Genomic DNA, 267,046 nt, shown 5'->3' with positions numbered 1-267,046 from the left:
AAAAAACTTTTTCGTGTTTTCGAAAACACGTAGATCTCTGGACACTCCGAGACTGATAAAATCTGCTTTTCTTCCATTCCTGCTTTGTATAAGTTTCGAAGGTGCAGACCAAACCCGAGCCAGATTAGATTTTTTTTGGTCACGTCAAAATGGGTAATGCAAATTCCTACATGGAGAAGAACTATATAAGAGTCACTACCAGTTCTGCATCATGCAGAATCGTCCACGTCTACATCGAGGAGCATCAACTATGAGACTCATTTCAACACACCTACTTCCCAAACTTGATACAGGTGAAGGGCTTTTCTCCAATACATGTCGTCTGGTGGACTTTAAGGGACGATGCATATGAAAAACTCTTCCCACACTCTACACACTGGTAGGGCTTCTCTCCAGTATGTATCCACATGTGAGTATTCAGATCTGATTTTCGTGAATAACTCTTCCCACACTCTGTACAGGTAAAGGGCTTTTCTCCAGTATGTGTCCTCTGGTGTTGTATAAAGGCGGATTTTAGCGAAAAACAATTCCCACACACTACACACTGGTAGGGCTTCTCTCCAGTATGTGTCCTCTGGTGTTCTTTAAGGTTTGATGCTCGTGAATAACTCTTCCCACACTCTACACACTGGTAGGGCTTCTCTCCAGTATGAATCCTCTGGTGTATTTTAAGAGTTGATGCTTTCGAAAAACCATTCCCACACTCCACACACTGATAGGGCTTCTCTCCAGTATGCATCCTCTGGTGTATTTTAAGGCGCGTGATTTGTGAGAACCTCTTTCCACAGTGTCCGCATTGGTAGGGCTTCTCTCCAGTATGTATCTTCAGGTGAGTATTCAGATCTGATTTTCGTGAAAACCTCTTCCCGCACTCTACACACTGGTAGGGCTTCTCTCCAGTATGTACCTTCAGGTGAGAATTCTGATCTGATTTTCGTGAAAACCTCTTCCCGCACTCTTCACACTGGTAGGGCTTCTCTCCAGTATGTATCTTCTGGTGGGACTGAAGTTTTTCTACTTGTCTAAAACTCTTGCTACAATGTTCGCATTGAAATGCCTCTGCAGTTGAGTTCTTGGGTCTTCTCTTGACTACTTTGGGTCCATCTGTAATAAAGGAACAAAATATTTTAAACCATAAAAACACGTTTATACAGCATGTTTCTGAAATGAATACATTATTCAACAAAAGTAAGATTTCAGGTAGTCTAGGCCACATACTGAGCCTGTGATAATAATAAAAGGGGAACGTGTAGAGATTGTCCAGACCTACACATATCTGGGAGTGAAACTGGATGACGAACCGGACTAGGGATCAGGCTGCTAAACCCTGTAATGCCGTTTGGCAAAGATATGGAGAACAAAGAGGTGAAGGGCCTCTCCGCAGGACAAAACCTGCAGAAGTATCGGGGTCCTGCAGAATGTCCCATCTTACAGAGCCAGCTGTACTTCCTCAGAACGTTGGCTTCCTTCAACATCTGTAAACATCTGCACTGTTTTACCAGAACGTATTGGCATGCCGAGGTGGGCAGTAATGCATTAGAAATAACGTGTTACTACAATCCTACTACTTTTTTCAAGTAACGAGTGAAGTAGGGGATTATCATTGCAAAATAAAGCCAGCAGAAATCAGAAGGTTGCCGGTTCGAATCCCGATCTGCCAAGGTGCCACTGAGCAGGGTGATGGGTTAAATGCAGGGGACAAATTTCACTGTGTGCACCGTGTGCTGTGCTGCTGTGTATCACAATGACAACCACTTCACTTCAATGCTGACGTGTCCCGACCGCCAGCCAGCTAGCCCAGCAGAAATAGACATTTTATTTTTTTAGAACGAGCCATGACCGAAGCTGAGGGTTCGAACAATACATGAATAGTCCAGTTTATACATTTTCATCTCACACTTCTTATTTCTGAAAATAAAGTAACTGGATTACTTCATTAAAAACAAATTCATATTTTAAAGTACCTTGAGCACCACTGATGGCGAGCGCCCTATTCTACGCAGTGGGCCTCAAGTAGGAGGACAGCTAATGACCCGACAAAATAATGAGGAATGTGAGCTATGTTGTACTGGTACATCTGTCACCCATGGTATAGTGATGCATGCTCAGCAAGCGCATGTCAATCATGGACAATCCACTGCACGTCCTTATCTACAGACAGACAAGCAGCTTCAGGGACGGGATATCTATCTATTATATTATTAATATTTCTGTGTCTTAAAATGAAAATTATACATCACTATTTTGAGGGACTATTTTAAACATGGTGACAGGTCCATGCCACATCATGATGCTGATTTTATTTCACTCACCAGAAGAGATGGAGACGTTCTTCTCGTCACTTCCTGTTGGTTCCAGAGTTTTATCGTGGTCCAGTCGTGTAAGAACAACTGATAACATCTTCAGTGGAACGTGTGTGTTGTTCTGGACCACAGTCCTGGTCTCAGTGGACGACAGAGACAGACTGGGATCCATCCTGGGAACCTGGGACAAAGTGGGAGATGTTTCACTTTCACTAAAAGTGAAACGTAGCAGAAACTATTCTGAATTGTTATTTAGCAGATCATTTAAATCAATTTTTTAACTATTTGGCATATCGATGCTGAAAGACACCAGATAAAAACTGAAGACTCAGATCATTTGAACCCTGGACACACATTTCAAAGTGAACACTGTGATTCTCTCATTTAAATGATATATCGTGTCGCATGGACCTAAAATACAGCGTACAAGAAGTTGTTCTGTTTCTGGTGAACGGGGCTCCAGTTCAGGTTTATTTGGTGACGTTAATAAAACCGGGTAAAAAAAAACTAGAAGGGGACCAGCAGCATGAAGAGACGGTGGAGGACGGTGCTCCAGTTCACGGTTTATTGGCTCTGATTCGGTTCTACGACGAACCAGGAAACAGCCGCATAACGTTCCACAGCAGGAAGTAGAACCCCGTTTCCTGCACAGACGGTCAACCCCGATTCCTGAAGCGATTCATTTTCATTCCCTACAGATCCCTACACAACAACGAACGGCTTACGTCTGTATTAAACCAAATCATTGAACATTGCAATAAAATAATGTTTTAATGTATGAATGAATTGTTCAGACGTTCATTAGATCCCAGCCTGACCAGGGAATGTGGGCCGAACGCTGTTATCTTCACACGAACAGCAGAGCATCAGTATATGAATCTACATGGGATACCTTGTTATTAGGGGCCGTTTAGGAAATATTTCAGACTTTTGTTACACAAGCACATGTGAAACACACACACATTCACATATGAAACGCTCACACAGATACAGGTGATGTGTGTGTGTGTGAGTTTTCAGTAGTATAAATGCATGCTAGTCAGTTTGTGTGTGTGTGTGTAACAAAAGCCTGAAATGTTTCCCTCATACCCTGTAACTTTCTGTTCACACGGTACAGTCTGGTGGACTTTATCGGATCCAGAAAGAATTCGACAGGAGTTCCAAGGTGACCTGCTGCTGAGAAGTCCTCCAGGTCCCCGGTGTCGCCCGAGAGAAAGCGCTGCTAATCGGTGCTAACTGCTAATTCTCCACAGTCCGTCTTTCTAACGTCTGTCCCCGGAATAAACGCGACAAGTCTGTGCTGGTCGTCACACGGATTCACTTTGCTCAGACACGCGGGGATCCAGGCGCAGTAATTTACCATAAAAACTGGATCTACTGAAACCGACTCGGCGTTCTGACCAACACAATTCTGCTAAACTGCGATTTTCAACAATGTACACTCGCATCGTCTGGAATAACGTGAAGATGGAGGAAACGATCCACGTTTCGCCTTCAGTAGCTGCCGTGACGCGTTTTTATTACTGAACTGACCAAACAATTACAGTCTCATCCAAAACTGCAAACAAACTCGTGTACAATATTACACTAGGGGGCAAAATGAAGAGCAGAGGAAGAAACAATCAACACAAACTGAAGAATGATTCACATAAGATTGTTAAATACTTACTTTTTAGCTGCTGGATCGTGTAATGGTACTGTTCTTTAAAAAGATTGTATTTCCATTGACTCTACAGCACGCGCATGCGCAGTCCGACAGCGGCCTGGCTCTGCGCATGCGCATCATCAACATAACTTCGCAGCCGTTCGAGTCGCCGCCTCCTGTTTCGGAACGTTTTCCTGCAGGATCCGCATCGCTGTACGTCGTTTCTGCGCCCAACCGAACCGCGAACCGGATCGCAGTCCACTGAGCCGAGTCCTGGTGAAAGTGAACAGCCTGTCGTGGGTGCGTCTCCCGTTTTTCTTCATGCTGCTCATCCTGGTGTTTAAAGAACTTTCAGATCTTTCAACTTTCTGGTCCCATTCTTGTTTTTTTTACCGGGTTTTATCAACGTGGCCAGTCACTTGGAGCTGGAGTTGTATCTTTTACGAGGTTCGTGCGGCACGATATATCATTTTAACGAGAGAATCGCACTGTTAAATTGCGTCCAGGGCTCAAATGATCTGAGTCTTCAGTTTTTATCTGGTGTCTTTCAGCATCGATATGCATGCCAAATAGTTAAAAAAATAGTTATTGATTTAAATGATCTGCTAAATAACAATTCAGAATAGTTTCTGCTAACTTTAACTTTTAGTGAAAGTGAAACGTCTCCCACTTTGTCCCAGGTTCCCAGGATGGATCCCAGTCTGTCTCTGTCGTCCACTGAGACCAGGACTGTGGTCCAGAACAACACACACGTTCCACTGAAGATGTTATCAGTTGTTCTTACACGACTGGAACACGATAAAACTCTGGAACCAACAGGAAGCGACGAGAAGAACGTCTCCATCTCTTCTGGTGAGTGAAATAAAATCAGCATCATGATGTGGTGTGGGTCTGTCACCATAGCTACCATTGTTGGACAATAAATTGTCTGTCAAAATAGTGATTAAACTACAGTATAATTGAGTTATTTGAAGGCCATTATTCTATTACATATAAAATGAAAGTGAAGTGATAATCATTGTGAAGCACAGCACACAGAGCAAATAATAATAATGATAATTTAATAGCATAATAGTGCAAGTACACTTTCAAATTTAATGTAGCCTTTTCTCCAGGATTTTATCCAAGATCTAAAATGACTGAAGTTTCGGCAACTTTGGATAAAAGTTAGCTGTTAAAAATAGCTGTTACATTTTTTTAAAACATTCAATTTATTTAATATTTAATTTATTTAATATCAAATTATTTAATATTGTTTATTCAAATAAATGCACTGGTACACATTTCCAACAACATTCTTCTGTCTATTTGTCTAGAACTGTGGTGTCAAACCCACGGTCTGCTGGCCACATTCCACAAGATACATTTATAAATGTATTATTATGGCCCAGCAAAATGAAGCATCGATAACACAGACAGATCCCATAATGCAGCGCTTCAGTTGCCTTGCCGAATGCGATCTTTAAGTTGAATCTGAACGAGCAGTGTGAGGCAGCCCGAAATTATTTTGATTTGAATGATTTTTTACTGCTTTTACTGCGTGTGAATAATAGAAATAAAAAAAGAACCTTGACTTAACACAAGAACTGTTCTGTGAGTGCGTTTTTTTCCCCACATGATTAGCCAAATGATTAGTTTCATGATTAGTTTCATTCAACATGATTAGTTTCATTCGTGTTCCACTACAGTGTTGCATGCGGTAAAAAAGAGCAGAACACTTGTAAACGGTTGTGCACGGTCCTTGGCGGAAATTTCTGAGGGTAAATGAGCACCATGTTTAATAGGGCTGCAACTATCGAATATTTTTGAATAGATTATAATATTCATAATAGAATAATAGATTTTTTTTTTTTTTTTACGATTAATCGATTAATTGGATAACGCATACAAAAATTAGTTTAAAAAGCAAAGTAAACGGGCTGCCCTTTGTTCATAACCTATATGGACAGAATTTCTAGGCGCAGCCGTGGTGTGGAGGGTGTCTAGTTTGGTGGCAGTAGAATCTCGTCTCTGCTTTGTGCAGATGATGTGGTCTTCAGCTCTTGCTGGGTGGGTTCGCAGCCGAGTGTGAATCGGCTGGGATCAGGATCAGCACTTCCAAATCTGAGACCGTGCTTCTTGATCGGAAAAGGGTGGCTTGCCAACTCCGGGTCGGGAGAGAGGTCCTGCCTCAAGTGGAAGAGTTTAAGTATCTCGGGGTCTTGTTCACGAGTGAGGGAAGAAGAGAGCCGGAGATCGACAGGCGGCTTGGGGCAGCGTCTGTCGTGGTGAAGAGGGAGCTGAGCCAGACGGCAAGACTCTCGATTTACAGGTTGATCTCGGTCCCAATCCTCACCTATGGTCGTGAGCTTTGGGTATTAATAGGGTGGCCGGGCGCAGCCTTAGAGATAGGGTGAGGAGCTCGGACATTCGGGAGTATATGTGAGGCTTTACTGAAGCCGCGGCGTCTCAAACAATACACAAAAGCTACGAGACCCAAGTTCCAGACAAACGCAGAAGAAAAGTGAGAGAACTGAAAAGTCCGTTAGCAGCACAGCAGTCACCTTTTACAAAGTCCATACGATAGTCACGTTGTTGCTAAAAACAAGACATTTGTCAAGGAATGAGAAGTCCTTGATACACATCAATGTGAGGGAATGGAGGATGACATTGACGCATGAGTGTTACTCAAGTTTTGATGAGTCTGCTGATCTGATGTATGTGGCACAGCTTTGTGTGTTTATCGGAATGGCTTTTGGAGATATGAGTGCCAAAGAGGAGCTCCTCACCATTCTCCACGCTGTCATGGAATTTGTTCCCAGGAGCCAGTTGTTCCCCTGTAAGCCAATTTCCATCACAGCTGATGGTGCTCCAGCAATGGTGGGCTGCACTAGTGAAATAAAAGATTTCCTGGAACTTTCCAATATGAATATGCACAGCTAGAGAACAATCTTTTGGATTTATCTTTCCTGAGAGATTTTACTTAATTTTAGTTTAAATTGGATTTGCAGATTAAGGAGAAGCACATAATCAACACGGTCAGCTCTGTGAACTCAATAAAATCAATAAGGTAACTTTTAACAAGTTACATTTCCAAAGTAATCTTTCCAACTATCTATATAAGATTTCTCTGTTTTCCAAATTAGCAGGTAAATGGATGTTCATCTTGACCTCATAGTGACCTGCCATCTCTTAATCCATAAAATGTTGACAGGCTGGTTTTTATCAGAAAAATCTGAAAGCCTTGTTATTTTACTGTTTGTTTCAAATAGAAAGTGCAATAAAAATGTGCTTTACCTTAAATAACAAATAATTGTGTTTAATAATCGTGATTACAATATTGATAAAATATTCGTGATTATCATTTTGGCCATAATTCTGCAGCCATCATCTTTTAATGTAAAACTTTTCCATTTTTCCAGCACAGAACCAGTACAAAAAAAATACCCAACCAAAACAGACCTAGTTTTTGTTTTACTTGGCTGCAGATGTTCGCAGCCTGGCAACGTAGCAGATATGGGCAAATGGCCAAGTTCAGACATCTTACACTTGGTGTACACTGGCCAATCAGCCAGTGTGCCTGAACAAAAATGGTACAGAGGGTTGTGTTGGACATGATTGAGTGGCTGAAAGGTGTATCATATTTTTTACTCCTTCTTCAGCCTGGCAGCAGAGCCGCTCAGAAGAAAGATCACCATGGTTTGGACAATACAGAGAAAAACGCTACTGTCTGAGGCCATAGGGGTGCCTTATGAAGGGTTAAATTTTTTCAAAAATTCATGAATGTTTATCTATGGTTAGGACAGATGCTGGTGTAAAAGCACAAAGTGTAATAAGGGATTCTTTTGTTGAATATTATAATGTATATAGTATGTATATTAATTATAGATTAATGTATAATGTATTAATTTCAGAATGGGTTTCATGTGTGTCTGTATTGATTTGTTTGTGGTTTAAAATGTTTTTCATTTTACTACAGATGGAACCAAAACAGTCAAGAGAAGAACGATGAACATAACTGCAGAGACGTTCCAATGCAAAGAAGAGTCTAGCATGACTTTTATAAAAATAGAAAAACTTCAGTTGCACCAGAAGATTCATACTGGAGAGAAGCCCTACCAGTGTGTAGAGTGCGGGAAGAGATTTTTACATGCATCAACCCTTAAAGAACACCAGAGGACACATACTGGAGAGAAGCCCTACCACTGTGTAGAGTGTAGGAAGAGATTTTCACGAGCATCAAAGCTTAAAGAACACCAGAGAACACATACTGGAGAGAAGCCATACCAGTGTGTAGAGTGTGGGAAGAGTTTTTCACAAGCATCACACCTTAAATTTCACCAGAGGATACATACTGGAGAGAAGCCCTACCAATGTGTAGACTGTGGGAAGAGTTTTTCGCATGCATCAACCCTTAGAGAACACCAGAACATACATACTGGAGAGAAGCCCTACCATTGTGTAAACTGTGGGAAGAGTTTTTCACGAGCATCAGGCCTTAAAGAACACCAGAAGATACATACTGGAGAGAAGTCCTACCACTGTGTAGGGTGTGGAAAGAGTTTTTTTTACAAGCATCACACCTTAAAGTCCACCAGAGCACACATACTGGAGAGAAGCCCTACCAGTGTGTAGAGTGTGGAAAGAGTTTTTCACAAGCATCACACCTTAAAGTCCACCAGAGAACACATACTGGAGAGAAGCCCTACCAGTGTGCAGTCTGTGGGAGGAGTTTTTCACATGCAGAATCCCTTAAAGTCCACCAAAGAACACATACTGGTGAGAAGCCCTACCAGTGTGCAGTCTGTGGGAGGAGTTTTTCACATGCAGAATCCCTTAAAGTCCACCAGAGTACACATACTGGAGAGAGGTAATGTGTGCCCATTCAGGGAAAATGCATCAAACCTCAAACTAAAGGAGATGAAACATTCTGGACAAATGTTGGCCTCCCCCTCTCAAACCAGGACCATCACCAGTTGGCCAAAAAGCCTACAAATAGCCTGAAGTTGGTAATGTGGTGAATGGATGAAATGAGAACACTCCCTCCTCACTACCATTTAAATTTGAAAGTCTGTCTGCGAAAGATCCCGCGACAATGATTAAATATGCATCAAATTGTACATACAAATTGTGTTTGTGTGCATGAAAATTTACCTTTTGTGAGATGATTTAACATTAAATACAAGTTCCCCTTACCTGTCTGTGGTCCTGTAGTGGCTAGAAATGGCGATAGGTATAAAGAGTACTTTGGTCATTCTGCTTCACCATTCAGAGAGCAGCAGCTCAGGCGGTCGGATCTGGAATTTGTCCCCTTATGACATCATAAGGGGAAAGGTTTTGTGCTTCTCCTGCCCAGAGAATTTTGCACCCCTATCCTAAAAACAATAGTTCCAATGACTGTCGTGGTCGTGACACGACTTCTTGCCAAACATTGTGGTTTGTGAATGGTGTTGAGGACATCATTTCCACGAATGCCCGCTGAATTTCTATAGGCCGCTCCTTTCTTCATCCCGTCTTATTGTCACGTCCCTGTCTAGGGGTCAGGAGACGCGACAACAAACGAGGGGAATGTGTGCAGTGGGAAGACACAGATACCAAACCCAAGTGAAATATTGTGCTTTTATTTACAGTGAGCGGTGAACAACAAACCAAACCTAAAGTGCTAAATACAACAACAACACAATTCACAGGAGGACAACACACCATGAAAGGAGAGACAAAACAACTACACAACAAAGCCACAACTAACCACACTAATCACTAACACACACAACAAAGGCTATCCAACTGTAACAACTATCCAAAACTCCAACTCCAAAACTCTCCTCTTGCTTCCTCCTCCTCCGGATCCACAACAATGAGCCCTGAATGGTGGCTGGAATGGTCCTTAAGTAGTTCTCGGTCCTGTGTTCTGATTGGCTGCCAGTTGACGAGGGAATTGGAGGGGGGAGCTATAAATCCAAATCTCCTCCCCCAGTAGACAGCCTAAAAGAGAACACGCACAAAACAGAGCACCCCAAGCCATTCTATGGCCTAAAGGACGTAAGCTTCTCCTGCCCAGAGAATTTTGCACCCCTATCCTAACAACAATAGTTCCAATGACTGTCGTGGCTTGAAAACGAGCAAAGTATTGCAGTTGCTTTGTGATTGGACGTGAAAATGAGCACAAATGTCATTTTTAATTTACATTTTTTTGTTCCGTCACGCAAGTTTGTGAACGAGTGGGTTTATTTTATTTTCCCTGGAAAAACTAAGACACGACTTCTTGCCAAACATTGTGGTTGGTGAATGGTGTTGAGGACGTCATTTCCACGAATGCCCACTGAACTTCTATAGGCCGCTCCTTTCTTCATCCCGTCTCATTTACATTTACGGCATTTATCAGACGCCCTTATCCAGAGCGACTTACAATCAGTAGTTACAGGGACAGTCTCCCTGGAGCAATTTAGGGTTAAGTGTCTTGCTCAGGAACACAATGGTAGTAAGTGGGATTTGAACCTGGGTCTTCTGGTTCATAGGCGAGTGTGTTACCCATTAGGCTACTACCACAGTCTCTCATCCTAATTAGCATTTAAAGCTACAGGCGCGTCCTGGGAAATTTAATTGTGGGACTGGATCAAAGTGGCTGTAATTATGCCCCACGGCTGAATTTTTAAAAGAGACTTCAGATACAGAATTACCAATGCATCATTGGTTTTGTTTTGCTTATTTGGTTCCTTGCACTAGTGCCCCCCCTAGTCATGCCCCTGTGGCAGGTACTATTGTGCTGTGAATACTTTCTAGACTTGACAAAACCTCACCCTGGTCCAGCACTGGATATTTTAGTGTTCCTTCCAATGTAACCATTGTATGTTGTCGCGTTCCTAAGTCTACTTAGAGTGAGCGAACACCACACGGCAATTCAAACAGCGTCTCTTTCAAACACCGTGCCTAACGAATGCAGAAGGAGCACTAACGAATGTCCACAAAAATTATACAACACAGCCATGACACACACAATTAATCTTGTGCAAATATTAGACCCACACCTGTGTACACAAACAGATCAAACCGTCCTACACAAAACATGTACAGCAAAAAAAACTAAAACAAAACGCTGAATACTGACAATCACTCAAGCTTACACAACTCCTCTCCACCGAACGTGTGCCTGAGGCCACAAACACAGCTGCAAAATTGTAAATCCGGTCCTAAACCTGCCTGACACAAGCTGTCTTAACCTACCTGCTCTTCGGAGGGTACCGATTGGAGGCAACTTTGAACGGCGCAAAGCGCCAAAAGAAAGAAAGGAAAAATAACAAAGCAAAGTAACAAAAGTGGTGCTCTGCAGGGAGGTCATTGCCACAGCAAAGACCCAAAGAGACACCCTAACTTACCGTATATACAATTCTGATGACAAACATTGAACCAGGGGAAAAAATCATGGACGAGCCCCCATTTGTCACATTCCTATATTCTAGGGGTCTAAGAAATGTGTCACGGGTGTGGAGAGGAGGAGGTCCACTGTTACACACACAACCAAACAAAGCGTACAAACCGTGCTTTTATATACTAACTAACAGGTACAATAAAACAGCGGACTCAGCACAGCTAACCAACATCAGGTCAGCCTAAAGGAAGGGGTGGTCCAGCGGGGACAACTCAAACACTCACAAAAGTTAACGAAAAGGGCACATAAAGCTAACAGGCTAACACAGGCTAACAACAAAGGGTCCATCACACAAAGTGTTTTGTTTTTTTTTTGGTGAAAACGCTGACGAATTCCAACAGGACCTACAATCCCAATGGCGCCATACACACAAAAATGGCAGATAACACGTTCGTGGATGAGCAGCAGCGGCTGCAGGACCTCATAAGAAAATCCTCTTGATGGTGCAAATTTCTAATGAAAAGACGAGGCTGGAGAACAACGGCATGTTTAACTCTCCATGGAGGAGAACCCGTTGGGTGACGGCGGTGAGTTGCGGCGCCACTTACGCCTGAGGGGGAGGAGTTAAAAGAGCATTCATGCTGTTCTCTGCGTCTCCGTGTGGACGACACGCTCCGGTGTGGATACGGGTTTCTTAGAAACTGAAAACTCATTTTAGAAAAAAAAAAAACGTTCTCGTGTGGACAGGACCTAAAACTCACAGCACACGGTGCACACAGTTAAATTTGTCCTCTGCATTTAACCCATCACCCTGAGTGAGCAGTGGGCACCATGACAGGCGCTCGGGGAGCAGTGTGTGGGGACGGTGCTTTGCTCAGTGGCACCCTGGCGGATCGGGATTCGAACCGGGGCTTCTGATTACAGACTCCAAATAATTCATCATTGCGGTTAGGTCCTGAGCCTGAACTTTACACCTCTGTGAACCTCTTGCCAATAATTCTCTCTCCCCACACACACCGACCACGCCCGCCGTGTAAACGGCACTGTAATTAAAGCATCTCCACCATTTTACCACCATACGCCAGTGCAAGTTTTCACAAATCACGTGATATATGTAACTTTCACTTTCTATAAGTCTGTCGAAATCTTCATAGCACTCTGAAGGCACAACGAGCTGCTTCACTTCCAGCATTTTAGTAAAGGTCCTCGGCCATCCCTCCATTTCACGGAGACCACGAGGCACGTACCAACGACCAGGTAGGGAACCCTCACTGCGGAGCTGACATTTTTGTCAATAATGCGTTAATAAAATGCATATCAAAGCCTAAAAAGCCGTGCATAATCTGATCGATCTCTGGCAAAGGTGTAGCAGCTACTCTGAAAAAGACATAAATCAGATACAGCACACTTGTTTTAACTTGCATTTATTGTTCACGTCACTCATACTTTGTTTCTGTGATTGTCATTTGTGAGTATTTTCCACACTGCTGTATATGCTGTATGCTCAATCTATTAGTATAGCATTTATAGTCATTGAAAAAGGTTCAAATTAAAATAAAGATGAACATTTTTTTTTTTTTTTTTTTTACGAAGGGTGAACATAGAAGCTCAAAGCTTCTTGCTTCTGACCTCCACCCTGCAAAACCAACTTCCCCCTGCCAGAGGAAGCTGTATTTACATATTCCCTGTAACGCTCATCATGGGATCAGCACTGAGTGGTGAGTGACAGCAAACTGATTACAAACCATTTACAGCCAAATAGCATAAAATAAACTAAACTGTGCTAATAAACTGAACCGCATGATACGTCAAGCGATTGCAGAATTTCACTTTTTTTTTTTTTAAGTTGCATTGCTCATTTGTCCCCATTACGGTGTCATAAGAGGTAAGGTTATATGCTTTGTTCGCCCAGAGAATTTCCCGTCCCTTCCGTAAAAAACATGAGCTCCACCGACCGTCATGGCTTCCAAACGTGCGAAGCATTGCAGTTGCTCTGTGATTGGATGTAAAAATGAGCATAAATGTATTTTATTTAGTTCCGTTACGTGAGTAACTATTATTTAACTGGAAAAACGGCGGCACGACTTCCTGTCTAGGCCAAACATTGTGGCTGGTGGATGGTGTTGATGACGTCATTTCCCCCTCAACTTCTCCTCCTCGTCCCGCCTCTGTCCTCCTCATTAGCATTTAAAGCTACAGACACCGAATTGGTGCTTCCCAGGAAATCTCATTGTGGGACTGGATCAAAGTGGCTGTAATTCTGCACCGAGGCTGAATTTCGGATAGAAGCTTCAGATACAGAATTAGGAGACCAATGAGATACGAAAGCAAAAGAAAACGTTTTTTTTTCGTGTCAGTGGACGTTTAAATATATTGTAGCATCGATTGTTCCCCTTATAGTGACAAAGCATCTTCAGGACGTTGTGCAATTGACTGGAAAAGAAGTGCTTCTCACATGCAAAGTAAACAAGGACGGAGCTTTAGCACAATGGTACCATGGCGATAAAGAGGTTAACAACAGCAGCAAGGTCAGCATGGTCCAAAAAGGGAGGACGTTTGAGCTGAGGATCCGCGATGTCCAGGAATCAGATGGAGGCTATTACAGGGTAAAAGTTCAACACAAAAATGCAGTGGTTGAGAGCACAGCGCTGGTTCAAGGTGATGAGAGAATTATCTACAATAATGTAGTTATTGATTGTGAAATAACAACCAAACGACTGAAACAATATTTGTATTCATTCGCTAGAGAAACTTCGGGTTTCCAGAACCTTTCAGGATGTGAAGGCCACCGCTGGTCAAGAGGTGATTCTAAAGTGTGAGGTGAACAGAGAGGACGTCACAGCAGAATGGAAGAAGGATGACAAGCTGCTGACTGAAGGCAGAGGTGTTGTCATGGAGCAGCGAGGAAAAGAGTTTATTCTGAAAATCAAACACGCTCAGAAGTCAGATACCGGCTTCTACACCTGCCTGGTGAAGTCGGGCAGCGAAGAGGTCAAGATCTCCGCCGAGGTCGCAGTAGAAGGTTTGTCAAATATGAATATATACACACACTCTGCCCATCTCCAGGTATCAAGTCCATGTGGATGGTACACAGGTGGTCCATCTTAATAAAAACATAATAAACACGTTCCTTTACGATTCAACACCTCCCTCCAGCAGCCTCTCCACAGACGACGCGAGGAGGACTGCTTCCTGAGTGAAATCTCCAGGACCGGGCCGAGTGGCGACTGGTTGATGTCCATCTCTGAAGCAGTCATCTGTCCCAGCATCATCCTGGCGCTCAAAAAGGACCACCAACCAGTCACAACAACAACAACAACTACTCAACGTCTATTTCCACCACAATAATGGCAATATACTGATATGGCCCGCCCATTGGCACATACCATTGATCATATTATACTTTCATAGTTTCATATCATTTTTCACATTGTTTTAAATGATATATATTTTACGAGATGTCACCGTACGCATTGCTTATTAGGGCCTGTTCTAGACAGGCATATATGAAATATGAGGGGACAAATAGTGGCGGGAAAAGGGATGGGGTGCTCTGGATAACAGTTTTTTTGTCCTAAGACCTGTCCAACGTGAGTGTCAGGTGTCCCACCTGAAGGCAGAGCTTCTGCTGGTGAAGCTCTTAGGGTCACTGAGGCACGCACACCCCCTGACAAGGGGAAAAACAGCACAAATCCAATAAATTATTCCCCATCAGATTATAACAACTAAAAACATGACATTTACCTTAATTGGATATGATATGCCAAACACATTTGAATCCAGCAATAACACTTCGCTACCTGACTCTGACTGAAAGTTAATTGCCTGGCGGGGCAGTGGGGGCCTGGCGGTTAAGGAAGTGGCCCCATAATCGCAAGGTTGCCGGTTTGAATCCCGATCCGCCAAGGTGCCACTCAGGTGCCACTGAGCAAAGCACCAAAGGGCGATGGTTGAATACAGAGGACACATTTTCTTGTGTCACCGTGTGCTGTGCTGCAGTGTTTCACGAAGACAATTGCTTTTTTTTTTTCCATTTTGACTACAGAGAATTGCTGCTTCATTACATTTACAGCATTAAAGCCTCCCGCTGTTATGCAGCCGCCTACTTGAGCTGTAATCAGAATTCGGAAACGCGGCCAATGACGCGGCCAGCCGTGTTCCCGTACGCCACGGTAAACCCACGTCCTTCTCCCCTGCCCGTGTCCAACCTCCTGCAGCCTCCTTCCCCGACACAGCTATGTCCGCGGGTTACCACTCCAACCATCACAGCTCACCCGTCTTTGCCTGAACCTGTGCAACACCCATGTGTGCTTGTTACCTGGTGAGAAGGGCGGAGTCACTGTGATTTAACTACATTTGGATGCATTCTTTAGAAAATAAAGCCCCTTATGCTGTCACATGAATGTCATAGGACTCTTATTAACTTTTCCTTTTTCTGGCAGAGTTTGACAAAGAATGGAGGATCCTAAACTTTAGGTACGTTCACAAAACTTCCAAATTCCATCCATAAGTTACAAAACAACGTTAAATAAATATTTCTTAAATAGAAGGTGTTCATTTAACTCACAAGAACGTTTCTTAAAAAAAAAAAAAAAAGCCAATGATGATAGTCGGATTTACGGCGTTCATCGGACAACCCCATCCAGACTGAATTACACTCAGGGTTAAGAGTCAGGGACACAGTGGGTAGTAAGTGGGGTTTCAACCTGGCTCATTATGAGAGGTAACTGTTTTTGTCTTAATAAGGTCTGTTTTGGTCCTGACGGTGGGTAAATCGGGGGCGACTCTTGTTCCTCGTGTTCATATTAAAATGAGGTCAAAATTATCTGTTGTTGTTTTTTCCTTCAGACTGAAGTTTGTAAAGTTCTGTAAAATATAATCTCTCTGCAATCTTATTGAAACTCTTATTCAAACCAAATGTATTCATTGCATTAGGCTGCTTAGAATTTTGATGCCTAAACTTTTACATTTAGCTTCATTTCTCATAACTACATAACTAATAGAAAAGCTTTGCTTCCTTTTAGCCTCCAAACCAGAAACAAATTAGAGGCTGAACTCACCCAGTTCAGACCAAAGCTGGAGCCGCTCCGGATTCTTCTATACGGCCCTGTTGGATCAGGAAAGTCCAGCTTCATCAACTCCATTGATGTACTCTTCAAAGGACAAATGGCAACCGGAGCCTTGGCTGATTCGGCAGAGGCTGGTTACAGTTTCACCAAAAAGGTGAGAAGAACATCTTCATACGGTTCTCTCTTCGGAATCGCAATTTCCAACGGACAGAGCAAGTCATAATGCCCGATGGCGTCCAGCTGTAATCTTATCATGAGGACACACAATGCAATACAGCAAACAAGTTTACATGCTTTAATGTGACCATCTCGGAAATGTCCTGCAGTTTCATATTCGCGATGCCTTCATTTTGGATATAGAGTGAAAAGAGATTATTTACTTAAATAATGAATAGCTGCGATAAGTTAAAAGTTATTTAGTTAAATACACATACATTTTATAACCTTAAATTAAATCTAACTGATGTTTAATCTTTCAGTACAAAACACACAGGATTGAGGTCAAAGGAAGGTCCGAGGTTTTGCCCTTTGTCTTCAATGACGTCATGGGTCTGGAAGACAAGAAGCAAGATAACAAGCCGGAAGGTGTAGCTCCTGAGGACATCATCAGTGCTTTAAAAGGTCACATACCAGAGAATTACATGGTAGGAACAAGACATACACGAAACATGCCACACATGAGAACTCAAATGTACACAGTTGTGATGGTAAACCAGATGATGCACTTTTCTCCAGTTCAGACCTTCAGCTCCACTGACGGAAGAACAAAAATCCTACAACAGCGATCCCAGTCCTACTGATAAAGTTCACTGTCTGGTGTGTGTTTTACCAGCTGATAAAATCACTTTCATGACTGATGATGTCTTCTCGAAAATGAAGCAGATCAGGGAAACAGCCAGCGACATGGGTGAGGCTCGGTTCCAAATGTTCTACTGTTTTCAGACATTCATCTACCTGCAGTTCATCTTCACTTTCCTGACGGCGGGTAAATCAGGGGCGATGCACATCTGGGTTCTGGGGTTCATATTGAGATGGGGCTGATAGGGACCACCTGTGTACCACCCATATGGGCGTGTTACCTGGGAAGGGGCGGAGTCACGATCATTGAACACAGCATCTACAGGGAGTGCAGAATTATTAGGCAAGTTGTATTTTTGAGGAATAATTTTATTATTGAACAACAACCATGTTCTCAATGAACCCAAAAAACTCATTAATATCAAAGCTGAATGTTTTTGGAAGTAGTTTTTAGTTTGTTTTTATTTTTAGCTATTTTAGGGGGATATCTGTGTGTGCAGGTGACTATTACTGTGCATAATTATTAGGCAACTTAACAAAAAACAAATATATACCCATTTCAATTATTTATTTTTACCAGTGAAACCAATATAACATCTCCACATTCACAAATATACATTTCTGACATTCAAAAACAAAACAAAAACAAATCAGCGACCAATATAGCCACCTTTCTTTGCAAGGACACTCAAAAGCCTGCCATCCATGGATTCTGTCAGTGTTTTGATCTGTTCACCATCAACATTGCGTGCAGCAGCAACCACAGCCTCCCAGACACTGTTCAGAGAGGTGTACTGTTTTCCCTCCTTGTAAATCTCACATTTGATGATGGACCACAGGTTCTCAATGGGGTTCAGATCAGGTGAACAAGGAGGCCATGTCATTAGTTTTTCTTCTTTTATACCCTTTCTTGCCAGCCACGCTGTGGAGTACTTGGACGCGTGTGATGGAGCATTGTCCTGCATGAAAATCATGTTTTTCTTGAAGGATGCAGACTTCTTCCTGTACCAGAAACTGGCAGTAGGACTGGGAGTTGAGCTTGACTCCATCCTCAACCCGAAAAGGCCCCACAAGCTCATCTTTGATGATACCAGCCCAAACCAGTACTCCACTTCCACCTTGCTGGCGTCTGAGTCGGACTAGAGCTCTCTGCCCTTTACCAATCCAGCCACGGGCCCATCAAGACTCACTCTCATTTCAGCAGTCCATAAAACCTTAGAAAAATTAGTCTTGAGATATTTCTTGGCCCAGTCTTGACGTTTCAGCTTGTGTGTCTTGTTCAGTGGTGGTCGTCTTTCAGCCTTTCTTACCTTGGCCATGTCTCTGAGTATTGCACACCTTGTGCTTTTGGGCACTCCAGTGATGTTGCAGCTCTGAAATATGGCCAAACTGGTGCCAAGTGGCATCTTGGCAGCTGCACGCTTGACTTTTCTCAGTTCATGGGCAGTTATTTTGCACCTTGGTATTTCCACATGCTTCTTGCGACCCTGTTGACTATTTTGAATGAAACGCTTGATCGTTCGATGATCACGCTTCAGAAGCTTTGCAATTTTAAGAGTGCTGCATCCCTCTGCAAGATATCTCACTATTTTTGACTTTTCTGAGCCTGTCAAGTCCTTCTTTTGACCCATTTTGCCAAAGGAAAGGAAGTTGCCTAATAATTATGCACACCTGATATAGGGTGTTGATGTCATTAGACCACACCCCTTCTCATTACAGAGATGCACATCACCTAATATGCTTAATTGGTAGTAGGCTTTCGAGCCTATACAGCTTGGAGTAAGACAACATGCATGAAGAGGATGATGTGGACAAAATACTCACTTGCCTAATAATTCTGCACTCTCTGTAATATTTCTTTGCTTCAGGCATTCCTCAGGTTGCCATGATGACGAGAGTAGATGTAGAATGTCCAGTGGCAAAATCTGATCTGAGAAAGATCTACTACAGCATGAAGATCAAAGAAAAAGTGAGTGAGATGCCTGCTTCAGACAGGTCCATGAAATATTGTGAATTGAGAGCGTACATTATGTTTGTGTGTGACATGTACACAGATGCAGGAGTGCAGCAACAGACTGGGGGTCCCAATGAACTGCATCTTCCCTGTGAAGAACTACCACGAGGAGACTAAAGTTGTTCTGGAGGTGGACGTCCTCATTCTGGATGCTTTATCTCACATTGTTAATTTTGCTAATGACTATGCTAAGCTGAACTTGCTGGGTTAATTGTAAATTAGAAAAGCCCATTTACAGCCCTGTCACCTTCAGCCCCCTTTTCTGAAACCAATTCAGCACTCTAGTGCCATTTTACACATGAAAACAAAGTGCAAGTGGAAAGGTTAACAGGTCTTACTGCTGCATTTAATTTGAATAATATCCTGTCATATTTAATGTGTTGTGTTATTGGTGTACTGTTGATTTCCTATATTAACGATCAGTATGTTTCCTGCGTATATCGATCCTCTTGCCGACCTGAATACATCTTGTCTCATGTGCCAGTGGTCCAAGAGAAGTGGGCTGAGAGGATCGCCCTGCCTATTTCTGGGGTGGAGTGCAAAATTACTCCAGGTTACACCACAAACTGCTAAGAATATTCATTCATAATTTACCAAAAAAATAAAAAAGTAATCAAATGTAATTGAAAGTTAGACTACAATTGCATTTAATCCAACAACTTGTACCAAATTACATTTCCAAAGTAATCGTCCTAATACTGATTTTTTTTTTTATAACATTTATGACATCACTCTCTATTATCAGTAATCCACTATGACCAGTTCCTTCACGTGCTCCTGTTACACGGAAAAGAGCAAGTTCTTCTTTCAGTGGAGTCAGTTCTAAACACCTGAAGACCTTTCAGTCAGGTCTTCTCAGTGGAACCAGGGACGGATTACGGACCGGGCCAGCGGGGCCGCTTCCCAGGGGCCCTTGGGGTGCAGGGGGCCCGTGGGGCCCCTAGCCCAAAACAATTTGCAACACAGTTTTTTTCACATTGGAGAACCTGCAATGTGTAAATCATGTGGAGAGACCTCTCTTTTCCCATGGTAATAACCAGGCTGCTGAATAGAAATGATTAGCAAACGTTTTGTCCAGGGGCCCTCACGACCCATAATCTGTCCCTGAGTGGAACCAGAACTTTTTGGCTGAAAATGTAATTTTCATGTAGAAGTGTCCATCTGCGGTGTCCATCATGCCAGACTATACCGTGTAAACAGAAAGTTACAAAATTTTTCCCAATTTTTTTTGTATTAATAATATTACAGAAATATATTTTTTTTCTCAGTTTGTACCGTTACTTGATAGTGTCGCCACCTTTCCCTCAATATATCAAACGATACCTGGGTTCTTGTGTTCATATTAAGATGAGGCGATTATCTGTTTAAAATTAGTTGAAAATAGGTAATTTTTGCTCTTTGGACCTGGATTACCCACCTCTTCATTGGACTGGGATATTTTTGTAACATAACCTCAGCTCCACTGCCAGAAGAAGACCTTACCATCATGTAGTTAGGTATTTTACACGTCACCAACATTTGAAGTAAATAAATCATGTGAAATTCTAAACAGATTACTTTTAGTTTTGTAATTTTTTATTGTTACATATTCTCTCTTAATTCAGTTGTTTTATTTCACTTCTTATACAGTATTTTCTTGAATAAAAAGTAAAATGTTAAAAAGTAATAAATATTATGTAACAAAGAAAAAAAAAAAAAAAATCCCTTGAAATGACACCATAGAAAACATTTGTAAAATATCACACACACAATGGTTACATTGGAAGGAACACTAAAATCTCCAGTGCTGGACCAGGGTGAGCTTTTGTCAAGTCTAGAAAATATTCACAGCACAATAGTACCTGCCACAGAGGCATGACTAGGAGGAACCAAATAAGCAAAACAAAACCAATGATGCATTTAAAGCCACCAAAAGACAGATTTAATTTCGACACAAATTTTGTTTGTCCACCGATTATTTCGCTGAAATATCTTTAAGGTCCTTTGACATTAAAATTTATTTTGCTTTGTTTTAGCTGTCCCCTAATTCTGTATCTGAAGTCTCTTTGCAAAATTCAGCCGTGGGGCATAATTACAGCCACTTTGATCCAGTCCCACAATTAAATTTCCCAGGACGCGCCTGTAGCTTTAAATGCTAATTAGGACGAGAGAGGCGGGATAAAGAAAGGAGCGGACTATAGAAGTTCAGCGGGCATTCGTGCAAATGACATACTCAACACAGTTCACCAACCACAATGTTTGGCAAGAAGTCGTCTTAGTTTTTCCAGGGAAAATAAAATTAACCCACTGGTTGACAAACTTGCGTGACGGAACAAAAAAAAATGTAAATTAAAAATTACATTTGTGCTCATTTTCACATCCAATCACAAAGCAACTCATTTTCAAGCCACGACAGTCATTGGAACTATTGTTTTTAGGATAGGGGTGCAAAATTCTCTGGGCAGGACAAGCACAAAACCTTTCCCCTTATGATGTCATAAGGGGACAAATTCCAGATCCGACCGTCTGAGCTGCTGCACTCTGAATGGTGAAGCAGAATGACCAAAGTACTCTTTCTAGCCCCTACAGGACCACAGACAGACAAGGGGAACTTGTATTTAATGTCAAATCATCTCACAAAAGGCAAATTTCATGCACATAAACATAATTTGTATGTACAATTTGATGCATATTTAATCATTGTCGCGGGATGTTTCGCAGACAGACTTTCAAATTTAAATGGTAGTGAGGAGGGAGTGTTCTCATTTCATCCATTCACCACATTACCACCTTCAGGCTAATTGTTGGCCTTTTGGCCACCTGGTGATGGTCCTGGTTTGAGAGGGGGAGGCCAACATTTGTCCAGAATGTTTCAACTCATTTAGTTTGAGGTTTGATGCCTTTTCCCTGAATGGGCACACATTACCTCTCTCCAGTATGTGTACTCTGGTGGACTTTAAAATTTGTTGCACGTGAAAAACTCTTCCCACAGACTGCACACTGGTAGGGCTTCTCTCCAGTATGTGTCCTCTGGTGGACTTTAAGGTCTGATGCTCGTGAAAAACTCTTCCCACAGTCTACACACTGGTAGGGCTTCTCTCCAGTATGTATCTTCTGGTGTTTTTTAAGCACTGATCTTTGTGAAAATCTCTTCCCACACTCTACACACTGGTAGGGCTTCTCTCCAGTATGTATCATCTGGTGGACTTTAAAATTTGATGCATGCGAAAACCTCTTCTGACAGTCTACACACTGGTAGGGCTTCTGTCCAGTATGTATGTTCTGGTGTTTTTTAAGGGTTGATGCATGCGAAAAACTCTTCCCACAGTCTACACACTGGTAGGGCTTCTCTCCAGTATGTATCTTCTGGTGTTTTTTAAGCACTGATCTTTGTGAAAAACTCTTCCCACACTCTACACACTGGTAGGGTTTCTCTCCAGTATGTATCATCTGGTGGACTTTAAAATTTGATGCATGCGAAAACCTCTTCCGACAGTCTATGCACTGGTAGGGCTTCTCTCCAGTATGTATCTTCTGGTGTTTTTTAAGGGTTGATGCATGCGAAAAACTCTTCCCACACTCTACACACTGGTAGGGCCTCTCTCCAGTATGTATCTTCTGGTGTTCTTTAAGGGTTGATGTTTGTGAAAAACTCTTCCCACACTCTACACACTGGTAGGGCTTCTCTCCAGTATGTATCATCTGGTGTACTTGAAGGTTTGATGCTTGTGAAAAACTCTTCCCACACTCTTCACACTGGTAGGGCTTCTCTCCAGTATGTATCTTCTGGTGTTCTTTAAGGGTTGATGCATATGAAAATCTCTTCCCACACTCTACACACTGGTAGGGCTTCTCACCAGCATGTATCATCTGGTGTTCTTTAAAGGTTGTTGCACGTGAAAAACTCTTCCCACACTCTACACACTGGTAGGGCTTCTCACCAGTATGTGTTCTCTGGTGGTCTTTAAGGTGTGATGCTTGTGAAAATCTCTTCCCACACTCTACACAGTGGTAGGGCTTCTCTCCAGTATGTATCCTCTGGTGGACTTTAAGGTCTGATCTTTGTGAAAATCTCTTCCCGCACTCTACACACTGGTAGGGCTTCTCTCCAGTATGAATCTTCTGGTGCAACTGAAGTTTTTCTATTTTTATAAAACTCATGCTAGACTCTTCTTTGCATTGGAACGTCTCTGCAGTTATGTTCATCGTTCTTCTCTTGACTGTTTTGGTTCCATCTGTAATAGAATTAAAAAATTTTAAACCACAAACAAATCAATACAGACACACATGAAACCCATTCTGAAATTAATACATTATACATTAATCTATAATTAATATACATACTATGTACATTAAAATATTCAACAAAATAATCCCTTATTACACTTTGTGCTTCAACAAAATCGAGTGATAAAATAATGAGATTAACTTTGTTGTTTACACCAGCATCTGTCCTAACCATAGATAAACATTCATGAATTTTTGAAAAATTTTAACCCTTCATAAGGCACCCCTATGGCCTCAGACAGTAGCGTTTTTCTCTGTATTGTTCAAACCATGGTGAGCTTTCTTCTGAGCGACTCTGCTGCCAGGCTGAAGAAGGAGTAAAACATATGATACACCTTTCAGCCACTCAATCATGTCCAACACAACCCTCTGTACCATTTTTGTTCAGGCACACTGGCTGATTGGCCAGTGTACACCAAAACCTTCCAAGTGTAAGATGTCTGAACTTGGCCATTTGCCCATATCTGCTATGTTGCCAGGCTGCGAACATCTGCAGCCAAGTAAAACAAAAACTAGGTCTGTTTTGGTTGGGTATTTTTTTGTACTGGTTCTGTGCTGGAAAAACGGAAAAGTGTTACATTAAAAGATGATGGCTGCAGAATTATGGCCAAAATGCTAATCACGAATATTTTTATCAATATTGTAATCACGATTATTAAACACAATTATTTGTTATTTAAGGTAAAGCACATTTTTATTGCACTTTCTATTTGAAACAAACTGTAAAATAACAAGGCTTTCATATTTTTCAGATAAAAACCAGCCTGTGAACATTTTATGGATTAAGAGATGGCAGGTCACTATGAGGTCAAGATGAACATCCATTTACCTGCTAATTTGGAAAACAGAGAAATCTTTTAGACCCGGGGGTCTTCTGCCAGCAAGACATGCCCGAAACACCTCCCCAGGGATGAGTGCAGGAGGCATCCTGACCAGGTGCCTCAACTGGCTCCTCTCGATGTGGAGGAGCAGCGGTTCTACTCCCGAATGTCCGAGCTCCTCACCCTATCTCTAAGGCTGCGCCCGGCCACCCTATTAATACCCAAAGCTCACGACCATAGGTGAGGATTGGGACCGAGATCGACCTGTAAATCGAGAGTCTTGCCGTCTGGCTCAGCTCCCTCTTCACCACGACAGACGCTGCCCCAAGCCGCCTGTCGATCTCCGGCTCTCTTCTTCCCTCACTCGTGAACAAGACCCCGAGATACTTAAACTCTTCCACTTGAGGCAGGACCTCTCTCCCGACCCGGAGTTGGCAAGCCACCCTTTTGCGATCAAGAAGCACGGTCTCTGATTTGGAAGTGCTGATCCTGATCCCAGCCGATTCACACTCGGCTGCGAACCCACCCAGCAAGAGCTGAAGACCACATCATCTGCACAAAGCAGAGACGAGATTCTCCTGCCACCAAACTAGACACCCTCCACACCACGGCTGCGCCTAGAAATTCTGTCCATATAGGTTATGAACAAAGGGCAGCCCGTTTACTTTGCTTTTTAAACAAATTTTTGTATGCATTATCCAATTAATCGATTAATCGTAAAAAAAAAAAAAAATCTATTATGAATATTATAATCTATTCAAAAATATTCGATAGTTGCAGCCCTATTAAACATGGTGCTCATTTACCCTCAGAAATTTCCACCAAGGACCGTGCACAATTGTTTACAAGTGTTCTGCTCTCGTGGGGGTCAACTATTTTGTACCGCATGCAACACTGTAGTGGAACACGAATGAAACTAATCATGTTGAATGAAACTAATCATGAAACTAATCATTTGGCTAATCATGTGGGAAAAAAAACGCACTCACTGAGTCTACGGAAAGTATTTCTCACACCAGAACAGTTCTTGTGTTAAGTCAAGGTTCTTTTTTTATTTCTATTATTCACACGCAGTAAAAGCAGTAAAAAATAATTCAAAGCAAAATAATTTTGGGCTGCCTCACACTGCTCGTTCAGATTCAACTTAAAGATCGCATTCGGCAAGGCAACTGATATGCTGCATTATGGGATCTTCATTTTGCTGGGCCATAATAATACATTTATAAAAAGTGATCTTGTGGAATGTGGCCAGCAGACCGTGGGTTTGACACCACAGTTCTAGACAAATAGACAGAAGAATGTTGTTGTAAATGTGTACAAGTAAATTTATTTGAATAAACAATATTAAATAATTTGAATAAATTAAATTTTAAATAAATTGAATGGCTACATTAAATTTGAAAGAGTGTACTTGCACTATTATGCTATTAAATTATCATTATTATTATTTGCTCTGTGTGCTGTGCTTCACAATGATTTTCACTTCACTTTCATTTTATATGTAATAGAATAATGGCCTTCAAATAACTCAATTATACTGTAGTTTAATCACTATTTTGACGGACAATTTATTCATTTATATATCATGATGCTGATTTTACTTCACTCACCAGAAGAGATGGAGACGTTCTTCTCGTCGCTTCCTGTTGGTTCCAGAGTTTTATCGTGGTCCAGTCGTGTAAGAACAACTGATAACATCTACAGTGGAACGTGTGTCTTGTTCTGGACCACAGTCCTGGTCTCAGTGGACGACAAAGTGGGAAATTACGTAATTTACTCAGACTTTTCATATTTACAGTTCAAAAGGGCTGAAAAATACAGACATAGTGAAATGTAACAGACACTGTTCTGAATTTCTATTTAGCAGATAATTTGACACATATCGATGCTGAAAGACATCGGATAAAAACTGAAGACTGAGAACATTTAAACCCTGGACATGCAATTTAATAGGGGTGTTGAAATTAATTGTATAATCGATGCATCGCGGTGCACACATTGCATCGATGCAGTGCAGAACATAATCGATTCCATCATAATGACGTTGCTTGGGGATTTTCTGATCTACAGAGTACGCCGCCACTCCGGGTGGAAATGTTAACGCTGCTCGGCGCCCAGCGGTCGTGACAGATTCTCGCGCGACAAACAGAACCCCAGCGGCCGCATTTTCTTTCTGCCACTTCGAAACACGCACACACGAAGCGGGAACGGAGGAGAAATGGACCCTCCTCTGAGTGTCCAGAGATCTACGACACGACATTTAGGAAAACACGCGCCGCGCTTTAACTGTACACAGTCTGAAAAGTCGTAAATAATAGTCGTGTGAAATGGGATGTTTAGTTTAAATCCCAGGTTCAAATCCCACTTACTACCATTGTGTCCCTGAGCAAGACACTTAACCCTAAGTTGTTCCAGGGGGGGACTGTCCCTGTAACTACTGATTGTAAGTCGCTCTGAATAAGGGTTCTAATAGGGTGTACTTGTGGAATGCGGGTTTTTAGAAACGTTTTTATTACAAGGGGAATCCGGTGACACACTTGCAGCCATACTATGGGCGGGGGGGACAAGCTGTCGTACTGGACGCGTTTGGTCTGTGAGGGAGAGACTGTCGGGGAATGAGGACGGGGAGGAAGCAGTGGACGCACTGCTGCGCAGCAGGGAGTGAGTTCGGGATCTGTGGGGAGTACCGGGGTAGAGGAGAACCGGAAGACAGCGGGTTTCAGGATGGTCCGGGAGCGTGGACTGGATGGGAGGACGTATTGGTCGGCAGGAAGGTACGGGAGCATGGATTCACGTCTTAACTGAAGGATCAGGCAGGCTCAAGGTCTGGGGCAGGCAGAGGTTGTGGCCAGGAAGTTCCAGTCGGGGGTTCTTTCGTGGTTTCAATTCTCGAAGTCGGGGGCAGGCGAAGGTCGTATTTCATGGTTGCATCGCGATGCATCGATATTGAGGCACTGATAATCGTAATCGAATCGTGAGACCAGTGAAGGTTCACACCTCTACATTTACAGCATTTACCAGACGCCCTTATCCAGAGCGACTTACAATCAGTAGTTACAGGGACAGTCTCCCTGGAGCAACTTAGGGTTAAGTGTCTTGCTCAGGGACACAATGGTAGTAAGTGCGTAGTAACACTGCGATTCTCTCGTTAAAATTATATATCGTGCCGCCCGAACCTCGTAAAAGATACAACGTACGAGAAAATGTTCTGTTTCTGCTGAACGAGGCTCCAGTTCAGGTTTATTTGGCTCTGATTCCGTTTACCAGTTTGGCTGCGAGACGAAACCGGAAGTCGGAGCTTGTTTCCGGTTCGCAGCTCCAAGTGACTGGTCACGTTGATAAAACCTGGTAAAAAAACAAGAATGGGACCAGAAAGTAGCGGAAAGTGCTTTAAACACCAGGATGAGCAGCATGAAGAAAAACGGGAGACGCACCCACGACAGGCTGTTCACTTTCACCAGGACTCCGGTTCGCGGTTCGGCGCAGAAACGACGGACAACGCTGCGGCTTTCCTGCAGGAAAACGTTCCGAAACAGGAGGCGGCGAGTCGAACAGCTGCGTTTTCGGTCGCGTAGTTATGGCGACGCGCGATTTCTGAGAGGAGACGGGAAGAAACACCGGGAAGTCGGCCGCGCATGCGCAGAGCCAGGCCGCGGCGCCGTGCGCATGCGCGTGCTATAGAGTCAATGGAAATACAATCTTTTTAAAGAACAGTACCATTACACGATCCAGCAGCTAAAAGTAAGTATTTAACTATCTTGTGTGAATCATTCTTCAGTTTGTGTCGATTGTTTCTTCCTCTGCTCTTCATTTTGCCCCCTAGTGTAATATTGTACACGAGTTTGTTTGCAGTTTTGGATGAGACTGTAATTGTTTGGTCAGTTCAGTAATAAAAACGCGTCACGGCAGCTACTGAAGGCGAAACGTGGATCGTTCCTCCATCTTCACGTTATTCCAGACGATGCGAGTGTACATTGTTGGAAATCGCAGTTTAGCAGAATTGTGTTGGTCAGAACGCCGAGTCGGTTTCAGTAGATCCAGTTTTTATGGTAAATTACTGCGCCTGGATCCCCGCGTGTCTGAGCAAAGTGAATCCGTGTGACGACCAGCACAGACTTGTCGCGTTTATTCCGGGGACAGACGTTAGAAAGACGGACTGTGGAGAATTAGCAGTTAGCACCGATTAGCAGCGCTTTCTCTCGGGCGACACCGGGGACCTGGAGGACTTCTCAGCAGCAGGTCACCTTGGAACTCCTGTCGAATTCTTTCTGGATCCGATAAAGTCCACCAGACTGTACCGTGTGAACAGAAAGTTACAGGGTATGAGGGAAACATTTCAGGCTTTTGTTACACACACACACACACAAACTGACTAGCATGCATTTATACTACTGAAAACTCACACACACACACATCACCTGTATCTGTGTGAGCGTTTCATATGTGAATGTGTGTGTGTTTCACATGTGTTTGTGTAACAAAAGTCTGAAATATTTCCTAAACGGCCCCTAATAACAAGGTATCCCATGTAGATTCATATACTGATGTTCTGCTGTTCGTGTGAAGATAACAGCGTTCTGCCCACATTCCCTGGTCAGGCTGGGATCTAATGAACGTCTGAACAATTCATTCATACATTAAAACATTATTTTATTGCAATGTTCAATGATTTGGTTTAATACAGACGTAAGCCGTTCGTTGTTGTGTAGGGATCTGTAGGGAATGAAAATGAATCGCTTCAGGAATCGGGGTTGACCGTCTGTGCAGGAAACGGGGTTCTACTTCCTGCTGTGGAACTGAAGATCTGAGTCTTCAGTTTTTATCTGGTGTCTTTCAGAATCGATATGCCAAATAGTTAAAAAATTGATTTAAATGATCTGCTAAATAACAATTCAGAATAGTTTCTGCTACGTTTCACTTTTAGTGAAAGTGAAACATCTCCCACTTTGTCCCAGGTTCCCAGGATGGATCCCAGTCTGTCTCTGTCGTCCACTGAGACCAGGACTGTGGTCCAGAACAACACACACGTTCCACTGAAGATGTTATCAGTTGTTCTTACACGACTGGACCACGATAAAACTCTGGAACCAACAGGAAGCGACGAGAAGAACGTCTCCATCTCTTCTGGTGAGTGAAGTAAAATCAGCATCATGATGTGGCGTGGACCTGTCACCATGTTTAAAATAGTCCCTCAAAATAGTGATGTATAATTTTCATTTTAAGACACAGAAATATTAATAATATAATAGATAGATATCCCGTTGCTGAAGCTGCTTGTCTGTCTGTAGATAAGGACGTGCAGTGGATTGTCCATGATTGACATGCGCTTGCTGAGAATGCATCACTATACCATGGGTGACAGATAGCTCACATTCCTCATTATTTTGTCGGGTCATTAGCTGTCCTCCTACTTGAGGCCCACTGCGTAGAATAGGGCGCTCGCCATCAGTGGTGCTCAAGGTACTTTAAAATATGAATTTGTTTTTAATGAAGTAATCCAGTTACTTTATTTTCAGAAATAAGAAGTGTGAGATGAAAATGTATAAGCTGGACTATTCATGTATTGTTCGAACCCTCAGCTTCGGTCATGGCTCGTTCTAAAAAAAATAAAATGTCTATTTCTGCTGGGCTAGCTGGCTGGCGGTCGGGACACGTCAGCATTGAAGTGAAGTGATTGTCATTGTGATACACAGCAGCACAGCACACGGTGCACACAGTGAAATTTGTCCCCTGCATTTAACCCATCACCCTGCTCAGTGGCAGATCGGGATTCGAACCGGCAACCTTCTGATTGCTGCTGGCTTTATTTTGCAATGATAATCCCCTACTTCACTCGTTACTTGAAAAAAGTAGTAGGATTGTAGTAACACGTTATTTCTAATGCATTACTGCCCACCTCGGCATGCCAATACGTTCTGGTAAAACAGTGCAGATGTTTACAGATGTTGAAGGAAGCCAACGTTCTGAGGAAGTACAGCTGGCTCTGTAAGATGGGACATTCAGCAGGACCCCGATACATCTGCAGGTTTTGTCCTGCGGAGAGGCCCTTCACCTCTTTGTTCTCCATATCTTTGCCAAACGGCATTACAGGGTTTAGCAGCCTGATCCCTAGTCCGGTTCGTCATCCAGTTTCACTCCCAGATATTTGTAGGTCTGGACAATCTCTACACGTTCCCCTTTTATTATTATCACAGGCTCAGTATGTGGCCTAGACTACCTGAAATCTTACTTTTGTTGAATAATGTATTCATTTCAGAAACATGCTGTATGAATTTTTATGGTTTAAAATATTTTGTTCCTTTATTACAGATGGACCCAAAGTAGTCAAGAGAAGACCCAGGAACTCAACTGCAGAGGCATTTCAATGCGAACATTGTAGCAAGAGTTTTAGACAAGTAGAAAAACTTCAGTCCCACCAGAAGATACATACTGGAGAGAAGCCCTACCAGTGTGAAGAGTGCGGGAAGAGGTTTTCACGAAAATCAGATCAGAATTCTCACCTGAAGGTACATACTGGAGAGAAGCCCTACCAGTGTGAAGAGTGCGGGAAGAGGTTTTCACGAAAATCAGATCTGAATACTCACCTGAAGGTACATACTGGAGAGAAGCCCTACCAATGCGGACACTGTGGAAAGAGGTTTTCACAAATCACACGCCTTAAAATACACCAGAGGATACATACTGGAGAGAAGCCCTACCAGTGTGTGGAGTGTGGGAATGGTTTTTCGAAAGCATCAACTCTTAAAATACACCAGAGGATTCATACTGGAGAGAAGCCCTACCAGTGTGTAGAGTGTGGGAAGAGTTATTCACGAGCATCAAACCTTAAAGAACACCAGAGGACACATACTGGAGAGAAGCCCTACCAGTGTGTAGTGTGTGGGAATTGTTTTTCGCTAAAATCCGCCTTTATACAACACCAGAGGACACATACTGGAGAAAAGCCCTTTACCTGTACAGAGTGTGGGAAGAGTTATTCACGAAAATCAGATCTGAATACTCACATGTGGATACATACTGGAGAGAAGCCCTACCAGTGTGTAGAGTGTGGGAAGAGTTTTTCATATGCATCGTCCCTTAAAGTCCACCAGACGACATGTATTGGAGAAAAGCCCTTCACCTGTATCAAGTTTGGGAAGTAGGTGTGTTGAAATGAGTCTCATAGTTGATGCTCCTCGATGTAGACGTGGACGATTCTGCATGATGCAGAACTGGTAGTGACTCTTATATAGTGCTGCTCCATGTAGGAATTTGCATTACCCATTTTGACGTGACCAAAAAAAATCTAATCTGGCTCGGGTTTGGTCTGCACCTTCGAAACTTATACAAAGCAGGAATGGAAGAAAAGCAGATTTTATCAGTCTTGGAGTGTCCAGAGATCTACGTGTTTTCGAAAACAAGTTTTTTAAGAAGCGCAAACTTCATGGTGAGCGCTATGCATGCTGCATTCCTTCTGAAAGTGGTCAGCAAACAGGCCAGAGACTACCCCTGGTAGTCTGTGAGCAACCTTTCTAAATTCTTTATTTTCATATTCTCTGCCTTTCAATGGATTCCAATTGTTGTTTGGACCCTCTCTGTTTTTTTTGATTATGTAAAACTCAGCTTTGATCGTGGCTTGTTCTAAAAAAATAAAATGTCTATTTCTGCTGATTTTATGATTTGTAAAGATATGTTTTTGTGCCGGCAGCGATAATAGTTCTATAAAGTTTGGTGCTCATGTTTTGTGAAATACACTTGTATTTTTTTTTGTATTCACCCTGATTAGACTACTTGTGTTTAGGTGCCGGTGCGTATCACCAGGGGGGTGGCCAGCAAAGGGGTTAATTTCTTTCGAAAATCCTATGACATAGCATCTATAATCAGCTTTCTCACTAACCAGAACAACCTTCTAGATCCAAATCAGTCTGGTTTCAAAATCGCATTTGATAGTCAACCACAATAATCCTGGCCATCCTTAGGAGGAATTAGCGGCTTGGCGTGGCAGTGGATAGCTTCTGGAGGATCAATCTTATGAGGGGCACATTTGCACCTCACAAGCTCTTTATTGTTGTCCCTCAGGGCTCTGTACTTGACCCTGTTCTGCTTTTACACGAAATTTCTTGGTGAAGTCATATCTTTGCATAGGTTTTCTTTGCAACTCTTGTTTTCTGCAATCATATGTAAACATGTCCACCAAAATCTCTGCCTGCACAGATTGGTAGCACATCATCTGAAACTCAACCCCGGCAGGACTGAACTGCTATTGATCCCTGCTGACTCCTCCCCACAACATGACCTTAAAATCTCCCTGGACATTTCACCAATCTTTATATGCCACTGCACAACCTTGGGGTAACCATGGACAATTCCCTCTCCTACTTGTCTCACATTTCTCATTCATGTCGATTCCTTCACTACAACATCAGGAGAATTTGTCCATATTTATCAACACAGACACTTGTCAGGTCTCTGGTCATCTCCAAATTGGTCTTTTGTAACCCACTCCTGGCTGGTCAGATTCAAAATACTGATGCTTACCTACAAAGCCAAGGAAGGGTCGCACCCCTCCTACCTCAGATCTCTTATTATTCATGTTACAGAGCAGAGCATCTGTCTTCACACCTCCACCCCACAGGAAAGGCCCAGCTTGTTTTGACACCTCTATATACAGGTCCTTCTCAAACAATTAGCATATTGTGATAAATTTCATTATTTCCTGTAATGTACTGATAAACATTAGACTTTCATATATTTAAGACACACAACTGAAGGTAGTTCAAGCCTCTTATTGTTTTAATATTGATGATTTTGGCATACAGCTCATGAAAACCCAAAGTTCCTATCTCAGAAAATTAGCATATCATGAAAAGGTTCTAAACGAGTTATTAACCTAATCATCCGAATCAACTAATTAACTGTAAACACCTGCAAGATTCCTGAGGCTTTTAAAAACTCCCAGCCTGGTTCATTACTCCAAACCGCATTCATGGGTAAGACTGCCGACCTGACTGCTGTCCAGAAGGCCATCATTGACACCCTCAAGCAAGAAAGACATTTCTGAACGAATAGGCTGTTCCCAGCGTGCTGTATGAAGGCACCTCAGTGGGAAGTCTGTGGGAAGGAAGAAGTGTGGCAGAAAATGCTGCACAACGAGAAGAGGTGACCGGACCCTGAGGAAGATTGTGGAGAAGGACCGATTTCAGACCTTGGGGGACCTGCGGAAGCAGTGGACCGAGTCTGGAGTAGAAACATCCAGAGCCACTGTGCACAGGCGCGTGCAGGAAATGGGCTACAGTGCCGCGTTCCCCAGGTCAAGTCACTTTTGAACCAGAAACAGCGGCAGAAGCGCCTGACCTGGGCTACAGAGAAGCAGCACTGGACTGTTGCTCAGTGGTCCAAAGTACTTTTTTCGGATGAAAGCTAATTTTGCATGTCATTCGGAAATCAAGGTGCCAGAGTCTGGAGGAAGACTGGGCAGAGGGAAATGCCAAAATGCCTGAAGTCTAGAGTCAAGTACCCACAGTCAGTGATGGTCTGGGGTGCCATGTCAGCTGCTGGTGTTGGTCCACTGTGTTTTATCAAGGGTCAATGCAGCTAGCTATCAGGAGATTTTGGGGCACTTCATGCTTCCATCTGCTGAAAAGCTTTATGGAGATGAAGATTTCATTTTTCAGCATAATCTGGCACCTGCTCACAGTGCCAAAACCTCTGGTAAATGGTTTACTGACCATGGTATTACTGTGCTCAATTGGCCTGCCAACTCTCCTGACCTGAACCCCATAGAGAATCTGTGAGATGTTGTGAAGAGGAAGTTGAGAGACGCAAGACCCAACACTCTGGATGAGCTTAAGGCCGCGATCGAAGCATCCTGGGCCTCCATAGCACCTCAGCAGTGCCACAGGCTGATTGCCTCCATGCCACGCCGCATTAAAGCAGTCATTTCTGCAAAAGGATTCCCGACCAAGTATTGAGTGCATAACTGAACATGATTATTTGAAGGTTGATTTTTTTTTTTTTTTTTTTTTTATTAAAAACACTTATTTTTTTACATTTTTTTTTTATTGGTCAGATGAAATATGCTAATTTTTTGAGAGAAGAATGTTGGGTTTTCATGAGCTGTATGCCAAAATAATCAATATTAAACCAATAAGAAGCTTGAACTACCTTCAGTTGTGTGTAATGAATCTAAAATATCTGAAAGTCTAATGTTTATCAGTACATTACAGGAAATAATTAAATTTATCACAATATGCTAATTGTTTGAGAAGGACCTGTATTGCATAGTTAGTTCATTGTCTATCGTTCCTGACAAATAAATAAAAAATACACAATGACAATCACTTCACTTTCACAATTAAAAATGCCTGTTTATGGACCTGCCCTGTCTATAGTTATTTTTTCCCCATATAAGCAGGTAAATGAAGGTTCATTTTTCATATTAAATACTTAATTTCTTTAATATATTTTCATGTTGACCTACCTTCAGTCATCTCTTAAGCTGGCTGGTTTTTATTGGCAAAAATCTAAAAGTCTTGTTCACTTACTGTTTAAAAATAGAATAAAAATGCAATGCAATGCAAAAAAACATTTAAGCTAAAATAATGAATAATCATGATTAATAATTGTGATTGGCAGAAGTACTGAATGTACATGTATATTTTAGGGCTGCACAATTATTGCCAATCACTAACCTCAACTTAAATATATGGGTAATGAGGAACTATAAAACCACTTAAAAAATAAAAGCCAGTGATGGCCATGTGATCTCAACCCTAAAAGTATAGGTGATGATAATGATGATAAAATTCTTAAACAAGCTTGATCACAAAAAAGGCAGAGAGGTCCATGTTGATCCGAGTCTTTTACATGATGGTGGGTGATCCAGTGCCGACTCTTTGCTCCTCAAATAAATGGAAATTAAGGTGGGGCTGATGTGGACCACCCATATCACTGTCATTTAAAACTAATTAGTGTCAGTTTTACAGTTTGATACAGTGAGGCAGTGGTGGCCTAGCGGTTAAGGACGCAGCCCTGTAAACAGAAGGTTGCCGGTTCGAATCCCGACTCGCCAAGGTTCCACTGAGGTGCCACTGAGCAAACCACTGTCCCCACATGGCTGCCCACTGTGATGGGATAAATGCAGAGAACAAATTTCACTGTGTGCTGTGCTGCTGTGTATCACATTTGACAATCACTTCACTTTTTTTTGTTTTGAGACAATATATACTGATGGAAGCATTAAAGTTCCCTGGTGGGTTTACTGTGGTACTACAATAAGAAGTAATATTCAAAAAAGGGTTTCTCTCAGGAGCATGTTCCTTGTAAAGTTTAAGTTCTACAAGCAGAACAGGGCCATGAAAACAACTTAAATCAGGCTAAATCAGGCTAACCCAGGAATGGTGTGTAACTTTAGTAAATTGATTTAATTAAATTCATGTCAAATTTCAACTTCTTTTCTGTGTCTGACTATATGATGTGCTGATAACCCACAAACTACACATCCCATAATGCACAACGCTTTGGTAACTTTGAAGCATGAAACGATTTTCTGTCGCCGTGGAAACTGCTCCTGTACAGATGACCCACCTTTTTATGTGTGTTTTATGTGTTTATTTCATTTCAGTGCATGATATTTGCAGATACAGTTGTTTTCTGTGGATATAAACTTTGTGCATCATCTGTGCAGACAGCATACACCCTAAAACAGGCCACTTTTACAAAATCACAAAGAAGCAGCATTAAATCAGGTCCTCAACATGAATTCCAGTGAGGTCCATGATGGTCTTTACCCTGATGGTGGGTAAATCTTGTTTACTTCACATTTTCAGTTTAATAACCACAAAGGAAATATGACATTGGCCAGCAAGCAAAACCTACTAAGTTTTCTGCGTTGTAGTCCAGTGCACTTTGTATTTTACGCTTAAATGGGTCTTGGCTGCTGAATTGTAGAAGTTGCAGTGCAGGGCTGTGCTAACGCACCACATGCTGGCGAGCATAGTCATTAGCAAAATGAATAATGGTTGATAAAGCTTTCAGGATGAGGACGTCCACCTCCAGAACAAGTTCAGTCACCTCGTGGTAGTTCTTCACGGGGAAGATGCAGTTCATTGGGACCCCCAGTCTGTTGCTGCACTCCTGCATCTGTGTACATGTCACACACAAACACAATCATGTGGGTTTTTTAACTGGTTCACAAATTTCTATGTCCTTTAACTGGAATATTATGAAGCAGGCATCTCACTCACTTTGTCTTTGATCTTCATGCTGTAGTAGATCTTTCTCAGATCGGATTTCACTACTTGGCATGCCATGTCCGGCTTTGTCATCACGACAACCTGAGGAATACCTGATGCACAGGGGGACATAAAACTACAATGTAAGGCAATGCAATGTAAATAAAACTACATTACATACTGTAAATATATATTCATATATCAGCCATAACATTATGATGAGCAAAAATGACTGCAGACTGTTTCTATGTTATATATATGTATCTTCCTCCTTATAATGTTTCGGTTGATCAGGTTACAGGAGACTATTTCTTTTTTGTTCAGGGTTTTTCTCACTTGAAACATAGTTAATGACCTATTTAAAATGGACTAATTTATGCTAGCACCTTAAACCAGGGGTGTCCATACATTTTGAGGGCCACATATCAAAAAATATATGAAGAGGATAGAAAGAGCCGGAGGTCCAGCTATGTTCTAGGATGCCCTCTGGACCCAGTGGAGGTGGTGAGTGACAGGAGAATGGTGGACAACATCTCCCACCCCATGCAGGGGACCCTAACAGCACTGAGCAGCTCCTACAGTGGCAGGCTGCAGCACCCACGATGTGGGACGGAGAGAATCAGAAGGTCTTTCCTGCTCTACAACAGTTGACCACATGAACACACATCCAGTACACCATCTCCATTTTAATTGTGAGCATTATGTGTATATCTACCCACTCTGTACACATGTACACATACATTTTAATACACTCGTCCAGTTATATTTGTACGTTGTACTTTCACACGTCTGGGACTAATAAAGGATCATCTTATCTCATCTCTTACCTTCTCTCAATATAATCACATCATTCCGACTAATAAATATGTAAATGATCTTGCAATAATAACTTTCATTATTCATTTCATTTGCCAGCAATATAAAGCTTTGCTGTATTTTTGCTCACTGTTAGCAAAAGCTTGATGAGATCTTGATGTTCCCTTGACCAGGGCAGTAGCTCCACCTTGTGTTGAAACTAAGAAGTACAAAGCACTTGAGAACATTATTTATGTGTGGACCATATTTCATCAAAAAACAAATTAAGAGAAACAGCAAAACTCCTGGACATTGGACATTATTTTCCACACCCTGTTCACACCCTCTGACTGAGATCGACCGCATGAAAGTTTGGAACGGGCCTCACCCATGTCACTGGCCTGCTCTCTGATGCTCCTCATTTTCGCGAATATGTCATCAGTCAGGAAAGAGATTTTATCTGCTGGCAGCAAACACACCAGACAGTGAACTTTATCCGTTGGACTGGGATCTCTCTTGTAGTCTGGGTCTTCTTCTGACAGTGGAGCTGAAGGTTCGAACTGGAAATGAAAACCACAGGTTGATCGTTCAATTCTGGTTCTGGTCAATTCTCGTCTGGTGAGAAATCTATTTACTTAAATTGCTGACATGTTCGATCCTTATTTTACCTGCTATATATATTTCTGTGTATTATATTTCATGCATTCATTTCATGCACACCTACCAGGTAATTTTCCTTTACGTGACCCTTTAAAATACTCATGATGTCATCAGGATGCACCCCTTTAGACTTCTCATCTTCCAGACCCATCACATCATTCAGGACAAAAGGCAAAAATTCAGAAGTGCCTTTTTTCTCAATCTTGTGCGTTTGGAACTGAAAAAAAACAGGAGTTAGATTTAAAATGTTTTAAAAATACATAAAAATTTAATATTGAGGGATTCTACTCAAAATGCAGCACATTTTTGCTGAAAAGCAAAATTCTACTGTCCATGGGACTGGACTAACAGAGTGTCAGTGGCTCCAAATATGATCTTTGATTCATGAGAAATGTCAGAAATTTCTGGTGTAACGTAAACCATGTGAGGATGTTGTTCTCACCCTTCTGGTGAAACTAATACCAGCGCCTGCTGCATCAGCCAAGGCTCCAGTTGCGATTTTCCCTTTGAAGACAATATCAATGGAGTTGATGAAGCTGGACTTTCCTGATCCAATAGGCCCATATAGAAGAATCCGGAGCGGCTCCAGTTGTGGTCGCAACTGAGTGAGTTCAGCCTCTAATTTGTTTCTGGTTTGGGGGCTAAATGAAAGCAAAAAAATAATAAAGTTATAAATGTTTCTACGTGAAGTTTATGATTAATATGTCTATATTAAAGTTTAGTATTTAAGTATTATCATCATTGTCTCATCCTGTAAAAAGACAAATTATTAATAAAAATTTTGTCTCAATCATTTAGAAAACGTCAAACTCGGTTACATCTCGCAAGATCAATTTGTATTGATCTATCATTATGGCCTGATAACCCACAAACTACAGATCCCATAATGCAGTGTACACCTTGCACACGATACTTCGGTAATTTTGAAGCATGAAAGAAGAATTCTGACCCATTTTCTGTCGCCGTGGAAACGGCTCCTGTACACATTTAGCTGCAGTTTAAAAATCACTGTTGGCAAGGCGACTGAAGCACTGCATTATGGGATCTGTAGTTTTTGTATATGGTACCCAGATGAAAGGGTTAACCAATTATCGACCACATAATAATTTGATCCATGAAACCATTAAATAAGCCAGGAAAAAAAAGCATGGACCTCACTGACTTTTAACCTTTTAAAACACTTTTTGTCTCAGTTCTCTTCTAATGTGTCCCTTTATAAACTGTTCCAGCTTCTTCTTTCTTTTTGTTATTATGTGGACTGGAATGATTTTCGTGTGACAAGTTTTGCAAGTATCTTTCGATGGTGTGTGAACTTACTTAAAATTAATGCTCCTCCACTCTCTGTCAAACTCTGCAAGAAAAAGAAAAAGTCTGTAAATGTGACATTCCCTGTATAGAACACAAGATCGATCCATATTCAGCATTAAATTGCAGTGACTCCACCCTGTCCCCATTAATTAAAGGGGGACGCTTGGCTCATTTTAAAATGGGTCTGATATGGATCTGGTGTTTAGTTTACTGAACCTAAAGTTGAAGAGTCGTGGAGTTACTGTATTTAATACTAAAAATGATCAATTTTGCAGATTTACCTGCACAAGATGCCCTAAAATCCTTATATTTCAACTCAAATTCGGTTTATTGAAGTTTATCTATGGAGTTGACGTTTCTAATGAAGACTTGATTACCTTCTACTGCGACCTCGGCGGAGATCTTGACCTCTTCGCTGCCCGACTTCACCAGGCAGGTGTAGAAGCCGGTATCTGACTTCTGAGCGTGTTTGATTTTCAGAATAAACTCTTTTCCTCGCTGCTCCATGACAACATTTCTGCCTTCAGTCAGCAGCTTGTCATCCTTCTTCCATTCTGCTGTGACGTCCTCTCTGTTCACCTCACACTTTAGAATCACCTCTTGACCAGCGCTGGCCTTCACATCCTGAAAGGTTCTGGAAACCCGAAGGTTCTCTAGCGAATGAATACAAATATTGTTTTAGTATCTCTTTATAATGCAGTTATGGACCATATTCCCGTATATTACTGTATACTAAACACCTTTAACAGTGACCATCGCAGTGCTCCCGACCTCTTCATTATAATATTTCACTTTAATCTTGTAAAAACCCTCTTCTGATCCCTGCACATTGCGGATCCTCAGGACGAACTTCATCCCGTCTTGGACCATGCTGAACTTGTTGTTGTTCTGAACTTCCACATCGCCATGCCACCATCGTGCTGAAGCTCCATCTTTGTTAACTCTACATGTGAGAGTCACCTCGTTTCCAGCGAATAGCACCGTGTCCTGGAGTTTCTGTTCAACTATGTGAGGAAAAGTCACATCACATGACAATAAACCGTGTTTAAATGACCTAAAAGGAAATATGTTCATTATATCGGGGTGTAAATGGTTTGATTTTGTCACTCACCACTCAGTGCTGCTCCCATGATGAGCTTTATAAGGACATAAAAAACTCCTGTAGCAGGATGAAGTTGGTTTTGCTGGATGGAGGTTTGAGCTGCAGAAAATGAGTGGAGGTCATCTTCACACTTCATATTTAATTGGAATGACGTGCATAATGTCATAAAAACGCGTTTTTATTTCACGTCAGAGACAACAGAAAATACCCGATAAAAATATAATGCAAGATGAACTTCGTATTGGTCAAAATATCTGATTAAAAAGGAGAGAAAATGACTTACGTTCTACTGTAGGTTTTAAATGTCCGAGCTCTGCTGCATCGTTCTCTGCCGCCTGTGCTGTGGAACTCGGACCTTGAACAGGGAGCGCCTGCCTCCGGCCTTTATTAATTACAGAAAGTGAAAGGGCCGCTGATTGGTCCCTGGGATCCGTGCTTTCCAAGAGGTGGAATGTGAAAGTGGGAAAAGCGAGGAGAAGTCACGTGATTTCTGTGAAGGGGGACATGCCGCATGTCCCACCTTGCATAAACTCATGTCATTTCAGCCACAACATTAAAACCAGCAGTGGGCACCATGACAGGCACCCGGGGAGCAGTGTGTGGGGACGGTGCTTTGCTCAGTGGCACGTCAGCGCTCTGCCATGTCCCATGCGAATATATATATATATATACACACACACACACACTCATCAGATCAGGGTCGCCATCTCAGGACATGGGACACTGGGACGCACTGACATATTAGCAAATGTAATATATATATATATATATATATATATATATATATACACACACACACACACACACACACACACACACACACACATATATATATATATATACACACACACACACACACACACACACTCATCAGATCAGGGTCGCCATCTCAGGACATTGGACACTGGGATGCACTGACATATTAGCAAATGTAATATATATATATATGTTAAGCGTATGATGACATAGTGGGCGAGTTTTATGTGATGCATGTTTGATTAATAATTTGAATCGTACGATACATCTTGCTAAACTTTGTTACAATTGTAATTACAATATACAAATATCTTGTCTGTATGTGGATGGTAACAGTGACATCCAGCTGACACTCTCTCATGAAATTTGGTGGTGTAGATGAATGTGTGGACTCCAGGTGAATTGGGGACTCTAAAGTGTCTCAGTGTCCGATGTTCTGAGATGGCGACCCTGATCTGGATTAAGCCATTATGAATACAGAGTGATGAAGATGATGTTCTCACCCTTTTAGAAGAAAGTGAGAAGAATGTGAAGTGATTGTCATTGTGAAACACTGCAGTGAAATGTGTCCTCTGTATTTAACCATAAAAAAAAAACCCGAACCGCCAAGGAGCCACTGAGGTCCCCTTGATCAAGGCACCGTGCCCACACAGTGGTTATTAGAAGTATATGATGCTCTATGAATAAATGTACCATGAACCGTGAAAACCGTATGTTTATGATATGTCTGGGGCGTGGGTGGCCTAGCGGGCCCGTTATCAGAAGCCTGTAATCATTACCTTGTACTCTGACCTCAGCGGAGCACCGGACCTCTTCAGGAGGCAGGTGTAGACGCCATTACCCAACAGCTTCAGACAGCAGCTGATCGCCCTTCGTCCATTTTGCTGTGACGTCCTTTCTGTTCACCTCGCATGTTAGAATCACCTCTTGTCCTCCATAAACGTTTATGTCCATGCAGGGCCTGGACACCACAAGCTTTTCTATTCAATAAATGAAAAGTTGTGTTAGTAGCTTCTAACTTCTTTAACTTGACTCCAAATCAAGACCTTCATGAATTGATAAATTTGATTTCCATAATTTTTTTGTTGTCAGCACATTCAACTATGTATTTAATAAGAATATTTCATTCATTCAGGTTTAAGATGTCTTATTTTTGTGGTCCCTTTATTTTTTTGAACAGTGTATTTATGTTGTAAAAAATTGAGCAGATGCTGCCCTTCCTTCTGACCCTCAAGCATGTTCTCATCTGTGTGTGGTTGCAAAACATTTTACCCACAGAAAGCAATACAGTATCATGCTATTGTAAAACAAGCACAGAACGCATAGCCTCTTAAATTAAGTGTACGTTTTTAAAAAGCAGCTCTTACCACTAATATGGTGACCACCTGTGTTGTATGCACCAATTTGGGGCGGTGGGGGCCTAACGGTAAAAGGAAGCGGCCCCGTAATCAGAAGGTTGCTGGTTCGAATCTCGATCCGCCAAGGTGCCACTGAGGTCCCCACACACTGCTCCCCGGGCGCCTGCCATGGCTGCCCACTGCTCAGTCAGGGTGATGGGTTAAATGCAGAGGACAAATTTCACTGTGTGCTGCGCTGCAGTGTCTCACAATGACACACAGCACAATTTAAATTAAGTTAAATTAACACTGCACAGTGCTTATTTAAACCCCACCAAAGTTAGTGTTAAATTTTGTGTAAAGTCTGTGAAACTGACACTAATTTGTGTTAAATGACAGTGACTCCGCCCCTTCCCAGATAATATAGTGCTGAGCAGAATTCACGCCCACACTACCCTTCGGGTTGAAGAGGCCTTGAGCTCAGTTCTAATGTGAGCCATGTTTGCCAAGGTACATTGTGCAGTCATTATGAGACACACTTTAGAAGTGACTGGCATGCAACTCTGAAATGGAATATGACCTTGAAGGCGTGGCCAATGCCTCGGACAGGCTCCCGGACAGGCTCCGACTAATTCATTTTACTTTCACTTCTGACTTCTGACTGGCAAGAATTAATTTTCGCAAAGTTCTGATGTGGTTGCTGACTTGTTGCTCTCTGGAGTTCTTACCAATTAGATTTTTTTTGCAGGTAAATTTTTCCCCTGAATATATATTTTTACTTCTGATCATTACTGGGTCTTTTACATCAAGGGCTGACATGTTGAAACCCTCAAAAAGAGAATAAATATGAATTATTGTCACGACTACGGACTTATGGGGGAAGGAAGCGCAGAGGAGTGACATGCTGGGAACGGGTTTTTATTATAAAATAAACCATAAACACAAATAAAGAATGGCGCGGTGGCCGAAAACAATTAAACTTTAACAATCCTGACAATTATAGTACTGCAATACTATAAAATAATATTAATGCAATATCTAACACTGTTGGTCAAAAGAGGTTTTACATTCAAAGCCAAAGCATATTACTGGATATTTGTCTAATAAAGTTTAATATATTTAGCTGAATAAGACGGCCCTAGCGGCAAGAGTTACAAAATGTTTGTAATTTATAAAAAACTTTTTTTAAGCACAAAAACATATATGTTTATTTTAAAGTAAAGAATTGTGGCAGAGAAATCATTAGTCTGAAAAAAATGTATTGGATTTACTTCATTGAATTATGGACATTGGTTTCATATGATTCCTTTGATTTCGGCTTCAAAATTAAATGATTTAAATTCATAAATATTATTTTACTTTAGCTTTATTTTTTTAAACAAATAATTTTATTAAGTTGATGAAAGACTAGTATTGAACATGTTAATCTACACGCAAGGAGCAGTGTAGTCCTCCTAGACATAATAAACTATTGAAAAAAAATTGAAAATTATATTATATGGCCTTCAGTGAGAATCTACCAATGTAAATGGTCACGAAAATAAAGAAAACACTTTGAATGAGAAGGTGTGTCCAAACCTTTGGCTTGTACTGTACAAAAACAGTTTAATCTATTGAAATTAAATAATTGTGGTTTTCTAACATACAAACAGAGCCAGAACACAGTGAGGGACGATCTATACAGGCATGTTTCCTGGTAAGGGCCGGAGTCAATGTCCAAAAACTGTGCAGTGTGAAGTTAATGTTCATACAATGTTTTGTATGCATGGTAAAATATTGCCGGTTGTAAATAAAAACTTGCCATGCAGATGCCTGTATACAATCTAGACACAATTTGGTATTCTGCTAGCTTTATTGAAGATGGACAGTATACACAGTACACCATGTATTGAAATATGGTCCACACAGACCCCCCCCATAGTGCAATCATAAAATAAAATATATACACACACACACACACTAAACTAAACTATACTAACTGAAACTAAAACTTAAATACTGTACATAATTTATCTATAAGAGACAAGTAAAACTCTTCTGTACAATGAACAGGACAAACAGGACAACATCATGTAGGACGCTTGTAAGTGGATATGTTGGATATTTTAGACTGGACAAGACAAGACAAAATGAGTTGAGATGTGCAACATGGGTCATCATGTTATCGGATTAATTGCTCTGGATATGGGCATCTGATAAATGCTGTAAATGTAAATGTAAGTATTGATTGTTGAGTTTGCCGGTGTTCTGGTGATGGCGGTGCATTGAGAGCTCTGACTGCTTGGGGGATGAAGCTCTTGCCGTGTCTGGCAGTTACAGTTCTGATGCTGCAGAAGGAGGAGGGAGAACAGGGTATGTGAGGGGTGGTGAGACACATGTCTGGTTTGTCATCCAGTTTCACTCCCAGATATTTGTAGGTCTGGACAATCTCTACACGTTCCCCTTTTATTATTATGACAGGCTCATTATGTGGCCTAGACTACCTGAAATCTTACTTTAGTTGAATAATGTATTCATTTCAGAAACATGCTGTATGTTTTTATGGTTTAAAATATTTTGTACCTTTATTACAGCTGGACCCAAAGTAGTCAAGAGAAGACCCAATAACTCAACTGCAGAGGCATTTCAATGCGAACATTGTAGCAAGAGATTTAGACAAGTAGAAAAACTTCAGTCCCACCAGAAGATACATACTGGAGAGAAGCCCTACCAGTGTGAAGAGTGCGGGAAGAGGTTTTCACGAAAATCAGATCAGAATTCTCACCAGAGGACACATACTGGAGAGAAGCCCTACCAGTGTGTAGAGTGTGGGAAGAGTTTTTCACGACCATCAAACCTTAAAGTCCACCAGAAGATACATACTGGAGAGAAGCCCTACCAGTGTGTAGAGTGTCTGAAGAGATTTTCAAAAACATATAGCCTTCAAGTCCACCAGAAGATACATACTGGAGAGAAGCCCTACCAGTGTGTAGAGTGCGGGAAGAGTTTTCCATGTGCAGGATCTCTTAAAGTCCACCAGAGGATACATACTGGAGAGAGGTTTTCACGAAAATCAGCTCTGAATACTCACATGTGGATACATACTGGAGAGAAGCCCTACCAGTGTGTTGAGTGTGGGAAGAGTTTTTCATATGCATCGTCCCTTAAAGTCCACCAGACGACATGTATTGGAGAAAAGCCCTTCACCTGTATCAAGGCTGGGAAGCAGGGGTGTTGAAATGAGTCTCATAGTTGATGCTCCTCGATGTAGACGTGGACGATTCTGCATGATGCAGAACTGGTAGTGGCTGTGACAGCCTGACTCTTATATACTGCTGCTCCATGTAGGAATTTGCATAACGCATTTTATCAGTCTCGGAGTGTCCAGAGATCTACGTGTTTTCGAAAACAAGTTTTTTAAGAAGCGCAAACTTCATGGTGAGCGCTATATATGCTGCATTCGTTCTTTAATTTATTTTACTTAACTTTATTTAGCAGACACTTTTATCCAAAGCGACTTACAGGATGAAGACACCAGCAATTCTTGTTCGATTTCTATAGATGTGAGTTTACAAAAACTAAGAGCCCTGATAAGGCCTAACTTGTCAGCAAAGAGCACGCTCGGAGATTGTTAAGTGGTAGACGAAGAAAAAATTATATATATTTTTTTTTATATTGCATTGTTTTGTGCATGTGCGTGTGTAAGTGTTAGAATTGTCTGAAATACTTTTCAGTTTTCAACTGCCTCTTAAAAGTGGTGGTAGTCTCGGCTAGTCGAATGGAGGAAGACAACTTGTTCCACCAGTCAGGGACAACAAAGTCAAATGGAATCGGAGACCCAGTGAAGAGGGAATTTTCAGTCTCATTTCATTTGCTGATCTGAGAGAGCGTGCAGGAGTGTAGCTGGCTAGTATTGTATTGATGTAGGAGGGTGCAGTTCCATTTACAGCCCTGTAGGCAGCATCAAGGATTTAAACTCAATGCGAGCAGCTACCGGGAACCAGTGGAGAGACGTGAGAAGAGGTGTAACATGGGTGTATTTTGGCTGATTGAACATGAGATGGGCTGCCATATTTTGGATCATCTGGATCGTTCTGAAAGTGGCGAGCAAACAGGCTAGGACCGCCCCTGGTAGAAACGCTAGTATTCTGTGAGCAACCTTTCTAAATTCTTTATTTTCATATTCTCTGCCTTTCAATGGATTCCAATTGTTGTTTGGACCCTCTCTGTTTTTTTGATTATGTAAAACTCAGGATTTTATGATTTGTAAAGATATTTTTTTTGTGCCGGCAGCGATAATAGTTCTATAAAGTTTGGTGCTCATGTTTTGTGAAATACACTTGTAGGTTTTTTGTATTCACCCTGATTAGAACAAGTCACTACTGTTTAGGTGCCGGCGCGTATCACCAGGGGGGTGGCCAGCAAAGAGGTTCATTAGTTCATATAATCTGGTCTCGTCCCAACAGCCTTCAAAAGGTTGTAACTACTCCAATTCTCAAGAAATCCACAGCCAATCCAATATTTACAATTATATACCAGTCTCTCTCCTTCCCTTTCTTTCAAAAATCCTAGGACATAGCATCTATAATCAGCTTTCTCACTAACCAGAACAACCTTCTAGATCCACATCAGTCTGGTTTCAAAATCGCATTTGATAGTCAACCACAAGACTCCTGGCCATCCTTAGGAGGAACTAATGGCTTGGCATGGCAGTGGATAGCTTCTGGAGGATCGATCTTATGAGGGGCACATTTGCACCTCACAAGCTCTTTATTGGTGTCCCTCAGGGCTCTGTACTTGACCCTGTTCTGCTTTTACACGAAATCTCTTGGTGAAGTCATATCTTTGCACAGGTTTTCTTTGCAACTCTTTTTTTCTGCAATCATATGTAAACATGTCCACCAAAATCTCTGCCTGCACAGATTGGTAGCACATCATCTGAAACTCAACCCCGGCAGGACTGAACTGCTATTGATCCCTGCTGACTCCTCCCCACAACATAACCTTAAAATCTCCCTGGACAATTCACCAATCTCTATCTGCCACTGCACAACCTTGGAGTAACCATGGACAATTCCCTCTCCTACTTGTCTCACATTTCCAATGTCTCTTTCATGGGGCAGTGGTGGCCTAGCGGTTAAGGAAGCGGACCCGTAATCAGAAGGTTGCTGGTTCGAATCCCGATCTGCGAAGGTACCACTGAGGTGCCACTGAGCAAAAGCACCGTCCCCACACACTGCTCCCCGGGCGCCTGTCATGGTGCCCACTGCTCACTCAGGGTGATGGGTTAAATGCAGAGGACAAATTTCACTGTGTGCACTGTGTGCTGTGCTGCTGTGTATCATGTGTGACAATCACTTCACTTTCACTTTCATGTCAATTCCTTCACTACAACATCAGGAGAATTTGTCCATATTTATCAAAAGACACTTGTCAGGTCTCTGGTCATCTCCAAATTGGTCTTTTGTAACCCACTCCTGGCTGGTCAGATTCAAAATACTGATGCTTACCTACAAAGCCAAGGAAGGGTTGCACCCTCCTACCTCAGATCTCTTATTATTCATGTTACAGAGCAGAGCATCTGTCTTCGCACCTCCACCCCACAGGAAAGGCCCAGCTTGTTTTGACACCTCTATATATTGCATAATTAGTTCATTGTCTATCGTTCTTGACAAATAAATAAAAAATACACAATGACAATCACTTCACTTTCACAATTAAAAATGCCTGTTTATGGGACTGCCCTGTCAATAGTTATTTTTACCCATATAAGCAGGTAAATTAATGTTCATTTTTCATATTTAATACTTAATTTCTTATATATTTTCATGGTGACCTACCTTCAGGGGTAACAAACTACAGATACCATAATGCAGTGTACACTTTGAGCACAACTCTTTGGTAACTTTGATGCATGAAAGCAGAATTTCGAGTTGCTTCAAAACCCATTTTCTGTCGCCGTGGAAACTGCTCCTGTACAGATGACCCACCTTTTTATGTGTGTTTTATGTGTTTATTTCATTTCAGTGCATGATATTTGCAGATACAGTTGTTTTCTGTGGATATAAACATTGTGCATCATCTGTGCAGACAGCATTCACCCTAAAACAGGCCACTTTTACAAAATCACAAGGAAGCAGCATTAAATCAGGTCCTCAACATGAATTCCAGTGAGGTCCATGATGGTCTTTACTTCACATTTTCAGTTTAATCACCACAAAGGAAATATGACATTGGCCAGCAAGCAAAACCTACTAAGTTTTCTGCGTTGTAGTCCAGTGCACTTTGTATTTTACACTTAAATGGGTATTGAATTGTAGAAGTTGCAGTGCAGGGCTGTGCTAACGCACCACATGCTGGACAGCATAGTTTTTAGCAAAATGAATGATGGTTAATAAAGCATTCAGGATGAGGACATCCATCTCCAGAACAAGTTCAGTCACCACGTGGTAGTTCTTCACGGGGAAGATGCAGTTCATTGGGACCCCCAGTCTGTTGCTGCACTCCTGCATCTGTGTACATGTCACACACAAACACAATCATGTGGGTTTTTTAACAGATTCACAAATTTCTATGTCCTTTAACTGGAATATTATGAAGCAGGCATCTCACTCACTTTTTCTTTGATCTTCATGCTGTAGTAGATCTTTCTCAGATCGGATTTCACTACTTGGCATGCCATGTCCGGCTTTGTCATCACGACAACCTGAGGAATACCTGATGCACAGGGGGACATAAAACTACAATGTAAGGCAATGCAATGTAAATAAAACTACATTACATACTGTAAATATATATTCATATATCAGCCATAACATTATGATGAGCAAAAATGACTGCAGACTGTTTATATGATAGATATATATATGAACAACAACAACAACAACATTTATTTCTTATATAGCCCAAAATCACATACAGTATGTCTCAATGGGCTTTGACAGGCCCTACAGTTGACACCCCCCACACTTGACCCTTCTGAACACAAGGAAAAACTCCACACAAAAAAAACTCTAGGAGAGAGAAAAAAAGAAAGGAAGAAACCTTGGGAAGGAGTGATACAGAGAGGGACCCCCTTCCAGGGTAGAGTGAGCCTGCAAATGGTGTCAGTGCAGGGTTGGGGATGATATAATAATAAGTCCTAAAGTTGTAGGGCTGGAGAAGTCCAGAATGTAGTCAGTGTCATGGTCTAGATTACGTGTCCATAATGATGCTACTGGTCCACTTGAAGATCCCTGAAGCTGTTGTTAGGTCCCATGATCATGTGATGTGTGGTTTGTTCTGTCTGTTGGTGTTTTTTCCTTTTTGTAGGAGGAGCCTGTAATTTACAGAACTCCTCCCAGACCTGACGCTGATTCGCGCTCCCATCGGAGTGATGTCGTCAAAGACGGCGTGCTGCGACGCGGGGACGGAAGGAGAGAGGGAGACTGAGAGATAGGGAGAGGGAAAATACGCAGGACAGATGCCCTGTTCACATTTCGTCTACCCGGTGCTTTTCGTGGCCTGACTGTGTGTCAAGGCGTGTTTTATTAAAAATCACTTAGTTCCAACGGTTGTGCCGTTTCCCTCCCTCTTTCTAATTGTTCACGTTCCTGACCTAGACCAGGATGTAACACTATAGTTGTAACGGTGGTGGTGGCTGTGGTGACCCTCTGGTTTGTTTCATGCTATGTCCTTGTTTAGCAGTTGTCAGGAACCAGGATTTATTTGCTGGTCTCTTCACTGGGGTCTGCCAGTAGTCTGGGTGCTTGATTCCGTGTCTCGGAGAAAAACAAACAGAAGCAGCGGCAGACGGTTGCACTGTACGCCCGATACTGAAATATGTGGCTATAGTGGTATATTGGTGCTACAGTGGCCCGGTACCCTAACTAGGACAGCCTAACTAGGGTGAATTTAACTCTGTCTGTGTCTAACAGGGGGACTCTGTGATAAACTGGACTTTATAATTGACACTGCGTCAAAATGAAGTGAAATGAGGGTCTAGGACTTTAGCAAACAGCCAGAGAAAGCAGGTGTGTTCTCAGTTTAGATTTAAACACTGAGACTGAGTCTGAGTTCCAAACACGGACCGGCAAGCCGTTCCACAACTGCGGAGCTCTATATGAGAAGGAGCTGCTCCCACCTGTGACCTTCTGTACTTGTAGTGACCTCGCACTCATTGAATGCAGGGGGCATAATAACTAAAAGTTCACTCAGGTATTGCGGGGTGAGACCATTTAGAGCTTTATAGGTCAAAAGTAGGATTTTGTAGTCAATCCTAAATTTGATGGGTAACCAGTGCAGTGATTTTAAGACTGGGGTGATGTGGTCAAATTTCCTGGTTCTGGTTAGAACTCTGGCTGCAGCATTCTGTACTAGCTGGAGTTTACTCATGCACCTACTAGAGCATCCAGAAAATAATGCATTGCAGTAATCTAACCTTGATGTAATAAATGCATGGACCAACTTTTCTGCATCATGCATTGAAATGATATTTCTTATTTTCGCAATATTTCTAAGGTGAAAGAATGCTATTCTAGTGACATTATCTACGTGCGAACTGAATGAGAGACCTGCATCAATGATGACATCTTGTCACGGGTGGGCTGGACATGGCGGTGAAGGAGGACGCATTCGCACGATCACAGGACAGGGGTTTAATACGAACTTCACGAGACAAGGGAACATTAACATGCACAATGACCCGACGGCGAACAGACACGAACAGGATAGCTTTATACAATTATATAAATATACACCAGGTGAACACAATCAGGGAACATTACACGAGACTAACATGAAACTCCGGTCCGGACCCCGGATCCAGAGTCAACCCCTGCCGGTCCGGATCATGACACATCTAGATCCTTTACTTCAATACTCGGTGAGATAGAAAGGCTATCCAGGGTTATTGTGTAGTCAGCCAGTTTATGCCTGGCTACTTGAGGCCCAAGTACAAGTGCTTCTGTCTTTGTCAGGGTTTAACCGGAGAAAGTTGGTGAGCATCCACTGTCTAATGTCCTTCAGACAATTCTCTATATTGTTCAGCTGCTGCCTCTGATCTGGCATTGCTGACAGATACAGCTGTGTGTCGTCAGCGTAGCAATGAAAGCTAATACCGTGTTTGCGGATGACGTCACCTAAAGGTAACATGTACAGCGAAAAAAGTAACGAACCTAGGACAGAACCTTGTGGAACACCAAACTCTACTTTACTATGTGAAAAACACCATTGATGTCCACAAACTGATATCGGTTGGTCAAATATGATCCGAACCATTCAAGGGCTGTTCCCTTAATCCCAACAACATTCTCTAACCTGGCAAGGAGAATAGCGTGATCAATAGTGTCAAACGCTGCACTCAGATCAAGCAGGACAAGCAGCGAGATGCGTCCCTGATCAGAGGCCAATAGCAGGTCATTAACCACTTTAACCAGCGCTGTCTCAGTCTAAATCCTGATTGATATACTTCGTGGATATTGTTACAGTCTAGGTATGCGCTCAGCTGCTGGGCTACAACTTTTTCTACGATTTTTGATATAAACGGAAGGTTGGATATCGGTCTATAATTTGAAAGCTGACTGCGATCAAGATCCGGCTTTTTAATCAGGGGTCTAATGACTGCTACCTTGAACAAACTTGGTACGTGGCCGGTGCTAAGCGACGAGTTAACAATTTTGAGGGTAGAATTTGTAATATCGGGTGGTATTTGCTTAAGGAACCTTGTTGGTTCCATTAATTTGATTAATTCATGCTCTTTAATAAGGTTGAATCGTTCTAATCGGTGGTCATCTATTAGAAGATTATTTTCCATGGAAATATCGGCAGAGCTATTTGTTGTGCTTTTAATCTTCTCTCTATTTGCGACAATTTTAGTATTAAAGAAATTCATAAAATCATCGCTACTACACATACATTTTAATACACTCGTCCAGTTATATTTGTACTTTGTACTTTCACACTTCTGGGACTAATAAAGGATCATCTTATCTTATCTCTTACCTTCCCTCAATATAATCACATCATTCTGACTAATAAATATGTAAATGATCTTGCAATAATAACTTTCATTATTCATTTAATTTGCCAGCAAAATAAAGCTTTGCTGTATTTTTGCTCACTATTAGCAAAACCTTGATGAGATCTTGATGTTGCCCTGACCAGGGCAGTAGCTCCACCTTGTGTTGAAACTAAGAAGTACAAAGCACTTGAGAACATTATTTATGTGTGGACCATATTTCATTCTAGTCTTAAAATTAGCTGCAGGGAAATTAAAAAGGAATCACAGGCTGTCTTTGGCCCAGGGGACGTAGGTTGGACACCCCTGGCTCACTCCTTTGCTTTAAAAAAAGACTCTGCTACACCATGCAGCATTAGTGAAGTGGACTTCAGCAGATCACCAGTCTTCTCATGGTGCAGCACAATCATCTTGATTGATAAAAAATAAAACTGTAAAAAAAAGTTTAGTGAGAAGAAGGTCTACCAGACTGTGGCCCAGCTTCTTCACCGAAACAGCAAAACTCCTGGACATTGGACATTATTTTCCACACCCTGTTCACACCCTCTGACTGAGATGGACCACATGAAAGTTTGGAACAGGCCTCACCCATGTCACTGGCCTGCTCTCTGATGCTCCTCATTTTCGCGAATATGTCATCAGTCAGGAAAGAGATTTTATCTGCTGGCAGCAAACACACCAGACAGTGAACTTTATCCGTTGGACTGGGATCTCTCTTGTAGTCTGGGTCTTCTTCTGACAGTGGAGCTGAAGGTTCGAACTGGAAACGAAAACGTGAGGTTACTCGACGTAACCCCGGTTCGCTGATAACATGAGTGAGGTATCTCACTATGGGAAACGCCCTCAGCGTGACCGATCGCGGAAGCACCAATGACACCATGTCCGTCGCAGACGGACCAATGGCAGCTGCACCCCGGGAGCCCCGCCTCCCTATATCAGGTGCTGCCGCCCACCGGAACGGCCTTCTCTAGCATGCTCTTCCCCGTGCCACATGCAAGGAGGGGAAAGCAGTGAGATACCTCACTCATGTTATCAGAGAACCGGGGTTACGTCGAGTAACCTCACGTTCTCTTTCAAACATTCGCTCGGTATCTCACTATGGGAAAGATATGGCCAACTCCCGTATTGCATGCTTTCCGAAGTACCTCCGTCCGGACGCACACGGAGCCGAAACAACACTAATCAGCGGCACCGACACTAAGCACAGCGTATAATAAATGTGTGCGGTGTAGCCCAGCTAGAAGCAGCACAAATATCACTTACAGAAACACCCCTGAATAAAGCCCAAGAGGTAGCCGTGGCTCTAGTGGAATGAGCCCTAAGCCCCTGCGGGGGCGGGAGACCCCGTGCATGGTAGGCCATGCCGATAGCCTCCACCAGCCAGCGCGATAACCGCTGAGATGAAATCGGCTTACCTCTGTATGGAGGAGCCCAGGACACAAACAGCTGGTCACTCCTCCTGAAAGCTCTGGTACGGTCCGTGTAAACCCGCAAAGCACGTACCGGACACAAACAATGCAGCCTCCGATCTTCTTCTGAAGTAAATGGAGGGGGGTGAAAAGCGCTCAGCTCCTCAGCGCTACAATTATAAGCATAGTTAACAACCTTGGGAACAAATGCAGGGTTAGGTAACAGCACGACCCTAGCATCGCCCAAGTTCATACAAGAAGGATGAACAGAGAACGCATGAATCTCACTCACCCGCTTCGCTGAGGACAGCGCAAGAAGCAAAGCTGTCTTGAGAGTCAGGAGTTTCACACTCACTTGTTCCAGAGGCTCAAAAGGAGGTTCTGAGAACATCTGCAGGACCAGGGGCAAGTCCCACGAAGGGACGAAAAGCTGACTAGCCGGCCGGAGCCGGCGGGCGCCTTTCAGAAAACGGCGCACGAGAGGATGCTGACCAACAGACGTGTTGTCAAACCCCACGTGGCATGCTGCTATAGCAGCTAGATACACTTTAACAGTGGAAAATGCCCTGCCCTTGTCCAACATGTCCTGCAGGAAACATAACACATCAGTAACCGAACACACAAAGGGCACAACCCGCCTCTGTTCGCACCACTGTTCAAAAACGCGCCACTTGCCGTCATACAGTGTGCACGTGGATGGAGCCCTGGCACTCTGGATGGTGGTGATCACCCTGTCAGGGAGACCAGCCGCGTCCAAATTCAGCCTCTCACGGGCCAGACCCACAAATTCAGCTGACCTGGAGAGGGGTGGAAAATCTCCCCGCGCGCTTGTGACAGAAGGTCCCTGCGCGGCGGGAGCTGCCAGGGCTCGTCCCACAGAAGCTGAAATATCTCCGCCAGCCACGGCCTCCCAGGCCAGCGGGGGGCCACCAGCAGGAGAGTCAGACCGCCCTCTCTCACTCGCGAGAGTGTGGGGCAAATCAGGCTCAGGGGTGGGAATGCGTACATCAGCGCGTCCGGCCACGGGTGCGCCAGCGCGTCCACCCCCAACGGCGCGTCGCTGTCTTTCAGAGAGAAGAACAGGGGACAGTGCGCGTCTCTGCGCGAGGCGAAGAGATCTACGGCAGCCCTGCTGAACCTCTCCCAGATCTGAGTGACCACCTGAGGGTGGAGCCTCCACTCGCCGTACAGGGGGTTCCCCGTGGATAGGAGGTCCGCCCCCGAATTCACCAAACCCGGCACATGCGTCGCACGCAGTGACGCAAGGTGCGCGTAACTCCAAAGAATTAATCTCCGCGCCAGACCGTGCAGACGGCGTGAGCGCGTCCCGCCCTGCCGGTTGACATATGCCACCGCGGTTGTATTGTCCGTCCTGATAAGAACATGACAGCCCCGCAGGTGGGGGAGAAAATGCACCACAGCGTGAAAAACTGCCAACAGCTCCAGGTAGTTTATATGGGCGTCCCGAAGCCGTGATGGCCAGAGCCCGTTGACCGTCCTGCCTTCGAACACGGCGCCCCAGCCCGTGAGGGAGGCGTCCGAGGTCACCGTCTCCCTTACGGACACGACACCCAGTGGCGCGCCGGACAAATACCAGTGGAGAGCCGTGAGGCAGTCCTCCGAGACCGTGACCGAACGGCCGAGGTGCCGACGGGGACAGAGACGCAGCGCTGACACCCAGCGCTGAAATTCCCTCATGTTCAACAGACCCAGCGGGACCACTGCCACAGTAGAAGCCATGAGCCCCAGCAGGCGCAGGCAGGTCCTGAACTGGACCGCTCTGCCGCTGCTGAACAGACCAACGCACTGTTTTAACGACAGTACGCGTCTCTCGGACAGTGAAGCGCGAAAAGACACAGAATTTATCTGGAGGCCCAGATATTCTACGGTCTGGGACGGAACCAGTGCGCTCTTGGCGTAGTTTATACTGAAACCCAGGCTGGTGAGGTGGGTCACCAGTACCTTCGTTTCGTGCACTGCCTGCTCGCGCGATCGGGCGCAGAGCAGATAATCGTCCAGATAAGCCAGAACCCTAACGCCCGAGGATCTGAGCGGGGTCAGAGCTGCTTCTATACATTTGCTGAACACACGGGGCGCGAGGCTCAGGCCGAACGGAACCGTGAGAAACTCGTAAGCCACACCGTGGAAACAGAACCGGAGATACCGCCTGTGGGCAGGATAGATTCCGATGTGAAAATACGCGTCCTGCAGGTCCACTGTAGTGAACCAGTCGCCGGGACGAACCGAGCGAAACAGGCCCTTGTGAGTGAGCATTCTGAATCTGAACCGCCTGAGGTGTTTGTTGAGAACACGCAGGTCCAGAATAGGGCGGAGCCCTCCGTCCCGCTTTGGAACCAGGAAATAGCGAGAATAAAACCCCCGCTGCATTTCCTCCATGGGGACAGGCCTTATTGCCCATTTGCTCAGAAGGGAGGTTATTTCTGCCTCCAAAACCTGAGCGGCATCCCCAGTTGCCAGCGACGAAACCACCCCGTTGAACGCGGGGGGACGTGCCGCAAACTGCAGCCTGTAACCTTTCCCTACCGTCGCCAGGACCCAGGGGTGAACTGCGCATGCGCGCCAGCTGTCGACACGGCGCGCGAGGGGGTTCATCTGCCCCACCAGTGGCGCATGAGCACCATCTGGTGGAGGCGCAGAGGCAGGACACTCTCCGCTTAAGTTTCGTTTTCGTTCGTGCGCCTGCGCCCTCAGCCCTAGGCGTGGATGCGGCAGCGCCATTTTTAATGAACCCTGAGAACGGCAAGGGGAAAATGAACAGGGACAAACCCGCCTTACCCGCTCCACTCTCAAGCTCGACCGAACGAGCTGAGGGGAGGGCGTAAGAGGGAGCACGGTGTGAACTGGTGCTTTGGTCCTGCAATGAAGCGGGGGAACAAAAGTGGCCGCTGAACATTGAACAGAACGTTCTGCCGACGTGCACACCGTCGCCCGTTTTGCTGGGGGAGGGGCGAACGTGACGTCGGTCAAGGGAGGGGGGAGGCCAGAGACCACGTGGTGCTGGCGACGCCCCTGATGTGAGGGAAACGGATCCCTAGGTCTGCCGGCGCTTCTTACCGCTGGGGGGAGGAGCCGGGCGGTGCTGTGCAGCAACCGCCGCGTATGACGGCTTTGTCCCCTGTCTGGAGCTGGTAGCCCGGTGTTGAGCTCGGGGTTCAGCTGCCCTCCCCGTGGCTCGCGGGCCAGGTGACCTGAAGTCAGATCGGAAACCCCGGTGTTGAGGCGGGGGTCCCGGGCGGGGGGGCGGGGGTCCCTGGCGGGGGGGGGGGGGGGGTAGAGGGGCGCGCGGCGCCGGCTTGCGAGGCAGACAGAAGTCGAAGGCTTCTCCTTCTTTCTTCTGGAGATCGCACCTCTGCCGCATTGCCTCGACTGTTGGGCCGAAAAGGTTCTTACAGTCTACCGGCGCGTCGAGAAATTCAACCTTCTCCCGGTCGGTGAGACTGGATAAGTTTAACCACAACGAGCGCTCACCCGCGACGGCGAGACCCATTGTACGGCCACAACTCTGAATCGCGCCGCGTGAAGTGCGCAGATTCAGGTCCGAGATCATGCAGATCTCCACCCAGGTCGCTGGATCGGGGTTGCCAGAGTCCAGCTGCTTTCCCAGCTCCTCGAGCAGTTCGGCTTGGTACGCCGTCAGGAGCGAGGTCACGTTAAGCGCCCTGGCGGAAAGCGCGGAAGATTTAAAAATCTTCTGATAAATGGACGCGGTAAAGCGATCCATTTTACCTGGGAGCGACGGTCCTGTTGACGAAAATGAAGCCCTCCTGGTCGGGTGGAGGTGATGAGCCACCGAAGCCTCGACCGTGGGGGGGCTGGAGAGCCCCAGCTCCTCCATGTCGCCAATATCCAAACCCGAGTAGCCCTTGACGGGAACGCGGTTAGAAAAGGGTTTATCCCAGGACCGTCTGACCTCGGTCACACACGCAGGCACCGTGGGAAGCGCTTGGCTGAATGCGGGCGGACGAGAAGGGAGTCTTTTCCCGTCGAAAAAGTCCCTCTCAACCCCGAGGTCACCACGGGGGGCTGGCCATGCAATGCCCAGCTTGGCCGCGGCTCTTTTACACACCTCGACCAAACCGAAGTCCCCCGTGGAGGGCTCGCTGCCCTGAGCGCTGGGAGGTCTAGAGGGCTGCGCATCCGGGAGAATGGCATCCTCGTCGTCCTCCTCTGGCTCGTCTCGGAGGAGCTGATCGTCATCCTCCTCCTCGACGTCCGCCTCCTCCCTGTCCGCGAACACGTGCTCGTCGAACAGCGGGGGCAGCATAGGGGACTCGACGTCCATTATGTCTGCCCAACTCGTGGAGGCGCGGGGTGGAGGGGGCTTTGAGGCGCCCTCCGCCGCGGTTTTAGGCAGCAGACACGTGTCGGCGCGTGTGGACGCGGCGATACGTAGCCTCCTCTCCAGAGTTTTCACCGACATGGCTTTGCAGTGAGCGCAGCCATCCGGGTCCGCAAGCGACGCCCGAGCGTGCTTCACCCCCATGCACGTGATGCACATGGGGTGCGGGTCCTTGCCTGAGATACTGAAACCACAGGCAGCGGGGCAATAGCGGGACACGACGCCCTTTGTCCCGGAGGACCCGGCGGGAGAGGGGCTGGCCATTAGAACCTGGTGAGAGCTCTAAATGGCCGGGGACACTCGCCACAACGCGTTAGAGTCGAATTGAGTCCTTTCGCTTTTTTTCTGCTTTCCTACCCCTCGCCTTGACGCGTTAGGCGGTATTCGGAGGGCAGCGGGGGGTGAGCCCACTGTTCCTCCACAGAAACTAAGAGAAAGGAAGACCTCTCGGTACCACGTGGAGGGTGACCGCAGACCTGCGTTCTGCGGCGAGGTCCTTGACGGTTCGCCTGTGAACTGTAAGCAGGGGGCAGCCACAATCCGGGCACTGAGGAAAGACCGCAGATCTTCACGGGGAAGAGTGCGAGAAGGCCGTTCCGGTGGGCGGCAGCACCTGATATAGGGAGGCGGGGCTCCCGGGGTGCAGCTGCCATTGGTCCGTCTGCGACGGACATGGTGTCATTGGTGCTTCCGCGATCGGTCACGCTGAGGGCGTTCCCATAGTGAGATACCGAGCGAATGTTTGAAAGAGAACCACAGGTTGATCGTTCAATTCTGGTTCTGGTCAATTCTCGTCTGGTGAGAAATCTATTTACTTAAATTGCTGACATGTTCGATCCTTATTTTACCTGCTATATATATTTCCGTGTATCATATTTCATTTATTCATTTCATGCACACCTACCAGGTAATTTTCCTTTACGTGACCCTTTAAAATACTCATGATGTCATCAGGATGCACCCCTTTAGACTCCTTATCTTCCAGACCCATCACATCATTCAGGACAAAAGGCAAAAATTCAGAAGTGCCTTTTTTCTCAATCTTGTGTGTTCGGAACTGAAAGAAAAAAAACAAAAAAAAAAAACAGGAGTTATATTAAATTGTTTAAATTATTATTATTAGATTCTTTTTTTATATTGAGGGATTTCACTCAAAATACAGCACATTTTTGCTGAAAAGCAAAATTCTACTGTCCATGGGACTGGACTAACAGAGTGTCAGTGGCTCTAAATATGATCTTTGATTCATGAGAAATGTCAGAAATTACTGGTGTAACGTAAACCATGTGAGGATGTTGTTCTCACCCTTCTGGTGAAACTAATACCAGCGCCTGCTGCATCAGCCAAGGCTCCAGTTGAGATTTTCCCTTTGAAGACAATATCAATGGAGTTGATGAAGCTGGACTTTCCTGATCCAATAGGCCCGTATAGAAGAATCCGGAGCGGCTCCAGTTGTGGTCGCAACTGAGTGAGTTCAGCCTCTAATTTGTTTCTGGTTTGGGGGCTAAATGAAAGCAAAAAATTATAAAGTCATAAATGTTTCTATGTGAAGTTTATGATTAATATGTCTATATTACAGTTTAGTATTTAAGTATTATTTGTATTTGCATTGCTCTATCATTATGGCCTGACGATATGATGTGCTGATAACCCACAAACTACAGATCCCATAATGCAGTGTACACTTTGTGCACGATACTTCGGTAACTTTGAAGCATGAAAGAAGAATTTTGAGCTGCTTCACAACCCATTTGCTGTCGACGTGGAAACTGCTCCTGTACACATTTAGCTGCAGTTTAAAAATCACTGTTGGCAAGGCGACTGAAGCACTGCATTATGGGATCTGTAGTTTTTGTAGATGGTACCCAGATGAAAGGGTTAACCAATTATCGACCGCATCTTAATTTGATCCATTAAACCATTAAATAAGCCAGGAAAAATAAGCCTGGACCTCACTGACTTTTATATATATATTTTTTTAACTTTTTGTCTCAGTTCTCTTCTAATGTGTCCCTTTAGGAACTGTTCCAGCTTCTTCTTTCTTTTTGTTATTATGTGGACTGGAATGATTTTCGTGTGACAAGTTTTGCAAGTATCTTTCGATGGTGTGTGAACTTACTTAAAATTTATGCTCCTCCACTCTCTGTCAAACTCTGCAAGAAAAAGAAAAAGTCTGTAAATGTGACATTCCCTGTATAGAACACAAGATCGATCTTAATGGACTATTCAGCATTAAATTGCAGTGACCCTGTCCCCATTAATTAAAGGGGGACGCTTGGCTCATTTTAAAATGGGTGTGATATGGATCTGGTGTTCTGAACCTAAACTTGAAGAGTCGTGGAGTTACTGTATTTAATACTAAAAATGATCAATTTTGCAGATTTACCTGCACAAGATGCACTAAAATCCTTATATTTCAACTCAAATTCGGCTTATTGAAGTTTATCTATGTAGTTGACATTTCTAATGAAGACTTGATTACCTTCTACTGTGACCTCTGCGGAGATCTTGACCTCTTCGCTGCCCGACTTCACCAGGCAGGTGTAGAAGCCGGTATCTGACTTCTGAGCGTGTTTGATTTTCAGAATAAACTCTTTTCCTCGCTGCTCCATGACAACATTTCTGCCTTCAGTCAGCAGCTTGTCATCCTTCTTCCATTCTGCTGTGACGTCCTCTCTGTTCACCTCACACTTTAGAATCACCTCTTGACCAGCGCTGGCCTTCACATCCTGAAAGGTTCTGGAAACCCGAAGTTTCTCTAGCGAATGAATACAAATATTGTTTTAGTATCTTTTTATTATGCAGTTATGGACCATATTCCCGTATATTACTGTAAACTAAATACCTTTAACAGTGACCATCGCAGTGCTCCCGACCTCTTGATTAAAATATTTCACTTTAATCTTATAAAAACCCTCTTCTGATCGTTGCACATTGCGAATCCTCAGGACGAACTTCATCCCGTCTTGGACCATGCTGAACTTGTTGTTGTTCTGAACTTCCACATCGCCATGCCACCATCGTGCTGAAGCTCCATCTTTGTTAACTCTACATGTGAGAGTCACCTCGTTTCCAACGAATAGCACCGTGTCCTGGAGTTTCTGTTCAACTATGTGCGGAAAAATCACATCACATGACAATAAATCGTGTTTAAAATGACCTAAAAGGAATTATATCGGGGTGTAAATCTACTTGATCTATCTGCTGCCTTCGACACAGTTAATCATGAAATTCTTCTCACCACACTCTCAGATTTAGGAGTTATAGGAACCGTACTAAATTGGTTCACCTCTTATCTTCACGACAGGTCTTTCAAGGTATCATGGGGAGGTGAGACATCTGTCCTCTCTAGGGTAACCACAGGGGTTCCACAAGGCTCTGTCCTTGACCCCCTTCTATTCTCAATATACACTCGCTCACTTGGTTACATCATCCAAACACATGGCTTCTCCTATTCTCTATTTGTCAATCCCACCAGAAGATGCTACTATAGCAACAAAAATTTTGGCCTGTCTCTCAGACATGGATGTCTGAGCGACACCTCCAACTCAACCTATCCAAAACCGAGATTCTGATCTTTCCGGGAAACAACTCCCCTCAGCAAAACCTCTCAATTCAAATGGGCTCGCTACTGTTAACACCCACGGCATCTGCAAAAAGCCTTGGGGTTTGGATAGATAACAAACTGAGTTTGAACCATCATGTTGCTGCGATCTCCAGATCCTGCAGGTTCACTCTCTACAACATTCGCAAGATTCGGCCTTTTCTCTCGCAACAGGCTACGCAGCTCCTCGTCCAGGCAATGGTCATCTCCAAACTCGACTATTGTAACTCTCTCCTGGCTGGAGCCTCTGCAGCCACCATAAAACCACTCCAGATGATCCAAAAGATGGCAGCCCATCTCATCTTCAATCAGCCAAAATACACCCATGTTACACCTCTTCTCACCTCTCTCCACCGGCTCCCGGTAGCTGCTCGCATTGAGTTCAAATCCTTGATGCTTGCCTACAGGGCTGTAAATGGAACTGCACCCTCCTACATCAATACAATACTAGCTAGCTACACTCCTGCACGCTCACTCAGATCAGCAAATGAAATGAGGCTGAAAATTCCTTCATCACTGGGTCTCCGATTCCAATCGACTCTGTTCTCCGTTGTTGTCCCTGTCTGGTGGAACAACTTGTCCTCCTCCACACGACTAGCCGAGACTATCACCATTTTTAAGAAGCAGGTGAAAATCCTCCTATTCAAAAAATATTTCAGACGAATCTAACACTTACACACGCACATGCGTACACACTGCACAAAACAATACAAAAAAATATATATACATTATAGTTTTTTCTTCGTCTAGCGCAATCTCCGAGCATGCTCTTTGTTGACAAGTTAGGCCTTATCAGGGCCCTTAGTTTTGTAAACTCAAAATTCAATAGAAATCGAATGAGAATTTTCTCTTGTAAGTCACTTTGGATAAAATTGTCTGCTAAATAAAGTAAAGTAAAGTAAAGTAAATGGTTTGATTTTGTCACTCACCACTTAGTGGTGGTCCCATGATGAGCTTTATAAGGACATAAAAAACTCCTCTAGCAGGATGAAGTTGGTTTTGCAGGATGGAGGTTTGAGCTGCAGAAAATGAGTGGAGGTCATCTTCACACTTCATATTTAATTGTAATGACGTGCATAATGTCATAATAACGCGTTTTTATTTCACGTCAGAGACAACAGAAAATACCCGATAAAAATATAATGCAAGATGAACTTCTAATTGGTCAAAATTTCTGATCACTGATTTAAAAAAAGGAGAGAAAATGACTTACGTTTTACTGTAGGTTTTAAATGTCCGAGCTCTGCTGCATCAATATCTGCCGCCTGTGCTGTGGAACTCGGACGGCTTTTGTTAAATACGGGAAAGTGATTGGTCCCTGGGATCCGAGAAGTGGAGAGTGAAAGTGGGAAAAGCGAGGAGAAGTCACGCGAAGCGGGACACGTCGCATGTACCTCTGATAAGATCATTTCATTTCAGCCACAACATTAAAACCAGAAGTGGGCAGCCATGACAGGCACCCAAGGAGCAGTGTGTGGGGATGGTGCTTATGTACTTAACAAAAAAGGTGAAATAAGTGAAAACATGTTTTATATTCTAGTTTCTTTGCTCTGATTACTGCTTTGCACACTCTTGGCATTCTCTCGATGAGCTTCAAGAGGTCGTCACCTGAAATGCTTCTCCAACAGTCTTGAAGGAGTTCCCAGAGGTGTTTAGAACTTGTTGGTCCAGCTCACCCCAAACCATCTGGATTGGGTTCAGGTCCGGTGACTGTGGAGGCCAGGTCTCCACTTTTTGTTAAGTACAGTGTTCATTCATAGTTTTGATGCCTTCAGTGAGAATCTACCAACGTAAATGGTCATGAAGATAAAGAAAACACATTAAATGAGGAACTTTTGTCCAAACTGTTGGCCTGTATTGTGTATTTGTACGACATACCAAGTGAATCTATTTAAATAAACTTACATTTTTAAGCATGGCTGTATTTTACATTGAGTTGTACAACACTGTGAACCTATTGGTTTCATAATTGAGTAAAAGTTAAAAACGAAAAAAAAAAAAAGTGACCAAAAGTGTCTAAATCAAGAATAAATTGCAGTGAGACCAGGACATTGGTAATGAGCCTCAACCATGTCACTGGCTTTCTCTCTGCTGTTCCTCATTTTCAAGAGAACACTGTCATCTGTGCAAGAGATTTTATCTGATGGATCTCTGTTGAAAGCTTCTCGTTGTAATGGGACTGACGGTTGAAACTGGAGAAGAAAACAAGTGTCTGGTTCATCATCTGGTTTACTGTCACACGAGGTAAATTAACGCTGCAGAGGGTTGACATGTGACCACCAATCCGAGCTCAGAGTTCAGTCACAGTGACTCTGATCTATACAGCCCTCATATAAACGCTCTGCCATGTCCCATGCGATGCATGTTGATCCTACCTCGTAATTTTCCCATACACGACCGTGTAAAATATTAACAATGTCTTCTGGATGCACCCCTCTATGCCCCTGACTTTCAAGTCGTCTTCCAGACCCACGTACAAATATTCAGACTTCTCACTGATCCGAATACGGTGAGTTTTGTACTGAAAAAAATTATAATTTAGATTTACGGCAAATACAATATTGCAAAGTGTACTTTGGTTTATTTGGTTATACAGTGGAGGAAATAATTATTTGACCCCTGGCTGATTTTGTAAGTTTGTCCAATGACAAAGAAATGAAAAGTCTCAGAACAGTATCATTTTAATGGTAGGTTTATTTTAACAGTGACAGATAGCACATCAAAAGGAAAATTGAAAAAATAACTTTAAATAAATGATAGAGACTGATTTGCATTTAATTGAGTGAAATAAGTATTTGAACCCCTACCAACCATTAAGAGTTCTGGCTCCCACAGAGTGGTTAGACACGCCTACTCAATTAGTCCCCCTCATTAATGACGCCTGTCTTAACTAGTCACCTGTATAAAAGACACCTGTCCATAGAATCAATCAATCAGGCAGACTCCAAACTCTCCAACATGGGAAAGACCAAAGAGCTGTCCAAGGATGTCAGAGACAAAACTGTAGACCTGCAGGCTGGAATGGGATACAAAACCATTAGTAAGAAGCTGGGAGAGAAGATGACAACTGTTGCTGCAATTGTTCGAAAATGGAAGGAGCACAAAATGACCATCAATCGACCTCGGTCTGGGGCTCCACGCAAGATCTCACCTCATGGGGTCTCAATGATTCTGAGAAAGGTGAGAAATCATCCTAGAACTACACGGGAGGAGTTAGTTAATGACCTCAAAGTAGTTGGGACCACAGTCACCAAGAAAACCATTGGAAACACATTACACCGCAATGGATTAAAATCCTGCAGTGCTCGCAAGGTCCCCCTGCTCAAGAGGGCACATGTGCAGGCCCGTCTGAAGTTTGCCAATGAACACCTGAATGATTTAGAGAGTGACTGGGAGAAGGTGCTGTGGTCAGATGAGACCAAAATTGAGCTCTTTGGCATTAACTCAACTCGCCGTATTTGGAGAAAGAAAAATGCTGCCTATGACCCCCAAAACACCGTCCCCACTGTCAAGCATGGAGGTGGAAACATTTTGCTTTGGGGGTGTTTTTCTGCTAAGGGCACAGGACAACTTCACCGCATCAACGGGTAAATGGACTGAGCCATGTATCGTAAAATCCTGAGCGACAACCTCCTTCCCTCTGCCAGGAAATTGAAAATGGGTCGTGGATGGTGTTCCAGCATGACAATGACCCAAAACATACAGCAAAGGCAACAAGCAGCTGTACGGGGGATGCCACACTCCCCGAGGAGCTGAACAAGTTCTACGCACGGTTCGATACACTGAACAACACGCACACGACGAAAGCCATGCCTCCCATCACCGATGCCCTCCTGAATAGTGAAGAAAGACGTCTCGCGGTGGCCACTTGTCCCAAGTTTAAACTTGGTTGGTTGAGAGAGCATGTGAAGGAGCGTCTGAGAACAGAGTGTTGGAAAGTGTTCTCTTTCCAGATGGCATAAGGTTGTTTGTTTGTCTGACCCAGTTTGTTCAATGCCCTCCCTTCTAGGAATAATTAATTACTTCACAAAATTCTTAGGATACATGTCAGAGGTGCTCCCTCTCACAGCATACTGCCCCACCCCAGTTTTTCAGCCAGGCTTGTTTCAATGGCCCAAAAATAATAAAAAAGTTGCTTGGGCATCCTCTTCACCCCACTAATGAAGGATTTCATTTAAGTTACACTGGAAAACAATAAAAAAATGTACATTTGCCGAAAATAATTTAAATGTAAAACATAATTCTTCAAGTCACAGAATGCTGCATTTGATTTTGATTGATGCAACAATTGCAATTTCTTGTCTAAGCGGGAACTACACGCTGCTGGAAACCTGTTAAATTGATATTTCTGCACACAAGGCTGGTATAAAATCCTGGTGTGGCTTTTTCCGGACCTGGATTACCCTTCTTTGAGGCATCCTGTCCATGCAGTACACAAGCATGTGTGTCGATGTGTGTTCAGGGCGTGGAAGTTAACGCGAGGCTCTCACACGTACGGGATGTAAACAGCAGGTTAAACATGCAGTGTGGTGAGGTGACTACTTGTTGAGGATTAAATTCAGTCTGTCTGTGGTTCTGCGCCTGTTGTTGCAGGAAGAGTTCAGCAGGGAATTCAGTTTATGGTATTTATGGGAGTATAACATGTAAAAATTTAACCATCTGAAGTAAAAACGGATCCGCTTCTTTGGACACTTGCTTGGTAATAACACTTGTAATGTGATAAGAAGGCGGTGTTGTATATCGAACTGCACTATTATCCTGACAGAAATATCTGTAGAAGAGTAAAAAAAAAACATGCAGGACTATGAACTGTTCAAACTAGAACAAATAGTCACAATTTTTATTTTTAAGGACCAGGAAAACAGCCCTTATGTAGATGGTTCCTCACCCTCGTCCGGTAAAATAATTTTACTGCCTTTACAACAAAATGTGTCCTCATAGTGGAGAATGGGCAGCCATGGCAGGTGCCCAGGGACGGTGCTTTGCTCAGTGGCACCTTGTCGGATTCGAACCGGCAGCCTTCCGAGTACAGGGCAGCTTCCTTAACCGCTAGGCCACCACTACCCTCGAGTGGCCTTCCCAGGTAACGCTAAATCAATTCTTGCTGATTCTTTAATAACTTCTTGAAATTTACTCTCTTAATTAAGTTTTTTTAAGCTCTGATAAAAAGGTGGAGCTCTTGTGTTTGTGCAAAGCGGAACTCGATAAAGAAAAGCAAAAGCTAAGATAGACACGGGTGCCCAGACGAGCAGCATACCTGCAAATATATTCCAAAAGAAATTTGGAAATTTAGTGCTGACCCCCAATAAATACAATATCATAACGCACTGTCACATCAACCTGACTCTCAATGTCACCAAGGCCAAAGTGATGGTTGTCAACTTCAGGAAGAGACTGACTGTCCCCACCCCACAGCACATCGATGGATCTGCTGTCGCTGGGTGTGCACATGACCAACGACCTCTCCTGGAGCCTCAACACCACCTCCAAAAAAGCCCAGCAACATCTGCACTTCCTCGGGAGGCGGTCAACCTCTCTCCTCCCATCTTCACATCATTCTACCGGGGGACCGTTGAGATGTTCTCTGCTGCTACATCACTGTCTGGTACGGGAACTGCACTGACTGCAGAGCGCACCCCTGATTTACCCACCATAACAAAATATTTTAATTAATACTATCAAACAATAAATACAGATCAGATGTATGATATGATACCACTATACGCAGCGGAAACTAAGTATAAAACAACACCCATGTAAATCTGATGTGACTTACTCCTTATTTCTGTTGAGTATGTATTTATTTTAAAATGTATTAATTTTACACCAACTTAGTCAAAATAGGTCACAAAAATATCCAGTAGATCTGACAGTTTTTTTGGAGAATAGATTTATTTTGAACTGAACTAAATGATATTTCTTTAACGCACCAACAACATTTGTTAAAATAGCTTCAATTTACAATTTTTTGAATATTTCCACAGTCATACACCAACAGCAAATTAAACAAATTAAATCAAACATTAAAATATAGCAACACACAAGACATTTCAGAATGTAGTTTTTCAGAGGGCAAGATGCAGCACATGCATGCGAAGAGTCACATGCAACACCAAGACGTGTTAACTTTTCCACTTTACAGGACAGTGCAGTATGTTGTAATCTTTAAAATGCCATTAGAGTGCTGAATTGATTACAGAAAACGGGGCTTACGGTCACAATTCATAATAAGTCCTGCAGGTCTTAAATCCCCATGTGCTTTGCAGCATAATTATTAGCAAAATTAACAATGTGGAATAAAGCATCCAGGATCAGGACGTCCACCTCCAGAACAAGTTTGGTCTCTTCGTGGTAGTTCTTCACGGGGAAAATGCAGTTCATTGGGACCCCCAGTCTGTTGCTGCACTCCTGCATCTGTGTACATGTCACACACAAACACAATATACCCTCTCCATATTTCATGTACCTTTCTGAAATGTTATGATGGAGACATCTTACCCACCTTTTCTTTGATCTTGATGCTGTAGTAGATCTTTCCCAGATTTGATCCTACCACTGGACATGCTACATCTACTCTTGTCACCATGGTAACTTGAGGGATGCCTAATATTACATATATTAAACACAGGCACATTAATGAAAATATGTACGCAGTACACACAGGCATGTGTCCTCTCCAAATCAGTATAACTGATACTGACAGCTCAAGACCTTCCTCTTTAAAGAATATTTAGATTAAATTGTAATTTTCTTGTTGTCAAACTTGTATATGGTAACTTAAGCACGTTGTAAGTCGCTCTGGATAAGGGCGTCTGCCAAATGCCGTAAATGTAAATGAAATGTAAATGTAAACTCAATATGTAAAAATGCTTTTTATATATATTATATATATTTTTTATATATTATATATACACACACACACACCAGTGGTGGCCTAGCGGTTAAGAAAGCAGGCCTGCAGTCTTTCACACTTTCATTTTCCACTCTTTGAACACCAGTGGGACTCCAGTCGAGACAGTGAGCAGCTTCCAGTACCTGGGTGTCTACATCTTTGAAGACTCGACGTTGTCTGAGCACATCCAGACTCGGACCAAAAGGTTCCTGTATCACCTGAGACAGCTGAGAAAGTTCAGGGTCCAGACATCCTAAAGAGTTTCTACACGGGTGCTGTGGAGAGCATCCTGACACAGAACATTACTTTATGGTGTGGTTCCATCTACACCAAGAGATGCAGGACATGGGGCCATCAAAGTTAAAAAAGACAAAACACACCCCAACAACAGCCTGTTCCAGCACCTAAAACCAGGCATCATGGCCAGGACCGAGTTTCTGTCCTCGGGCCATAAGGATGCTGAACGAGGACCTGCCACCATACCTCGCACCTCCAAGCCTGACCATCTGAATGTTCACTGTTGTTTACTGCGGTTTGTTACTGTAACGCTGGTCATTACACAGTCCATGCACCACACACTTTAGCAGAACACAGGTCCATTACGCATGATGTCTGTGGAGCAATCACAGGCAACTGTTGCGGAGTTCAGTTTAATTCATAAATCTGGCTAAAGGTAACTCAAGAAAGATCTGTAACTTTTTTTTGATGTAAATTTCTCACCAAATTTCTCTACACTGCTGGAAACCTCTTGGTGGAACATTTGTCCATGTAAAAAATCCCGGTGACGGTTTTTACTCTTTGGACCTGGATTAACCACCTTTGGTCTCAACGGGCTTTAACAGGCTCTACAGTTGACCATTACATGAGTTTGTCATTTTATGGAAAAACTGTTTTTTACACTTATAATTTATTTCACATAAAATGAAAGAATGAAATTTGTGAATATATACTTGTAACAAAAAAAAAAGCCTCACCCATGTCGCTGGCTGTTTCCCTGATCTGCTTCATTTTCGAGAAGACATCATCAGTCATGAAAGTGATTTTATCAGCTGGTAAAACACACACCAGACAGTGAACTTTATCAGTAGGACTGGGATCGCTGTTGTAGGATTTTTGTTCTTCCGTCAGTGGAGCTGAAGGTCTGAACTGGAGAAAAGTGCATCATCTGGTTTACATCCCACAAGTGGGTACATTTGAGTTCTCATGTGTGGCATGTTTCGTGTATGTCTTGTTCCTACCATGTAATCATCTGGTATGTGACCTTTTAAAGCACTGATGATGTCCTCAGGAGCTACACCTTCCGGCTTGTTATCTTGCTTCTTGTCTTCCAGACCCATGACGTCATTGAAGACAAAGGGCAAAACCTTGGACCTTCCTTTGACCTCAATCCTGTGTGTTTTGTACTGAAAGATTAAACATCAGTTAGATTGAACTCATAATATGAAAAAATGTGTTTGAAATAACAATAATTATGTATGTAACTAAAACAGGGTAGGGTGGTAGTAGCCTAGTGGGTAACACACTCGCCTATGACCAAGAAGACCCGGGTTCAAATACCACTTACTACCATTGTGTCCCTGAGCAAGACACTTAACCCTAAGTTGCTCCAGGGGGGGACTGTCCCTGTAACTACTGATTGTAAGTCGCTCTGGATAAGGGCGTCTGGTAAATGCTGTAAATGTAAATGTAAAACAAAAATGTTATTATTGTAACCTCTGTACAATACTCCCTACTCCCTTTTCACATTTCAAATAATCATGTCATGTAATTATGATGAAAGTGAATATGTTTGTTTCTTTGAAACGAAAATCAATTATTATTAATAATAATGTTACTCAAACAGCAAAAAACATTACTGAGATAAAATTTTACATTTAAAGCATTTAAAGCATTTACATTTAAAGCATTTATCAGACGCCCTTATCCAGAGCGACTTACAAATCTTTACATTTTAAAAAGTTATATTAATGCACCACATGTTAGTTAGTTTCCATGCTCTTCCTGTGTTGGCGCGGGTTTCCTTCAGGTCCTCCAATGTCCTCGCACCATTTTGTAGCACAATTGCAAGGGATATTTGCAACTCTAAATTCTCTGTGAGTGAATGGTGTGTATCTGTGCCCTGTATAGACCTTGTGCCCCGCCCAGAATCAGAATGGACCCTGGCAGCTGTGGCCCTGAATAACAGGACTAAGCGGTTCTGTAAAGTGCACGAGTGAGTGTGTGTGATCATGATAAGATTACACACAGAATATGTGTTCATGGGTTCATATTAAGACGTGGCTGATATGGACCACCTGTCTGGTACCTGTGTACCACCCGTATGGGCTTGTTACCCGGGAAGGGGTGGAGTCACAGTCATTTAAGACTAATTAGTCATTTTACACTGAAAGTGTTAAATTTATCACTAACTTTTGATGTGGATTATATAAACACTGCGCAGTTTCCATTTAACAAATTTGCTATGCAGTTGCAGGCCAAGATATTTCAACTTGCTCTGTCCTTTGGATATTGTAATTCCAAATAGTGAACCATGTGAAGATGTTCTTCTCACCTTTTTAGTAAAACTGTAACCAGTACCTGCTGAATCAGCCAGGGATGCAGTATTCATTTGTCCATTGAAGAGAACATCGATGGAGTTGATGAAGCTGGACTTTCCTGACCCAACAGGACCGTATAGAAGAATCCGGAGCGGCTCCAGTTTTGGTTTGAATTGAATGAGTTCAGCCTCTAATTTGTTCCTGTTTTGGATGCTAAAAGTAAGCAAAACAATTATAGTTAAATTTACATTATAATTTTAGTAAAATGAATTCTTAGTAAAATGCTTTTGAATATTTTGGCCCATATGGGTCCCTGCACAGTTAAACCAGCAGTGTTCAATTTAACACTTTAGTTCAGTCTGACACTACTGATTTAACACTCAATAATGTCAGTCTGAAAAAGTGTTAAATGTAATTCTGATCTGAATTGGGACGATATAAACTCTCTGTAGGGTTCATTTAACACTGGTGGTTTTGCGGTGTAGGCTACCAGTACATAGGTTTCTTTGAACAGTAAAAAGACATGCATAATGCAACGGACTTTAGAAGGTGTGTGAACGTACCTGAAGTTTAAGATCCTCCACTCTTTGTCAAACTCTGCAAAGAAACGTTATTAGAAGGCCCATGACATTCATTTGACGACGTCTGTACAAAGCATAATGGGCTTTATTGTCAAATCAAAGAATCCAAATTTAGTGTTAAATCACAGTGACTCCGCCCCTCACCAGATATTAAGCTTATTTGGTGCATCCGGAAAGTATTCACAGCGCAACTCTTTTTACACATTTTGTTATGTTAGTTTAATTCCAAAATGTATTCAATTCATTTTTCCCTTTGAATTCTACACACAACACCCCATAATGACAAATGTTTGCAAATTAATAATAATAATAAAAATAATAATAATAAAAATCACATGTACATAAGTATTCACAGCCTTTGCTCAATACTTTATCGATGGACCTTTGGCCGAAATTACAGCCTCAAGTTTTTCGAATTTGTTGCCACAAGTTTGGCCCACCGATTCTTGGCCACTTTGGCCCATTTCTGTTTTGCAGCATCTTTCAAGCTCCATCAGGCTGGATGGGAAGTGTCGGTGCTCAGGCGTTTTACGATCTCTCCAGGGTTGATGAACCGTTGCCCCAGTCTGAGTTCTGGAGAAGGTTGGACAGATGCACTGTCGTGTGCATTTCCATACAGGCCTGATTGGTGGATAGCTTCAGAGACAGTTTTTCTTCTAGAAGGTTCTCATCTGTCCACAGAGCACCTCTGGAGCTCTAACCGAGTGACCATCGGGTTCTTGGTCACCTCCCTGACTAAGATCCTTCTCCCCAGATTGCTCCCCAGATTTAGGTGGCCGGCCAGCTCTAGGAAGAGTCCTGCTGGTTTTGAACTTCTTACACTTACAGATGAGTGAGACCACAGTGCTCATTAGGACCTTCAAAGCAGCAGAAGTTTTTCTGTAACCGTCCTCAGATTTGTGCCTGGAGGTCTCAGAGATCTTCATGCTTGGTTTGTGCTCTGACATGAACTGTCAACTGTGGGACCTTATATAGACATTTACATTTAAGGTATTTGGCAGACACGTGTGTCTTTCCAAATCACATCTAATCAACTGATCTTTCCACACCTTGACTCCTTGGTTTGCAGAAACATCTCAGGATGATCAGGGGAAACAGGAGGCACCTGAGCTCAATTTTGAGCTTCATGGGCAAAGGCTGTGAATACTTATGTACATGTGATTTCTCAGTTTTTTGTTTTTTATAAATTTGCCAAATCTTTTTTCATGGTATCACAATGGGGTGATGTGTGTAGGATTTGTAGGAAAATATTTTAATCCATTTTATAATAAGGTTGCAACATAACAAAATGCGGAAAAAGTTTCACTGTATGGGTGGTAAACAGGTACCAAACAGGAGATCCAGCAAACTGCCCCATTAACTACAGCTATACCCTCAGATCTTCAAATACAGATCTATAAATACAGATCTATAAATAAGTTAATATCATTATTATTAGGAAATGCTAGAATCTATTAATTGTTTCTGTCTGAATACACTGTTTTTAAAAAATAAAGGAGATTTTACAAGTACTGTTACATTCACATTTACAGCATTTATCACATGCCCTTTCCCAGAGCGACTTACAATCAGTAGTTACAGGGACAGTCCCCCGGTCCCCCTGGTTTGTAGGCGAGTGTGTTACCCCTAGGCTACTACCACCCTGTTATAATACTTCTGTAGTCTTATTACTACATACTTTTGTACTCTTACTTGAGTAATTTTTTGATGACTTGTACATACAAACAAACCCATTTTTGAGTAAAATTTTTTTGCCTACACTTCTGGGGCAGAGTAAAAATATAATATTTCACAAACCTTGTACTGCGACCTCGGCGGAGCACTTGACCTCTTCCCTGCCCGACTTGACCAGGCAGGTGTACAAGCCGGTATCGCTGCTGTGAGCCTGTTTGATTTTCAGGATAAACTCTCTTCCTCGCTGCTCCATGACAACATTTCTGCCTGTAGTCAGCAGCTGGTCACCCTTCTTCCATTCTGCTGTGACGTCCTCTCTGTTCACCTCACACTTTAGAATCACCTCTTGACCTCCGTTGACCCTGACATCTTGAAAATACCTGGAAATGACAATTTTTTCTAATAAAATAAAAAAGAATCTGTGTTATTAGCTTCTTGTCACACAGCGAAGGACTATTATGTAATATTTTCATCACCTTGTACTGCGACCTTCGCTGTGCTCTCAACCACTTCACCATACCGTTGCAGTTTAATCCTGTAAAAACCTTCATCTGACTCCTGGACATTGTTGATTCTCAGATCAAACCTTCTTGACTTTTGGACCATGGTGACCTTGGTACTGTTAGTAATCTGTTTATCACCATGAAACCACTGTGCTGATGCTCCATATTTGTTCACTTCACACGAGAGGGTCACCTCTTTTCCAGCCAATTGCTCGGTGTCCTCAAGATGTTTTGTGAATTTGAATGATGCTATTAAACAAAAGACAAGTTAATGTCACGATGGGCTGGACATGGCAAGGAAGGAGGACGCATACGCACAATGTTACAGGACAGGGGTTTAATACAAACTACACGAGACAGGGGAACATCACCATGCAATGACGGCGAACAGACACGAACAGGATAGTTTTATACAATTATATAAATATACACCAGGTGAACACAAGCAGGGAACATTACACAGGACGAACATGAAACTCCGGTCTGAACTCCGGATCCGGAGTCACCCCTGCCGGTCCGGATCATGACATTTAAGTATAGCACTACCGAGGTCCCACCAAGGTCTACCACTAATATCATAATATTAGGTGCATCTACTGGCCAACAAGAAAACAGATTTCCAGGTTCGTTCCAAAATAAGACAAAACGTGTGATTCTGCTGCAGCATGTTCATGCTAGGTTCTTATTTTTATGCCGTTACACACTCTTGCAACCATACAGGCAATTTTGAAACAGTATGCATACTCTCTCCAGGCAAAGCAGTCTCTTTGATTAAACTCTTGGTGAAGCCATGAACTGCAATCTAGCACACATGGACACCCTAATGCCTGAGCATGGTGTCCATTATGGACAATCTGTGGCAAGTACACAGGGACAGTGGTGGCCTAGCGGTTAAGGATGCGGCCACGTAATCAGAAGATTGCCGGTTTGAATCCAGATCCGCCAAGTCACTGAGCAAAGTCACGGTCCCCACACACTGCTCCCCGGGCGCCTGTCATGGCTGCCCACTGCTCACCAAGGGTGATGGGTTAAATGCAGAGGACACATTTCAGGTTGGTTCAGATTGAAAGGAGAAGCATTAATTTCAATCAACCCTAAAACCCTAAAAGAGTAATTAGATAGTATTGCCAGTTTTGGTATAACTAACAAACAGTCTTGACCCCTTGAAACAGAAAAGCCAGTGAGGTCCATGTTGGTCTTTTACATGACGGTGGGGCTGATATGGACCACCCATATATCCAGGCAGGAGAATGGAAAATGTTGGTTTTAGTGTTTTTTTCCCTGTTAAAACACATGATTTCTACTTGGCTACCTGTAATTTACTTGATCTGCCTGTTGTTCTGTATATGGCCAGTAGGTGACATTGTGGGTTCTTTTCAAAGCACTAGTAAACCAGATTTGGTTATCCTGAAATTAATGTATTTGGCTAACAGTGATCCAATCTAGAGTTGCTTTGTAAAAACCATCAAGACAAAAACTAAACTACCAGATCCTGGATAATAAAATCCAAAAATCCAGATTAAATATTTAGAAAAACTGGGAAAAACCAATGTGTCCTGTTCTATGTCTCAGTCCATATTGGTTCTCTGTTGTGTCGACCTGCTGATTCATGATAGAGAGAAAGATCACTTTTCTGTTTTGTTTGGCCCATGTGCTATATAATTCTGCGTTTTATATTCAGTAAAGGAAAGATGCCTTGCCCTTGTGCCTCATGCCACCTGCTTGATTATATAATGGAACGTCATGGGCCCTATTTTCATCCTTGCTGCTGTAGCCGTGAATAATAAATGCTGCTTTGTGTGAGGCTATTGCCTGAAAAGAGGCGTAAGACAGATCACCGATGTGAATTTCAGATCATGTTCAAACCAAATGAACTCATGTAAAAGGAAGGTTCAGTTTAACTGGAGCTTAACTGATGACACAAACAACATCAAATTCTTTATTGCAATCAATGCAGTTTCCAGTCCATCCCATCACCCATCCCACCCATCCAATACAAAATATTTAACCCCATGTCACATAAAAACATGAAATGGTTTAAGTTATGTGTGTGGCGTGAGGTGCTCTTTCACTTACGAAACAGATATTCCATGTTGAACAAGCAGAACGAACTTTGCCAGAAGATCAAGCCAGAGAACTGAACCACATTCACCGTGTAAAATCTGTAAAAACAAATCCCATGCAATTCCATAACCTTTCATTTAAATCTATTCCTTTTCTATATTGAAATAAGATTTTTTTTTCAATATCCTTTCTGGTCTGTTACAAAGAATACTTGATCATTAAAGGTTGTTATTTATTAATATTTTTGTGGTCATCTTACGGCAGACTCCCTTGTTCGCTGAAATGTCGCTTCATTTCAACATTTCTTTTTAGCTGAGTGCAGGATGAGAAGAAGTGCTTTTCCTACCTGCCGACCGGCGTTCCGTTGTGTTTGTAACCTGTTGAGGAATGAGGGTGGCCTTTATAGTGTTGCTCAAGGTGAAAGCACCAGCTGATTGGCCACCGAAATGGCCCCTTCTAGGCTACCACCAACCTATTTAGAAAACAGCCAGGTTATTGCAGACCATGTAAATGATTTGTAATTGTGAATGTAAATGAGGAGCATCTGTGCATGTTGCACATTTTTTAAATAATCAGTTTCATGTTGTATTGCGATGCAGCTGCATTGCCTCTGGTTTACGGCCGCGGTAAAGAAATTGGGTGTCTGTAGAACTTTATATGATGTTTTATATGCAACATAGATTGGTTTATTTGTGGCCCGTACACAGCAAAATGAATTTAACACTGCACAGAGCCTAGTGGGGTAACACACTCGTCTATGAACCAGAAGACCCAGGATCAAACCCCACTTACTACCATCGCGTCCCTGAGCAGGACACTTAACCCCGAGTGTCTCCAGGGGGGGAGACTGTCCCTGTAACTACTGATTGTAAGTTGCTCTGGATAAGGGCGTCTGGTAAATGTTGTAAATGGTTCAGGCAACTGGTCAGGATGCCTCCTGGGGAGATGTTTTGGGCAGGAGGCCCCCGGGACACGCTGTGTCTTGTCTGGGAACGCCTTGGGGTGGCTGAGGAGAGGGTGGTCTGGGATTTCCTACTTGGGATGCTGCACCTGCGACCCGGACCCAGATAAACGAAGGAAGACGAGGACGAAATGTTAGACGGTACATAGTGAAGTGAAATAACGTTTCTCCGGAAACCTGGTGCTACATGTAACATTTGAACGATTAGACAAAGTTGCATACTGACACACGAACCCTTAATATGAACCCAACACACACCTTTCACTAAGAGTGAGCAGAAGAAATATTTCCCTGTGTCACCGTTTGCTGTGCTGCAGAGTATCGCAAGGACAATCACTTCATTTAAAGTTCAGGAAAGGGTGTCTCAGCCATTAGGTGTTGGACTGTCTGAGAGGAGACCACGGACTGGTGAAGCAGCATTCCTACTTGTCTGATTGCCCTTTTTGTAGGAACCGGTCTGAAGACTGTAATGGAAGCTTCAGACTTCTGCTTGATGAAATGATTGGCTGCGTATTTGATGCTTTGCCAGCTTCATGCTTTTGTTTTTTTAGTGTTTAAAATAAATTATTTCAATTCAATTAACAACAACACCAAAAGCATCGGTTTAAAATTTAAACTAGATTTTTTTTATTCAGCTATAATTTCATGTACACAGCAAAAATGGCCAGTGCTGAATTATTCCTGCACACTTTTTATATGAGTCAATGAATTTAACACTTTACAGTTCTAAATAAAAAAAGTGAATTCTTGATTTTTGTGCAATCAGCAGACTTCACATAATAAATCTCTGTTAAAATCAGGACCGTGTCTGCTACCAAACATGCGGGAAGATTCTCAGCACTCTTATTAAAGATCTTTCTGTAAGTTCAGCCCCGAATGTTTTTCCTCTGAGAAGGAGACAGAAACCTCTTCTTCTTATTTATGTTCTTGCTTGTTGTGTAGATTTCTTTTAGAACCAGGCCAGCACCTTCTGGGAATCTACATGTCTTTGTCTCGCTTTGACTTTGTTAACGTCTCACCTCTAAACTTGAAATATTTCTTTCCATCTTTCTTTTTTTGGAGTCAGCTGATGTGAAACACGGGGAGAGTCTGGGTGGTAGGTTGAAGCTGAAGGTTAAGATCTTGTGTGGAGCCACACTCACTAACCCACTCGATGGAGCAGTTGGCGAGGATGACGACGGTCGAGCTGGGCAGAAGTGCGATGGGGGGATGTGATGAGGAGGGATCTTTCCGACTTGTCCGCAGCCGCAGATCAACAGATGGGCAAACGGGGATCCCCCTGAGGGCACCTGGTTGGCGAATATGACCGGTTGGTATCCATTGCAGGTCTTGAAGGGACTGTATCATGTGGCAGAGGTGACCTGCAGACTGAGAAGGTAGTACGTTGTAAAGCACCCCAGGTAACATCCCAGCTGTTGGTTGGCTCTCTCTGCCTCTGTAACCAGTGAGCCACTCCTCGAGCACTCACAGTTCACGGTCCCCCAGCCCGAAGTGAACTTACGTGAGAAGAAGCAGCACGGGTGCAGTTTCTGGTCCGGCCCTCAATGTGACAGGACAGCGCCAGAACCCACATCTGAATTACAGGTGCAGCGGTGAAACGGTGACACAGGGACTGGAAGGCCTGGATAACAGCAGGAGACTTGATGAAGGGACTTGCAGAAGGTCGATAGAAGTCGCAAACTCAAGAAATCGTTGCAGTTATTTCAGCGTTGTGGGTAGGGGCTTCTTGGGCTCCATGGCCACACCTTGGGGTGAGATGGTAAAACCCAGGAACGTGGTGGAGCGCTGGTAGAAAGCGCATTTTTCCAATTTACAGTACATTTATATTTACAGCATTTATCAGACGCCCTTATCCAGAGCGACTTGGTAGTAAGTGGGATTTGAACCTGGGTCTTCTGGTACATAGGCGAGTGTGTTACCCCCCAGGGGCTACTTCCACCCTACCGTACAGTACAGCCGGTGGGTGAGCAATCTCTTCAGGACTGCTCTCGCATGTTGGATGTGAGCTTCGAGGGTCAGTGAGTAGATCAGGACGTGGTCAAGGTAGATGTACAATCACTGTCCCAGCATGTAATGAAGGTTTTTTTATTATTTTATTTCCCCCGAACAGGTGATTGCACTGGTGCGCACCAATAAATCCCACGTTCCTCTTGCCGCTCCTCTTCCACCTCCGCACAGATCTCCTCCTGCACCCACTGACATCTCGCCCTCCCCTGTGCTCCTGAAAAAAAAAGTGGATCCGAATAGAAAGTTAATGAAAAAGCAGCGTCAACAATGTGGCGGCATAAAGGTGAAAAGATGTCTAACAGTAGCACAAAAAGCAGAATGAATATCATGCAATATCCATCTTTTATTTTAATTAGGCTAAACGATCCTCAATCATAAAATTAAACCAAAAGCCAACACCCCTGCCTAGGATTCAGCGGTTATGAATAGCGAGTGAGTGCGGTGCATGGCATAGGTGGTGCCACTGGGGGGCGCCAGATCATAGTGAAAAAATTGCCCCTGCTTAATTTGATGGTAATAGAGGGGATTAAAGTGCAGATTAAAACTCCTTATCCTTTTGTTCTGCCAGTTACGTCCTAACTATAGTTTCCATGGTCACCAAACAGTTACCGTCACCAGTACAGGAGGACATAATGAGATTTCTGATCACCTCCCATCTGTGTCCTGCATATGTTTTTATCGTTATGCCCCATTTTAAATGCTTACATCAAAGGTCTATGGAAAACATTTATATCTATATTTTTTAATAAGATATTTATTAAGTATGATAAATACATGAAAAGCAACATGAATGTCACTAAAAACCTATCAATCTCAAAGTCACATACATTTACATTTACAGCATTTATCAGACTCCCTTATCCAGAGCGACTTACAATCAGTATTACAGGGACAGTCTCCCTGGAGCAACTTAGGGTTAAGTGTCTTGCTCAGGGACACAATGGTAATAAGTGGGATTTGAACCCGGGTCTTCTGGTTCATAGGCGAGTGTGTTACCCACTAGGCTACTCCCACCCTACCACTTTGTATCACAAGTAATACAAAGATAATAGATTATTATTTTTGCAATGTAGGAATGTGCAGGTCCATGAGAGCAAGGTATGTGCTTTGATTTCCTTGTGTTAAAAATGTAAATCCATCATATACTATTATCTACAAGTCACATAATATTTAAAGCATTAATGAACATAATTTTGCTTTCATAAAACAAACAAATATATTTTCAGGCTATCACCTTTATTTTAAATCATTGTTCATTTTTGAGAAGGTTTCTGCATCACCTTATCACCTTGACCTGGCAACATGCATTGTGAGGGCTCAATCTGGCAACCCTGTCTCAGAGACTGGTTTGAAATTGAAAGTTAAGACATGACGCTTGAATATTAAGGTGCCAAAATTTCACAGTGGATTGTGGTATAGACAGGTAGGTCTCCATTACCTTCTATATTTAAATGCCTTTATAAAACTTCAACATTATTTTCATGGACTTTTGTTTGTGTTGAAGTTAAGTCAAGTTTGAACTTTATTATAATTTCAGCTGCATACATGTTAGACGGTACATGAAATGAAATGAAACAACGTTTCTCCGAGATCCTGGCCACATTCGCCGTGTAAAATCTGTAAAAACAAATCCCATGCAATTCCATAACCTTTCATTTAAATCTGTTCCTTTTCTATATTGAAATGAGATTTTTTTCAATATCCTTTCTGGTCTGTTACAAAGAATATCATTAAAGGATCATTAAAGGTTGTTATTTATTAATATTTTGTGCTACATGTTACGGTGTTTCAGTGATACATACTGACATAAAGTGCACATGTGCGACAGACAAACCGGGCTACATAAAGTGCAAACATGGGACACAGGCAGTGCAGGAGTAACACTACAGAAAACCAGTGAAACCAGTTATGAAGGTGTGTGGACCCGAACCGCCACCGCCCCATATCTTTTAATATTGCCTGCAATTTAGAACGCACCGGCTGCGTTCAGTAATGTCGAAAGTTTTTTTGGTAGAGAGATAACAAAACAAAACAATAAAACAATAATGGCGTGTTCTTCAGATAATTGTGCAATGCCTTCAGAAAGAAGAAAGTGAAGTGATTGTCATAGTGGCACCTCAGTGGCACCTTGACAGATCGGGATTCGAACCGGCAATCTTCTGATTACAGGGCCGCTTTCTTAATCGTTAGGACACCACTGCCCCCAAAATGTGTATTTGTGTATTCATGTGTTTTTGGCACAGCTAATTATTAATCTGTCTGACCAAGACAAACGACGAACTATCACAGTGTTCTTGTCACACCTCCGGCCTCGCTGCCAATCTCCAAACTACCAATTACTCACACTGTCACCTGCTGATCACAGCCTGCAGAAAGGACCCTGATGGGCACAGCCACAGTATAGCATCTGGTGAAGACTGGCCCTTATACAAGCTGAATATGCTGGACGTCTGTCTTTGTATTCGTTTGAAACCTCTGTTGGTGCATTGTGTGAATTAAAACCGTTGTTTGAGAGTCTGTCTCGCACCTCGGGTCTGAAGATTCTTGGAGGGTGTACAACACTTCACTTTTTATTATGTTTTCAATTCATAGATAAAATCCATTGAAATCCTCAGGACAAGGATGAGTCAACTCGGGGACGGTCGGTGTGGAGCGGTTGCTGAAACCAGCGATCATGACTCTGCATCACTTCTTCATGAAAGTGAACCTCTGAGTCTCAGACATAAAAGGTGAGGCCGTACTGATAAATGTGTACCATTTATATGGGCTTGTTACCTGATGAGGGGCGGAGTCTCTAACACGTAATTGCTGAATCCAATTCCAATCACTTAACCCTGAGTGTCTCCGGGGGGGAACTGTCCCTGTAACTACTGACTGTAAGCAGCTCTGGATAAGGGCGTCTGGTAAATGCTGTAAATGTAAATGTAGTGGGGGGAGCAGATGTGTGTGGAACATGGAGCAGCAGGGTAATGCAGGGCATCACAGTACTTTGGGAACATGCAGCAGGTTCATTTTGACAGCATTAATTTAATTATAAGGGCAAAATGAGCCAGGACATATATTGATTTACTGGCTAAAGAGCTGCTGATGTTCAAGAATTTTGCTGATATTTTTTCCACTTCACTGGAATTTTCTTTTAGAACGTCTGAGAACAAGAATGATTCAGGACCAGGTAAGGAAAATGTAAAAATGTAAATCTAAATAGATTATAACAAGCTTATTACAAGCTTATTACAAGCTTATTACAAGCAGACATTTCAATTGGCTTGATGTGTATTTCATAACTTTTATGGTTCATTAGAATAAAAATGCAACACAACAAAAAGAGTCAGATCTGCAAACCATATAACCTCTTTTTTTATGAAGCATTTACAATATGACCCATGTCTGTTCTATCACCAGTGGGCTACTTTTGTCAGTGCCAAAACCAGTCCAGCAGAGACATACCTTTGCCTGAAGACGGCAACCTCCGTGCGTATATCAATTTAATTTTGTGTTTTTTGCTTGGTTTTTATTTCAGTTCAATGCAACAATAAGTGTGCAACAAAATGTAAAGAAAATGTAATACTTTATATGCAGCAACATTTTCCCGTGTACTCTCCCAGGTGTGGTCTCAGTTTCTGCTACATCTGCTAAGATCAGCTGGACTCTGCCACATGGGATGGATCAGATTCCACACAGTTTCCTGATCATTTACTGGAGTAAAGAGAGTAAAATAGAGTCCATCTCTACAGATTCATCCAGCACAGAAATAAGAGAGCTGAAACCAGACATGGACTATAATGTCATTCTCTGGAGTGAAATTAAACAGGGTGGGAGGCGTGACCTTGCAGATGTAAAGTTCCATACAGGTAAGGATTCTCAACTGCTTTTGGATCTTGACACTCTGATCATATTTAATTCAGTAATCTTACATGTATTGTTCCCATTTGATATTTTTGTTAGATAATTTTATTTGTCTCCCCAGATGTTCCAGCTCCAGAGAACTTGACTGTGGTCTCAGTTTCTGCTACATCTGCTAAGATCAGCTGGATTCCACCACATGGGATGGATCAGATTCCACACAGTTTCCTGATCTCTTACTGGAGTAAAGAGAGTAAAATAGAGTCCATCTCTACAGATTCATCCAGCACAGAAATCACAGAGCTGAAACCAGACACTCCGTACACTCTTACTGTCTGTACTGAGGTTAAGCACGGAGGGAGGAGTCGACCTGCTACTGTTACCTTCAATACTGGTATATATAAAAATACTGAAGTCTTTGAAGTCCATTTTTTTAAAAGTTAAATGTACAAAAATAATTTAGTAATTCCCCATACACAAGGTCCATGACGGGATTTGAACTCACAGTGTTGTGTATCCACGTCGACCCCAGTTCATTTCATTTTAAGTAACTTGAACTGATTTATTTTTCATTGCGTGAGGATTTCTACATTACACAAATTAACTGTACACCAATTAAACAGTTTGGAAAAAATAAATCATGGTAAAGGTTTTTACTTTCCAGACCTGAATCACCCTCCTCCTGGCGAGAGATGGAGTCTCTGTTATGTCACACTAGATAGTGTCAGTTTGTAAAACGTAACACTGATGTGTAAACTGTGCAATGTTCCTTTAAAATGGGCGTCTTTGCTGTCTTTTCAGCTTTTTTCTACAATTATTTTATTCCATTCTACAGGTCGGGTTCCTCCACCAGAGAACCTTTCTGTGGAGGTGAACTCACCATTAGTGTTAGTAAGATGGAGTAAACCACCAGGAGTAGATCAGGTCTCATACCTGCTGTCCTACAGCAGTGAAGGAGAAGAAGAACAGACCATTTCCACAGAGTCTCTCCATCATTCTCTACACGATGTACGGTTTTGTACAGAGTACAATATCAGGGTCTGTACTGTACTGAACAACCTTCACCACAGTAAACCTGTCTACAAGAACTTCAGAAAAAGTAAGAGATTACAAATGATGACATGCTTCAAAATAAATATTAATGTTAAAGTTTCCATCAGGAATTGGATTAAGGGGCACAGATGTGGTACACAGGTACCAGACAGGTGGTCCATAATCAGCCCCATCTTAATATGAACCCCACAACCCAGATGGGGAGCAAGAGTCGCCCCTGATTTACCCGCCGTCATGAAAAAGACTCGAACCAACATGGACCTCGCTGACTTTTCACTTGTTATATTAAAGTCGTGTGTTGGAGACGCTGTTCTGCTTGCAGAACTTAGGAAGTCAAACTAATTCTTGCTGATGTATTTAATAATTTCTTGAAATTTGCTTCAGAGTCGATAAGAATGAAAGGTGGAACATCCGTTCTAAATAAAAAAAATTTAAAGCACTGATAAAAAGTTGGAGCTCTTGTATATGAAATAAGGCTGAAATAAGGTACAATCATGCACCAACTGCAATTATGAGTTCTCCTAAGATGATCAAAATCACTTTAACTCTCTTATTAAGGACAATTAAAAGTATTACCAGATCAGATCCAAAGTGTAAAACAGATAAACAAGCGTATTCACTTAAAAGAGAAAGGCCAGTGGTGTCCATGTTGTCCGGGTCTTTTACATGATAAAATCAGGGTAAAAATTTACTCTGATTTGGAGTGGGCTCATATACTCTGTGTGAAGTGTTAAATTAACTCTGTGTAGGCGTGGGTGAAGACAGCTGGCTGTAGAATGGTCAGGTGGAAGTCAGGGTATCGGTGACAGAAGTGGTGGGATCGGCGGGGTCGTAGAGCCGGTCAGAATTCATCTGTGTCAGAAAAAATCAGGCGGTCCAGAGAGAGAATTCAAAAAGGCAATCGTTGTCAGGGAAAAAACAGGCAAGAACAAAAATGCTTACTGCAACGAGACGAGACGTGATGAATTCTCAGCGTCTCACGCTGGTTCCGTCTACTTCCACATCGGCTGTGTTGGGCGTGGTCACGTGTCCCCTGTGGGTTCGGAGCTGCTGGGCCAGCCGTGACAGTTTCATTGTATTATATTATATTAAAGTGAATATTAAACGTTGTGTGTTAAATAACCCTGTATTTTCCCAGATGTTCCAGCTCCAGAGAAGGTGACTGTGGTCTCAGTTTCTCCTACATCTGCTATGATCAGCTGGATTCCACCACATGGGATGGATCAGATTCCACACAGTTTCCTGATCTCTTACTGGAGTAAAGAGAGTAAAATAGAGTCCATCTCTACAGAGTCATCCAGCACAGAAATCACAGAGCTGAAACCAGACACTCCGTACACTCTTACTGTCTGTACTGAAGTTAAACACGGAGGGAGGAGTCAAGAAACTTCAACCAACATCCACACAAGTAAGATGTGATGATGTCTGTTTCTTATCTTTTTATATCATTTTAGATTCTTACAGTAGAGTTACTTTGCAGTGTCATCATCATCACACGGGAAATGTTCTCTGTGACATTTGTCAGCATCGTCTTATACAACTGTGTATTTCCAGCTTCCAACATCTTCTAGGACTTTAACCTGGTTTTACTGGTTTCCATCATGGACCAACACAGATCAGAGTTTTATTTTATTCTTCTCTTTTCTGCAGGTCGGGTTCCTGCACCAGAGAACCTTTCTGTGGACGTGAACTCACCATCAGTATCAGTAAGATGGAGTAAACCACCAGGAGTAGATCAGATCTCATACCTGCTGTCCTACAGCAGTGAAGGAGAAGAAGAACAGACCATTTCTACAGACTCTCTCCATAATTCTCTACATGATCTATGGTTTTGTACAGAGTACAAGATCAGGGTCTGTACTGTACTGAACAACCTTCACCGCAGTAAACCTATCGAGAAGATCTTCAGAAAAAGTAAGATATTTGAAATTAAAATCTTACAAATTCAAAATGTATTTCTGTCTCAGACATTTTAATTTTTTTAGATTTCATCACATGTTTTCTTTTGTTTTATGAAAAAGTGATAATCAAAGAAAACTTCTAACAAAAACTAGAAATTTTATTTTAATTAACTTGGTTTGCGCTGTCCAGTTTGTTGGGAGACCTGGATTAGTTACTAACTTTCAATTTTTTCCATAATTTATTAGGTCATAATAGACCTGTTGCCATAAAAAAAATCTAAAATTGTTTTCCTTATAACAGTGACATTTGTCATGTTAGTGAGTTCATGAAGATTTTGTAAAAGATGGCAAATTTAGGATTGTGCATTAAATAACCCTGTACTCTCCCAGCTGTTCCAGCTCCAGAGAAGGTGACTGTGGTCTCAGTTTCTGCTACATCTGCTAAGATCAACTGGATTCTGCCACGTGGGATGGATCAGATTCCACACAGTTTCCTGATCTCTTACTGGAGTAAAGAGAGTAAAATAGAGTCCATCTCTACAGATTCATACAGTACAGAAATCACAGAGCTGAAACCAGACACTCCGTACACGCTTACTGTCTGGACTGAGGTTAAACACGGAGGGAGGAGTCAGTCTTCTTCTAAAATCTTCAGAACAGGTAAAGTAACATTAAACCTGTCAGAAATATGTTATATGGCCATGTCTTTACACAGTGGTTTATCACAACTATCCAACCAGCTTAAGTGTCAGAACATGGGAGAAAATGTTAAATTTTTGGAGCTCAACAACTTACAATGTCCAGTCCAAGTTATTTTAAAGCAGGGTTGGGAGTGTCCATTAAGAAGGATCATTTTACAGAAGTCCAACACATTGTAAGATTAAGGGAGTTCCGAGAGTCCAGTGCAGGTCAGTGGTGTCCAGAGAGGAACAGCACCATGCTGCCTTCACCCCAAGAAGTAGGAATGTTTGACAGATTAAAGTAATATTTGCACAATGGAGGTTCACACACACTTACACACACACAAAGGCAGGGTAAATTCACATATATACAAAATCTGGAAACACAGTTAACTCTGTCTATCAGCAAATAGTCATATCGACATTGAAAGTGAAGTGATCGTGAAACACTGCAGCACATTACACGATGACACAACTAAAGTCCATCACCCTGGGTGAGCAGTGGGGACGGCGCTCTGCTCAGTGGCAACCTTTTGATTACAAGGGGTGCTTCCTTAGCCGCTAGGCCACCACTGCCCCCCTGGTGTTACTATGTGTGTACCATCAGAAGAACTGGATGTACTGAGCTGTACAGAATTTATTTCACATCGGTGTGAATCCGGCTTGAAATACTCCATGTTCACATTAAATCAGTGTAGTTACAGTAATGCTACTGTAATGAGAATGATTGAAATTCCTCAGGAAACAGTGTAAGGTGGGACGTCGCAGGGCCATGACGTTTCTGCACCTTTGTTTTGAGTAGAGGTTCATCACCTCCATTTTCCATATCTTTGTCAAATGGCAAGAGGTGTGAAATGCCAGCCATGTGTTTTTGCGATGCCCCGCCCTGCCATTGTCTGCCCCAGATGGGAGACACCGAAGGCGGGACAAGACAGTCTGTGACAACTTCCTGTGGGTTTAGCTGTAGTCTGGGGACTTCAATCTTCTTTTCCATCGGGAGCTGAGGGGAATCTTCCCATCAGTACCTGAGTCTTTTCTATTTACCTATTTTTCTCATGGCTTTTCTCTCTCTTTCTCTACCTTTTCTCCTTCTTTTCATTTTGGTTTTCTCTGTAACATTGGTACCTTTTTTACATTAAATATTCACATGTAACTGCAATAATAATTTACCGGTGTTAATAAATTAGAACCGGTTCATCCTTTTAACCTCCGTTGTGCCACGCCTCTTTCTGCCAGGTAACATCAAGTTGGAGTGGTTTTTATTACAGTGCTTTTGTGTGTAGAGAGAGTTTTTTATTCTGTTCTCCACAGTCTTACAAGAGCAATGTTGAACTTGTCTTCTCAGCTTCTATGGCTTTTTTTGTTTTCCCTCATGACCCTGTTAGTTTGACCACATGACAGTGTTTCAATGTGATCATGACGGCAGCTATTAAATCACGATACTTGTGATAGATGTCAGACAGACAAAGCTGAAAAGGTTCATATGTTCTGATTAAGTTCTTGTGTTTATATTAATGACTTATTATGTACTATGTTCCTCACTCACGCACGATCATTTTATTTCATTCTTCTCTTTTCTGCAGGTCAGGTTCCTGCACCAGACAACCTTTTTGTGGAGGCAAACTTAACATTAGTGTTAGTAACATGGAGTAAACCACCAGGAGTAGATCAGGTCTCATACCTGCTGTCCTACAGCAGTGAAGGAGAAGAACAGACCATTTCTACAGAGTCTCTCCATCATTCTCTACATGATCTACGGTTTTGTACAGAGTACAATATCAGGGTCTGTACTGTACTGAACAACCTTCACCACAGTAAACCTGTCGAAAAGACCTTCAGTAAAAGTAAGAGATTACAATTACTCAAATGATTCAAAGTGAAGTTTCCTAGAAATCAAGTTTGATGTTATTTTTATGTTCTGTGATATTTCCGAAATCTGGTACCAGCTGTTCCAGCTCCAGAGAAGGTGACTGTGGTCCAGGTTTCTGCTACATCTGCTAAGATCAGCTGGATTCTGCCACATGGGATGGATCAGATTCCACACAGTTTCCTGATCTCTTACTGCAGTAAAGAGAGTAAACCAGAGTCCATCACTACAGATTCATACTGGACAGAAATCACAGAGCTGAAACCAGACACTCCGTACACTCTTACTGTCTCTAATGAGATTAAATTGGATTCGATGGAAGGGAAGAGTGACTCTTCTGCTATCAATTTCAGAACAGGTAAAGGCATAACAATAATAACAATAGCAGGAATATGAAGTTGAAGTTGGAGAGAAAACGACCCAGTTCTGGACCAAGCATTTCTATGTAAAATAATAGATATCCGGCATGGGGCCAATGCAGGTAGAGAGCCTGGAAAGGAAGAAAGGAAGAAACCTTGGGAAGGAGTGATACAGAGAGGGATGCCCTTCCAGGGTAGAGTGAGTCTGCAGTTGGTGTCAGTGCAGGGTTGGTGATGATTTGTCCAAGAAAAGTAAAACATTGTCCAACAGGTGAAGTGGTGGTAAAGTCCAAAGAGAAGTTTCCTAGAAATCAGGATTTATGTTACTTTTACAAAGCATCTGTCCATGTTTGGAGGTACTGGATAGTACAAAGTAGGTTTTAGTCCAGTACCATTGTATAAATAGCGCCCATTATAATGCTACAAGATCCCGGAGGCTTTCTCTGTTACGGTGGTGGTGGCTGTGGTGACCCTCTGATCATTTCATGTTAAGTCGTCTCATCAGCAGTTCATTGCCAGGGACTAAGATTCTTCTGTTGGTCTCTTTATTGGAGTCTGGAGGTGGTCTGGCTGCTGGGTGATTTAGTGCCTCGGAGAGAACAAACAGAGGAAGGGCAGACGGTGGCATTTTACGACTGGAACTGAAATATGTGGCTATAGTGGTATGTTTGTGAAGGCCAGAGAAAGCAGGTGTGTTCTCAGTTTAGATTTAAACACTGAGACTGAGTCTGAGTTCCAAACACGGACCGGCAAGCCGTTCCACAACTGCGGAGCTCTATATGAGAAGGAGCTGCTCCCACCTGTGACCTTCTGTACTTGTACTGACCTCGCACTCATTGAATGCAGGGGGCATAATAACTAAAAGTTCACTCAGGTATTGCGGGGTGAGACCATTTAGAGCTTTATAGGTCAAAAGTAGGATTTTGTAGTCAATCCTAAATTTGATGTATAACCAGTGCAGTGATTGTAAGACTGGGGTGATGTGGTCAAATTTCCTATTTCTAGTTAGAACTCTGGCTGCAGCATTCTGTACTAGCTGGAGTTTACTCATGCACCTACTAGAGCATCCAGACAGTAATGCGTTGCAGTAATCTAACCTTGATGTAATAAATGCACGGACCAACTTTTCTGCATCATGCATTGAAATGATATTTCTTATTTTTGCAATATTTCTAAGGTGAAAGAATGCTATCCTAGTGATATTATCTACGTGTGAATTGAATGAGAGACCTGCATCAATGAGGACACCTAGATCCTTCACTTCAATACTCGGTGAAATAGAAAGGCTATCCAGGGTGCCTGGCTGCTTGAGGCCCAAGTACAAGAGCTTCTGTCTTGTCAGGGTTTAACAGGAGAAAGTTGGTGTGCATCCACTGTCCAATGTCCTTCAGACAGTTTTTAATGATGTTCAGCTGCTGTCTCTTGACTGACAATGATAATAAATACAATTGTGCGGACCTAAAACAACCTTAATCCCAACAACATTCTCTAACCTGTCAAGGAGAATAGTGTGATCAATAGTGTCAAAGTGTCAAATGCTGTGCTAAGGTCAAGAGACCAACAGCAGGTCATTAGTGACATTAACCACCGGCGCTGTCTCCGATTCGGTGTAAATCCCAGCTGATACGCTTCATGAATGTTGTTGCTGTGTAGGTACGCACAGAGCCGCTGGGCTATGACCTTTTCTAAAAAAATTTTTTATATAATTATGAGGTTGAAATTCAATGTAAAATTCGAAAGCTTAATGCTTTTTTTTTGGTATGTGGTCAGTGCTAAAGAACACATGAATAATTTTAAGGATAGGATTTATAATATCAGGTGCTACTTGTTAAAGGAAACTTGTAGGAAGCGGATCTTATATACAAGTACATTGATTTGAAGTTGAGATTAGTTTAATTAGTCCAGGCACTTTAGGGAGGCTGAAGCATTCTAATCAGTGCCCAGCCAAAATGTTCAAGTAGGTCCCAAATGGGTTGTATATGGGCTGGTGTGGTCTGCCCAAGTGGGTCCCAGTTAATTTTGTCCGGGGGTTCCATGGTGGCCCCATGTGGGCAAGCCCAGAGGGGCTTTAGGTGGGCTTCACATGAAACCTATCTTAAACCTACATGGGCCTTGTAGACACAAATATTCCATCAAGAGGTTTACAGCAGTGTATAGATCAGGTTTAGAAAAGAAAATTCTGAAATTTTCAAAAGTTACACACATTTCTTAATTAAATTATAAATTAAACTGAGCCCAGAATGGGAGCAAGAGTTGTCCCTGATTTACCCACCGTCGTGAAAAAGACTCGGACCAACATGGACCTCACTGGCTTTTCACTTTTAATGTTAAGGCTGTATGTTGGTGCATTTGTTATATAATACAAACTATATGGGCTCGACAGGAACGTGTTGGCAGGGAAGAGTCGTCTTTGATTTATCCACCATCATGAAAAAGACTCACTGGCTTTCCTTTTTTGTTTGAATGCTGGCTAGGATTATGCCTGGCTGTATGTCAATTTTGTTGAACCACCTTGATGGATACAGCTGGGCCAAAATGAACATTTACCAGGCATTTGGAGAGAAAGTACAATTAAGTGTAACATAACTAATTACAAGATTGTTAACTAGCTCTGCATTTCTTCTCATTTAACTATAAGGAAAAACTCAGAAATCTTACAGAGAATTACATGCATGTACGTATAGTACAGTCGTTTGTTCAGGGGGAGATATACAATACAGCTCGAAAGTTTGGACACACCTTCTCATTCAATTTTTTTTTTCTCTTCTTACATTGGTAAATTATCACTGAAGGCATCAAAACTATATATGAACACATGTGGAGTTATGTACTTAACAAAAAAAAATGGCCACCCTTTGCTCTGATTACTGCTTTGCACACTCTTGGCATTCTCTCAATGAGCTTCAAGAGGTCGTCACCTGAAATGGTTTTCACTTCACAGATGTGCCTTATCAGGTTTAATTAGTGGAATTTCTTGCTTTATTAATGGGGTTGAGACCATCAGTTGTGTTGTGCAGAGGTCAGGTTACTACACAGCCGACAGCCCTATTGGACAAGTGTTAAAATTCATTTCATGGCAAGAACCAATCAGCTTAATAAAAGAAAAATGAGTGGCCATAATTAACTTTAAGAAATGAACCATCAAGTGCTACAACGAAGCTGGCATGAGGATTGACCCAGGAAAGGAAGACCAAGAGTAACCTCTGCTTCTAAAGACAAGTTCATCCAAGTCACCAGCCTCAGAAATTACAAGTTACCAGCAGCTCAGATCAGAGACCAGATAAATGCCACACAGAGTTCTAGCAGCAGACCCATCTCTAGAACAACTGTTAAGAGGAGACTGCACAAATCAGGCCTTCATGATCAAATAGCTGCCAGGAAACCGCTGCAAAGGAGAGGTAACAAGCAGAAAAGATTTGTTTCAAATGGACATTAGACCAGTGAAAATGTATGTTTTGCTCTGTTGAGTTCTTTGGTTTCAACCGCCGTGTCTTTGTGAGACAAAGAAAAGGTGAACGGATGTATTCCACATGCCTGGTTCCCACTGTGAAGCATGGAGGAGGAGGTGTGATGGTGTTTGGGTGTTTTGCTCGTGACACTGTTGGGGATTTATTCAAAATTGAAGGTACACTGAACCAGCATGGGTACCACAGCATCCTGCAGTAACATGCCATCCCATCCGGTTTTTGTTTAGTTGGACGATCATTTATTTTTCAACCGGACAATGACCCTTAACACCCCTCTAGGCTGTGTAAGGGCTATTTGACCAAGAAGGAGAGTGATGGAGTGCTCCACAGTCACCGGACCTGAACACAATCGAGATGGTTTTGGGTGAGCTGGACCGCAGAGTGAAGGCAAAGAGGCCAACAAGTGCTAAACACCTCTGGGAACTCCTTCAAGACTGTTGGAAAACCATTTCAGGTGACGACCTCTTGAAGCTCATGGAGAGAATGCCAAGAGTGTGCAAAGCAGTAATCAGAGCAAAGAAACTACAATATAAAACATGTTTTCACTTATTTCACCTTTTTTTTTGTTAAGTACATAACTCCACATGTGTTCATTCATAGTTTTGATGCCTTCAGTGAGAATCTACCAACATAAATGGTCATGACAATAAAGAAAACACGTTGAATAAGAAGGTGTGTCCACACTTTTGGCCTGTATTGTGTATATATATATTTTGCAAGCAGCCAGCTCACTAGTGTGGAGTCCCTTATGTACCATGAAATTGGAAAGAAAAATATACTGTGCACACATGCAAGTCTCTGTACCACGGTCTGTGGGCGCAAGTTTAGGTTGTTTCTCACTATAATTATTTTTTTTGTTGTTGTAGGAATTCAATTAAACTAGTCTTTTTCAGTCTTGGTCTTGCATTAGTTTGTCTTTATCTTGGCCCAAGTATTCACATTGTATTGGTCTTGATAACCTCTGATCTCAGCAGTATCTTGGTCTAAATTTAGGTGGTCTTGACTGCAACACTATCAGGATCATGTCTGGTGAGGGTGTGGTTGTTGTAATGGATTGAATTCCTTTTCAAGATTGACCTCTCCCAGTCCCAGCAAATGTGCTGCCTCTTACTAACAGTGATAGTGATCAGTGACAATTTATTCATATAAACTCTGGCCGGTGATCATTTAACACGTATCATGGTTTTAATCCATTCTTCTCTTTTGTACAGTTCAGGTTCCTCCACCAGAGAACCTTTCTGTGGAGGTGAACTTAACATCAGTGTCAGTAAGATGGAGTAAACCACCAGGAGTAGATCAGGTCTCATACCTGCTGTCGTACAGCAGTGAAGGAGAAGAAGAACAGACCATTTCTACAGAGACTCTCCATCATTCTCTACATGATCTACGGTTTTGTACAGAGTACAAGATCAGGGTCTGTACTGTACTGAACAACCTTCACCACAGTAAACCTATCGAGAAGATCTTCAGTAAAAGTAAGATATAAAAAATAAAATGTTACAAAAATAAAAATTTATTTCTGTCTTAAACATTTAGATATATTTATTAGATGGCTGAAAGGAGAATATTTAATCACATGTTTTCTTATGCTAAATATTTGCTTATGTTTTAAGAAAAAGTGATAAAGTAAACTTGACATTCTATTTAAAATAACTTGATTTGCGCTTTGCAGCTTGTTTGGAGATAAAAACAGAACTGAATTATTAAAAAACTTGAGTTATTATTTACGGTGATTATTTTCCATAATTTAAGTTATTAGGTCCTAAAAGACCCATGGCCGTAACAAATTCAAAAACATTTGTCATGTCAGTGAGATCATAAAGATTCTGTAAAAGAATTCTAAGTGAATATGAAAAATTGTGTGTTAATCCTGAATTCAGCTGTTCCAGCTCCAGAGGAGGTGACTGTGGTCTCAGTTTCTGCTACATCTGCTAAAATCAGCTGGATTCCACCACATGGGATGGATCAGATTCCACACAGTTTCCTGATCTCTTACTGGAGTAAAGAGAGTAAAATAGAGTCCATCTCTACAGAGTCATACAGTACAGAAATCACAGAGCTGAAACCAGACACTCCATACATGCTTACTGTCTGGACTGAGGTTAAACACGGAGGGAGGAGTCAAGAAACTTCAACCAACATCCACACAGGTCAGAGCTGCTGACTTCCATAGAATTAGATAGAAAATGTCTGTTTGTCAGCATGGAAAAATAGTGATGGCATAAGTCACAAATATTTTTTTGAGGAAAGTGACCGAATTTAAGCAAACGTGTCCAGTTCAACCAGACATCTATGAAGATTTTGAATAGGATTATTCAGCTAAAATTAGAAATAGGAAAGGTGGTTTGGGTGAGTCCTCATCCAAGTGCCCAGTGTCCAGGGATGGGCTCTAGAAGCTGAGGCATGGATTTGAGGGATTGGGACAAGTGAGTAAACTAAGCGATTAATTCTGATTTGTTGAACACTAAGTAGGGCTGGGCTGTGATGTTCTGTTTAAAATACTAGTTGAGAAAAATAGCAGGTAACACACTCACCTATGAACCAGAAGACCCAGGTTCAAGTCCCACTTACTACCATTGTGTCCCTGAGCAAGACACTTAACCCTAAGTTGCTCCAGGGGGGGGACTGTCCCTGTAACTACTGATTGTAAGTCACTCTGGATAAGGGCGTCTGGTAAATGCTGTAAATGTAAATGTAAATATAAATATGATATACATCTGCTGCTGTTCATATGGCATGTTTTAATATATATAATGTTGTGTTCTAGCTCCTTCAGCTCCACAGAACTTGACTGTGGACTCAGTTTCTGCTACATCTGCTAAACTCAGCTGGAATCTGTCAGATGGGAAGGAGCAGAAGACCACCTGGTTAAGATGGGGGAATAAGAATTCATATAGATTCCTGATCTCTTACCACAGTGAAAGGATTGGAACAAAGAAGTTCTACACAGTGAGCCAGTATACAGACATTACAGACTTGAAGCCAGATACTGAGTTCACTGTCAGTGTGTGCACTGTGGGCAAGAATGGAGAAAGGAGTTCATCTGCTTCCAATCACTTCCACACAGGTATCATTCTTTTAAATATGCAGTTCTAGGTTTCTACAAAAATATAATCAGATTTTCCAGAGGGGCCCTTTTCAGTGTTTTAATACAAGAAACAATAGAGAAGTTATAACACCATTTACAACTAAAAATGAACAACATATTTCAAATAATGTAACTAAATACATTTGGTATTTTTCTATAAGAAAGTACATTTACTACTGGCCACCCCTGAAGTCAGATAGAATAAATTGTCAATTTCTACAGATTCAGAAACTGATTCAACAAGGATTAGCCCTGCTAATGCTGCCTTCAAAACTGGTAAGAGGAAGACATCCTGCAAATATGGTTTTATATAACATTCCATATACAATTATTTTTTAAATTTACATATATTTTTTTCCAGAAAAAAAACATTTTTTCACACAAAGTTTTGGTAAAACTCCCATCAAATACACACAGTCAATAAAGGATATTCTAAATAAAAATGACCTGACAGAAGTGAACTCAGTGGAGGAGTGTGACATTGTCCTGGCATTTTGTCTGATTCTATCTCGTGCTGGAACAGACATTCAAGCAGCACTGGCAGAAATAAAAGGTAGTGACCTCATTATATTCAAACAATAACTCAATCTTAACTTATATCATTCAAAATCAGTATTAAGTTACATTTAACAAATGCTTCATAATATGTTAGACCAAACCAGGCCATTTTAGTATCATATTATTATTATTGTCCTTTTTTTCTGCTCTAATGACCACACTCACTGTCCCCAGACACTAAACCAGTCATCCTGGTGGTGATGCACCACACCATCAAGCCGAACCAACATGTACCAAGCAGCAGCAGATTTGTTAAAGGAGAGAAAGTTGTGCTCACAGTGGACTGTCTGTTCCACGAGGACCAGGGTCTGCTGAGATGTCAACAGAACGACGTGGCCTTCACACACATTCAGAACAACCTGCCGCAGCTGGTAAATCCAGATGTCCTTATGTATTGAATAAATGCTATTTTACTATTATATACATATACATGCTTATATAGATATTTTAAAATATATCAGAAAATATCAAGTGTTTTGTTTTTTTCTTGTCTACTAGGTCCATTACAAAAAAACAAATTCTACAGAATATGGCACTGCACTCTGATTCTGCGTCCCAGAATCCAATGTGGGACCTAACCAGAATCGTCTGGGAGCTTTGTGACACTGTCTTTAACTGCATTTATTCATGCTGTCATTTTATGGTTCTGTCAAATTTCTGAATTATGGCAATATGTAATTAATTGTGGCCAGTTTTATTTTTGGGATTTCTGGGAAGTTTTTTGTGATTTTTATACATGCAATTTGTCCTCAGGACATTAATTTTAAGGAAACATTTAGGCGTAATCGAGATGGTTTTCAAGTATGAATCTATTTAATCAAACTGTCAACCTTTACTTGTTTCTATGCGCTGTATGAAATATGTTGGTAGTAGCCTAGTGGGTGACACACTCGCCTGTGAACCAGAAGACCCAGGTTCAAACCCCACTTACTACAATTGTGTCCCTGAGCAGGACACTTAACCCTAAGTTGCTCCAGGAGAACTGTCCCTGTAACTACTGATTGTAAGTCACTCTGGATAAAGGCGCCTGATAAATGCTGTAAATGTAAATGTAAATGTTCGTGTTCTGTGCTAGTGTTTAGACATTCCTCATTGTAAAAGGTTTATTCATATGGGTGGTGCACCTTATCATGTGAGGCCTTTTCTGAGAACCTTTCTTAGACCTAAGCTGTAGTTAATAATAAAAAAGTGGCAAGATGAATCACCCTAGGCATTGTATTTATTGTTCCAATTCCATACTGTTACGGAAATATTTTTCTTAGTGGAAAATATTCTATTGACTTGCTGGACTAAAGCATTTATTCTTGGTCAGCGCAGAAGTACAGATTGTCTGAACAGGTGATCTGTTCCTTTTATGCTGTAGATATTAGAAGGCAGTATTAGGACAGAGAGAGAGTGGAACTTTCTATTTTGTGTCAAGGTTACAGATTCAGTATCCAGAGATGGGTGATCCAGGTCAAAAGTTAAAAAACAGGATTTTTTACCATCCTTATATCCCGAAATGCTCCATTAAGTGGTGTCTAGCAGTGTATAGTTCAGATTCAGAATACATATTTTTACATTCATTTAATTCGTTCCTTTTACAAAATGTAAACACATTTCTTGTGCTAGCTTAAGCCAGGTTTATTAATTAAACTGAATCCAGGAACAGTTGCCCCTGATTTACCCACCATCATGAAAAAGACTTGGACCAACAAAGAACTGACTTTTGTCATATTAATCAAAATTAAATTTGTTAAACTGAAATATCACTATGACTCTGCTCCTCCCAAAGTAATAAATTATTTACCCACCATCATGTTGGGGACCAACATGGACCCCCCCCCCCCTAGCTTTTAAGTAGCAAAGCATTATCAAAGGTGGAACGTAACAAATTGTATTTACTCATGTTACTGTATTTGAGGGTTTTTTTAAGCTATTTTTGAAATAAAACAAACTTACTTAAACTCAAGTCTGAGTCCTGTAAAAAACTTTAAAGTCGCTAAGAAACAACACAGAGGGATAAATTCAGATATCTATGAAAATGAAACATGCTCCAAATAAATATTCTAAGAATCAAAAAATAAAAAGACGTTCACGTTTTACATAACATATATATCCTAAAATTACAGAATTTATAGGTAATGAGGAACTATTATTTTTTTGGTGTGTTTCTGTTCTGTGTTTGTGTTGTGTTTGTAGGATTCCTGGTGATTACAAATTGAGCCCACCTGTTCCTGCTGAGGACAGCCAGAATAAAAAGAGCCTCAGTTTCCTTTTGCTAGGTTCCACCCCACCTGCCTCCCTAGCATTTCCCGATTGCATCACTTCCGGTTTCCCCTGCGTTTCCCTTAGGAGGTGACACAACTTGGTGTGTCTGCCTGCTTTTAGGGGTTTATTTGATTTGTCATTATTTGTTGTAATTAGTTTTGTATGTATTTCTTCTTTATTTGTTTATTTATTTATTTGTTGTTAATAAAATATTACTAGGTTTTTGTCTTTTCTTTTGTTATGGGCTGGCTTGTAACAAAATTGGGGGCTTGTCCGGGACATCAGGTTCTGGGACATCAGGATTTTTGGTGAAAGATGCACGTTTGGCGTTCATTGGGAACCGTGGTAAGTTAGGCGTCTCCAGCTGGATTTTTGTATTCCCTCCATCGGAGCGCATTTGTTGTTTTGTTGGTTGGTGGATTTTATTTGGGTGGTATTTTGAAGAGCAAACCCGGGGGGAGCTTTTTAGTTTGTCTTCTGACTGACCTTGAACTTTCAATTGGTAATTCTCTTTGAAAAAGAGGCAGGTTTAGGGCTCAGAGTTCCCATGCATTTTTGTGGCAACAAGCGGTGGAAAAAGCGAACGTTTCGCTCCGTTTGCAGCCATATCTTTTTTAGTGCTGCATATCATTCGTGTCTCTTGGTCTGAAATGCACGATTAGTAACATGTTGTTGGCAGACAAGTTTATTCAGAGCTGATCGTACGACTTTCTGTTGTGTTGCACCAAAGGGAACTTGTTGCAAATTGCAAAAAAATACGTGATTGAGTTAGCGAGCAAAGATAAAAAGTTGACAGAATCTCTGTTAAAAGTAGTAGAATGGGATTTATTGGGCATTAACGTCATTGTGGCGCGGACCAAAGGTCAGGCGTCTCCGGAGTCTGCAGCCGGTAGCGTCTATGAAATTGAATTAAAGATGCGCAAGTATTATTTTCTTGAACGGCAGATGCAATATAAAGCAGCCAAGTGAAGATCTGAGCATGACAGTTGTGCTGTGTGGGAGAAGGAAATCGAAATAGAGTTGCAAATTCGTAAATTGGAGATTGATTTAGAGGTAAAACGGCTAGAGTGTGAGGAATGTGAAACAGGGAATATGAAAGTCAGCATGAAAGGGAAAAGTGCGACTTTGTTTTAAAGAAGTTAGAATTAGAATTGTCCGCTAGAAAAGACGCAGTTGTTCCGGCAGATGTAGGTGTTTCCCCCGTCTCTGTTCCACCTGTGTCACTGTTTTTGAGAAGGCTGCCATTACAATAAAATGGCCAACTGGTGTCTGGAGTCTTTAATTACAATGTGTGCTGTCAGGTAAACCTCAAGAAGTTTATTCTGCTCTTACTGTTGAGCAGAGTTCGGACTACAGTACGGTTAAAACTGCAATTTTAAATGCTTTTGAACTGGTATCTAAAGCATACCGGCAAAAATTCCGTCGACTGCGGAAAAAAGAAAGAATTACATATTTTGAATTTGCTCGTGAGAAGGAGAACCTCTTTGACCGCTGGTGTATGTCAGAACATGTTACAACCCGCAAATAGTTGCGAGAATTAACTACTGCATTCCTGATGCTGTCGCTACCTACCTGCATGATCGACAGGAGACTTCTTTGGCTCAAGCTGCTGTTTGTGCTGATCAGAGCTCAGCATGAAACAGAGCTTGAGGAATTCCCGGCTTGACAGTATATCTTTTCCCTCCAACGACCCTCACGGTGTTTTTATTGTCATGGGCTGGGTCATTTAATTACTGCATGTCCTCGTTTACAGAAAAAGAATTGAGCATCATCCCAATCGCTCCCAAAGAAAGTTGGGCTGGTGCACACTTTGACTTCGGAGAACATTCATGATGAAATTGATCTTGGTTATGAGCCATTTGTTTTAAATGGAACGGTTTTGTTTACTGGCCGTGTGGAAGATGATGTGGCTATCAAAATTCTGTGTGATACTGATGCTGCACAATCTTTCATCCTAGATTCTGTTCTCCCCTTCTTTATGGAGAGTTGCTGTGATTTGGACGTGGTGGTGCAGGGAATCGAAATGGGGTTCACTAGAGTCCCATTGCACACTCTGCACTTAAAAAGCAAGTTGTTCTCTGGTGTTTTCAGGGTTGCGGTTTGTTCTCAGCTTTCCGCTTTCTTTTGGGAAATTATGTCGCTGGAGGAAAGGTCCTTCCAGTTTCGGTAGTCATAGAGATCCCGATGCCGGTTACGGACGTGGACATGTCTTGCTTCAGCCTTTCCTGTGTGTGTCGTGACTCGAGCTCAAACCCGTAAGTATCAAGATGCAGTCGGGTTATCTGACACTTTTATGTTGTTCGACCCCCCGCCTGCTCAAGTCTTATTTTACCAGGGATGTGGAGAAAGAACTGCTGGGGCAGTTCCAGTTGCATCCATATCCTCTGCGGTGACTCCTTTCTACAGTTCTGAGGAAAACAGCCTTACTCTGTGAGACATTCCTGTGACTTGTGCCCGTCTCTAGAATTCTGAAATCATGTCTGATCTGGAAATGTTTTTGTCACATCTTTCTGATCAGCATGCTTGTGAGAAAATTTGATTGGCCTCCTCCCCTCTTTAATTTCAGATGTGCCATCTTGTTGTAACGTCCTGCGTCATGACATTGACATGGGTGACCATGCTCCCATTCATACCACCTCTATCCATAAAGATGGCTGCGATGGCAGCTGAGGTGGCCTATCTTGCCGATCATGGGTTAGCCGTGCCCAGTTTTAGTGCCTGGCGCTCTCGGTGCATTCTGATTCCTAAATGCACTGACTATATGGGCCAGACCAATTTTGCTCTGTGGGATCCAGTTGGGAAGTGCGCCAGTTCATTTAGTGTCAAAGACCGTTGTACATGCTTAGTCCTGCCATGCCAAGTCATGCCATGCCAGATTTGTCATTGGGCTGATATTAGAGTGCTCTGGCAGTGTTAGTGTCCCCAGCCAGCAGGTTCATGTGGGGCCCATATGGGTTGGAGATTGGCTTGTATGGTCTGCCCAACTAGGTCTCAGTTTATTTTGTCTGAGGGTTCCATGGTGGATGTATACAATATGAAATTGTATAATTGTTTTGGCGATTATTTTGAATGGCATATGACAGGGTGGTAGTAGCCTAGCGGGTAACACACTCGCCTATGAACCAGAAGACCCAGGTTCAAATCCCGCTTACTACCATTGTGTCCCTGAGCAAGACACTTAACCCTAAGTTGCTCCAGGGGGGACTGTCCCCTGTAACTACTCATTGTAAGTCGCTCTGGATAAGGGCGTCTGATAAAATGCCATAAATGTAAATGAAATGTAAATGCATATGCTTTTCATCTAAAAGTCTCTTTCTCTCTGTCCTCCCTCTGCACTGACCCCGACCACTTCTCGCTCAGCCTCACCACCTCTTTACATTTTTATTAAAGTAACTGGCCTTTCCAGGTGTGTAGAAATGTGTGAATAATTTGCTGAGTGATTTCCAGGAGACTGTAAAGCCAAAGAACATTTTTTAATCGATGGATCAACTGTTTACAGATTAGGAGAGTGGAAAATGGTGGAGAATGGTGGCCTCACATTGTTCTGAGTTTGAATCCCGGTTTGGATCTTGTGAGTTGGTGACACAGTAGGTGTGTGTGCGCACTTATGGTGCCACGGCCCGGAATAAAACTTAGCAATTATGAAAAATGAATATTTAGTAACCATTTTTGCTGAATTACCTTTACCTCTATTAATCATTAAAAAAAATGCAGAAAATGACTGTAAAAATACATACATAGTGAAAACCTACTTGTACTACAGCTATATATTGCTGCAACTATGGAAAACTTGAAAAAGGAGTAATTTTTAAATTGTATGTATTCTACTAAAATTAAGCATATAATTGAATAGTAACTATCAGAAAACCATCAGAGGATTTTGACACATTTTCAATAATGATAATCTTTGACGTTCATGATTAATACAGAAAAATGTGAGCAGAATGTGATTTTTGGTCATGAAATTTTGAATCATGATGACAGAAATGGTAGATCATTTCATGCAAATAGTCTACATAAATTTGCAGTAAGTCAAAATTACGGCAAACAAAGTTACAAGCAAAAATAACTTGTGTATTTAGCTCGCTTCCGTTTCAGTATCAGAATCCTATGGTTTAACAAAGTCATTAGCAAGTTGAACAGTGCGAGATAAAGCATTCAGGATCAGGAGGTCCACCTCCAAAACCAGATCATTCTCCTCCGAGTAGTTCTTTACGGGGAAAATGAAGTTCACTGGGACACCCAGACTGTTGCTGCAGTCCTCCATCTGAGAAAAGCACACAATGTGTTATTTCACACTCCTTTAATTATTTGGCTGATTTTTCCAGACTCATTTCTGAAATGCTACGAATCAGACATCTCACTTACTTTTTCTTTGATCTTCATACTGTAGTAGATCTTTTTCAAGTCTGAGTTCACCACTGAGCAAGTTTGGTCCACCTTTGTCATGAAGACAACTTGAGGAATGCCTGATGCACAGAACAAATATACACCACATATACACAACAAAATCTGAGACGCTTGAATTAAGCTGCATATAATATGGACAGTATATTGAACATTGCTGTATGTGGTAGACCCAGGGGTGAGTGAGAATGTGCTCCCAGAGACAGTAAGACAGAATGAAGCATGTACAGTGATAATAATACATTTTAATCCTTAAATTCATATTTTGAGTTTAACATTTTTTATCTGACATATACTCTTAACCATTAGTATGCCCCAATCCCAAAGTCATTATATGCTATTCATGTGGGAACATATGAAACCAAAGAATATTTGTTATGAGTCTCACCCATTGTGCTGGCTTTTTGTCTGATGGACTTCATTTTTATGATGACATCCTCATGCACAAAAGAGATTTTATCTGCTGGTAACACACACACCAGGCAGTGGACTTTATCAGTTGGTTTGGGATGTTGTTCCCAGAAGACTTTTGGCATTGGGTCCTTTTGAAACTTGAGAATAAAAGTTACAGGTTAATGGCTTCTGATCAACAAAATCGCAAAAATACACAATCTCAACAATAACGCGAAGCAGAGCTAAGTTATCCCTGCACAGAGCATACAGGGAGCACACAACACAACCTTCCATTTGTTCACCATTGCATTACATTGTAACCAATTGTCAATTTCAGTGTTGAGAGTGGAACTATAAATGTTTCTATAATTCAGTAATTTTTTACATATCAATTTCAACACAGACATACACCCACATACTAAGTTATTTTGAACTGTCAAATGAATTAATGTTGCAATAGCACGCATTAAAGTATGTGTTTTGAACCTACCTCATAGCCTTCTTTTATGCGACCTTTTAAAATTTGAATTATGTCCTTTGGATGCACCCCTTTAGACTCCTCATGCTCCAGACCCATGGTATCATTGAAGACAAAGGGCAAGATTCCTGACTCTTCATGGAATTTCCACTCAATTGTGTGTGTTTTGTACTGAGAAATTAAACATCAGTAATTCATTCAACATATAGCAAGGAAAAAATACAAAGTAAATTACTTTAAGCTGTATAAACCTGTCATTGCATATATTATAAAGTTTGTACACTCAAGACAAACAATAACTATTTGAATATGCTGTACAATGTTTCATCTAAAATAAGCTTGTTTTTATTAAGTGAGATTGAACAAGTACAGTAAAGTTTTACTTTATAAATGAGATTGAAGTTTGATATATTGATGATATTGAAATTTACTGGCATAATGAAAACCAAATATTTTCTCACAGTTGTAGTAAAACTTTCACCAGCAGAAACTGCATCTGCTATGGCGCCACTTGTTATTCGCCCCTTGAAGATACTGTCAATGGAATTGATGAGGCTGGACTTTCCTGATCCAATTGGTCCGTATAGTAAAATCCGGAGTGGCTTTACATGCGGGTTAAACTGACTAAGTCGAGTCTTCAACGTGTCTCTGGTTTGATAACTGAGAACAAGCAAAAAAAAAAAAAAAACATATTAGAAAAATCTTCTATGAAACTTTCATTGAAATATTCCCTCTTAAAACCAATACACTTGAAGTGGTATATAGAATAGTAATTGCATATTTATAGTAATTGTATCTACATTTTGTTCTGAATCCTACTTACTATATGCTAGACTACAAGAGCAAGGCATTACACATAAATCAAGTGACATTCAGCCATCTAACATGAGTGCTTTAACAGTATACATTTTTAAATAATAATAAGGATTCTTCTTAATGGTATGTGAACTTACTCAAATGTTGTGCTCCTCCAATCTTTTTCAAACTCTGCAGGGCAGAGAGAAAAATCATTCATAATAATGAATTTTACTATAATTTCTGTTCAGTCAGTCACCTGGACAAAAAACTAGATGGTCATCAAACCAACAAACAAACAATTCTGTTTAATGAATCCTGTCTTCCCTTTTAAACTCATGCCCGGGTCTAAAGGTTCAGGTCTCACCAGGATTCTAGCGCCAATTTAATGTGAATTGAAGTTCATGTGGGGTTGTACACAATAAAAATGGCAGATTTAATTTAACACTGCACAGTGAATATATGAGCCAAATGAGAGTTAAATTTAACATTTTCAGTGTAAAGTATGTAAAACTGACACTAATTACAGTTTTTCTCGATTGCTAAAACACTATAACCAATCTTTTGAACTAAAATTTCAAAACCATAATGCTATTTTTCAAAAAGTACACCCATTTCCCTGAACTATAAACACTATTCCCCTGTTTTAACACATGAGTCAGATTTGGTGAACTGTTACTGCAAAACTTTACACACAAATCCCTACATTTTTCAGTGATTACACCATGTGGTCATTTGGAAAGCACGAGCATTCAATAATGTTATCTTACGTCAGCACAGCTTGAGCTCAATTAGCACACAGTTAACCAAGTGGAAACACTAGGAGTCAAAATTTATCACACACCAATCAGAAACTTTGATGGGTAGATAAAAGGGCCAAAGTCAGCTCATTCAGGTTTGAAACAATGGATCCAAAGAGATGCAAAGGAAGAGGTCAAGGAGGAGGATGTGGTGAAGGAGGAGGTCGAGGAGGAGGAAGAGGAGCAGAAGGAGGTCTAGGACACCAGGGAGGTGGAGGAGGAGGAGGTCGAGGAGGAGGACGTGGTGGAGGAAGAGGAAGAGGGAGAGGAGGAGGACGTGGTGAAGGAAGAGGGAGAGGAGGAGGAGTGGTGAAGGAAGAGGGAGAGGAGAAGGAGGCCAATGATTGCCAATGATGTAATCCGCCTGCGAGAGATTCAAAGGAGAGTGATTGAGGATGATCAACATTTTCGAGGGATCAATGCCATCAGCCTCTCCACAATTGACCGCATCCTCCGAAAGAACCAACTCCGAATGAAACAGGCATACCGCGTTCCTTTTGAACGAAACTCTGACAGAGTGAAAAACCAACGAGCGGAATATGTTCAGGTATGAGTTTTGATATTGTATGAAGTATTGTTCCATCACAGCATGGCAGTTTATGCTGCCATTTGTGCACTCTTGAACTGTGGTTCAGGGTAGAGATTTACTCTACTGTGTTATGTGTTTTGCAGAGAATATTTGAGATTGAAGGACGGCCTGTTCCCCATGAAATTATCTTTGTGGATGAGGCAGGTTTTAACCTGACCAAAAGGAGGAGAAGGGGGAGGAACATAATTGGCCATCGGGCTGTTGTAAATGTCCCTGGTCAGCGTGGAGGGAATGTCACTATGTGCGCAGCCATCAGCCAACGAGGGTCCCATTCTAGGACCCTATAACACCATGCTTCTCCTTGCTTTTCTTGATGTTCCATATGTTCCAGCTGGACTACAGGGAACCAGCACAGTCAGAGCAGCCTCACTACGTTGTTGTTTGGGATAACGTCAGCTTCCATCATGCTGCTCTAGTTCATGACTGGTTTACCAATATCCCAAGGTTTTCTAACATCTTTCTGCCTGCATACTCTCCCTTTCTGTGTGTTGTACTGTACATTAATAAAAATGGGCCACTATATATACATTGGTTGCGTCTTTTGTGTTCATCATGTGAAAAGGTTTTTGAGGGGAAGAACCACAAGCAACATAACTTGCCAGTTTTGGAAATATTGTTTTTAATTTATTGCACCAATGTGTAAGACTGTAGTGTGTGTTTTTGAGACCTTGTGTGTGATGTCTGTGGGCAAAGTTTGGCTTTTCTGCAAGAGTGAATGGTTTTGAGTGTAGAGCTTCATTCTGAGCTGAAAATACGATGTTTGGAAAATTGGGTGAGACGTTATGGATTTGTGTTTACTGTTTGAGAATACGAGGCATAGTTTCAAGAAATGTGTTTAAGCAATCGAGAAAAACTGTAGTGTTAAATGACCGTGACTCGTGGCAGATTGGGATTTGAACCTGTAATCTTCTGATTACGGGGCCGCTTCCTAAACCACTAGGCCACCACTGCCCCAATATATCTATTAAAAATCCATTACAAATCTTTAGTAGCTAGTAGAAAAAGTATAGGCCAGCATTTTCCTCTGATCTAAGTTGCATTTATAAAAACGTGGTTACCTTCTACTTTGACCTCAGCGGAGGATTGTAGGGCCTCTTCGTTGCCCGACTTCACCAGGCAGGTGTAGATGCCATTATTCAACTTTTGAGAATGTTTAATTCTCAGAGTAAACTCTTTTCCTTGCTGCTCCATGACAATATCTCTGTCTGTGTTGCTTTCAGTCAGCAGCTTGTCGTCCTTCTTCCATTCTGCTGTAGCATCTTCTCTATTCACCTCACATGTTAGAGTGACCTCTTGACCTTCATTAACCTTAACATCCCTTAAGGGCCTGGAAATCACTAGCTTTACTATAGGAAAAAATGGATAATGTGTTAGAAGGTGTGCGCGATGCCAGTAAATGACCAATATTTTGAATTCTAATCACCTTTGACATTTGCTGTGCTTTCGACCTCTTCATCGTAGCATTTCACTTTAATCCTATAATAACCTTCATCTGCCTTCTGGACATCACGGATTCTCAGCTCAAACGTCCTTCCTTTATTGGTCATGCAGACTTTGTTGTTATTAGTCAACTCTTTATCGCCATGATACCATTTCGCTGAGGCTCCATCTTTGTTCACTTCACATGTGAGAAACACCTCGTCTTTCAAATATTTCAAAGTGTCTTCAGGATGTTTCGTCACTTTGAGCCATACAAAAAAACCTTTAAGCCAAAAGACATCTTAAATTAATTACTTCTTTAATGAAATTATATATATATAAAAAAAAAACATACTAGTGAGGTCTACCCACAGTCAGTGGCTGTGGGTAAACGAGGGCCGACTTTGTTTGGTATTGTTATGCAGTGATTAAGAGATCAAGTGTTCTTCCGTATGGTTTTTGATATTTATTTCAGTTAAAAATACTACATAAATTATTGTGCGAGTTTTTTTCAGTTGTCTGCAGTTAGTTGTCTCCGACTAGCCTGTTCCTGCATTTCTTGGCTGATCATATTACAGGAGAACACAAAAGATATATACGTGAAAGTGAAGTGATTGTCACACGTGATGCACAGCACACAGTGCACACAGTGAAATTTGTCCTCTGTATTTAACCCATCACCCTGAGTGAGCAGTGGGCAGCCATGACAGGCGCCCGGGGAGCAGTGTGTGGGGACGGTGCTTTGCTCAGTGGCACTTTGGCTGATCGGGATTTGAACCGGCAACCTTCTGATTACAGGGCCGCTTCCTTAACCGCTAGGCCACCACTGCCCCTATATATTTTTGCAGTATATCGAACGCGTGGAAAATTGTTTTTACAGTTTACCAGGGGCTGTGGTATTTACAGAAGTAAAAAGGGTGTGTTTTCACTCACCTGACAAGTATGATCCCATATTTACTTTCTTATGATGCGAGAACAACAAGCATGTCAAGCTTCCTTCAACTTCAGCCAGTAGAATGGAAGCTGCTTTGATGGATGGAGATAACAAGACAGACTTTTGTGGACACTGTAAGAAAGCAGAAAAGTTCAAATCTTTTCATGAAACAACTCACTCGCTCTTCATAATCCTTAATACATAACAGGATTGTTGCTGCCACACTTGGACATTGTGTACAGGGCGTGTGCCTACCCACATAGTGTGCATATTTTTGCGGTGAAACATGAAACCAGAAAACCCACAATATTTGATGTATGTGGCTGCAATGCTACATATGACTAATTCAGTGAAAAAAACAGCAGCTGTTTTATTTGAAATTACACCACTGGGCAGCAACAATTGGAAGTAATCTGGTTTATCAAATCAATTTATAATCATCTTTTTTTATTTAATGATTTACTTTGCTTTTACATTTAATTACCTTTGTACTGTGCACCAGTTTACTTAAACAATGAAAGGGAACTTGTACAAATATGGTGCTGCCTTCATCATTAAATGTTCATTGATGCAATCAAAATGGCTTTATATAAATAAAAGAACACACCATAACTTGTTGTTTCAGATTTTCAGGCCAATGTTGACCAATTCTGCCTTAAATTTATTATTTCGCCCACATGTTGTGTCAGAGCAAACCAATCCAAATCGGTCTGGACCGGATTATCCACACAGATTAAGGGAATGTCCAGAAAAACATTGTGAAAAATGACACTGCTACGTTATATTAGTATTGTATCACTAAAATGACACATTTTATAAAATAAAATAAAATAAAACAAACTTTGTTTATTATAAATATATTTTTGGTTTTCTCCATTCTTGATTCATTGCTGACTTCCTTCAAACATACATTTTCAATAATATGCAGAAACATTGTTTTTATAAAGAGCATTTTGACTATGAAATATTTTGCAATGGCTTCTTACCTGTTCACTTGCGCAGTGCCTTACTGTGAAATGGAGGAAGGGATATGGGATTAAAAGGGATATGGGATCCGAAAGAGAAAGCATCCAACCCATTGTCAAAAAAATTCATAACACTGTCATCACTGTCTCATTGTTTGTTAAGTTAAAAAAAATTAAATGGAAAGTACAAAGGCATAAATTCATCCTAATTTTGGCAAGCTAACTTTTTCATTTTGACCACTCATAACTCATTTTTATTATATTTTACATTCACATTTACAGAATTTATCCAACGCCCTTATCAAGAGTGTAAGAATGGACATCACGGGGGCCTGCTTTTGCCTTGCATAACAGATGTCTGCAGGGGGAAGTGTGACATTCCTGTGTCGATGGTTGTGCGTGAAGATTCGACACCTCTGTTTTACATGTCTTTTGTCTGACGGTTACGTGTGAAGTATCAGCCGTCAGGACCGCCCACCCTCTTTGTATTCCCAAAATGGGAGGCACCGGGGGCGTGACATCAGAAACAACAGGTTCTGATTGGTCAGTGACAACTTCCTGTAGGCCAGTGACAACTTCCTGTAGGTCAGTGACAACTTCCTGTAGGCCAGGGGTATAAAAGTCTGCTCACATGTGGAAAAAGGAGCTCTGAGCTTCTTGCTCAGGGGGTTTTCCATCGGAAGCCGGAAGGCTTCTGAGCCTTTCTCTCCCCCTCTCTTTCTCTTCTCCCTCTTTACTCTTTCTTCTCATTTTTATTTTCTCTGTAACCTTGGTACCTTTTTACATTCAATATTCACATGTAACTACAATAATTATTTACCTTTGTTAATAAATTAGAAACTGTTCATTTTTAACCTCTACTGTGCCATGCCTCTTTCTGCCAGGTAACATCAAATTGGAGTGGTTGAATACAGTCCTTGTGTGGAGGGAGAAAGAGTTTTTTCTACACACTCTATTCTCTTCTCCCACACCACATGGTCTTTTTTACAAGAGCAGTAGTTAAAGGGACAGTCCCCCCGGAGCAATTTCGGGTTAAGGGCTCAGGGACTCAATGGTAGTAAGTTGGGTTTGAACCTGGGTCTTCTGGTTCACAGGCGAGTGTGTTACCCACTAGGCTACTACCGCCTACAACTACAGGGATGAAAAATAAATTGATTTATAGTTTGGGGGAAGTCCAAACTATAAATCAAATGATCATTTACGTTGGTAGATTCTCACTGAAGGCATCAAAACTATGAATGAACACATGTGGAGTTCTGTACTTAACAAAAAGTGAAGACCTGACCTCCACAGTCACCGGACCTGAACCCAATCCAGATGGTTTGGGGTGAGCTGGACCAACAAGTGCTAAACACCTCTGGGAACTCCTTCAAGACTGTTGGAGAAGCATTTCAGGTGACGACCTCTTGAAGCTCATCGAGAGAATGCCAAAAGTGAGCAAAGCAGTAACCAGAGCAAAGAAACTAGAATATAAAACATGTTTTCATTTATTTAACCTTTTTTTGTTAAGTACAGAACTCCACATGTGTTCATTCATAGTTTTGATGCCTTCAGTGAGAAGAAAATAATGTAAATAGTCACGAAAATAAAGAAAACACAATGAGAAGGTGTCCAAACTTTTGGCCTGTACTGTATTTTTTCTCTAATATCTCTGAGTCCCTTTCAGATCGCTGTTTTTGTCTGCAGAATTAAAATAGGTAAAGTGCAGAATATGCATGCTTAGGAGTGGCAGTAGACGAGTCCTTTCTGTTTCATTTGTGTTGCTTGCTTGTTGCACTGCGTTGCCGTTGCCCGTGGATTGGCAGGGAGGATGGGTGTAGTCAGGCATTCCGGCTCCTCCCGTGATTCAAGCTACACCAGTTCAGCCAGCGCTGCCGGAGGCCACCACGGCAAAATATCCTGCGTTGCACAGTGTTTACATAATCCAGACCAAAGCAAGCGCTAATATGAACACTTATTTACAACCTATGTAGTGTTAAACCACAGCGGGCTGTGTTTATCAAGCATTCGTACGGCAAAAAATATCTATATGTTTTCTACACCAATTCACGACTTTATAAAATTGCTATGCGAGCGTACGATACGCAGACGTCCACGGCTACTTTCAAATTGCACACACACTTCCCGTCAGTAAGGCCCCACGCTGGACCAGAGGAAATCAGCCAGGGATCATAGTTCATCTTAAATTAATGTTACGCAGCCAGGATTTCAGGTGCTGTTTTTTCTGTGAGTTATATATATATATATGATTAATTAACTTTTTTTTTCATATATTATAGATCATGTAGTCAGTTATGTCCTTAAAGACATATGGCTACCATAAATATTTTATTTTATGTCAAATGAAACCATTGTGTACATAATAATAATAATAATAATAATAATAATTGTACATATCACTCTAGTGAATGTGAGACACTGTAGTATTGAGGGACTGAGGGAGAAAAGATCTTGGTCAGTGTGGTGTGTGGATTTGTGGTGGAATTGCAACAAAACCTCTAAAACAGTGTTGATGAGGCGCATCTTTCATGAAGCGACTTTACCTCAAGTTTCACTTTTTTCAAAAGCAGAGATCATTTTTCAAGAAAATTCTGCATGAAATAAGATGGGTCAAATAAATATACACTGAATATTCCTGTACTGTATAAAATTAGTTACTTTAGTAAATTAAAATAGAATAGAGCCTGATAACACAGGAATGTCATTATTTTTGTGGGGTAACTCGGATAATGTCTCAATAATGTCTTCTCTGTTGTTGTCCTGTTTAAATCACGTTATCATTCACATTTATTTACCAAATTTCAGTAAATACAGCCCCACGGGTTCTGGAAAGATTTCTCTCGATCACCAAGAAATGTGGGGCAGTGGGGGCCGTAATCAGAAGGTTGCCGGTACAAATTCCGATCTGCCAAGATGCCACTGAGCAAACCACCGTCCCTACACGCTGCTCCCCGGGCTCCTGTCATGGTGCCCACTGTCACCAAGGGTGATGGTTAAATACAGAGGACGCATGTCACCATGTGACAATGACAATCACTTCACGTCAAGAATATTTTCTGAAATATATTGAATTTTTGCTGTTTGACATTACAGACAATACAGGATTAAGTGAGTTCACTCTGTGAGAGTCTCATTGTCAACCTAAATCTGTCACTCGTTTGCATCGACCAGACAAACAACTTTTACTTTTGCTTTTGGTCTTTTGTTCCTCCGTACGAGTGAAACTCTCTGCACATGATGAAGTAAACTCCCACTGATCTCAGATCAGTGACTGATATCTAGCGGCCGCAATAAGTACTACATACTCACATACACACACACACACACACTCTCACACGCAACACATCACACACTAATGCACACACAAGCTCACACACTCTCACACAGACACACACTCACATTCACACACACACACACTCACATAGACACACACTCTCACATGCAAAACATCACACACTCTCACACAGACACACACGCACACACTCACATACACACACACTCTCACATGCAACACATCACACACTAATGCACACACAAGCTCACACACTCTCACACAGACACACACTCACACACACTCTCACACACACACTCACACTCTCTCACACACACACGCACAGACACGCACACACACACACACTCTTACACACACACGCACACACACACTCTTACACACACACGCATACACATACACTGACACACACTCTCACACACACACACTCACACACTCAGACAATGGATAACTTGGAGTAGAGCGATTACTTAATCCGCGTTGTCAAGATTATTACTGCCCAGTGAACTCAGGTGCGAATCACCCCACGTCACCCCAAGTTTTTTTTTTTTGTAATGACTGCATTGTCTGTAATGTTCTAATTAGTACATTTACAGTCAGACTTCACTTGGTGATTTGGTAAGAGTGAAATAGATACTGAAAGTGTTAGAGCTGGTGTAGCGGTTCTTCTTCTGCGTTGTGTAATTTTTTGATTTCTTTTCTTGAACCGTAATTGACGAGCTGACACCCAAGAAATTTTCCGTGCAAAGTGTATTCTGTACAAAAGCAAGCTCGCGTCAGAACATCGCGTCACAACTCGCGTCTCTCTGCAGCTCTCTCTCTCACAGCTCATGCCATGTGTCTAAGAGAACTAAACAGGGTCTCCAACCCACTAACCCAAGGGCACGGCCGCATCCAACCACTTTTCGGGGGGTGATCAAAGTTTTAGAACCCACATAGCTTTTTATAATTACCCTAAATTGAACAAACAAAAATACAGAAACATATTTAACAAAACCAGAAACACTACATCAAGAAAAGCAAGGAGAAGCATGGTGTTATAGGGTCCTAGAATGGCATGGCAGTAGAGTACCCCTCGTTGGCTGATGGCATTCCCTCCAAGCTGACCAGGGACATTTACAACAGCCCGATGGCCAATTACGTTCCTCCCCCTTCTCCTCCTTTTGGTCAGGTTAAAACCTGCCTCATCCACAAAGATAATTTCATGGGGAACAGGCCGTCCTTCAATCTCAAATATTCTCTGCAAAACACATAACACAGTAGAGTAAATCGCTACCCTGAACCACAGTTCAAGAGTGCACAAATGGCAGCATAAACTGCCATGCAGTGATGAAACACAATACTTCATATAATACCAAAACTCATACCTGAACATATTCCGCTCGTTGGTTTTTCACTCTGTCAAAGTTCCGTTCAAAAGGGACGCGGTATGCCTGTTTCATTCGGAGTTGGTTCTTTTGGAGAAACTTGAGTTTAGTTACTCAAAAGTTACTGTACAGAGCAGTCTTACTGCAAGTACACCTACCTGTTTTCCTCCCTGAAGGTTCTGATGATGGAGGCAACAGTGAAGCAACTCAAATTTGGCTGTACTCGTTGCCCAGCCTCCCTCATAGTCATACCATGGACAAGGACATGGTCAACTAAAGTGGCTCGAATTTCATCCGAGACCGCTTGTCTCCTTGCCCTTGCTCTTCCCCTTCCTTGTCGCCGTTGTCCTCCTCCTCCTCCCTGGTGTCCTAGACCTCCTTCTCCTTCTCCTACTCCTCCTCCTCCTCTTCCTTCACCACGTCCTCCTTCACCACGTCCTCGACCTTCTCCTCCTCCACCTCCCTGGTTTCCTAGACTTCCTTCTTCTCCTCTTCCTCCTCCTCTCCCTCCTCCTTCACCACGTCCTCATCCTCCTCTCCCTCCTCCTCCTCTCCCTCTTCCTCTTCCTTCACCACGTCCTCCTCCTCGACCTCTTCCTCCACCACGTCCTCCTCCTCCACCTCCTCCTCCTCCACCTCCCTGGTGTCCTAGACCTCCTTCTGCTCCTCTTCCTCCTCCTCTCCCTCCTCCTTCACCACGTCCTCCTCCTCGACCTCTTCCTCCACCACGTCCTCCTCCTCGACCTCCTCCTCCTCCACCTCCCTGGTGTCCTAGACCTCCTTCTGCTCCTCTTCCTCCTCCTCGACCTCCTCCTTCACCACGTCCTCCTCCTCGACCTCTTCCTTTGCATCTCTTTGGATCCATTGTTTCAAACCTGAATGAGCTGACTTTGGCCCTTTTATCTACCCATCAAAGTTTCTGACTGGTGTGTGATAAATTTTGACTCCTAGTGTTTCCACTTGGTTAACTGTGTGCTAATTGAGCTCAAGCTGTGCTGATTTAAATTAACATTATTGAATGCTCGTGCTTTCCAAATGACCACATGGTGTAATCACTGAAAAATGTAGGGATTTGTGTGTAAAGTTTTGCAGTAACAGTTCACCAAATCTGACTCATGTGTTAAAGCAGGGGAATAGTATTTATAGTTCAGGGAAATGGGTGTACTTTTTGAAAAATAGCATTATGGTTTTGAAATTTTAGTTCAAAAGATTGGTTATAGTGTTTTAGCAATCGAGAAAAACTGTAAATGAGAGTGTCTACCTGGTTTGTCTAGTTTTTCTTGACTTGCACATATGCACAATGTCCTTTTTTTGCACACTGTGAATCCCTGAAGCATCGCAATCTTGTCTCTCCTTGTATTTGTATATGGTGAGATGACAATAAAGTTGACTTGGACTTTACAAGCCCATATGGGTGGTACACAGGTACCTGACAGGTGGTCCATATCAGCCCCATCTTAATATGAAGCCAAGAACCTAGATGGGTAGCCAGAGTCTCCCCTGATTTACCCATTGTCCATGAAAAAGCAAAAAAGAAAAATCTCATCATTTACTAGGGTTTACTTTTGTTGAAAGTTGCATTTAATATTATTTAATAGTTGAAGCACTGAAGAGTTCTGTTTCTTAGGAGTATTACAAGTTTCTCAAGTTCATAGAGCAGAATACTGAAGCCAGTGAGGTCACATGGGTCAGTCCTATACTCCATCTGTGTTCAGTTGAATTTTATACATTTGTTTTAAACAAACACAAAAAAGCATGTTTATACATGACAAATTATTAAATATAATCTTATTTAATTTCCAATATTGTTTGTTTTAATTAACTAGCTTATTTGAAACTGATAGAACATTTTCGGGATGTTTTTCTACTGACTGGACAAGTTGTGAATCTAACTTAATAACTTCTAACACAGTGTTTGTATTTATTTGATAGAAAAACTGCTGGTTTCCAGACCCTGCAGGGATGTAAAGGTTTATGGAGAACAAGACGTTATTCTAACATGTGAGGTGAACAGAGAGGACGCCACAGCAGAATGGACGAAGGATGGAAAGCTGCTGACTGAAGGCAGAAATATTATCATGGAGCAGCGAGGAAATGAGTTCACTCTGAAAATTAACCAGGCTCAGAAGTCTGATAACGGCGTCTACTCCTGCCTGGTGAAGTCCCAGAACGAAAATGTCAAGTGCTCCGCTCAGGTCTTAGTTCAAGGTGAAAAAAAAAAGAAAAATTGTACATTGTACATATATTATTTTATAAAGAACTAATAATAAATATTATATATATTTTTTGAAGATAAATTAAATAATTAAATTGGGGCAGTGGTGGCCTAGCGGTTAAGGAAGCGGCCTCGTAACCAGCAGGTTGCCGGTTCGAGTCCTGATCTGCCAAGGTGTCACTGAGCAAAGCACCATCCCCACACACTGCTCCCCGGGCGCCTGTCATGGCTGCCCACTGCTCACTTAGGGTGATGGGTTAAATGCAAAGGACACATTTCACTGTGTGCATCGTGTGCTGTGCTGCTGTGTTTCACATGTGACAATCACTCCACTTTAATGGTTTCCGAGCTTTGCATGGATGTAAAGGTTCATGCAAGACAATTGGTGATTCTCACTTAATAACTTCTAACACAGTCTTTGTATTTATTTGATAGAAAAACTCATGGTTTCCAGACCCTGTAGGGATGTAAAGGTTTATGGAGGAGAAGAGGTGATTCTAACATGTGAGGTGAACAGAGAGGACGTCACAGCAGAATGGATGAAGGATGACCAGCTGCTGACTGAAAGCAGAGATGTTGTCATGGAGCAGCGAGGAAAAGAGTTCACTCTGAAAATTAAACATGTTCAGAAGTCTGATAACGGCGTCTACTCCTGCCTGGTGAAGTCACAGAACGAAAATGTCAAGTGCTCCACTCAGGTCTTAGTTCAAGGTAAAAAGAAAGTTATAAAAAGTTATAAAGAAAATCAACATTGTACATATATTATTTTATAAAGAACTAATAATACATTTTATGATTTTTTTTAAGATAAATTAATGGTTTCTGGGCCTTGCAAGGATGTAAAGGTTTATGGAGGAGAAGAGGTGATTCTAACATGTGATGTGAACAGAGAAGACGCCACAGCAGAATGGATGAAGGATGACCAGCTGCTGACTGAAAGCAGAGATGTTGTCATGGAGCAGCGAGGAAAAGAGTTCACTCTGAAAATTAAACATGTTCAGAAGTCAGATGATGGTCTTTACACCTGCCTGGTGAAATCGGACAACGAAGAGGTCAAGAGCTCCGCTGAGGTGTCAGTAAAAGGTAATGTATATGCTGATATTTTTATTTTTATAAAGCACATTGTAGCAGTCAGTCAATATTGAGAAGGCCAGAACTGATGGTCAAATGATGATTTATTGAAGCCGTCCGTGTCATCAACCAACGTAAGAGCTAAGCAAGAGCAGATACCAATAATTACAATCACATGCACCATCATGCACAGCACCTTACGTTAGCATATTTCTTTCCCTTAACATAACAAATCACGTCTTTTCTCACAAACATTACAAGTTGCTCAAATATACTTTAGTCATCGTTACAAACCTTGTTCCCTTATCAACTGACGCTAGATTTGTTGCTTTCAACTTTTTCGGTTGTCCTTTTCTCTGCGTTCCCACTGAGCCTCTCCTGCTTTACCTCGCGTCTTCTGTCTTACCTCAAGCTCAGTTCCGTTACCGTACTTCCGCTCACAAAGGGGTTATCAAAATAAGAGCGGGAAACATTATATTCATGTAAATCTTATGTTTTTGGTCTTTACACTCCCATCAAATTATTTTCTGTTGAACATATGAAACATAAATAATTTATAAAAAAAACTTAACACTTAACATAGTAAACATCTTAACACTGTAACTTGAGAAATGTCCATACACTCAATCATCAGGAATTTACATTCCACTATCTTCCAGCAGCAGAACTAACTTATGAACTGGACGTTCTACCACTGACATTTTATTCACACGCTGACCTCCTTTGGTAAGATTTCTGTCAGCAAAGGCTATTTTAACCTTTCTGACAAGTCCATCTGTATCTTCTACAGTGTCCAAGATTCGGCCAAGCTTCCATTGGGATCGAGGTCGCATGTCATCTTTGTCCATTACTATGTCACCTATTTGCATGTTCCTTTTAGGTGTGTTCCATTTTTGTCTGGTCATAATGTTTTGAAGGTACTCCTGTCTCCATCTGCTCCAGAACTGCTCGAGTAAGTACTGTATTTGACGCCATCGTTTGCGTGCATACAAGTCCGCTTTAACGAACTGTCCGGGGGGAGGCGGAGCCGTTGAGGTTTTCATTGTGACAAGATGGTTTGGAGTAAGTGGCTCCAAACTTTGTGGATCATTGAGATTGTCTGTTGTTAGGGGGCGGCTGTTTACTATTGCAGCTGCTTCATAGAAGAAGGTTCTGAGGGAAGAATCAGTGAGCCGACCGGGTGTGAGAGCCAATGTTGCATTAAGAACATTTCTTACAGTTCGTATTTGTCGTTCCCACACTCCACCTGCGTGACTAGCATGAGGTGTGTTTAGGATGAATTCACATTGTTTTTCTGCAAGGAAGGTTGTCAGTCTGTCAGCGTCCATTCCACTTTGTGCTGTGTTCAGCTCATTTTTGGCACCTATAAAGTTGGTACCCTGATCACATTTTATTTGTCTGACTGAGCCTCTTATGGCAATGAAACATCTGAGTCCATTTATAAAAGTATCTGTTGACAGATCCTCTAACATTTCAACATGGACTGCACGTGAATAGAAGCATGTGAAAAGGAGGCCGTACCTTTTGTGATCTTTCCGGGCTTGTTTGGTCAGGAACGGCCCAAAAACGTCCATACCACAGTATGTGAAGGGTGGAGTGTGTTCAATTCTCTCTGTGGGTAGATCTTTCATTTTTTGTCCTTCCACAGGTCTCCTTTGTCTACGACAAAACACACACTGGCGAATATAGGATGCAACCTTTTGGCTTAACCTTGGAATCCAATACCCACTGGATCGTATCTCATTCATCGTGAAGCCTTTTCCTTGATGACTGACCCTTTCGTGGCATTGGGCAATTATCAGTTTTGCGATGTGATGTTCTCTGGGAATGATGGTTGGGTGTTTGAATGAATTTGGGAGAGATGAATGCCGTAGTCTTCCTCCCACCTTAAGCACATTATCTTTGTCCAAGAAAACATCCAAGTTGTGCATTTTGTTGTTCTTTGATAGTTGTTCGCCTTTGTTTAGTGTATCTATTTCATTTTGATATGCTTGTCTTTGTAAGTCCTTGATAATGACAGTTTCTGCATTTTGTCTTTCTGTCACAGTGGTGATCGTGTTTGATTTGTCTTTAAGCAGGTATCGTCTGAGACGTGCTACTGCACTGACTGCGCGGGACCAGGATGAGAACTTTCTGAGGCGGTCACTAAGGCTTGCATGTTCAGCAGTTTGTGTACTTAGTGTCTGCACCTTTTTCACTTCTGGGTCTCCTACTAGGAGTTCAATATTTTCCTTTGGTGGGTGTTGTATTTCTCTTTCCCATAGGAATTTAGGGCCAGTAAGCCAATTGGATGAGAGTAGTTCGTTTACTGACATGCCCCTGGAAGCCATGTCTGCTGGGTTTTCGGCAGCAGGCACATGAAACCATTGTTGTGGTGTGGTATTGTTGCGGATTTTCTGCACTCTATTCGCGACAAAGGTGTGAAAACGCCTTGCCTCATTATTTAGGTATCCTAGAGTCACTTTAGAGTCAGTCCAAAAGAACTCTTCGACATTGTCATAAAGTAGTTCCTCTCTCAGCATGTTGCTCACGGTGACTGACACTGTGGCTGCGGTAAGTTCCAGCCTTGGGATTGTGGTGATTTTTGTGGGTGAGACACGTGCTTTGCCCATAATGAAGGCACAATGAACTTCCTTGTCTTTGTTTAAGAGTCTGAGATAAGAACATTCTCCATATCCTGTGGTGCTTGCGTCAGAAAAGTGATGTAATTCTCTTTTCACCACATCTCCAAAATCTGCAGGAACATAACATCTGCTTATTTGTAATTTTCTCAAATTGTGAAGATCTCCCTTCCAGCGCTCCCACCGTGGCCTGAGATGCTCTGGTATCGGGTCGTCCCAATTCGTTCCTTGGCGGCACATTTCTTGGAGGATTCCTTTGCCATTGAGCACGTAAGGAGCTATGAATCCAAGGGGGTCATATATTGCCGCAACTGTGGATAGGATGCCCCGCCGGGTTGGTGGTTGGTCTTTTAGTGCGATGTTGAACGTGAAGCAATCTTCCTCCACGTTCCAGTAAATGCCAAGTGCTCTTTCAGTCTGTGCTTCATTAAATGTCAAGTCCTTTGTTTTTGTATCTGTGGCATGCTCTGAGGTCGGAATACTATTCAGAACGTTGATGTTGTTGGACACAAACTTGTGTAACCTTAATCCACCCTTTGCACACAATTCACGTGCTTCTTTTGCCAGTTGTATAGCATCCTTGACTGTCTCTGCGCTGGTGACGCCGTCATCTACGTAGAAGTCTCTTTTTATGAACCGTGAGCCCGCAGGATATGCAAGGCTGTTCTCTTTGGCTAAATGTTTCAGTCCATAGTTCGCACAACCAGGTGACGAAACAGCGCCAAAGAGATGAACTGTCATTCTGTATGCTTGCGGTTGGCTGTTTATGTCACCATCTTTCCACCATAAGAAGCGCAAGTAATTGCGATCGCTTTCTTTGACCTGAAACTGGTGGAACATTTTCTCGATGTCACACATCAGCGCTATTTGGTGCTGTCTGAAGCGCACAAGAACACCCATAAGACTGTTGATCATGTCGGGGCCAATCAGTAAATGTTCATTAAGACAGGTACCTTTGTGTTTGGCGGAACAGTCGAAGACCACACGTAACCTGTCAGGTTTCTTTGGATGATAGATGCCATGGTGTGGTATGTACCATGTCTTGCCAGGGAGTCCGATATCATCAGTCTCTTCTGCATCACCTCTTTCAATGATGTCATTCATGTATTTCCTGTAATCCTCCTTGTATTTTTCGTCTTTCATGAGTTTGCGTTTGAGCTGGTTTAGTCTGGTTTCAGCAAGTTGTCTGTTATCTGGCATTTGTGGCTTTTCTCTAAATGGCAATGGCATCTCCAAATGTCCTGTTTCCGTCTGTGTTATGCCTTGCTTAAGCTTCTGGAGGAATATTAAATCCTCTTGTGATACAGTCTTTTCGTTTCTGTCCGTCTCTTTGAAATCTCTTTCCAGAGCAAGTATTGCATCTGCTGGAGTGGAGTGAGGGATTTCTTTAACTGTGACTCTGTGGCAGAGGCTGCTGTCTATATCCGTTTCATTGCAAAGCGCTGCGTTGCCTACTATGCTCCATCCTAAGTCCGTGCGAATAGCATAGGGCTCACCATCTTTTCCTAAGATTATTCGTTTAGGTGCAAGAGCCCTGGGACAGGTGTAACCTATAAGGAGACCCACTTCACAACTGAGGAGTGGAGGGATCTCATCTACAATAGGCAGTAAATGACTCCACTGTTTGGCTGTTTCACATGTGGGTATGTGTTCCCTGTTAGCAGGTAAGCAATCCTTGGAGTATGCCGTGGGGAGCTTTATGACTGTGGCTGAGTTGTAACCTCTCACCAAGAGATCAGACACCCTTCCACTACTTACGACAGCATTTTTACCCATCATGGTAGTCAATTTCAGTTTTACTGGACAAACATCTGCCTGCAGCTCCTGCGTTACATCCTGATCCACAAAGACAGCATCGCTCTGAGTGTCTAATAATGCATAGACCAATTTTTCCTTGAGTGGATTGGTGGTGGTTGACAGCCATACCGGGACTATCATTGAGGTGCTGACAGTCTGTTCTGATCTGGCAACATTAAGTGACATGGCTGTAGCAGTTTCAGGTGAGTTACCTTGATTTGCATTCTCCGTACTCCCATGTGTTTGTCTTTGCAAACCGTTACTGTAGTTTTCATCATGAAGACACACAGGATGTCTCTTTGTGCAGGTTTCGCAAGTGAGGCGGCGTCTGCAGTCCTTAGCACTGTGTCCTTGTTTCAGACAGCCATAACAAAGTTTATTGTCTCTCACATATTTCTTTCTATTTTCTAGAGACATCTTTAAGAAGTCTGGGCATTTGTGAAGCTGATGTACATCCTGGCACAACATGCATGGAGAACTGTTAGGTGTCTTTGTTATTGTCCGTTTGTCACTTTGTACAGTTGCATTTGTGTTAAATACACCTGCTTTACTGCCACTGATTACCCTTGTACTCCTTTTATCAATATTTGTTTCAGTGCGGCGAAGTGCGTGAATGGAGGTGACTGGGTTGCAAGCAACTTCCGCTTCTAATGAGAGGAAGGAAGCAAAATCACAAAAACTTGGAAACTCACCACCCTCCATCAAAGTTTTTGTTACCTGTCTATTCCATCTTGCATTTATCCAGTCCGGTAGTTTGTGCAACAATCTTTGGTTTTCTTCGCAGTCGTTGAGTATTTGTAGTCCCTTTACGTGAGGCATAGCAAGCTTGCATGCATTTATGAAATCTGCAAGGTTCCTTAATCCATCAGCGTCTCTGGACTGCACCTTTGGCCAATTCGCTAGCTTCTCTCTAAATGCCTTTTGTATCATGAAAGGTTGACCGTATCTTTGGTTTAGTTTATCCCAAGCATCTTTGTATGCCTCTTCATCGTTTCTGAAGAAAGTTCCTTCAAGACATTTGCGAGCCGACCCAGTTACATATCTTTTTAAGTAGTACATTTTATCTGCCGCTGAGAGGCCCTTTCGTTCAATCAGGGACATGAATGTGGATTTCCACTCTATGAAATTTATTGGATCACCACTAAACACTGTTGGTTCTGGCGTGGGAAGTTTGTTCATTTTTATGCTGTCTTGCACTGCTTGTGCTAGCTCAGAGACATCCGAGTGAGCTGTTTGCACAGGAATGAAGGGGAGCGCTGGTATGGGCTGTTTGGGTGTGAAGTTTGGGCTAACTGGTTCGCCTTTTATTGACTGTTCATCCTCCACCAGTGATAACTCTCTATCATATGCTTCCAACCTGGCTCGAGCTGCTTTTACTTCCTTCTGCGCTCTTAAGCGTTCCAGCTCTGAATTTTGCGCTGCCATTTTTTCCTTGTGCTCCTCCTCTAGAGCCTTTATCCTTTCTCTTTGTCTTTGTTCCTCTAATACAACCTCATATTCTGCCTCTTTTGCTGCTAATTCCGCTGCTGCTTCGGCTCGCTTTGCGGTAAGCTGTGAAGCTGAGGATCGTTGGCTGTGGTTTGATGCCGCGGTCGAGCCATATATGGACAAGGCATAGTCACGCTGTAAAAGTCCACGTAAACGAGTTCTTTCACGCTCTGCATCAAAATCTCCATCAACACCACTTATTCTCTCCAGAATTATTCTTACGACTTCATGAGTTACTGCTTCACATGCATCAATCTTTCTCCTTATGTCAGATGCTGGTGCCGTTTGGCTTCTCATTTCTGAATAGAACGTCAATATATTGTCTCTCCTTTGTTCTATTATGTCTGCAAGTTCTGACATCTCTTCGTCTGTGATATCTGTCTTTAGCTTTTCTCTTGTTTCTCGAACTTGCATTTTCCATTGTTCATAAAGAGTTGTTAGTCTCCTTTCCTTTTGGCTCAATTCTTCCTTTCGGTATGTTAGCATCTTTTCAGTTTGTACTTTAACTCTTTCAGAACGTCTTGGTAAGTCTGACATGCTTTGAGCTTTATCTTGAAGCTCACTTAACATTTGTTCTTTGCATGTGATTGGATCTTTAATGTCTTGTTGTGAACTTGCAATCTGTTCATTTGTGACCGTTTGACTTAGTGATGCAGCTTGCACATCTTCCATTTGAGACTCTTTCGATCCGTTTCGTCTTCTGACCAACTTCTGCCACCTGCTGGACGTCGCGGGTATTACCTTAAACCACGTAGTTCAGCGGGAGGCGGCGGTCAAGCTCTTACTGTAGCAGTCAGTCAATATTGAGAAGGCCAGAACTGATGGTCAAATGATGATTTATTGAAGCCGTCCGTGTCATCAACCAACGTAAGAGCTAAGCAAGAGCAGATACCAATAATTACAATCACATGCACCATCATGCACAGCACCTTACGTTAGCATATTTCTTTCCCTTAACATAACAAATCACGTCTTTTCTCACAAACATTACAAGTTGCTCAAATATACTTTAGTCATCGTTACAAACCTTGTTCCCTTATCAACTGACGCTAGATTTGTTGCTTTCAACTTTTTCGGTTGTCCTTTTCTCTGCGTTCCCACTGAGCCTCTCCTGCTTTACCTCGCGTCTTCTGTCTTACCTCAAGCTCAGTTCCGTTACCGTACTTCCGCTCACAAAGGGGTTATCAAAATAAGAGCGGGAAACATTATATTCATGTAAATCTTATGTTTTTGGTCTTTACACACATGTAAGAGTATTTATTTCTATAGTGAACTTTTTTTATTATACAGTTGGCATATTGGTCTGCTAAATTTATTTCTGCTCCAACTGTCAACTTTCTGCCTTGACAATAGACATTTATTATCTTATCCTATCTTATCTTAATCATGTTGTAGAACTGTGATTCATGTATGTATCCTGAATAATGGGTAAGTGAAGAAAATGTCATTTGGCGCCCAGCATCCTGCACAGCAAAATGACCAGAGTTAATGAGCTGACTCCATATCAGAGTTAAATTTAACACTTCATTATGTAATTAAATTATGTTTTTCTGAACCTGAGCTTCTTGATGGAACATTACTGCATAAAAGGTTAGTAAAAAATCTTGCTGGGGGTATTTTACTCCGCCACTGCTTCTGATACATTTGAAATGAAAGTCACCTGTACCAGCTGTTTAAACAAATCAACACCAGATACTTTACAATATCACCACTACACATAGAGAAGGGAGAATGTTAAATCAGTAATTATCAAAAAAAAAAGTTTATTCTACAATTTTTATAGTGTGTTCTTATGGAGAATTTGGTTTATCATCTCTGCCAATAGATGTGGTGCTGTGCGGTGAAGGAAGCGGCTCCGTAATCAGAAGGTTGCTGGTTCGAATCCCGAGCCGCCAAGGTGCCACTGAGAAAAGCACCGTTCCCACACACTGCTCCCCGGGTGCCTATCATGGCTGCTCACTGCTCACTCAGGGTGATGGTTAAATACAGAGGACACATTTTGTTGTGTGACCATGTGCTGTGCTGCATTGTTTCACAATGACAATCACTTCACTTAGGGTGGTAGTAGCCTAGTGGCTAACACACTCGCCTATGAACCAGAAGACCCAGGTTCAAATCCCACTTACTACCATCGTGTCCCTGAGCAGGACACTTAACCCTGAGTGTCTGCAGGGGGGGACTGTCCCTGTAACTACTGATTGTAAGTCGCTGTGGATAAGGGCGTCTGGTAAATGCTGTAAATGTAAATGTAAACTTCACTTTCACATTCAATAATTAGATTGCTAGTTGATTTAGAGACTTCAGTTTTCTATTGATCCTGGAATTGCATAAGGGTGTGCTGAAGACATATTTTTTTTATTTGACACTATAAAATGTATCATTTTTTAAAAACAAAAATCTCATTCTTTTTTAGACATATGCATATCATCTGGGCTTTCTTTGTTTTGCAGAATTTGAGAAAGAGTGGAGGAGCATAAAACTTGAGTAAGTGAGTTAACTATTATCTTGAATCCTTTTAGGCAGAACTGTACAGAGCTCTATCCTGTATTTGTACTGCGGTCTATGAGAGCATAATAAAGGTTTACTCTACCCATTGTTAATTGAAATCATGCAGAAAAAAGAACACTCATGGAATCATGTTCCATAGATTAAAGAACAACATAACTATTATGCATTTTAAATGATGGCGGGTAAATCAGGGGCAACTCTTGGTCTCCATCGGGGTTCTTGGGTTCAAATTAAGGTGGGTTTGATATGGACCACCTGTCTGGTACCTGTGTACCACCCATATGGGCTTTTTACCTGGGAAGGGGCGGAGTCACTGAATTTAATGTTAGTTACTGAATTGAGCTATTTCTAAACACAGAGGCACAGCACACAAACACAGAGGTGATGATCATTTAAATGTCCACTATAACTGTATCTGAAGTCTCTTTTGAAAATTCAGCCTTGGTCCAGAATTAATAACACTACTTGTTCCAAGATGGCGCTGATGAGGTTGGCTGCTGTCGCGACTGCTCCGACCGAGTTTAGTTTGTTTTTGTGTTTTAAACTTTTTTTCATTAACCCTACACCGGCAAATCTACCACCATGGAGCGCTTCAAATACAGAAGAGACACTTTTATTATTATACAATTCACTTACAATTCGTAGACTATTACTGCTCCAGATCCCAGCTGGCCGAGTGAGATCCTGGAAGAACAAAGGACGCGACGCAAAGCGGCGGCCCCAGGGTATATGAGCCGGTGCACCCCACACACCTCTGCCTAGCATCCTGCTCGCCAACGTCCAGTCACTGGAGAACAAGCTCGATAACCTCAGTTCCAGAGAGACATCCAGGACTGCAACCTCCTCTGCTTCACCGAGACATGGCTGAACCCAGCTGTTCTTCTTGGTTTACCGCATGGACAGGACACGGGACTCGGCGAAGACACAGGGAGGCAGCGTGGGCCTGATGGTAAACAACAGCTGGTGTAACAGCATTGTTCCCCTCACTCACTCCTGCTCACTGAACCTGGAACTATTGTCCATTAAATGTCATCCTTTGTACCTTCTTCGGGAGTTCACATCGGTCATCATTAGCGCCGCTTACATCCCACTGAAAGCGGACACGGACACTGCCTTATGCGAATTGCAGGAGGCGCTCACACAGCACCAGACACAGCACTGGGACGCTGCGCTTATTGTGGCAGGGGATTTTAATAATGCCAGCCTCAAACGAGCAGCGCCGAATTTTCATCAACACATCACCTGCCCCACCAGGGGCGAAAGGACACTGGACCATTACTACACTACCATAAAGGACGAATACAGGGCACAATCTCGTCCACCGTTTGGTAAATCCGATCACGCCACCATCTTCCTCATGCCTAAATACAAACAAAGGCTTAAACAGGAAGTTCCGCTTCAGAGGGAGGTGTCACACTGGACACTTTTCAGGACGCACTGGAAGACTCAGACAGGGACATGTTTCAGAGCACTTCTGGTAGCATTAGCGAGTTTACGGACGCGAGTTTGTGGAGTTTCATTGGGAAACTAACGGACGACACCGTTCAGAAAACGACTGTCAGAACGTTTCCCAATCAGAAGCCATGGGTGGATAAAACCATCCGCGACGCTCTGAAATCTTGCACCGCGACCTATAACGCGGGGCTCGCTTCCGGGGACATGGAACCATACAAGGCTGCGTCATACAGCGTCAGGAAAGCGGTGAAGGAGGCAAAGCAGAGTGACTAGCACCCTGTGGCAGGGACTAAGGATAATTACGGACTATAAAGCACCAACAGCCGACGTGTATCTGGAAGACGAGTTTGTTACGTCCCCGTAACAAGGGTCAGGGGCAGTGGTGGCCTAGCGGTTAAGGAAGCGGCCCCATAATCAGAAGGTTGCTGGTTCGAATCCCGATCTGCCGAGGTGCCACTGAGGTGTCACTGAGCAAAGCACCGTCCCCACACACTGCTCCCCGTGGGGGCGGTCATGGCTGCCCACTGCTCACTCAGGGTGATGGGATAAATTACAGACAAATCTAACACTTACACACGCACATGCGTACACATTGAATAAACAAATACAAAATGTATAAATACATTATAATTTTTCTTAGTCTAGCACCCAACAATCCCCGAGCATGCTCTTCAATGACAAGTCTAAGCCTTATCAGGGCTCTTAGTTTGTAAACTCGATATTCTATAGAAATCGAACGAGAATTGCTGGTGTCTTCCTATTGTAAGTCGCTTTGGATAAAAGCGTCTGCTAAATAAAGTAAAGTAAAGTAAAGTAAATAAATGCAGAGGACAAATTTCACTGTGTGCATCGTGTGCTGTGCTGCTGTGTATCACATGTGACAATCACTTCACTTTTAGGGACATAACAAATGGGACATAGAAGCAGAAACTCCAAAATGACGCGACAACACTTAAGGCTAATTGTTTATTACAAACAAGGACATTGAAACAACAAAACACACACAAAACAGGTCTGGGCAGTCTAAGTTAGTCTTGTCTTCTGGTCACAATCCTAAAATTCATAGCACTTCCTTCTGGCTTCACACCAACACTCTTTTCACTTCACCAACAACACCACATCCTCCTCTTGTCCCAAAGCAGCCGCCATTTTGAATCCTCTTCCCTATTACAGCTCACCAATCATGGCAGGAAGTGGGAGGAGTCCAATCATGGGCTGATGAGGAGCCTCCCTGCAACATTACATTACAGAAAGAGAGAGAGACACACACACAAAGAGAACACACCCACACTCTGCCACGGGACGTCACAGAGCTAAATATGTTCTAAAGACGCTAGTGATGCTACGGCTAGCGGCTCCAACAGCTGCAGACGGGAGGACACTGCCAGCACCGAGAACGTGTTCGTCATCACCGAGCATGACGTGAGGAGAGCCTTCAAGAGAGTGAACACCAGGAAGGCAGCAGGACCAGACAGCATCTCGGGGAGAATCCTCAGAGCCTGCGCGGACCAGCTAGCACCTGTGTTTACAGAGATATTCAACCTCTCTCTATCTCAGTCGGTGATCCCCACATGCTTCAAGGAGTCCATCATTGTTCCGGTCCCCAAGAAAACCCATCCTGCCTCCCTCAACGACTACCGCCCTGTAGCCCTCACCTCAGTAGTGATGAAGATCTTTGAACGGCTGGTCAGAGACTTCATCATTTCTTCATTACCAGATACACTCAACCCACTACAGTTTGCGTACCGTCCCAACCGATCCACAGACGACGCCATCTCATATCTCCTCCATATAGCACTCACCCACCTGGACACTCAGAAGGGAAATTATGTTAAAATGCTTTTCATTGAACACGATAACCCCTTCCACACTCACCACCAAGCTGGAGCACCTGGGACTCAGCTCATCTCTCTGTCAGTGGATCTCCAACTTCCTAACCGGGAGACCATAGGCAGTAAGGATGGGTGGACATGTCTCAGCCTCCATCACCCTCAGCACTGGAGCCCCCCAGGGCTGTGTTCTGAGCCCCCTGCTGTACTTCCTGTACACATACGCCTGTACAGCCACTACTAACTCCACCACCATCATCAAGTTTGCTGACGACACTGTCGTGGTGGGCCTGATCTCTGACAAAGACGAGACGGCCTACCTGGAGGAGGTTGGAAATCTGGTGAACTGGTGTCAGAGGAACAATCTCCACCTGAACGTCAGCAAGACAAAGGAGTTAATAGTGGACTTCAGTACAATGCAGGAGAGGACCTACCAGACCCCTGTCATCAGCAGGAGCCCAGTGGAGAGAGTGGATAGCTTCCGTTACCTCGGTGTTAACATCACGCAGGACCTGTCATGGTCCTATCAGATCAACACATTGTTAAAAAGGCCCGGTCATGCCTGAGAGACTTTAGATTGCCCTCCAAGGTGCTCAGGAACTTCTACTCCTGCACCATAGAGAGAATCCTGACGGGAAACATCTCAACCTGGTTTGGGAACAGCACCATGCAGGACAGGCGAGCCCTACAGAAGGTGGTTCGATCAGCCGAACGCATCATCTGTACGAAGCTCCCTGACCTTCAATCTATCTATAGCAAACAGTGCTGTACCAGGGCCAGGAAGACCTAGTGAAGGATCTCAGCCTCCCCAACAATGGGCTCTTCTCTCTGTTGCGATCAGGGAAGCGCTTTCGCTCCCTGAAGTCTAACACAGAGAGAATGAGGAGGAGCAACCACAACTCCAATACACTCCAGCACTTTCACTCTCAATCACTCTGGACTCTTTGCACAAAATCTCTGCTGTTTTTACTGTGCTCTTTCTGTAGCAGTTGCTAAAAGCATTTCACTGCATATCATACCGTGTATGACTATGTATGTGACAAATAAAATTAGAATTTACTTTGCTGTATATGTTTGTTGTTAAGGGCTCTGTGCTCTGAGCTGTTCCTTTTCTGGCGTTACATCTCCAAGTCTCAAGCTAAGTCTGGCTTTGCACCATCCTGTGGCATGCATGTCACTGATGACTTTATTGTGACATAATTTGGTAACTTGTGTTACCTTCATTTGTGTGTCTTGTATTTGTTGAGTGATCCCAGAGGGGCAACAGCAGCTATTAGGAATGTGTGAGTATAGAAGCTTTTTATAACTTTGATAACTTGTACAATATGGTTGCATCTTTTAGAACTGATGCCAAAGAAAAAATGAAGGCTGAGCTCTGTCAGTTCAAACCAGAAGTGGAGCGTCTCCGGATTCTTCTGTATGGACCTGCAGGATCAGGAAAGTCCAGCTTCATTACCTCTGTTGCTAATATCTTCAAAGGGCAACCAACAAGTGAGGCATTGGCTGATGCAGTATGTGCTGGTACAAGTTTCACTACGAAGGTAAGGAAAAGCTGCACAGCAAATTACCAGTGTTAAATGATATAATCCTCAGCAAATTCAGTGTTTAATTTAACACTTTCAGTGTAAAGTTTATAAAGTTTAATTAGTGTTAAATGACAGTGACTCCGCCCCTTTCCTGGTAACAAGCCCATATGGGAGGTACACAGGTACCAGACAGGCGGTCCAAATCAGCCCCATTTTAATTTGAAAGACTAACTTTTTATATTAAAGGTGTATTTTTTGTAGTTCTTGCTTGTAGAGCTTCAGGAACATATTCCAGTGAGTTTACTCTGGCTGATCGATTTCTTATGTCTCATTGTAGGATCCAGCAGGAGTTCATTTAATGCTGCTGAGAGTTTATATTGTCTCAATCTATATCAGAATTCTATTAGGAAAACTGACATTAATTTTAAATGTAGTTGACTCCGCCCCTCCCCGGGTAACATATAGGTTGTCCATATCAGCCCCACCTTAATTTGAACCCATATGAGGAGCAGGATTTACCCTGATTTACCCCCCGTCTCGGACTCGGACCAACATGGACCTCACTGGCTTTTCTTTCATTAAAGAGTTGTGTTTTTTTGTTAAACAGTTTAGTCTTTGGAACTTGAACTGATATTACATCCTCATAATTCTTACTTTGGTTTTCATTATTGATAGTTCTTTTGAGCATATATTAGTACTATGGCCATATGAATATATCCCACTGTGGTATTAATAGTGGGTAAATCAGGGGTGACTCTTGCTCCCTGTCTGGGTTCTGGGGTTCATATTAAGATGGGGTCGATATGGACCACCTGTCTGGTACCTGTGTACCACCCATATGGGTGTGTTACCTGAGAAGGGCAGGAGTAACAGTCAGTTAACACTAATTAGTGTCACTTTTACAGACTTTACACCGAAAGTGTTAATTTTAACTCTGATTTGGGCTTATATACTCTCTGTGCAGTGTTAAATTAACAATTTCACTGTGTACTAGTTTTAATATTAATGTTCAATAGAAATATTTGCTAAATCAATATCAGTTTAAGTCTCCTTTGTCTCCCTGAGACAATATATTGAAGGTCCGCCTTTATCAAATCTTAATGATTTCACTCTTGTTCTTACTAAATCTAATCCATATACCTCACATCAAAACTGCCTTAAAGTTAATCTGCAAGTAAACTAATTATATTAATTTTAAATAAAGACTATTTAGTGTCATTTTACATTGACTCGACCCCATATGGTTGGTATTGGCATATTAGAATTATGTAAGTATTTCAATAGTTAGCATTCTGAAAACTTAAAAATACAATTTGGTTTAATAATATGCTTACATTCTCAGCACACAACACACAAGATTGAGGTCAGTGGAAATTCCGAAATTTTGCCCTTTGTTTTCAACGATGTGATGGGTCTGGAAGGTGAAGAATCTAAAGGAGTTCATCCTGATGACATCATCAATATTTTGAAAGGTCACATAAAGGACAATTACGAGGTTGGATTAACACACACACACACAGAAAAACACACACATATTGAACAAGAAATACAAATGGTTCTGATAATCTTTATAATTAACCATTTTCTTTTTCCGTCCAGTTCCAAAAACACCCGCTGGGAGATAATGGCCTGTATTACAACAGAAGCCCCAGTCTGAGTGATAAAGTTCACTGTCTGGTCTGTGTGTTGCCAGCAGACCAAATCTCTTTCATTAGAGATGATGTGACCAAAAAAATGAGGGAAATCAGAGAGCGAGCCAGTAAAATGGGTGAGAATAAAACTTTATTTCTAGTCTTGTTTTTGAACAAGACTAGATAATGAGAATATTTACAGGTAAAGTGAAGTAACCACTGGTGATTGGCCAGTGCTGGTGTGTCATAACACTGACAGAATATGTATATCTATATATGAATATATATCTATATGTATCTACAGTATATATCCCTACTCTTTATTTGATATAATTTCTATGTACATCAGGTATTCCTCAGGCTGTCATGGTAACAAAGGTGGATTACGCCTGCCCAGTGGTAAAATCAGATCTCAGCAAAATCTACCACAGCATGACCATCAAGGAAAAGGTGCTTGAGATGTCTGATTGTCTGAAACATTTTTTACATGTTTGTGGCATGTTGTGAATTTGCTAGTAAATTAATGGAGTGTGTAATCATATATTGTGCGTGTTTCACATGTATGCAGATTCAGGAGTGCAGTAATAAACTGGGAGTCACAATGAACTACATTTTCCCAGTAAAGAACTACCACGAGGAGAAGGATGTTGTTCCGGAGATAGACGTCCTCATCCTGGATGCTTTGTTAAAAACTGTGCATCTTGCTAATGACTTCCTCAACAAAGACCAAAAAAGTCTTCACTGAACTCACCTCTTATATTCACTGGTTCAGCCAGACAGCAGAACTTTTCTGCATCCAATTTGGCTCACAAATGCAGGTCAAACACTAAGAACCCTGCAGCAAGTACATGACTTGGTGGTGGAAATGAGTGGAACATGGAGATTTCTATACATATGCAGCCTGGACTGGCATTTATCTTTCTAGTTCCTGACATAAAATCTTTTATGTCATAAGATTACTTTCTTGAACTAATAAATAAAGTGGCTTTTATAGACTTAAATTGAATAACACAAATCAGTTATTAGTATTAAAGTGCATTTAGTGTATTTAACTTTAAGCATTTAAATTAAAACAAAGCATTAAGTTTTCATTTAAAAAATCACCATCTCACTATCAATTCCTGCTTATTCCTAAGAAAAGCTTGTGGCTGCAGCAGCCCAAATCATTGGATGCAGCGTTTTGGTAGATATTGTCTTTTTACAATAAACTCACATTTTTACAGTGTAAAATGTTTTTTTTTTTTCATAATGATCAAAGTAATTACAGCTAATACAAACACTATAATATTCACAAAGATGAGAATTCAGGAGAACTGACTTCACATACATTAAAATGATGTGAAGCCAAGGCAACAACGAAGAAGGGTGAAACAAATTAGCACAAAAATCGCCAATAAACATGAACTACTGAGAACATTTCAGTTGAAAGAAAATGTCACTTAAAAAACAGTTAAACTGGTTATTTGTTGCAAATGTGTGCGTGACAAAGCAGTGAACAGAGCGTAACAAGAGTAACCTTGCAAAATTGAAAATAAAACAGAACAATAAACCAGTCAGGCAGGCTAACCACAAAACAAGGCTGTCATCTGATATTTGATATGATCAGAATTCCAAATATGGAACAAGGAAGAAAAAAAGCAAACACACAAGACATTCACTAACAATAGGGGTACACAACAGGTTAGACTTAATTTCTATGAAAAATTTTGTGAGCAGAACATGTACTGATCGCCAGAAGTTAATTATGCCTTCTTAGGCTTAATTTAGACTGATTACAGTTTTCTAATCTGTCTTTTCATCTTTCATACCTTTAAACATGAGCAGATGCAGTGTTTTGGTTGACGTTGTCTTTTTACAGTAAACTCACATTTTTACAGTGTAAAATTTTAGTGTTTTCTCATAATGATCACAGTAAATACAGTTAATACAAGCGCTATAATAATAACAAAAATGAGAATGCAGGATAACTGATTTGTGATGACACACATTAAAATTATGTGAAGCCAAGGCAACTACAAAGAAGGGTGAAACAAATGATCACAAAAATTGCTAATAAACATGAACAACTAAGAAAACATCAGTTGAAAGAAACTGTCACATGAAAAACAGTTAAACTGGTTATTTGTTGCAAATGTGTGCATGACAAAACAGTGAAAAAAAGTGTAACAATAGTAACTTTGCAAAATGGAAACTAAAATAGAACAATAACCAGTCAGACAGGTTAACCAATCTCCTCCCTGATGGCAGCAGGCTGAAGAAGGTTTGCATTGGGTGGGTGGGATCAGCTGCTATGCAGAGGGCTTTCTTGCTGAGGCGTGTGCTGTAGATGTCTTGGAGGGAGGGGAGAGGGACACCGATGATTCTCTCAGCTGCTCTGACTATGCATTGGAGAGGACGCATTGCAGGCTCCAAACCACACAGTGATGCAGCTAGACAGGATGCTCTCGATGGTTCCTCGGTAGAATGTGTACATGATGGGGGCTGGTGCTCTTGCTCTTCTAAGTTTGCGGAGGAAGTAGAGACGCTGCTGTGCTTTCTTGGCCAGTGCAGTGGTGTTATTTGTCCAGGAGAGATCCTCAGTGATGTGCACACCCAGGAACTTGGTGCTGCTCACCCTCTCCACAGATGCACCGTTGATGGTCAGAGGAGCATGCTGAGTGTTTCCTCTCCTGAAGTCAACAACAATCTCTTTCGTCTTCTCCACATTCAGGGAGAGATTGTTGTCTCCGCACCACTTGGCCAGGCGGCTCACCTCGCTTCTGTAGTTAGACTCATCCCACCTGAGTCCCACCACAGTCGTGTCATCCGCAAACTTGATGAAGAGGTTGGAGCAGTGTGACGGAGTGCAGTCATGGGTCAGCAGAGTGAAGAGAAGGGGGCTCAGCACACATCCCTGAGGAGCCCCCGTGTTAAGGACGATGGTGCTGGATGTGCTACTGCCAACCTGTACTGTTTGAGGTCTTCCTGTGAGGAGGTCCAACAGCCAGTTACACAGTGAGGTGTTGAGCCCCAGCTGGATCAGTTTTTGTGTGAGCTGTTGTGGGATTATAGTGTTAAATGCTGAACTGAAGTCTATGAACAGCATTCGGACATATGAGTCTTTTTTGTCCAGATGTGTGAGTGCTGAGTGGAGTGCAGTGGAGACGGCATCATCGGTCGAGCGGTTGGGCCGATATGCAAACTGGAAGGGGTCCAGTGAGGGGGGAAGGGCAGACTTAATGTGCTTCATGACTAGCCGTTCAAAGCACTTCATGAGGATGGGGGTAAGTGAAATTGGACGGTAGTCATTAAAGCAGGAAGGAGATGACTTTTTTGCCACCGGAATGATTGTGGTATCTTTGAAGCAGGTGGGGACGAGTCTGGGAGAGTGAGATGTTAAAGATGTCTGTGAAGACATCAGTGAGTTCCACTGCACAGTCCCTCAGTACACGACCAGGAATGTTGTCAGGGCCCGGGGCTTTGCGAGCGTTGATCCTGCTGAGGGATCTCCTCACACTGTCCGGGGACAGAGTCAACACCCGGTCACCAGGAGGGGGTGTGGTCTTCTGTGCTGTGGTGCTGTTTTTCCCTTCAAAGCGAGCGAAAAAGGTGTTCAGCTCGTTCAGCAGGGAGATGGTGCTATCACAGGTCTGTGGAGGGAAATTGTAATTCCTCTGGAGTACTCTCGCTTAGCCTCCCTGATGCCACGGGAAAGGTTGGCCATGCCTGTCTTCAGGCTCGCCTCATCTTCAACTCTGAAGGCAGCGTTCCGAGCTTTCAGCAGCCTGTAGACCTCCTCTGTCATCCATGGCTTTTGGTTGGCACGGACAGTGATGGTTTTGGTGACTGTTACATCCTCAGTGCATTTGTTAATGTAGGCTATAACAGTCTCTGTGTACTCCTGGAGGTCAATGGTGTTGTTGTAAGTGGCAGCCTGTTTGAACATATTCCAGTCTGTGGTGTTAAAGCAGTCCTGTAACACCTCTGAAGACCCTTCTGGCCACACTTTTATCTGCTTACGAACCGGTTTGTTGACTTTTACCAGCGGTCTGTAAGAGGGCATTAGCATGACAGAGACGTGATCAGAGGCGCCGATGTCAGGGAGGGGAAAAGCTTTGTAGGCTCCTCTCTGGGTGGTGTAAACACCCAGTGGAGAGAGGAGAGGAGAGAGGAGAGGAAAGGGAGAAGGAGGCAATACACCAGACAGATGCTCTGTTCACAGTAGTCTACCAGGTGCCTTTCTTGGCAGGACAACTTTGTTGTTTTACATTTACATTTACAGCATTTATCAGACACCCTTATCCAGAGCAACTTACAATCAGTAGTTACAGGGACAGTCTCCCTGGAGCAACTTAGGGTTAAGTGTCTTGCCCAGGGACACAATTGTAGTATGTGGGGTTGGAACCTGGGTCTTCTGGTTCATAGGCGAGTGTGTTACCCACTAGGCTACTACCACCCTAGGCTGTTGTCTTGTGTCAAGGCTTTAATTGTTCTGTTTTGATTTTTTTAGGGATTTTTTATAATGACCTCGTTAAAACATTTGTGGCATTTCCCTCCCTCTTTCTGATTGTTCACGTTCCTGACCTAGACCAGGACATAAACAAATGGGGGGCTGTTCACATGTTTCAGTCATCGGGTAGACATTACGACATTAAATTGATCAACATGGCCTCAGAATTCGTGGGGTTTTCCGAGAGTTCGTCAGATGAATTATTGGACAGCTTTACCAAAATCAATTAGTGGAGGTGGTGGAATTGTATCCAATTCGATTAACTGGTGGGTTTAAATGGTTAAATTTTTTGTTTATTGTATTCTTTTTATACATTAATCTGCATATTCATATGTCACACTTGAGAAAATGATCGGCCAACTCCTTTGCCATGCAACAGATTTATTTCTTTCATCAACTTCATAGGGATTCTCGGTGCGTGGTCTGTACTCTGCATAACCATGAGTAAACTTTTTCTACTGCAGCGTCAGCCACTGGTGCATAGGGCACCGAGCGCCCCCTGCTAGTGGAAACTATAATATGCCATATTAGGGCAAAATAAAACTAACTGGAGCTTATAAAATGATTAAACATAAGCATAAAATCTAAATGGGGGACACTCATTCTCCTTCTCTAAGTGCCACACATACCCAGATTACTCTAGCAAAAATATATATTTTTAAATGTTTTTTAAATTACTGTTTCCCTTGTTGTTGTCTATCACTGGTGGAGAAAATAAGAGAGATTATTCTAAATGTTTCACTAGATAATATTAGATATTAGATATTTATAATATTTTTTGATAAAAGCATTAGGCCCCTCCTCAAGTTCCAAACCCCTATTAAAGAAGGAGGCCATCTCATATTGAATAAGAATATTAAATATCTTTTATATTGCACTCTTTTAGTACTGAACACTGAAGGAGACAGGGGAGGCCAGATCTGACACAAACACCCATGGGAGCCCTTATCTGATCAGGAGACGAGCGGGAAGGGTTATGGAAAAATGACACTGCCAGGGCTGCCAAAACTGTGGACCACAATCAGTGTCCATAATCGACTGGACTCCTTGCTGATGCTTGTGGAGTCCTGAATGTGTGCAACAATTCCTGCGGATGCACTGCACTCGGTGCCCAGCTGGCTGCCTTGGACATGCTGTGGCCAGTCCAGTGCTACATGAACCACTGTCAGTGGAATGAAAGTGGAGGAATGTTGGCAGGCCGCATCATGTGCTCAGAAATAGCCCTTCCCTAAGTAGCGCTTATTGGGCACAGCGACCCCTGCGAATCCACCCACCCGCCCCTGAAAGAGCCCCCCCAGAGGAGGGTGGCATACGTGTCTCTCCGTGGAGGCAGGATTTGGTTTGTTGGGATTTCGAGTTATACACAAATCCCTGGTGAACCGGGTGCGATATTGTGTTACAGTCTGAGTGAATGGGTGTACCGACCCCACTGAACCCTCATTAGTGCAGGGGAGGTGGGCCAGCTCAGGTCCAAATTAAGAAAGTGAACAACAGCAGTCAAGTTGTCGTTTGTGTCAAACAAATTGTGAATTTGTCATAATATTAAAATAAAAGATGACTTAATCTGTGCTTGAAGTGATGCGCAGAGCAGCATTTCTTTCATCTTGAGTAGCAGAATAACGTGAAAAATTCCCAGATACCTTTTCATTGGTTGTTTTGATGCGTTTTGCCCAGATACAATACTGCTGTTTTCTGATTGGCTGTTGTGTAGGCCTTTTCTTTTTTTTGATTGGCTGTTAACTGACTGGCTCTAGGACTCAGAGGAGATGCCTTGTTTCATAGTGAGGCGCTGCTGTCTGCCATCTCAGAAATACGCCTCGCAAACCTGCGCAAATTACATTAAGTTCAGGCAGATTGTTTTTTAAATTTCTTTCTCAGTAACAGGCTTTTCCCAATACATCGAAGTAAAATACTTGGGTAAAAATGTATTTCACTCTGAATAGGGTGTTTATTAAAATGCCGTAAATGATTAACCATCTACTCATTGTTCCCTCTAGTTCCAAAAAGCCCAACTGAGAGAAGAAGACCCATTCTTCAACAAAAACCCAGTCTAGGTGATAAAGTTCACTGTCTGGTCTGTGTGTTACTAGCAGACCGAATATCATTCATTACTGATGATGTGACCAAAAAAATGCGGGAAATCAGAGCCAGGGAAATGGGTGAGGAAACAAATGATCAGTGTCAGTATTTTTAACTTTAAGAAGTTCATTAGAGTTAACCGCTTAGAATTTTAGTGTAAACAAGCAAGACAATTTATTTTTAATGAAGTTGGTTAATTATTTGAACATACGTCTGTGCTCACAATTTAAAAATAAAAATTTTTAATGACACATTCAAAAAATATATATATTTTTTGTTGACACACTTTCACTTAATTTATTGAATACATGTTTCTCGGCAGGGGTCACTCCGGGTCTGGTGTTCGGGCGGAGTTTCATGTTGGTCTTGTGTAATGTTCCCTGATTGTTATCACCTGTGTATCATTGTATAAAACTATCCTGTTTGTGTCTGTTCGCCATCGGGTGATTGTGTGGTGATGTTTCCACTGTCCTGTGTATTATGTATGAAACCCGTCCTGTGACGTCATGTGTATGCGTCCTCCTTCCTCGCCATGTCCAGCCAGCGTGACATCTTATTTTATTTTATCTTTCACTTCACTTCACTTTCACAATATGATGTACCTTGATCCAGTACCCTATGGGAGAGAACTAAAGTGGCATGGGAAAAGGATCTTAACATTATACTTACTGAGGAGAGCTTTAAACAGTTCCAATAAACTATCCATGCCTCCTCGGTTTGTATAAGACATGGTTTGATCCAGTTGAAATCCAGGGTTTGATGCAGTTAAAAATAATACCAACTTGGAGTGCCTGTGACATCAAAGTAAAACTATGTTAGGCCATATATTCTGTAGCTACCAGTCTTTGTATAATTTATGGAAAAATACTTTTACTGTCTTTTTAATGTAATGAAACAATGGCAGAACATAACAACCCTCACATATCTTTAATATAAAAAGTGAAAACAGTGATTTAACCTAAATAATGCAGGTTAAATCAATGGCAATTGTTTCTGGGTTCCGTTTGAATTAACCTGAACTATACACTACTTGAAGCCTCTTGATGGGACATTTCTCGATAACCTTCTTCTGGCAAACCAGATCTGGGCCACCAGAGGGCGTCGATCTTTGCAGTATCCAGACTGAGTGTAATTGCAATTTTGCTATGTGGGAATCATTTCTGGATATTCATCATAAGAAAGATATTGATAATATTGTAGCCAAACTCATTCTTAATCCTGCAGATCCTTCAAATACAATATTGCTGTGTCTTGTGTGTTGCTTTATTAATGTTTGATGTGTTCAGTGATTTGAGTGAATGGTTACAAAGACAATAAGTATACCCATGATTCAATGAAAATTCCTTCTGTTGGATGTTTTATTTTCGATAATAATAACTTATTATAAGCTCCATGTTACGGCAGCACACTGGTGACATGACTAAATATTTAAAAAGCTGAAGTGAAAGTAAAATTGCTCAGACCAAATTAGAACGGGGAGAGAATTTTTCCTTCATTACAAAGAGGTCGACCATGGAGCACGATGTGTTCTTCACTGCTAAGGATCTGAGTGACAGTGATAAAAAGAAAATCAAGACATACTTTCAAATAAAAAGGAAGTCTGGAGGTGGAGACTGTGGGGATGTAGAAAAAGTAGCAGAGAACATCTACAAGATCTCTTTCCTGAAAAAGAAAGTTAGGAAAAGGTGCTAATATATGTGTAGAGCAAGGTTACATGTATTGATCTATATTTTCACTAAATTACACATTTCCTTTTTCCTCTATTGCTGAAAGTTCAAGAAAGAGTTTTGGAAATTAAAGAGCATGAAATCGTTCTCCTCAACAGTGAAAAACTTAAAATCTCTCTCTGTCCTGATCTGAAAGCTGATCCTCAACAGGTAAAACTCCTTTTCATTATATAATGAAAACATAGCAGGGAAAACATGTCTGACAACAACATATCACCATACAAAGAGCTTTGTTCAGAGTGAACATTGTGTCCCTGAGCAAGACACTTAACCCTGAGTGTCTCCAGGGGGACTCTGTCCCTGTAACTACTGATTGTACATCACTCTGGATAAGGGCGTCTGGTAAATGCTGTAAATATAAATGTAGGACATAACATGTAAATGTTGTTGGCTGTACTCAGGCCCTAAAAAAGTTCTATAAATACAACATATGTGGGTTTATAGTACAGAAAATTTGCCACAGTTAAATTAAAACTGCACAGTGTTCAAATAATCCAAACCAAAGTCAACTAATTAGTGTTAAAAGACTGTGACTCCGCCCCTTCCCAAGTAACAAGCCTATATGGGTGGTCCATATTAGCCTCATCTTGGGCAATGGTGGCCTAGCGGTTAAGGAAGTGGCCAAGGTGGCACTGAGCAAAGCGTCTTCCCCACACACTGCTCCCCTATCATGGTGCCCACTGCTCCCCAAGGGTGATGGTTAAATACAGAGAACGTGTTTCATTGTGTCACCATGTGCTGTGCATCACAATGACTATCACTTTATTTATTAATATGAACCCAAGAGCCCAGATGGGGAGCAAGAGTCGCCCCTTACCTGCCGTCATGAAAAACACTCGGACCAACATGCACCTCGCAGGCTTTTTACTTTTAGGTGGTTCTTTTTTTTTTTTTATATGGTCCATATTTGGAGCCCTCGCTGTATATCCTACTGTATTGTGGTATTAACAAATAGTCACATACACAAGAGGCTTCACTTAAATAAGGTCTCCAGCTGGTTCATACCGACTCTCAAGTAAACTTCAAAAAGTACCAGCAACAACCAACTTTATATACATCAACTTTTCTCAAAAGAGAACAGCCGGTGAGGTCCATGTTGGGAAGGGGTGGAGTCACTGTCATTTCACACTGATATATAAACACTGTGCGGAGTTAATTTAACTGTGTATATGGGGTTGATACGGACCCCTTCTAACATTTAAAATGTCCATGAAATGTATTTTTTTTTAAAGGTTGGACAAAAAGAAATCCATACAAAAAGTGAACCTGTGGACTGTCAGAGTGTCACTGCTGAAGAAGGGGAGTGTGCAAGAGGATTTGTGTATCCTGGAAGTGAAAAGTGAGTCCATGAAATGTGGAATGTATTTAGAATACAATAAAATATATTGTATCAATAGATGACAGTATAAAAATATTACATGTATATGGTAATATTTTTTGTTTAATATAAGATATTAAGCTTGATAATGTAATATATTGACTACAGAATGCGTTCTGTAGGATTCACAGCTTTTATTCTAAAATGCATTATCAGTGCATCTTATTTGATTATTATTAAAGACTATTATCTGCATGAATATTCATGTAAGGACATTTTTTAAACATTTTCAGGCACCATGTCGATGTTTTAAATTTTTTTTATTTTTTATTTTAGAACTTGTGAAACCAAAAATGATTCAGGAACAGGTGAGATCAGATTTACTCTGGTTCTTCATAATCTGACATTTCTGACTGCAGCATCAGACTATACAAAAATTATAATCATTTTTTTTTCATGCACATCTTAAGATAAAGTTAACTCAAAAAGTTTGGATCAAAATCCTTGTTAAGGATTGCAGAACGAAAAAACAAGACAAGAGAACATCAAATGCAGAAATATTGTCTGCAGATGCACCAAAAGCAAGATTATAACCAGCATCATAAACACTAATATACACATTGTCTATTATTAAAATACTAGATAAAAATGTAAAGAATATTTAATTAATGTTTAAAAGGAAACCATGGGTTTGTAACTGTGGTGAATTCACATTCATTCAAATATTTGACGAAAATAGAAACATTTTGTGGAAAAGCTGATTAAATATTGGGTAGCTTATAGACGGGATTCTAAACTGCTTGCTTAAATATATTCTATAATATTTTAGTTGCCACACCAGCAGAAGAAAGGACGGATGAGACTTTAACGTGGTCAGGTAAGGCAGCCTCACACTCACTCACGCTTATAACTCTGGGGCCACATGGACAGAGATGGTCAATCCAGGTCTGAAGAGTGTCAGTTTTACAAACATAACCTTAATATGGATTGGGACTGTAAAAACTCTTAGTAGCATTAGATTAAACTGCTGGTTCTGCTGTGGAGCTTCAATGAAAATTAAGAAAATAATTTAGGGAGTTAATTCAGCTGCTCAAAAGAATAAGTACCAATTTCCTATTTTTAAAATTGTTGTCTATTGGGTTTCAAAGGACATCTCTTAATCACATTAATCACTCATTTCTAATTTGCAAAACCACAGAAAACATTTCAAAAGAAAGAAAACATAAAATAAAGAACCAATTTTAAACTTTATTTCTTTCATTATATGTCCCCTAATATGAAAATGTGAGTTTGTGAGAATTATTTAACATTAATACGAGTTTCCCAAGCCTGTCTATGGTCCCGCAGTGGTTAGAAATGGCAATAGGTGTAAAGAGTGTTTTGGTCATTCTGCTTCACTGTTCAGAGAGTAGCAGCTCAGATAGTCGGATCTGGAATTTGTCTCCTTATGACATCATAAGGGGAAAGGCATGCTCCAATTTCTCATGCTTTTCCTGCCCAGCGAATTTCCCGTCCCTCCCCTAAAACATCTCCACCATCATGAAACGTCATGGCTTCCAAACGTGCAAAGCATTGCAGTTGCTCGCTGATTGGATGTAAAAATTAGCACAAATGTGTTTTTTTAGTAATAATCCTGCCTTTCTCCTCCTCATTAGCATTTAAAGCTACAGACATCGAAAAGTGGTAAGCTCCCACCTATAAAGGAGAAACCTGGTTGGCAGATATCCCACAGCCACACCTCTGCGTTTGTTCTATAGGAAGGTGGATGATGTGTTTTTCCAGACCTCACGGCACTCTCTCTCTGTCAAGACATCTGTGGGTTCTATGCCTGTAAATGCCACATCCAACATTTCTTGCACCACGCCGTGCTCAACTCTAAGTTTGCACAGATCTGGCCTTTGTGTTTGATCAAAAAAGTCCTTACCTCTTCATAGAGGTTAGATCTAGTGTCTGATGTTTGTAGAGTCATGGGTTGCTGTGGAAGGAAAATTTAGTAGGCCCAGACACTCCACGAAATTTAGTAGGCCATACTCTCCACGTGTTTCACCTTTGGTCATGGAACAGTAAGAAGACAACTGTGTATCTTAGGTCTGACCTTGTTGATGGAAAAGTTTGACGCAAAAACTAGACATAAACTGATAAAAGAAAGGTTCTGTGACGTTGATGGGCGCCACTGTCCAAAGTGGTGCGAGCTTGCTTTTCGACCTTGTACACCCCAGATGTATAAATGCTTGTGAACTGTAATCAAGCGGGGGGGATGTTCTCTTGTGGGTCCCCCCGTGCGCGGTAAAATAAACTTGGATAATCAATTCAGTTGACTTCCTTTATTGCAGCTCCCCAGACGGCAGAATTTCCACCACAATTGGCGTCACGAACAGGATCCGCGTGAATCCGCCAGGACATGACCGGAGTGGCTGGTCACCCTGGGTCACCAAGATCCATCTCCAAAACCTCGTCTTAGAGTTTCGGAGTGCCTGGGACTGCGGTCAGTGTCCTTGGCCGATTCCGCCAGGATTTTTCTCTTTTCTGTCGCCTGGGGACGCGAACACGGTGAGCTAAAATATTCCACCTCTCAAACATTTAATGAAAACTGCAGAATTTTGAAGATTAATAAATCCAAAATCAAATTGATAAGGGGAATTGCATATTTGCTTTATTCTGTAGTCAACTGAGTTGATCCAACTAAGCGAGTGTCACTTTTTATTTTGTTTAATAGAGGTTAGTCCTCTGAGTAAAGGATCTTGGAGATCCAGTGTGGGATAATAGAGGTTAAAAAAAAAAAAAAATCATTCAATCATTAAGTAATATTTCAATCAGTGTGAGTAATAAGGCAAGAGCACAAAGGGAAAACGTGAAACGGGAAGAATTGTGAGCCATTAGTTATCTGTGAGCTCTCTAAGCAAGAGCAGTTGTTTTCGTTGGGCTGTGAATTCCCCGAGCAAACTCGAGAAAGCTGTGTGCGTAAAAAATGGGAAATAAAAGCAGGAAAAGTGACACTCCTATTAGTCCCGAAACTAAGTTAATGATACAGATGAAACAGAAATATGGTGATGATGTGTGTAATCATCTGGTGGACTGGCATGAAAATTACGGTTTTCCTGCGGGTGGGTCTCTTAGTCAAACTCAGCTAAAAAAGCTGAAGGAGGGGCTAGAGGGTAGCAGGCAAAAAATACTGCAGTCAAGTAAAAGTAAAGTAATTCGGAAAATGCTTATAATGGAAGACTGTTTTAAAATATGGGAAGCAGAGAGCGACCGAAGAGACAAGCAAAACACCCAGAACGCTCTGACTGCGCTGACTGTGGGAAAGAAAACAAAAGGGGAGACCACGCTGAACCTTGATACCAAAAAAAAAATCTCTGAAAAATCTCTGCCTCGTTGTATCCGTCATTACAGGGCGCACGGGTCGACCTGAGTTTGGACTCCATCCCTCCGCCCTACCCCCAACAGCAACCCCCACTGGAACAGCAGCAACTCCCGCTGGAGAAACCGTTACAAGAACAGCAGAAACCACCACAGCATGATGGCGTCACTGCTTCAACTTCAGAGAAAAAAACAACCACCAGAGCAGCCGCCCCATATTCTCCACCCAAGACCCGGTCTGCCACCACATCTTCTGAACCATCAGGACCCTCAACTGCAACTCTGCCCATGATTCAGGTCGCTGGGACAGGGGGGCCTACATTTGTTTACAGACCATGGACAACGGAAGACCTTCTGAACTCTTCCAAGCATCTCCCAAATGCAGATCAAGGGGGTGCGGCCCTGTCCAGAGCCGTGAGCGATTTCATCAGAGAATTCACACCGACATCCACCGAAATGGCCCGAGTCCTGCTAAGGCACATGACCCCTGCGCAGTATGGTCAGCTACGTGAACATTTCACTACCCATCATCAGCCCTGCACCCCTGGTTGGGCAACTGCTGATAAAAAAGACATTGGTGCAGTGTGGGGAGATGCAGACTACAGATGTTGGGCTGAAGGACTTGTGACCGCGATCGCTGGCAACTTTCCTACTGCCTGTGACCTTTCTAAAATCAGCACGTGTGCTCAGCAGCCTTTGGAGTCAGCAGAAGATTTTTTGATTCGACTCCAAGTTGTGTTTGATGACCACAGCGGCCTTGCTCGCCCCCATGATTACCCTGGACAAGGTATGACACCGTACGAAGCGCTCCTGAAAAATACCTTCATTGATGGCCTTCTCCCCCCCCTCAGTGAAGCAACAAAGACTTCCTGCATCATGTGGGCAGATGCTTCAGTGCGTCTCGCTGAAGTTCTGCGCCATGCGCGCCACGCCCAGGCCAGACAGGCGGAAGCGAGGATCAAAGAAGACAACAAAAACAAAGATTCAACCCACAGGGCACAACTAGCTCTGTTGCAGCATGCTGCTGCCAACTCCACTTCATATCGCGGACCGGATGTGTGCTTCAGGTGTAACCAAAGGGGACACTGGGCACGAGATTGCACCAAAAGATGGAGAGGGCAGTGGAGACCACGAAGCGAGGAACAATCGGATGTGTGCTTCAACTGTGGCCAAAGCGGACATTGGTTACGAGAATGTCCCAATGAAGAAAGAGGATGGAGCAGAGGACATGGCGTTCCCTATGGCGAGAGACGTGGACACAGAGGAGAACACACCCATCATGAACAATCCCAAACAGCCTGACTGGTGAAGCGGGCGGAGCTCCAAATGAAGGTGCGGCTGCAGCCCTGAAGGAGGCTCCAACCAAGGTCATGCACACCCACACAGACACACTCACACACATTCCAACAAAGGTCCTGGGGACAGTGAAGTGGTTCAACGTACGCAATGGCTACGGTTTCATCAACAGGAATGACACAAAAGAAGACGTTTTTGTACACCAGACTGCCATAAAGAAAAACAACCCAAGAAAATACCTCCGCAGTGTTGGGGACGGTGAGACTGTGGAGTTTGATGTCGTTGAAGGGGAGAAGGGTGCCGAGGCGGCCAATGTCACCGGCCCAGGGGGGGTCCCAGTCCAGGGCAGCAAATACGCCGCTGACCGGAACTGCTACAGGCGGTACCCACGCCGGAGGAGACCCCTACGCAACTACCAGGATAACTACCAGAGCGAGGGGCGGAAGAAGAGAGAGAGCCAGGAAATTGGTCCTGAGGGGGTCACACAGCCACAGCAACGCAGAACTTTGTTCCCTGGCAGGTGGCGCTATCCACCGTACTTTGTCCGCCGACGATATGGCAGCCGCCCCCCATATACCAGCGCACCACGAAAGGAAATGACAGAAGGAACTGAAGGTAGTGACAACCAGGGTGGTCCAGACCAGAGCAAACAGAACTACTACAGAGGCTTCAGACCAAGGAGTCCCCCACGTCCCAGACTGGTGAGGGAAGGCGAGGAAGACAAAGAGGACCAGGGTGAAGGCAAAGAGAACCAGGAGCCCCACCAGCGGCGCTACAGATGCAACATCAACTACCGCCCAGACCACCGAACCTCAGGATGGCAAAGAGAGCAAGGCAGCCGAAACATCCGCTGAGAAAACCCGAGGCTGAGCAGGGCGGGGCTGAATAAACACTGATTTACCATCGCTACCATCGTCCGGTAAAGTCAACAAGAAGAAACATCAAAGATCTCAGCAATAAGAAACAGATTTGACTTGACAATCGTCTAAGCTTGCAGCATGCATTTGACCAGATTACCACCAATTGCCTGCACAATCTATGCAGACTTGTTCTTTTCCATTATTTTTAGGTGACAGTTAAACATTTTGGGGAAACGGCAGATGGTTTTCTAAATCGGTCTTAAGTTTTTACACCAAATGGTTTTTAAAGGGAAAAAAAAATTTGATATTTGGTCTGTTTTGAAAAAAAAAAAAAGAAAAAAAAACTTGGCCACAGGAATAACTTGTTGTTACTTGCAGAAGCTACTGGTGACATTGCGAAATCTGATTGCATTGTATGTTTAGGACCTCGCCCATTGTTGAAGATTGTCCCCACTCCAGCCGAACTGAATTACCTGTCTTATCCAACTTATGACTCAAGATAACCTTGAGCCTTTTTGCTCTTTTTGGGATTTCCTTTTTCCTGTAGGATCAAAAACCGATGTTCCCCCTGTTTTTGATGCTGAGGTATCAAGGTATTACCCTTCCCCTGCTAATACTGTTGGTACTGTGAATGTTTCATATTGTGCATCCATCCACAACCTGTCTGATTCCCCAAAAGTTGATCGTTCTGACATCTGGTGGCGGTAAAACTATGCGCTCCACTTTACCTGAGAACTGGTCGGGTGTCTGCACTCCTTCTACTCTTATCCTACCTGTGACTATTTTGCCTGTAACCGCATCGGAAGTTCCAGTCTCTTTTTCCAATGTTCTCTCCCGTTTAGCTAGGAGATCATTGTTTTCTTTTGATTCCCCTGATACAACTTACATTGATACCATAGGTATTCCCAGAGGTGTGCCCGACGAATACATCAAATAGCTGCAGGCTTTGAATAAATTTTTATTTTTGAATAACTCCTAACAAAAATGTTGACAGAATCAATTACATTCATTACAAGGTGCAGCGCTTATCAAACTTCACTAGAGATGGATTTGAGGCTGTACATGGACAATTTAAAGCCACCTCACTTATGGCCTTCCAGAACCACATTGCTGTTGATATGTTATTAGACCCTTAGAAAAAATTATGTAACTCTTGTTCATAGTGGTCAATCATGCTTTGAATCAAGCTCCTCCTCAGATGAGACAGATGCAGACACATAATACACTATATATTGATTGATATACTTGTTGTTGATTTTCATTTTAAATAGTTTGTTTTTTTAATTATTTAGTTTTGATTTTATATTTTTATACAACTGCCTGTGATGAGTTACCTTAAACCCTTGATGGAGTGGTATACTTTGATGTTTCTGGTTGTATATTACGTTACTTTGTAATTTTGCATTAATTTTATAATCATTTTTTGTTCTTTGAATTTTGTGTTATTATGTAATTATGTACTCCTCACCTTGCGTACACATCATATACATTTTTGTGCCTATAGTAGAGATCAATTAATCCAAAAAAAAAAAAGTGTGGAGTGTGGAAGGAAAATTTAGTAGGCCCAGACACTCCACGGAATTTAGTAGGCCAGACTCTCCACGTGTTTCACCTTTGGTCATGGAACAGTCAGAAGACAACTGTGTATCTTAGGTCTGACCTTGTTGATGCAAAAGTCTGACGCAAAAACTAGACATAAACTGATAAAAGAAAGGTTCTGTGACGTTGATGGGCGCCACTGTCCAAAGTGGTGCGAGCTTGCTTTTCGACCTTGTATACCCCAGATGTATAAATGCTTGTGAACTGTAATCAAGCGGGGGGAGTTCTCTTTTGAGTCCCCTTGCGCGCGGTAAAATAAACTTGGATAATCAATTCAGTTGACTTCCTTTATTGCAGCTCCCCAGACGGCAGAATTTCCACCACAGTTGTAATTCGTTTCGTATGTATTTCTTCTTTATTTATTTATTTAGTTGTTAATAAAATACTTGTTAAAATTATCCGTTTCGTCTTAGTAGGTTTACATTTCTTTTGTTATGGGCTGGAGCCCCTAGACCGGTTCGTAACAAAATTGGGGGCTCGTCCGGGATTTCTCTTCGGGACATCTGTATTTTTGGGGAAGACTCGTGTTCGACGTTCGTTTGGAACTTTGGTAAGTAAGGCGTCTCCAGCCGGATTTTCGTAATCCCTCCATCGGAGCGCATTTGTTGTTTTGTTGGTTTGTATTTGGGGATTTTATTTCGGTGTTTTTTTGAAAAGCAACCCCGGGAGGAGCTTTGCGGTTTGTCTTCTGACTGACCACGAACCTTCAATTGGTAACGCTCTTTGAAGAAGAGAAGGTTTATTTAGTGGTAGAGTTAGGCAGGTTTAGGGATCAGAGTTCCCACACGAATACGTTGTTGCGGTGGAGAAAGCGCACGTTTCGCTCCGTTCGCAGTCTGAATTTGTTTGATTCTGCATATCGTGTCTCTTGGCAACATGTCGTTGGCAGACGAGTTTATTCAGAGCCCTTCGTACGAATTCCTGTCGCGTTGCACTAAAGAGGATTTGTTGCAAATTGCAGAAAACTACGCGATTGAATTAACAAGCGAAGATATAATGTTGAAGGATTCTCTTTTTAAAGCCATAGAACGCACTTTAGTGGGCACTAATGTACTTGCGGCGCAGACCGAAGGTCCGGCGTCCCCGCAATCTGCAGCCAGTAGCGTGTCGGAAATGGAATTAAAGATGCGCAAATATTCTTTTCGGGAGCGGCAGATGCAATACGAAGCAGCCAAGTAGAGATCTGAACGTGACATCCGTGCTGTGCGGGAGAAGGAAATTGAGAAGGGGTTGCAGATTCGTAAAATGGAAATTGAATTAGAAGTAAAACGACTCGAGTGTGAGGAACGTGAGAGAGAGCGGAACCGGGAATATGAAAGTCAGCGCGAAAGGGAACAGCGGGACTTTGTTTTAAAAAAATTTGAATTAGAATTGACCGCTAGAAAAGACGCTGTATTTCCGGTGGTGGCCTCTGTTCCTGCTGTGTCGCTGTTACCTCCTAGCTCTGTGTCTCCTCCTCACGTCCGGTGGACCAGCCTTCTTCTGATCCAGGTGATTATGCGTTTGATGTGTCCCGTAATATCCGTCTCGTCCCTCCGTTCAACGAACGAGAGGTCGAGAAGTATTTTAGTCATTTTGAGAGAGTTGCCATAACCTTAAAATGGCCAACTTCTGTCTGGAGTCTTTTATTACAGTGTGTGTTGTCTGGTAAAGCTCAGGAAGTTTACTCTGCCCTCACAGTTGAGCAGAGTTCAGACTACAGTACTGTTAAAACTGCCATTTTAAATGCATATGAACTAGGGTGGTAGTAGCCTAGTGGGTAACACACTCGCCTATGAACCAGAAGACCTGGGTTCGAATCCCACTTACTACCATTGTGTCCCTGAGCAAGACACTTAACCCTAAATTGCTCCAGGGAGACTGTCCCTGTAATACTGATAAGGGCGTCTGATAAATGCTGTAAATGTAAAATGTAGTACCTGAAGCATACAGACAAAAATTCCGTCGACTGAATAAAACTGACCGAATTACATATGTTGAATTTGCACATGAGAAGGAGAACCTGTTCGACCGCTGGTGTACGTCAGAGCACATTACATCCCGCGAACAGTTGAGAGAGTTAATACTGTTGGTGGAGTTTAAAAACTGTGTTCCTGATGCTGTCGCTACCTATCTGCATGATCGACAGGTGACTACGTTGGCTCAAGCTGCTGTTTGTGCTGATCAGTATGCTCTGACACACAAAAGTGTCTTCGTCCCATTCTCTTCGTCTCCCTCACGCTGCATTCGCTCGCCACCTTCCAGCCCGAAACAGAGCTGGAGGAATTCCCAAAAATCTTCACCCCCCAAAGACCCTCGTGGGTGTTTTTATTGTCATGAGCTGGGTCATTTAATTGCTTCATGTCCTCGGTTGCAGAAAAAGAATCGAGCATCGTCTAAATCACTCCCAAAGAAAGTTGGGCTGGTGCACACTTTCACTTCGGAGAACATTATCGATGAGGTTGATCCTGGCTATGAGCCATTTATATTAAATGGAACGGTGTCTCTTACTGGTCGTGTGGAAGATGACGTGGCTATCAAAATTCTGCATGATACTGGTGCTGCACAATCGTTCATTTTAGATTTGGTTCTCCCATTCTCTACGGAGAGTTGTTGTGATTCCGATGTGCTGGTGCAGGGAATTGAAATGGGGTTCGCGAGAGTCCCATTGCACACTCTGCACTTAAGAAGTGAGTTGGTCTCAGGTGTTTTTAGGATCGCGTTTTGTTCTCAGCTTCCAGTGAAAGGGGTTTCCTTTCTTTTGGGAAATGATGTCGCTGGAGGAAAAGTCCTTCCAGTTCCGGAGGTTGTAGACGTACCGATGTTGGTTACGGACGTGGACTCAAGTCTGGCTTCAGTCTACCCTGCGTGTGTCGTTGTGCGAGCTCAAGCTCGTAGGTATCAAGATGAAGTTGGGTTATCTGATACTTTTATGTCGTTCGACCCTTCGCCTGTGATTTCTGCGCATGTATCTGAGGAGATGTCCACATGCGGTGATGCTGCAGCTGCTGATGACGTGTGGCTGAGCGTAGATAAAGTGTTGATTGCTGATGAACAGAAGACTGATCCTTCTCTGGTCCGGTGCCGTACTGCTGCCAGAGAAGGAGGTGTAGTTAACACATCAGCGTCATTTTACTGGGAAGATGGATTTTTAATGCGGAAGTGCATTCCACCACACAGTGAAGATTTGGGGTGGAATGCGGTTATTCAGCTTGTGGTTCCTGCTAAATTTAGAGGTCAGGTACTGGCCGTCGGGCACGACCATGACTTTGCTGGACATTTGGGGGTAAATAAGACATACCACCGTATATTGTGACGGGTTCACCTCCGCAGCACCATTCTACCGGTTCCACACACACCATTAGACACTTGGACAGCCGGGTGGTTCACGAATTCCCTTTTATTTTCTGTAATACATGCAAGGTACAGTGGAGTAGGTGGGAATTAGCCTACGGTTGGTCTGGATAACTCTCTCCATTCAGTGTCCTGAATTGCTTTTTTTTCTTTTACAACTTCATGCAGATACATACTTGGTTGTAAATGTAATAAAAGGTACAAATAAGCAAAACAAACTAAATAAGGCCTCTCATATTGGTGATCATATAGTGATGTGAAAAGCACTGAACACTTAAGCATAATGTACTCAAAACTCTTAGCATTAATACATTTTATCCGTAGCACCAGGGATAATTCAAGTGAACCCTTTTTCTTAGAATTAAATAAGAAACCACATGAACACAGTGAAACATGAGACTCACCAATACATTAACTGAGTGGTGTACTACCAGATTACCACCTAACTAACTAACTTATATGAACGAATCTTAACAGATATAACATAACCCAAAACTTTTGGTAGAACCATATAACATCATAAAAAAAACAAGAGAATCCAAACGATATTACCTGTAATACATGCAAGGTACAGTGGAGTAGGTGGGAATTAGCCTACGGTTGGTCTGGATAACTCTCTCTGGGTAGCGTGGGTAGAAGAAAATTAGCATGCAACCTAAAACTACGGATATACATGTCATGGAATCATCTCAAAATAGTGAGCAAGAATCACTACCCAAACTGCATGATAAATAATGGCTTCTGTGTACTTATAACCCAGTAAAACATAGTTTATGCCAGACCTCTCAAAACGTGACCTACCCATTCAGTGTCCTGAATTGCTTTGAGCAATTTCATGCGATCTCCTACTACACTGTACCTTGATACCACTAGAGGGCGTCATTGCACCATTTAAAATAATTTAACCACATACTACTCTGTTACATATTACGCCACTTCTTTTGGCCAGGTTTAAAGTCTGATGTGGTTAAATACTGCCGGTCATGCCATTGCTGTCAAATAGCAGGAAAACCAACTCAGGTGATTCCCCCTGCTCCGCTCCGTCCCATCCCAGTCATTTCTGAGCCATTTGAGAGAATTATTTTAGATTGTGTAGGACCTTTACCTACGACAAAGTCTGGGCATCGATATTTGCTGACTATTATGTGTGCTGCAACACGCTATCCTGAAGCCGTCCCATTATGTTCACTCAAAGCTAAACCTGTTTTACGCGCACTGATCCGGTTCTTTTCTACATTTGGACTGCCAAAGGTAGTACAGACAGATCAGGGCTCTAACTTTCTATCACGCCTGTTTAAGGAAGTGTTGAGTGAGTTGTCCATTAAGCATGTGGTGTCTAGTGCTTATCATCCAGAGTCTCAAGGAGCCTTGGAAAGATTTCATCGGACGCTGAAGACCATGTTTCGTACGTACATTGATGACACTAAAGAGTGGGATGATGGGTTGCCACTCTTATTGTTCGCTGTTTGTGAAACACCCCAAGAGTCACTTGGTTTTAGTCCTGCGGATTTGATCTTTGGCCACACCATCCGGGGCCCATTGAAACTTTTGCGTGAGAAGTGGGGATCTCACGGCAAAGATAATTCACGGAACATTCTTGATTTTGTGAGTTCATTTCGTGAGCGTTTGCATCGAGCATGTGAGTGTGCACGCAACGCTTTAGAAAAATCTCAGTTAAAGATGAAGGGGCGTTATGACCGTAAGGCTGTGAGTCGGGAGTTCCAGCCTGGTGAAAAAGTGCTTGTGCTCTTGCCTGTTGTAGGATCTGCGTTACAAGCAAGGTTTTCTGGCCCTTATGAAGTTGTGTCTAAACTGAGTGAAACAGATTATGTCATTCGTACGCCTGATAGACGGCGTAAAACTAGAGTGTGTCACATTAATATGCTCAAGTCTTATGTTACCAGGGATGTGGAGAAAGTAGCTGCTGGAGTCGTTCCAGTTGCAGCCATATCCACTGCGGTGATTCCCTGCTACAGTCCTGAGGAGGACGGCCTTACTCTGCGAGACGTTCCTGTGACTTGTGCCCGTCTCCAGAATTCTGAGATCATGTCTGATCTGGACTTGTTTCTGTCACATCTCTCTCATCAGCATGCTTGTGAGATTAAAAATTTAATAGGCCTCTTTCCTTCTTTGTTTTCAGATGTGCCATCTTGTTGTAATGTCCTGTGCCATGACATTGACGTGGGTGACCATGCTCCCATAAAGCAGCATGCATACCGCCTCAATCCCACAAGGAGGGCTGCGATGGCAGATGAGGTGGCCTATCTTGCTGATCATGGATTAGCAGTGCCCAGTTCAAGTCCCTGGAGTTCTCCATGCATTCTGGTTCCTAAACCAGATGGCACTCATCGGTTCTGCACTGACTATCGTAAAGTGAATGCAGTCACACGACCTGACTCGTTTCCACTGCCTCGTATGGAGGATTGCGTCGACCGTGTGGGCTCAGCTAGCTTTGTCAGTAAGCTGGACTTGTTGAAAGGCTATTGGCAGGTGCCACTGACACCTAGAGCTGCTGAGGTCTCAGCATTCGTGACGCCAGATAGTTTTATGCAGTATTCCGTAATGGCATTCGGGTTGCGGAATGCACCAGCAACCTTTCAGCGTCTTATGACTACAGTGTTTGCAGGAGTGCCAAATTGTGAGGCGTACCTCGATGATGTAGTCATTCATTCGTTTACCTGGTCTGACCATGTGCAGTCACTCCACACTGTGTTTGACCGCTTGTGTAAAGCTTCGCTCACCCTAAACTTGGCGAAGTGTGAGTTTGCGAAAGCAACTGTGAGTTATTTGGGTAAACAAGTTGGTCAGGGACAAGTTCGTCCCCTTGCAGCTAAAGTAGTAGCCATCTCTGACTTTCCCGTACCAACCACTCAGCGAGAGCTGCGTAGGTTCCTTGGGATGATTGGGTACTACCGTAGTTTTTGTAAAAACTTCTCTGATGTAGTGTTGCCACTGACGAATCTGCTCCGTAAAAATACTGTCTTTGTTTGGTCTGCAGATTGCCAGAAGGCATTTGAACATGCCAAAGCGTTGCTTTGTAGTTCTCCAGTTCTTGCTGCTCCAAACTTTAATGTTCCATTCATACTAGAGGTGGATGCAAGTGGATTTGATCACCCCGTTTGTAATTTTTCTAAGAAGTTTTTGAAACATCAATTCAACTACAGTACCATCGAGAAGGAAGCCTTGGCGTTGTTGCTGTCACTGCAACATTTTGAAGTTTATGTGGGATCAACTTCCATTCCAGTTAAAGTGTTTACTGATCATAACCCTCTTGTCTTCCTCACCAGGATGAAAAACGCCAATCAGCGTCTTATGCGCTGGTCTCTATATCTACAAGGGTTTAATTTGGAGATCAGGTACAAAAGGGGCTCTGATAATGTTTTGGCGGACGCCTTGTCACGCTCCTACCAATAAATGTTTTTGATCAACAGTAAATGTTGATTTTTAGTGGTGGGGGTGTTACGTCCTGGTATATTGGGGTGTGTTTCTGTTCTGTGTTTTGTGCTGTTTGCAGGTGCCTGGTGGTTGTAAATTGAGCCCACCTGTACCTGCTGTGGGACAGACAGAATAAAAGGAGCCTCAGTCTCCTTCTTTGATGCTGCGCTTGCCGTGCCATCCACCCACCTGCCTTCCTACCCTTTCCCTTTGACATCACTTCCGGTTTCCCCTGTGCTTCCCCTAGGAGGCGACGCAACTTATTGTGTCGGCCTGCTTCGGTGTTTGTTTGTTTTTCTCTGTTTTCCTGTTTTGTTTGCCGTTATTCGTTGTAATTCGTTTCGTATGTATTTCTTTATTTATTTATTTAGTTGTTAATAAAATACTTGTTAAAATTATCTGTTTTGTCTTAGTAAGTTTACGTTTGTGTCCTTTCTTTTGTTATGGGCTGGAGCCCCTAGACCGGTTCGTAACAAGGTTATCTTGAGTCATAAGTTCAATAAGATAAAAATTCAGTTCAGGGACAACCTTCAACAATGGGTGAGGTTCTAAACATACAATGCAATCAGATTTTACAGTTTCACCAGTAGCTTCTGCAAGTAATAACCAGTTATTAGTGTGGCCAGATATTCCTGTGATCAAATCAAAATACTCATCAGTAGTTAGGTAGGGACAACACTAACACCAAGGGAGACAGATGTGGGGCTCTGAGTGGGCTTGCTAGTGACATTAACAGGTTCCTGGCATAAAATAATAGGAAATGGGGCATCAGACGGAAACAGGCTTGCCTTTTTTAAGTTAACAGTCATCAGTAGGCTTAGTCCCAAAGGGGTCAGGTGAAGTAGGGGTCGTTAATGTAGTGCCCAATCAGTAGTAGTATAGGAGCTCCAATCATATCCAAGGGGATCTGCTACTAAGGTGGACCAGGAAGTCAACACTAGATCATTAGTCATGTACCAAGGGTAACCCGCATAGTCAATTGCTCTCTGCCCCTTGAAGGACAAACCAGTTAGTGGTACTGAAATGGTGGCAGAGGAGTTAATGGGAAAACACACTTGTATGAGAGACCTGTGAGCATGATTAATACTGCTTCGGGAAGCGCTAGCTGGTACTTCGGCAGAAGAGGTCAATGAGCTCGAGGACAGGGTAAAGTTGGTGGGGAAAGAGGTGGGGGCAGAGGTGGGTCATGCCACAGAAGGATGGGGAGTGTACTGATGATGCTGATGAGGAGAAGGCAGTACATGGTTCCTCTCAGGCACCAGCCATTTATGCAAAAAGTGTGCCAGGGGCGAGGTTGATCCATGATGAGCTGGTTTGGTAGCTTGGCACGCTACGTGTTGCAGTAAGGACACAGGTTTCCTTTATTTATCTTGCTTGGGTTCGCTGTCTGCTCGGGTTGGAGGGCTTTCTGGTGGTGTTGGTACCCTCTTGCAGTAGGACGCATGGATCCACGTGGCTCTCTCTGCGATTTTGACTGCTGTATGAGTTGTCAGCAGGATCTGGAAGGGTCCCATCCAGCGTTAGTTGTACCACTTCTTTCTCCGGAAGCTCTTAATTAGACCGAAGTTTCTTGGCTGGAAGTGATGGAGTTGGATCTCAGCTGGTCATGGAAGGGCAGCAACAACCTGACAGACGTTTGTCAATTTCACACAGGGCAGTGTTCAACAGAGAAGTCCTTCTGGAGGAGGCCTGTGTTAGGTGGCATTACAAACAAGATTTCAAATGGACCCAAGTCAATTCTGCTTCTTTTTGTCATTCTCATGTACATCAGGACAAGGGCTAGAGCTTTAAACCAATTTAGACCTGTATCTGCGCTACATTTAGCCAGTTTGTTTTTCAGTGTGCCATTCTCTCTGTCCACTGCTCCTCCGATGGCTTGGTGGTATGCACAATGTTTTCTAACATCAATGCCAAAGTACAAAGAGAGCTGGGCAATTGCTTCATTAGCAAAATGGGCTCCATTGTCACTAGAAATCTTCTGTGGACTGCCCCAGCCTGGAATAATTTCACTCAGCAGGGCTCGTACCACTGCAGAAGCGTCAGCTTTAGACGTGGGGAATGCCTCCACCGACTTTGACCACATGTCTACCATCACTAAGCATATTTTTCCCCTTTGGCAGGAGAGAGCTCAATGAAATCTAGCATCACATGCTCAAAATGCCTAGATGGAGCTGGATATGTGGCATTTTGTGTGTTCTGGGTCCGTTTTCCTACATTATGTGGAGCTCAAATCATACATGATTCACAGTATTTCTGTGCAAAAAAGTGAAACCTTTTGTGAACCAATGAGCTGTAATAGCAGACATTATCCCTCCTTTTGACACATGATCCAATCCATGGCTTAATTTGGCGTAATGGGCTTTCCATCAGTAGGCAGGGCCTCCCATCAGGGGAGAACCATCCATCAGGGGTTTTAACACAGCCTGCTGATGTCCAGAGATGTTTGTCCTGCGTAGTAGCTAGGGACTACACAGCAGAGAGAGAGAAATCATCTACTGAAGTGAGTGGAGTGGAAGAAGAAGAGTTGGCCTGAACCTGAGTCAGAAGAGAAAGTGGTGAACGTGCTGCAGTCTTCGCGGCTGCATGAGCAGTACATGATTTGGAGGCAAATTGCATTAAGGATCAGCTGGCTTTGTGGCCTTCTGCTGCCAGGAGGTGCAAGAGAGCAACAGTGTCTTGCATACATGGCAGAACGGGTGTGGCTGCACAACAGCAAATCGTCTACGTATTGGAGTAATGCAGAAGCTGAGGGCAGAGAAAAAGAAGACAATAAAGCTGGCAGAGCTTGGTTGTACACTGTGAGGGATTCACAATAGCCCCGGGGCATTCTCGTGAAGATATAACTCTTCCCATCAAACTGAAATGCAAACCAAAACTGAGAATCAGGATGGACAGCGACAGAAAAAAATGCATTTGAGAGTTCAAGGACCGTGAACCACTTAGACTCATGGGGAATATTTCCCATCAAGGTGTATGGATTTTATATAGAGGGGGTGCACGCCTGGACAGCAGTGTTAACCGAGGTCAAATCTTGAACAAATCTCCACTTTGGCTGAGCGGGGGGGAGGCCTGTGTTTCTTTACAAGAAGAATAGGAGTGTTCACAGGGGAGTCATTACATTGTACAACAATTCCTGCCTTTAAAAATGTTACAAACATCGGACGAATGCCGGCTATGGCTTCTGGTCTTTTATTAAGTCAACATCGTGTTTGTGAGACAGAAGCAGGGATTGTAGCCAATTTTAGGGGGTTCAGATGGAGAGGGATCTGTAGGCAGAGCAGGGGTCAATGAATAAAGCGACCTTAGATATAATGTGTTCTGTGTGCATCGGGTGGAGTAAGTTGTCAGAGAAGGAGAAAACAAAACATCAATTGCTTCACAAGATAATTTAACCCAGGGCCCTAGGTTTTTCCTCTCGTCAGCGGAATAGTTTACCAGTGAAGTAAAAGAAAAAATTGCTCAAGGAAACAGAAAGGAACAGCGAGTGTCAGACCAGAACAATGTTGTTATCTCAATGGCATCATTTAAATCATGAAAAAATGCAGCGTCATATTGGTCATCAAACGCTGTGGCTGAGATAATACAAACCCGAAGCCTTCATGAAGCACAGAGTGTTAGACAACAATTAGATTAAATGGACAACAATTGGAATACAAAAAAAAAAATTTTTGAATTACGAGTGAGTAGGGCAGGAGCAAGAAAAGGGCACGGCTAAGTATTCTTTCACTTCAGTTCCACTGGCACCGATTGAATAAATGTGTTTTCCACTGTGCTTCATGCAGGGTAGATCAGACGTTTTTATTAACGAATAAGTTGCACCAGAATCTACAATGAAAAAAAATTCTGTACCATTGACAGTCAATTTGGACATGGGAACGGACTGAACACTCTCCTTAGAGGGAACATGCACCAGGAGGCGCATGGGTGGGGAGTGTGTGAGTGAATGTGTGTGTGTGTCTCTGTTTCAGTGTGCGTGTCAGTGTAGGTGTACATGACCTTGTTTGGATGATGACCTCCGTCATCTGGAGCTCCACCCTGCTTCACCCATCAGTCCATTTGGGATTTTTTGTGGTGGGTGTATCCTCCTCTGGGTCCACGTCTCTTGCCATAATGAAAACCACGTCTTCTGCTTTGTCCTCTGCTCTGTCCTCTTCCTCTGTTGGGACATTCTCGCACCCAATGTCCGTTTTGGCCACAGCTGAAGCACACATCCTGTTATTCCTCGCTTTATGATTTCCATTTTCTTCTTCCTCTTCCTCTGTTGGGGCAATCTCGTACCCAGTGTCCCCTTTGGTCACAGCTGAAGCACACATCCTGGCCACGATGTGAAGTGGGGGTGGCAGCAGCATGCTGCAAAAGAGTGAGTTGGGCCCTCTGGGTCAAATCTTTGTTTTTTTTTTGTCTTCCCTCACCCTTGCTTCCTCCCGTCTGGCCTGGGCGTGGCACGTGGTGTCAGCAAGACGTACGTCAGCGAGATGTACTGTAGCATCCGCCCACATAATGCAGGAAGTCTTTGTTGCTTCACTGAGGGGGGGGGGTATCAATAAACATATTTTTCAGGGGTGCTTCGTATGGCGTCATATCGTGTCCAGGGAAATCGTTGGGGCGAGCAAGGCCGCTGTGATCATCAAAAACATCTTAGAGTCGAACCAGGAAATCTTCTGCTGACTCCGAGGGCAGCTGAGCACAATTGCTGACTTTAGAAAGGTTGCAGGCAGTAGGGAATTTGGCAACAATCGCGGTCACAAGTCTTTCAGACTAGCATCTGTAATCTGCACAGCACCAACATCCTTTTGATCACCGTTTGCCCAACCCTGGGTGCAGGGCTGATGATGGGTGGTGAAATGTTCACGTAGCTGACCATACTGCACAGGGGTCATATGCTTTAGCAGGACTTGAGCCATTTTGGTGGATGTTGGCGTGAAATCATTCCCAGCTCTGGAAAGGGCTGCACCCCTCTATCTGCATTAGGGAGGTGCTTAGAGGAGTTCAGAAGACCTTCAGTCATCCATGATCTGTACACATACACAGTTCCATCTGGTCCCGCCACTTGAATCATGGGGAGGGTTGCAGTTGAGGATCCTGATGGTCCAGGTGATGACAAGGCGCCTGAGCGAGTCTTGGGAGGAGACAATGGGGCAGCTGCTCTAGTGGTGGATTTCTTGTGTAAAGTTGAAGTAGTGATGTCATCGTGCTGTGGTGATTTCTGTTGTTCTTCTAGCACTTGCTCCAGCAGGGGTTGCTGTTGCTCCAGCGGAGGGGTGGAGTCCAGACTCAGGTCGACTACGGCGCCCTGTAATCACGGATACATAGAGACGAGTGCAGTATCAGACTTTTTTGGTATCAAGTTTCATTGTTTAAATGCTTCAGAAAAGCCAGTGATATGTCTTCCACGTCCACGTCTTTTTCATGACTGCGGGTAAATTAGGTGCGACTCTAGCTCCCCATCTGGGTTCTTGAGTTCATATTAAGATGGGGCTGATATGGACCACATTTCTGGTATGGGTGTACCACCCATATGGGCTTGTTACCTTGGAAGGGGCGGAGTCACCGTCATTTAAGACAAATTAGTGTCACTTTTACAGACTTTATACTGAAAGTGTTAAATTTAACTCTGATTTGGAGTCGACTCACAAACTCGCATACATTCATTTAAATATTCATGATAAACTGAGGTGGTGTTGTACCACACTAAAGCATAATAAGTTGGTTTTACCTATTACTATGCAAATGCTTTTTTTAAGGTTTTAGAACATAAATATGTACTAATAATACGATTTTTAATTTTTTTTGTTCAAGGTAACGTAAAGCAGTCCATTATAAGTATTTACATCTGTTATCATTAATGTTCATTTATGATTCTGCTGAAACACTGCAGCATAGCACACGGTGATACAATGAAATGTGTTCTCTGTATTTAACAGAGGATTTAACCATCACCCTTGGTGAGCAGTGGGCACCATGACAGGCACCCGGGGAGCACTGTTTGGGGACGGTGCTTTGCTCAGTAGTACCTCAGCAGTGTTACTTTACTATTAACAGAGATGGGGTCAGTACAAAGCTATCTGTACAGACTTGTTCTCAGAAATGTGGTGGAGTCTAACTGAAATGCCGAAATGTCTTCTTCAGATTTTAACCGTCAGCACCAGGTTTTACAGAAAGTTTTACTTTTTTTTAACTTTCTAGATAACCAATGACCAGACTGCAGCAAATATTTTGTAATCAGTTTAGAAAAAAACGGTGGCTCTTATTTTCAGGCTAATACGGTCATTTACTGTAAACTAAACTATGTTCATTTATTTATTCTGTATTTTACAGTTCACATGCCTGTGTTTAATGTGTAAAATATTTCTTTGTAGGCATTCCTCAGGTCGTCTTGATGACGAAGGTGGACAAGGCCTCTCCAGTGGTAAAATCAGGCCTGGGAAGGATCTACTACAGCCTGGAGATGGCTGTGGGCGAGATGGCTGCCTTGTACTGACACAGAACGCCGTATAACACACTCCCACAAAATAAAAAGAGAGTTTAATAAAACATTGTGTGTGTGTCACATGTACACAGATGCAGGAGTGCAGCGACAGCATGGGCGTCCCAATGAACTGCATCTTCCCTGTGAAGAGCTACCATGAGGAGATCATAGGCGAGTGTGTTACCCACTAGGCTACTACCACCCAACACATGCGACTCCACCCTCGCCGTGGATCTCTGATGAGGTTTGCCGCCACACGACTCATCTTAGAGCAGTTGAAAGGCAGTGGAACTTAACTTATTAAGTATCAATCTCTCCTAACATCCTTCTCTGCTGCTGTCACTAAAGCTAAGACTATATATTTCCAGGATAAGGTAAACAACTGCAAAGACTCTCGCAAAATATTCTCTACTTTTACTCGTCTCCTGAATCCTCCAACACCTCCAACCTCTACATTTACATTTACGGCATTTATCAGACGCCCTTATCCAGAGCGACTTACAATCAGTAGTGACAGGGACAGTCCCCCCCTGGAGCAACTTAGGGTTAAGTGTCTTGCTCAGGGACACAATGGTGGTAAGTGGGATTTGAACCTGGGTCTTCTGGTTCATAGGCAAGTGTGTTACCCACTAGGCTACTACCACCTCTACTACCACCAATTCTCACGCTGTGGGTGTCAAGCTGTCATTGCTCCCTTGCTCAAAAAACCCACACTATACTGGACACCCATCTGTACTGGACAGCTACTACCCATTCTCCAACCTTCCTTTCCTTTCAAAAATTCTTGAAAGAGTAATCCTGGCTCAACTTTCTTCATTTCTCCACGAGCATGATCTTCTTGACCATTTTCAGTCTGGTTTCAGAAATGGACATTCGACTGAAAACCTCCCTCCAGGCAAAGGTGAATGACCTTTGGGCTGCAAAAGCTGCCCGCAGATAATCTGTCTTCATCTCATTTGATCAATCTGCTGCCTTCGACACAGTTAATCACAAAATTCTTCTTACCACACTCTCAGATATAGGAATTACAGGAACTGTACTAAATTGGTTCATCTCTTACCGTCAAGACAGGTCCTTTAAGGTATCATTGGGAGGTGAGACATCTGCCCTCTCTAGGGTAACCACAGGGGTTCCACAAGGCTCTGTCCTTGCCCCCTTCCTCTCTCAATATCACTCTCTCACTTGGTCACATCATCCAATCACATAGCTTTATCACTCCTACGCTGATGACACCCAGCTCTATTTGTCTTTCCCACCTGAAGATACCACTATAGCAACCAAAATTTCGGCCTGTGTCTCAGACATATCGGCCCTGATGTCGGAGCGACACCTCCAATTTAACTGAGATTCTGAACTTTCCGGGTAATAACTCCCCTCAGCAAAACCTCTCAATTCAAATGGGCTCACTACTGTTAACATCCACGGCGTCTGCAACAAGCCTTGGAGTTTGGATTGACGACAAACTGAGTCTGAACTATCATGTTGCTGCGATCTACAGATCCTGCAGGTTCACTCTCTACAACATTCACAAGATTAGACCTTTTCTTTCACAACAGGCTACGCAAAAACCATTTCAGGTGGGATAACTCAAACACGCACAAAAATTTACAAAAAGGGCACATAAAGCTAACATTTACAACATTTATCAGACGCCCTTATCCAGAGCGACTAACAGGCTAACAACAAAGGGTCTATCGCACAAAGCAACAAGACACAAATGAGATCCACAACGGAGCTCATTGCAGATTTCCGTGGACCCTGGGGACCTCCCAAAAGAGTAAGGGCCTAGCAGTCCCTGGGGACCTCCCGGACACCATCCGAAGTCTCTTTATATAGGTGGAGGTGACATATAGGCAGATGGTAGGTGGAGCTGGTAGGCTTCAACTCCTCCCATGAAGTCAACCTAAAAAATACAAACACACTGCCAGCCACACAGAACATGTGGGAGCGTACATCCAGGGACATAACAGTGGAGTATTGCTGAGTACACTGAGCAGGAACCAGACAAACACACATATGTCCATCAGGACGTGCAGATATCACCTCCTCCTCTGATGCTTCTGTTCGTGCCACACGGCGTTGTCATAAAACTGCAGCTGTGACTGGGTGTCTTTCTAAAGCATTTGCTTGTTGCAGACATTTTAAAATAAAATATTACTTTAATCATGTCTGAGTGATTCATGTTATATTAATGTTATTGTCACATGACAACGAAGGACAGGCGCACCATGCCGGAGTGAAATATTTATTTACAGCAAGAAGTGAAAAAACAACCAACAGGAAGAACAACACATCAAAAAAAGAAGAGACTATATACAGTTAAAATGACATACTGCAACTAACACGACACTGACAACACTAGCACCCAACACAGGCTGTTCTCCAACACTCCCAAACTCCCCTCTCTATCCTCCTCTGAATCCACAACAAGGGCCCCATCTGGAGGTTGGACTGTCTGATCAGTTGATTGGCAGACTGATGATGAGGGAATAGTTAGGTGGAACCATCAATCCCAAACTCCACCCAGCAAACATAAGGACATAACAGTTATGAAGACAGCCATAATAATAACTGATTAGAAGCTCCATGTTACGACAGCACACCGGTCACATGACTAAATATTTAAAAAGCTGAAGTGAAAGTAGAGATGCTCAGACCAAACTTTTCTTCATTACGAAGAGGTCGACCTTGGAGTACGATATGTTCTTCAGCGATTGAATGAAACAGAGAAAAAGGAAATCAAGATCTACTCTCAAATACAAAAGAATTCTGGAGGTGGAGGCTGTTCGGATGGAGAAAAAGTAGTTCAACAGGTAATTATAAAATGAACAGAGAGCAGATCTGAGGATATTTTCTGCAGGAAAAACCTGTCTGATTGCAGCATGTCACCATACAAAGAACTTTTTCATCGTGGAGAGATGACGTTACTGTTGTAGGCTGTACTCGGGCTTTATAGAACTAGAATACATGAGGGTTTATATATGAGGCTATATGGGGTTCACATGGACCATAAAATGCATCATATTTACAGGTTAACGTTAAACAGCATGACAGTAATTTCTGTACAATGAGGGAACCTGTGGAACGTGAGAGCGTCACTGCTGAAGAAGAGGAGCGCGCAAAAGAATCTGCGGATCCTGGAGTTAAAAAGTGAGTCCAGCTGCACGCAAAAAATATGTGGAGTATAATTTAAACAAGAATCTTTTTCACTGTGTGAAACATGTACCGTGCTTCACAATGACAGTCACGTCACTTCAGGAGGAAGAGTCGCCCCGATTTACCCACCATCACCGTCAAAGACTCGGACCAACTTTTGAATAATGAAACATGACAGTTGGACCCTGAAAATAGTTCAGTTCTGTTAGAGTTGAGGTTGAGAAGTCTGAGTGGTGTTTCATTTTTCAAGCACATGTAATGTTTCTTTGGAACATGAGTACTTTCATTTTCCCACTTTGGTATTAACTACAGCTTTAAATTATAAATAAAATATGATAAAATGTAAGAAAATAATTATAACATGTAGAATTTTCAGTCTATTACCACTGAACCACTTCTTTCCATAAAAGTCTCCAGTGGTTTCTTACAAACTCTAAAACAAACTACAAGTAAGAGTTAGATCAGGTTCTAAACGTCTACAAACAGAACTGAGCCATCAACTTACAATTTTAATAAAAAAAAAAAAAAAAAATGAAACACAAATGAGGTCCATGTTGATCCGAGTCCTTTTCATGATGGTGGGTAAATCAGGGGCGACTCGTGCCCCCCATCTGAGTTCAGTTTGAGTAAAACATCTGTCTCAAACTAGCACAAGAAAGGTGTGTAAATTTTATGATGTTAATTTATTTAATGAAATTTATGTAATTTAGCATATTTTTAACGAACCTGAACCTGAAGGTTTACACTGCTGTTATAAAATTGCCTAACTAGATGTTTTGCTTAAACTACATATCTAAGAGCGGTCACAGACAGACGTGCAATAGAAACCTAGATTGCACGTCATGTAGAGGTACAGACCTGGTCCTGGACTGACTGAATCTGCATGTGTAGTGGTGGCCTCGTGTTTGCTGGGAAGGTGTTGAAAGTTCTTGTGAAGTTCTTGTTGGATTCACAGCTTTTATTCTGAAATGCTTTAAGTTTCCTATTAGAAAAAATCCACATTAATACTTATTTCTGAAACATAATCATGTGTGATGTTGATGATGTTTCACAATCCTTGTTTTTTATTTTAGAACCAAAAATGATTCAGCAAGAGGTGAGATGAGATTTACTCTGATACTTCAGCTTCTGAAAATTCTGACTGCAGCAGCATGACAGTCCAGAAGAAGAATTTCAGGGTCTCAAAAATTACAATTAATGGGTTTTTATGCAAAATTCCTGTTAAGGTATATACATTCTGACCCTGAAAAGCCCACTTGTGTATATTCCTGACAGAGTCTGCATTTGAGAACAGCAGAATAAAAAACTGCTGATGCACCCAAGCAAAATCATGATCAGTATCATCAACACTAACTTAGTATTAAAATATTAGACAAAAATGGAAACGATTATTTTGTAACTGCAGCGAATTGATGAAGATAAAATCATTTTGAGGAACATTTAATTTCATTTGGTAGTTGTAGTCGGGTAGTGGGGTAACACACTCGCCTATGAACCAGAAGTCCCAGGTTCAAACCCCACTTACTATCATTGTGTCCCTGAGCAAGACACTTAACCCTGAGTGTCTCCAGGGGAGGACTGTCCCTGTAATTACTGATTGTAAGTCACTCTGGATAAAGCAGTCTGGTAAATAATATATGTTAATTTGAAATTGATGGGTTGCTTTGTAAACTACTCACTGAGATACATTCTATAATATTTTAGGTGCCTCACCAGCAGAAGAAGGGACCAATGAGGCTTTAACATGGTCAGGTAAGGCAGCCTGTCATTCATTCACGCTCATAAAACTGGATTAAAGGCCCATTTAAGTAAAAAAATCCTCTCTTCAGATCTGCGTCCTGCTGGTCCAGTCCGTTTCAGCAGCGTGAGGTCCGATTCTGTTGTTCTGAACTGGGAAGCTCCAGCAGGACTGACTGGAAACCAGAAGTTTATGGTGAAGTGGGAGCAGAAACAGAAACTGGTTTCAGGTTTTTGTGCTGAGATCCAGGAACTAACACCAGGAGAAGAATATGAATTTACAGTAGAACCTGAATATGGGAACCAGAGTCCATATCACACCACATCTGCAATAGGAGCAAAAATCCGTATGTAGCACATGTTCCAGTTGTACTGTTCTGACTTCTGATCTCCATAAGAAATAATGGCAGAGGTTTAGAAACTCTTATTTCTGCATTTTCCAGGTCTTCCTCTTGTGATCAATTTCAAATTGGAGAACACCTCCATGTGTGTGCAGTGTGAAGATTCTGAACATCTAAGCAGGCATCAAAAATTCAAACTCAGTTGGAGAAAGAAGGGGGAACTGGACTGTGTGGACATTCCAGGCTTAAATACTGAGTTTCAGAACCTTGAACCAGGAGAGGAACATGAATTTACTGTCTACATGCTCAGTGATGACGACAAACCAATTATGTCTGCATCAAGAAATGTATTGACAGGTACTGTGTAATGCAAATTTGATCAATACTAATTACCATTGAATAAGGTTTACATTTACATTACATTTACATTTACGGCATTTGGCCGACGCCCTGATCCAGAGCGACTTACAACGTGCTTTCATGTTACAATCAATAAAGTGATCAGTTCTGGTTCACTAGGACTTAAACCACAAATACAATCATTTTATTCACTCGGTTGTAGTTTTTCTTGCATAAGCCAGACTATAAGATCTTAAAGAGGAAGGTCTTGAATTTAGGAGTTATTTTTAAAATGATTATTCGGGCGATTAGTTTATTGAGTGGTTGACTATTCTAATGACTAATTACATGATTTATCTATCTATTATTTTTCTGTTGCATGATAAAAAAAACAACACATAAAATCACCAATTGCCCCTAAAGATTAAATAGATGACTTTATTATACAAAAATATCCAAATCCTAACAGCTTCTGCTTAAAACAAAACAACAGCAGTGTTATAGAAAAATGGTTTTGTTAAACAAAGGTTTACCAATAACTCAAGTTTAAAGGTTTTGAAAAAAAAGGTTGTAATGCAAATCAAAACACTGTGGAGTTCACAGTATGGATATCCCAGCTTGTTCAAAACAAAATAAAATGACTGTTTCACAGTTTTTAAGGAATAGCACTCAGTTTTACAGCCCGAGAATAAATCTATTGTATAAATTTTTTTTTTTTTTCAAATGCAGGGCAAAAAGAAACACTGTGTAGTTCAAAATATCGACATTCCTGAGTTTTTAACGCAAAATAAATTGACTGTTCTACAGTGTTTAAGGGAGAACACTCTGTTTGAAAGACTGAAAATAAATTTCTTGTATAAAAAAATTATCCAAAAAATGCAGTGCAAAAACAAACAATATGCAGTTCACTGTACACCTTCCTTTGTGTTAGTTTAACAATTCCCAAGTCCCAAACGTAACATTGAACAGATAAGTAACGTTTCTTGCCACTTTTGTGATGCAAACTGGCCGTAAGCCGACACTTTGTGGCTAGATAGCGGTGTTCTGTTAGCTACAAGTTAGCCATCCTTACCAATAATGCCAGCAGTATATGCTATTTCTAACTAATGTTAGCTCAACACTGTTTAGCTACTAGGTGTAAGCAGAAATAAAACACCGTTAGCTCACATCAACGAAGTGCGGAGAGCTCAAGTATACCTTGCACAATACACTACTAACATTACTCAAACATGCAATTAATTTAGTTAACATTGGCGAGAGAAACATTTCTTACTTCTGTTCTCCGGTGTCACGAGTAAGAATGGAGTGCCTTGGCTTCAGATGCTCCCACATGGAACTCGTGCTGGTGTGGTATGCCAGCTCCACCTTGCAAAGACTGCATATAACTATAACGTTACGTTTCTGGCTGTGTTTAAAATATTTCCACACCTTTGAGGTAGGACGGCGAGTTGTTTTCTGATGACATGTATTGCTTGGGAGTGTAGGATGCTGAACCTGAGAAGTGGACGGAGTTTCGTTATCCATGCTGCTTTGTTTTGGTCGACCACATGCGTCTGGTGAGTGGGCGTGATGTGTCGACTACTGGCTTTGATGTCAAGGTTTTTTAGAACCGTGTCGTTGACATGGTCTGACCTCGAGGGGAAGTTCATTCCACCACCGAGGGGCCAAGACGGAGAAGAGTCTAGATGAGCGTCTTCCTTTTAGAGATGGAGGGACCAGGCGAGCAGTACTGGAGGCTCGGAGTATACGAGGTGCAGTGCGAGGTGTAATAAGGGCTGTGAGGTAGGATGGTGCTACTCCATGTTTGGCTTTGTAGGCCAGCATCAGTATTTTGAATCTGATGCATGCAGCTACTGGGAGCCGGTGGAGGGAACGTAGCAGAGGGGCGGTGTGGGAGAATTTGGGAAGGTGCTGCTGCGTTCTGTATTAGTTTTAGAGGCTGGATGGCATTCAGAGGTAGACCAGTTGAAAGGAAGTTACAGTAATATGTTTATGTTCATGTTCAGCAGCTAAACTGACACACCATGTCTTTTTGGTCTTAAGTAGGATGATTTAAAACTAAAGATTATCTCATTTATTAAGTTGTAACTCCACCCACTGCACTGGATGATATTTGTTAATAAATTGCTTTGTATTTTTGTTTGAATAGAAATCCCCCCTCCTGTAGATGTGAAGTTGTGCTCTGATGATGGAACTGTCTCAGTGTCATGGAAGAAACCTGCAGGACTGAACGCTGCATCGTACCTCGTCTCCTTGTACAGTAATACGATGCTAATGAAGAGTTTATACACCCAGTCTCTGAACTGTTCTTTCCAAGTTCACCCTGACAAGAAGCACATGATCAGCATCGAGACTGTACTGAAAAATGGCAAAAAGAGCAAACCTGTCGAAATTACCCCCTATAAAGGTGAGCTGGTGCAGTCATACAGCAAAGCATGATTTTCAGTATGTTACAGTGACATTTCTCCTCTACATATTGCAATCAATTTATTAGAACTATTAGCATCTGCGTTATTTTTTATTTAAATTATTTTTAATTTATTTCATTCTTCTCATTTCTACAGGTCGGGTTCCTGCACCAGAGAACCTTTCTGTGGAGGTGAAGTTAACATCAGTGTCAGTAAAATGGAGTAAACCAGCAGGAGTAGATCAGGTCTCATACCTGCTGTCCTACAGAAGTAAAAGAGAAGAAGAACAGACCATTTCTACAGACTCTCTCCATCATTCTCTACATGATCTATGGTTTTGTACAGAGTACGAGATCCGGGTCTGTACTGTACTGAACAACCTTCACCACAGTAAACCTGTCAAAAAGAACACCAGGACAGGTAAGAAGATGAATTTGGGGTGGTAGGGTGGAGGGTGGTAGTAGCCTAGTGGGTAACACACTCGCCTATGAACCATAAGACTCAGGTTCAAATCCCACTTACTACCATCATGTCTCTGAGCAAGACACTTAACCCTAAGTTGCTCCAGAGGGGGACTGTCCTTGTAACTACTGATTGTAAGTCGCTCTGGATAAGGACGTCTGGTAAATGCTGTAAATGTAAATTTGTGCAAATGCAGCAAAATGAAGCCTTCTACACTTAAAGATGGATTATCTGCTCAAAATGAATAATGGAGTCAATTTTGAAATGATCACATCATGTTCACCCTAAATATGAAAGTTGTGAGGTAAACGTCTCTGTACTCTCTTAGGTGCTCCAGTGCAAGAAAAGAGCACGGACTCAGATTCTGTCAATCAGGAAGGTAAAAACAGCTATGATTTCTTCCCAGCCAACATGTACATGTGGGGCCCATATGGGTTGGAGATGGGCTGGTCTGGTCTGCCCAACTGGGTCCCAGTTAATTTTGTCTAGGGGGTTCCATGTGAGATGAGGAGCAAAAGTCACCCCTGATTTTTATCTTTTTAGATATCTTCTGTAGATCCACTTTTGACGACTACACAACTTTACAGGGGAACAGGAATTTATGAAACTGACATTAATTAGTTTTAAATTACAGTGACTCCGCCTCTCCTTAGTTAACATATGGGTGGTCCATATCAGCCCCACCTTAATTTCAACCCATGTGATGGGCAAAAGACTGATTTACCCACCGTCATGTAAAAAACTCGGATCAACATGGACCTCAATGGCTTTTCTGTTTTATGTATTAAAACTTCTTTATTTTAAATAGAAGAAATAAATCATTACTAAGATAGGAAGTTCTCTCATGTTTTGTTTTATTCACATGTCTATGTCCAAAAGCAGTTGCAGATAGACCTGCAATAGCAACCTGATTTGCACCTCATGTAGGCATACATACGTGCTCCTGGATTGAGTACCACTATTTATTCTGGATCTGCATATCCAGCACTCTTCTCATGTTTGCTGGGAACTGTCACTGTGGTGGGAGAGACGTGAGTGAATTTCATAAATTCTATCATTTGGATGCATCTTTTTCAGATTTGCAAAGAAGAGAAATCATTGGCAAGAAGAGGAAAAAAATAAAATGCAAACAGTTACATGTGACAGATGGTACACAACATCATCAGAATCAGAGCAAGTTAAAAAAATGTAATTTGCACAAAACTTTATTTATATATTTTATTTACTGTCAATTTTTTATGTTTAGTCAAAGCCTCTAAACGTGAGGCTCTTCCCTGACTGTTATTATTTTTTAAAAATACAGCTAGATTTAGTCTCTTTACTAAAAATAAAATGTTCTCAACACTTTTTACAGAACATTGACCTCATCTCACTTTTAACATGTAGACTGTTAATGACACAAACCACCAGGATAAATGAAGCAGCCTGCTCACTGCAATACTATTGATGCTAGTTCCCTCAAACAATCGTTCAGTCAGTGGAGAAGACTCCTTCTTCAGAGGAGTTCAGCTTCAAAAAGGATTTTGTTCCAGCCACAATCAGAAAAGAAATTTGGAGACTGTTATATTATATTATATTATATTATATTATATTATATTATATTATATTATATTATATTATATTAGAAATGTAAAAAGAGTTCAATTAAATTAATTCAGTTTGTACGTGGACCACAGGACAGATTAGCAAATCTATTGATCTGAAGCTTCTTGTGGTCACTAAACATTTGTTTGCAATATGTAGCATATAATGATTTGCATATCAGTCAAGTCAAAGTCAAAGTCAGCTTTATTGTCAATTCTGCCACATGTACAGGACATACAGAGAATTGAAATCACGTTACTCTCAGACCCATGGTGCTTACAAGTAACATTAAATACAAAACAGTAACATTAAATACAAAGGTATAAATACAATAAAAAAAAAAACCCAATATACAATTTTAAAAACACCATATACAAATAAGGGCACATGGTGGAGAGTGCAAAACCATGTAGTGCAACAGAGGTAAGTTTAAAGTGACGAAGTGACAAGTGAGGTAGTTGGCAGACCAAAGCTGCACAGAGTGGCTGGTGCAGGTCAGTTTGTGTGTGTGTGTGTGTGTGTGTGTGTGTGTGTGTGTTAGTGTTCAGAAAGTTTGTGGAGCTGAAGAGGGGAGTGGGGGCAGAGCCGGGAGGGAGTTGAGCTTCCTGACAGCCTGATGGGTGAAGCTGTCCTTCAGTCTGCTGGTCCTGGCCTGGAGACTCCGCAGTCTCCTCCCTGATGGCAGCAGGCTGAAGAAGGTTTGCATTGGGTGGGTGGGATCGGCTGCTATGCAGAGGGCTTTCTTGGTGAGGCGTGTACTGTAGATGTCTTGGAGGGAGGGGAGAGGGACACCGATGATTCTCTCAGCTGCTCTGACTGTGCGTTGGAGAGTTTTTTGGCAGGACGCATTGCAGGCTCCAAACCACACTGTGATGCAGCTAGACAGGATGCTCTCGATGGTTCCTCGGTAGAATGTGTACATGATGGGGGCTGGTGCTCTTGCTCTTCTAAGTTTGCGTCTTTAAGTTCATAAGTGGTACTAAGTTAACAATGCTAACAAGTGGGGACCATACAAGAGACGGGTAGTACAAGGGTGGTAGTAGCTTAGTGGGTAAAACACTCGCCTATGAACCAGAAGACCCAGGTTCAAACCCCACTTACTACCATTGTGTCACTGAGCAAGACACTTAACCCTGAGTGTCTCCAGAGGGGGACTGTCCCTGTAACTACTGATTGTAAGTCGCTCTGGATAAGGGCATCTGTTAAATGCTGTAAATTTAATACATGTCAAAAGACTAAAAAAAACCCTCACCAAGATTTTGTACCAACCTTGCAGACAAAAACAGCTAGAAGTTGTGTGAGGATTGTTCTGTTTAAGGAATTTTAAGGAACGTGTTCCTGTGAGAAGCTGAAATAACTCTTGTAATGTAAATATAATGTAAAGTGTGTTTGTAATGGTATTGTGTCAACATTTACATTTAAGGCATTTACAATGTGCTTTCATGTTACTATCGATGAAGTGGTCAGTTCTAGTTCATTAGGACCCCTAACTATGAATACAATCTTTTTATTCACTCTGTTCTAGTTTCTATACAGAAATCAGACAAGAAGAAGGTTACAAGTTCATCTAAATAATCTCTAAAGAGGAAGGGTTAGGGTCTTGAGCTGTCGTTTGAAAGTGACTGAGCTGTTCTGACCTCGAGGGGAAGTTCATTCCACCACCGAGGGGCCAAGACGGAGAAGAGTCTAGATGAGCGTCTTCCTCGTACCTTCAGAGATGGAGGAACCAGGCGAGCAGTACTGGAGGCTCGGAGTATACGAGGTGCAGTGCAAGGTGTAATAAGGGCTGTGAGTTAGGATGGTGCTACTCCATGTTTGTCTTTTTTTGGGGGGGCAGCTACTGGGAGCCAGAGGAGGGAGCGTAGCAGTGGGGTGGTGTGGAGAATATGGGAAGGTGCGGCTGCATTCAGTATAAGTTGTAGAGGTTGGATGGAACATAGTGGTAGACCAGCTAAAAGGGAGTTACAGTAATCCAGATGTGAGATTACTAAGGACTGAACCAGTATCTGGGTGGCCTGGGTTGATCAGGGCAGATCCATCTGATATTGTACAAAAGGAATCTACATGAGCGGCAAAGATTGGTGATGTGAGTCTCAAGGAGAGTTGGTTGTCTATGGATATGGAGATATTTTGGAAGCGGCATATTTCAATTTCAGTTGTAACAGGAGTTCTCAGTTCTTGCTCTAAACCAAACTTCAAGCACATGGTTCAGCTTCTTAAGATCTACTAGTAGAACAGAACCACCAAGACACATCTTTAATATTAAATAAAAAAAAAACGCCAGGGAAGACCATGTTAGTCCGAGTCTTTTTCATGACGGTGGGTAAATCAGGGACGTTTCTTAGTCCTCATATGGGTTCAGTTTAATTAATAAATCTGGCTAAAACTAACACAAGAAAGGTGTGTAACTTTTACCTGAACTTTAAACTGCTGGAAACCTCTTGATGGAACATTTGTGAAGCCCACCTAAAGCCCACATGGGGCCACCATGGTTACCAGCAGCCCATATTGCACCCAAATGGGCCCCATTTGAATGTGTTGGCTGGGAGGGTTACCAGATCTCCTCTTTTCCTCCAACATGTCCAGTCGGCTGTTTGAGGTAACAATTGTCACTTCATGGGATTCCTACAAGTATGTTCATACGAGTAATAAAACAGCGTTAAAGATATTCTGGCAGTGTTCAACTTCCCACAACTACAATCTTCACTATAAATCCCCCGGTAACCACTTATATAGTTTTTTCCCCTGTCTGCCCCCCACCCCTCAAAAAAGTCTGGACGCACCTCTAGACATCTGCAACTTGTTCACGTTTGTTGTTCTAATGTGATTATATTTGTCTTCCAGCTCCTCCAATGCCACAGAACTTGACTGTGTCTTCAGTTTCTGCTACATCTGCTAAACTCAGCTGGAGTCTCCCGGTTGAGGTGGGCAGGTACCTCTGGAGTTACTTGGTAAAGAAGGATCCATATAGTTTCTTGATATCTTACCACAGTGAAAAAAGTGGGACAAATCAGTCCTCAACAGGGGACAAGAGTACAGAAATCACGTCTCTGACACCGTATACTGAGTACACTGTCAGTGTTTGTACTGTGAACAGACATGGAGTACAGAGTTCACCTGCTTCTTCACGCTTCCACACAGGTACAAATCACAATCTGCTCATTCTCAACTAAGGAAATTACATTTCTTTTTAATTCAGTTATTGTTGATACTTTTTACATTTTGTGGCAGAAATTCTGAAAAGTTTAAGCTGATATATGAAAGTGAGTCGGTGATCAGATAGTTGGACGGATTTTGAGAAGGGAATGAAAAAAGTATCAAGGTTTACGGTCATGGAAATAGTATTAACATATCAGAGTAAATGCAAACTAAAATGCAAAAATCCTGTTATAAATGTTCACCAGGACATTTCATTGTGTGTGAGTGTGTGTGTGTGTGTGTGTGTGTGTGTGTGTGTGTGTGTGTGTTAATGAGCATGTAAACTGCAGCAGCTGTTTTATATGAATGATGTATGCAAATTGTCACATGATTAATATACGGTTATTAATATTTTTCTCTTTTATTATTTCAGTTCTACCAGCTCCAGAGAAGGTGACTGTGGTCTCAGTTTCTGCTACATCTGCTAAGATCAGCTGGATTCCACCACATGGGATGGATCAGATTCCACACAGTTTCCTGATCTCTTACTGGAGTAAAGAGAGTAAACCAGATAAACCAGAGTCCATCTCTACAGATTCATACAGTACAGAAATCACAGAGCTGAAACCAGACACTCCGTACACGCTTACTGTCTGTACTCAGGTTAAATACGGAGGGAGGAGTCAAGAAACTTCAACCAACATCCACACAAGTAAGATGTGATGATGTCTGTTTATCTTTCAGATCATCTTTGATTTTTACAGTAGAGTTACTTTGCAGCAAATCATACATTTTACAATGTTTTAATCATTACATGGGAAAGGTTCTCTGTGATTAAATTTGTCAGCATTTTCATTGGAATGTAACTGAACTGAGCATTTTTCCAGCTTCCAACATCAACAATTCAATTTCCCCTATTAGGAGTGAATTTTCAGGGAGTGGTGAGTCTCCTGTATCGCCCCTAATTTACCCGCCGTCATGAAAAACACTTGGAACAACATGGACTTCACTGGCTTTTATCTTTTTGAATAATCATATTCTACTTGCACTTAAGTTAAATTATAAACAACAGAGGTTGGTAGTCTGACATACTGTACAAGTGAGCAATACAAGATCATAAATGGATCTTTTGAAAGTTATAGTTTTGTTAGTTATATTTGATGTTCTGTGAAAACTTTTGTCTTCCAGCTCCTCCAATGCCGGAGAACTTGACTGTGCCCTCAGTTTCTGCTACATCTGCTAAACTCACCTGGAGTCTCCCGTACTCCTGGGGGGAGAATAATCAATATAGTTTCTTGATCTCTTACCACAGTGAAGAAAGTGGGACAAATCAGTCCTCAACAGGGGACAAGAGTACAGAAATTACCGGTCTGACACCGTATACTGAGTACACTGTCAGTGTTCGTACTGTGAACAGACATGGAGTACAGAGTTCACCTGCTTCTTCACGCTTCCACACAGGTACAAATCATAATCTGCTCATTCTCAACTAAGGAAATTACATTTCTTTTTAATTCAGTTATTGTTGATACTTTTTTAAATTTTGTGGCAGAAATTCTGTTTAAGCTGATGTATGAAAGTGAGTCAGTGATCAGATAGTTGGGCAGATTTTGAGAAGGGGTGTAAAAAAGTATTAAGGTTTACGGTCATGGAAATAGTATTAACATATCAGAATAAATGAAAACTAAAACGCAGAAACCTTGTTGTACATGTTCACCAGGACATTTCAGTGTGTGTGTGTGTGTGTGTGTGTGTGTGTGTGTGTGTGTGTGTTACTGAGCATGTAAACTGCAGCAGCTGTTTTATATGAGTGATGTACACAAATTTTCACATGATTAATATAGTTATTCATATTTTTTGCTGTTTTTATTTCAGTTCTACCAGCTCCAGAGGAGGTGACTGTGGTCTCAGTTTCTGCTACATCTGCTAAGATCAGCTGGATTCCACCACATGGGATGGATCAGATTCCACACAGTTTCCTGATCTCTTACTGGAGTAAAGAGAGTAAAATAGAGTCCATCTCTACAGATTCATGCAGGACAGAAATCACAGATCTGAAACCAGACACTCCGTACACGCTTACTGTCTGTACTGAGGTTAAACACGGAGGGAGGAGTCAAGAAACTTCAACCAACATCCACACAAGTAAGATGTGATGTCTGTTTCTTATCTTTCAGATAGTTAAAGCGCAAGTATTAAATGAACACTGCACACTGTTCTTATAATCCACACTGAAGTCAGTGTTAAATGTAACACTTTCAGCATAAACTGACACTAATTAGTGTTAAATGACAGTGACTCCGCCCCTTCCCAGGTAACAAGCCCATATGGGTGGTACACAGGTACCAGACAGGTGGTCCATATCAGCCCCATCATAATATGAACCCAAGAACCCAGATGGGGAGCAAGAGTTGCCCCTGATTTACCCGCCATCATGAAATAGACTTGGACCAACATGGACCTCACCGGCTTTTCTATTTTTTAAATTAAAGTTGATTATTTGAGTTTTTTCTACTTTAAGAATTTAAGACCTGATTTCCTGTAAGAAACTGAACTTATACTTGCTCTGTCTTTCCTTACTTCTTGAAGTTTGGTTGAGAGTCAGTTAAAAAAACAGCTTGAGACCTGATTTCAAAGAAAGTTTTTAGTTTTAAAATATTGGGATTATTGTTTATGTCAAATTTATAACATAATTTGTTAATTTTGCATGGTTGTTAATAACGCAGTTGGATATATAATAATAATTGCCATTGCAATGATATATGTTCCCAAGAAGCATTACATACATACAATGGGGCCCATGAGGTCCACATTTTATTTAAGACCACTTCCTTTGTGCTATCCAGTTTTTTTGATGAAAACTTTAGAACTGGTTTGGGTGATTTATTTACCACAATTAAGTTATTCAAAAATGTATTTCTCATATCGGTAAAAATGAGCATGTCTGTGAGTTCATAAACATTTAGCAAGAAATGGTAGAATGATAGTTGTGTATTAAATAACTCTGTACTCTCCCAGCTGTTCCAGCTCCAGAGATGTTGACTGTGGTCTCAGTTTCTTCTACATCTGCTAAGATCAGCTGGATTCCACCACATGGGATGGATCAGATTCCACACAGTTTCCTGATCTCTTACTGGAGTAAAGAGAGTAAAATAGAGTCCATCTCTACAGATTCATCCAGCACAGAAATCACAGAGCTGAAACCAGACACTCCGTACACGCTTACTGTCTGTACTGAGGTTAAACACGGAGGGAGGAGTCAAGAAACTTCAACCAACATCCACACAAGTAAGATGTAATGATGTCTGTTTATCTTTCGGATCATAATTGATATTACAGTAGAGTTACTTTGCAGCAAATCATTAATTTTACTATGTTTTAATCATTACATGGGAAATGTTCTCTGTGATTAAATTTGTCAGCATTTTCCTTGGAATGTAACTGAACTGAGCATTTTTCCAGCTTTCAACAACTTCAACTATTCAAGGTTTTGCTCTATTAGGAGTGAATTTTCAGGGAGTGGTGTGTCCCCTGTATTAAATACCCAATTTTTATAGACCCTGTTGAGTAGTTACACTGATGCTCCTATAATGAGTAGGGAAAATTCCAGAGTTAAATTTACACTGCACAGAGAGTATATGAGCTCACTCCAAATCATAGTTAAATTTAACACGTTCAGAGTAAAGTCTGTAGAAGTGACACTAATCAGTGTTAAATGACAGTGACTTCGCCCCTCGCTGACTTTTTACTTTTTGTTTAATCGTATTCTATTCTCTCTTAATGTCACATCTGCGAGCTGACAGGGGAGGGAAGCGCAGAAGCAGGACATGCTGGGAAGGGTTTTCTTTATTAATAAACAATAAATAAACATAAATGCGGCTCGGTGGCCGATAACAATTTAAACAAAGGAGAGAACATAAACTTGCCTGCAGGAGTGTGGCGATTGCCAGAACTCAAAACATAAATACATTCACTCACGGAGGTCAAGTTCATGAATGAGTTCACGAAAATGCTGGAGATTCCGAAGGGGCGGAATTCTTCGGCATTTATGCGCAGTCAGGATTGGTCACCGGTGTTGAGCCCAGCTGCAGTCAATCCTGACACTTAAGTTAAATTATAAGCAACAGAGACTCGTAGTGTGACATACTGCACAAGTAAATACTGTTTATAACTTTATCTTCTAAAAGTCATAATTTCTTTGGTCATATTTGATGTTCTGTGAAAACTTTTGTCTTCCAGCTCCTACAATGCCGGAGAACTTGACTGTGTCCTCAGTTTCTGCTACATCTGCTAAACTCACCTGGAGTCTCCCGTCCTCCTGGGGGGAGAATAATCAATATAGTTTCTTGATCTCTTACCACAGTGAAGAAAGTGGGACAAATCAGTCCTCAACAGGGGACAACAGTACAGAAATTACCGGTCTGACACCGTATACGGAGTACACTGTCAGTGTCCGTACTGTGAAGAAACATGGAGTACAGAGTTCACCTGCTTCTTCACGCTTCCACACAGGTACAAATCACAATCTGCTCATTCTCAACTAAGGAAATTACATTTCTTTTTAATTCGTTTATATTTGATGTTTTTTTTTTTTATTTTGTGGCAGAAATTCTGAAAAGTTTAAGCCGATATATGAGAAGATGAAAATGAGTCAGTGATAAGAGAGTTGGCCGGATTTTGAGAAGGGGTGTAAAAAAGTATTAAGGTTTATGATCATGGAAATAGTATTAAAATATCCTAATAAATGCAAATTAGAATGCAGAAATCCTGTTGTATTTTTTCACCAGGACATTTCAGTGTGTGTGTGTGTGTTACTGAGCATGTAAACTGCAGCAGCCGTTTTAAATGAATGATGTACGCTAATTGTCACATGATTAATTTACAGTTATTAATATTTTTACATTTTGTTTTAGTCCTACCAGCTCCAGAGAAGGTGACTGTGGTCTCAGTTTCTGCTACATCTGCTAAGATCAGCTGGATTCTGCCACATGGGATGGATCAGATTCCACACAGTTTCCTGATCTCTTACTGGAGTAAAGAGAGTAAAATAGAGTCCATCTCTACAGATTCATCCAGGACCGATATCACAGAGCTGAAACCAGACACTCCGTACACTCTTACTGTCTGTACTGAGGTTAAACACGGAGGGAGGAGTCAAGAAACTTCAACCAACATCCACACAAGTAAGATGTGATGATGTCTGTTTCTTATCTTTCAGATAGTTAAAGCGCAAGTATTAAATGAACACTGCACACTGTTCTTATAATCCACACTGAAGTCAGTGTTAAATGTAACACTTTCAGCATAAACTGACACTAATTAGTGTTAAATGACAGTGACTCCGCCCCTTCCCAGGTAACAAGCCCATATGGGTGGTACACAGGTACCAGACAGGTGGTCCATATCAGCCCCATCATAATATGAACCCAAGAACCCAGATGGGGAGCAAGAGTTGCCCCTGATTTACCCGCCATCATGAAATAGACTTGGTCCAACATGGACCTCACCGGCTTTTCTATTTTTTAAATTAAAGTTGATTATTTGAGTTTTTTCTACTTTAAGAATTTAAGACCTGATTTCCTGTAAGAAACTGAACTTATACTTGCTCTATCTTTCCTTACTTCTTGAAGTTTGGTTGAGAGTCAGTTAAAAAAACAGCTTGAGACCTGATTTCAAAGAAAGTTTTTAGTTTTAAAATATTGGGATTATTGTTTATGTCAAATTTATAACATAATTTGTTAATTTTGCATGGTTGTTAATAACGCAGTTGGATATATAATAATAATTGCCATTGCAATGATATATGTTCCCAAGAAGCATTACATACATACAATGGGGCCCATGAGGTCCACATTTTATTTAAGACCACTTCCTTTGTGCTATCCAGTTTTTTTGATGAAAACTTTAGAACTGGTTTGGGTGATTTATTTACCACAATTAAGTTATTCAAAAATGTATTTCTCATATCGGTAAAAATGAGCATGTCTGTGAGTTCATAAACATTTAGCAAGAAATGGTAGAATGATAGTTGTGTATTAAATAACTCTGTACTCTCCCAGCTGTTCCAGCTCCAGAGATGTTGACTGTGGTCTCAGTTTCTTCTACATCTGCTAAGATCAGCTGGATTCCACCACATGGGATGGATCAGATTCCACACAGTTTCCTGATCTCTTACTGGAGTAAAGAGAGTAAAATAGAGTCCATCTCTACAGATTCATCCAGCACAGAAATCACAGAGCTGAAACCAGACACTCCGTACACGCTTACTGTCTGTACTGAGGTTAAACACGGAGGGAGGAGTCAAGAAACTTCAACCAACATCCACACAAGTAAGATGTAATGATGTCTGTTTATCTTTCGGATCATAATTGATATTACAGTAGAGTTACTTTGCAGCAAATCATTAATTTTACTATGTTTTAATCATTACATGGGAAATGTTCTCTGTGATTAAATTTGTCAGCATTTTCCTTGGAATGTAACTGAACTGAGCATTTTTCCAGCTTTCAACAACTTCAACTATTCAAGGTTTTGCTCTATTAGGAGTGAATTTTCAGGGAGTGGTGTGTCCCCTGTATTAAATACCCAATTTTTATAGACCCTGTTGAGTAGTTACACTGATGCTCCTATAATGAGTAGGGAAAATTCCAGAGTTAAATTTACACTGCACAGAGAGTATATGAGCTCACTCCAAATCATAGTTAAATTTAACACGTTCAGAGTAAAGTCTGTAGAAGTGACACTAATCAGTGTTAAATGACAGTGACTTCGCCCCTCGCTGACTTTTTACTTTTTGTTTAATCGTATTCTATTCTCTCTTAATGTCACATCTGCGAGCTGACAGGGGAGGGAAGCGCAGAAGCAGGACATGCTGGGAAGGGTTTTCTTTATTAATAAACAATAAATAAACATAAATGCGGCTCGGTGGCCGATAACAATTTAAACAAAGGAGAGAACATAAACTTGCCTGCAGGAGTGTGGCGATTGCCAGAACTCAAAACATAAATACATTCACTCACGGAGGTCAAGTTCATGAATGAGTTCACGAAAATGCTGGAGATTCCGAAGGGGCGGAATTCTTCGGCATTTATGCGCAGTCAGGATTGGTCACCGGTGTTGAGCCCAGCTGCAGTCAATCCTGACACTTAAGTTAAATTATAAGCAACAGAGACTCGTAGTGTGACATACTGCACAAGTAAATACTGTTTATAACTTTATCTTCTAAAAGTCATAATTTCTTTGGTCATATTTGATGTTCTGTGAAAACTTTTGTCTTCCAGCTCCTACAATGCCGGAGAACTTGACTGTGTCCTCAGTTTCTGCTACATCTGCTAAACTCACCTGGAGTCTCCCGTCCTCCTGGGGGGAGAATAATCAATATAGTTTCTTGATCTCTTACCACAGTGAAGAAAGTGGGACAAATCAGTCCTCAACAGGGGACAACAGTACAGAAATTACCGGTCTGACACCGTATACTGAGTACACTGTCAGTGTCCGTACTGTGAAGAAACATGGAGTACAGAGTTCACCTGCTTCTTCACGCTTCCACACAGGTACAAATCACAATCTGCTCATTCTCAACTAAGGAAATTACATTTCTTTTTAATTCGTTTATATTTGATGTTTTTTTTTTTTATTTTGTGGCAGAAATTCTGAAAAGTTTAAGCCGATATATGAGAAGATGAAAATGAGTCAGTGATAAGAGAGTTGGCCGGATTTTGAGAAGGGGTGTAAAAAAGTATTAAGGTTTATGATCATGGAAATAGTATTAAAATATCCTAATAAATGCAAATTAGAATGCAGAAATCCTGTTGTATTTTTTCACCAGGACATTTCAGTGTGTGTGTGTGTGTTACTGAGCATGTAAACTGCAGCAGCCGTTTTAAATGAATGATGTACGCTAATTGTCACATGATTAATATACAGTTATTAATATATTTCTAATTTTTTATTTCAGTTCTACCAGCTCCAGAGAAGGTGACTGTGGTCTCAGTTTCTCCTACATCTGCTAAGATCAGCTGGATTCCACCACATGGGATGGATCAGATTCCACACAGTTTCCTGATCTCTTACTGGAGTAAAGAGAGTAAAATAGAGTCCATCTCTACAGATTCATGCAGGACAGATATCACAGATCTGAAACCAGACACTCCGTACACGCTTACTGTCTGTACTGAGGTTAAACACGGAGGGAGGAGTCAAGAAACTTCAACCAACATCCACACAAGTAAGATGTGATGATGTCTGTTTCTTATCTTTCAGATAGTTAAAGCGCAAGTATTAAATGAACACTGCACACTGTTCTTATAATCCACACTGAAGTCAGTGTTAAATGTAACACTTTCAGCATAAACTGACACTAATTAGTGTTAAATGACAGTGACTCCGCCCCTTCCCAGGTAACAAGCCCATATGGGTGGTACACAGGTACCAGACAGGTGGTCCATATCAGCCCCATCATAATATGAACCCAAGAACCCAGATGGGGAGCAAGAGTTGCCCCTGATTTACCCGCCATCATGAAATAGACTTGGACCAACATGGACCTCACCGGCTTTTCTATTTTTTAAATTAAAGTTGATTATTTGAGTTTTTTCTACTTTAAGAATTTAAGACCTGATTTCCTGTAAGAAACTGAACTTATACTTGCTCTATCTTTCCTTACTTCTTGAAGTTTGGTTGAGAGTCAGTTAAAAAAAACGCTTGAGACCTGATTTCAAAGAAAGTTTTTAGTTTTAAAATATTGGGATTATTGTTTATGTCAAATTTATAACATAATTTGTTAATTTTGCATTGTTGTTAATAACGCAGTTGGATATATAATAATAATTGCCATTGCAATGATATATGTTCCCAAGAAGCATTACATACATACAATGGGGCCCATGAGGTCCACATTTTATTTAAGACCACTTCCTTTGTGCTATCCAGTTTTTTTGATGAAAACTTTAGAACTGGTTTGGGTGATTTATTTACCACAATTTAAGTTATTCAAAAATGTATTTCTCATATCGATAAAAATGAGCATGTCTGTGAGTTCATAAACATTTAGCAAGAAATGGTAGAATGATAGTTGTGTATTAAATAACTCTGTACTCTCCCAGCTGTTCCAGCTCCAGAGATGTTGACTGTGGTCTCAGTTTCTTCTACATCTGCTAAGATCAGCTGGATTCCACCACATGGGATGGATCAGATTCCACACAGTTTCCTTATCTCTTACTGGAGTAAAGAGAGTAAAATAGAGTCCATCTCTATAGATTCATACTGGACAGAAATCACAGAGCTGAATTAAAAAGAATTTCTTTTTAATTCATTTATTGTTGATGTTTTTTTTTTTATTTTGTGGCAGAAATTCTGAAAAGTTTAAGCCGATATATGAGAAGATGAAAATGAGTCAGTGATAAGAGAGTTGGCCGGATTTTGAGAAGGGGTGTAAAAAAGTATTAAGGTTTATGATCATGGAAATAGTATTAAAATTTCATAATAAATGCAAATTAGAATGCAGAAATCCTGTTGTATTTTTTCACCAGGACATTTCAGTGTGTGTGTGTGTGTGTGTGTTACTGAGCATGTAAACTGCAGCAGCCGTTTTAAATGAATGATGTACGCTAATTGTCACATGATTAATATACAGTTATTAATATATTTCTAATTTTTTATTTTAGTTCTACCAGCTCCAGAGAACTTGACTGTGGTCTCAGTTTCTGCTACATCTGCTAAGATCAGCTGGATTCCACCACATGGGATGGATCAGATTCCACACAGTTTCCTGATCTCTTACTGGAGTAAAGAGAGTAAAATAGAGTCCATCTCTACAGATTCATACAGTACAGAAATCACAGAGCTGAATCCAGACACTCCGTACACTCTTACTGTCTGTACTGAGGTTAAACACGGAGGGAGGAGTCAACCTGCTACTGTTACTTTCAATACTGGTAAGATATAGAGCAGTCTGAAGAGACATTTTATAAAATTATTCCCGTTTCTATACCGAATTAACTGTGTAAATATACCATTTCCTCCCACAGAAAAATTCAGGTTTTATACAAAGATTATTGGAAAACTTCCAATCCAGAACACACAGTCTTTAAAAGAACTTCTAACTAGAAATGGTCTGGTAGAAGTGAACTCTGTGGAGAAGTGTGATGTTGTCCTGGCTTTCTGTCTTGTTGTGTCTCGTGCTGGAACAGACATTGAAGCAGCTCTGGCAGAAATAAATAAAGGTACCGAATAATTTAGTTTTAATCTACACAGTAAAAATACCCGAGTTAAATTAACAGAGTGCAGACGTGGGAAATCCTGGTCCAAGGAGTAAAAAACCTTCACCAGGGCTTTTCACCATTTTACACCAAGCGGGTAAGGAAGTGGACCTGTAATCAGAAGGATCAGCCAGTTGGAATCTTGAGCTGCCAAGGCGCCACTGAGCAAAAGTACCATCCCCACACACTGCTCCCCAGGCACCTGTCATGGTGCCCACTGCTCACCCACTGCTCCATCAAGAGGTTTCCAGCAGTGTGTAGTTCATTTTTGAGAATAAATTTGCTAAATTACATTAATTTAATTAAATCAATTTCCATGATAATAGTTACATACCTCTGTTCTATGGTTCTAGAGTCAAGAGTCTATAGTTCTATAGTTCAAGGTTGGTAAATAATCCTGGTGAGGTTTTTACTTTTTGGGCCTTGATTGAAAGAAACAAGAGAAGGAACAAAAAAACGTTTCACACCACTGTAAAAATGTATTTGTGCAATTGTGCAATAATAACCACACACATTTTCCCCAGAAACCAAACCAGAGATCCTGGTGGTGATGCACCACACCTTCAGGACAGATGTTTTTCCAGACAGCAGCAGATTTGTTAGAGGAGAGCAAGTTCTGATCACAGTGGACTGTCTGTTCCATGAGGACCAAGGTCTGCTGAGATGTCAACAGAACAACATGGCATTCACACAGATTCAGAACATCCTGGCACATCTGGTGAACAAGTATACACCCAGCAAGCAAGAGGCGTCTGCTGGACGTGAAGATCATGTCTAGATGGAGGAATGATACCACACTTTTTCTGGTTTTTATAGGTAGTTCAGCGTCTGAAAATGTATTATTTGTAGATTTATAATTTACACCTACGACATATACACTTGGTATGGAAGAAATTCTCAGTGTTTGTCAGATTTATCTATTTTTACTTAATGTGACTAAGATTGTAAGGTTTCAGTCACTTTTCTGGTACTGCTTCAGATGGTGTTCAAAAAGCTGCTGACTTGATCAGCCGACATGAACAAATGAATTTCTACTTGATTTAGTTTATTATTGTGGGACGGTAGTAGTAAGACACTTGGAGAAAGGTATCTGGTAAATGCTGTAAATGTACCTCGTGTCCTGCTCTGGACTGGTTTCAGGATGGGATCAGATGTGCTCCTGATGTGGATCAAGTGGTTATGTAAAGTAAGCGAGAACCTGCTGCTTAACACTTAACTGAAAGTTTCTCCTGTTTCCTCAGACGTCAGCGATGCGTCATGGTGAAGCTGAGGTCCCATAAACCAGTGTGGAGAAAACACATTTGTTCTCCATCTGTTCAGTAATATTAACCTAGAACCTGTTGGCGGCTTTGAAGCAAATATCTCAGTTCAAGATGGAAGACAAGGGGCTCATCCAAGGAAGTGATTTATTAACTAATGTATTAGTTAATGTATTAGTTCTTTATTAATTAATATTACATTATTCCATCCAATAATTTTCTGTCCATTGTCACCACCTTTAATTCATCTTTGGTGACGCACTCTGCATTGGTGTTGGAGATGAGAAGCAAACATTTCTGTGTTTAATTTGAATCTGAATGTCTGTATGTTGTGGTGTAAAGTTCAGGGTTAATTGGAGCTTCTGTGTGGATGATGTGTTTGGTCTACAGCAGAATATTCTTCTGTTTCTGTCTTCAGTTCTCCTGAATTCTCATCTTTGTGATTATTATAGTGTTTGTATTAACTGTAATTATGACTGAGATCATTATGAGAAATCTTAATTTCTGTACCTGTGATTCATGGACCCAGTCATGGTCATTGTGTTTGTTTTTTTTATTGTTATGACCTTCTCTCTTATTGAAAATTTGAAAAGTAAGAAATAAAGCCTTTTAAAAAGAAATTAATTATAGTATATGTTTATGGTATAATTTAGTATATGAGCTTGGCTCCTGTACATCTGAAATCCCATCAACACTGCGATTGGTTTATAAGTAATCAGCAATTAGGAGGTAGGACATCTTAAGATCCTTGTCTTATTTAATATGTGTAGCAAGATCCTCGGTTTCTAATTTTGATTTAACACTAATTAGTGTCAGTTTTACAGACTTTATGCTGAAATTGTTGTAAGAATGGACATCACGGGAGCCTGCTTTTGCCTTGCATAACAGATGTCTGCAGGGGGAGGTGTGACATTCCTGTGTCGACGGTTGTGGGTGAAGATTCGACACCCCGGTTTTTACATGCCTTTTGTCCGACATCAACGTATGAAGTATCAGCCATCAGGACCGCCCACCCTCTTTGTCTTCCCCAAATGGGAGGCACCGGGGGCATGACATCAGAAACAACAGGTTCTGATTGGTCAGTGACAACTTCCTGTAGGCCAGTGACAACTTCCTGTAGACCAGTGACAACTTCCTGTAGGCCAGAGGTATAAAAGTCTGCTCACATGTGAAAAAAGGGACCTCTGAGCTTCTTGCTCAGGGGGTTTCCCTTGGAAGGCTTCTGAGACTTTTTCTCCCCCACTCTTTCTCTTCTCCCTCTTTACTCTTTCTTCTCATGTATATTTTCTCTGCAACCTTGGTACCTTTTTGGGCAGAACCAACTGGGTCCTTTCTTCCTTGTTCCATATTTATATATATATAAAATATCAGATGACTGTATTGTTCTGTTGGTAGCCTGTCTGACTGGTTTATTGTTCTGTTTTAGTTTCACTTTTGCAAAGTCACTGTTGTTGCATTCTGCTTTGTCACACACCCATTATCATACAAAAAAAATATATATATACACACACATATACATATACATATATATATATATATATATATATATACACACACACATACAAACATATTTTAATTACTCACAAAACGTCACTTGAAAAAGGGTTAAGGAGTTAAAAAGATTTTATCTGTATGTTTTATAATCTGAACATTTCTAAAGTACATACAAAATGTTCATCCTTTTTCAAGTGACGTTTTGTGAGTATTTCATGGTTATTGTGAGTTTATTATTTGTGAGTATTTATGGAAATTTGTAGTTGACTAGGCTTCTTGTAGTTGACTTCATTTTAATGAGTGTAATCACAAGTCTTTATATATTTTCCCTAATGCCTGTCCCTGTTCTTCTTTTATTCAAGCTAATTCTATTGCCTTTTTCCCTTATTTTGATAAAGAAATTGTATAATATCAAGCATGCTTTCACTTTCCGTTACCTAGAAATGTTAAACATTTAGAGACGTATTTAGCTCAAGCCAATCAGGTGATAGCTGTTACTTCAGCCCTTTCGAATGTCTCTATCTCTCTGAGCTTCCCAGAAACAACGAGACAGCAGACATCATCACAGGTAAGAATCTCTGCAGCACCATATTATCCTTCTTTAAAGTCATGTTAAATTATTGTGTAATATTTTCATAAGAAAAGTAAGAAAAGAGCTAAAAAAAAATGGATAATAAATATAAATTGAAACTGAAGCACTATGGATACGACATGAATAAATGTACTAGCGGTCTAGTTAATGTAAATCCAATAATTAAATCACCAAGGTCTCAATGAAAACAAGCATTTTTATTCACAAAGCATCATGATGAAAATACAGGTAACCCACATAGCAAAATTGCAGTAACACTCGACCTGCATACCGATCGGGTTTGGCAAAGACGGGTAATTCAGATCTGAAGAGTAAAAATCCTCAACCGGGTTTTTTACCAACCTTGTATGTGGAAATGTTCCATCAAGATGTTCCCAGCAGTGAACAATTGAGCTGCAGAAAAGAAATTTGAAAAATGTCATACATTTAATTAAAACAATTTAATCTTAAAACATCTTTCTTGTGTTTTAACCAGATTTATTCGTTAAATTGATCCCATTTGGGAAGCAAGAGTCGTCCCTGATTTTACCCAACATTATAAAAAATGTCATGGGCAGCATTACATTGATTGAAATGCAGCATCTTCCTCATAATCCATACTGCAAACATCTGAGCCAGCATCACTATCCCCATCGGAGCCAGAACCTCTGCCAAAGAAACACAACTCTCCTGCATGTACGACAAAATTGGTTGAAACGCAACACAGAGCACAATATAAAATATGTAAAATTTGCTAAATACATATGAACACATTAAATCACCTTGACATTATTATAAAGCAGAAATAGTCAAAATGAAATTGTTCAGCACCAGTGCCAATTTCGTTTCTTACACGCCGTGTCATTTTAAACCTTAGAGTATGTTCTATTAGCTGAGAGAGCTGTCACTCTGTTAGAAAAACATGTTTAAGAGCAAATAGAACATATTTGTAGGTAGTCTAACTTGTGTCACACTGAGTATGTGTCCTGAAACTCGCTCATGTTGGAATAAATTCTTTGTTGAAGAAAATTACCCACAAAATCTTACAGAGGACATTGATGGCTTCACGAAACTTGCTGAAGTTGCTGAAGTCAACTGAACACTAAGAACAGCCAAAAACATTGATTTTTTTTCTGTGCCAAACATGGAAATCATTCTAAATAAAGTATATTTTTGCAACATACCAAATCCATTTATTTAAATCTAACAAAATGTATTTTTGAACTACTAGAGGAACAAAATCCTGGTTATGGTTTTTACACTTTGGATCTGAATTACCAACCTCCAAGAATAGTACAAGGGATTTGTGACTAGATTTAGATTAATTTGGTTTGAGAAGAAAAATGATAAACACTGAGATTAATTCAATTATTTTTTTACTGTGTGCACAGCTCTGACTGGTGTCTGACCTGAAATATTTCTAGGGGAGTTTGAAATCTGAGTTTGATTAGATTTAAACCTCCTTATAAGGCACAACATGGGATCATATCTATCTGGTGAGTGAAAGTTTTATGTAAAAGTTGTTTAATTATATGTTTGTGACGTTTGTGCATGCTTGGATGTCTGTTGAGACGGGTAAAGTTGATGGATGCAGTTGAGAACAAGTGCAAGTCTGGCAAGAATGTGAGAGTGCTCTAAATTAAAAAATAATGTTAGATTTCCAATTAAATAAACGTGTTCTTGGATTCACTGCCACTCACTGGTTTGTGAGGCATTACAATATTAACCCAATTCAACAGACTAATTTCTAAAGAAATTTCATTAAAAAATCTCTCACTACATGAAAATAGGGACTGTTGCGAGGCCATTAGTGACCCCAGATACAATTCTGAAATGATTAAAAAGGAGTAATGGGACTATTTCTCCAGGGATTGTCTTTACTCAAGTATACACAAACTGACCATTTACGATACAGCTGGAGGGTAGTAAGGCACATGGGTTAATCTTACTTAATTTAGTATTAAGGTTTTTCTAGGCTTCTTAGGAACCTTAAGCTATGTGAAACTGTACAAATAATGTATAAAACAATTCAAACTCTTTTGCATTAAATGCATTCCACACAGTGTATTAATAATTTGACATCTGTATATGTGACTTCTCAGTTTTTTATTTTTTTTTGTATTTAATAAATTTGCCAAAACCTCAAGTAAATTTATTTTTTTTACATTGTCATTATGGGGTGTTGTGTTCATGTAAAATTCACGTACACCGCAATCATGAAATTATAAATACTTTCAATGTTACTTTGAATCAAGCAATTACTTTTTACATTTTGTTCATTTGCAGCTCTCACAGTGACAGATCTCGAAGACATTACACTATTCACTGGAAAGGATGTGACTCTCAAATGTGAAGTTAACAAAGACAATGCTACAGCACAATGGTATCATGTCAACGAAGAGTTGAACAACAGCAACAAAGTCAGCATGGTCAAAAGAGGGAGAACGTTTGAGCTGAGAATCAAAAATGTCCAGGAATCAGATGGAGGAGATTACAAGATTAAAGTGAAATGTGGTGGTGAAGTGGTCGAGAGTAATGCGTTGGTCACTGTACAAGGTAATGAAAATTTTTACATATAGTATTGTGTGCTAAAAAACGACTAACACAATATTTCTATATTTGTAATAGTAAAACTGTACTAGTAAAACTTGATCAAATAGACAATGCTTTGACTGTATTTTTAAAGAATATTCATTTTAATATTTGCCTTGTTATTAGTTGACATTTAAAAAAAAAATGTTTAAGTTTTCTACACAGCAAAAAATTAACCCTGTGGAGAGATAATCTGAATTTACTCTGACATGAGACACTTCATGTTCAATCTGTAAAACTGACACTATCCACTGTGAAATGAGTGACTCTGCCTTATTTTGTCCACCTGGTTTGTCTAGTTTGTCTTGACCTGCATATATGCACAATGTCTTTATTTTGTGCAATGTGAATCCAGGAAGCTTTGCAATCTTGTCTCTCTGTGTACTTGTATCTGTGGCAAAATTCCTGGGAGTCAAATATATAAAATAATTTTCTCTTGTGGACACTGGGCACTTCTTTTTCTTTTCCATCGAGAACAGGGTTTTCCCTCCAGGTTCTGGGCCTGTCTTCTCTCTCTGTTTATCTGGGCTTTTTCTCTCTCTTTCTCTATCCCTTTCTCCTTTCTGTTATTTTAGGTTTGCCTGTAACATTGGTACCTTTTATACATACGATATTTACATGTAACTGCAATAGTAATTTACTGGTGTCAATAAATTAGAAACTTCATTCTTTTAACCTCTATTGTGCTATGCCTCTTTCTGCCAGGTAACATCAGATTAGTGGTTTTAATACAGTGCTTTGTGTAGAGAGTTTATACTTCTCTTTTACAATCACTAAGGTTTACTTTTGTGGAAAGTTGCAATTAATATTATTTAACAGTTGATGCATTGAAGTTTCTCAAGTTTGTAAAGCAGAATACTGAAGCAAATAAGGTCATATGGGTCAGTCCTATACGCCATCTGTGTTCAATTGAATTTAAGTCTGTCTAAAGCAAACACAAACAAGCATGTTTATACATGACAAATTATTAATTATAATCTTATTTCATTTCCAATATTGTTTGTTTTAATTAACTAGCTTATTTGAAAGTGACAAAAGATCTTCGGGATGTTTTGCTACTGACTGGACAAGAGGTGAATCTAACATGTGAGGTGAACAGAGTGGACGCCACAGCAGAATGGAAGAAGGACGGTCAGCTGCTGGCTGAAAGCAGAGGTGTTGTCATGGAGCAGCGAGGAAATGAGTTCACTCTGAAAATTAAACATGTTCAGAAGTCAGATGATGGTCTTTACACCTGCCTGGTAAAATCGAACAATGAAGAGGTCAAGTGCTCTGCTGAGGTGTCAGTACAAGGTAATGTATATGCTGGTATATTTATTTTTATAAAGCACATCCACTGTTTTTATGTAGGAATATTTATTTGTATGGTCATATTTTTTATTATAATGTTGGCATATACAGTCTGCTAAATTTATTGCTGCTATTATCTTGAACTGTGAACTTTCTGCCATGACAATGTACATTTTATTTTATCCTATTTTACCTTAATCATGTTTTTGAACTGTGATTCATGTATGTAGCCTATTTAATGGGTAAGTGAAGAAAATGTCATTTGTCACCCAGCCTCCTGCACAGCATAATTACCAGAGTTAATATAACACTGTACAGAGTATATGAACCCATTTCAAATCAGAATTAATTTTATTACTTTCAGTGTAAAGCCTGTAAAAGTGACACTAATGAGTGGTAAATGACAGTGATTCCGCCCCTTCCCAGGTAACACATCCATATGGGTGGTACACAGGTACCAGACAGGTGGTCAATATCAGACCCATCTTAATATGAACCCCAGAACCCAGATGGGGAGCAAGAGTCGCCCCTGATTTACCTGCCGTCATGAGAAAGACTCTGAACAAATATGATGGAATTAACTTTTCAAATGTGCAAACAGAAAAAAAAAGAAAAATCTCATCAATCAGGATTTATTTTTTTGGAAAATTGCATATAATATTATTTAAAAGTTGATGCATTGAAGTGAGTTCTGTTTCTTAGAAGTATTACAAGTTTCTCAAGTTCGTAAAGCAGAATAGTGAAGCCAGTGAGGTCATATGGGTCTGTTTTATGCTCCATTTGTGTTGAGTTGAATTTCATAAATTTGTCTTAAGCAAACAAAAAAAAGCATGTTTATACAGGACAAATTATTAATTATAATCTTATTTCATTTCCAATATTGATTGTTTTAATTAATAAGCTTATTCAAAAGTGACAGAACATGGACAAGAGTTGATTCTCACTTAATAACTTCTAACACAGTCTTTGTATTTATTTGATAGAAAAACTGATGGTTTCCAGGCCTTGCAAGGATGTAAAGGTTTATGGAGAACAAGACGTTATTCTAACATGTGAGGTGAACAGAGAAGACGCCAGAGCAGAATGGACGAAGGATGACCAGCTGCTGGCTAAAGGCAGAAATATTATCATGGAGCAGCAAGGAAATGAGTTCACTCTGAAAATTAAACAGGCTCAGAAGTCTGATAACGGCGTCTACTCCTGCCTGGTGAAGTCCCAGTATGAAAATGTCAAGTGCTCCGCTCAGGTCTTAGTTGAAGGTAAAAAAAAAAAAAAAGTAGCGTTATACATATTTTTTTTATTAAGAACTAATAAATATTATAATTTATTTCGAAGATAAATTAATGGTTTCCAGGCCTTGCATGGATGTAAAGGTTTATGGAGGACAAGAGGTGATTCTAAAATGTGAGGTGAACAGAGTGGACTCCACAGCAGAATGGACGAAGGATGATCAGCTGCTGGCTGAAGGTGGAAATATTATCATGGAGCAGCAAGGAAATGAGTTCACTCTGAGAATTAAACAGGCCCAGATGTCTGATAACGGCGTCTACTCCTGCCTGGTGAAGTCCCAGAACGAAAATGTCAAGTGCTCCGCTCAGGTCTTAGTTGAAGGTAAAAAAAAAAAAAAAGTAGCGTTATACATATTTTTTTATAAAGAATTAATGAATATTATTATTTATTTCGTAGATAAATTAATGGTTTCCAGGCCTTGCATGGATGTAAAGGGTTATGGAGGAAAAGACGTTATTCTAACATGTGAGGTGAACAGAGTAAACGCCACAGCAGAATGGATGAAGGATGATCAGCTGCTGGCTGAAAGCAGAGATGTTGTCATGGAGCAGCGAGGAAAAGAGTTTATTCTGAAAATTAAACAGGCTCAGAAGTCTGATAACGGCGTCTACTCCTGTCTGGTGAAGTCCCAGAACGAAAATGTCAAGTGCTCCGCTCAGGTCTTAGTTCAAGGTAAAAAAAAAAAAAGTAGCGTTATACATATTTTTTTTATAAAGAACTAATAAATATTATCATTTATTTCGAAGATAAATTAATGGTCTCCAGGCCTTGCATGGATGTAAAGGTTTATGGAGGACAAGACGTTATTCTAACATGTGAGGTGAACAGAGTGGACGCCACAGCAGAATGGACGAAGGACGGTCAGCTGCTGGCTGAAAGCAGAGATGTTGTCATGGAGCAGCAAGGAAATAAATTTACTCTGAAAATGAAACGTGTTCAGAAGTCAGATGATGGTCTTTACACCTGCCTGGTAAAGTCAGACAACGAAGAGGTCAAGTGCTCTGCTGAGGTGTCAGTACAAGGTAATGTATATGCTGATAATTTTATTTTTATAAATCATATCCACTGTTTTTATGTAGGAATATTTCTTTGTATAGTGAACTTTTTTTATTGTACAGTTGGCATATTGTCTGATAAATTGTTTGCTGCTCCTATCTTCCTGCCATTACAATGTAAAATTCCTGCCATGACAATGAACATTTCTTATCTTATTTTATCTTATCCTATTTTACCTTAATCATGTTTTAGAACTGTGATTCATGTATGTAGCCTATTTAATCGGTAAGTGAAGAAAATGTCATTTGGCGCCCAGCCTCCTGCACAGCATAATTACCAGAGTTAATTTAACACTGTACAGAGTATATGAACCCATTCCAAATCATAATTAATTTTAACACTTTCAGTGTAAAGTCTGTAAAAGTGACACTAATTAGTGTTAAATGACAGTGATTCCGCCCTTTCCCAGGTAACACATCCATATGGGTGGTACACAGGTACCAGACAGGTGGTCAATATCAGACCCATCTTAATATGAACCCCAGAACCCAGATGGGGAGCAAGAGTCGCCCCTGATTTACCTGCCGTCATGAGAAAGACTCTGAACAAATATGATGGAATTAACTTTTCAAATGTGCAAACAGAAAAAAAAAAAGAAAAATCTCATTAGTCACCAGGATTTTTTTTTTGGAAAGTTACGTGTAATATTATTTGATGCATTGAAGTGAGTTCTGTTTCTTAGGAGTATTACAAGTTTCTCAAGTTCGTAAAGTAGAATACTGAAGCCAGTCAGGTCATATGGGTCAGTCCTATGATCCGTTTGTGTTGAGTTGAATTTCATAAATTTGTCTTAAGCAAAAACAAAAAAGCATGTTTATACAGGACAAATTATTAATTATAATCTTACTTAATTTCTATTATTGTTTGTTTTAATTAATAAGCTTATTCGAAAGTGACAAACCATCTTTGGGAGGTTTTTCTTCTGACTGGACAAGAGGTGGTTCTAACTTAATAACTTCTAACACAGTCATTGTATTTATTTGATAGAAAAACTGATGGTTTCCAGACCCTGTGTGGATGTAAAGGTTTATGGAGAACAAGACGTTATTCTAACATGTGAGGTGAACAGAGAAGACGCCAGAGCAGAATGGACGAAGGACGGTCAACTGCTGGCTGAAGGTGGAAATATTATCATGGAGCAGCGAGGAAATGAGTTCACTCTGAAAATTAAACAGGCCCAGAAGTCTGATAACGGCATCTACTTCTGCCTGGTGAAGTCCCAGAACGAAAATGTCAAGTGCTCCGCTCAGGTCTTAGTTCAAGGTAAAAAAAAGAAAAGTAGCGTTATACATATTTTTTTATAAAGAACTAATAAATATTATAATTTATTTTGAAGATAAATTAATGGTTTCCAGGCCTTGCATGGATGTAAAGGGTTATGGAGGACAAGACGTTATTCTAACATGTGAGGTGAACAGAGTGGACTCCACAGCAGAATGGACGAAGGATGATCAGCTGCTGGCTGAAGGTGGAAATATTATCATGGAGCAGCAAGGAAATGAGTTCACTCTGAGAATTAAACAGGCCCAGATGTCTGATAACGGCGTCTACTCCTGCCTGGTGAAGTCCCAGAACGAAAATGTCAAGTGCTCCGCTCAGGTCTTAGTTCAAGGTAAAAAAAGAAAAGTAGCGTTATACATATTTTTTTTATAAAGAACTAATAAATATTATAATTTATTTTGAAGATAAATTAATGGTTTCCAGGCCTTGCATGGATGTAAAGGGTTATGGAGGACAAGACGTTATTCTAACATGTGAGGTGAACAGAGTGGACGCCACAGCAGAATGGATGAAGGATGATCAGCTGCTGGCTGAAAGCAGAGATGTTGTCATGGAGCAGCAAGGAAATAAATTTACTTTGAAAATCAAACGTGTTCAGAAGTCAGATGATGGTCTTTACACCTGCCTGGTGAAGTCGGACAACGAAGAGGTCAAGAGCTCCGCTGAGGTGTCAGTACAAGGTAATGTATATGCTGATAATTTTATTTTAATAAAGCTCATCCACTGTTTTTATGTAGGAATACTTATTTGTATAGTAAACATTTTTATTGTACAGTTGGCATATTGTCTGATAAATTGTTTGCTGCTCCTATCTTCCTGCCATGACAATGTCAAATTCTTGCCATGACAATGAACATTTCTTATCTTATTTTATCTTAATCATGTTTTAGAACTGTGATTCATGTATGTAGCCTATTTAATCAGTAAGTGAAGAAAATGTCATTTGGCGCCCAGCCTCCTGCACAGCATAATTACCAGAGTTAATTTAACACTGTACCACCTGATTAAACGAATCAACACCAGGATTGATTGCACTTTTCAATGTCACCACTACATATAGATAAGGGAAAAAGTCAAATCAATAATTATCCTCATCCTCCTCCACTTATCTGGGTCCGTTTTGCGGTGGCATCATCCGAAGTAGGGAATCACAGACAGCCCTCTACCCAGCCACCTCCACCAGCTCCTCCGGCAGGACCCCAAGGCGTTCCCAGAACAGACTGGAGATGTAATTTCTCCAGCTTGTCCTGGGTCAACCCGGCAGGAGACATGCCCGAAACACCTCCCCAGGGAGGAATCCTGACCAAATGCCCGAACCACCTCAACTGGCTCCTTACGATGTGGAGGAGCAGTGGTTTTAAGGGAGTCCCTCCCAAATGTCCAAGGTTCTACCCAATCTTTAAGGCTGCGCCTGGCCCCCCTACGGAGGAAACTCATTTCGGCTGCTTGTATCCACGATCTCGTTCTTTCGGTCATTACCCAAAGCTCATTATTATAAATGAGGATTGGGACGTAGATTGACTGGTAAATCAAGAACCTTGCTTTCTGGCTCAGCTCCCTCTTCACTACAGACAGATCGGTTCAGGGTCTGCATCACTGCAGACACTGCCCCAATTTGTCTATCCATCTTCTGCTCCCTTCTTCCCTCACTCATGAACAAGACCCCGAGACAAAGGGCAGCCCTGGTGGAGTCCAACCCTCACCAGGAACTGGTTCGATTTACTGCCGGCTATGCGGACCAAGCTCACGCTCCTCTGGTACAAGGACTAAATGAACCCTATAGTTGGAACACACACTCTGGTCGCCCTGTACATAGCTTGTACAGAACGTAGGAATTTGCCACCACCAGGTCCAGCATGTTGTAAAATACAGCTACTGAAAAACATCTCAGGACTCTCACCAGAAAATAAAAACTCGGTAAATCTAGTGCTAAAGTACTTCATGCATGGCTGTGGTATGGTAATGGTTACAAACAAGCCACAAATATGCCCAGAGATTACGCTGCTGCCGAGGCTTGGGCACTGCTGCAAAGCATGGACTTCTGTGACTCAGATGGCGGGGAAGTATCCATTCACTTGCAAGAGAGTTCAGACTCTGACATGTCTTCGGGTAATGAGATGTGTTCCAGGTTAGAGAGTAGAACTCCTCCTCCGAAGAAAGGTCAGCTGGAGACACAGCCCACACAGAAAGACTGCAAGCATGAGACAACTAGAAACATATACATGTGATGGAGAGTCAACAGAAGAAGTCAGAAGAACTGTCAAAAAGGGCCTGCAGGGGTTCTTGTTTTTGATGAGTTGAGACATCCTTCACACTACAAGAACATGTACATTTGAGCCTGGCCGCAAGATGGATGCAGATTGGGACATGTATGTCTATGAACTCATAGCCTGCAAATTGGCACCATTGCAGCACAAAGGCAACTATTCACACATGACTAAGGATATTAGGTACAAACAACTGGGCCAAATGACCTCTCTCTGGTAGACCAAGGGGATAGGGCCAAATGGCCCGTCTCTGGGAATTCTAGTGTTAAAAATGAGGACCAACATCCACCGGATCTGCCCCAGATGTCAACGCAATGTTGCAGAGACGTGTCAACCATGACCGCCTTACAACATCAATAACCATGAGATACCCCGGACGGATCTCATCCACGCCTGGGGCTCTGCTGATGTGCAGCACGTCGGTGGGATTGAGGAGCTCCTCAAAATATTCCTTCCACCACCCGACTATATTCCTAGATGACGTCAGCAGCTCTCCATACCCACTGTAAACAGTGTGAGCGAGTTGCTGCCTTCCTCTCCTGAGGCACCGGATGGTTTGCCAGAACCTCTTTGGAGCCGATCGGTAGTCTTTCTCCATGGCCTCACCGAACTCCTCCCATGAGATTTTGCCTTGGCAACCACCACTGCTGCACCCCGCTTGGCCGTCCGGTACCTGTCTGCTACTTCTAGAGATCCACAGACCAGCCAAGCCCCATAGGCCTCTTTCTTCAGCCTGACAGCTCTCCTAACCCTCGTGAGCGTTGAAGTCCCCCAGCAGGGCAATAGAGTCCCCAGTCGGAGCACTATCTAGCACTCTACCTAGGGACTCCAAAAAGGGTGGGTACTCTCAGCTGTTTTTCAGCTGTTGTTCTGCTGCTCGAATGCACAGGGAAGCTACCCTCTCATCCCCTGTGGTAAACCCAACAAACAGGCTGAGAGTCAACAAAACCCAACCCCAGCCCTCTGCTTCTCACTGGGAGAAACTCCAGCAAAGGAGAGTGTCCAATCTCTCTCAAAGACATGGGTTCCAGAGCCAATGCTATGTGTCAAGGTGAGTCCGACTATATCAAGCCGGTACCGCGCAACCTCTTCCACAAGCTTCAGCTCCTTCCTTGGTCTGCCACCCGATCCACATTGCACCGGACCCTTCATGTTCCTCCTTACGGTGATGGGTCCACAGTGGGATGAGCCCATTTGGGCTAGGCCCGACTGGGCCCCATGGGCGAAAGCCCAGCCACAAGGTGCTTGCTTACGGGCCCCAACCCCAGGCCTGGCTCCAGGGTGGGAAACCAGTAATCCTCCGGGCCAGGTACACTGACTCTTTGATGTTTTTTGAAAGAAAGGTCTTCTGAACCATTCTTTGTCTCGCCCTTTATCTAAGAACTATTTGTCATGGGAGACCCTACCAGGGGCACCTAGTGCCCCAGACAACATAGCTCCTAGGATCATTAGGGCTCTCAAACTCCTCCACCACAATAAGATGACGGTTCAAGGAGGAGATCAAGAATTATCACAGTAAAAAAATATTTGACTATTTTTTATAGTGTGTTCTTTTGGGGATAGATCTCTGCCAATAGATGGGGCAGTGGCGGCCTAGCAGTTAAGGAATCGGCCCTGTAATCAGAAGATGCCGGTTCAAATCCTGATTTTCCAAGGTGACACTGAGGTGACCCCGGGCGCCTGTCATGGCTGCCCACTGCTCACCAAGGGTGATGGTTAAAAGCAGAGGACAAATTTCATTGTGTCACCGTCGGCTGTGATGCAGTGTTTCACAATCACTTCACTTTTACTTTCAATAATTAGATTGCTAGTTGATTTAGAGATAATAGTCTTCTAGCGATCCTGGAATTGCAGAAGTGTGTGCTGAAGACAGTAGCATTATATATTTTTTTATTTGACACTATAAAATGTGTAATATATTTTAAAACAAAAATCTTATTCTGTTTTAGACACATGCATATCATCTGGTCCTTCTTTGTCTTGCAGAATTTGAGAAAGAGTGGAGGAGCCTAAAACTTGAGTAAGTTCACATAAAATCAAAAACTGTGGAATGAGTAAACTTATTATCTTGAATCCTTTTAAACAGAACTGTAAAGAGCTCTATCCTGTATCTGTACTGCAGTCTATGAGAGCATAATGAAGTGTTTAGTCTCCCCATCGTTAAAGTGAAATCATGCAGAAAAAGAACACTCATGGAATCATGTTCCATAGATTAAAAAACAACATAATAAAACATAAAATAACATAATAAAAAAAATATGTGTCATTATGTATTTTTAATGACGACGGGGTAAATCAGGGGCGACTCTTGCACCCCATCAGGGTTCTTGGGTTCATATTAAGGTGGGGATGATATGGGCAGATATCTGGTATCTGTGTACCACCCATATGGGCTTGTTACCTGGGAAGGGGTGGAGTCACTGAATTTAATGTTAATTACTGAATTGTGCTATTTTTAAAGTATACACAAACACAGAGGTGATGATCATTTAAATGTCCCCTATAACTGTATCTGAAGTCTCTTTCCAAAATTCAGCCTTGGTGCCAAATTAATAAAGTAAAGTGTTAAGTGATTATCACTTGTGATACACAGCACAGAAATTTGTCCTCTGCATTTAACCCATCACCCTGAGTGAGCAGTGGGCAGCTATGATAGGCGCCCGGGGAGCAGTGTGTGGGGATGGTGCTTTGCTCAGTGGCACCTTGGCGGATGGGGATTCGAACTGGCAACCTTCTGATTACGGGGCCACTTTCTTAACCGCTAGGCCACCACTGGGCTACATAACAGTACTTTGCTGCATATGTTTGTTGTTAATGGCTCTGTGCTCTGAGCTGTTCATTTTCTGGCGTTACATCTCCAAGTCTCAAGCTAAGTCTGTCTTTGCACCATCCTGTGGCATGCACGTCACTGATGACTTTATTGTGACATTATTGGGTAACTCTGAATTAGCTGTAGATTTGAGTAGGTGAGTAAATGGCATTTGTATCTTGTGTTGGTTGAATGATCCCAGAGGGGCTAAAGCAGTAATTATGGAAAATGTGTGAATATAGAAACTTCAATTTTATAAATTGCAGAAACATTGTTGCACTCTTTTAGAATTGATGCCAAAGAAGAAATGCAGACTGAACTCTGTCAGTTCAAACCAAAAGTGGAGCCTCTCCGGATTCTTCTGTATGGACCTGCAGGATCGGGAAAGTCCAGCTTCATTACCTCTGTTGCTAATATCTTCAAACGGCGACTAACAAGTGAGGCATTGGCTGATGCAGTATGTGCTGGTACAAGTTTCACTAGAAAGGTAAGGAAAAGCTGCTCAGCAAATTGCCAGTGTAAGATTATATAATCCTCAGCAAAGTCAGAGTTTAATTTAACCCTTTCAGTGTAAAGTCTGTAAAATTGACACTAATTAGTGGTAAATGACAGTGACTCCGCCCCTTCCTAGGTAACAAGCCCATATGGGTGGTACACAGGTACCAGACAGGTGGTCAATATCAGCCCCATCTTAATATGAACCCCAGAACCCAGATGGGGAGCAAGAGTTGCCCCTGATTTACCCGGCATCATAAAAAAGACTCTTTGCAACTTTTTTATATTAAAGGTGTATTTTTGGTAGTTGTAAACATATTCCAGTGAGAGTTTACTCAGACTGATTTTTTATGTCTCATTGTAGTTTCACAGGGGAGCTAGCAGGAGTTCATTTAATGCCACTGAGAGTTTATATTGTCTCAATCTGTATCAGAATTCAGTAAAACTGACTTTAATTTTTTAATCCAGTTGACTCCACAAGTTACATATGTGTGGGCCATACCAGCCCCACCTTAATTTGAACCCATATGAGGAGCAGGATTTACCCTGATTTACCCACCGTCATGTAAAACACTCGGACCAACATGGACCTTACTTGCTTTTCTTTTGTTAAAGAATCAAGTTTTTATGTTAATAAGCTTAGTCTTTGCTTGAAATGGTATTAGTTCCTAATAGTTAGTGTCAGTTTTACAGACTTTACACTGAAATTGTTAAATTTAACTGTGATTTGGGCTCATACACTCTCTGTGCAGTGTTAAAATAACTCTGGCATTTTTACTTTGTACTAGTTTTAATATTAATTTTCAGATGTGTTATTTAGAAATATTTGCTAAATCAATATCAGTTTAAATGTCCCTTGTCTCCCTGAGACAATATATTGAAGGTCCGCCTTTATCAGATCTTAATGATTTCACTCTTATTCTTACTAAATCTAATCCATATGCCTTTAAACTGCCTTAAAGTTAATCTGCAATTAAACAAACTATATTAATTTTAATAAACACTATTTAGTGTCATTTTACATTGACTCAACCCCAGGTAACAAGTCCATATGGGTGGTATTGGCTTATTAGAATTATGTATTTCAATAGTTAGCATTCTGAAAACTGAAAAGTATTGTAAATAAAAATACAATTTGGTTTAATAAGAATCTATTTTATGCTTACATTCTCAGCACACAACACACAAGATTGAGGTCAGTGGAAATTCAGAAATTTTGCCCTTTGTTTTCAACGATGTGATGGGTCTGGAAGGTGAAGAGTCTAAAGGGGTGCATCCTGATGACATAATCAATATTTTAAAAGGTCACATAAAGGAAAATTACGAGGTTGGATTAACACACACAAAACACACACACACACACACACACACACACACACACACATACATTGAACAAGAAATACAAATGGTTCTGATAATCTTTATAATTAACCATCTTCTTTTTCCCCCCAGTTCCAAAAATTCCCGCTGGGAGATGAAGACAAGTTTTACAACAGAAGCCCCAGTCTGAGTGATAAAGTTCACTGTCTGGTCTGTGTGTTGCCAGCAGACCAAATCTCTTTCATTAGAGCTGATGTGACCAAAAAAATGAGGGAAATCAGAGAGCGAGCCAGTGAAATGGGTGAGGATAAAACTTGACAGACTATCAGTATCAGTGTTTTTAGCTTTAAGCAGTTTATTATTAATGTTGGAATATTTCAAGTTATTCTACAAATGACACCATCTATGTTTAACCATCTATGTGAACTGTATAGAGGTGGGCAATTCAGGATTAACAACAAAAAAAGTGAATTTGAACATTAATAATTTTCACATTATTCATGTAAAAAGAGGTCTTTGGTTGGTTAAGTTAGTTGCAAAAATGTATTTGCAATGTAATTATTTTTATTAACCAGACACAACCAGTAGTGACAGGGACATTCCCCCTGGAGACACTCAGGGTTATATGTATTGTAAGTGGGATTTGGATTCACTATTCTGATATACTCTGATCTACCAGTGCTGGTGTATCATAACACTGGCAGAATGTGTGTGTGTGTGTGTGTGTGTGTATCTAGTAAATATATATCTATATGTATCTACAGTATATGTCCTTACTCGGTATTTGATATGATTTGTTTGTGCATCAGGTATTCCTCAGGTTGTCATGGTAACAAAGCTGGATTGCGCCTGTCCAGTGGTAAATTCAGATCTGAGAAAAATCTACCACAGCATGACCATCAAGGAAAAGGTGCTTGAGATGTCTGATTGTCTGAAACATTTTCGACATGTTTGTGGAATATTGTGAATTTGCTAGTAAATTAATGGAGTGTGTAATCATATATTGTGTGTGTTTCACATGTACTCAGATGCAGGAGTGCAGTAATAAACTGGGAGTCACAATGAACTACATTTTCCCAGTAAAGAACTACCACGAGGAGAAGGATCTTGTTCTGGAGATAGACGTCCTCATCCTGGATGCTTTGTTAAAAACTGTGCATCTTGCTAATGACTTTCTCAACAAAAACAAACAAAACAAAAATGTCTTTTCTTATTTTCCCTGGTTCAGCCAGACAGCATAACTTTTCTGCACCCAATTTGAGTCACAAATGCAGGTCGAACACTAAGAAGCCTGCAGCAAGTACATGACTTGTTGGGTGGAAATGAGTGGAACATGGAGATCTCTACACATATGCAGTCTGGACTGGCCTTTATCTTTCTTCTAAACTCATGCAGACACTAGTTCCTGACATAGAAACTCTGAGTTTACTTTCTTGAACTTAAAGATTGGTTTGCTTGTAAACTGGGGAAGGATAGAGTCACTGTGATTTAACTGTAAATAAAGTGCTTTTCATACATTTAATAATGCAAATCAGATATTAGTATTAAAGTGCATTTTGTGTATTTAACTTTAAGCATTTAAATTAAACAAAGCATTTTAAGTTTTCATTAAAAATTCACCATCTCACTATCAATTCCTGCTTATTCCTAAGAAAGGCTTACGGCTGCAGCATGCAGTGTTGGATGCAGTGTTTTGGTAGACATTGTCTTTTTACAGTAAACTTACAGCGTTTTCTCATAGTGATCACAGTAATTATAGTTAATGTAAACACTATAATAATCACAAAGATGAGAATGCAGGAGAACTGACTTGTGATTACAAACATAAAAATGATGTGAAGCCAAGGCAACTACGAAGAAGAGTGAAACAAATTATCACCAAAATCGCCAATAAACATGAACTACTGAGAAAACGTCAGTTGAAAGAAAATGTCACCTGAAAAACAGTTAAACTGGTTATTTGTTGCAAATATGTGGGTCACAAAGCAGTGAACAGAGCGTAACAAGAGTAACCTTGCAAAATTGAAAATAAAACAGAACAGTAAACCAGTCAGGCAGGCTAACAACAAAACAACACTGTCATCTGATATTTGATATGATCAGAATTCCAAATATGGAACAAGGAAGAAGAAAAAAAGCAAACACACAAGACATTCACCAACAATAGTGGTACACAACAGATTAGACTGAGCAGAACATGGAGTTCTGGGGTTATGCGAGGGCTGCAGGTTGTGGTTTTTACCCAGCACGCAGTTCGTTTCAGGGTTTTGTGGTATTATCGTAGCCCATAGTTTGTTTTATTTTATCAGGGCTGTTTCGGTCATCGGGTAGACATTACGACATTAAATTGATCAACATGGCCTCAGAATTCGTGGGGTTTTCCGAGAGTTCGTCAGACGAATTATTGGACAGCTTTACCAAAAATCAATTTGTGGAGGTGGCAGTCAGTAAAGCAAAACTTTCCCGGGCACAACAGAAAGATTAGTCTCTGGATAAGTGTCGTTCTGTGGTTGTTCGTAAGGAGGATCTAACGAGGAAGTCGGTGGCGTATTTCTGGGAAGATGGAGTTTTGATGAGGAAGTGGACTCCTCCGGTCGCTGAGGACTTGATTTGGAATTCTCTTTTTTTATAAATTAGTGCTTCCACTTAAATTCAGGTAGCAGGTTTTACCATTGGGTCTTTGCGGGTCACCTGGGAGTTACTAAAACCTACAATCGGTTTTAGTTATGCAAAGCACTGTCGTTCATGTCATGTCTGTCAGTTGGCTGGGAAGCCGAACCAGACAATACCACCTGCACCCCTGTACCCCATACCAGTTTTAACGGAACCTTTTGAGAAAATCATTTTAGATTGTGTTGGTCAACTCCCTCGTACTAAATCAGGAAATAAATACTTGTTCACTCTGATGTGTAGTGCCACCCATTTTTCCGAAGTAGTCCACTTACGCTCATTAAAAACTAAGGCCGTGGTGAGAGCACTGACCCAGTTCTTTTCACTGTTCGGGCTTCCAAAGGTGGTGCAGACGGACCAAGGGTACAATTTCCTGTCACGTCTTTTTAAGCAGGTGTTGTCCCACCTTGGAATTAGGCATGCTGTTTCTAGCGCCTATCACCCTCAGTCACAGGGGGCGCTAGAGAGGTTTCACCAAACCCTGGAAACCATGCTCCGTGCTTACTGCTTGGACACAGCTAAAGAATGGGACGAGGGACACCCTTTACTTTTATTCTCTGTTCGTGAGACTGTCCAAGAGTCCCTGGGATTTAGTCCTGCAGACTTAGAGTTTGGTCACACTTTGCTTGGTCCTCTTAGACTTTTACGGGAGACGTGGGTGTCGGAGCAGCCTGCTCCCAGCACTAATGTTTTAGATGACATCAGTGCGTTTCGGGAACGCCTTCATAAGGCTTGTTCAGCTGCGTTAGCCTCGTTGTCTTCAGCCCAGAGGGACATGAAGACTCATTATGATAGGAGAACAGTCTCCAGAGCTTTTGAGCCTGGTGACCAGGTTTTAGTTTTACTGCCTATTGTGGGATCTGTTTTGCAGGCCAAGTTTGTGGGTCCATATGTGGTGGACTCAAAGTTGAGTGAGTGCGATTATGTCCTCTGTTCACCGAACAGGAAACGGAAAACAGGAGTGTGCCATATCAACATGCTGAAAAGCTACGTTGATCGAGAGAACGTGGTGGTACAAACCAAGGCTGAGAAACAGGGAACACCTGTTATATCTGCAGCATCAGTTTCAGCATCAGGACTGTATTTGCGTGATGTCCCTGTAGCTTCACCCGGCTGAAGAATAGTGAAATTCTGCCAGATTTGGAAACTTATCTGTCTTATCTGTCTCATTCCTGCAGCAGACCGCAGACAAGTTACAAGATTAATTCAGTCACATGCTGCTTTGTTCTCTGACGTCCCTGTGGGTACATCTGTCATACAACATGATGTTGACGTTGGTGGTCATTCTCCCATCAGGCAGCACCCGTATCGGCTGAATCCAACAAAGCGAGCGGTGATGCAGTCTGAAGTGAACTACTTGTTGGAGAACAAGCTGGCTGTGCAGAGTTGCAGTTCATGGAGTAGTCCCTACTTGTCCCTAAGCCAGACGGGACCTTTCGATTCTGTACGGACTACAGAAAGGTTAATGCGGTCACTAAAGCAGATTCGTTTCCATTACCGCGGATGGAAGACTGTGTAGACAAGGTTGACTCTAAATTAGACCTGTTGTGGGGTTATTGGCAGGTAACGTTGACTCCTCGTGCTGCTGAGATCTCCGCCTTTGTTATGATTAGAATTCCAAATATGGAACAAGGAAGAAAAAACTAAGCGAACACGCAAGACATTCACCAACAATAGGGGTACACAACAGATTAGACAGAGCAGAACATGTTGTTCTTGCTGTGATGCCTATCTAGATGACATTATAATCTACTCAGCCACCTGGACCCAGCACCTTGAGACATTAGAGTCTGTTTTTCAGCGCCTTCAACAAGCGTCACTCACCCCAACCTTGCAAAATGTGAATATGGTGGGGGTGTTACGTCCCGTGGTCATGTGATGTGCTGTTTGTGTTCTCTGTCTTGTTTGTGTTTTCCTTTTTGTAGGAGGAGCCTGTAATTACATAACTCCTCCCAGACCTGACTCTGATTTGCACTCCCGTCGGAGTGAGGCCGTTAAAGATGGCGTGGTTCTGCTGCGACGGGAGAAGGGGGTAAATACACCAGACGGATGCCCTGTCCCTCCGGATCAGCTTGTTCAGTCTCTTCCTGTCCCCAGAAGAGATGCTGTAGGCCCAGCACACTACACTGTAAAAGATGGCTGATGCCACTACAGAGTCATAAAAAGTTTTCAGGAGTGGCCCCTGTACTGTAAAAAACCTGAGCCCTTTTTTGTAAAGAGCATTGTGTGTTATGAGTCCAGTCCAGTTTATTGTTCAGGTGAACCCCAAGGTACCCCTCTCTCCACAGCCTCAATGTCCATACCCAGGATGTCCAGTGGTTGCAGTGGAGGATGTTCATGCCTGTGGAAGTCTACCACCAGCTCCTTGGTTTTTCCGGTGTTGATCTGGAGGTAGTTCTGCTGGCAACAGTCCCGTCAGTTCTATGTACTCACTGTCGTCCCCATCAGTGATGAGGCCGACTATTGCAGAGTCATCAGAGAACTTCTGCAGGAAGCAGTTGGTGGAGTTGTAGGAGAAGTCTGCAGTGTAGATTGTGAAAAGGAACGGCGCCAGAACCATTCTCTGCGGGACAACCCTGTTTCCCTCCCTCTTTCTGATTGTTCACGTTCCTGACCTAGACCAGGATGTAACTGATCACCAGAAGTTAATTATGGCTTCTAAGGCTTAATTTAGACGGAATAAAGTTTTTTTCATCTTTCTTTTCAGCTTTCCTACCTCTAAACATAAGAAGAGTTTTGGTAGACGTTGTCTTTTTACAGTAAACTCACATTTTTACAGTGTAAAGTTTTACAGCATTTTCTCACAATGATCACAATAATTACAGTTAATACAAACACTATAATAATCACAAAGATGAGAATTCAGGAGAACTGAAGACAGAAACAGAAGAATATACTGCTGTAGACCAAACATATCGTCCAAACAGAAGCTAATATTAACCCTGAATTTTACACCAGAACATACAGACATTCAGGTTCAAATTAAACACAAATTTGCTTCTCATCTCCAACACCAATGCAGAGTGCTTCACCAAAGATGAATAAAATTTCTAGATCTGTGCGATTCATGACTCACCCGGGTTAATTGCCCGGATCCTTTAAATGACTCATGAGTCACGAATCTGAGGTCCCCATTGAACCGAATCGTTTGAGTCCTAACTACACCATGTTCAGTGCTTCACCAAAGATGAATTAAAGGTGGTGACAATGGACAGAAAAAAAAATATTGGATGGAATGATGTAATATTATTTATAAATAACTAATAAATTAGTTAATAAATCACTTCCTTGGATGCGCCCCTTGTCTTCCATCTTGAATTGAGATACATGCTTCAAAGCCACCAGCAGGTTCTAGTGTATTATTACAGAACAGATGGAGAACAAATGTGTTTTCTCCACACTGGTTTATGGGACCTCAGCTTCACCATGATGCATCACTGATGTCTGAGGAAACAAGAGAAACTTTCAGTTAAGTGTTAAGCAGCAGGTTCTCGCTTACTTTACATAACCACTTGATCCACATCAGGAGCACATCTGATCCCATCCTGAAACCAATCCAGAGCAGGACACGAGGTACATTTACGCCATTTACCAGATACCTTTCTCCAAGTGTCTTACTACGACCGTCCCACAATAATAAACTAAAAAATCAATTCATTTGTTCATGTAGGCTGATCAAGGCTGATCAAGTAAACAGGGAGGAATTACAGGGCTAAGTAACGAGTAACACCCGGAAAGACATGTGGAACAAGTGTCAGCAGTACAAATTTACTGTGCAATATATGTGACTTTTTTTAGCATTTCAAATCCGATATACCAGCGGAGCCCGATCCCAGTGTGCCATGGAATGTTTAGATTCAGGCTGAACACACAAAGTTTATTCTATTCTTTTTATACATTAATCTGCATATTCATATGTTACACTTGAGAAAATGATCAGCCAACTCCTTTGCCATGCAACAGATTTATTTCTTTCATCAACTTCATAGGGATTCTCGGTGCGTGGTCTGTACTCTGCATAACCATGAGTAAACTTTTTCTACTGCAGCGTCAGCCACTGGTGCATAGGGCACCGAGCGCCCCCTGCTAGCAGAAACTATAATATGCCATATTAGGGCAAAATAAGACTAACCGGAGCTTAGAAAATGATTAAACATAAGCATAAAAACTAAATGGGGACACTCATTCTCCTTCTCTAAGTGCCACACATACCCAGATTACTCTAGCAAAAAAATATATTTTTAAATGTTTTTTAAATTACTGTTTCCCTTGTTGTTGTCTATCACTGGTGGAGAAAATAAGAGAGATTATTCTAAATGTTTCACTAGATAATATTAGATATTTCTAATATTTTGATAAAAGCATTAGGCCCCTCCTCAAGTTCCAAACCCCTATTAAAGAAGGAGGCCATCTCATATTGAATAAGATTATTAAATATCTTTTATATTGACCTCTTTTAGTACTTTAGTATTAAGTACCTTGATTGGGATTGAAAAAAGCCAATGTCTTCTCTTCCACTGGAGCACCTGGAAAAGCACATTTAGAATGAATGTGGATGCAGAGAGGTGGGAGGCTTTACAGAAGATGTCAGTGCCCTTTGTCTTGCATTATTTTGGTTGTAAATTCATTATTTGTAATAATGAATTATTATCGAAGGCAGATAATCCAGGTCCAAATAATTAAAATGAGATTTCCAGCAGAGAACATTATTGTGTAACAGTGGTCCAGTGTCCTTTCACCCCTGGTGGGGCAGGTGACGTGCTGATGAAAGTTTAGCGCTGTGCATTTGAGGCTGGCATTATTAAAATCCCCTGCCACAATAAGCGCAGCATCCCGGTGCTGTGTCTGGTGCTGTGTGAGCGCCTCCTGCAGTTCGCATACGGCAGTGTCCGTGTCTGATTTCAGTGGGATGTAAGCGGCACTGATGATGACCGATGTGAAGTCCCAAGGAAGGTAAAAATTATGACATTTAATGGACAATAGTTCCAGGTTCAGTGAGCAGGAGTGTGTGAGGGGAACAACGCTGTTACACCAGCTGTTGTTTACCATCAGGCCCACGCTGCCTCCCTGTGTGTTCCCCGAGCCCGTGTCCTGTCCATGCGGTAAACCGAGAAGAACTCGGCCGGTTGGACGCCGTGGCCTGGCACAGCTGGGTTCAGCCATGTCTTTTTTTGTGCGATTTGTGCCTTATCTGTCAGGATACGCCCTTGTAGCGTGCGGGATTGACCCAAACGCGGAGAGAGCCGTGGGAGGTTGGAAAACACACGCGATTTGTTGTTGTAACGCCCGAGCGCTAAAAGCAGAATCCCACCGGGGAAACGGCGTTACGATATACCGGCCGATAAAAGTACCTCACGAGCTGAAGAGAAGGGGAACTCACAGTACCGGAGATGGAGAGGACTGGAGACTGGATCAGGAAACAGGTAGGAGCTCATGGACCATGAATGAAACACGATGTCTGAGCGAGGAGCAGGTGCCGGGACTTCCTGTTTATATCCTGTCCTAACCAATCCTCGCTCTTCCTCACAGTCACCTGACTCGCTCACCTGACATTATCCTTAATTAGTTTAAATCCAGCATCTCCTAATGTCTGAATTACGCAGTCGAGTTGTTGCAGATGCTCATCAATGGACCCCCCTGTGGCAATTAAAATGTCATCCACATAGTGGATCACGTTGCCTGTATCAAGGAGGGGTTTGAGGACATCGGCCACAGCTCGGTGAAAGATCGCAGGGCTGTTGTGGAGACTCTGGGGCATGCGCGTCCAAGTGTATTGGATATGTTTTACCAAGAATGCCAATTTCCACTGGTCCTCCGGTTTAACCCGGAGTGACCAAAATCCATTTTTAATGTCTAGTACCGTGAACCAACATGTTTCAGCAGGTATTTGGGAAAGGAGTGTGGATGGGTTCGCTACAATTGGTGTCACCTTGGGTAATACTTTATTTAGCCGTTTGTAGTCAATGCATAGTCGCCACTTCCCATTTGGTTTCGGTACGTGTAGACATGGAGAATTAGTGGTAGAACTGCATCGACGAATGATTCCTCTCACCTCAAGTTCTTGTACAATTTCGTGCACTACAGCTTCCGATTCCGGTTTAATGCGGTACTGTTTCTGGGGTGGAGGTGGGTTGCCCTTAATGGCTACCTCAAAATTCACATTTTCGCAATCATGATCATGAGTGGCCCATATGTTGCTGTGTTTCTCATATATACCCTGGCAAGGATCTGTGATGGACATGGACATGACGCACTCAATGGTTTGTGCTAGTCGAGGTTTTGCAGTTTTATTCAACTTTATTTCAATCTGTTTTTCTAAACATCGAATCACAAAACCATGTTTTTGCATAATGTCCATACCCAACACAGTTCCCTCACTGTTGTCTGGTAAATACCAAAACCGTGTGTTTACCACAGCTATGCCAAGGTCGAGTGTTACCAGCTCTGTTTGGGTTGCAGTCATGAGTGTGTCTCCTATTCCCTTAATTTGGATTGTTTGATCAGTGAGGGGTAACTTAATGTTAGTGAAGGAGCATGCAGCACCAGTATCAACGAGTACATCGACTAGTCGGCCTCCAAGACTTGCTCGTATTTTGATACGGTTTCCGCTGGATATAATGTTCCCGATCGTTGTGGAGGCCGCGCATCCCTATTGGGATGTGGTATGGGGGCGGGTTAGGGCTGCTACGTGTTGTAAGAAGTCATCACGTGTTCTGTGTTCTTCTGCAACGTTATGTCTTTCGTCAAATAACCGCTGTATTTGTTTTAATATCCAACTGTCATTATGGCCTGAGTTGGGACGCCGGGAGTTAATGCGTCTGTTTCTAAGCTTCCAGCACTTATCGGACGGGTGTGTATTCTGTTGACAGTGGACACACGCGGGGTCCCGTGACCCCTGACCTTCTGCTACCCACTGTGTTGCCGCGATGGTCTGAGACTTATTTCTTGCTCTGCATTCTATTTTAGATGCCCATTCAATCAGAGACCAGTATGTGTTCTGTGGTGGGTTGACGCCGTTGTCAAGAGCTTGTTGAACGTGAGGTCCAGCATTATTTTTTAAAAATTGCAGCAGTGTTTCATTATTATTCATGGCCAGAGTATTCCTGAAATGAGACCCACATGCGTTGGACCTCTTACTTCCAGCACTGCTTTCCGTAAGCGTTCATATACAGCTGCATCTGTTTCATCATCCTCTTTAACGAGAATGGATCCTGATCTTAGTCCTTCAGACATTTTAGGTCTTATCTCAGAAGGGATAGTGAGTAAAATTACTTGCCACACGTCTCTTAATTCCAATTTATAGACGCTGGCTTGCAGCATTAAGTTGTCCCAATATGGTTGGAATGGTCCCCTTCTAGGCATCATCCCCACAGCTTCTATGTGTCTAGCTGCTTCATCACAAGTTAAAGGGCGGCTTACGGTAGTTACAGCATCTTCAGCATTTGTCATGGTTTTTAAAACTGCAACATTTGCTGGTTTGTGTTGTGCTGAACTTGATCGGGTTATTACAGGGCTGTGTTTAGATTTGGTCGGTCGCGTTCGGCCTGAGTTCTTATGTCATTCAAATGAATTAAATAAACAAGGGCGGCGGGGATTTTATGGAATTTACGTTTTGATAATAATGTACGCCCGCATGCTTCATACCAGTCTAGAAGCTGGTCATTACTGGCATTAACATCTAGGCCCTTTTTGTTAAGCAGTAGTAGGGTGGTCTTTAAATATTGGCCAAGCGCGTTCATCAACTCTGCAGTTGGGTCCGTGTAATGCTGTGTCTGGCTATCCATGTTTCGGTGTCTAAACGTTTAATTTCTACCAGATTTCTACGGTCTCTGGTCTGTCACTGGGTATGTCGACCCGTTAAATGTGTATATATGTGGTGTATTTTTCTTTCACTCTGAAGCTGATAAATAAAAACAACATACTCACCAGAATTGCAGTAGGCAGAGAAGAATTTCAAACCTCATGTCTCGCGATGATTACAGTCAGTCCGGAAACTGGTCACTCTGCTTCGTAGTTCCGGGTGTTGGATGTGTCAAAACACGTCACGTTCATGCGAGGCCGCAAGATCACGTCGGGGTCACCAACTCGCCTATCAGACCAATAACGGAACCTGCTACGACGGTGAAGGGTTTAGCGCGTATGATGTTTTTTGACGCAAAATAAGATAACGAATCTACAAAACCAATTTATAAATAGTCTTAGATCTGTATTATCTGACTCCAACATAGCTACCAAGACTATTCACTTTAGATGGGTAGTTGGAATGAAGAGGACAATAGGGACTGAAAGTTAGGGAGAACTAACTTTTGACTTAACGAATCTTGATCAACAAATAGTGGCCAGTTAGTAAATCAAGTATAATTAATAAAATAACTTTCTACCATTTGCACCGACTGACAGGCTGATCACACCAGGGGCAGGAAGAAAGGAACTCTCTATGGTTCACACAAATTACCTGCTTACGTGCTATAGGATCAAGAAGTTCTTTAAACATACATAAATCTGGCGTGTTGCCATATGATCAGAAAGTTCCCCCTATAATCAACAACTTTAGTTGACAGAATATTCTATAACAAGACTGGAGATTAAAGATATCAATATTTACATTTATTATGATACATAATCTTCACAGTTCTACAGATATAGTAAATACAGTTACTTAATTGTCCAAAACAAGTTAGAATGATAGAATGAAAATCAATCCAACATACCCAACAGATGTTACACACAGCACTGGATAAAAGAACAGGTAGCAGAGTTCTTAAAACCGCAGCACGTGTGGGAGAGACTGAATGCAGTAACTCCCAGAACGGCATGTCACCTTCCCTTTTGTATCCTCGATCTGGGTCACTTTGGGGGGGTCACTATACAACCCCCTCAAGTGTTGGAGACCTGACCAGAGGAGTCCACTTCCTCATAAAAACTCCACCACCAACTTCCTTGTTAGATCCTCTTTACGAACAACCACAGAACGACACTTAACCAGAGTCGAATCTTTCTGTTGTGCCCGGTAAAGATGTGCTTTACTGACTGACAGTGCACCTTCAGCACCAGTTGCCACCGGGCTCTGATGCGGCTATGCTGTGGACAAAAATGCTAAACCCGGCGCAAAAATAAAAGTGTCGACCAAATCAATATCACCATGCATACGCGACTGAGCGCGCATTACTGTGCAAGTGGGAAAACTCAGCGTCCACTTTGACCAGACTGGGTGACTCGGTGGGAGTGTCTGTCTCTTCCGGAAAAGGAAGTACCTTCCCACCCGCTAAATCATTCCCAAGGATAAAATCAACTCCTTTAACAGGCAGCTCAAGACGAACCGCGACTTTACACAGGCCGGTAAACAAGTCACACTGCACAGTGCAGTGGTGCCTTCACGATGCCCAACTCAATCCCCCACAAAAAAAGGTTCTAAAATATTAGACCCACAGAATGAATCCCCAGGCAACAGTAAAATGAAAGACTGGGTTGCTCCGGTATCACGTAAAATGCAGACCAGGACCTCATCTCCGCCCTCCGGCGAGAGAGAGACGGTACCTCGTAACGTGAACGGTTCGAAAAGTGGATCTAAGTTAGAAGGCAAGTTCATAGCACAAATAAAACTAACCCCTTTTGCTGCAGGTCCTCTTTGTGCATTTTTCTTTTTTAATGTTGTACTATCCACGATGAGATGGCCACTCTCATGGCAGTAAAAACACGCCCAAGATCCCCGCGGCGAAGTTGGTGGAGATCTAGAAAATATTCTCCCGCCCCACACACCTTCTCCACAGTCCTTTTTCCGTGATTGTGAAAATACTGTTTTATGTCTTAGCGAGTACTCGTCTGCACAGACAGCAGCCTGTGCTAACGTGGAAACCTTCTGATCGTTTAAATGGGTTGCCACTGGTTCAGGAATGCAATTCTTTAATTCCTCTAGCAGCATCAACACCCGCAGCTGATCCCATGTGGTTACTTTACTAAATGTTCACCATCGGTCGAATAAAGTTTCTTTTTCTATGGCGAATTTTTTCAATTTTTTTCAAATTTTTCAGAAATGTTGCCTGTACACCTCCGGCACAAGCTCATGTGCGTTTATGATGGCAGTTTTGACCAGGGCATAATCACAACTTTGCTGCACAGTGAGAGAACAGTAAACCTCCTGAGTTTTTCCAATGAGCACGCACTGCAGCAACAAGGTCCAGACCTCCTCAGGCCACTTCAACATGGTCGCAACGCGCTAGAAATGGTAAAATATTTCTCCACTTCCTTCTCAGAAAACTGAGGTACCATTCTGATGTGCTGGCCGACATCAACAGAAGAGGGCTTATAACTGCACATAATTTGGCAGCGGCAAGCTGCATTTGTTTGTCCTGTAGCGACAGTTCCTTAAGCCACATCTCGGTCTCTACACTGCCTGCAGAATGTAATGATTCCTCCACCGGAGACGGGCTACTAGGCTTAGAACTGGAATAATAACTTGCTCTACCAGGATGACTTTTTTCAGCTTTTAACATGGTATCTTTTAACCATTTATCCCCACCAGTTAATTGAAATAGGTAAAATTCCTCCACCCCCACTAACTGGTCTTTGGTAGAGCTGTCCAATAATTAGTCTGATGGACTCTCGGAAAACCCCATGAATTCTGAAGCCATGTTGATCAATTTAACGTCTACCTGATTACTGAAATGGCCCTGATAAAATGAAACAAACTATGGACTACGATAATACCACAAAACCCCGAAACAAACTGCGTACTGGGTAACAACCATGACCTGCAGTCTTCGCATAACCCTCGGAACTCCAGCCCCTAAACTTGCCTACACGTAACATCAGTACATCTTCTGCAGAGAGAAGAGGTTAAAAATATTTAGCCAGCTTAAAAAACTACAGGCAGATGTTGTTCTATTACAAGAGACTCATAAATCTGCCACAGCTTCAGATTAACATAAAACACATGAGTTCCCTAATGTGTTCTCAGCCTGCTACAACTCTAGGCAAAGGGGGTAGCAATCTTAATAAATAAAAATATAAATACTCACAGTTATAGATTAAATGATCTATTCTTAACAAAAAGCTATGTATTGTCAGTATATATTGTCAAAATGTTGATGACCCCTCATTTTTCCAGGTTTTTTTCACTGCACTCTCGGAACACCTAGATTGCGCACTTGTTCTTGGGGGCGACCTCAACTTTGGTCTAAACAAAGAAATGGACAGGCTCAGTCCAGCTGGAACTCAGTCCAGCTGGAAGCGCAATTGGGAATCCACAAATATAGCTAAACAGTACATGAGCGACTATGGACTTTATGATACATGCCGTTCTGCTCACCCTAAACATAGGGAATATACTTTCTTCTCACATGTCCATTACTCTTAATCTCGTCTGAATTATTTCTTAGTCAGCAGCTCACTGCTGAGTGAAATTTCTGACACAGAGATACATCCTATAGCTGTCAGCGATCATGCTCCTATATCTTTAACTCTAATAAATAAGAAGGCCATTCCACCAAGTAAAAAGTGGAGATTTGATACATCATTGCTTCTTAAAGATTAAAATTGTATTAACTATTTCAAAAAAGAGTAGGCTTTATAATTTGACTATAATGACTCCCCTCGAACATCAGCATCAGTTCTCTACGTGTCTACGTCTCGGATGTCTCCCCTGTCTTGTGCTTCACTATTAAACCCCTGTTCCGTGATGTCAGGTGAAAGCGTCCTTCATTCCACGTCTTCTCATCACTCTTCGTCCTCCTCTCCGTTCACCCGCCGCGTCATGCCCGCATGGACGTGACACTATTCATGTAATAAAAACCTTCAGATTAAAATAGTGTCTCTTGATGCAGAGAAAGAGTTAGAGTATCGAAGAGTTTCGATTTTTTTATATGCAGCCTTACACAAAATTGGTTTTGGAAACTCTTTCATAAACTGGTTTAAAACATTACATAATTGCCCAACCGCATATGTCAGGACAAACGACCAAACATCCTTCAGCTTCAGTCTCAAGAGGGGCACCAGGCAGGGATGTCCTCTCTCCCCCTCACTGTTTGCAATTTTATTGAACCACTAGCAGCAGCAATTAGACAGGCTATAGTGATTAAAGGCATAAAGTGCAAGAATGTAGAACATAAAGTCAGTCTTTATGCAGATGATGTATTACTTTTCCTCCAGCATTCAGAAACCACTCTCTCTGAGGTAATTACATTAATAAACTCTCTCAAGAGTCTCAGATTATTCAATAAACTGGTTAAAATCTACAGTTCTTCCAGTTAACTGCTCCTTCCAGAACTCTTCCTCCGCTCCACTGCAATTTGGAAATATTAAATATTTAGGTATAAATGTTTCACCTAGTATGGCAGATTTAACTATGCAATAATATGAAGATTTCAGATCTACCATTCATTAACTCAAACATCAAACAACACGCATGCTTTAAAAGCATCAGTATCAGCTCCTCTCTGACAGCATGGTGGGAGCTTTGACTTTATTCCCTTTGACATATTAGTTAAACCATATGGCATTAACAAGAACAGATTTTTAGAATATCAAAAAGTTAAATGCTTAAAAAGGAAATTTAAGTCTAATCAAGTTAAATTACAAATGCCACTAAGAGTAGCAGAATTCCTTAATCTCAAAAAAACCCAAATTACTGTCAACATATACAGGACACTTTCCAAAATAGATGAATCAGTATCGCTTCCTATTACAAAATGGGAGGCAGATCTATCGGTCAGCTGGAACCACAATTTCTGGTCTCAGATATCTTTAAAACCCTTTAAACTGTTTACAAGTAATACAATACAAAATCCTGCATAGAGCGCACTATAAAGGTCATTGGATGTTCAGGATGGGTCTTACATCTTCTAACAACTGCTCGCACTGTCAAGGTGATACATCTGACAATTACATCCACACTCTTTGGTTCTGTCCTCCTGTTCAGAGGTTCTGGCACAGGATTTGTGAAGACTTGAAATGTTCCATCCCAGCCTCTCCTTCAGTCTACTTGTTAGGCAACCTAGATGGTGTCACATCAGAGAAGAACGCATCCCACATGGCTTTCACCGCCTTATGCATTGTTAAGAAAACTGTGCTCATGAACTGGAAAAATTAAATTTTTAAATAAAATAAAAGTTTTAAGTTTACAGTATCTTCTGTAAAGAATTTCAAAAGTACATGTGTGACGGGTTCACCTCCGCAGCACCATTCTACCGTTCCACGCACACCATTAGACACTTGGACATCCGGGTGGTTCACGAATTCCCTTTTTATTTTCTGTAATACATGCAAGGTACAGTGGAGTAGGTGGGAATTAGCCTACGGTTGGTCTGGATTACTCTCTCCATTCAGTGTCCTGAATTGCTTTTTTTCTTTTACAACTTCATGCAGATACATACTTGGTTGTAAATGTATTAAAAGGTACAAATAAGCAAAACAAACTAAATAAGGCCTCTCACATTGGTGATCATATAGTGATATGAAAAGCACTGAACACTTAAGCATAATGTACTCAAAAGTCTTAGTATCTGCATTAATACATTTTATCCGTAGCACCAGGGATAATTCAAGTGAACCCTTTTTCTTAGAATTAAATAAGAAACCACATGAACACAGTGAAACATGAGACTCACCAATACAAATACAAATACATTAACTGAGTGGTGTACTACCAGATTACCACCTAACTAACTAACTTATATGAATGAATCTTAACAGATATAACATAACCCAAAACTTTTGGTAGAACCATATAACATTATAAAAACACAAGAAAATCCAAACTATATTACCTGTAATACATGCAAGGTACAGTGGAGTAGGTGGGAATTAGCCTACGGTTGGTCTGGATAACTCTCTCTGGGTAGCGTGGGTAGAAGAAAATTAGCATGCTAATCAAACAAGTAAATCAACCTAAAACTACGGATATACATGTCATGGAATCATCTCAAAATAGTGAGCAAGAATCACTTCTGTGTTCTTATAACCCAGTAAAACATAGTTTATGCCAGACCTCTCAAAACGTGACCTACCCATTCAGTGTCCTGAATTGCTTTGAGCAATTTCATGCGATCTCCTACTACACTGTACCTTGATACCACTAGAGGGCGACATTGGACCATTTAAAATAATTTAACCACATACTACTCTGTTACATACACCCCCCTAAAATTATGCAAAATGGTGTTATAAGCCTATAACTGAGAACTTAGGGAAATGAGAAAAAAACTGTATAAGGGGAACTGATGTACTAAAAATCAACATTAGAAATCCTTCCATAAGAAGTGCGTAAGAACAGGGTGGTACCAAACCCTATGCCTATCACAGAGTAAAAGAGGTGCCATCTACACCTCATGAAGTGTACATATCTCTGCTCCTATAATGAAATCTCATGACCTGGTCACTAACCAGTCTGTTAATCTAACCAAAAAAAACACACACAAGAGAAAAAAAAATCAAACAATGTATTCGTTCCCATTACTGCCAGAATGACTAAAACCAAAAACAGACCCTATCAGAGGACCAGCAAGTTCCAGTAACTTTTGGCCTGACATCTCACAAATAAGCCTACGTGGGTTCCTAACACTCCTCCCACATCTACTGTGAACTGAAGGGGCCTCTGTATTCTGCGGGCATGTGCAACTGACCTGCTCTGACCTACCCTGAACAAGATCTGAAGGGCTAGGGAGAGTAAAACGCTGGTCAGCGGGCAAGTGTGACATGTCATGTTCTGGGTCATGTGTTGTGTCATGGAGTAGTGCATCTGTGTTCAGCGATGTGTTGTGTCTGTGCCTCCAGAAATGCGATTGGGTGCAGAGTCTTCAGAGACACTGTCAAGAATCTCATCTGATTGGACTTCATCCATATTCACAGGTAAGGCCTCCCTAACAACATCACCCAGAAGGAAGCTTCCGTTCTCTACCTCCGTTTGATCTGGTGATTGCATGAGCCAGTCCATGGTGCGCATGTGAGAATCCTCCGGATTATCCGATGCAACAGAGCTCCGAACATTAACATAGGAAGCAGTGGACTGTGAGTCCATCTCTGATTCTGTACACATTGATCGCTGATCTTACTGACACCACATCGAAGGGAGTCGAACCCCACCGGTCAGCAATCTTCCTCTTACCCTTCTCACCACGGTTAGCCAGCAACACCCTGTCACCTATACCCAGCGGTAGTCGTCTAACCTTTCGGTTGTAGAGTCTGGCTTGGTGGTCTTGTTCTCTGATGGCATTCCTCTGAGCGATCTGTGCTGCTTCAGAGAGGTCCCTCTTCAAATGATGCACAAACTCATGGTGGCTGACAACACTGGTATCCTTCAGTACATGATGGAACATGACATCAACGGGCAACCGTGGGATTCGCCCAAACATTAGGTAAAATGGTGCAAAGCCTGTGGTCTCGTGTACTGTGGAGTTATAACAGAAAGTCAACATATGTAGCATTTGCGGCCACTTGGACTTGGACTTTGGAGGAAGAGCTCTAATCATGCCCTCTAAAGTTCTGTTAAATCTCTCTGTGATGCCATTACCCATAGGGTGATAAGGAGTTGTATGAGATTTTTGCACACCTGCCATCTCCAACAGATCCTTAAGAAGCCGACTCTCAAAGTTAGCTCCCTGATCTGAATGGATTCTTTTGGGGAACCTGTAGACGCAGAAAAATGTATCCCATAGACAGCGGGCAACTTGCTTCGCAGACTGGTTACGGCAGGGAAAAGGTAGGGCCAGCTTTGAAAAATCAAGGACATCAACAGTTCTCTTGTCGTTCACCTCCGCTGTCCAAAAATCAATACACACGAGGTCCATTGGAGCCGAAGTGCGTATGTTCGAGAGGAGCACGTGCATCAGGTTCAGGAGTCTTCCCCAAGATGCATCTCTGACAGTGTTTGACATAGTTTGTGACATCTCTCTGCATGCCTGTCCAGAAAAATCATTCACTGGCCAGAGAGAGTGTTCTTGATCGGCCCTGGTGACCCGCAGAATCATGAACTCCATGCAGGACTTGCTGCTTCAGAGCTTCAGGAATAACAAACTGAAAAATCCTCCTGTTCATGTGTCTGTCTCTTTTCACTCTATAAAGAAGTCCATCTCGAACCTTCAGTTTCCTCCAGTGTTTCAACATCCTGAGAACACAATTTGACTCAGCAGCTCCCTCACGCCCATCAGGTCTCCTGTGTCGTTGAACATAGTGTACTGAGCCGGGTCCTTTTCTATCTTGTTGCTGCAGATTGTGCAGCTGACTTTGGGGAATGACAATAGATGGATCCTCCTCAGGCAGCTGCAGTGATTCCACACTTGGGCAGAGGAGCTGTGAGACCCCGCCAGTCCGATGAGCATCCATCACTGCTGACACCTCCTCAGAACTTATGGCTCCTCCACAGGATAGATGGGGATCCTGTTTGGGACTCTGGGCACCATCAGCATTGCTATCGGCTGTCTTAATGTTTTGACAGTTGGTGGTGAGCCGGAAAGTACCCTGCACTGTGCCGGTGACAATCCCATTGACTTCGTCCAACAAGGACAGGTAAGACTCCCTCACTAAGCGATGACTCACACAGGATTGGACAAACGGCTCGCGGCTCAAGGCATCGGCAACAGTGTTCTTAGACCCTGGCACATACTTCACGTCAAAATCATAAGCCGCGAGTTTGGCCACCCATCTTTGTTCACACGCATCCAACCTGGGCTTAGTCAGGACGTAGGTCAAGGGGTTGTTATCCGTCCATGCTGTGAAATGGACCCCTTTTAGCCAATGGGAAAACTTGTCACATATGGCCCACTTCAGGGCTAGGAACTCAAGCCTATGAGCTGGGTAGTTCAACTGGGCACGTGACAGTGTCTTACTAGCAAAAGCAACTGGCCTTGCAACGTCTTCTGGAGCTTGGAAATAACGGCACCAAGCCCATCAAATGAAGCATCCACGGCCAGGATGAATGGACTCCTGAAGTCAGGATGAGACAGAGTCACAGTATGTGAGAGATCGTGCTTCAGTGTCTCAAACGCTACCTGTCACTCAGGCATCCAGTCGTTTGGTGTGAGCTTCACCATGTTGTGGCGTCTTTTCTTTGATTTTCTTCCTCTGTGGGCTTTACCTTCAGTCTTTGACTCTGAGAGAAGCTTAAAAAGAGGTCTAGCCTTCGCAGAACAATCTTCAATAAAGTGCTATAGCACCATCCCCAAGAAGGATCGAATCTTCTTCTGTGAGGGTGTGACACCATCACTGTCCATCAAATCAGACACCTGTATATGGCTTATGGCTTCAATCTTTGCAGGGTCTGTCTGCACTCCTGATTCAGAGACGACATGTCCGAGGAATCTTACAGTCTTGCGCATAAGATAACACTTTTTAGGGGCCAACTTGAGGTTATGATTCTTCAAGTGAGAGAAAACCAACTCCAAGCACTCAAGTGCCAGCTGTTCTGTTGGGGCGAAGACCATGAGATCATCAAACTAACATAATAGACTGGTGAAGTTCTCATCTCCGAAGATCGATAGCATCATGTGCATGAATGTAGCCGGACTATTTGACAGACCTTGAGGCATCCGATTATATTCATGTAGACCAAAGGGAGAGGAAAAAGCAGTGTACTTCTTGTGATCTTCAAAAAGAGGCACATTATAGAATCCGGACGTTAGATCCATGGTAGAGAAATAAGCATTACCTCCCAGTGCAGCAAATGCATCAGCTTGATGAGGCAACGGATGTGCGTCTTTCAGTGTTTTTGCGTTGAGACACCTGAAGTCCGTGCAAATGCGCACATCACCGTTCTTTTTCCACACAAGAACAAGTGGTGATGCATAATCACTGGTGGACTTCCGAATTATGCCTTTCTCTTCCATATCATTGATGGCTGTCCTCAACTTTTCATAATGGTTTGGCGGCACTCTGCGGTAAGGCAGACGGAAGGGTCTTTCATCCACCAAGTGTATTTTGTGCACAAAATCAGACGCCTCTCCACAGTCCAACTTATGGCATGAAAAAATGGTCTCATATCTCTTAACGGTCTGAAAAAGCTTCACTCTCCACGGGTCTGAGACTTCACATGCGTCCAGGTCTAAGTCCTGTAGATCAAGCTCAGCCAATGCTTCTCTTACATCCTGTTTGGACATTGTCGCTGAAGTGTCAGCCAAGGATTGGGTAAAGGATTGAATGGTTTCTGGCTGTGAAAGGTCTTCAGTAGCGATGCAAGGAAACACGTCTGCCAATTTAGTGTTCTTCTTCAACACTACATGCTCATGAGCTTCACTGGCAGCCATCTGTCACCCCACATTGGCGCAACAACTCTGCCAACAATGACTTTACTAGGCCTACATCTTGACAGAGTGGGCCCCACTATCACTGTGCTACCCACAGATATAGGTGCTGACGCAGGGAGTTTTTCCCAACCAAGATACTCACTCTGCGGCTGTAAGACGACACACATCTGCAACTTCAGCGTGCCAACTTTGTCCGGGACTGTCTCGCCTCTCCATCTCACCGTGTTGGAAAGGAGAGAGAAAAAGTGGTGACAGTCCTCATTACCGCCATCTGTAGGTGCAGCCATTAGCCGCCAGTAGCTGTCAGTCTTTCTCATTAGCTCTAGTTTTCTTAATGGCGTTGCTGCCAAGTATCATGTCATCAGACTGCCCAGGCACGACAAGCATTGGGACAACCATCCTACAATCATACACTACAATGTCCACATCATACACTGCTTTGGGTGTCACCTGATGACCTCCACATCCAACAATGATGACATTGTCAGCAGGATACTTTCTCAGGTCACGGTTATGCTGAAGGAGACGTGCCTCTGCCGCTTCGCTCAAGGTGCACGCCATGGAACCGCTGTCTATCATTGCTTTCAACGTAACATTTGCTGCTGACACAGTAGTATAGAACAAACTATCAGACTTTTGAACTTTATGTAAGCCCTGAAATACAACAGTCATGTCAGAGGATGCTGTAGAGCTAAACGACCTGTATGTTGACTCATAGTCATCTTCACTGGGATATTTACTAACAGGATCTGCATCGTCCTCCCTTGGACGCAGATCCATTAGTTTCCCGATTGCGCAGACTTAAGCAGGGGACAGTTGCGCCAGGAGTGGTCAGGTGAATGGCACTGGAAACAGAGCCTGTTGTCACGGCAGTGTGATAATGCGGAGTGAGTGGCATCTCCACACACAGTACATGGCAGGCTGTTCAGGCCACCTATCCTAGGAAGTCTAGGCCTGGACTGCTTGTTCGACACAGCCTGAGCTGTGGCGGACTTGTCTAGCAAAACATTCTCCAACATGGAGATGACACGTTCAAGAGCGGAAGACTCACTTATCTTGGCTGCTTGAGAATCCTGCATGTCAGGTGAAAACCCATCTGCTTCCATCAGGCTAACCCTGTTCACGCATGGACAGTTTCTGATAAACATACGCGTTACTTCTAAAACAGGACTGTCTAGCGTTTTACCTTGTTCTTTGAGACGATCAACAGCGACATCAGCTGCTCTATTGAGTCTCAGCCAGTAGTCATAGGCATCCTCACCACTCTTTGGCAGAGTAATGTAGAAGTAAGGGTGAACAGGGGACAAAAGCAAAATGTACAGCAGACCATAGATAGCCTCAGGATTCTGAACGATATTAACTTCACAACATCTTTTGCTCTGCCTCTGAGATGAGTGAGTATTTCTTCAGCCTGTTGCTCAATTTTGATATTTGTCTTCTTAATGTAGCTTCTCATAAGGTCTTTCCACTCACGCACATTCACAGTGTCTGTGCCATCACCCCTGAAAGGAGGTGGCTCCTTCACTTTCCTGTGAGGCACAAATTGGACTTGTGACAGGTCCAAACTCTGTGCGGATGTGTTGGTGGATGTGACCTGTGCTTGTGAAATTGTAGGTGTGGGTGCAGTGCATTTTGGGTCTAGGCGTGCAATTATGCCATCCGCCAACTGCTGTCCAACATCTCTTATTATGTCACTCATCTGACTCACTACAATAGGTGACTGGGGAGTAGGGGCTGACCCAGATGTATCAATAACCTGTGTGATTGGTGTGTGCTCAGTGTGGTGGCTATGAGAAGAAGCCCTGTCCCCACTAACTATAGAGGCCTCGCTGGATACCACTAGAGGGCGTCATTGCACCATTTAAAATAATTTAACCACATACTACTCTGTTACACATGTTCTGCTCACAAAATTATTCATAGAAATTAGGTCTAATCTGTTGTGTACCCCTATTGTTGGTGAATGTCTTGTGTTTTTTCTTCCTTTTTCCATATTTGGAATTCTGATCATATCAAATCATTCTGATCATATCGAATCATTCTGATCAAATCTTTTTTTTTCCTTCCTTGTTCCATATTTGGAATTCTGATCATATCAAATATCAGATGACAGCATTGTTTTGTTGTTAGCCTGTCTGACTTGGTTTATTGTTCTGTTTTAGATTCAATTTTGCAAAGTTACTGCTTTGTCATGCACACATTTGCAACAAATACCCAGTTTAACTGTTTTTCAAGGGATATTTTCTTTCAACTGAAGTTTTCACAGTAGTTCATATTTATTGGTGATCTTTGTGATCATTTCTTTCACTCTTTTTCATAGTTGCCTTGGCTTCACATCACTTTTAATGTGTGTCATCACAAGTCAGGTCTCCTGCATTCTTATATTTGTGATTATTGTAGTGTTTATATTAACTGTAATTACTGTGATAGTTATGAGAAAACACTGTAAAAATGAACACTCTAAATACTGTAAAAAGACTATGTCTACCAAAACACTGCATCCAATGACTTGGGCTAGTTAGAAGGCGAGTTCAAAGCACGAATAAAACCAACCCCTTTTGCTGCAGGTCCTCTTTGTGCGTTTTTCCTATTTAATGTTGTACTATCCACGATGAGATGGCCACATCTTTATATTCACCACAGACAAACCCATATAATAATATAACGCTTCCACAATTATCAGACAATCAAGCAATGGCTCTGGATTCTCTGCTGACACCAGATGAACTCCAGGAATCCCTGAACAGTATGCCCAATAATAAGGCCCTAGATCCAGATGGATTTCCAACAGAATTCTATAAAGAATTCTGGATATTTCTGACCCCAACATTCTACAGAATGTTGCAGGAAACCAAGGAAAATGGCAGTCTACCACCAAATAAAAATTCTACCAACATTAGTCTCTTGCTAAAACCAGGCAAAGACCCTATATTGCCTACCGGCTATCGTCCGATATCCCTTATTAACGCTGACCTTAAAATAATCTGCAAAACTCTCTCAAAACGAAAAGACCCCTCTCATAATTCATCCTGACCAAACTGGTTTCATAAAAGTGAGGCACTCATCAACAAATGCACGTAGATTACTTAATTTGATAGACTATTCATGTAATAAAAAACTTCAGATTACAATAGTGTCTCTTGATGCAGAGAAAGAGTTAGAGTTTCGATTTTTTTATATGCAGCCTTACACAAATTCGGTTTTGGAAACTCTTTAAAAATATTACATAATTGCCCAACCGCATATGTCAGGACAAACTACCAAACATCCTCCAGCTTCAGTCTCAAGAGGGGCACCAGGCAGGGATGTCCTCTCTCCCCCTCACTGTTTGCAATTTTATTGAACCACTAGCAGCAGCAATTAGACAGGCTATAGTGATTAAAGGCATAACGTGCAAGAATGTAGAACATAAAGTCAGTCTTTATGCAGATGATGTATTACTTTTCCTCCAGCATTCAGAAACCACTCTCTCTGAGGTAATTATATTAATAAACTCTCTGAAGAGTCTCAGATTATTCAATAAACTGGATAAAATCTACAGTTCTTCCAGTTAACTGCTCCTTCCAGAACTCTTCCTCCCCTCCACTGCAATTTGGAAATATTAAATATTTGGGTATAAATGTTTCACCTAGTATGGCAGATTTAACTATGCAATAATATGAAGATTTCAGATCTACCATTCATTAACTCAAACATCAAACAACACGCATGCTGTCACGACTACGGGCTTACGGGGGAAGGAAGCGCAGAAGCAGGACATGCTGGGAAGGGGTTTTTATTATTAAACAAACAGTAAACACAAATAAACAATGGCGCGGTGGCCAAAACGGGAAATAAAGGAGAATAAACTTAAACAAACCCGCAGGCGTGTGGCGATTGCCAGAACTCACAATACACAAGAAACATACACAGGTCAAGTTTGTGCCGCGAGTCCATGAAAATGTCATCCCTTTCAAAGGGATGGAAATCTAGGGGTTATATGCGCTGTCAGGATTGGCCACTGGTGATTAGCACAGCTGCAGTCAATCCTGACGCATGCTTTAAAAGCATCAGTATCAGCTCCTCTCTGACAGCATGGTGGGAGCTTTGACTTTATTCCCTTTGACATATTAGTTAAACCATATGGCATTAACAAGAACAGATTTTTAGAATATCAAAAAGTTAAATACTTAAAAAGGAAATTTAAGGCTAATCAAGTTAAATTACAAATGCCACCAAGAGTAGCAGAATTCCTTAATCTCAAAAAACCCAAATTACTGTCAACATATACAGGACACTTTCCAAAATAGATGAATCAGTATCGCTTCCTATTACAAAATGGGAGGCAGATCTATCGGTCAGCTGGAACCACAATTTCTGGTCTCAGATATCTTTAAAACCCTTTAAACTGTTTACAAGTAATACAATACAAAATCCTGCATAGAGCGCACTATAAAGGTCATTGGATGTTCAGGATGGGTCTTACATCTTCTAACAACTGCTCGCACTGTCAAGGTGATACATCTGACAATTACATCCACACTCTTTGGTTCTGTCCTCCTGTTCAGAGGTTCTGGCACAGGATTTGTGAAGACTTGAAATGTTCCATCCCAGCCTCTCCTTCAGTCTACTTGTTAGGCAACCTAGATGGTGTCACAACAGAGAAGAACGCATCCCACATGGCTTTCACCGCCTTATGCATTGTTAAGAAGACTGTGCTCATGAACTGGAAAAATAAAATGTTTAAATAAAATAAAAGTTTTAAGTTTCCAGTATCTTCTGTAAAGAATAAAAAAGTACATGTTCTGTTCATAGAAATTAGGTCTAATCTGTTGTGTACCCCTATTGTTGGTGAATGTCTTGTGTGCTTTTTTTTCTTCCTTTTTCCATATTTGGAATTCTGATCATATCAAATCATTCTGATCATATCGAATCATTCTGATGAAATCTTTTTTTTCCCTTCCTTGTTCCATATTTGGAATTCTGATCATATCAAATATCAGATGACAGCATTGTTTTGTTGTTAGCCTGTCTGACTTGGTTTATTGTTCTGTTTTAGATTCAATTTTGCAAAGTTACTCTTGTTACACTTTGTTCACTGCTTTGTCACGCACACATTTGCAACAAATACCCAGTTTAACTGTTTTTCAAGGTATTTTTTCTTTCAACTGAAGTTTTCACAGTAGTTCATATTTATTGGTGATTTTTGTGATAATTTCTTTCACTCTTTTTCATAGTTGCCTTGGCTTCACATCACTTTTAATGTGTGTCATCACAAGTCAGGTCTCCTGCATTCTTATATTTGTGATTATTATAGTGTTTATATTAACTGTAATTACTGTGATAGTTATGAGAAAACACTGTAAAAATGTACACTCTAAATACTGTAAAAAGACTATGTCTACCAAAACACTGCATCCAATGACTTGGGCTAGTTAGAAGGCGAGTTCACAGCACGAATAAAACCAATCACTTATGCTGCAGGTCCTCTTTGTGCGTTTTTCTTAATTAATGTTGTACTATCCACGATGAGATGGCCACTCTCATGGCAGTAAAAATGCGTCCGAGATCCCCGCGGCGAAGTTGGTGGAGTTCTAGAAAATATTCTCCCGCCCCATTTTACATAATTGCCCAACCGCATATGTCAGGACAAACGACCAAACATCCTCCAGCTTCAGTCTCAAGAGGGGCACCAGGCAGGGATGTCCTCTCTCCCCCTCACTGTTTGCAATTTTATTGAACCACTAGCAGCAGCAATTAGACAGGCTATAGTGATTAAAGGCATAAAGTGCAAGAATGTAGAACATAAAGTCAGTCTTTATGCAGATGATGTATTACTTTTCCTCCAGCATTCAGAAACCACTCTCTCTGAGGTAATTACATTAATAAACTCTCTCAAGAGTCTCAGATTATTCAATAAACTGGTTAAAATCTACAGTTCTTCCAGTTAACTGCTCCTTCCAGAACTCTTCCTCCCCTCCACTGCAATTTGGAAATATTAAATATTTAGGTATTAATGTTTCACCTAGTATGGCAGATTTAACTAAATTAAACCACAGGTACTATGCAATAATATGAAGATTTCAGATCTACCATTCATTAACGCAAACATCAAACAACACGCATGCTTTAAAAGCATCAGTATCAGCTCCTCTCTGACAGCATGGTGGGAGCTTTGACTTTATTCCCTTTGACATATTAGTTAAACCATATGGCATTAACAAGAACAGATTTTTAGAATATCAAAAAGTTAAATACTTAAAAAGGAAATTTAAGTCTAATCAAGTTAAATTACAAATGCCACCAAGAGTAGCAGAATTCCTTAATCTCAAAAAACCCAAATTACTGTCAACATATACAGGACACTTTCCAAAATAGATGAATCAGTATCGCTTCCTATTACAAAATGGGAGGCAGATCTATCGGTCAGCTGGAACCACAATTTCTGGTCTCAGATATCTTTAAAACCCTTTAAACTGTTTACAAGTAATACAATACAAAATCCTGCATAGAGCGCACTATAAAGGTCATTGGATGTTCAGGATGGGTCTTACATCTTCTAACAACTGCTCGCACTGTCAAGGTGATACATCTGACAATTACATCCACACTCTTTGGTTCTGTCCTCCTGTTCAGAGGTTCTGGCACAGGATTTGTGAAGACTTGAAATGTTCCATCCCAGCCTCTCCTTCAGTCTACTTGTTAGGCAACCTAGATGGTGTCACAACAGAGAAGAACGCATCCCACATGGCTTTCACCGCCTTATGCATTGTTAAGAAAACTTTGCTCATGAACTGGAAAAATAAAATGTTTAAATAAAATAAAAGTTTTAAGTTTACAGTATCTTCTGTAAAGAATAAAAAAAGTTCATGTTCTGCTCACAAAATTATTCATAGAAATTAGGTCTAATCTGTTGTGTACCCCTATTGTTGGTGAATGTCTTGTGTGCTTTTTTTTCTTCCTTTTTCCACATTTGGAATTCTGATCATATCAAATCATTCTGATCATATCGAATCATTCTGATCATATCGAATCATTCTGATCAAATCTTTTTTTTTCCTTCCTTGTTCCATATTTGGAATTCTGATCATATCAAATATCAGATGACAGCATTGTTTTGTTGTTAGCCTGTCTGACTTGGTTTATTGTTCTGTTTTAGATTCAATTTTGCAAAGTTACTATTGTTACACTTTGTTCACTGCTTTGTCACGCACACATTTGCAACAAATACCCAGTTTAACTGTTTTTCAAGGGATATTTTCTTTCAACTGAAGTTTTCACAGTAGTTCATATTTATTGGTGATTTTTGTGATCATTTCTTTCACTCTTTTTCATATTTTACACTCTAAATACTGTAAAAAGACAATGTATACCAAAACACTGCATCCAATGACTTGGGCTGCTGCCTTTCTTAGGAATAAGAAGGAAATGGTAATGAGATGTTGAATTTTTAATGAAAAGTTAAATGCTATGTTTAAATTTAAATGCTTTAAGTTAAATACACTAAATGCAATTTAACACTAATAACTGATTTGAGTTATTCATTTTAAGTCTATAAAAGGCATTTTATTTAGAGTTACATCACAGTGACTCCACCCTTCCCCATGAGTTTAGAAGAAAGATAAATGCCAGTCCAGGCTGCATATGTGTAGAAATCTCCATGTTCTACTCATTTCCCCCACCAAGTCATATACTTGCTGCAGGCTTCTTAGTGTTTGACCTGCATTTGTGAGGCAAATTGGGTGCAGAAAAGTTGCCTGAACCAGTGAATATAAGAGGTGAGTTCAGTGAAGACTTTTTTGGTCTTTGTTGACAAAGTCATTAGCAAGATTCACAGTTTTTAACAAAGCATCCAGGATGAGGACGTCTATCTCCGGAACAACATCCTTCTCCTCGTGGTAGCTCTTTACTGGGAAAATGTAGTTCATTGTGACTCCCAGTTTATTACTGCACTCCTGCATCTGAGTACATGTGAAACACACACAATATATGATTACACACTCCATTAATTCACTAGCAAATTCACAATATGCCACAAACATGTCAAAAATGTTTCAGACAATCAGACATCTCAAGCACCTTTTCCTTGATGGTCATGCTGTGGTACATTTTTCTCAGATCTGATTTTACCACTGGACAGGCGCAATCCACCTTTGTTACCATGACAACCTGAGGAATACCTGATGCACAAAGAAATGATATCAAATACAGAGTAGGGACATACACAGTAGATACATATAGATATATATTTATTTATAGATATACATATTCTGCCACAGTTATGACACACCAGCACTGGCCAATCAACAAGGGTCACTTCACTTTAGTGAAAATGAAAGTGAAGCGATTGTCACATGTGATACACAGCAGCACAGCACACGGTGCACACAGTTAAATTTGTCCTCTTTATTTATCCCATCACCCTGAGTGAGCAGTGGGCAGCCATGACACTAGGCCACCACTGCCCCACTTTACCTGTAAATATTCTCATTATCAATGTACAGAGGACAGCATTCAAAAACAAGAGTAGAAATAATTTTTTTTCCATCATTAGTTAGTAGGAACTTTTTTGAAGAACGTAGAGCAGAGTAGTACATTCAAATCCCACTTACAACCACTGAGAAATTCACGTAACTCTGAGTGTCTCCAGGGGACTGTCCCTGTCACTACTGGTTTTAAGTTGGTCTGGTTAATAAAAATAATTACATTGCAAATACATTTTTGCAACCAACTTAACCAAACAAAGACCTCTTTTACATGAGTAATGTGAACATTATTAATGTTCAAATTCACTTTTTTTGTTGTTAATCCTGAATTGCCCACCTCTATATGATTCCCTTTTTAAAGTTAAACACATATGGTCTCATTTGTAGTAAAGCTTGAAATATTCCAACATAATAAACTGCTTAAAGCTAAAAACACATCAGTAAATACTGATAGTCTGTAAAGTTTTATTCTCACCCATTTCACTGGCTCGCTCTCTGATTTCCCTCATTTTTTTGGTCACATCATCTTTAATGAAAGAGATTTGGTCTGCTGGCAACACACAGACCAGACAGTGAACTTTATCACTCAGACTGGGGCTTCTGTTGTAAAACTCATCTTCATCTCCCAGTGGGAATTTATGGAACTGGGGGGAAAAAGAACATGGTTAATTATAAAGATTATCAGAACCATGTGTATTTCTTGTTCAATGTGTGTGTGTGTGTTAATCCAACCTCGTAATTTTCTTTTATGTGACCTTTTAAAATATTGATGATGTCGCCAGGATGCACCCCTTTAGACTCTCCACCTTCCAGACCCATCACATCATTGAAGACAAAGGGCAAAATTTCCGAATTTCCACTGACCTCAATCTTGTGTGTTTTGTGCTGAGAATGGAAGCATAAGATTTTTATTCAAAATATTTTTCAGTTTTCAAAATGCTAACAATTGAAATATTTACATAATTCTAATAAGCCAATACCAGCCATATGGGCTTGTTACCTGGGGTCAAGTCAATGTAAAATAACACGAAATAGTGTTTATTTAAAATTAGTATAATTTGTTTACTTGCAAATTAACTTTAAGGCAGTTTGATGTGATGCATATGGATTAGATTTAGTAACAATAAGAGTGAAATTATTAAGATTTGATATTTACATTTACATTTACGGCATTTGGCAGACGCCCTTATCCAGAGCGATTTACAACGTGCTTAAGTTACCATCGATGAAGAGATCAATTCCGGTTCACTAGGACCCCAACTATGAATACATCTATTTTATTCACTCTGTTGTAGATTCTGTACACAAAGTTCGACAACAAGAAAATTACAATTTAATCTAAATATTCTTTAAAGAGGAAGGTCTTGAGCTGTTGTTTGAAGGTGCTCAGTGACTGAGCTGTTCTGACCTCGAGGGGAAGTTCATTCCACTACCGAGGGGCCAAGACGGAGAAGAGTCTAGCTGAATGTTTTCCTTTTACCTTCAGAGATGGAGGGACCAGGCGAGCAGTACTGGAGGCTCGGAGTATACGAGGTGCAGTGCGGGGTGTAATAAGGGCTGTGAGGTAGGATGGTGCTGCTCCATGTTTGGCTTTGTAGGCCAGCATCAGTATTTTGAACCTGATGCGTGCAGCTACTGGGAGCCAGTGTAGGGAACGTAGCAGAGGGGTGGTGTTGGAGAACTTGGGAAGGTTGAAGATCAGTCGTGCTGTTGCATTTTGTATTAGTTGTAGAGGTCGGATGGTACATATGGTAGACCAGCTAGAAGGGAGTTACAGTAGTCCAGTCGAGAGGTTACTAAGGACTGAACCAGTAGTTGGGTGGCCTGGGTTGACAGATAAGGGCGGATTCGTCTGATATTTTAGAGAAGGAATCTACATGAGTGGGAAAGATTGCTGATGTGAGTTGAGAAGGAGAGTTGGTTGTCTATTGTTACGCCAAGGTTGCGGGCTGTTGCAGAAGGAGAGAGCTGCGAGTTGTCTAGGTAAATAGCAAGATCCTGATGTGGTGAAGAATCTGCTGGAATTAATATTAGTTCAGTTTTGGTGGGATTGAGTTGGAGGTGATGGGCTGCCATCCAAGACGAGATGTCGGTTAGACATGCAGAGATTTTGGAAGCAGCATGTAGATCAGAGGGAGGAAAGAAGAAGATGAGTTGTGTGTCGTCAGCATAGCAGTGGTAGGATAATCCATGTGAGGAAATGACCTCACCAAGTGATCTCGTGTAGAGGGAGAAAAGGAGAGGACCTAGCACCGAGCCTTGAGGGACACCAGTGGAGAGTCTACGTGAGGTAGAGGTGGATCCTTTCCAAGTCACTTGGTAGGATCGCTCATCAAGGTAGGAAGCAAACCACTGCCATGCTGAGCCCCGAATTCCAAGCCTCTTCAGGATTGACAAGAGAGTCTTGTGGTTAACGGTGTCAAATGCAGCAGATAGGTCGAGGAGAATAAGAACTGATGACAGTTTTGCCAATCTGGCTGCATGTAGCTGCTCGGTAACCGCCAAAAGGGCAGTCTCGGTGGAATGAGCTGTTCTGAAGCCAGACTGGTTAGGATCCAGGAGGTTGTTCTGTGATAGATGGAGTGATAGCTGGTTGTAGACACAGCGCTCAAGGATTTTGGATAGAAATGAGAGGAGGGAAACTGGTCTGTAATTGTTAATGTCTGTAGGATCAGCAGTGGGTTTCTTTAGGATTGGAAGAACCCTGGCTGTTTTAAAGGCGGATGGTACATGGCCAGATGATATTGAGCTGTTTATGATATAAGAAATGAAAGGGATGAGGTCAGAGGAGATAGTTTGAAACATTGCAGAAGGTATTGGATCTAGTGGACAAATGGTTGGGTTGCCTGTGGATATAATCTGAATTATTTCATCAGATGTGAGCTTAGAAAATTGATTTAGAGTAGTTGTCGAATTTTCAGAGGGAAGAGTAGGATTAGTGGTGGAGAATGTCTCACAGATTTTTTTCAATCTTCCCTGTGAAGAAGTTGGCAAAATCATCAGCTGTTAAGGTTGTTGCGGCAGGGGGAGTCGGAGGGTTGAGTAGGGATAAGAAGATGTTGTGGAGTTTTTGAGGGTTGTGGGCAGAGGCTTCTAGTTTTGCTTTGTAGAAAGCAGTTTTAGCAGCAGTGTGGTTAGTGGAAAATTTGTAGGTCTGAGTCAAGTTGAGATTTCTTGTATTTTCTCTCCGCTGCTCGAAGTACTCTTCGATTGCTACGCAATGTATCGGAGAGCCAGGGCGCAGGGGGAGAAGTCCTTTTGGGTTTAGTTGATATAGGACAGAGTTGATCAATGGAAAGGGAAAGTGAGGTGAGGAAAGAGTTAGTAGCGGTCTCTAGTGGTAAGGAGAAGAATGAGTCAGAGGTTGGGAGATGTGAAAGAATGCAGGAAGATACAGATGGAGGTGAGACAGTGTGAAGGTTTTGTCTAATGAAGGATGGATGGGGGACAGTTGTGGATCCTGTAGGTACAGTGAGTGTAAAGGTCAGGAAGTGGTGGTCAGAGATGTGAAGGGGAGTGGAAGAAAGGTCAGAAGTTGGAGAAGGACGTCTGAAGACCGGGTCCAAGACATTCCCTCCTTTGTGTGTGGGAGAGATGTTGCTGTTAGTCAAGGAAAAAGAGTGGAGAAGAGGAAGAAGGCAGGATGATTGGAGCTGGGCTGATGGAAGGTTGAAGTCACCAAGGAGAGTTAGGGGGGTTTCTAAAGAGGAAGTGCTGAGGAGAGTGTCCAATTCATCTATAAAGGGCCCAAGTGGCCCTGGAGGGCGATATATTGGCTCAGGGAGACAAGGGAGACTTAATATTAAAACTATTACACAGTAAAATGCCCGAGTTAAATTGAACACATACAGTATGAAGTGACACTAATTAGTGACACTAATTAGTTTTAAATAACGGTGACTCCGCCCCTTTCCAGATAACAAGCACATATGGGTGGTACACCGGTACCAGACAGGTGGTCCATATCAGCCCCATCTTAAAATGAACCCAAGAACCCAGATGAGGAGTAAGAGTCGCCCCTGATTTACCCACCATTAATACCACAGTGGGATATATTCATATGACCAAATAATGAAAGCTAAAGTAAGAATTCTGAAGACTAAACTGATAACTTGGGCTGATATGGACCACCTTTCTGGTCCATATCACAGACTTTACACTGAAAGAGTTGAATTAAACTCTGACTTTGCTGTGGATTATATCATTTAACACTGGCAATTTTGCTGTGCAGCTTTTCCTTACCTTCATAGTGAAACTTGTACCAGCACATACTGCATCAGCCAATGCCTCACTTGTTAGTCGCTGTTTGAAGATATTAGCAACAGAGGTAATGAAGCTGGACTTTCCTGATCCTGCAGGCCCATACAGAAGAATCCGGAGGGGCTCCACTTTTGGTTTGAGCTGACAGAGTTCAGTTTGCATTTTTTCAGTTCTAAAAGAGCACAACCATATTTGTACAATTCATTAAATTGAGTCTTCTATACTCACACATTTTCCATAATTACTCACTCCTAATAGCAACTGTAGCCCCTCTTGGATCATTCAACCCAATACAAGACACACAAATGAAGATAACACAAGTTACCAAATGATATCAGTGATGTGCATGCCACAAGATGGTGCAAAGCCAGACTTAGCTTGAGATGCCAGAAAACGAACTGCTCAGAGCACAGAGCCATTAACAACATGTTTGTGTGCCGCCGTGTTTAACACTTTAGAAATAGTTAACTCATTCCACAGTTTTTGATGTTATGTGAACTTACTCAAGTTTTATGCTCCTCCACTCTTTCTCAAATTCTGCAAGACAAAGAAGGCCAAGATGATATGCATAAGTCTAAAAAAAAGTCTTGTTATAAAAAATGTTACATTTTATAGTGTTAAATAAAATACTATCAAATACTTTAGCACACACACTTCTGCAATTCCAGTATCACTAGAAGACTAATGTCTCTAAATCAACTAGCAATCTAATTATTAAAAGTGAAAGTGAAGTGATTGTGAAACACTGCATCACAGCACATGGTGACACGGTGAAATGTGTCCTCTCTATTTAACCATCACCCTTGGTGAGCAGTGGGCACCATGACAGGCACCCTGGGAGCAGTGTGTGGGGACGCTGCTTTACTCAGTGGCACCTCAGTGACACCTTGGTGGCTCGGGATTTGAACCTTCTTTAACTGCTAGGTTGGCACTGCCACATCTATTAGCAGAGATGATAAACAAAATCCCCAGAACACACTATAAAAACAGTAAAATAATTTTTTACTCTGATAATTATTGATTTAACATTTTCCCTTATCTATGTGTAGTGGTGACATTGTAAAGTGCAACTCGGCACCCTGGTGTTGAATCGTTTAAACAGATGGTACAGATGACTTTAGTAAAACACCCTCACCAAGATTTTTACCAACATTTTATGTTCCAGCAAGAAGTTTCCAGCAGTGTAGAGTTCAGGTTGAGAAAAACATCATATAATTACCTGATGAAGTGTTAAATTTAACTCTGATTTGGAGTGGGCTCATATACACTCTGTACAGTGTTAAATTAACTGGTAATTTTGCTGTGCTGGAGGCTCAGCGCCAAGTCACGTTTTCTTCACTTACCCATTATATAGGCTACATACATTAATCACAGTTCTAAAACATGATTAAGATAAGATAGGATAAGATAAAATAAGATAAGAAATGTACATTGTTATGTCAGAAATTTGACAGTTCAAGATTGGAGCAGAAATAAATAAAAATATCAGCATATACATTACCTTGTACTGACACCTCAACGGAGCTCTTTACCTCTTCGTTGTCCGACTTCACCAGGCAGGTGTAAAGACCATCATCTGACTTCTGAACATGTTTAATTTTCAGAGTGAACTCTTTTCCTCGCTGCTCCATGACAACATCTCTGCTTTCAGTCAGCAGCTGACCGTCTTTCTTCCATTCTGCTGTGGCGTCCTCTCTGTTCACCTCACATGTTAGAATCACCTCTTGTCCTCCATAAACCTTTACATCCTTGCAAGGCCTGGAAACCATTAATTTATCTTCTAAATAAATTAGAATATTTATTATTAGTTCTTTAAAAAAAAAAAAGTACAACGTTAATTATCTTTTAAAAATTCTCTTTCTCTTTTTTTTTTTTTACCTCGAACTAAGACATGAGCAGAGCATTTGACATTTTCGTTCTGGGACTTCACCAGGCAGGAGTAGACGCCGTTATCAGACTTCTGAGCCTGGTTAATTTTCAGAGTGAACTCATTTCCTTGCTGCTCCATGATAATATTTCCACCTTCAGCTAACAGCTGAACGTCCTTCTTCCATTCTGCTGTGACGTCCTTTCTGTTCACCTCACATGTTAGAATAATGTCTTGACCTTCATAAGTCTTTACATCCCTACAGGTTCTGGAAACCATCAGTTTTTCTATCAAATAAATACAAACACTGTGTTAGAAGTTATTAAGTTAGAATCAGTTAGAGTCAGTAGAAAAACCTCCCAAAGATGTTGTCACTTTCAAATAAGCTAATTAATTAAAACAAACAATATTGGAAATGAAATAAGATTATAATTAATAAGTTGTCATGTATACACATGCTTTTTTGGTTTTGCTTAAGACAAACGTATTAAATTCAACTGAACACAGATGGAGCATAGTACTGACCCATATGACCTCACTGGCTTTACAGTATTCTGCTTTACAAACTTGTGAAACTTGTAATACTTCTAAGAAACAGAACTCAGTTCAATACTTCAACTGTTAAATAATATTAAACGCAACTTTCCACAAAAGTAAACCCTAGTGATTGATGAGATTTTTCTTTTTTTGCTTTTTCATGGATGGGTAAATCAGGGGCAACTCTTGCTCCCCATCTGGGTTATTGGGTACAGATTAAGGTGGGGCTGATACGGACCTCCTGTCTGGTAAACTTCTACAATAGAGAGCATCCTAACCAGCTATCTCACAGTGTGGTATGGAAGCTGCACTGTTGCTGAGCGTAAGGCGATGCAGCAGGTGGTGAAATCTGCCCAGCGCATCACAGGGACTCCACTTCCATCTATTGAGGACATCCAGAGGAAGCACTGTCTGCGTCGAGCTCGCAGTATTCTTAAGGCCTCCTCCCACCCTGCCCACGAACTGTTCTCTCTCCTGCCTTCAGGCAGACACTTTAGGCTACCACGGACAAGAACCAGCAGACTTAAGACATAATCAATGCACTACTACTTGTTTTTTTTTATAAATATCTTCATATTTATCCATCTCCTGTACATATTACCTTATGTATACACAACTTATTTGACCTTTATCCTCCACTTCCTGCTTATTGCATTTCTGGTTAGACCTAAACTGCATTTCGTTGCCCTGTACTTGTACATGTGTAATGACAATAAAGTTAAATGTAATCTAATCTAATCTAATCTGGTACCTGTGTACCACCCATATGGGTTTGTAAAGTCCAAGTCCCCTTTATTTTCATCTCACCATATACAAGTACACAGCGAGACAAGATTGCGAAGCCTCAGGGATTCACAGTGTGCAAAAAAAGGACATTGTGCAAATATGCAGGTCGAGACAAACTAGACAAACCAGATGGACAAAAAAGGGTGGAGTCACTCTCATTTAACAGTGGATAGTGTCAGTTTTACATATTAAAGTGTTAAATTCATATAATCTCTCCACAGGGTTATTTATGTATAGGAAACTTAAACATATTGTTAAAAAATGTCAACTAATAACGAGGCAAATATTAAAATGAATTGTCTTTAAAAAATACAAGTTTTACTAGTGTAGTTTTACTATTACAAATATAGAAATATTATGTTAGCCTATTTTTAGCACACATTTTTAGCAAATTGTCATTACCTTGTACAGTGACCTTTGCAATACTCTCGGCCACTTCACTGCCACATTTCACTTTAATCTTGTAATTTCCTCCATCTGATTCCTGGACATTTGTGATTATCAGCTCAAATATTTTCCCTCTTTTGACCATGCAGACTTTGTCACTGTTGTTCAACTCTTCGTTGCCATGATACCATTGTGCTGTAGCATTGTCTTTGTTCACTTCACATTTGAGAGTCACATCCTTTCCAGTGAATAGTCTAATGTGTTCGAGATCTGTCACTGTGAGACCTGCAAATATACAAAAAAAAAAGTAAAAAGTAATAGCTTGGTCAAAGTAACATTGAAAGTATTTTTTAATTGCATGATTGCTGTGTACATGAAGTTTTTTATGTAATCTGAATGTACAGTTCATCACTTCTTCCACATGTTGTTACTTACAGCATTATTCCAAAAATGATTAAAGGCATTTTTTCCTTCACACAACACCCCATAATGACAAAAAAAAAACAAAAACTGAGAAGTCACATAAACATAAGTACATGTCAAATTAGTATTATACTGTGTGGAATGCATTAAATGCAGCAGAGTTTGAATTGTTTTATATATTATTTGTACCATTTCACATAGCTTAAGGTTCCTAAAAAGCCTAGAAAAAAAACCTTAATACTAAGTTAAGTAAGATTAACCTATGTGCCTTATCGTTTCTCCAAGAATTAATCTGTTGAATTGGGTTAGTATTGTAATGCCTCACAAACCAGTGAGAGGCAGTGAATCCTAGAACAAGTTTATTTAATTGGAAAAAATATATATTATTTTAGAGCACTCTCACATTCTCGCCAGACTTGCACTTGTTTTCAGCTGCATCAATTAACTTTTCCCTTCTCAACAGACATCAGACCAAAGCATGCACACACATTTACATAAACTATTTACATAAAACTTTCACTCACCAGATAGATATGATCCCATGTTGTGCCTTATAAGGAAGTTTAAATCTAATCAAATTCAGATTTCAAACTCCCCTAGAAATATTTCAGGACAGACACCAGTCAGAGCTGTGTACACAGTAAAAAATAATTGAATTAATGTCTGTGTTTTTAATTTTTCTTCTTAAACCAAATTAATCTTTTAACTAAATCTTGTCACAAATCCCTTGTACTATTCTTGAAGGTTGGCAATTCAGGTCCAAAGTGTAAAAACCATTAACAGGATTTTGTTCCGGTTGTTCAAAAATAAAATTATGTAGATTTAAATAAATTGATTAGATATGTTGCACAAATGTACTTTATTTTGAATTTTTTCTTTGCTTTTACAATGTTTGGCACAGACAACAAAAAAAAATGATGGTCAGTGTCTCTTGTGTTTTTGGCTGTGCTCAGGTGACTTCAGCAATTTCAGCAAGTTTCCTGAAGCCACCAATGTCCTCTGTAAGATTCTGTGGGTACGAAGAATTTACAAAGAATTTATCTCAACATGAGCAAGTTTGAGGACACATACTCTGTGTGACGCAAGCTAGACTACCTACAGATATGTCCTATTTGCTCTAAAATGTATTTTTCTAACCGAGTGACAGCTCTCTCAGCTAATAGAACATACTCCAAGGTTTAAAATGATAGAGATGCTGGTGGATTATGAGGAAGATGCTGCATTTCAAGCAATGTAATGCTGCCCATGACACTTTAGTTGCATGTTGGACCGAGTATTTTTATAATGTTGGGTAAAATCAGGGACGACTCTTACTTCCCATATGGATTCAATTTAACTAATAAATCTGGTTGAAACCCAAGAAAGATGTCCAAATTTTAAGATGTAAATTGTTTTAAATTTATGTCATTTTACTAATTTCTTTTCTGCAGTTGAACTCTTCACTGTTGGAAACATTTTTATGGAACATTGTTCCGGTTGAGGATTTTTACTCTTCAGACCTGAATTACCCATCTTTTCCAAACCAGATCTGGGCCACTAAAGGGCGTCATTCGTGCAGTATGCAGGTTGAGTGTTACCGCATGTGTGGGTTACCTGTATTTTCATCAAGACGTTTTGTGAATGAAAATGCTTGTTTTCATTGTGTCCTTGGTTATGTAATAATTGACTTTACATTACTAGACACATTAGCTAGTAAATGTTTTCATGTGCCCCAATTTCAATTTATATTTACTGCATCCATTTTAAAGCTTTCTTACGATACATGAAACTTAGAAAATATTACACAATGATTTAACATGACTTTAAAGAAGGATAATATGGTGCCACAGAGACTCTTACCTGTGATGATGTCTGCTGTCTTGCTGTTTCTGGGAAGCTCAGAGAGATAGAGACCTTAGAAAGGGCTGATGTGACAGCTATCACCTGATTGGCTTGAGCTAAATACTTCTCTACTTGTTTAACATTTCTAGGTGACGGAAAGTGAAAGCTCAGAAAGTGCTTGCAATTATATATACACACACACATATGTATAGAAATAGCTTTATTATAAGAAGAACAGGGACAGGCATTACAGAAAAAATATAAAGATTACACACATTAAAATGAAGTAAACTACAAGAAGCCAAGTTAATTACAAATTATCATAAAAGTCGCAATACCCATGAAAAATATCACTTGAAAAAGGGTTAAGGAGTTAAAAAGAAATTATTTGTTTGTTTTATAATCATTTCTAAATTAAATAGAAAATGTTGTTTGTTGCGAATAAATACATGGTGCTCTTTGGATGCAACTCCAAACATGACAAGTAGAGTTTTTACCAAAAGGTTCTGTTTTGGTTTCATCGGACCATATGATATTCTCCCAATCCTCTTCTGGATCATCCAGATGGTCTCTAGCAAACTTCAGATGGGCCCGGACATGTACTGGCTTAAGCAGGGGAACACGTCTGGCACTGCAGGATTTGAGTCCCTGGCGGCATTGTGTGTTACTGATGGTAGCCTTTGTTACTTTGTTACTTGTTACCCAGCTCTCTGCAGGTCATTCACTAGGTCCCCCCATGTGGTAATCATTTTGACCCCACAGGGTGAGATCTTGCGTGGAGCCCCAGATCAAGGGAGATTAACAGTGGTCTTGTATGTCTTCCATTTTCTAATAATTGCTCCCACAGTTGATTTCTTCACACCAAGCTGCTTACCTATTGCAGATTCAGTCTTCCCAGACTTGTGCAGGTCTACAGTTTTGTTGCTGGTGTCCTTACACAGTTTGGAGTATGACTGTTTGAGGTTGTGGAGAGGTGTCTTTTATACTGATAATGAGTTAAAACAGGTGCCATTAATACTGACACAGGTATAAACGATCCCGGATCGGAGTAACCCCTTTTCGGACCGGATCATGACAGAACCCCCCCTCTTAAGGCCCGACCCCTGGCGGGCCAGGAAAGGCAGTGCATGAAGGAGGGAGGGAAGTCCATCCACAGAGTCTTAATGGATCGAGTGGACGATAGGAGGAATCGAGAAGAGAAAAGATGAGATGAACAGGGAGGAATGACAAATTAATGAATGAGTGGTCCGGTATTCCAGATGGATGAGTGGCGGTTGTCCAGTGCAGACGGCTTTGGGCCAGTTTGGTACCGGCACCTCTCCGGCTCGCCCCGCTGAATGGCCGCTCCTCACCTTCAACGCCACCAGACAGGGGACTGAGAGGCAGGGGTCGGGACCCTGCAGCGAATGAAGCCATGGAAGGCCAGGGACAAGGAAGCTGGCGGCGTCCTCCTGGCGAGTCGCGGCTCCTCCGATCTCAGCGGGGCTGCATCAGGTGGCGTCTTAATGTTGCGGTCAGGTCTTTCTGTCACGTCCATGCGGGCATGATGAGGTGGGTGTACGGAGAGGAGGACGAAGAGTGACGAGAAGATGAGGAATGAAGGACGCTATCACCTGACATCACGAAACAACGTCCGAGACGTTGACATGGGTGAACACGGAACATAACATTAAAGACCTGACAGCGGACAGAAACGAACAGGGCAGCTTTATACAATTAACACAGGTGAAAACCGAACCGGAGTTTCACAGGACAACAGTGAAACTCCGGTCCGGATCCCGGATCGGAGTAACCCCTTTTCGGACCGGATCGTGACAAATACAGGTAATGAGTGCAGGACAGAGGAGCCTTTTACAGAAGAAGTTATAAGTCTGTGAGAGTCAGAATTCTTGCTTGTTTGTTAGTGACCAAATACAAATCCATCATAACTCTGCGCTCTGCTGGCCAGGCTCCCCGTGGACTGGGGCGACACGGACGACAACGACGAGAGCACGGGAGACGCGGATTGGGCTCCTCCCATGGCCAGAGTACTGTCCATGGGAGCTGATCGCGCCATGGGTCCAGGATGTCTGCAGGGTGTTGCCCGTCGATCTTCATCGATGGTAACTTGAAAGCACGTTGTAAGTCGCTCTGGATAAGGGCGTCTGCCAAATGCCGTAAATGTAAATGTAATGTAAATGGGTGGACGACCCTCGGAGTCACTGGTGGGAGGACACGGATGACGAAAGCGGCTATGACGTTGATTTTCTTTGGGCAGTCGTGCCGGGATGGCTCCGCCCATTGCGAGCGTCCGAGATCGTTGCGACATCCGTGAAGACCCACGTGACTTCCGGGGGTATGAGGAAGACGAGGGAGACACAGACGATGACGAGAGTGACGAAGACAGTGTGCCCATCCCAGATCGTCACAAGGTCCGTGGAGACCCAAGTCCCTCCCAGCAGTGTGGGGACAGCTGGTGGAAGAGGGCGACGGGAGGTCGCCAGCCAGCAACTGCGCTGCCGGGACTGCCTTCCCAGCTCCGGTCGCCGACCCGCCTTCCCTCTGCCCGGACGCAGCACCAGTGCCCCCGCCTGCTGGAGAAGACGTCCACCCCCCTCCACGCCACACACCCACCATCATCTCCATCATTTTGAGTTCTGGCAATTGCCACACGCCTGCGGGCAAGTTTATGTTCTTCATTTAAGTTAAATTGTTTTCGGCCACCGCGCCAGTCTTTATTTGTGTTTATTGTTTATTTAATAATAAAAACCCTTCCCAGCATGTCAGACCTCTGCGCTTCCTTCCCCCGTAAGTCCGTAGTCGTGACAGTAAAATTGCCAGTGTTGAATTAACACTGCATAGAGAGTATACAAGCCCACTCCAAATCAGAGTTAAATTTAACACTTTCAGTGTAAAGTCTGTAAAACTGACACTAATTAGTGTTAAATCAAAAGGATCTTAAGATTTTCTTACCTCCTAAATGCTGATTACTTATAAACCAATCCCAGTATTGATGAGATGTATTGACAGGAGCCAAGCTCATATACTAAAAAGAGTTAATTTCTTTCTGAAAGGCTTTATTTTTTACTTTCAATAAAATAAATTTCAATAAGAGAAAAGGTCATACAAATAAAAAAAACGAACACAATGGCCATGACTGGGTCCATGAATCACAGGTACAGAAATTCTCATAATGATCACAGTCATAATTAAAGTTAATACAAACACTTTAATAATCACAAAGAGGAAAATTCAGGAGAACTGAAGACAGAAACAGAAGAATATACTGCTGTAGACCAAACACATTGTCCACAAAGATTAACCCTGAACTTTACACCACAACATACAGACATTCAGGTTCAAATCAAACACAAACATGTTTGCTTCTCATCTCCAACACCAATGCAGAGTGCTTCACCAGAGATGAATTAAAGGTGGTGACAATGGACAGAAAAAAAATCTTGGATGGAAAAATGTAATATTAGTTAATAAATCACTTCCTTGTATGACCCTCTTGTCTTCCAGCTTAAACTGAGATACATACTTCAAAACCACCAGCAGGTTCTAGGTTATTATTACAGAACAGATGGAGAACAAATGTGTTTTCTCCACACTGGTTTATGGGACCTCAGCTTCACCATGACGCATCGCTGACGTCTGAGGAAACAGGAGAAACTTTCACTTAAGTGTTAAGCAGCAGGTTCTCGCTTACTTTACATAACCACTTGATCCACATCAGGAGCACATCTGATCCCATCCTGAAACCAATCCAGAGCAGGACACGAGGTACATTTACAGCATTTACCAGATACCTTTCTCCAAGTGTCTTACTACTACCGTCCCACAATAATAAACTAAATCAAGTTGAAATTCATTTGTTCATTTCGGTGGATCAAGTCAGCAGCTGGTCAAGTCAGTCACTGAAACCTTACAATCTTATTCAGATTAAGTAGAAATAGGGTTGGAATAGATAAATCTGACAAACACTGAGCATGTTTTCCATACCAAGTGTATATGTCGTAGGTGTAAATTATAAATCTTCAAATAATACATTTTCAGATGCTGATTTACCTATAAACACCAAGGAAGTGTGGTATCATTCCTCCATCTAGACATGATCTTGCTTGCTGGGTGTAAATTTATTTACCAGATGTGCCAGGATGTTCTGAATCTGTGTGAACGACGTGTCGTTCTGTTTACATCTCAGCAGACCCTGATCCTCTTGGAAAAGACAGTCCACTGTGATCAGAACTTGCTCTCCTGTAACGAATCTGCTGCTGTCTGGAAAAACATCTCTACTTAAGGTGTGGTGCATCACCACCAGGATCGCTGGTTTGGTTTCTGGGGGAAATGTGTGTGGTTATTATAACACAGCTGGAATTACATTTTTACAGTGGTGTGAAACAGTTTTGGTTCCTTCTCTTGTTTTTTACATTTTCCATGTTTTTCAATCCAGGCCCAAAGAGTAAAACCTCACCAGGATTACCTTGAAACAAAAATGTTCCATCAAGATGTTTCCAGCAGTATTGTCAGGATTGACTGCAGCTGGGCTCATCACCGGTGGCCAATCCTGACAGCGCTTAAAAGCTAGACATTTCCGCCCCTTCGGAAGGGAAGACATTTTCGTGAACTCTGGTGAATGGTAGTGAACTTGACCTTTGCAACTGTTTATGTATTTTGAGTTCTGGCAATCGCCACACGCTTGCGGGCAAGTTTATGTTCTTTATTTAAGTTAAATTGTCGCATTTATTTGTATTTATTGTTCATTTATAATAAAACCCCCGTCCCAGCATGTCACACCTCTGCGCTTCCCCGTAAGTCCGTAGTCGTGACAAGTGTATAGTTGTATAGTATAGGGCGACTCTGAACCATAGAAGAAAGAAATGTAACTTTTATCATGTAAATTGGTTTAATTAAATTCATGTAATTTAGCTAATTTATTCTCTAAACTTGAACTACACACTGCTGGAAACCATTTGATGGAACATTTCTGCCATGACAGGTGCCCGGGGAGCAGTGTGTGGGGACGGTGCTTTGCTCAGTGGCACCTCGGCAGCTCAGGATTCAAACTGGCTGATCCTTCTGATTATGGGTCCGCTGTTGTCCGTTACTCGCTAAGTGTAAAATGGTGAAAAGTCCTGGTGAGGGTTTTTACTCCTTGCCACAGGATTTCCCACGTCTGACTCTGTTAATTTAACTCGGGCATTTTTACTGTGTAGATTAAAACTAAATTATTCGGTACCTTTATTTATTTCTACCAGAGCTGCTTCAATGTCTGTTCCAGCACGAGACACAACAAGACAGAAAACCAGGACAACATCACACTTCTCCACAGAGTTCACTTCTACCAGATCATTTCTAGTTAGAAGTTCCTTTAAAGACTGTGTGTTCTGGATTGGAAGTTTTCCAACATTTTTGGTATAAAACCTCATTTTTTCTGTGGGAGGAAATGGTATATTTACACAGTTGATTCCATATAGGAAATATAGGGAATCCAAATGGGAATAATTTTATAAAATGTCTCTTCAGAGTACATGTCTTACCAGTATTGAAGGTAACAGTAGCAGGTTGACTCCTCCCTCCGTGTTTAACCTCAGTACCGACAGTAAGAGTGTACGGAGTGTCTGGTTTCAGATCTGTGATTTCTCTGCTGGATGAATTTGTAGAGATGGACTTATGAATTTGTAGAGATGGTTTATCTGGTTTACTCTCTTTACTCCAGTAAGAGATCAGGAAACTGGGTGCAATCTGATCCATCCCATGTGGTGGAATCCAGCTGATCTTAGCAGATGTAGCAGAAACTGAGACCACAGTCAACATCTCTGGAGCTGGTAGAACTGAAATAAAGAAAGAAAAAATACCCGTATATTAATCATTCATTTAAAACAGCTGCTGCAGTTTACATGCTCAGTAACACACACACACTGAAATGTCCTGGTGAAAATTTACAACAGGATTTCTATGTTTTAATTTCCATTTATTCTGATATTTTAATGCTATTTCCCTGACCGTAAACCTTAATACTTTTTTACACCCCTTCTCAAAAATGTAATTTCCTTAGTTGAGAATGAGCAGATTATGATGTGTACCTGTGTAGAAGCGTGAAGAAGCAGGTGAACTCTGTACTCCATGTCTGTTCACAGTACGAACACTGACAGTGTACTCCGTATACGGTGTCAGACCAGTGATTTCTGTACTGTTGTCCCCTGTTGAGGACTGATTTGTCCCACTTTTTTCACTGTGGTAGGAGATCAAGAAACTATATGGAACCTTCTTCCCCCGTTTACTCCAGAAGTACCCTCCCACCTCATCAGGGAGACTCCAGCTGAGTTTAGCAGATGTAGCAGAAACTGAGGACACAGTCAAGTTCTGTGGCATTGGAGGAGCTGGAACAAATAAAATCACATTAGAACAACAAATGTGAACAAGTTGCAGATGTTTTGTCTCGAGTCCAGAGGTGTGTCCAGACTGTTCACTATAGTGAAGATTGTAGCTGCAGGGGGTGAACACTGCCAGAATATCTTTAACGCTGTTTTATTACTATCATGAACATACTTGTAGGAATCCCATGAAGTGACAATTGTTTAATTACCTCAAACAGCCGACTGGACATGATCAAGGAAAAGAGGAGATCTGGTAACCCTCCCAGCCAACACGTTCAAGTGGGGCCCATTTGGGTGCGATATGAGCTGGTGGGGACCATGGTGGCCCCATGTGGGTTTTAGGTGGGCTTCACAAATGTAAAACAAAAATCAGGGCAAGAAGACCCAGCACTGGCGCCGATGAGAATTAATATTAATTCCTGCAGATTCTTCACCTCATCAGGCTCTTGCTATCTACCTGAACAAGTCTCATATTTCTGCTTCTTCTACTGCACGCAACCTTGGAGTAACTATAGACAAGCAACTCTCCTTCTCGACTCACATTACCAATCTTTCCTGCTCATATAGATTTTTTTCTCTACAATTTCAGACAGATCCGCCCTTATCTATCAACACAGGCCACCCAAATACTGGTTCAGTAATCTCATGACTAGATTACTGTAACTCCCTTCTAGCTGGTCTACCAAAATTCCCAAATTCTCCCACACCGCCCCTCTGCTACCTTCCTCCACTGGCTCCCAGTAGCTGCATGCATCAGGTTCAAAATACTGATGCTGGCCTACAAAGCCAAACATGGAGTAGCACCATCCTACCTCACAGCCCTTATTACACCTCGCACTGCACCTCGTTTACTCTGAGCCTCCAGTACTGCTCGCCTGGTCCCTCCATCTCTGAAGGTAAAAGGAAGACGTTCATCTAGACTCTTCTCTGTCTTGGCCCCTCGGTGGTGGAATGAACTTCCCCTCAAGGTCAAAACAGCTCAGTCACTGAGAACTTTCAAACGGCGGCTCAAGACCTTCCTCTTTGGAGAATACTTAGATGAACTTATTGTGGTCACTTATTGTGGAACATGAAGAAGGAGTCTTCTCCACTGACTGAATGATTGTGTGAGGGAACTAGCATCAGTAGTATTGCAGTGAGCAGGCTGGTTCATTAATCTTGGTGGTTTGTGTCATTAACAGTCTACATGTTAAAACTCAAGGTGAAGTCAATGTTCTGACAAAAGTGTTGAGAACATTTTATCTTTAATTTTAGTTTAAAGAGATTAAATCTAGCTTTATTTTTAATAATTACAGGCAGAGAAAGAGCCTCACATTTAGAGTTTTTTTCTACTTCAGGCGACTTACAATCAGTAGTTACAGGGACAGTCCCCCCCTGGAGCAACTTAGGGTTAAGATGGTAGTAAGCGGGATTTGAACCTGGGTCTTCTGGTTCATAGTCAAGAAATACCCATGTAAGGCTACTACCACCCTTCTACCTCCCATCTTGTTTGCTGGGTTACACTTTTAACCCAGCCAACATGTTTATATGGAGCTCATATGGGTTGTATATGGACTGGGTCACAGTTAAGTTTGTCCAGGGGTTCCATGGTGGCTCCAGGTGGGCTTTACAGGGGCCCTAGATGAAACCTACACGGGCCTTGTTCTGTTCATGTTTCAGCACTGATAAAAGAGTAAAGTTATTATATTTGATACTAAGCTGTATTTGTCATGATCCAGACCGGCAAGGGTGACTCCGTACCGAAGTTTCGGAGCGAAGTTTCATGTTCGTCTCGTGTAATGTTCGTTTAGTTTGTATTAAACCCCTGTCATGTGAAATTGTGCGTTTGCGTCCTCCTTCATGCCATGTCCAGCCCAACCGTGACAGAATGTAGATGCAGCCGTTCCCCACCATGATCCATGTCATGTTTTATCAGTTCCCCAAGCGTGACAGACTCTCGACGGCCTACGAAAGCTACCGTGGGGTCGAGAGGATCTGTCACGCGGTCCATGTTCCCCCTGGCGATTCCGGAGGCGGGGGAGTACCGACGAATCCGTGCGACCGGACCTCGATGGCCTACGAAAGCTACCGTGGGGTCGAGGAGACCGGTCGCGCAGTTCAGGTTCTCCCAGCGTTAACCGAGACGAGGGAAGCGGTGAACTTTCCAGCGGGGCGTACCGGAGACTGACAGGAGTGACGGGTGTCTGCAGACGGCGGACAGGATGGGCCATGTCCAGCCCATGACAGTATTAGATACCTTAATTTAATTCATTCATGTGTTAAATAATTTTTTAACTTCAGCCTGAAAATTAGGTAGTTTTATCAGTTCCAATCCAAAGTATAAAACTGACAAACAAGCTTTACCATTTAAAACAGAAAAGCCAGTGAGGTCCATGTTGGTCCTAGTCTTTTACAATCAGGGGTGACTTTTGCTGCCCATCTGGTCTTGCCCACATGGGGCCACCATGGAACCCCCGGACAAAGTTAACTGGGACCCAGTTGGGCAGACCAGACCAGCCCATCTCCAACCCATATGGCCCCACATGAACATGTTGGCTGGGAAGAAATCATAGCTGTTTTTACCTTGCTGATTGACAGAAGCTGAGTCCGTGCTCTTTCCTTGCACTGGAGCACCTAAGAGTACAGAATGTTTTACAGAGTGGTTTAGCTCACAACTTTCATATTTAGGATGAGCATGCTGTGAACTTTTCAAAATTGACTCCATTGTTCATTTTGAGCAGATAACCAATCTTTAAGTGTAGAAGGCTTCATTTTGTTGCATTTGCACAAATTAATTTTCTTACCTGTCCTGATGTTCTTGTAGACAGGTTTACTGTGGTGAAGGTTGTTCAGTACAGTACAGACCCTGATCTTGTACTCTGAACAAAACCGTAGATCATCTAGAGAATATTGGAGAGACTCTGTAGAAATGGTCTGTTCTTCTTCTCCTTTACTTCCGTAGGACAGCAGGTATGAGACCTGATCTACTCCTGGTGGTTTTCTCCATGTTACTGATACTGATGGTGAGTTCACCTCCACAGAAAGATTCTCTGGTGCAGGAACCTGACCTGTAGAAAAGAGAAGAATGAAATAAAACCCTGTTCTGTGTTGGTCCATGATGGAAACCAGTAAAATCAGGTTAAAGTCAGAAGAGTTGAGAGAACAGGGACAATATTACTGATTCTCATTACAGGAGCATCACTGTTACTTCAGCGCTTTAATTAAAACAAGGAATATTTCATACAGGACATACACAACTTTGAATGTGCTGTATACCTCACTATAGATGTGATTTTTTTAGAACCCAGAACTGGGTAATCCAGGTCCAAATACTAAGAACCCTGACCAGGATTTGTTTCCAACCTTGTTGAATCAAATTTTCCATCAAGAACTTTCCAACAATGCATGGTTCAGATTTAGAAAAAAAATTAGATTTATTTAATATATACATTTTATTAAATGCATCTACATTATAAAAAGTCACACAACTTATTGCCATTTTTATACATTTAAAATAATTTAAATAACGCAGATGCTAATGGTTCTAATAAAATTATTGCAATATGTAAAGGAGAAACGTCTCTGAAACATACTGAAAATCATGCTTTGCTGTATGACTGCACCAGCTCACCTTTATAGGGGGTAATTTCGACAGGTTTGCTCTTTTTGCCATTTTTCAGTACAGTCTCGATGCTGATCATGTGCTTCTTGTCAGGTTGAAGTTGGAAAGAACAGTTCTGAGACTGGGTGTATAAACTCTTCATCGGCATCTTATTACTGTACAAGGAGACGAGGTACGATGCAGCGTTCAGTCCTGCAGGTTTCTTCCATGACACTGAGACAGTTCCATCATCAGAGCACAACTTCACATCTACAGGAGGGGGGATTTCTATTCAAACAAAATACAAAGCAATTTATTAATTAATATCATCCAGAAGAGCAGGTGGAGCTACCACTAAATAAAAAATCTTTAGTTTATATCATCCTATTTAAGACCAAAAAGACGTGGCGGGTCATGAACATAATTATGAACATGAAGTATTACTGTACCTCCCTTTTAGCTGGTCTACCTCTGAATGCCATCCGACCTCTACAACTAATACAGAACACAGCAGCACCTTCACAAATTCTCGAGGTCAGAACAGCTCAGTCTCTGAGCACTTTCAAACGGCAGCTTAACACCTTCCTCTTTAGAGAAAACGATCTTATAGTCTGGCTTATGCAAGAAAAACTCCAACCGAGTGAATGAAATGATTGTATTTGTGGTTTAAGTCCTAGTGAACCAGAACTGATCACTTCATTGATGGTAACATAAAAGCACGTTGTAAGTCGCACTGGATCAGGGCGTCGGCCAAATGCCGTAAATGTAAATGTAATGTAAATGTAAACCTTATTCAGTGGTAATTAGTATTGATCAAATTTGCATTACACAGTACCTGTCAATACATTTCTTGATGCAGACATAATTGGTTTGTCATCATCACTAAGCATGTAGACAGTAAATTCATGTTCCTCTCCTGGTTCAACGTTCTGAATCTCAGTATTTAAGCCTGGAATGTCCATCTTTCTCCAACTGAGTTTGAATTTTTGATGCCTGCTTAGATGTTCAGAATCTTCACACTGCACACACATGGAGGTGTTCTCCCATTTGAAATTGATCACAAGAGGAAGACCTGGAAAATGCAGAAATAAGTGTTTCTAAAACTCTGCCATTATTTCTTATGGAGATCAGAAGTCAGAACAGTACAACTGGAACATGTGCTACATACGGATTTTTCCTCTTATTGCGGATGTGGTGTGATATGGACTCTGGTTCCCATATTCAGGTTCTACTGTAAATTCATATTCTTCTCCTGGTGTGAGTTCCTGGATCTCAGCACTTAAACCTGAAACCAGTTTCTGTTTCTGCTCCCACTTCACCATAAACTTCTGGTTTCCAGTCAGTCCTGCAGGAGCTTCCCAGTTCAGAACAACAGAATCGGACCTCACGCTGCTGAAACGGACTGGACCAGCAGGACGCAGATCTGAAGAGAGGAATTTTTTATTAAATGGGCCTTTAATCCAGTTTTATGAGTGTGAATGAATGACAGGCTGCCTTACCTGACCATGTTAAAGCCTCATTGGTCCCTTCTTCTGCTGGTGAGGCACCTAAAATATTATAGAATGTATCTCAGTGAGCAGTTTACATGGCAACCCCTCAATTTCAAATTAACATAAACTTTGTGAAACGTTCCTCATAATGTTTTTATTTTCATCAATTCATTGCAGTTACATAAATGTTTCCATTGTGTCTAATATTTTAATACTAAGTTATTGTTGATGATACTGATTATGATCTTGCTTGGGTGCATCAGTACATTTTTTCATTCTGCTGTTCTTAGTACCTTTTACATATGCAATACCATTACATACACACTTTACATTACATTTACATTACAAGAGTTATTTCAACTTCTCACAGGAACACGTTCCTTAAAATTCCTTAAACATAACCACCCCCACACAGCTGTTTGTGTCTACAAGGTTGGTACAAAATCCTGGTGAGGGTTTTTACTCTTTCTTTACTTCTTTACTGTATTTATTTCTTTACTGTATTACCTGTCTCTTGTATGGTCCCCACTTGAACGTGTTAGCAGGGTTAACTTATGAACTTAGTTAACATATGCAAATCATTATATACTACATATTGCAAAAAAATATTAGTGACCACAAGAAGCTTCAAATCAATAGATTTGCAAATCTGTCCTGTGATCAACGTAAAAACTGAATTATAAACTGAATATAATATAATATAATATAATATAATATAATATAATATAATATAATATAATATAATATAATATAATATAATATAATATAATATAATATAATGGTCTCCAAATTTCTTTTCTGATTGTGGCTGGAACAAAATCCTTTTTGAACCTGAACTCTTCTAAAGAAGGAGTCTTCTCCTCTGATTGAATAATTGTGTGAGGGAACTAGCATCAGTATTATTGCAGTGAGCAGGCTGCTTCATTTATCCTGGTGGTTTGTGTCATTAACAGTCTACATGTTAAAACTCAAGGTGAGGTCAATGTTCTGTTAAAAGTGTTGAGTTCATTTAATTAAATGCATCTACATCATAAAAAGTTACACAAGTTATTCCCAGATTTTTCTATTTAAAAAAATGTAATTAAAAATAACATTAATTTAATATATACATTTTATTAAATTCTTCTACATCATAAAAAGTTACACAACTTTTTGCCAGATTTATAAATAAAAAATAACACAGATGCTAATGGTTTTAATAAAATTATTGCAATATGTAAAGGAGAAATGTCACTGTAACATACTGAAAATCATGCTTTGCTGTATGACTGCACCAGCTCACCTTTATAGGGGGTAATTTCGACAGGTTTGCTCTTTTTGCCATTTTTCAGTACAGTCTCGATGCTGATCATGTGCTTCTTGTCAGGGTGAACTTGGAAAGAACAGTTCAGAGACTGGGTGTATAAACTCTTCATCAGCATCTTATTACTGTACAAGGAGACGAGGTACGATGCAGCGTTCAGTCCTGCAGGTTTCTTCCATGACACTGAGACAGTTCCATCATCAGAGCACAACTTCACATCTACAGGAGGGGCGATTTCTATTAAAACATAAATACAAAGCAATTTATTAACAAGTATCATCCAGTGCAGTGGGTGGAGAAAAAGACGTGGCGGGTAAGTTTAGCAGCTGAACATGAACATAAATATGAACATGAATTATTACTGTAACTCCCTTCTAGCTGGTCCACCTCTGAATGCCATCCAGCCTCTACAACTGATGTCAGAACGCAGCTGCACCTTCCCAAATTCTCCCACACCGCCCCTCTGCTACGTTCCCTCCACCGGCTCCCAGTAGCTGCATCAGGTTCAAAATACTGCTGCTGGCCTACAAAGCCAATCATGGAGTAGCACCATCCTACCTCACAGCCCTTATTACACCTCGCACTGCACCTCGTATACTCCGAGCCTCCAGTACTGCTCGCCTGGTCCCTTCATCTCTGAAGGTAAAAGGAAGACGCTCATCTAGACTCTTCTCCGTCTTGGCCCCTCGGTGGTGGAATGAACTTCCCCTCGAGGTCAGAACAGCTCAGTCACTGAGCACCTTCACACGACAGCTCAAGACCTTCCTCTTTAAAGAATATTTAGATTAACTTGTAACCTTCTTGTCTGACTTCTGTATAGAAACTACAACAGAGTGAATAAAATGATTGTATTCGTGGTCCTAGTCCTAGTGAACCAGAACTGATCACTTCATTGATTGTAACATAAAAGCACGTTGTAAGTCGCTCTGGATCAGGGCGTTGGCCAAATGCCGTAAATGTAAATGTAATGTAAATGTAAACCTTATTCAGTGGTAATTAGTATTGATCAAATTTGCATTACACAGTACCTGTCAATACATTTTTAGATGCAGACATAATTGGTTTGTCGTCATCACTGAGCATGTAGACAGTAAATTCATGTTCCTCTCCTGGTTCAACGTTCTGAAACTCAGTATTTAAGCCTGGAATGTCCACACACTTCAGTTTCCCCATCTTTCCCCAACTGAGTTTGAATTTTTGATGCCTGCTTAGATGTTCAGAATCTTCACACTGCACACACATGGAGGTGTTCTCCAATTTGAAATTGATCACAAGAGGAAGACCTGGAAAATGCAGAAATAAGTGTTTCTAAAACTCTGCCATTATTTCTTATGGAGATCAGAAGTCAGAACAGTACAACTGGAACATGTGCTACATACGGATTTTTCCTCTTATTGCGGATGTGGTGTGATATGGACTCTGGTTCCCATATTCAGGTTCTACTGTAAATTCATATTCTTCTCCTGGTGTGAGTTCCTGGATCTCAGCACTTGAACCTGAAACCAGTTTCTGTTTCTGCTCCCACTTCACCATAAACTTCTGGTTTCCAGTCAGTCCTGCAGGAGCTTCCCAGTTCAGAACAACAGAATCGGACCTCACGCTGCTGAAATGGACTGGACCAGCAGGACGCAGATCTGAAGAGAGGAATTTTTTACTTAAATGGGCCTTTAATCCAGTTTTATGAGTGTGAATGAATGACAGGCTGCCTTACCTGACCATGTTAAAGCCTCATTGGTCCCTTCTTCTGCTGGTGAGGCACCTAAAATATTATAGAATGTATTTCAGTGAGCAGTTTACATGGCAACCCCTCAATTTCAAATTAACATAAACTTTGTGAAACGTTCCTCATAATGTTTTTATTTTCATCAATTCATTGCAGTTACATAAATGTTTCCATTGTGTCTAATATTTTAATACTAAGTTATTGTTGATGATACTGATTATGATCTTGCTTGGGTGCATCAGTACATTTTTTCATTCTGCTGTTCTTAGTACCTTTTACATATGCAATACCATTACATACACACTTTACATTACATTTACATTACAAGAGTTATTTCAACTTCTCACAGGAACACGTTCCTTAAAATTCCTTAAACATAACCACCCCCACACAGCTGTTTGTGTCTACAAGGTTGGTACAAAATCCTGGTGAGGGTTTTTACTCTTTCTTTACTTCTTTACTGTATTTATTTCTTTACTGTATTACCTGTCTCTTGTATGGTCCCCACTTGAACGTGTTAGCAGGGTTAACTTATGAACTTAGTTAACATATGCAAATCATTATATACTACATATTGCAAAAAAATATTAGTGACCACAAGAAGCTTCAAATCAATAGATTTGCAAATCTGTCCTGTGATCAACGTAAAAACTGAATTATAAACTGAATATAATATAATATAATATAATATAATATAATATAATATAATGGTCTCCAAATTTCTTTTCTGATTGTGGCTGGAACAAAATCCTTTTTGAACCTGAACTCTTCTAAAGAAGGAGTCTTCTCCTCTGATTGAATAATTGTGTGAGGGAACTAGCATCAGTATTATTGCAGTGAGCAGGCTGCTTCATTTATCCTGGTGGTTTGTGTCATTAACAGTCTACATGTTAAAACTCAAGGTGAGGTCAATGTTCTGTTAAAAGTGTTGAGTTCATTTAATTAAATGCATCTACATCATAAAAAGTTACACAAGTTATTCCCAGATTTTTCTATTTAAAAAAATGTAATTAAAAATAACATTAATTTAATATATACATTTTATTAAATTCTTCTACATCATAAAAAGTTACACAACTTTTTGCCAGATTTATAAATAAAAAATAACACAGATGCTAATGGTTTTAATAAAATTATTGCAATATGTAAAGGAGAAACGTCTCTGAAACATACTGAAAATCATGCTTTGCTGTATGACTGCACCAGCTCACCTTTATAGGGGGTAATTTCGACAGGTTTGCTCTTTTTGCCATTTTTCAGTACAGTCTCGATGCTGATCATGTGCTTCTTGTCAGGGTGAACTTGGAAAGAACAGTTCAGAGACTGGGTGTATAAACTCTTCATCAGCATCTTATTACTGTACAAGGAGACGAGGTACGATGCAGCGTTCAGTCCTGCAGGTTTCTTCCATGACACTGAGACAGTTCCATCATCAGAGCACAACTTCACATCTACAGGAGGGGCGATTTCTATTAAAACATAAATACAAAGCAATTTATTAACAAGTATCATCCAGTGCAGTGGGTGGAGAAAAAGACGTGGCGGGTAAGTTTAGCAGCTGAACATGAACATAAATATGAACATGAATTATTACTGTAACTCCCTTCTAGCTGGTCCACCTCTGAATGCCATCCAGCCTCTACAACTGATGTCAGAACGCAGCTGCACCTTCCCAAATTCTCCCACACCGCCCCTCTGCTACGTTCCCTCCACCGGCTCCCAGTAGCTGCATCAGGTTCAAAATACTGCTGCTGGCCTACAAAGCCAATCATGGAGTAGCACCATCCTACCTCACAGCCCTTATTACACCTCGCACTGCACCTCGTATACTCCGAGCCTCCAGTACTGCTCGCCTGGTCCCTCCATCTCTGAAGGTAAAAGGAAGACGCTCATCTAGACTCTTCTCCGTCTTGGCCCCTCGGTGGTGGAATGAACTTCCCCTCGAGGTCAGAACAGCTCAGTCACTGAGCACCTTCACACGACAGCTCAAGACCTTCCTCTTTAAAGAATATTTAGATTAACTTGTAACCTTCTTGTCTGACTTCTGTATAGAAACTACAACAGAGTGAATAAAATGATTGTATTCGTGGTCCTAGTCCTAGTGAACCAGAACTGATCACTTCATTGATTGTAACATAAAAGCACGTTGTAAGTCGCTCTGGATCAGGGCGTCGGCCAAATGCCGTAAATGTAAATGTAATGTAAATGTAAACCTTATTCAGTGGTAATTAGTATTGATCAAATTTGCATTACACAGTACCTGTCAATACATTTCTTGATGCAGACATAATTGGTTTGTCGTCATCACTGAGCATGTAGACAGTAAATTCATGTTCCTCTCCTGGTTCAACATTCTGAAACTCAGTATTTAAGCCTGGAATGTCCACACACTTCAGTTTCCCCTTCTTTCCCCAACTGAGTTTGAATTTTTGATGCCTGCTTAGATGTTCAGAATCTTCACACTGCACACACATGGAGGTGTTCTCCAATTTGAAATTGATCACAAGAGGAAGACCTGGAAAATGCAGAAATAAGTGTTTCTAAAACTCTGCCATTATTTCTTATGGAGATCAGAAGTCAGAACAGTACAACTGGAACATGTGCTACATACGGATTTTTCCTCTTATTGCGGATGTGGTGTGATATGGACTCTGGTTCCCATATTCAGGTTCTACTGTAAATTCATATTCTTCTCCTGGTGTGAGTTCCTGGATCTCAGCACTTGAACCTGAAACCAGTTTCTGTTTCTGCTCCCACTTCACCATAAACTTCTGGTTTCCAGTCAGTCCTGCAGGAGCTTCCCAGTTCAGAACAACAGAATCGGACCTCACGCTGCTGAAACGGACTGGACCAGCAGGACGCAGATCTGAAGAGAGGAATTTTTTATTAAATGGGCCTTTAATCCAGTTTTATGAGTGTGAATGAATGACAGGCTGCCTTACCTGACCATGTTAAAGCCTCATTGGTCCCTTCTTCTGCTGGTGAGGCACCTAAAATATTATAGAATGTATCTCAGTGAGCAGTTTACATGGCAACCCCTCAATTTCAAATTAACATAAACTTTGTGAAACGTTCCTCATAATGTTTTTATTTTCATCAATTCATTGCAGTTACATAAATGTTTCCATTGTGTCTAATATTTTAATACTAAGTTATTGTTGATGATACTGATTATGATCTTGCTTGGGTGCATCAGTACATTTTTTCATTCTGCTGTTCTTAGTACCTTTTACATATGCAATACCATTACATACACACTTTACATTACATTTACATTACAAGAGTTATTTCAACTTCTCACAGGAACACGTTCCTTAAAATTCCTTAAACATAACCACCCCCACACAGCTGTTTGTGTCTACAAGGTTGGTACAAAATCCTGGTGAGGGTTTTTACTCTTTCTTTACTTCTTTACTGTATTTATTTCTTTACTGTATTACCTGTCTCTTGTATGGTCCCCACTTGAACGTGTTAGCAGGGTTAACTTATGAACTTAGTTAACATATGCAAATCATTATATACTACATATTGCAAAAAAATATTAGTGACCACAAGAAGCTTCAAATCAATAGATTTGCAAATCTGTCCTGTGATCAACGTAAAAACTGAATTATAAACTGAATATAATATAATATAATATAATATAATATAATATAATATAATATAATATAATATAATATAATATAATATAATATAATATAATATAATATAATATAATATAATATAATATAATATAATATAATATAATGGTCTCCAAATTTCTTTTCTGATTGTGGCTGGAACAAAATCCTTTTTGAACCTGAACTCTTCTAAAGAAGGAGTCTTCTCCTCTGATTGAATAATTGTGTGAGGGAACTAGCATCAGTATTATTGCAGTGAGCAGGCTGCTTCATTTATCCTGGTGGTTTGTGTCATTAACAGTCTACATGTTAAAACTCAAGGTGAGGTCAATGTTCTGTTAAAAGTGTTGAGTTCATTTAATTAAATGCATCTACATCATAAAAAGTTACACAAGTTATTCCCAGATTTTTCTATTTAAAAAAATGTAATTAAAAATAACATTAATTTAATATATACATTTTATTAAATTCTTCTACATCATAAAAAGTTACACAACTTTTTGCCAGATTTATAAATAAAAAATAACACAGATGCTAATGGTTTTAATAAAATTATTGCAATATGTAAAGGAGAAACGTCTCTGAAACATACTGAAAATCATGCTTTGCTGTATGACTGCACCAGCTCACCTTTATAGGGGGTAATTTCGACAGGTTTGCTCTTTTTGCCATTTTTCAGTACAGTCTCGATGCTGATCATGTGCTTCTTGTCAGGGTGAACTTGGAAAGAACAGTTCAGAGACTGGGTGTATAAACTCTTCATCAGCATCTTATTACTGTACAAGGAGACGAGGTACGATGCAGCGTTCAGTCCTGCAGGTTTCTTCCATGACACTGAGACAGTTCCATCATCAGAGCACAACTTCACATCTACAGGAGGGGCGATTTCTATTAAAACATAAATACAAAGCAATTTATTAACAAGTATCATCCAGTGCAGTGGGTGGAGAAAAAGACGTGGCGGGTAAGTTTAGCAGCTGAACATGAACATAAATATGAACATGAATTATTACTGTAACTCCCTTCTAGCTGGTCCACCTCTGAATGCCATCCAGCCTCTACAACTGATGTCAGAACGCAGCTGCACCTTCCCAAATTCTCCCACACCGCCCCTCTGCTACGTTCCCTCCACCGGCTCCCAGTAGCTGCATCAGGTTCAAAATACTGCTGCTGGCCTACAAAGCCAATCATGGAGTAGCACCATCCTACCTCACAGCCCTTATTACACCTCGCACTGCACCTCGTATACTCCGAGCCTCCAGTACTGCTCGCCTGGTCCCTCCATCTCTGAAGGTAAAAGGAAGACGCTCATCTAGACTCTTCTCCGTCTTGGCCCCTCGGTGGTGGAATGAACTTCCCCTCGAGGTCAGAACAGCTCAGTCACTGAGCACCTTCACACGGCAGCTCAAGACCTTCCTCTTTAAAGAATATTTAGATTAACTTGTAACCTTCTTGTCTGACTTCTGTATAGAAACTACAACAGAGTGAATAAAATGATTGTATTCGTGGTCCTAGTCCTAGTGAACCAGAACTGATCACTTCATTGATTGTAACATAAAAGCACGTTGTAAGTCGCTCTGGATCAGGGCGTCGGCCAAATGCCGTAAATGTAAATGTAATGTAAATGTAAACCTTATTCAGTGGTAATTAGTATTGATCAAATTTGCATTACACAGTACCTGTCAATACATTTTTAGATGCAGACATAATTGGTTTGTCGTCATCACTGAGCATGTAGACAGTAAATTCATGTTCCTCTCCTGGTTCAACATTCTGAAACTCAGTATTTAAGCCTGGAATGTCCACACACTTCAGTTCCCCCTTCTTTCCCCAACTGAGTTTGAATTTTTGATGCCTGCTTAGATGTTCAGAATCTTCACACTGCACACACATGGAGGTGTTCTCCAATTTGAAATTGATCACAAGAGGAAGACCTGGAAAATGCAGAAATAAGAACTTGGCAATATGGAAGTATTTCTTATGGAGATCAGAAGTCAGAACAATACAACTGGAACATACGGATTTTTCCTCTTATTGCGGATGTGGTGTGATATGGACTCTGGTTCCCATATTCAGGTTCTACTGTAAATTCATATTCTTCTCCTGGTGTGAGTTCCTGGATCTCAGCACTTGAACCTGAAACCAGTTTCTGTTTCTGCTCCCACTTCACCATAAACTTCTGGTTTCCAGTCAGTCCTGCAGGAGCTTCCCAGTTCAGAACGACAGAATCGGACCTCACGCTGCTGAAACGGACTGGACCAGCAGGACGCAGATCTGAAGAGAGGAATTTTTTACTTAAATGGGCCTTTAATCCAGTTTTATGAGTGTGAATGAATGACAGGCTGCCTTACCTGACCATGTTAAAGCCTCATTGGTCCCTTCTTCTGCTAGTGAGGCACCTAAAATATTATAGAATGTATCTCAGCAGTTTACATAGCAACCCCTCAACTTCAAATTAACATAAATTTTGTGAAATGTTTCTCAAAACGTTTTTATCTTCATCAATTCATTGTAGTTCACTGCAGTTTCAATTTTGTCTAATATTTTAATACTAAGTTATTGTTGATGATACTGATAATCACGTTATTTCATTCTGCTGTTCTCAAATGCAGACTCTGTCTGGAATATACAAAAGTGGGCTTTTCAGGGTCAGAATGTTTTGCACAAAAACCCATTGATTGTAAATTTTGACTTCTGCACATGATGCTGCAGTCAGAATTTTCAGAAGCTGAAGTACCAGAGTAAATCTGATCTCACCTGTTCCTGAATCATTTTTGAATTCACAAGTTCTAAAATAATAAAAAAAAAAAATCAACATCACACCTGATCATGTTTCACACACACACATATTACATATATTTTCACATATAAGTATTAATGTGGACCTTTTATAATAGACAACTAAGAGGCACTGATAAAGCATGTCAGAATAAAAACTGTGAATCCAACAAGAACTTCACAAGAACCTTCAACACCTTCCCAGCAAACACGAGGCCATCGCTGGATGTGCAGATTCGGTCTAAATAGTGTCGGTCAGTCCAGGTCCACGTCTGTATCTCTACACTGACTGTCTGACTGTGACCGCTCTTGGGTGTAGATTTGTAGTTTAATCAAAACTTCAAGTTAGGCATTTTTTAAACAGCAGGTTCAGGTTCATTAAAAAAATTGCTAAATTACATACATTTCATGAAAAAAATGTACACACCTTTCCTGTGCTATTTTGAGACAGATTTATTACTCAAACAGAACTCATATGGGGGGCAGGAGTCACCCCTGATTTACCCACCGTCATGAAAAAGACTCGGACCAACATGGACCTCGCTGGTTTTTCACTTTTTCTATTTAAGTTGTAAGTTGATGGCGCTGTTATTTTTTTTGTGTGCAGCTGGACTCACTTTTTAACTCCTTTTGCGCGCTCCTCTTCTTCAGCATTGATGCTCTCACGTTCCACAGGTTCCCTCATTGTACAGAAATTACTGTCATGCTGTTTAACGTTAACCTGTAAATATGATGCATTTTATGGTCCATGTGAACCCCATATAGCCTCATATATAAACCCTCATGTATTCTAGTTCTATAAAGCCCGAGTACAGCCTACAACAGTAACAGTAACAGTAAAAGTTCTTTGTATCGTGACATGCTGCAATCAGACAGGTTTTTTCCTGCAGAAAATATCCTCAGATCTGCTCTCTGTTCATTATATCATTACCTGTTGAGCTACTTTTTCTCCATCCGAACAGCCTCCACCTCCAGAATTCTTGATTTCCTTTTTCTCTGTTTCATTCACATCTTTATCGGTGAAGAGCACATCGGGCTCCATGGTCGACCTCTTCGTAATGAAGAAAAGATTCACTCCCCCGTTCTAGTTTGGTCTGAGCACTTTCACTTCAGCTTTTTAAATATTCAGTCATGTGACCGGTGTCCTGCCGTAACATGTAGCTTCTAATCAGTTATTATTGTGGCTGTCTTCATAACTGTTACGTCCTTACGGGCCGTAGAGGAGGTTTGGGTGCTCTGTGTTTGGTGTGCGTTTCCTTTTCAGGCTGTTCGCTGGGTGGAGTTGGGGATCGATGGTTCCGCCTACCTTTCCACTCTTCACCCGTCTACCAATCAGCTGATCAGACAGGAGCATTTCAGGACAAGTCTCCAGATGGCGCCCTTGTTGTGGAGCCGGAGGTGGAAAGAGAGGGGGTGTCGGGGTAAAATTATTATGAAATGATCACACAAACCAAGTGAGTTTCTCCTTTATCAGCTTGGGGAGGGAATGTGTAAGAATGTGATGGGATGCATGATCCATATTGTTGGATGGGAAGTCCCTCAGCAGGCCAGGCTCTGCATACTTGGAATATAGAACTGCGGACCTTACTGTCATTACTCATTTCACAAGCCGGCAGGACAATTCCTCCATTCTGGAGAAGTAAGGAAGTCGGTTCGACTTGTCAGCTTGTCTGGCTTTGGAGAAATTAAACTTATAGAATTAAAAAGAAGGAACATTTGTTCATTTATGGAACCCCTTTATTCACTTTTTGGAAACATATGTTTGGCTTCTTTCATTATCTATGTCAGATATGCACTGCCCCCCCCCCCCCCCCCCCCCCCCCCCTTTATTATTATACATTTTAATTATAGTTTAGTTTGACGTGTTTATGCCGTTTGTGTTGATGGGTAGGGTGTAGGGTATTTGTATGATAATGAAAATGTACATCATGTCAGTATGTAACGTTGTTTAAACGTTAGCTGTAGCTCCAGGTTGTTCTGTCGAACATGCGTGTAGCTGAAATGACAACAGCTCAATAAACCGAACCAGGAACACGCTGACAAGAGGAGAGAGCAGCTAAAAGAAGATTCTGGAAACGAGCCTGCGTCAGTGGGCCTTCATTACAGTCAATCATGATGCTGCAGGGAGGAAAGTTACAAAATATCAAAACTTCAATACATTTATTAAGGTGACAAACATGTTACTTTTAACAAATTATCACAAAACAAGCCAAAACCAGCGATAAATAATAAATAATATGGAGTGTAACACCTGACTAGAAACCGCCTGTCATGGTGCCCACTGCTCACTCAGGGTGATGGGTTGAATGCAGAGGACAAATTTCACTGTGTGCACCGTGTGCTGTGCTGCTGTGTATCACATGTGACAATCACTATACTTTACTTTTTTTACTTTACTTTAAATACAGCAGACATATGGTGTTTACAAATTCTTGAAATGGATGAATCTGATGCCATTAAAATCTGCAGGAAACACAAACACATGGACACGCAGGTCACCAGTCGACCCGCAACATGGCCGTCGTCTTCGTGTCACATGACAGTCGGACAGTCATTCTCCGCTCCTGAACGTTCCTGTGTAAACTGTGCCACCTTGTGTTAGAAGTGGAAAACCCCCTCTTTTGTCCAAATGGCATTTGTCTGGAGATGGATCCTGCCACTCCACTGGCAATAACCGTCCTGTTTTCCAGATTCAGATAATAGTATTTTTCCCATTTTTCCCCAAAATACACATTTATCTCCCACTAGGAATAGGTCACAGCCACTTTTCACACAGTAGAATTTGAAATACTCCTGGATGCTTTTGCCATGTTTACTACAGATCTTTAAAAGTTGTCTCTTGGATTCAGTGTACAGTTTTCTGTAATTTAGCAAATTTTTTAATGAACCTGAACCTGAAGGTATAAACTGCTGTTGTAAAATTGTCTAACTAGACGTTTTCCTTAAACAACATATCTAAGAGCGGTCACAGACAGACGTGCAATAGAAACCTGGTTTGCACGTCGTGTAGAGGAGGAAAAAATTATTAGAGATGATCTGCAAAGAGGAGTGGACCAAAATTCCTCCTAAAATGTGTGCAAACTTGGTCAAACTTGCAAACAAGGGTTTTGCCACTAACTATTGGGGCAGTGGTGGCCTAGTGGTTAAGGAGGTGGCCCCGTAATCAGAAGGTTGCCGGTTCGAATCCCGATCCGCCAAGGTACCACTGAGGTGCCACTGAGCAAAGCACCGTCCCCACACACTGCTCCCCGGGCGCCTGTCATGGTGCCCACTGCTCACTCAGGGTGATGGGATAAATGCAGAGGACAAATTTCACTGTGTGCACCGTGTGCTGTGTGTATGTGACAATCACTTCACTTTACACTTTTTTTATTAAGTCTTTTTTTGTTAGAGGGTTCAAATACTTATTTCACTCAATTAAATCTTTTATTAAAAGTTATTTTTTCAATTTTCCATTTGATGTGCTATCTGTCACTGTTAAAATAAACCTACCATTAAAATGATACTGTTCTGAGACTTTATTTCTTTGTCATTGGACAAACTTACAAAATCAGCGAGGGGTCAAATAATTATTTGCTCCACTGTATATTTCCTTGAATGTTTATCTCAAAATACTAATAATGCTAAATACTTAATATAAGATAATGAGAATCATACTTTATCCCCCTTGTGATTACTGTATGAATAAGATTTTATGGCTTCAAATATTTCACCTTTCTTAAGGACAGGAGCAAAACCATCAGATGATGTGAAGCACTGATAACACAAACTACAGATCTCACCATGCAGCGCTTGTTAGAAGAATTTGACTCTTCTCTGTAGAAGGTGTTATTTTAGTGTTATTTTAATAATTTTAGCATATTATTCCAAAAAATTTGATGCAGTAGCTCAAGGGTTACCAACATGCGTCCAGAAGTGAAGCAGCAAAGTTAGCATTAGAAGACGCATCCACTATTATCCTAGCTCATCCAACAAAGATACAC

General features: G+C 41.6%; 12 protein-coding genes, 1 long non-coding RNA gene and 2 pseudogenes across 28 annotated transcripts; 6 read left to right on the top strand and 9 right to left on the bottom strand.

Annotated features, from left to right (window-relative positions):
- The first annotated feature begins 3,941 nt into the window (after nucleotides 1–3,941).
- On the top strand, nucleotides 3,942–9,114 carry LOC114793814 (zinc finger protein 239-like; annotated as a pseudogene).
- A 3,315-nt stretch (nucleotides 9,115–12,429) lies between these two features.
- Nucleotides 12,430–21,673, top strand: LOC114793599 (interferon-induced protein 44-like). 2 transcript variants are annotated; one of them, XM_028985608.1, is made up of 10 exons: nucleotides 12,430–12,553; nucleotides 12,890–13,014; nucleotides 13,697–13,954; nucleotides 14,043–14,318; nucleotides 15,739–15,772; nucleotides 16,321–16,519; nucleotides 16,845–17,009; nucleotides 17,101–17,272; nucleotides 19,032–19,132; nucleotides 19,218–21,673. In XM_028985608.1, exons 2-10 carry the CDS (start codon nucleotides 12,996–12,998, stop codon nucleotides 19,386–19,388), a joined length of 1,395 nt encoding a protein of 464 aa, XP_028841441.1. In that variant the 5' UTR covers nucleotides 12,430–12,553; nucleotides 12,890–12,995; the 3' UTR covers nucleotides 19,389–21,673. The 2 variants fall into 2 exon arrangements, with proteins under 2 accessions (XP_028841441.1, XP_028841451.1); XM_028985618.1 differs by lacking the exon at nucleotides 13,697–13,954.
- On the bottom strand, nucleotides 20,731–27,200 carry LOC114793592 (zinc finger protein 271-like). Its single transcript, XM_028985567.1, has 2 exons — nucleotides 25,875–27,200; nucleotides 20,731–23,391 (listed from the first exon to the last, which is right to left on the bottom strand). Exons 1-2 carry the CDS (start codon nucleotides 25,960–25,962, stop codon nucleotides 22,079–22,081), a joined length of 1,401 nt encoding a protein of 466 aa, XP_028841400.1. The 5' UTR covers nucleotides 25,963–27,200; the 3' UTR covers nucleotides 20,731–22,078.
- Nucleotides 27,201–27,583: 383 nt separating this feature from the next.
- On the top strand, nucleotides 27,584–32,016 carry LOC114793841 (zinc finger protein 239-like). Of its 2 annotated transcripts, XM_028985982.1 has the most exons (4): nucleotides 27,584–28,005; nucleotides 29,220–29,391; nucleotides 30,574–30,690; nucleotides 30,775–32,016. In XM_028985982.1, the coding sequence occupies exons 2-4, from the start codon at nucleotides 29,229–29,231 to the stop codon at nucleotides 31,404–31,406; spliced, it is 912 nt and encodes a 303-aa protein (XP_028841815.1). In that variant the 5' UTR covers nucleotides 27,584–28,005; nucleotides 29,220–29,228; the 3' UTR covers nucleotides 31,407–32,016. The 2 variants fall into 2 exon arrangements, with proteins under 2 accessions (XP_028841815.1, XP_028841807.1); XM_028985974.1 differs by having other exon boundaries at nucleotides 30,574–32,012.
- Nucleotides 32,017–36,180: 4,164 nt separating this feature from the next.
- On the bottom strand, nucleotides 36,181–40,655 carry LOC114788458 (interferon-induced protein 44-like). Its single transcript, XM_028977093.1, has 11 exons — nucleotides 40,625–40,655; nucleotides 40,351–40,440; nucleotides 39,980–40,243; nucleotides 39,617–39,892; nucleotides 39,249–39,282; nucleotides 38,374–38,572; nucleotides 37,996–38,148; nucleotides 37,660–37,831; nucleotides 36,489–36,589; nucleotides 36,316–36,384; nucleotides 36,181–36,228 (listed from the first exon to the last, which is right to left on the bottom strand). Exons 2-11 carry the CDS (start codon nucleotides 40,367–40,369, stop codon nucleotides 36,214–36,216), a joined length of 1,302 nt encoding a protein of 433 aa, XP_028832926.1. The 5' UTR covers nucleotides 40,370–40,440; nucleotides 40,625–40,655; the 3' UTR covers nucleotides 36,181–36,213.
- Nucleotides 40,656–48,754: 8,099 nt separating this feature from the next.
- Nucleotides 48,755–59,194, bottom strand: LOC114788387 (interferon-induced protein 44-like). The gene is made up of 4 exons (XM_028976960.1): nucleotides 59,084–59,194; nucleotides 52,999–53,170; nucleotides 49,030–49,130; nucleotides 48,755–48,925 (listed from the first exon to the last, which is right to left on the bottom strand). Exons 1-4 carry the CDS (start codon nucleotides 59,168–59,170, stop codon nucleotides 48,755–48,757), a joined length of 531 nt encoding a protein of 176 aa, XP_028832793.1. The 5' UTR covers nucleotides 59,171–59,194.
- Nucleotides 59,195–60,611: 1,417 nt separating this feature from the next.
- On the bottom strand, nucleotides 60,612–62,731 carry LOC114788323 (myosin-binding protein C, slow-type-like). The gene is made up of 3 exons (XM_028976831.1): nucleotides 62,713–62,731; nucleotides 61,025–61,288; nucleotides 60,612–60,937 (listed from the first exon to the last, which is right to left on the bottom strand). Exons 1-3 carry the CDS (start codon nucleotides 62,729–62,731, stop codon nucleotides 60,612–60,614), a joined length of 609 nt encoding a protein of 202 aa, XP_028832664.1.
- Nucleotides 62,732–67,672: 4,941 nt separating this feature from the next.
- Nucleotides 67,673–76,397, bottom strand: LOC114793529 (interferon-induced protein 44-like). Of its 5 annotated transcripts, none has more exons than XM_028985413.1 (11): nucleotides 76,294–76,397; nucleotides 76,047–76,132; nucleotides 73,944–74,219; nucleotides 73,591–73,866; nucleotides 71,776–71,809; nucleotides 71,227–71,425; nucleotides 69,914–70,078; nucleotides 69,650–69,821; nucleotides 68,819–68,902; nucleotides 68,286–68,386; nucleotides 67,673–68,197 (listed from the first exon to the last, which is right to left on the bottom strand). In XM_028985413.1, the coding sequence occupies exons 1-11, from the start codon at nucleotides 76,326–76,328 to the stop codon at nucleotides 68,027–68,029; spliced, it is 1,599 nt and encodes a 532-aa protein (XP_028841246.1). In that variant the 5' UTR covers nucleotides 76,329–76,397; the 3' UTR covers nucleotides 67,673–68,026. The 5 variants fall into 5 exon arrangements, 3 of the variants coding, with proteins under 3 accessions (XP_028841246.1, XP_028841255.1, XP_028841264.1); XM_028985422.1 differs by having other exon boundaries at nucleotides 68,819–68,893; XR_003750258.1 differs by having other exon boundaries at nucleotides 68,159–68,197; nucleotides 68,708–68,902.
- Nucleotides 76,398–80,356: 3,959 nt separating this feature from the next.
- On the top strand, nucleotides 80,357–186,913 carry LOC114792914 (tenascin-N-like). Of its 6 annotated transcripts, XM_028984443.1 has the most exons (27): nucleotides 80,357–80,425; nucleotides 81,595–81,731; nucleotides 82,143–82,174; nucleotides 82,405–82,473; nucleotides 82,608–82,853; nucleotides 82,970–83,239; nucleotides 83,681–83,944; nucleotides 85,037–85,306; nucleotides 85,549–85,812; nucleotides 86,190–86,459; nucleotides 88,063–88,323; nucleotides 88,426–88,704; nucleotides 93,384–93,647; nucleotides 94,053–94,322; nucleotides 175,209–175,487; nucleotides 175,964–176,236; nucleotides 176,651–176,920; nucleotides 177,794–178,063; nucleotides 179,015–179,287; nucleotides 179,689–179,958; nucleotides 180,835–181,104; nucleotides 182,056–182,328; nucleotides 182,733–183,002; nucleotides 184,441–184,710; nucleotides 184,804–184,998; nucleotides 185,559–185,850; nucleotides 186,276–186,913. In XM_028984443.1, the coding sequence occupies exons 2-26, from the start codon at nucleotides 81,625–81,627 to the stop codon at nucleotides 185,810–185,812; spliced, it is 6,033 nt and encodes a 2,010-aa protein (XP_028840276.1). In that variant the 5' UTR covers nucleotides 80,357–80,425; nucleotides 81,595–81,624; the 3' UTR covers nucleotides 185,813–185,850; nucleotides 186,276–186,913. The 6 variants fall into 6 exon arrangements, with proteins under 6 accessions (XP_028840276.1, XP_028840293.1, XP_028840284.1 ...); XM_028984460.1 differs by lacking the exon at nucleotides 177,794–178,063; XM_028984451.1 differs by lacking the exon at nucleotides 180,835–181,104.
- LOC114793524 (interferon-induced protein 44-like) lies at nucleotides 101,525–108,999 on the bottom strand. The gene is made up of 10 exons (XM_028985400.1): nucleotides 108,870–108,999; nucleotides 107,883–108,015; nucleotides 106,954–107,232; nucleotides 106,589–106,876; nucleotides 104,300–104,333; nucleotides 103,808–104,006; nucleotides 103,359–103,517; nucleotides 102,864–103,026; nucleotides 102,437–102,537; nucleotides 101,525–102,335 (listed from the first exon to the last, which is right to left on the bottom strand). Exons 1-10 carry the CDS (start codon nucleotides 108,960–108,962, stop codon nucleotides 102,177–102,179), a joined length of 1,608 nt encoding a protein of 535 aa, XP_028841233.1. The 5' UTR covers nucleotides 108,963–108,999; the 3' UTR covers nucleotides 101,525–102,176.
- On the top strand, nucleotides 145,974–146,803 carry LOC114793952 (nuclease-sensitive element-binding protein 1 pseudogene; annotated as a pseudogene).
- Nucleotides 186,914–188,205: 1,292 nt separating the features above from the next.
- LOC114793114 (obscurin-like protein 1) lies at nucleotides 188,206–204,233 on the top strand. 2 transcript variants are annotated; one of them, XM_028984820.1, is made up of 17 exons: nucleotides 188,206–188,355; nucleotides 189,750–189,854; nucleotides 190,645–190,914; nucleotides 191,968–192,243; nucleotides 193,224–193,499; nucleotides 193,576–193,851; nucleotides 193,927–194,202; nucleotides 194,277–194,552; nucleotides 195,574–195,849; nucleotides 195,923–196,198; nucleotides 196,272–196,547; nucleotides 200,121–200,154; nucleotides 201,232–201,430; nucleotides 202,613–202,765; nucleotides 202,891–203,059; nucleotides 203,568–203,668; nucleotides 203,787–204,233. In XM_028984820.1, the coding sequence occupies exons 2-17, from the start codon at nucleotides 189,836–189,838 to the stop codon at nucleotides 203,997–203,999; spliced, it is 3,366 nt and encodes a 1,121-aa protein (XP_028840653.1). In that variant the 5' UTR covers nucleotides 188,206–188,355; nucleotides 189,750–189,835; the 3' UTR covers nucleotides 204,000–204,233. The 2 variants fall into 2 exon arrangements, with proteins under 2 accessions (XP_028840653.1, XP_028840662.1); XM_028984829.1 differs by lacking the exons at nucleotides 194,277–194,552; nucleotides 195,574–195,849 and having other exon boundaries at nucleotides 188,214–188,355; nucleotides 203,787–204,227.
- Nucleotides 204,234–231,388: 27,155 nt separating this feature from the next.
- On the bottom strand, nucleotides 231,389–240,055 carry LOC114788266 (interferon-induced protein 44-like). Its single transcript, XM_028976693.1, has 9 exons — nucleotides 239,979–240,055; nucleotides 238,265–238,540; nucleotides 237,888–238,166; nucleotides 236,890–236,923; nucleotides 236,369–236,558; nucleotides 232,859–233,011; nucleotides 232,602–232,770; nucleotides 231,720–231,820; nucleotides 231,389–231,601 (listed from the first exon to the last, which is right to left on the bottom strand). Exons 2-9 carry the CDS (start codon nucleotides 238,530–238,532, stop codon nucleotides 231,425–231,427), a joined length of 1,371 nt encoding a protein of 456 aa, XP_028832526.1. The 5' UTR covers nucleotides 238,533–238,540; nucleotides 239,979–240,055; the 3' UTR covers nucleotides 231,389–231,424.
- Nucleotides 240,056–240,100: 45 nt separating this feature from the next.
- Nucleotides 240,101–242,246, bottom strand: LOC114794215 (uncharacterized). The gene is made up of 3 exons (XR_003750321.1): nucleotides 242,226–242,246; nucleotides 240,911–241,015; nucleotides 240,101–240,248 (listed from the first exon to the last, which is right to left on the bottom strand). It is a non-coding gene; the product is annotated as an uncharacterized LOC114794215 (long non-coding RNA).
- Nucleotides 242,247–245,528: 3,282 nt separating this feature from the next.
- On the bottom strand, nucleotides 245,529–264,302 carry LOC114792995 (fibronectin-like). 4 transcript variants are annotated; one of them, XM_028984576.1, is made up of 26 exons: nucleotides 263,995–264,302; nucleotides 263,681–263,784; nucleotides 263,043–263,074; nucleotides 262,637–262,684; nucleotides 262,305–262,559; nucleotides 261,965–262,219; nucleotides 260,916–261,173; nucleotides 259,608–259,655; nucleotides 259,277–259,531; nucleotides 258,926–259,180; nucleotides 257,877–258,134; nucleotides 256,654–256,701; nucleotides 256,322–256,576; nucleotides 255,971–256,225; nucleotides 254,922–255,179; nucleotides 253,649–253,696; nucleotides 253,318–253,572; nucleotides 252,985–253,221; nucleotides 252,180–252,437; nucleotides 251,353–251,616; nucleotides 251,132–251,182; nucleotides 248,276–248,572; nucleotides 247,730–248,023; nucleotides 247,429–247,623; nucleotides 246,258–246,527; nucleotides 245,529–245,843 (listed from the first exon to the last, which is right to left on the bottom strand). In XM_028984576.1, the coding sequence occupies exons 1-25, from the start codon at nucleotides 264,103–264,105 to the stop codon at nucleotides 246,295–246,297; spliced, it is 4,827 nt and encodes a 1,608-aa protein (XP_028840409.1). In that variant the 5' UTR covers nucleotides 264,106–264,302; the 3' UTR covers nucleotides 245,529–245,843; nucleotides 246,258–246,294. The 4 variants fall into 4 exon arrangements, with proteins under 4 accessions (XP_028840409.1, XP_028840417.1, XP_028840433.1 ...); XM_028984584.1 differs by having other exon boundaries at nucleotides 246,334–246,527; XM_028984592.1 differs by lacking the exons at nucleotides 245,529–245,843; nucleotides 247,429–247,623 and having other exon boundaries at nucleotides 245,862–246,527.
- Nucleotides 264,303–267,046: the final 2,744 nt, after the last annotated feature.

This window comes from Denticeps clupeoides, chromosome 1, assembly GCF_900700375.1.
Source record: "Denticeps clupeoides chromosome 1, fDenClu1.1, whole genome shotgun sequence".
NCBI classification, from domain to species: domain Eukaryota; kingdom Metazoa; phylum Chordata; class Actinopteri; order Clupeiformes; family Denticipitidae; genus Denticeps; species Denticeps clupeoides.
Note: the sequence above shows the minus strand (reverse complement) of the source record. Positions and strands in the feature narration are given on the sequence as shown.

Coding starts and splice junctions, on each gene's coding strand:
- LOC114788323 (XM_028976831.1), bottom strand. Junction 60,938..61,024: donor TGCGATGGTCACTGTTAAAG/GTATTTAGTTTA, acceptor TTCATTCGCTAG/AGAAACTTCGGGTTTCCAGA.
- LOC114793114 (XM_028984820.1), top strand. Junction 201,431..202,612: donor GTACAAGTTTCACTAGAAAG/GTAAGGAAAAGC, acceptor TTACATTCTCAG/CACACAACACACAAGATTGA. Junction 202,766..202,890: donor ACATAAAGGAAAATTACGAG/GTTGGATTAACA, acceptor TTTTCCCCCCAG/TTCCAAAAATTCCCGCTGGG.
- LOC114788266 (XM_028976693.1), bottom strand. CDS start 238,532: ATGGTTTCCAGAACCTGTAGGGATGTAAAGACTTATGAAGGTCAAGAC. Junction 236,559..236,889: donor TGGAGGAGCATAAAACTTGA/GTAAGTTCACAT, acceptor GTGCTCTTTTAG/AACTGAAAAAATGCAAACTG. Junction 231,602..231,719: donor GCATGACCATCAAGGAAAAG/GTGCTTGAGATG, acceptor ACATGTACTCAG/ATGCAGGAGTGCAGTAATAA.
- LOC114793599 (XM_028985608.1), top strand. Junction 13,955..14,042: donor GAGCACAGCGCTGGTTCAAG/GTGATGAGAGAA, acceptor TTCATTCGCTAG/AGAAACTTCGGGTTTCCAGA. Junction 17,273..19,031: donor GGAAACAGCCAGCGACATGG/GTGAGGCTCGGT, acceptor TCTTTGCTTCAG/GCATTCCTCAGGTTGCCATG.
- LOC114793529 (XM_028985413.1), bottom strand. CDS start 76,328: ATGAAGCGACATTTCAGCGAACAAGGGAGTCTGCC. Junction 76,133..76,293: donor AGCGAACAAGGGAGTCTGCC/GTAAGATGACCA, acceptor TTGTTTTTACAG/ATTTTACACGGTGAATGTGG. Junction 68,903..69,649: donor GGAAACAGCCAGCGACATGG/GTGAGGCTTTTT, acceptor GAACTTTCTCAG/CTGTCTCAGGTGATACAGGA.
- LOC114788458 (XM_028977093.1), bottom strand. Junction 38,573..39,248: donor TGGAGGAGCATTAATTTTAA/GTAAGTTCACAC, acceptor GCTTTCATTTAG/CCCCCAAACCAGAAACAAAT. Junction 38,149..38,373: donor GTATTAGTTTCACCAGAAGG/GTGAGAACAACA, acceptor GTTTTTTTTCAG/TTCCAAACGCACAAGATTGA.
- LOC114793524 (XM_028985400.1), bottom strand. CDS start 108,962: ATGGGTTGGATGCTTTCTCTTTCGGATCCCATATCCCTTTTAATCCCA. Junction 103,518..103,807: donor GTGAAAGTTTTACTACAACT/GTGAGAAAATAT, acceptor TTAATTTCTCAG/TACAAAACACACACAATTGA. Junction 103,027..103,358: donor GCATAAAAGAAGGCTATGAG/GTAGGTTCAAAA, acceptor TTTATTCTCAAG/TTTCAAAAGGACCCAATGCC.
- LOC114792914 (XM_028984443.1), top strand. CDS start 81,625: ATGAGTCAACTCGGGGACGGTCGGTGTGGAGCGGTTGCTGAAACCAGC. Junction 83,240..83,680: donor TACTGTTACCTTCAATACTG/GTATATATAAAA, acceptor TCCATTCTACAG/GTCGGGTTCCTCCACCAGAG. Junction 94,323..175,208: donor TTCAACCAACATCCACACAG/GTCAGAGCTGCT, acceptor TTATTATTTCAG/TTCTACCAGCTCCAGAGAAG.
- LOC114793592 (XM_028985567.1), bottom strand. CDS start 25,962: ATGTTATCAGTTGTTCTTACACGACTGGACCACGATAAAACTCTGGAA. Junction 23,392..25,874: donor GAACGTCTCCATCTCTTCTG/GTGAGTGAAGTA, acceptor ATTCTATTACAG/ATGGAACCAAAACAGTCAAG.
- LOC114792995 (XM_028984576.1), bottom strand. CDS start 264,105: ATGGAGCCCGATGTGCTCTTCACCGATAAAGATGTGAATGAAACAGAG. Junction 263,075..263,680: donor CGCGCAAAAGGAGTTAAAAA/GTGAGTCCAGCT, acceptor TTATTATTTTAG/AACTTGTGAATTCAAAAATG. Junction 261,174..261,964: donor ATCTAAAAATGTATTGACAG/GTACTGTGTAAT, acceptor ATGTTTTAATAG/AAATCGCCCCTCCTGTAGAT.
- LOC114793841 (XM_028985974.1), top strand. CDS start 29,229: ATGGATCCCAGTCTGTCTCTGTCGTCCACTGAGACCAGGACTGTGGTC. Junction 29,392..30,573: donor GAACGTCTCCATCTCTTCTG/GTGAGTGAAGTA, acceptor CCTTTATTACAG/ATGGACCCAAAGTAGTCAAG.
- LOC114788387 (XM_028976960.1), bottom strand. CDS start 59,170: ATGGGTCTGGAAGATAAGGAGTCTAAAGGGGTGCATCCTGATGACATC. Junction 49,131..52,998: donor AGAGCAGGCCAGTGACATGG/GTGAGGCCTGTT, acceptor CCTGTGCATCAG/GTATTCCTCAGGTTGTCGTG. Junction 48,926..49,029: donor GCATGAAGATCAAAGAAAAA/GTGAGTGAGATG, acceptor ACATGTACACAG/ATGCAGGAGTGCAGCAACAG.